Below are 288,358 nucleotides of genomic sequence, written 5' to 3' on the forward strand. Positions count from 1 at the left end.
AGAGGAAAGGACACAACAGCTGCCTCGGCTCATTCTTGGGACATGCAGGGAAGAGTGCAGGGGAAGGAAAGCTTTCGGCTGATGCAAAGTCTCTGTCCCTCAGGTGGTGCAAGACCCCTCTATATCTGGCAGCTGGAGAGGGGAATTGCAGTGCAGGAAAGGCAAATCCAATACTACTTTTAATGTAGGATGTGAATGACAAGGAAAGCAGGGTGGGACAGACTTTAGCATCGGATAGTTACTCGGCATCCAGGGTCTTGTGCAAGCACTTTGAAGCCCATCCCAGGTAATTTCCCCACTATTATCTGCTGAGCTAGCAGGACTGAAACAGATACATCCACTGGCGCTGCAATTATCCCTTCCAGCACTGTGGGTGCCAAAGCAAGCTGGGGCCCAGCTGTGGTCCCGCCACCCCCTCCAGCCTGGGCTCGCCATGCAGGCCATCCTGCCGGAGCTGAGGGCTCTCCCAGAACACAGGCTGCTGGTGAGGAACTGAATGCCAAGGAGCAGATGAGGTTAAGCTCAAAAACGTAGCTGCAGGGATGGCTGGGTGTTTAGGCAGCTCTCCACAGACCACTCGTTTATCAGCATCGTTTTGCTATCTGCCAGCCCCGAGGAGCCGCCTCAGTGGTGCGGAGGGCCGGCTCCCTGTGAGGCCGGGCACACGGCACCCCGGCCGGCGATGGCCATGGCGGGGACACCCGGGGCTGCGAGGGCAGCGCCGGCAGCGGAACCACGTCCCGGCCGGCCCCGCCGGGGAGAGAGGCCGCGACCGCGGTCCGCAGCTCTGCCCGCAGCACACAGAACTCTCGTTAGCAGGCGCCTCGCTGCTGGGCTTTTGGGTGTCAGCCCCGGTTTCGGATCTGTTCCCTGGGGGCCGCTCCAGCACAGCGGCGCCGCACTCGGCAGGGGGCGGCAGCGGCGGCAGCACAGAGCCGGCTCGGGGCACGCTCGGCCGGGGGCTGAAGGCTGCACTAGCAGGGGGGCGAAAGAGACCCCGAGCCGGGGGTCACTGAATGCCACCCGCGGGGCAGCCCCGAGCGCCCGGCCGGGTCAGCGCCGCCCGGGAACCCTCAGCGCTGGCTCAGCAGCGGCGCCCCCCGCCCGCCGGGTTATGAATGGGCGCGGCGGAAGCCCCGCCCCCCCGGACGTGACGCCCGCCAATGGGGGCGCGGGGTGCGCGGCGGGGTGAGGTCAGCGCGCGGGGCCGGGGCGGGGGCGGCGCGGGCCGGGTGCGGCGGGCGGGGGTCGCGGCCCCGGGCGGGCGGGGTGGGCGAGCGCGGGGCTCGGCGGCCGCTGCTGCCGCGGCCCGGGGGAGGCGGGGAAGGAGGGAGGGGCGAGCAAGAGAGGGAGGAGGAGAAAGAGAGGGAGGAGGAGAAGAGGAGGGTCCTCGCCGCCGCTGCTCTGTCCTGGGGGCTATTCAGCGGGAGCGAGGCGAGGAGCGAGCGACGCCCGGGCCAGGCGTGGGGCGCCGGGCGATGCGGGGCTTCGTCAGGCTGCGGCGCGGCGGCCGCGGGCTGTGAGCCGGCGGGGCTGGGCTGGGCTGGGCTGGGCCGGGCCGGGCTGGGCTGGGCTGGCGGCGCGGGGCGGAGAGGGGTGGGCGGGAGCGTGGCGGAGCCGAGCGCCGGCAGCGGCGGGAAGGCGGGAGCGGCGCTGCCCGGTGCCCGCCCCGCGCGGGGGGCCGGCCCTGAGTGCATGCGGGGCGCCCCGCCGGGCCGCCGCCGGGCCGCCGCCCGCCGCCCCTGAGACACCGGCGGCGAGAAAGTTGCGGCGGTCGCCCACATGCGCGGCCGCGGCCGGCGGCTTGGGGAACGGCGCCGAGCGGAGGTGGGCGAAGAGAGTTTGAAGCGCTCGCCGGCGGGAAGATGGCGGAGCGGAGCTGAGAGCGGCGCCCGGCGAGCTCGGGCTGCCCCCGCCTTCCTCCGCAGCCCCCCGGACCCCCGCCGGACACATGCAGGCCAAAAAACGCTACCTGACGCTGCTCTCTGCCGGCACCTGTCTTGCCCTGCTGCTCTACCTGGGAGGTGTGCGGCTGCGGGCGGCCCGGCACTCGCCGCCCGGTAGCCGGCATGGCCCGCGCCCCGGCGGCGCCGAGCGGCCCTGGCCCCGCTTCCCCGACGCCCTGCGGCCCTTCGCGCCCGCCGAGCGCCCGGGCCCCGAGGGCGGCGGGCGCGTCTCCCCCCGTCAGCGGCGGGACGCCAGCGCCGGCCTCTACCGCGGGCGCCGCTGCCGCATGGAGTCCTGCTTCGACTTCGCCCAGTGCCGGAAAAACGGCTTCAAGGTCTACGTGTACCCGCAGCAGAAGGGGGAGAAGATCGCCGAGAGCTACCAAAACGTCCTGGCCGCTATCGAGGGCTCCCGGTTCTACACCTCGGACCCCGGGCAGGCCTGCCTTTTCGTCCTCAGCCTGGACACGCTGGACCGAGACCAGCTCTCGCCCCAGTATGTGCACAACCTCCGCTCCAAGGTGCAGAGCCTTCACCTGTGGAACAACGGCAGAAACCACCTAATTTTTAATTTATACTCCGGCACCTGGCCCGACTACACTGAGGATGTGGGGTTCGACATTGGCCAGGCTATGCTGGCCAAAGCCAGCATCAGTACTGAAAACTTCAGACCCAACTTTGACGTTTCTATCCCGCTCTTTTCTAAGGATCATCCTAGGACAGGAGGGGAGAAGGGATTTTTGAGGTTTAACACCATCCCTCCTCTCAGGAAGTACATGTTGGTATTCAAGGGGAAAAGGTACCTGACGGGGATAGGGTCAGACACCAGGAATGCCTTATATCACGTCCATAACGGAGAGGATGTTGTCCTCCTGACCACCTGCAAGCATGGCAAAGACTGGCAAAAGCACAAGGATTCGCGCTGCGATCGAGACAACGCCGAATACGAAAAGTAAGTGAGCGGTGCCCCTTCCCCGTGCTTGTGTCCGCAGGGCATGCCGGCGTGCCGCGGCCGCCGGGCAGATGGGAGCAGATGTGTGCCGGTGCGCTGGCGGCGGCCGGAGGAAGGCGTTCCTCGCTGCTTTGGGCGAGCCGGTGCCTTCTCCCGGCACCCGTGAGGCGGCTCCGTGCTGCCTCGGCCGGGGAGCTGGCGCGGCGGCACTGAAGGGCGATGCGGTGTCCTGCCCGGGGACGGTGACCTGCATGCGCAGCCTGATGGCTTTCCAAACCTTGCCAGCGGCCGAGCTGCTCTTGGAGGATGCGCTGGCATTTGGCACTGCTTTTTGTCCCCCAGTGCCTCTTAGGCCAGATGCCCTGTACCTTCCCTGCCCTGAGACAAAGTTTGTACGAGTCCTCAGGTCTCTCCAGGTCGCATGTGAGCCAGGCTCCCAGAGTGGGTTGGTTGCTGAGGGTGATGTCTGGGATGCGCTCTCCAAAAAGCACTGCCTGGCGTGTGACCTGTGTCTGTGTATCTCCACAGACAAGTCTGTAACTTGTTTTGCCGTGTTTTTCCTCTCAGTTCAAACCAGCACAGTATCAGTGAAAGAAGGAGTGTTGGCTGTGTTTGTGTCCTGTGTCTGAGTTTCTGGTTTTCACATGTGAGAGGATACACCAGTGATGCGAGCTCAGTGTCTGCTTTCTGTGAATGCCTGGTTGCTTACCTTTCCTCGACTTTTATTTGTTGGTAATGTCACTGTGAAGCCAAATTTTGTCTCGCTGTGCTGCTGCCCTTGTCTTCCAGTCTGCTTTTTAGGTTTGTATGTATAGCTGCTGGGAAAATCGCTTCTGGGAATTACCTCCAGGATTGCGATGCTGACTAAGCCCTTTGCAGCTGATTAGTTTATTTAAATGCCGACCACCGCTATGTTTGCTGCAGAATAGGTTCCTGTATATGAAGTTTTTCACATGAGAATATTTCCTGGGTAGCACGGATTACACGCTGAATTAAAACAGACCAGCCGTACAGCTGTGTGTGATGTGCAGTGGAGCTGCACCCAGAGCTGCCAGCGGCTGGAGGGTTTTGTGGTGCACAGGGGAACGTGGGTGGAAAAATACTTCTGGAGAGCATTTGGGAAGAAACTACGCTGGCATTAATACTGGTGAAAATTTCCGACTGGCTGTCTGTTTCTCCACCGAAACTATCCCCGGGGGTTGGGAAGAGACCGGGAAGGTCAGCATTGCAAAGTCGAGAAGCCTGCGTGAACTCTGCTCACCTTTTGGTTACTGTAATTCTGCTGCAGAGGGGGAGGAAAGAGCAGTGCAAATACTCAGTAGACTTTTAATCCCGTTCATTTTCAGGAAACTGATGGGCAAATGGTGAAATAATGCACATGTGCAAGTGATACAGCATCAGTGCCAAATGATCAGTAGAGATACTAAGCTAAGCTCATGTTATTTATCACCTGGGAGTCCCTTTGGCTTGTGATCTCCTTCAGGGAATATATGCTTTGTGGGAAAGAAGGGAGACCTGACAGTTGCAGGCTTTCAGGGTGTATTGGTTTTTTGGTTTTGGATCTGGGCAATTGGAGCTAATTTACAGATGGGGGAAAATCCTGGTTATTTGCTGTATACTACAGTGTGTGTGCTGTCAAGTTGTCATAAAACCAAACATACCTGCCTGTGGTTTGACATGTATGAGTCTGATTTTTTTACAACTATACCATTTGGTCTAATAAAAGATAGACCTCTCCCTGAGAGTTCTGCTCCCTCTAAGTGTCTTTGCCACTTATTGTGGTGAGATTTGTCTATAGCAGCCCTCGGGGGTAGGATAGCATGCACCCAGCTGTACACACTATGCCACGCTGTTCATACAGGAAGCACACTCGCTGCTAGGATGCAGCTGGATCTGGGGTGGGGGGCTTCAACATTTGTTGCAATGCTGCTGTTAAAAGACAGGAACTAAAAACTGATGCTGTCAAGAAAATAAGATTACGCCAAGAACTGAGGCAAGCTCAGTCTGTGGTCAGGCTGCTGAGGTGGAGGGGTTTGCTCTAGTGGACTGCAGCAGATGCTGCAGCTCTTTGACCCCGCATCTTATGGGGAGCGAGGGCACCTGGTGGGGTGTGCTGCTGCCCCTTCCCCTGGTGCCTCGGTGCCGATGCACAGCCGAGTGTGCCATCTGCTGCTCTGCCAGCACCGCGTCCTGCCAGCTCTGTATCTTCTGCTGCCTCCTCTGTGCCCGCAGGAACCGTGCCTGGGGCTCCACTCCCTTCATAAAGTCTGCTAGGGTCACATCCCCAAGGTAGCATGACACAGCTGTCCAGTTGAAATGCTTCTGTGCTGATGTGTAACTCAGATGTGAAAGCTGTGGAAGGAACTCCAGTTTTCATCCCACATAAAGCAGCATCCGATCATCAGTGAGGCTGTAGTGCTTGGAAAGAAGTGTCTCTAAATATATCTGGGCCTTGAAAACTGCACATGGAGTGGCTCTTGTGAGGCATTTGGGGCTTGGATTTAACAATGCATCTTCAAGATTTTAATCAAAAAAAGGAAAAACATGCTCTCCAGGATACGTCTGTTGGCATATCTGTATACAATTGGCGGTTGCATATTGTGCTTTTCTGATTTTTCTATCCTCTGCTGTGATACTTACACCACTTCATGTGAAAGACAGTAGTGTAGGTGCCCTGGCCATGGAGAGCTGGTGTTGAGATACCAGTACTTGACAGGGTGATGTATGAATGATTTGGTCTAGGTTAGAGGCCTTGCCAAGCCAGGTAAATTAGGTGACCAGATTTTAAAACGTGCTGACCTTGTGTTAGCAGGGTAGTGGTGTTATGATCTGTTGGGTGTGGGTCTGCACAAATCAAATTAATTTGTGATGGGGTTTCATCTAGAGTGTAACATTTGATATTGACTTCGCATGAGGTCCACTTGTCTGCTGGATGTGGTGTTTCCTCTCTAGGAGATTGAAAAGGCCAAGCAAGGTGACTTCCTGACCTCTGGAAAAATGTGTAGAGTATGTGTCTTTGTTTGGGGAAAGCATGGATGGGCATGTGTGTATTTGACTGTCTCTGTGAATTGTATTGAAAGATCCATCTGTATGTCACAGCTAATTAATTTGCATCCTAGTTATGCATCTCAGCAGATAAAGCTGAGGCAGACTAAAATGAATTACATTATCATGATTAGACCGCTGGCAAACAGGATACAAAAGAAAACAAAGAAAACCTCTGGTTTTCTTTACAGTGTACTTGGTTGTCAGAGGTGGCCTTTGTCACCCAGCACTAAGGCAGCTGGGCTTTCTGAATTCCTCCATAATAAGATTTCAGCCTCGAGCTTTCCATTTCACAAAGGGTTAAGGGAATAAAAGCTGCTGCTGCTGAAGTTTGAAGACAGCCTCTTAAATATTTAATGACGGTCTAAATATATACATATGTACAATGTGTTTTAAACAAAGGCAGAATTCATATACAGGCTTAACTGGTTCCAAATAATTACTTTTTGGAAGGTAATATAAATGACTGTGGATACCAAAAGAAATGGAGGAATGTGATGTTCTAGTGAAGCCAGATGCAGAGAAGAAGTTTGCACCAAAATGAGAATCTTTCTAGGAAAGTAAAATAATGTCTGTGGTATATTCCCTGACCTGCAGCAACCTTGCCCTCAGAGGATGGAGAGGGTAGCAGAGATAGTATCAAAAAGCATAAGGTCTCACCAGAAGCTCATGCAAGGAGACTTTTTCCTCATCCATGCTTGATACCTAAAGTTAATGATGAGAATGAAGCAAAAGGGGAAAAAAGAAGAAAGGAGTAAAATGGAAGAGGAAAAAAGAGAAAAAAATGTATTTTTGGAGAAAAGTGAGCTATGGTGGAGGACAAATAGGATAATGAGGTGTTCTTTATAGACTACGTTTTTGACTGGTCAGTGCTCAGAAAGCCTGTGTGATCATGACTGACCTGAGAAAAGGAGGTAAAACATGCAGGACCTCATGAGTGGGACTGGTTCTGCCGGAGGAGGTTGAAGGCATGTGGTAGTGGAGGAGAAGCCTATGGCAGGAGATGCTCACGGATCTGCCTGGGGCTGTGGGTGCTGGCAGAAGGGGAGAGCAGCAGCACCTTGCATGCTTGCACCGGGGAGACATCTCTGCAGGGCACACAGTAGCACTAGGCAGGGCTGGATGTGTGCTTCTACAGGAGAATGTACCCAGCTGAACATTTCCATTGATGCCTGGTACCCGGTAGGTTTACCTGGTGTGCACTCTACTGGTGGAACATGTGCCAATCACAGCTGAACCTGCCACCCTTGAACAGCGTGAGTAATGGTCACAGTCACGCAATAGGCACAGAATGGGAGAAAAGCAGGTTTCAGTTTTGCTTCCTTCCCCCTAGGAATAAAATACACATACTGAAAAAAAGAAGTGGTAGAAGTACACATGAGGGATGACTGCCACTCAGCAGACTGGCAGGAGAACGTGAAACAAGGCTTAGGCTTGCCTGTCCAACATGTGATGATAATGTGAATGCTCCATATGCATGTATGTGCATGTTTCAAACAAAGGTGAAATTCTTGTACTTGTAATATACTGAGCTTCCGTGTATTGTACTAAAATACAAATGTAAATGCCACACTTAATCACTCACTGGATTATTTTTTTAATTATCTAAAAGCCTTCACAAGGCAGCTCATTTGCAGCTATTTAGGACGGGTCTGAGAAATCCCCCAGGGTCAGGGTGGCTGTTGTTCAGGACATCTGAAGTGAGATGGGGACCAGTCAGGGCATCTTGTATATCACCAGGCTGTTTTGGGAGCTTGGATAAAACTCAAAAACTACTGAGACTGCTGGGCATTTTCCCAGAGTAACTTGGCTCCTACAGAGACCTGTCCCCACCAGACTGCTTTTAAATATTGATTTTTTGAGGAACTGGAAACTTGCCTGGTTTACAATACATTTATCCAAAATGCAGTAAACAGGTAAATAACAAAGCTTTAATGGATGTCTGAGAATATAGGACTTGCTCTATTGTGTTCTTCCTCTTGCTCTCTGTATGTATTGCAGAGTGTCCTTATGTGCCAGTTGATGCTGATTTAACGCAAGTAGGGCCCTGAGGGGTAGGAGCTTCCAGAGGCTCCAGGCTGATGCCCTGACAGGAGCTGGGAGCAGGGGCAACAGGGTCATCCCTGAGCTCACAGGCAGCCGTGCACTCCTGAGCCTGGCCGCTTGCAGCAGGCTCTTCCCTCGGTGGATCCTTGTGTGGGGGAGCAGGTGGATCCGTGTGTGGGAGCGGGCGGATCCATGTGCGTGTTCCCGGTGCTGGGCACTGCCGCGTGTGTGGCCGGGTTGAAGGGTCAGGCACTGGCAGAGGAGCCCACCCTGCCCGCGGGCCTTAAACCAGGCGCCCTCCTAACCTCAAGTAATTAAGTTTTCTTGTGGGGTGAGTTATTATTATAATTGGTTGCCCCAGGCCTTTCTGTGTCTTTCTATGAAGCATCTCATATGAGGCTGTGTGGTGACAAAGCATTACAGTAGATGGGTGATCTGGTCTGCAGCAGATGTTTTCTGCATGCACAATGTATGTCAGCACAGCTTTCACAGCTCAAGGGGCTCTGCTTTTATTTTTCTTGCCTAGGAAAATTGATCTAAGATAGTTTATCGATAAATACTCATCATCGAAGAGACACTTGATGACAGAACAAAATTCAAAGAACAAGATTATCTGAGTCATCATTTTAAGTAGAATTAATCTGGAAACAAGTAGTTTCAAGGGCTTGTTGAACCCAGATCAGAATGGAGCTGAGAGTAACAGTTCCAGCTACCTATTTTGGCAAGAGAAAGTCCTCTTGTGCCTCCAGTGAGGTGGCCTCAGCAAGTAGGTGGGGCAGAGCATCCCTTGGTGTTCCTGCCTTCTTACCCTCCCTGTCTGGGTATTTCACAGGGCAAAGTCTGATTTCTGCAGGATGTTCTGTAGTGGCCTAAAGTAACCACTGAAACTGCTCCTAAGGGAGAGAGGTGGCTGAATTTGGGATTCTCTTGCTAGTTGTGTGCAGCTGCCTGCTGCTCCCTGCTGCATTGAGGGTGTTCCTGTTTGCATCCATGCTTCTGTGAAGTGTTGCATCTCACTTGGAGAATGGGATGGAACAAGAGGAGTCCCAGCTCGAGACAAACCCGAACGGAAACGACTGCTGCTCTGACTGCTGCAGATAATCCTTTTGCCCCACATATAGTCCTGGAACAGCCTGCTGGAAAGTAAACCAGCAGCTGCTTGCAGGAGAGGGAAGTAAATGAAACTGGTCCGCACGAAGCACTTATTTACTCAACAGATGTGAGTCAAGAGAATGTGCTGTAATCTGATGATTTCTGGAGTATTATCTGTGATTGTTTTCCTTTTTTCTCTGAAGGCTTTCTTTCAGAAAATCCACAGAGTTTTGTGGTCTTGGGTAAACAAACTGTTTTGCTAACCAGAGAAGAATAATTGGTAGGTACATGGACAACTGTCTGGCCTGTGAATGGAGTTAAATGGTGTTCTGAGCTGCTAAGGTGACTGACTTCTCATGGACTTGGTGATATCCATATGATAATGCAAGATTTATACTCTTGTCTCATGTCATATGGATATTAGTTTAGCCTGTGGGAATGTGTGAGTATAACTTTAGGTTATATTTTTAAGGTTCTACACCTTTCCACATTTCCATGTATTTGGGACATACAAGTTTCATTGAGCTATAGATTTGTTCCTCTTCCTGTGTTGACCTAGCTGTGCTGTGCTTTTAAGTGAGCTCTTTTTCAATACAAATTTCAGGAGCAAACAGGACATGTATCATCACTGTTTTGCCCTTAATTTGGGAGCCTCCTCAGTCAATTGTAAGGAGCATTGCTACTATGTAATGCTGATACAACTCACCCCCAGTCTCTAGAGAAGCCAGGGAGGGAGGGAGCGGTGGCAGGGCGTGCCTGAGATCCCAAGTGTGCACAGGAGCTATTAAAGATTCTAGCCAGAGAATGGTGGGAGTCCTTTCTTCCACTTTAACGACAAATTATAATTTGTAACAATTTGACAGCTGCACTAGAAGAAACTATCTGGTAGTGTGGCTGGGGAGCCACATAGCCTGGGAGGGTGCTTGAAAGCCAAAAGGTGGGAGATCAGCCTACTGCTGTGGTGCAGGAGAAATTAGTTTAAGAAATTAATTCCAAATGAGAATGAAAGAGAAGAGATTAATTTCACATGGGAAGGGGGAAATAGTGTTGTAAGTAACACAGGCCCTATCTCAGCAAAATGTTGTGTCTTAACTGCTGTTCTGGGAAAAAGCTAGTATGAGTGCTGCCAGGCTGATGGCTTTCCAAGTGCAATCTGATTTCCTAAAATGTTATCATTTCTTAGAACAAGAAAACATAACTGTAAGCCAGTCAGGAGGGTTAGGCCTGCTCAATAATAGGAGAAAGAAGAGGCTGTTTTCTTTAAACATCTTGTGTTTCTGCACTTGTCTCTCCCACCAGTTCTTGCTGAGATTTACCTTCAGTTTTTCGGGTGGTTCAGTGCTGTCTCCTTGGCCAGGATGCTAAATGGGGTTCCCTGAAAGGTGGTAGGGGTGGGATGTTTGTGTCAGGTAAATTAGGCCCCCATTTCATACTCCAGTGAGACAGACTTCTCAACCCTCCTGCAGTCCCTGGGAGAAGTGAGGTGCTGGCAGAGCTGTTGCAGGAACTCCTGCCTTCTCTTGCCTGGATGTCTCAAGCCTGCAGTCTGACAGTCAGGATTGCCACTGGCAACCATGCTTATGTTTCCATATGCTTTTAAAATGGAAAGGAGTCATTGCTTTTCCTAGGTATTTTAGAGGCTTACTTTAGTGCTTTATAATGTTTAAAGCCTGTGTAAAACTGAAATACTACTTCTGTATCCCCTTTTCAGGAAGCATCAGTGAGCATCGGTCTAAAATTATTTTCCAATAAAAGGTAACAGTTGTCAGAAGCAGTATAAAGCAGCCCTCCTCTGTGTGTCGGGTGAGGACAAATAGCCTCTAAAGATTTTTTCTGGGTTTTACTTGTCCTGAGTGAGGACATGTTTGGTATATGAACCTTTTAACTCTCCTTGCTTCACTCAGCTGCTACCAAAGACCATTGCTTTCCCAGGCACTGAAGCGCTGTTGTTCCTGATCACTCCTCCAAGGACTCCTGCAGTGCAGTTAGCAAATTCAGTAAAGCTTCTGTAAGTTGACTTATTTCTCCATGATGGTTTCTAGTCCAGAAATACATGAGAACAAAATAATTCCTGGGTTCCTAAGTGAATTTTCCATTTATTCACTTTTTCCCCCTCTAATATCCTCTTTGTGTTTATGAATGAAACAGAATTAGGGCTAATTTAGTTGATTGGCTGCAAAACAAAAGTATTCAATGCTAAGAATGGGAAATGAGAAGGCCTTTCTGAAATGTTACTTCTTTGCATAATTATAATAGATTATAATTATACATTTGGGTGTTTAGCAGTGGATTTGCTGTAAACACGGTCGTGGGAAATCTCTCGTCGCTCGCTTGTGTCGGTTCGAGTCCCAGTGCGGTCCCGCCGATGGCTGTACCAGAATCCCTCTCATCATCTTCTCTTTGGGCACGGTGATGTGCCACAGAGAATGCAGTCTCCACTTCCCTTCCCAGCTCCTCCTACAAAATTACAGCAGGTCAATATGGCCATGTCAGACTGTTGACATAAATCAATAAGATCAATCATTCTTCAGCTCCTAAACAAAATTGAGAGCGTGATGCTGACGGCCTGCGTGTAGCAGTAAATTCCTAAAGGAAAATTGCATACCATAGTGTTTGCTGAGGGTATCTGTGGGGGATCCTATCCTGTTAATAATTAGTTCTCTGAGGCTGTAAAAAGAGGCATGGTATAAATAGTTTGCTAGAGCTGCAATGTGTGTTATGACCCCTGCAGCCTTCAGGTTGATGGAGAACATCACCTGACCAACAGCAGTGTGGGAGACAGGGGAGCGTGGCAGTGTTTGGGTAGGAATCCTGTTTTTCTTCATTCTCCTAGAAGATCTTGACTTCTGATACTGGTTTTTGCCTGGCAAATAATTGCAGACATTTTATCACAGTACTGGAATTCGTGGTGCAGTCAGGTAGTTCAGTGTGTTACTACCAGAAAGCCCATCAGAATCGTAGTTTTTGTAGTAGTGAAGAATAAATTCAGAGACTGCTTCTAAAAATCAGAATCTTTGTCTGAAGGGAGGGAGAAATTTTTGTTACAATGTCTGAGTTTATATCTCTGAAGGCTTGTTTTGGTGTGTCTGCTCATAGGCTCAGTCAGCTGCTTCAGGAAGATAAACACGTGAATGTTTAACTCATAGGAGTTTGCCACCATCCATTGTGCTGGGTGCTAGCAGATTTTTCTTTTAATTAAATGTAATTTATCTAATCCTAATGGGAAACATAATTATAGGATTTATTTTTTAATACTGTGATTTCAGAATTATTTTATAAAGAACAGTAACACTTCCCCCTTAAGGGCGGTTTGAAAATCAGCAAACAAAATAGAAAAAACTGAAGTACACTTTGCTAGAAGTAATAAATCTCAGACAAGATGCAAAAAAAAAAAAAGCAGCTGAAATGTTGGAGCTGCAATAAAGCTGAAAATTAATGATCAGTAGGTTGCTGCTGCAAGAGAGAGTGAATGCATTATGGATTTGAGGAGACGCCTGTAGCTTATTAAATGCCAGCAAATTTTTGCATAAGCAGTAGAAAACCCTGAAATTGTAAAAGGGTGTGAACTGCAGCTGGAAGATCCAGTGCCACAGAGGATGTGTGCACCATGTGTATGGTTGAAACATAAGAAAGTGCTTCACAGGATCATGCTCTAAAGTTGCATGCTAAGCTCCTTTAGTTTCTGATCGGGGGGATTTAAATGTTTCAGTAAGGCATGACTGTAGTCGCAGGAAGGGATTTATCATACTTTACATAAGAAGGTGTGTATAACTGTTCAAAATAATTTAAAACAAATAATATCCATTCACCCTTCCACACTCCCTTACACTTTTTTTTCTCTAAACTCAAAAGCTAAGACTACTACTTGAATTGTAATGGAATAATATATCAAGTGAGTGATCACATCAGGCATGGACACTTACCAAATCACAGCGAGATAACTGTGAATAACTCTCTAGTTTCAACAATTTGCATGGCCATTAACAATTGATGGGTTTCCCTTAGAACCGCATTATCTATGGCAGCAGGATCTATTCCTGTGCACTGCTCCTGCATACTAAGTGCCAGACAAATTCTCAAAACTGAGGATAATAAAAAATCTGATAGCAGCAAGGTGAATGAAGTAGGTAGAAATTTCAAGGCAACAGTTTTTGAAGATAGAGAAATATTTCAGGCAGTCCTGCATTTTAGTAACTGTTCTTCATCTCCTGTCCCTGCCTGCTTTTTTACTACAGTTCTTCGAGTTTTACTTCAGGCTGGTGTTAGGTTTCTCTTCTCTGCCTGGCATCACTTCAGGTTTGATAGTCAGTGTGGCCTGTGGATCAGTTAAAGTAAGATTTTAAAATACTTTTTGTTACAGTTTTGTGTTGGATAGTTGTCTTCAGAAGCTTTTATGCGTATTTGACAAAAGATAAAAATGGCACTGAATTTAGGTGTCCCAGATTGTTGGGTGGCTCTTTCATCGGAGGGATTTCAAGGAGGTGCCAAAGATGTGCTTTCCTTATTAGAATCATACCACGATTTTAATAAGTGAGCAACCCATCCCTTATTTCTAGTGCTTTCATCTCTGCCTGACAGCATGTCAGTTCTTTCCAGATTCCTCTACTTTTCCAGCCCCAAATCTTTTTCTTTTTATTTCTCTTTCTCACCTCTTTCCTCTCCCCCTTTCTTCTCACGGGCTGTTGTTGTGGCAAGATGAAAGCAGCTGAGTGAAGCGGTGGCGGGGAAGGCTCCCTAATCAAAGCACACAAGCGGCTGGAGCTGTGGGAAGGCAGGTGGGTGACACATCAAAGTCAGGGCTACGTGTGCTTGCTGCTCTCACCTCTCCTTGTAAATGACTCCCCCGCCATAAACAGAGTTCCTGGGGTTAATTTGTGAGTTCACACGCACACAAATGCAATTACGTCTCTATGGCCTTCCCAAAATTTACTTGCAGAGACCAGTAATAAAATCTCAGCTTTGTTCCTCGGAATATGGCTTTTGCAGATGTGGCGTGTAAGGGAACAAGCACCTAAGCTGTTGATAGCAGGAGGTGGTTGTTCACCTTCAGCTGAGGGTAGCCCATCACTGTGTCCCATCCCTGTCAGTGTTGTTTCAGGGTTGCTGGAGGCAGGATGAGAGCTGGAAGGGCTGAGCAGCATCTGGCTGTCCCCAGCTGGGCCTTGCATGCTCAGAGACCCTGAGAAGGTGTTGCCAAGGGACCCCTTGGCTGGGGCAGGGAGCACCCGTCACTCAGCCACAAATGGATGGTGCTTCCTGAGCTCTGTGCCCGGTGTGAAGGCTCCAGGTCCCCTCAGCTCAGTAGAAGCCCCAGACTCATCTCTAAACTCTGTGCATGTCTCTTGATGTGGAGCTAACTATGGGGGTGGCTGTTTTCTCAGCTGTTGCCTCTCCTCAGATCCTCCTTTGTCTTTGCTGTGGAGCTCAGCAGTTGAGTACCTTGAGGTCTGGGTTGACTCTTGCTCTGTGTTTGTGCAGGGGGACCTGGTCCTTGTCTTGAGTGTTTGTGCTAAAGGTGTCAAAAAAATAATTGCCATTCATTGACAGGGCTCTTCCTCACTGCCTGCTGATGGCTGTTTCGGTTACTGTTGCTGAGAACCAAAATAACCAGGGCACTTGTCTCTTTACTTTCTGTATCACAGCATTAGTGAATTGCAGTGAAAACAGGCTTCCATCTTTTGTTTTATTAGCTATTTCTGATGACCTGTAATAATAACCCTTTTTAGCAAAAAGTTTTTTTACTCTTTCATTTTTAATGAAAATACTCTATGACACAGATCATAGTAAAATAATTCACAGTGTGTGAATTATTGTGTTGTTATTACAGTGTTGTGTGTTGTTTAGGTCTAAAACTGGTGATTTAAGAATTTAGAGATAGTGGTGCGATCCCTGGGTGCTCTGTTGATGTAGTTACTGGTTATAGCAATAGTTGTTACTTTAACTTTGGTCTCAGGGTAACCATGTTTCACAATAATCAATGCGCTGATTGCTGTAACTGCAGCTTGTGGTACCCTGGTCTAGGCCAAGAAGGTATGGAATTTAATGAATATTTGTAAACAAACTTGATTAGGAAGTAGGTTGAGGATATGCAGTGGTGGAGGATAATAGAAGAGACCCATCCTCAGCTTTGATAAATGGAACAGATGGAAACCTGAAAATGAGCAGCAAAGCATGGAAACCATCCCACTGCTGTTTACCTTGCGTTTATTGCTACACCACGTCTTAAAAAATCTCTCCTTAAAAAAAAAAAATAGAAGCTGACTCCCCACTGCAATGAGATTTTGTGTACACAATTTCAGTCTCCTCTGCAGAACTTTAAAGTGTTATCAGACCTAATGTTGAAAACTGGATTTACAATGTAGGGCTGGTATCAGCCTTAAGTAAAGAAGTGTCTATTGTCATCCCATGATTAAATCATAATGCACTTAAAATGAAAAAGGAAACCACCATTGAAAATGGGAAATAGATTTCATAGTGGTGCCTCTGGGGAGGTGGATGGCTGACATCTGGCAGTTGCTGGAAAGTTGGCTGTGTTTTATTCTCCTTTAGGAACTGCTTCCCATTTTTGCTGGTTATTGGCTCTGTTTGTGTCCACATGTTTCAGATGCATGTCCTTCATCTCAGGTATAGAGGCTTGTTCTACACCCTCTGTCAGGCTATTTGGGAGTGTTTTGTATGAGTCTGGCAACTTAACAGTAGAAGGGTATGTCAGGTTTTGGATGGTTTCTTTAAGGTTGCCTTTACACCTCCTTGCCTTCTCTCTTCTCTTTCTCCGTCTTGCTTCCATCTTTAAGAACTTGACTTTTATTTGCAGGTTTTCCTGGCTGAGTGCATGGGTGTCTCTAACAAAAGTAGCATTAAATCCTGCTTACTTCACCTCTCCTTATTTTTTCTTTTTTTTTTTTTTTTCTTATTTGTTTAAAGCTTTTGGTTATCTGCAAAGTTTGGCATTAATGGAACTGCATTAAAGGGAAATGCATAAGGAGCCTAGGCCGGTGAGTGGCTGCTCCTGCTGCAGGAGCTTGGAGGGGAGGGGGTCTCTCAGCATCTACAGTGCATCTGTTTGCTTCCTACCTGCTGGTTTCTAACAGTATTAATTTTTATGCATTTATTGTATTTAATTAAAAGCAGAGCTGCTTACAGCAATGCTTGCGGAGATTCCGCCTCTCCCCCAAATGCAGCAAATAGGCATCTGGTATTTGTTTTGTATAATACAGTCCTCATAAAATGAAAAGTAATAAAACATAATTATCTGTAAAGGCTTGTTTTATAAGCCTAGGAATGAGCTTGTTCCTGCCTTGTTTTTGTCTAGTTGTAAGATGGTTTTAGCCCTTTTCCAGATTAACAGAGAATCAGTTATTACAGTATTTTAAACCCTGGTGTGTAAAGGTAGAAGGTGGGGTGAATGCATGCACAGGGTAGCCCTACTGGATCTCTAGGGGTGACAGTAGTCTTTCTGTTCCCTTTAGAAGTTTTTCCCTTACAACCAATGAGTTTTATTTGAAAGCTTTGGTAAAGTAAGAGGGAGGAAAATCTGTGGACTGCATGAACAGTATTTCTGAGCTATAGGCCTTAAAGTTGGGTTTGAGCCTTTTCTGCACCCTGCTCATCCTTGGCAGTGTGAAGGACAGGTGTCATAGGTCTGTGCTCATGCTTGGATGTGTGTAGGATTCCTTGATTTGGCCCTCCCTGCATTACTGAACAGACTTTAACTGCTATGTGAATTCATTTCTCAGAGTATTGCTGGCTTGATCCACCTCCAGTGGTTGTCAGGATTCCCAGCTCAGGATTCAGCAATTTTGAGGAGCTAATTATACTAATTTCACCTTAGATTTGCTGCTTGCTATTTGTTTTTAGGCACCTATGCCATTTTGCTTGCCTTTTGCTTGCTATAACCCTGCAAAGTCCTGCCTGGTACTACATGCTACCTAGTATATTTTTCTGGGAAAAAGTGAAATCAGATCATCTAAACCGATTAGGTTGTGAGACATGCGAGTGGCTTATGGCTGTCTAAAGATGAAGTGTGAAAACCAAATCCTTTTAGAAAACTCACAGTCTGAATTTATTACTTTTTTATTTTTCTTTAACTTAGTAGTAAGCAAGAATCCACTTTTTTTTTGTAGTGAAAGCTGAAAGCCATGGGGCTGTAATGCACCTTTAACTTCAGCAAGCTTTGGATATGTTTGCTTCACTCCTGTTCTGTGCATAATTAATTAAAGTGATAGAGGAGAGCTTTGCTAACCTTTATGTGAATTGTAGCCTTCTCAAAACCAGATATAACTTAGGTATTGCTTTTTCTCTGCAAGACAAGTCTTGTAATTTTGAATCTTGATGAGTGGCTGCTTTTGTTCTGCAAGTCTTAGAAACAATGGGGTTGGGAGCATATAACAAATTGCCAAATGATAACACTTTGGAGAAAAAATCATCTTCAAGTGCCTCATTCCCTACATCTTTCATTCTGCAGAGGCTGCCTTGAGGCAGCCCCACTGCTAGGGCAAGGAGATGCTCCCCTAGCCAGTCCTGCTTTCTGGGTGGCAGCAGTGCCTGGGCACGGCCATGTGCTGAGCTGCTGCTGCCCTGTATTGGAGTAATTTTCTTGAAAAACATTTTTCTTGAAATACACTTTTTATTCATCATATCTGGGGATACTGGTGTAATCTGCTTATTGCTGACTTCAGTTGTTTAACAGCACTGTTGTGGCTGCTCTGAGTCCTCAGCCAGAGCACGGCCAGCAGCAGCAGGGGAGGTGTTAGGAGGCTCCCAGCTGCCTTGTGTGATGTTGCTTTCCATGGCCAGAAGTCTTTGATCTATTCAAACAGAAGCTTGAGAAGTGGGGGATGGATGCCACATTGCAGGCTGATGTGTAAATGCATTCTTTTGCACCAAAGTCTCATTTAACCTCTAAGCTAAATGTGCCATGTATGTCAGAGGCTGCAGAGTCTGGCTACAAGTCAAATGGTCTGAGATGTTTGTCATCCCCACACAGTATATAATGTTCCCTTTATGTTTTCATGCAAGATCTGGAATTCAAATGTTGTATTTTTTGTCTATTCCTTATTGCTCTACTTAGGTATAGAATAGGGATATATCTCCCTGGGAAGTTAACTGATCCTTATTTCATTCATGTCTCCAGAATGTTCTGAGACCAGTGTTGCTTTGCATTCACAGCAATAGAATTGAATTAAAAAGTTAAGATGCTTTCTGATTCAGACTTCTTATTTCTCAGGAATAATTGGGTTTTACTTTACTTTAGGCAAATGAAATGAAGCTTTTAGCTTCAGTCCTGCTATCAGTGTGGCATGGACTCATCATTTGTTCTCTTACCCATTGTGTGCGAAGTGATCGCTTTTGGCACGTTTTCTTTTAAATGCATCGCAAAGTGAAATCCTGTTATTTGCACACATCCTGTGACATGCATCTTCAAAGTATCTAGGCAACCTTTATGTAGATGACACTTTTAACTTAAACTTTTCCATCATTATGAGTGTGGTCCTGTGAAAAGAAGCAGGATAAAAAATGGGGGGAAGAAAGGGCTGGCTTGAACTCACTTTGGGCAGCTTGAGTCACTTGTAAGACTCTTTGTAGGAAGTATGACACACACTGAAGATCTCTGCTCCCTTACACTTAAAACATCAACTTCAAACTATTCTATGTTTTTCCTTTGAACTTGGGCAGGTAGGGGATCTCCTGGCTCTGCTGGAGATGATAGTAGAACTATCAGTAAAGGGGTTTTTCAGAGCTTCTGCAATCTCACACCAAGCAGTGGACTTCCTTGTGTGGTTCTTGGCTCCAGGCTCAGGAGGATGAGTGGTGCAAAATATCTGCAGCTACAGCCCTGGGAAGTATGTGTGTTCTGACAACTTTTGAGTTCAGCTGTGCTTCTCAGAAAATGAGAGCTGAATGGAAGACTTGAAAGACTTAAGGGGAAGCCACCATTGCAATCCCTGCAAGGAAGAAATAAAGCTTACACAAAGGAAATTATTTGTATAAAAGCGTGTTTGTGGGGGTCAGGTGTGACCATGACCCATCAGTGGTGCAGATGGAGCAGGCATCACTACTGCAGCAGTTTGATCTCCAGTTGGGAATTGGTCTCCAATGCCAAGGTCGCTGGGATATGTTGCACAAGGAAAGTTGTGGCCCCAACTTTGTATCAGGATGAATGTAATCTCTTAGAGCAGTTCTGCTTTAGCTAGATGGAGCAAGCATCCTCCAGGCAGGAAGCAGGGCCAGTGCAAACATCACACTGTGTGCTGTGGTTGCTTTGGCAGAAATGAGATTGTTGTCTTCATGCTTGATACTTACTGAATTGGGGTGAGGGTGATCAGCATGGTGCATGTTGGTGTTAAGGAACATGGTGGTGCTGTAGGTCAGTGTGCACAACAAAACAATCACAATTCCCCCCGCCCCCCCATCAACAGGCAGCATGCACAGATCTCACGTTGCTGCCCTGGTCTGGTGCTGGGGAACATGATATATTCCCTCTGTCCAACACTTAAGAGGATGAGGGTGTTTGGAGGACTGGTGCCAGAAGCCTGGGACTGTGGTTTGGGGAGATGAAAGGTTGTGTGTCTGTGATTTACATTTACTGGGAGGTGATTCCTTCGGGCTCTCATTGCATTCAGGGTGTCAGCCCAAATACGAGTGATGGCATCTTCCCACATGTGGTTGAGTTGGCCCAGAAGAGCAGGCTGAAGGGAAAGGTGAAAGGGATGGGAGGTACTGGATGCCATTGTTGCCTCAGGTGCTGGGTTTTAGGAGGTAGCAGCCCCAAGCAGCTCTCTGAGGTCTCCCTGGAAGCTGATTCAGAACAGAAAATGAAGCTCAGGTTTCTCAAGAAAACTGATCTGGTTGCCAGATCCCCTTCTGCATTCTCATGCCACCCCTCTGGTCTTTATCCATAGCTGAGCTGAGTGTTTAGCAATAGTAGGACAGTGAGTGTAGTTTCTTAGGGAATGCTAAAAGGAAAAACCTGGGAATAGCCTGGAAAAATATTTAAAGTGTGGGGAGAAAAGATCCAGATTTTTGTGTTTCAATGCTTAGGACACTAAGTGAAAGCTTCCTATTGCAAGTTAAAGCAACTATGCTCATAGCCAGAGGTTGGGTTTGGGGTTTAAAAAAAAGTATCATTATTATTAAAGGCCAGCTGTTTATATAATCTTGACTTAATTTCTGTGCTACAAAAGGCTAAAGCTGTTATCTAGGACTTCGTGATTAATGCCCAGTTTGCCTGTAATGAGGGTACCACTGCTAAGTATCCCCCTGCAGTGATTTCTTTATTTGACCTTATGTCCGTGGGTTGGTCATGAAAGCTTAGATGGATATTGACTACTCTGATCTTGACTGTGTTTTTAATTGCAGGGCAGCAAGAGTCAAGTGGGATAGCATTTTGGGTGGTTGGTGTGGGAATAAAGTGATGTGGAAAACTGAACCCTGGTAGCTCCCATGGGACAGTGTGAGTTGTTGCTGCATGGTGGTGGGAGAAGCTGCCAAAGGAATGCCACAGTCCTGTTAAGTGGGACTGTTAGTGACATGGCTGAGTGAATTCATCAGTGGGAATGGTGTATTCTTGTATCTGCTTGTCCTCAAAACTGCTGGGGGAAGATACTCAGGTGAAGCAGCACTGGTGGAAAGAAGGGAGGAGGAAGAGACTCTGAGGGTCTGTTCTGAAATGCAGCTGTTTCTTGGGTGGGTTGTACTGAGTACTGGCAGTTTGCTGTCACTGGTGCACTCCTGATGAAACATCTTCACGTGGGTGCTGTCTGTGTGCATCTGATTGTTGGGTAGGTTGGAAACAAGTGGAGGAAAGAACAGATACACTTCTGTCAGGTGTAGGCTTCTGTGCAAAAGGATTGAATCAAGGCAACAGCTGCTTTTGGCAGAGGATATATTCTCAGTTACTGGTGTTTTCATAGGCAAATAGCAATAAACTTGTGTGGGTGTTTGAGATAGAAGAATGCATAGACAAAGATGCCATCTTTAAGCTTCCAAAGAAAAGCTAAAGTGAAGAGCTGGAGGCTGTAGACAGTGCAATATTTTCATAAGTATAGACAGAGCTGTTGTCTGACCTCTTCCTGTTTATCAGCATATTTGTTAGGAATTATTCTGCTGAGGAACCTTGTGATTTTTGTAGTTAAGGGGAGATAATAAAGATGACCCTAAAGTAGGAGTGGCTTAGAAGAAAACCAATACACTTAAACAGTAAAACACACTCCTGTAGCAGAAAGCATACTTATGATCAAGGGTGTGAAGGTTTATGCTTGCTTCTATTGAAAAAAGGGGTCTCTGTTTGAGCTGTGCCAGGGTGTGTGGGATGACCTCTATCCTGCTGGGGTGGCCCAGTGCCAGTGTTGATGTGTAATGGGTGAGACATCTGGGCAGTAAGAGAAGCAGGGTGAGCATTAAGGAGCTCTCAAGGAGATAAATATTGTGTGTGAAAACCCAAGGATGGAAGGAGGGGGAGAATTAAGAATTAGAAAAGCAGCACTATATCTTTTATTATAGTATCTTTTTCTTCCCTCTCAGCTCTGTTTCCTGTCATGTTTGTTAGGAGTAGGGTTGCAGTGTTTGGGTACTGAGCAGGTGAGAAGGTTACTGTCTCAATTTTTAATGTGATACAGTTGAAACAAATATGCCCGCAACAGAAATGCTCATCGTGGCTTGGAACACCTCAGTGTTGACCTGGAGAACTTCTGGTGTGAGGGCATTTGTGTCTGGCATCTTGATTCACAACCAAACCAAATCTGAGAGCTGGCGGTGCTGAGTGGTGCACCACAAGCCTGTGATTTCAAAGCTCACACCTTGTATGAACTTGCTCCACTGCTCCAAATTTCATTAGAAACCAAACCAAAACACCAAAGTGTGATCATCTGAGGTAGGTCTGGCAGGATTTCTACTGAGACAGCTATACACTGAGGCATCCAGCTCTGTTCAGGTGCCATGTCACCTGAAACTGGTGTGAAACCAGTGTGGAGGCAGAAGGGGGTTAGCCTGCAGGGAGATGCATCTGCCCCACAGGCTTCCTGGGTGTTGCAGCCAGGCCTCTGGTTTAAAGAGTGTGATTTTCTTTTAAGCATGGTAAAATGATGTGCAAGATGTATTTTTAAACAGAGCATGTTTGTTTTGTATCCCTTTGGCAGAGAGTTTATGTCGGTGTAATCACTGTAGCTAAATTGTCTTTTCTGTCTCACACCCATTATGCAAATGTTATATTACATCCTTATGTGTTTTAGTTTTGATTTTTGTTTTGTACAGAATCAGGCATGGCTGCATTGGGAAGCAGGTGTTGCAGTGGTATTTGAGACACTCTGCTGCTACATGGGAAGGGGGATGGAGGAGCAGGCAGGGAGGGGAAGATGTGCATTAGGCACTGCCTGCTTTCTGTCCCTGTGCAGGGGGTGGTTCAGCAGCCACCTGAGCCTCAGCTTCTGGCAATGGAAACATCCAAAGGATATAATTGTCTGTGGTATTAAAATGCAATGCTTGAAAGTGTCTCACAACACAAAGGTTTACTAAACATTGCATTTGGAGAACATTGGAAAGTGCTAAAATGGCCCTGGGTATGTATTTGGATAATGGGAGCACAAACTGGATTCTTTGTACAGGATTTTTCTCCCCCTGCTTTCCTGTTTAACGCCTGTCTCTAAATAGTGGTTAATGAAATAAACTCTGAAGCCTGTTTGGATGCTGTATATTGACAAAAGCTGACTATTTTTCTTCTTAATTAAAAATCCTGCCTGTGTTTTTGCTCTAGTTTTTTGTAATATCAGAAAAGCTGATCCAACATGCCTTGCACGTTTTTCCTGTTACATTATGCCCTGAAAGTTTTGACCTCTAGCTTTCCATAGTGGATTGCAAATTATGTATGAAAATGTTCTGTATTGTTGCCATATGAACTTCATGGAGATGCGGTGTCTTGAGTTGCTTGGTTTGGAAATGTTTCCATGTACATCCCCAAACTCACAGCAGTATGCTATTTTGCACTCACTTCTACTGAAGATAACTTTTGTCTGTGCAGGCAGAAAACCTGGAGTTGCTCTTAGCCAGTTTAAGATAATGGATCACTTGTAAGAATGTTGCCTAGTATTTATTGCTGCTCACCAGAGGATAATTTCAATAAGAGTTTATCATATTTATTCAGCAGCAGACTAATAAATTCAGATTTGTTTAAACAAAGACTCGAGGAAGAACCTGCTAAACGCTTACGGTTATATTCATGGCAGGCATAAGCTACTCCATTCCACTCAATGTGCTTGTACCTGCTTATGTCAGCAATTAGATTGGCTTATTATCTTATATATCTTATTTTCAGCACTTTTTTTTCTTCTGGATACAGCAGTTATATTCATCTCTGATGTAAGTGTGTTGTGGATAATGACATCTCTGATGCTGTTTGTCTGTTTAGGGGTTTGATTTGTTGTTGTGGCAAAGTCTAGATAAGGAAAAATGCTGTTGCAGGAAGGAATGATCTAATATGCTGAACTACAATCTGGGAAGGCCTTGAATATGAATTCTCCTGTGCTGTGCTTGTGGCTTTGAAAAGTTCACTCAATCTGTTTCCCCCCCCCCCATATTTAAATACAATAAAGTATGGTATTTTTGTATGGAAAATGCATGCAATTACATTTATAGTTTGAGATTTTTGCTAGGAGTCAATCTGAAAATGAAGAAACCAGGAGTGAAATGAGTGGTCAAATGATGCCTGGGAGCACACATGAATGGGTGAGAGGTACATTTTGACATAATACGAGCTTAAAGCTGTATGTTAATCTCATATAACTTGCTCTACTTGTGTTTGGCATTGCTTCTGGATACTATTAAAACAAAAGCTTTCACCCAAACTGAAATTTCTGCTCCAAAGTTTAATTTGCAGAACCATATCCTTTGTGGGAAGGGAGATAGTTTAAGCAGGTGGAGTATATTATGTCTGGTGGTGTCCAGATTTTTCTCTGCTGTGGGCTGTGTGTGATTTAAGTGTCTCTGCAGGTTCAGAATGGATGTATGTGTAGATCCCAGGTTTCATTTACATGCCTGCACATACACACACATCTTAAACAGAATTGAATACACCATGACTTTCTCGGTTTTGCTGGTTGTCATCCCACCAACTTGCCCCTTCTTTGCTTTTAATCATCTTCACTATTAGGTCACTGCAAACTCTTTGAAATAATTCACGCATGACATATGTTAGCTGTGACAACCAAACAAACCCTCAGAGGTTAAAGAGTTGGTCTTACACAGCACAGGCACCACAACTCAGACACCTGAAACAACTCAGCACATGAAATAAGGTTGATTTTGCAGGCTTTGGTCTTGACTCTTTGGTAAATCCATTTCACACGTAGCCAGAGCAGTGGCAAGAGCAGCACAACCTGACCCAGGAGTCCTGTGCCCCTTTTTCTGCTTGATGGTTTAAGCAGTGCTTGTGCTCCACCAGATATTTTGGCATTTACAGAAGATGGCAATGTCTTAAAAAGCTCAGTGAAAGTCTGGTGTTTGGACCTGCAGAGTATGGAGGGTTAATATTGGGAGGAAAATGTAATGGATGGTGACCTTTTCTGTGTAAAATTAAGCAAAGGAATGTCATGGTTATTAAACTGAAAAGGCCTACTAACAGTTGTTGACTTTCTAGGAAACATTTGCATGTGTTGGTTTCTGTTCCATCACAAATGGATTTTTCTGTGTCCTGGGAGTGAATCATAATTTTTTTCCACTTCGTTTTTAGTTAAAAAATAAAAGAAAGAAAACCCTTTTATACTAGTGGTTGGAAAAGCAAAGAAGCCGTAGAAGATAAATAAACTGATAAAGATTATTGAACCAAGCAATGGAAGTGACAGATTCTTGTGCCTTCAAATCCTTGCAAAAAAAAAAAAAATATTACTATGACCAATATGTTGGTTTCTTAATGTTATCTCCTCTTGCACTGTAAATGATTTTATGTGGGCACTGTGCGTTCTGAAATAGAGAGTAAAACAAAGAAAGTGGTGTATACATTTTTTGCCATTAGCAGTAGTGTTTGAAGTCCAGTACTGGTGCAAGCTTAAAACTATTGGCCAACAGAGAGTAAGAGAAATCCGCTCAGTTTTTTATTTCTTAAAGTCTTAAAGATTTAAAACACCTGGGCATGTGTGTCTGTGCAGTGTCTGGGCCAGTAGTGGTTATGTGCCTGATGACCTTCCTCAGGCAGCACTTACCTGGCAGCCTCAAAGATAAACTTGCAGTTAGTATTTGATGCACAGATGTTACAGGGTTTTAATTGCTATTGTGTCTGGACTGGTGGCAGGGCTCTGTGATTGCTGTGTGCATGGAATTAATGCTAGAAGGTGGATATCAGAACTGAAATGGTGTTGTGTTGGGGCTCACGGATTTGTGGATGGTACAAGATGGGGCTCTTAACGCAAAGCTGCTGTTGTTGGCTGCATCTGCCCTTCTGGAGAGGCCGGAGTCTCCATGTGGTGTTCAAAGCTGATACTTTTTATTCCACCTGATGTGATCTTGCAAGACCTCTCTGTTAAAATAGCCAGAGGTGGTTTTAAATGGTGCTCTCTTGTGTTGTCAACAGGGAGTGTACCACACCACCAAGTTGTCTGGAGATCCTCCTTCCCTCTGTCTACACTGCTGGGGGAGAGCTGGGTGTTTGATGGGAGAAGCTGCAGTTTGGCTGGCACTGCTTCAGTGCCCAGGAAACACCAGTGTTCCCCTGCATGGCCTGGAATGGGGTGTGAAGTTGAACTTTTTTGCTATTCAGAGCAAAACAGTGATAGAAACTGAAAAATTCAGTTTGTAGCTATCAGTTTGGGGTAACTGATTTATTTTGAGGATAAAGGTGAGGAAGAGAACTGGGTGTCTTGGCAAATTGTATTTGTGCTGGCCCTGGAGTATCAGATGTTTGCCACTCCTAAATGCACAGGGACATTGAGGTCTGTATGTGGCTTTGTTACTAAATGGAGGTAGGAAAGATGAATGGCCTGCATGATGTTTCTGCAGAGATACTTTGTCACTAACCATGTCAGTCTCACTTTAGGGTGGAGGTTACCGACCTTATGTGGATTTTGGCCCTCACCTGTTAGCATGGGACTGGGGAAGGCGACATTGAAATTGCAGAGCACTGTCCTTGGGCCTGGGAGCCTCCTCTCAGCTAGTGACTGAAATTTGGTGTCAGGATTGTAAGGGGAGATTACAATGGCTGTGCAGCTGGGCAGCAGCTACCAGGAATACTGTTAATGAGTGTTTATGACCCTTCCTGCTGCCTTCAGTGGTTTGGTGCAATAAATGGACACCTTTTTAGTGCTAGTTTGAAAAGGGACAAACTATTTTTGTTAGATTGGTCCTGATTTGCACCAAGCATGCTGTGACCTCTGCCAGTCTCTGTGCATTAACCAATTTCTTAAAGGTTTTACAGATATTTTCCATTAGCCACAGCATAGCTGTTGCCATGAATATTTAATGTCAAGAGCTGTACTTTTCATTACTTTTGTTCCTTTTTTCACTGCTCTGCTTTGACAAAAGTGGTTATCTGCCCTCACAGACCAGATGGTGGCTGCATGTGCTGCACACCCCACTTGTACCTTCCCCTTCACTTTTTATTTGCAGTTTAGCGAGGCCCTAAACTTCTCCTCCTCCTCCTCCTGGCCCTCCTCTGTAGCCCTCAGGGAGCAGTGCCCTTTCCAACAGGATTTGCAATTGAACTTCACTGAGCACAATGGCTGTCCCGTGCCTCTCTGGGCGCCGGGAGATGAATTCCCCACGCTTCATGGGTCGCTGGGCCTTCTTTATCTGCAACAGGAACAGAGGAATGCCTACAAGACAGAGCCACTTCTGAGGGCACACATAGATCTGCCGAGTCTGGGACACCCTCTGACTTTTATTTCTTTGCTGAAGGAGCCACATTCTTCTGATTTTTAGCCCAAGTGCTCTTTGGTGGTAATTTGTTTGGTTAATACTTCTTCCCTTGTCATCTTTCTGTGTCTGTGTTGGCTCCTGTTCCCCACTTCCTGTGCATATCCACAGGCTGTGTTTTGTTCTCAAGGAAAGCTGTCTTCCATTTTCCAAGAGGAAAAATAATGCATGTCCAGGATACCCAGCTGCATGGGGCAAAGGTGGAGGTGTTATAGCATTAGGTTAAGTTTTGCTAAGTGAGTGAGGTACTGCTTAGCTACATTTGAATGTTTCCTAAACTAATGCAGAACAGCCCTGCCATTGCTGCAGCATAGAGGGGTTTGTGTCCCCAGCTGGCCAGTGGAATTGTGGGATGGGTGATGGAATTTGTCTGCACTTTGCAGCAGCTCTGTGTCAGCACTGGGGACAGGACATGGGGCCCTTCTATGGCTGTCTACAAATCCCCTTCAATACAGGTTTGGGGCTGAAGCTCTTGAGTTTGTCTCATGTGAACTGTAGTCACTCTTGAATTGATGCCCATATGTGCATGTGCTGGTTAATGTGTAAATTGCCAAATCTGTTGGAAAGCCCCAGCAAGCCCTTTGTGCAGAAGCAGGTTTCCACCCCTGCTGTGTTATGGTGGTGTGCTTTAGCAGCCTGTGCCTCACATTTGGGTTTCTGAAGTTTCAGAGACACTGAAGGGCACACTGCTGTAACCACTGAGTGCTTCTGCGGTTATCTCAACCATGGTCCATGCTGGCCCAGCTGGGGTAGGATGCTGCATGTGTTGTCTGTTCAGAGAAGCTTTGTGCTGGTTGAAGACATCTTCCTACTGGGGATTGTATCAGGAGATCTCTTTTTAATTGTTAATTTAGATGTAACTTGTTACAGCCAAGTTACAGCCACACATCCTGGATTAGTTTGTATGCCATCTCTTAGTGTTAGGCAGGACCACTGGGGGTTAGAAAAATATTTGATGGTACAAAGAAGGCTTGAGGGCAAGAGACTTTTCCTTCACCATTATCTTTATGACTGGAGCACCCACAATGCTTCATTCTCCAAAACTTCCTGCAAACTCTGGTCTCTGTAGTTCTGACACCAAGCTACACCTGATCAATGGAGAGTTTGAAACCTCCTGCTTTGCAAATTAGTTCCTGAAGCCTATGGTCACAGTTGTTGTGGGTACTGTAACTGCAGGGGCTGCATGTGCCCAGCATCTCTTATGGGTTTGGTTTTGCAGGATGTGAAAATTGAAACGTTCAGGTCTGGAGGCAGGTGCTGAGGAGTACATGGGAATGGAGGGCTAGGGCTTGAGAGGCCAAAGCACTTCTCATTGCAGCCTACCTGGAGTGATGCTGGATTGTGACAACAGTGTGATTGGGCTTTGCAAAATCTACTTAAAATTTTGCAATTGCTCCACAGGCAGGTAATAGCTTTGAGGCAGCAAATGCATTTGTTCTGTCTCACAGACCTGCCACTCTACCAGGCACAGCTGCTCATTGCAGCAGTCACAGACATGTAGGGAGTGAGGGGATGGGGCTGCTTGGTGCCACTCTGCCTGGCCCCCTGCACCTTTAGCAGAGGAGGGAAAGAGAGATGATGTGCACAAGACCTTTTCAGGAATAAAGGGAAATGCTCCTGGTGCCCTGCAGGCATGGAAAAGTGCACCGAAGGCAGAAGGAGTACAATTGGTGAATATTTAATCCTGGCTTCAGGTTTTACTTTCTAAGAATAAATAAGAAAATGTTTCTTGGGTGGAGAATTTTGAAGAAGTGTAAAGCATTACTGGAAAGCAAGTGGTGGCTGTATTGAGCTTGCTTTTTTCCCCAAGCAAAAAGCTTTTGTCTCCTTGCAGGTATTCCCCTTCATGTATGATATGCTTCCATGCCAGATTAAACTGTTGTAAGTAATCTTACCTCTTTTGGATTGAGGGAGTGACAACCGTGCTTGATCTCTTTGCCTTCCTCTCTGCACTGAGAAATGAACTGGGGCTGGGATGTAGTTTTGTAGTGGAGAGCCTGGCTGCTTTCTTGTCAGCACAGGATTGCTAAACTGCAGTCTCTGAATTGGACATGCATAATAAAAACATTACTAGCAAGCTTCTCTCTTTTTAAGCACCTTGGTAAGACACGCATTGGAAACATCCAGACTTCCCCACTCTACTCTGTCCTGTCCCTGGGGGAAAGTCTCTGATTGCTCAAACTTGGATTTCCCTAAATGAGAGCTTACAAGCAATTGGGACACTTCCATCATTGCTCTAGCCTTCTATTCAAGATAATATTAAGAGACATCATAACATCGCAGTGTCAGAACAAACAAAGCACTATGTAATTTTATCCCATATTAATGCAGAGCGTCGCAGATGGTGCTATCATTAGACAGCAATCTATAAAAATGGCCCATGAGACAAAGCCCTGGCACAATTATTTATTCTTCAATTATTTATTCAGCCCTTTAGGATGTGTAATACTGACAGACAGCACAGAATGTACTGCCTACCAATTTGCAGATCTTGACTGAGTCCTCCATCCTCAATGGAATAAAACATGTATGGGGGAGGGTGATGTCGCATGGCTTTGAATTTTAGTTTTTGTTTGTTTTCCTGTTTATTACACGACTTTAAGGCTACCACTTTGAAGCAACCTCATCCACCCTGTTGTTCATCTGTTTATTTCAGTTAATTGCAAGGAAGATTTAATGTTCTGAACCTGAGGTTTTTAATCTCATGTGTGTTGGAGCCAGGGGTTGATTTCCCCACAGAACTAACATCAGCTGGCCAGCCTTGCAGGGCAGACTAATTGGGTGGGCGCCTGCTTTCCTGCCAGCCCTGTCAATCCAGGGAGCTCTGCTCTCAGCAGCTGACAGTGCTGTGTGTTCTGCACAGACCTACTGCTTTCCAGTTGGATTAATGGGTGAAGATGCAGGCTTGTTTGGTTGAGACTCTCTTGCCCAAGACATGACCCGGTCCTGACAGCTATTACTATTGTAGCAGCATTTTCAGTGAAGAATTTAACCCCTTGATGAATTTTTACTATTGTTTTACCATCAAAGTGATGTAAAAAAGTAAACACTTCCATCAAAAGGAACACATCGGCCTCTAAATGTACCTTTGCCTTCTCTGTGATACGACAAATATTTTTGTGGTTGCCCAGTAAACCAGAACTGGGAACTGATCTGGTTCAAAGCTAGGGACGGATTCAGGTTTAGGCTCTAAGTGACAATGAAATTGCTAAAGTGTCATTTTCTGAAATGGCTCCTATTAATCAGAAAAATCCTCCTAAGCACCTATAGTATATAAACAGTAACATTAATTCTGTAGGATTTTAGAGTCCAAATAAATTGCAGATTTATCTGTCACTAGCGTCTGCTTTCTCTTTCTGGTGTATATTGATTAGGTTCATCTCTTGACATCTATATTGTCAAAGACCCTGCCTTTTTTACTGAAACATACCTTAAACTACTGCCTAAAGGTATTTTTCTGTACTGTTGTGTTTTTTTTATAAAATGAATCTATAATGCTCCATTGGAAAGTCTCCCCTCCTTCACTACAGCACTTGTCTTCACATCTGTGATAAAAATTAACAATGGCCCCTTTCACTCAGAAACCCTGTTTCAGTTATTTATAGATTATATTAACTACATGTACTTAAAACTGTAAAATCCAACCCCACTCTTTTATTTGATGTTGAGTCATTCTGGCAAGCCCTTTGTATTAAGCTGGTAAATTTTGGGCTGGTGTAAGTAACCTCCTAATTTTTTAATTTGGTGGTAAATCTAAAACAGGTGTCTTATAACCAACAAGATAAAGTCTCTAATTAGATTAGTTTGCAATTTCTTGGTGCCTGTTTAGAGTGCTAAGTTAGCTACTTTTTTTTTCTTGATGAGATAGGATCTCTTGGTCATTTACTTCATTTAAATACTTTCTTAAATTTGGCTTAAATCTTACTCTGGATTTTAAAAGTAGATGGAGAAAATGTGTATGTATTGTGTATCTCAGCCCTGCAGGCAGCTGGAGCTGCCACTGCTTGGCAGAGCATTTAAATTGTGTGGGAAGGAGGTGGGGGCTGCTGTGTTGTCACTTGTTTAACCCAGGCAGCCTCCTCTGGCTCCTCACTTTTACCTGGGTCCCCTTCCCTTTTCCAGCCTCCATGAGTGAGGCTTTGCCTGCTTCAGCATTCCTAAGGCAGCAGTCCCGATCTGGGCTGTGCATGTGTGGGGCTGGTCCTGTGTCCCCTGTGTGGGACATTTTGTGTGTGCTGGGCCCGGGGGCTCGGCGGGGCTGTGCTGTGCTCATGCTGGCTCTGGTGGGAGGGCAGCAGCCTGACACTCCTCCATGGCTGCCAGCAGCTTGTGTCCAGGAAAGCTCTCCTGCAGGAGTGGGCTCGCCTGCTGGGGTAATTTCACAATTTAATCCATTTTCAACCATCCCCCCTTGTGTAGCTCATAGTTACACAAGCAGAAAAGGGAAAAACTTCACCTGCTTATTGCTTTGAGCTGTTTTTTCTTCCTGTGATAGTTTTAGATTTGAGAAGCCTCTGGAGTGGCTGGGACAGTAGGGAAAAGGGGCAGGCAGTGGCCATGGCTGTGCCCACCTGCAGCAGCCCAGGCCCACTTCTGCCATTGGAATGGAGAATATTCCCTTTCTGGGAAGTCACTTCCCAGTAAAGGCCACCAAAGCTTCCTATCCTCACCCTCCTGTTAAAAGAGCGACTAAATGAATTCAGTGAGGGTGACTAAAAGAGCCAAGAGCAGTTCCACAAGCACCATTTTTGGCATCTGTGCCCCTTAGGAGAGTGATGCCATGGCTAATCCCCAGGGTCCTGCTCCCGCCCACCTTCCCGGGCTTGGGAGGGCAGCCAAAGCCGGATCCTTGGGATGTGACGCTGCTCTGAATTACCAATTGCTACGCTTGCCCAGGTCTGTTTGTCAGCACTATTCAGTGCTGCTTAATCCCCTTTTGTGTCCACTCTGGAAGGCCAGCTGGGATTCTGTGAGTTGGTTCATGCTGTATTCACAGCCCTGGGGAGAAGGAAGGTGAAACCACAAATGGAAAGGTGCTGGGTGTGGAGATGCATGTGCATATGTGCTTGGCCTTCATGAGGTATTCCTGTAAAGTTAAGAATATATCTGACCGATGCTAGCAACATAAGTAAAGCAAACAAATTAGTGGCAAAGTCTGCGAAATCTCTGCTGACATGCAGGCTTTAACCCAGGCAGTTGTGCCAAAAGATCCAGAAAAGGCTTAATGGCAGGAGATAATGCTGCTGTGTCAGCACACATTTTCAGCCCTGGCTGTGAATTTCTTGGCTTTTGTGTACTTGAGTTAAACCCTGATGTTAGTAGCCCATCAGCCCCTCCAAATAAGTACCCTCAAACAAAGAGAGAATCAAATCCCAGCAGTTGGCTACTTAGTGGGGGAGACTGGTGGGTAATAACCAGGCATGAACCTGATAAACACTGAGAGCAATGTTACAGTCTATGAGTGACCTATTATACCTGCGATAGTTTGGGTCAGTATGGACATTCCTGGCCAAAAATTCCCAGAAAAATATATTTAGTTAATGGATCAATAGCTAGAGCTAGCAAGTCAGAGGTGCAGCCACCAGTAATCTTCGTGCTGTTGCTGATAGTGAAACGTGTATGCTAAAAAAAATATCTTTCTTAGGCAATTGTTTGATTATACTTTTAATGAATGCAGGCTGCAACCAAACACTTTCATGACAACTGTGTAATCTAATTACTGTAGCAATTTATCTATGGCGTTTTTATATTTTACTGTCTATTCCTTGCAACCTGCAAGTTCACAGGTGGGGGCATGTGCTGCAATAATCCCTGTTATGTCCTGGGTGCTGGAAATGCCACATGACCTCCTGGGAGCATGGTAACGGTGGCAGCCAGGGCATTTGCTGTCTAAGGAAACATGATCCTTCTGACAGCACCAAAACAAGAAGACAGATACTGGAAAGAATAACAAAGATACCTAGCAACATTTCAGTGACAGCAGAATTTGATTTTGAGACTCAGAGTCTGTGCTGGAATCCATTAGGTTCTGATCCCCAGGTGTCCGACTCCTTCAATCTCTTCTAACAAGAAACATTCACGAGAAAGGAAAGGGAAATCTCTCTCTTGAACTTGAAGCTGTAACTGGTGTGTGAGTGAATCTCTCTAATCCAGCAAAGCAGGGACAGGGTTTATCTTCTGCCTCAGCCAAGCCCTTCTCAGTGTCTGCAGTGTAGAAACGTACAAAAGTGTAATGTTCTTGCTAATCCATGCTACGTGTGTGCCTTGGAGTGCTGTTGGGACAGCCATGCATTGAGTGTGGCCTGTTCATGCTGTTGGCAGCCTGTCTGAGCTCAGCCATCCTGCTGGCCCCCCCTGAGCACTGGGACTGGTGTATCCACCCCCGGTGACTGTCAAGGTTTAGTATGGTTGGAAGCATGGCCTTGAGTATCATCAGATCTGCTGACCAGATAAACTGGAGACATGAAATGTTAGAGATGTTTTGGGCAAGGTGGGTTGTCTGGATTTGTGTGGTAGTTGCTAGAGAGAAATGCACACTCCAGGGTGCAATTCTTCCCCTCCTGATGTGGCATTAAAAATAGGTCAGATGACTCAGGCCCTAAAGCTCCACCATGAGCTCTGCAGAGAAGAGATGCCTAGTTCAGATTGTAGTTATTTGAAGAGGATATGACTTGTACTTGACTTAGATGAAAATGGGTTTGGACTTGTGCATAAAACAAGTCTTAGCAGAGGTGGTGCTCTCATGGAAGAACAAATGTTACTTCCACTACCTGTGGAAATGCTGCATACTCAGGTTGCCTGGAAAATGAACATATATTTTTTTTTCCCCACTAGTTTTGGATGTTGTACTGTGACAAGGTTCAGAGGTACCATTCTGCATTCTTTTGGCATTGGAAATTTCCCTGGGTGTGTTTGCCCTTGCAGCAAGCACGCCCATGGGCATGTATGACTACCCATTTGCCCTCTCCCTTGGAACTGTCATAGTGGCCTTGCTGCTCAATGGTTTTGTTTCAGACGGTCTGTAGAGTTAAGAGTGGGGTCATCTATGTGTTTTAAGTCATGGGTTCTGTGAGCATGTTTGATTTGCAGAGCTGATTTCTAAAAAGACCTGATGACTCTGGTTGCATACTGCTTACCATTATGAGTGATGTGTGCAGTCCACTGTGAGGACACAGTGCAGGGCCCAAGAAATTACAGCTTACCTAGCTTCTGCCTTTGTTTAGTAGGGTTTGAATGGTGTGGTTGATATCTATACTATGGTGATTGGAGGTAGGAGGAGGACATCTGTCCACAAGCCAATTCTTCTTTTAAATCACCATAGCCCCCTGTATCCAGATTGCTGAACAGAGCCTTTGGTCCTACTTCCCTCCTCCACCTTTAGTGAAGAACTTTGCCTTACACCGTTGAACCCAATGAGGGTTCAGGTAAAAGCAACTGTGCACCAGACCTAGAGAAGATAAAGTGACTGCCACACTTCAATACTGAAAGTGCTTCTAAAAAGCTCCTTTTCTATGAAAGGCAACTTTTTGTGTCCACAGCTGACTTTGGAAGCTGGTGTTTTACAAGTGTCCTGTGCTCCTCATTCAGATGGGTAGTTGAAGAGGGACTGATGAGGCTGACCCAGAGGTTCAGAGGCTGGTGCAGCTGCTGCAAGGTTTTGGTCTGGAAACCTTCAGCTACATTTCATCCAAGGAGTTAAAAAGTCCTTAAACAACCAGCACTTCCAAGTGGTAAGAAGGAAATGGAGCATCTTCATCACTTCTTTTTGTGTAACTGGTACAACCCCTTACCTCTGTGAGTCAGATAATCACCTTCTACTTATTTTTCTCCAGTGGGCCTCCAACTTCTGCAGTTGTATAAATTCTGATGTATCTGCCATGTAAACATACAGATCGTGCTTTCAGTAAAATCTGAATACACTAAATTTGAAAGTGAAGTTTATTCCACATTAGTCTGATATGCTGGTTTATGCTGAAAACACAATTTGGCCCATTCTTTCTTTGGGTTTTTAAAGAAGGGGAATGTCTATTACTTTTACCTCTGTAGTACTTCAAATATGAAAATAAATATAACAGCTAAAACAAGGACTATGTTTGTCAGTGATTTGTTGGCATACAAGAGTTATTTTTTACACAAAAGAAAGCAGAAAGGTTGGATGAAGCTCTGTCTTTGAAGATTTCTCACAGAGTTGTGGTTTTCACTGTTGGCTTCTGTGTGGTTTATTGTCCTTCTCAGGGTGGTGGTGGTGGTGGACATGTTTTTCTGATTGCTCCAAGCTATGGCTGGTAGCCTGCCTGCAAGCCAGCTCTGAGTCCTGCAGGGCAGGATTACAGCATCTAAATATGCAAGTAAATAATTATTTTTTTTAAGTGACAGCAAAATAAAATTAAATTTTATAAAGGACGTGGGAGGAGGCAGGAATGAAGATTCTCTTTTCTTAGTTTCCCCTTCTCCACAAGGTTCTTTTGGATTGTGAAACCTGATGAAAAGGATGATACGGGAATGTTGTAGTGGTTCCACAGTGCTACACTTCTGCATTGGGCCACAGGTATGGGAAGGCATCTCACTGACAGACATGGAGAAAATTGTAGCTTCTCATAACTACATTGGCTGCTTCAAAAAATGTACCATTTAATGGATATAATATTACAGAGCCTTAAGGGTGAGCCATGGTATATTGTTCAATAGCTGAATTCTGTCGTATACAAGTCTTCATTTTGGAGAGAAATGCTTTCAGGCCATGCAGAGAAAAATCCAATAAAGGTTTTAATCTGTAGGAAGCTGAATTTCCTCTGTGTTGTGTGAGACCTAGGTGCCACTATCTCGTGTATCTGTCAAAATACTTCATAGGTGAATTGAAGTAGCATCTTGGATTCATGGTGACCCCCTGTTTTGGTGATAGTTTCCTCCCTGGGAGCATCGCAAGGAGCAGAGGTGTCTTTGTTTCACTTGATCAGCCACTTGCCTTTCAGTAACATCTTTTTTCTCAGGCCTCTATGCTAAATTAAGAAACACCAATCCATCTTCAGCTGGCATCCCACAGGCTGGCCTCATGCACTCCATGCAGAGCCTGTGTGCTCTAGGAATCATAGACTAGAAGTGGAAAGGAACCTCAGTGATCACCTGCTCCGGCCGTTCTTGGCAAATACATGAGCTAGACAATTTTCCCAGCACCCTGTCCAGCCAAACCCTAAACATATCCAATGCTGGAGAGTCCACACTTCCCTGGGGAGAATATTCCAGTGGCTGGTTGTTCTCATTGTGAAATTTTTTTGTTTTGTCATCAGCTGAAATCTCCTCAGAAGTAACTTGTACCCATTGCTCTTCATTTTCTCCTGTGACAGGAGCAGTGCCCCTGGGGCAGGAAGGTCTCCTGGGCTGGGACAGTGAGGTGATGTGGTGTTTCTGCAGTTGCTCTTGAGCCGGGCTTTGCTCAGCAGAGGTGGCTGGGGCTGGCAGCTGGCTGTGTGCACAGACTGTGCAGGCCAGGGCGGCTCTGTGGCACCAGGGCTGTGCATGTCACAGCCACCCCAGGCACACTTCTGCTCTTGCCTCTGTGTGGGGACAAAGGCTCTACTTGCTCATCTGCTTTAAAAGGGGCTGCAGAATGCTTTGAAACCAGTCATGAGAGTTTGATTTTGGGGAAAATCAGGATGTGAGTGAACAGAGGCAGTGGGGTGGGAGGGGGAAGCAGGCCAGCCTGTCTGCATGGCCTGGGTTGGGGTTTGAATGGGCCAAGAGTGGTGTGATGCTTGTGGGAGGATTAGAGCAATAAGGGCTTCAGTATTTCTGAAACAAGAAAAGAGTCTGGTGCATTGTGCTCATGTTCCTGAATAAAACTATTTTACAGTCATTCTGGTAATAGGTTTTAGGGCCAAAGAGAAAATGGGAATGTTTAGATTCTCTTTTTAAGGATAGTCTATTTGCATTAATTCCTTTGTGTTACATTGAAGGGAATGTCCTGGCAAAATGTCATTTGAAAGGATTATTTTGGAGTTTAAATGCATCCTGCCAATCCCTTCTTTCTTTGCTTCACCTCCAAGAAGAGCAGAGAAGTGTATGCTAAAAGAAAGTTTGGCTTCCTAGCTATTTAGGGGCATAAGAGTAAAATTAATTTTGAAAGAACTTAAAGCTACCAAAATGGAAAACATTTGTTTCTGCAGTTTATTGCAACTGAAGAAATTTGTTATATTTACCTCCTGCTTTTCAGTTTTGGTGTGAAGTGCACGGGTTTACAGCCTAAAAAAGGGTAGAAGCTTGGCTTGCATGGCCATTCTTATTACACAGTCTTGTCCAGCCCAGCTCTCACTTCTGTCTTTGTTTACAACCCTTGTGAAGTTGTTTTTACTGAGATTTGATGTATGTAAATTCTGCTAAACAGTGATGAATTGAAAGTGAGGAATAATTTAGCACTTGATTTTGAGTAGTACTCTTGACACAGTGAAACTAGACTTTTATTGCATTCTAATTTTAATATATTTTAAAAAGAAAGGAAGATAATTGACTGTTTCTCACAGAATTTTATAAATGGATTTGTAACTCTTAGTGATTCCAAAAAGAAGTAAACTTGAATGATGCATGAGGGGATGTGATCTATGACTTTTGGCACAAAATAAGCAATGCTCTGAGATGTACTTTACACAGATACTTCAGTATGAACAAAACTTTGCCATAGGCCCTTCCTCATCCACTTGTGAACGTACTGTGTTCTTGTGACTGCTTATGAAGAAGTAGAAAAGTCAAGAATGTTGGTATTTTCTGCTGTGACTTAGCAGATAAGCTTGATAGGGATTGAATATCACCTGTCCTGCTCTGTAAACCTAAAGCTATAGTCTGGGAGCTGTATATTCACAGGCACCTGGCCTTTCATTTTCTCTGGGTACTGATCGTGCAAAGCTGATTGTTGGTTTTGCTACAGCCCTCTTTTGCCATATGTGGTAATTACAGACTGAGGCCTTGCTTGTGTAGCACATTTTGTTCTTAAAAATACTTTAAACTTGTTTCTTTCTAGATGTTCACCTCTGATACCTTTTGACCTTACAGTGGAGATGCAGCAGGGGCCAATGGCAGTTCTGATGAGAGGAGGGATAGCAGAGAACCCTTGCAGCAGTGATAGCACAGAACTCTCACAGAGGTGATAGCAGAGAGCTTTTGCAGCGGTGATAGCACTGCTAGAACAAAAGAGAATATTGCAGTATTTAAATCACAATGTCTTTCAAACAGAGGTGAAGCTTCTGTGCTACCAAAACCAGGGTCTCCTGGTAGGTAAGCTTAAGTATGCTGTTCTGAGTCAAACAAAATGTATACTCTCCTCTGTGTGGTCATGCTCATAAAAGGTTTTACTCGAGGGGAAACTGCCTGAGATTTTACATCTGGTTCTGTCATTCAGTTAAGGTGTCTCATGCAGCACAACCAGGTCTTAAAACTTTTCAGAAAAGAAGTTACCAAAAGCAGCTGTTGTATCAACTGGCTTACAGTTACAAAATTGTAACTGTACAATTGCAATTGTAATTGAAAATGTATTCTTCTGATGCAATACATTACAATTTTCTCCCCAAAATACAGACATCAGCACATACATAAATGCACTCCTTACCAAAAGAGACATGAGAATACTGACTGATGTCCAAGAGATAGCATGCAGTTCATTCACTCGAGAAGTTGAGGAAATACCTCCTCAGCAGGAGGAAGAAGTAGGAATGCAGCTTGGAAAGCCTGAAAACCACACTGACATAGGCTTCTTGTTCAGCAGCCACCTTGCCTAACCACAAGGTCGAGATTTCTCAGCTCCTCAGATCTGTGCAGAGTGGTGCTGGGATCCATAAGTCAAGGTTATTCAGTATCATGGTTGTTGAACTCCATTTGTCTTTCATTCTGTATTTATCAGAGAGATCCATGTAGAACTGAGTAAACAAACAAAAAAGATTTAATTTTAGTGGAGATTATTGTCAAAAACCCAGAGTTCAGAGAAAACTGTGCAAAGTACATGTTTGTTTCCAAGGAAAACAGTAATGAGAAAGAGTTAGGTCGTTGTGGAAAAAAAACCCACATAAAAGATCTCTTTTAACAAGGACATGGTAACAAAGCTTATCTTCTTGGGCAGCTTTGCCTAACAGATAAGGCCCTGGACTTGAAGTGGGTTCAAATCCCAGTTGTGCTGGAGAATTTTTGTCGATTTAGACCTCTCAGTTTGTGCCCTTGTAATTTCTTTTTGCAAAGAGGAAACAGTACAGTTTGTACTCTGAAAACTGTTCAGAGTAGAGATGAAGGCCTTGGGTGTGATGCAGGTGCAGGTTCCTGCCTGTGCAGGGATTTAGGGCTCGAGGGTTGAGCATGACAAGTGGTCCTGCTCACTTGTTTGTCCTGACTGAAGTACTTTCACCCTCCCTTGGCAGAAAAGTTGCTACCAATCAACAGCAGTGTTCTCAGAGACCTTACACAGGGTAAAATACCTCCCTTTTCCACCCCCAGCTTCAGAGAAAGTGAGTGTATTGGTCACTTCAGTGTGTTTGAGCCAAGGCCCAAATGCTGGTTAATTAAGGCTTGTAGCAGGCTTTTGGAGTGTCTAAGCATTATCCCAGCTTTGCAGGTGGTGAATGAAGCATGGGAAGGTTAACTGGTGTGCTCAGGATTATACAGCTCTGTGATCCATCCCAAACCTACTCTCTTTGTATTCCTTCCTCTGTCTGAGGGTGAGGATTAATGTATTTCATGCTACTAAACCCAGCCTATAAGTGCTAGGCCAGTGTTAGAATAAGGTTGTCAAAGAGCTGGAGAATTGGAAGAGGTACAGAGATCTTACTTTCTGAATTGTGAGTTTTCACAGAAAATGAAGTCCTGTGTTGCTTGGTGTTACAAACCCTGGACCTGCCAGCTCAGTGCTGAAACAAACCTTGAGTGATGGGTAGCAGTGCTTGTTTTTTTCTCAGTTCTCAGTATAATGTTGCAATCTTTGTTTTCTCTTTGTGGTATGCAGAGTTTTCTGTAAGCTGCAGAATTGCTCTAATATTGCTGACAGTGTCCTGAGATGTAGTGGAGAATGTGCTAGAAATGGGCAGGCAATGCTGGTGGGCTCAACTTATTACCACAACTGTAAACCGTGAGAGGATGAAAACAATTGAATGAGAGTGTCTTAAATTTTTACAAAGCAGATTTAAATTCAGCATCTAATGAATTTTCACAAGGAGCCAGCCCAAATGGAGCATCTCAGTTAAATCAAAATTTAAGACTCACATTTCAGCATCCCATTGGGGAAAAACAGATTCTGTGTATTTTCTGTCATGTAAAAATTAACTGCAAAACCAAGTTCTTCTTCTCTACCCCCCAGCCTTCCAGGCCTACTTTAAATCTCCAAAAGAACCAGCAAACTATAGTCAGTCTATTGGGAAAAACCCTACAAACCCAAATGACCAAACAATTGCTAGAAAAATAATTTTCCGTTCTAGATATCTTTAAGGTAGTCATTGGGTCCAGCAGTATTTGTAGCATCAGAAGCACCTGCCACAGGGTTAGCCTTGGCCCTACTGCCTCACATTCCCTTCATGCATCTCTGCTTAACAAGCTGGAAACCTTTAAAAGGTGCCCAGGTACCTCCTGGAATTCTAGCTGCTCATAAATCAAAGTCAAGCAGAGGCATTGTGAACCTTCTATTTAAGTATGTTTTAATTTTCAAGTGGTGGTGCTAGATTGTTGATAGTTATTTTTTCTTCAAACATTTTTTTTAAAGTGTAAACATTATTTAATTAATTTCTAAGTGAGATAAGTAGTGGAAATCTGCCTGTTCTGAAGAAAGAGAATATTGTGGGTTAGTGAAAACTGACAAAAATAATGTTGTTCTGTTTAAGAGCCTGTTAATTCCTTGGTTAACCAGCACAGTCCCAAACAAAATGTGACCACAATCTGTGTGTTCATATTGGCCACAGCTCTTGGTATTACCATAGTATGGGAAAAAAATATTTCATGTTGAGCCTTGTTCAGAAGCCCGTGGTTAAGTTGTAGGTGATTTCAAAATGCAGTTACTCCCTACATAAAAAATGTACAGTAGAGAATAGCAGTTTAACCATGTGGAGAAATAAAGCCAGAAGAGAGAATATGTTTTCAGTAGCAATTTAGTGCATGATTGATCTTACTGATAGCAGTAGTGCAGTGTTCATAGCTGAGTAAGCCCACCAGCAACAACTTGCTTGTAATGTGTGTGTGTTGGAAAAATGCAAAGGAAATAAAACAAATTTCAAGTAAAATTTACATTTGTATTATAAAATTCAACATGTTAGAGTTAATTCCCTTTCCAAAACTCCTCTGTTTATGTGTTTATTTTGCCATTTCCTCTGACTCTTTTCTGTGTCTGTCTTGATATGTCTACTACATCTGGGTTTTTTTAATTAACACCTGAAAGACAAAAACAGTGTTATCAGAGGCAGTTGACTTTACCACTTTGTGTTTATTTTCTTGTTAAATTGCCTGCAATGCTTTCTTCCCTCTCACCCCTCCATTCCTCTGATAAGATAGTGGATAAAGTCATGCAGTTTTTTTGCCTGTGAGTGTCCCAGAGGAATTGTCCATTGCCTGGGTTATAGAGACAAGAAACCATTCAGAGGGCAGAGCATGGAGTGGCGTGAAAGGCAGGTCCCCCCTCTGAGGACGTGGTGGCTCTCAGAGCAGCAGGGCCAGCTCTGAAGGGTGACACTGATTTGAGATTGTGCAGTTGTGCGACGTGGGCTGTGCACTCAGGGCATGGTTTGCTCTAGTCATGCTTTGTGGTTGAGGTGTGACTTGGGTGTTAGTGAACAAAAACTTGTTTTCCTTGATGATGTGAAGGGAAGCTTGTAAGCTGAAGACTTCTACCGTGTAGAAATTTGAATATGAAAGTTGTCAGAACCACGTGGCAGTGGGTGAGATGTCCCTTTTCACCCTGACCCATTCTTCAGCAGTTTCACATGTGTGTCTGGGCAGCCAGGGTGAGTGTAAAGGATGTGTTCAGAACAGCTCTGGCACAGCTGGGGAGTCTTTATGTTTGTCCTTTCCTCTGCAGCCTTCCCTCCACTGCTTCCCTTTGTAACGAGGGTGCTCAGAGTAATAGGCATACTTCAGCATTGTAAAATCAGCATCTTTATATTGATTTATCCCTTTTCACTGCACAGCTTCTTTTTCCATCCAAAACAAGGCAATGGCTCTTACCTTCCTTTCCATCCCTTGCAAAGAATCAATTTGAAAACTGTTCTGGTAATAGCACCAAGTCCTGCATTGAGGCAGCAGTGACTCTTTCTCTCAAGCTCCTTGTGCTGCTCTGGCACACAAGAGAGTGTGTGCTCCTCCTTCTGTGCTCCTTGTCTACTGACCTTCAGAAATAAGACTGCTGAGCTAAATTTCAGGTCCTGCCTGTTGGTACCTGTGTTCACAAACCTTAACATGGTCTGAAAGGTTGATGTCTGCAAAAACCGTCTCCACAAGAACAGAAAGTGTTCACGTTATTGGATGGGAGATATTCTTGAGCCTGGTCCTTATTTGTTGGTCCAAAAAATTAAAATGCTGGAATAATAATGACAACATCTTGGAACACAGAACAGACTCAGTGTTATCTAGACCTGCATAGCCTTAACTTTGAAACAGCCTTCTGAATTTTCCCCATTTGGTTATATTTATATATTGTTTTTCCTCTAAACTTCAGTTTTGATCTGTTTTGTGCGAGGACTGTGTTGTTGTTGTTTGGTTGGTTGGTTTTCTTGAATGACTGCAGTAGTTATGCCAGGATTTCTGGATTAATAGTACAGATTCCATGTCTGTGTAAGGGCCTGATATATTTCAGTTCCACTTGGGAGGATGCTGGTATCCAGCTTTTGAGTGTATATTAAACCATCATTGTGGGTCATAAATTGTTGTTGTAGTTTGTTCACAAAGTGCCTTGAGATTTGCATTCTCTGAACTGATAAATAAAATGAGTGATTGTGTTCTCAGTAAATTCAGGCTGTCATGGTGCTGTTCCTTTGAGGACTGGATGTTGCATGTTGGATTTTGTGTGCATGGTGTGTGAAGCTAACCTTGTTTCATAAGAACTCACTCCGCAGCCATTTATTGTGAGGTGTTACCTTGTGGCCTGGGAACAGCAGGTTGTTTCAGCTTAGTTAGCTCAGTGGCAGCAGTTCTCCAAAGACCGTGCTCTCAGGTCGAAAGTCCGTGGTTTGCACAATGGGCTTTAGACTGCTTTCAGTTCCTTTTGTGTGGTTTCCACTCCTTTTTACTCATTCATGACTGCCACATCATTTTTGTGCTGGGAAGAAGAAAGTGAGTTGTTTCCTTTGGGAGGTATCTTTCTGCCTCTAAAGAAGCAGCTTTCAGTATTTGTTTCCTACTGCTGTACTTCTATCACCAGATCAGCTTCTGTTTTGCTTCTACAGTCTCTGCTTTCAGATGGGTTAAACAGGGCAGTGAGCTGTACAGACTATTGTAGGACATGCTCATCTATGCCTGTTGTGGTATGTAAAGTAAGCTTAAAGCTGCAGTGTCTGACTGATGGCCTGGGTGAGGGGTAATTGTGTGCCACTGGCATGTCACAGCAGTAAGGTGCTGTGGTGAGTGCTACTTCCATCAGTAATTTCTTCTAGAAGTATTTTCTTTGTCAAGATGCACTGAGTGAGATTTGTATATAAAAGTGTGTAACATCTCTGAGATGTATAAAGTACCTGCTGGTAAAGAGGAGTTTGTAGTGCTCTGAATTAGTCTTCTGAAACTGTAATACACCCAGGATGTGCAACCAACCTCCTGTTGTACACAGTGAAAAGAGAGAGCATCTCCAGAGGCTCGTGTTGCCCTCCTCAGGTTGGTATCTACATGGTTTACATCCATGCCACTGCAGACATGGACAGATGGGATACACTGGGTTTTGAGGAAACCAATCTCTTTTTCTTGACTCAGAGAGTGTGTGGAGCTGACTTACAGTGCCTGGCTTTCAGGTGTCTGAGGTTAGGTGTCAGGAGACCCATCCTAAATCTCTCACTCCAGCTGTGGATCCTGAACAGAGGTCAAGAACTTTAATTAACACCTTTGTCTCTCATCAAATTATTTTACTATATAAGCTCTGGATATTGTGGCTGTAATTGTGTCCTATTTTGAGGCAATTTTAAGTACCTTCCTCTTGCTTAGGCTAGTTATGTCTGGGTGTGTTTACCCTGTTCAGTAGAGCTTTTCTTAGAGACACATCTAGAACGTGTGGAGCTTCTCAGAAAATGAACAGAAGGAGATTTCTGGAACGTCTGTTGTGAAGGAAAAGGAGCATTTTCTGTGAAGAATATAGCAAGAATTAACAGACATAAAGCAAATTACCGTCTGAAATGTTGAGCCTTTGGGAGGTTTCAAAAGACCAAAGGAGACCATGGAAAACACATTCTGCTAATGTAGGACACAGCTTAGTCCATGAAAATTACTAATTTCTGGAAACTTCTTGTAATCATGTCAAACTCCTTACTAAACCATCTGGACTTTTTTCCATTCTTGGCTCAGTTAGTATGTGTAGCCTCTTTTATTTGGCATGAATAGTACGGGGGCTGAAACAAAAGACTCCAGAGTAGGCTAAGGAAACTTTCTCAAAGATCAATTTTATTAAGAGACCACGTGAGACAGAGTTTTGCCCCACTTTGGGATTTTGTAGAATCTCAAGGAGCTGATGTGGCAGGTAGTGAAGGAGCAAGGAACAGTCATGCTAAATTGGGTGCAGGTGCAAGGAGATGGCTGAACCTTGCCCAGAGTCATTGAGTGAGTCAATGTGTATGTGCCTGCCTCCTAGCAGCACGAAATAACTTTAGAAGCTCAATTATCTAATCAAGATAACAAGGCATTTGAGGAAGGATCTTTCCCGTCTGGATCATTTTATTGGATCAGCTAAATTGTATGACTTTGTTAGCTGTAATGTGCCTCAATTGAAAGCTACAGCTTGTGGAAGAAGATGGAGAGGGTGGCCTGGAGTGAGCCATGCCAAATTGCAAAATTCAGATCTGGATCTTGTGCTCTCCTGAAATTACAGTAGTCTGGGCACACATCTGATCAAGTTGTTTGGCATATTTGGAAGTGTGTCTTTCTTTTTCCTCCAGTGTTGTTTGGTTATTCAAGAGTAATCTCGCTTTGAAATGGCTGGTCTCTCTTCTGCAGTTGTCAAATGTCAGGGTAAGAATTTTGGAGGGAAATTGCTTTGTCTTGAGCTTAGGTGGATCAAAGATGTGTATGTATGTGAGTGTATGTGGAGATTTCACATCACAGGGTATGGGAAGAGATTCCACTTGGGAATGAGACAGGCAGCAGGTATCAACATGCCCAAATATATATTGACAAATGCATTTGATGTGCCTGTCAGAATAGAGCTTGCTCCCTGAGAGAGGGCAGCTGTCTGCTGCTGACTAGAGAGGTGTTTCTGAGCAAATGGATCTTTGTCATCTTTCCATCTGGTAATGTGGATGTGCTAAATTGGTGGAAGGAAGTAGGAGGGAGGTGCAGGAGCCTACCTGCCAGTTGACAGTGTTTTGCCCAGTTCCTTTTCTCTCCAAAAAGCTGCCATCAGAACTGGTTTTCTTACTGATTCTAAAAAGTTATTAAAATACCCAGAAAGAGAAGAGTTGTATTCCTAGACACTAAGTAAAAGTAGGATCTATGTAGAACATTTTTTGTAGTAATAAACTTAGTGTGGTCCTAAGCACCAATGGAAAGGCAGACACACTTCCCAAGGAAGTTTTCCCTTGTTTCCTGTAGTTTGTGGTCTTCCAATTAGGTCAGTTGGTTTACTTGAGCTATACAGAGATTTGTTGAAGTGCCTGCTTACAGAAGAAGGCATGGCCATCTCCCTGCAAAAAGATGGCAGTTCTGAACAAAAATATTGTTCTGTCTTGGTCCCTGGTTTTATTTTTACCAGGCGACGTGATGTCTGCCAGTTCCCTTTGTAAAAACCTGTGTTACTTTTAATAAATGCCAGAAGTCTGGTGTAGAAACTGAAAATTAAGATATTTGCAAGTTTGCAACTGTTTGTGATTGGAATGTGGGTTGTTGCTTTCAGTCAAAGAGAGACTGAATATTTAATTATAAGGATGATTCCAATTAAAATGCTTATTGTTTTGCTTTCCCTCTTATATGGGAAAATGCAGACCCTGTTCTGTAAAAGTTCCCCATGGCTACTTTAGAACAAATATATAGTTATTCCTTCTTCATTACTCTTCACCACTAATTATAAATCACTGGATCACCAGTGTCTGACTCTACTTGCAGTTAAGAATTTATCTGCATTATTCTGGAACTTCCTCTTTTTCCCTGAGGTTTTAACGGGCGATGGCTGTATCAGATTAGAAGGAAAAAGAAAACTTAGAGTCATTACACAGGTCTGAGTTGAGGACCAGGGGCTATGATCTGGCTACATTCTCTCATTCATTTTTTACTCCACAAATAGTGATGCATTCTTGCCAGCAGGCGAATTTAATTCCTTGGCAGTCCACAAAGTTCCTTCCTCCCACTGCCGGCTGTTCAAAAAGTAACCTGCTATTAATGTTCATGCTATTAAAGATGTTCATGGTATATGGTCCTTCACTGTGTTCCTTATTTTCCAGGATCTATAAGGACCAGTATTGTCTAATTTGGGACCATTGCTTAAAATTGCCATTCCTTTCAGAGCTACAAAAGAGGAAAAGTGCTGTGCCCAGTGGTTGGGGTTTATAGGGTTGGTACTTTGCTGTCAGTGCAAATATTTGAAAGTTCATTTTTTGCATATTTTACTATTTAAATCTATCTGTTATTCTTAAAAACACATAAAGAATTTTTCTTATGCTAATTAAAAGCACATTATGTGTTTTTAGACCAAAACAACTGATGCAAGATTTTTTAAATGGATTGTTTCAGAAATTATTTTGATCTGTTTTGGGAAAGAAATTGGACAAAGAGAAGCTATTCTTTTCTTGTTTATTTTTCCCCCCCATCTCATGATTTTGACTGAAGATACTTTTGAGGCTTTTAAAAAAAATCTAGTTCTGTCTTGCTGGAAAAGATTAGTCTGTTGTAATCACTAGGCAGATATTTTTTTACACTAAAGGTGTTAAACCATGAGATAATCGGTGTGGAGATGCTGGGAAGCAATTTGTCTTGTTCTTTGTCTTCTAGAAAGCAAACACAGTAGTAAAGGTTGTTTCATGCTTCTTAGTTTATTTTTGTGGTCATTACTTTAACTGTAATCCTTTATTTTCTCTTGTTGCCTTGAGGATGGATTTTGATGAACCACCAAATTTTGTAGTATTGGCAGTAGATTGCAGGTAGACTGTTATGTAGAAAGGCATTATGATTTCTTTGCTTTTTGGCTCATTTGGTTGTCTGATTCCAGTGGTGCCAAATGCCAAGAATTTAGAGTTCTTGTCACCCCTGTGCCTTTGGTGAATTTGAATTTATACTTAAACAGTGCCATATATATTGTTTCAAATTAATTTCTGGTTCACACATTTTTCTAGGCCATTCATTTGAGTTTCTTCATGCTGTCTGAGGGTTCAGCCCTGAGTGAAGTGACCGTGACAAAATCCATCCTCTGGGATTGGGGGTGGGAAGGAGTTGGACTCCTTCTGTAATGAAAGGGAATTCAGTGAGAGGTTCTGATTTCTCTCCAAAGAGTTCGTTACATTTCCTAGCAAAGGCCAGATACTTGTTACTAAAAACTGTTAATTGGATTGAATATGCTTGCAAACAATCATGGGGGTAGTAACAAAGAGCTGTCGGAGAGGATGGACAATGCCTTCTTCTGAGCTTCAGGATAAATGACAGTCCCGTGCTCATTATGAACTGATGGGGTGTTTCTTCACAGTTAAGGTTGCAACTACTTTCCCATTGTATTTTGTTTCATCGGGATATTTGTTTTGTTGTATGAGAAAACTTGGATTCAAAAATATCTTTTGTCAGTTAACTTTATTTTTAACAAAGCTTTTTTTGTGTGTTTCCAGTGCTAATTGAAGTCCATCAGTGGCTATATGATTTAATGGCCTTAATAGGAATCTCTGAGCACAAACAAAACAGAGTGCTATAAATCACAGCATGTGCAGAGAAATGTAATTCCTTTCTGTGGAGAGGTAAAGAGCAAAATTACTGAGCTGTATTATATTGCATGCCCTGCAGGTCATCTGAAGAACTGGGATTTCAGAGTTACTCGCTTTTGTAGAATAATGTCACGTAAACAGAGTAAAGTACAAATATCAGTGACTTCTTTGTTTCCTTTGTGTGGCTATAAGCAGTGCTGCGGTTGCTGAAGAGTTTTAGCAGTTTACTGTGCTGCCCATACTCGTAGGCGCATGGACAGTAATTTAGCTTAGCACATTTGGTGGCAAATATTCTTGTAAAATAACTGAAGGTAGTTGTTTCTCAAATATCCACCTCTCTGTGGTTCTTGTAACCAAGGTAATTTGCCTGTGATATTATATGGAGATACCTTACTTCTATTGGGATAATATAATTGTATTTCATTTTTAAGTAGTTGGCAACTGTGCAGAAATTTTTGTGTGAAGATGAGGAGAACTGCTGTGCAATTGCTGGGGTGCATGGAATATTGTGCTAGCATCTGTTTCTCAACATACTGTATTTTAGTGTACGGACTATAGCATTAATCTTTTTCTCCTTTTGCTAGCAAGACAAGTTTTAAATTCAAAAAAGAAATACAGCAAACATTCACAGACATATGCCAGTAAAAACTGCAGTTGGATAGGTGTGATTTCCCATCTTTTCTCTCTTAACCTTATTAGCTAGAAAATCTAGGATGTCATCTCAGACTAATTGTGCTGCTGGAGTGTATGCATTTTACTGAGCTGAGGGATATCTTTTGATGTACATAGAGATTTAATTATCAATATACCTCTTGACAGCATTTCAAGAATGGTAGAGAAGAGAACAAGTGGGCTATATTTTAAGCTATCATTGACATGTTCAAACTCCATAGGATGTTGACAATGCATAATGTGATGTAAAATTCCATGGTGGGAAATTGAGAGCTACTGTCAAGACTCAGATTTAAAACAAAAAAGAAAATTGCAGAAGGAAGGAAATAAGCTGTGGATGGCAGGTTATTTCTTCTTGAAATAATGTGTCAAAAAAATGTATTTTATTGCTGCTCTTTGCATCCTTCTGCTACCTTACATGCAGAACTACCTACTGTACCTTCTGTGTTACCCCTTCCCAAAGGGAAAACGGTGGTGCAAAGATGAATTGCTGAAGCTGGTAAACTCCTAAGCTGTGTTAGTCCATGTGCTGTTTCCTGCTCTGCACTAGGATTGATGGAAAAGGAAGTCAGTTAGTTGCTCTAATGGGAAACATGCAGAGAGTCCCAGTGTGAGGTGGATGCATCCAAACCTCTAAAGAGCACAGCAGTTCTGGCTGTTGGCTGGGATCAGCTCTGAGGAACAGGAGGTTCACAGGAGGTGAGCTGGGTTTCCTTTAATGAAAAACCAAACAGCACTTCAAGTTAGATAGCAAGTTCTTAGCTTGGGTTTGTATTTGTAGAAAGAAGTGAAATTTTATATTTATGACACTTACCAGCTTGTATTTTGAATAGTTAGGACTGGAGGGGGGAGGGGACTGTAGAGAAAGAAACAAGCCTGAAAAACCACTATAAAATAAACCAAGACATTTCTAGTTATACATGCAAAACCTGAAGGTAAGATTTGAAAACAAATGAATTACATTTACGCTCACTTAAATGCTCTTACCTTTTGATATGGTATAATGGCACATGTAGGTCCTTGAAACAAAGTGCAATAAACCTTCTGCCTTGTTTCTTTTGTTCCAGCAATGTTGTAAACCATTTAGGATTAACATTTGTAATCTGGTGCTACTTCCTGGACTGAAGTATCACTGTGTAAAGTGCTCTTGTGTGTTTGCTGTCATTCCTCATTACTCACATGCAAGCAGCAGTCGGCGTTGATGGCATGTGACTTTGCCTTGCTCATGCTGCCTTGGTGTGGATAGGAAGGTCGTCTGCCTCAGTTGCAAATATTGGAGTTTTACACCACAAAAGCATAACCCTTTCCTTTTTTTTTTTCTCACTGAAATGCTTTGATATGGTAATGATCAAAATATGGTGTGATTCCAAAAGAGGTATACAAACTTTCTTGTTCTTGGCATAAAAATATTACTCTCTGGAAACACCTTCTGTGTCAAATGATGGATATGTTCCTGTGATTTATGTAAGTGATTGTCAGGAGGTTTTGTGGCTCATCCAATTTTAGCAGTCAAGTACTCTTTCCTTGTCACTTATGACATACTTGATGAATTTTCATGATTAGCTAACGTGCTTCGTAATTGTCAAAACTTTGCAATGGTACTCCTTGGAAATATTGAGAAGGAGGAAGTCAGCTCTACCTCCCACTTCTTTTGCACAGCCACACTTTTTTTTTCAGTTCTCTTTTATTTACCCTGTCCAGTTGCCTTTTGGAAACCTCTCAGTTAGCTTTGGTTAACTCTTTCTCAGATTCACACTTTGTTTGTCTGTTCTTTAGCAAACAGCTGTGTTGTTCTTGGCTTGGGCACAGGAATACCTCAGTACAGCAACATGTAAATTGTATTTAACAGGATGGCTTTGGTAGTAAAAGACAGAGTGCTTCTGAGAATGTGACACTGATATTTTTCATCTCATATTTTATCACTTGTGTTTTCTGGAGAAATACTGACAAAACTGTGGGGTTTGTTTTCCTACACATAACCTTTTCAGATGCCCTTGGTCTCTCTTTTGAGGTGGTGTGCACCTCATTGCCTTGCTGTCCCCGTCATTAGTTCAGACACTCCAGCAACCTGTCAAGTACATCCTTCCTGTCACCAGAGAGATTAAGTTCTTTATGGTGTCTTTTATAAAGGTTTAAGTCTGTGATTCTGTGATTTCTGGCTTGGTTGGTGACAGGTGAGGCCCCTAATGGGCAGCCTCTGTGCCACTGGGGAAGGACCCCACCATTAGAGGCAGCAAGGCCAGCACCTCCCTGCTGCGATCGCTGCCCCTGTCACTTAGCTGTCTCACATGGCTGGCAGTAATTACAGTGCAGGGACCTGGGCAGCAAGGGAAAATGCAGAGGAGCCTTGTGGTCCTGCTTTGGGTCTCCTGCACTCTGGGAAAAGGCAGAGAGGGCACCACAGGGTTTGGCTGGCGGTTCCAGGGTCAGCTCTGGCTGATGGCAAATGGCCATGCCCGTGCTTGGTGTCACCCCTCTGGGCAGAGCTGGGTCCCTGCTCATGCAGGCAGTGCAGAGTGCTCCTGGCTCTGCTCTGAGCACTGTGTGCCTGTTCTTTAAGCTAAGCCCACTTACTCTTGGAGAGTGCAGGATTACTTCCTGAAAAGCAGAGGGATCAGCTGTTCCTGCTGTGTCTGTGGGGCTGGCCAGAGTCCCCCTGACATCCCTTCCCAACTCTGGGTGTGCAGAGTCTGTCATGTCCTGCCAGGCTCAGGTGGCTGCTGTGCATGCACCTTGTATTGGGCTGTCACCCAGAGCTCCTGAGGGCAGGTGTTGGAGATCCCTGTCTGATGTGCAACATCTTTGAGGGGAGAACATGTACACTGCACCCTGCAGGGCTCTGAGGGTGTATTTTATCAATTGTTTTCCCTCCTATCTTCCATTTCAAACCTTTCTGTGAACTTTAATCGTGCCATTAATTTGCCTGAAGGAAATATGAGTCGACTGTTCCTGAATCTCATTATTGAACCTTGTTGCATCAAGAGTTTATCTCTGGAGGCAGGGGCTGTGGGTGCCCAGAAGAGGATGCCATGCTCCCGTGTTGCCAGCAACACAGCATCCATCAGGAATGCTGTGGAAGTGAGGCCAAGCTGTCACTGCTGTTGTCATCACATGTTTGACCTGCTTTGTGCCAGGGACACCAAGAAGTTACCAATGGTTGCAATTGGTGCAGCATTGCCTGTTGCTAAAATAGTGTGATGGGGTTTTGTATTTTTTTTTCTTTTCCTTGATAAAGTTTGGAAATTTAATCCTTTGTCCTTGAAAAGTCTCCACAAAAATAAAATCTCTCTGAGAAGAGAAACTGGTGGATGTGCTTTCTGAATTGCTTACATAAATAACTAGAAAACTCATTTTCTTGTCTCTTCAAAGCATCACAGCCCAGTGTACCTGATGGGGTGCTGTGTTCCAGGCTTGCCCCCTGGGTCAAGCAGAGGCCGGTGTGTGATTATGCCAGTCTGTTTGCAGGAAAGCTGCAATGGTGAGACCTACTAAAATCTATAGTGAGTGTAAGAATATATTCTACTGGGCTCTCTATTGCTTCTCTCTCCACAGTGTTTAGCCTGCTTCTCTGTCTTCTTCATCAAAACCCACTTGATTTTGTCTTTGAAATCTAGACTCATCACTTCTCATGAATCTTGTGGTGAGGTTGCTTGTTTTGTGGAAAAGGGGCATTAAAATTATTTTAAAACTTTAAAAATGGATAGTCAGAATGAAATTTGAAAATAAGTGTTTGTATTGGAGGTTCCACAGCTCTTGCTAGGCGATGGCTCTTCAAAGGGTTTGACATTTTTACGGTTGGTTTAAGTGGGGGTGAATCTATGCTAGAGTCTGGTCCTGCTGACAATCCAACACATATGACATTATAGGAAGACATAATGTAGAAGCAGAGGGGAGTGGGGAGTATTTTAAAGCAAGTAGAAGTGGACAGTAACTGAAAGCTTTCTAAAATCCCATGAACTGAACTTCAGTTTTGATGGATCTTACTGCAGATGCCATTTTAAAAGCTGTCATTTCAGCAAAGGAAGGAGCAAGGCCTCCTCTCAAGGTCAGTTCAGCATCAGAGGCTTGAGAAGAACTTGGAATGAAAATGTAAAAATTAATTTTGAAGAGATTTTCTGATTTTTGTGTTTAGAAGGTTGACTGCATTAACAAAGTGCAATGATGGCTCTGTAGCAGTGAGTAGATACCCAAGGATATGGACACTCATCCCTGCCCCTGAGTCCCCCCAAGGCTGGGGAAGGGGGCGAGGACAGGCTGCCTGCCACAGGAATCCATCACCTTGGCATTTGGGCAGATCACTTGCTACAATGAGACTTCAGAGGAAGCTTTCTGGTTGCCTCTGCATTCCTGGATAATTCCTGAAAAGGCTACCCCAGCAACTGCTCACAGAGCTGCTATAAAGCGAATTCCTGGATGACACCACGGTGTCGGGTTCCAGCCTGAGTTTGCTCTCTCTGCCCGGCAGGAAGGTGTGCAGGGCTGTGCCTGTGCGGGCACGCTGAGCTCCAGCCGCAGCCGTCCCTCCTGGCCAGGGGGAATGGGTGACCGTGGCTCTCATGTGCTTTGTTGCTAACACAGAGCTGACAGCAATATTGATGAGTGCTGGTTGAGTTGTGCTGGAATAGCTGAGACTGGTAATATTTATGGCTGCATTAAACCCCACAGCCTAAATACTCTCCCTCCTGCATTTCCACCTGCTTTAGATGTGTTTCCAACAGTGGATTTCCAGTGCATTAGTGTGTGTGTGTGTGTGTGTGTACATGTGTGCATGTGCACAGATTAATCTCCAAAGTGGTCATTTCCAGCAGAGTCTTAATCTGCAGTTTCCTTTGTGAGGAGCTGTCTGTCTGGAGAGTAGATTTGAGCCTTTATAGCAGCAGGTCACATGCAGGGCAGTCAGCCAGCATGGATTTTCCTAGTTCTGCTATGCAGGAGACCTAAATCTTTTTACCTGACTGGGTTTTCCTTCTCAGCAGTGACACGTCTGTGATCCTTCCCTGCTCAAGCCCAGATTTCTCTCTTGAGCAGACATTACCCAATTTCTCTGTGTAGCTTATGCTTTTTTCTGCCAGTACCTTCCTGTGGCTTGGACCTTACAGCTCCTCAAGGACTGAGCTGACATCAGCAGTTCTGCCTTTATTTATTGTCCTCCCTCCAGCAAAGCAGCATGGATAGTGTTTAATCTACAGTGGTTCCTCCACTTGGCTGCCCCTGTTCTTCTCACATTTGTTACTGAGTCTGATCTTGTATTACATGAATAGCAGCATATATGAAAATATCTAAGTGCTTTGTGCTGGCAAACACTGTGTTATGGACTGTGGCCACACAGGGAGCTGGAAGTTTCCCTGGGTGTTTGTAATGGTGAAGTTGCCCTGGAGCATGGTTTTTCCTATTGTGACCATCACAGTAGCTGACAGAGCTCTCATGCAAAATTTCATGAAGATGATAATATTCTTCTCAGTTACGTGATACAAAGTGAGATGAAAGCTAAGTGAAGTTTCTGACCAGTACAAGAGGAATGTTGCTCACAAAAGAGTCAGTGACCACCTTTTAAAGGACCAGGCTTCATTGCTAGAAAATCTGGATAAGCAAAGCCAGTTAGTGCTTATGAAAAAAGCAATTAGATTTTTATAATATAGATGAAATCAATTTGATTTTTCTAATGCTTACAAATTCAGCTTCCTAAATGAAATTAATCAACATACAATAGGAGAATCAGTTGATTTTTACAGTAACTAGAGCAGCTGTGCCCTGGGCTATGGCCCCAGCCTCTCCATTTAAAGGATATTGTATGAGATATGATGTGAATAAAGCTAAGAGCAAGCATTGCTGTGCTCTTCTGAGTGAGAGCATTTTGTTCTTTGTTGGAAGCTGAGATTGAAAGGGTGAGGTAACTTTTTCTGAAGAATACTTGTAAAGAGTATCAGAGTTTTATTGATAATTATAGCTCCTCTTCCTTCACCTTCTGTTATCTCTTTAGTTATTTACCTGTGTGAAGGTGCAGAGGGCTGATGTGAAAACCGTGATGCACACAACTCAGTGTCCATATTTTCAACAATTGTTGAGTTCAGAAAGGAATACTGTCTCTTCGTTTTATTGTTCAGCTATCTTGAAGGAATATTTTGTATTTCTTTTCCACTAAAGCTTTCTTTATCTTTCCTGGGTGTATTGATCCTGTCTCTTACCTTCAGAAGTTTTGAATTCTGCCCTACCATGTGGTTTTTCAGCATCTCTGTCTTCTGACTGTCACTTGCAAACTCCTGGCCAGCCGGATGGTGTCACCTGGATTGGGCCTGGGGGCCCTTGCATATGAAAGGATCCTTGCTGGGTCCCTTGCTGATGGTGTCAATGTGCATTAGGACTTCTCCAGGGGAGCAAGGAGGAAAGGAGAGCCAAATCAGCATCCCCTTGTGAAGTCAAAGCACTTATGTTAAAATGTGAATGGTTTCATCCTGATGTGAAATGGCCTTCAGAAGTGCTGGCATGGAAGGAAGTGGTGGGATTTAGTTTCACATGGCACTGTCAGCTTGTGCCTTCTTGAAATCTCTCTTAGATCTTGTTTTGCATGAAGGCAGTTGAAATGCTGACAGCTGTTAACATCCATAAGTTTAATAAATGTTTATTTACATCACCAAGGTAGACATAAGATCTGAAGAACATGTACTAGAGAAAAATCTTCATATTGGTAAAAGAGATATGGGGTCTCTCTGCTTATGGTTATTCAGTGGTTCAGTTCATAGTCCCCAAATGCTGAAATCCTGAATTTCAGGCTGGGAGCTGCTGGGATGGGCAGGTCCCCTGGGTGATGAAGGTGCTCCGTGCTGCTGAATTGACTGCAGGGGGCTGGAGCTGGCTGGGGGGTCTCAGACCATCAGCAGGGTCTGAGGGTGGTACAGCAGAGCTGGATGACTCGGGCACTGTGTGTCTGTCCTGCCACAGCCAATGTCTGTCTGCTACAAGAAACGTGCAAGAGCTGCTATCCACAGTGACAGTTCACATTCAGAAAGTTCTCAGCAATTAAGCGCTTTCTTTTTAATGTAAGTTTTCTTTTGCACAGTGAATGATTTATGACAGGGTTTTAAAATTTATTGCTTTGACTATGCCTGCATACTTTGAACACTCTAAATAAAAATCAGAAACCTTTGAAACAAACTCGTAAATATTCCAAATATAATGCTTTCTAGAGGATGTGCAATGTAATTATCACCAGTCAGTTACAGAAAGATATTTACACAATGTAGGCATTGTTACTTAAACTCCTAGTAATACAATTATTCCATTAGTTACCAAATCCTGAAATAACCTGAAGCCCCTGAGATCTGAGGTAGTTAATGCCAAAGGGAATATGTTGTATTTTAAACAAAGCAAGCTATTTTAAACAAGGATTAGTTACTTGTCTTTTGTCTAATGCTTTGCAAAGAAGATTCACATTTTCTGTCTGCTCAGGTAACAGTGAATTTTCTTACTGGATTTTGGAACCATAGCATTTCGTAACCACACACAGATAAGGAAAAGCTGTCCCCTCCCCCCAAGTCATTTGAAGTTCTCAGCCCATTTGTCACAGAGAGATATGTCCCCCTAAAACAAATCTGGTATGCAGGAGAGCACTCAGCCACTGTTCTCTGGGGTAGAAAACCAGCGCTGGTCACCTCGCTGGTGAGAGCAAATCATCAGGACTGTCCATGCAAACCAGATTTATGTACATAAACCAGATTATTGGGTTGGAGGATGTGAGCCCTGCAAAGGTGGGTTCTCAGGATGTGGAGGTAATTTATTTTTGTTTTGAACAGATGGGGAAGGTGGATAGTTGTTGTTGTAGGGGGAGCAGGTGGACGCTCTGTTACTCTGACTGCCAGTGAGTTTTTATTCTCAGCCTTCAGAAGTATTTCCCAGGTGTTTTGTGCTGGGCAGGGGTCCATAGCTGGGGAGCCTGGCAGGTTTTTCTGTTCATAGCATCAATACCCTTCACTAGTGTGTGACAGCAGGTCACCCAAGTGTGACATCCCCAGACATCTATGTGGGTTCCCTCTGTGGTTTTAGTAATCAGGCATTTAGGTGCTTAAATCCTTGTTCAAGGCCCTGGGAGAGTCACTGCATAGTCACTGGCCTGCTCTGGCCCCAGGATGGTTGTGTGACCCCCAAATGATTTTTGAAGCTGTCTGTACATGCTGCAGAATTGGGCCTTCCAGACCTGCCTCCTTCACTTTGGCTATGCAGGGCATGTCATTGGGTCAGAAAACAGGCTGGAAATAATAGTGAGGTAATTTCCTTAGCTCCCTTTTGACTTGATTCCTCTGATTCTGTGATGGTAGTTTTTGAAATTGTTTAAGCCATGCAACAGCAGTGAGAGTATTAAGTATGTTATTGGGGTGATCAAAAGCTTGTGGCTGAGCTAATTTCAGGCTTGTATTTAGTTAAACACTCTGTATTGGGTAATGACAAAATGGTGTCCTTCATGAGAGTCCTTCCATTGTTTTTTCTCTAGCCCAAATAATTATTGATGAGAAAGTAGGAACAAGAGTAAGAAAGGGCTTGTTTCATACAAGAGTCATCATCTTAAATATGCTCATTGTAGACTGTAATTTTCTTTTGCCTTGAGCATTGTTTAAGTAAGTTTATATTAAGCATTGATCCTATTTTGTTGAAATATTTGCATGGTTCATGCTTTTGATTTGTTAAACAGTGCATTTGTAGTCACACCCATTCAGGAAATCTATGCCAGCCGGCCATAATTTTACTTGATATTAAATTGTACATGATGGCTTTGAAAACAAGCAGCTTGCAGGATTGTGTACTCTCTATTTCTTTTGAGTCTCTTCCAGAATTACAGTTTAAGTGTGTTTCTGGTTCTGCCTGAAATTTTGACTCTGTGGCATTTGCTTTCAAAAGACTTCTAGTGAGGAAAGAGTCCATGTGCTACCAGACAACCTAAAATGAAAGAACTAATAATAAAGCTCTGTTTCTCTGTACACTTAGGTACTTTGGGTATTTGGATACATTTTTCTAAATCATTTCTGACAAGAGATTCAAAACTTTCTAGTAGCCTAGAAAATAGCTTCAGTAATTAAAATTTCTGTGTAAATAACAAAACTGATTTTTTAAAAATTTCCTTTTAAGGGGAGACAATCTGATAAGCAGAATATAAGCAAGTACCCAGGTGGGAAACAGTTACTTTCTTGTGTTCTTGCATTCATGTTGGTAATTGAGAACAAAATCCAGATGCCTCCAATGTCAGGTATTTAGAACATGTATGTGCAAGGTGCTGTTCAAGGAGACAAACCAAATCAAAACTGGAAACTGCTGCATTGCCAATTAGTTCTTCCTTTGATTCTTTGCTGTAGACTGAAACGTTACCGAATTAAGATTGTGGAGATAAATATTTCTTCGGCAAGTTTAGCAAAATAAATTTTAAACTCACAGCAGACACATTCTTACTATACAAATTTCTCTTTATTCTTATTCCTTGCTGTGGTCTGTGCCTGTCTTTTGAGCAGAGTGATTTTGTTTTGGGGTTGTTTCTCTTTGCAGGTAGTGCAGCCTCTGCAGCTGTTTAATACTCAGTTTTGCACTGGGCCAGGATCTGTTGTCAGTTTGGAGGTGCTTCACTCTCTGGTGATGATTTCCTTTCCACCAGCACAAACTCTCTTAAGTGCACAATTGCTGCATTTTCTGTGCAATCAGAAACCTTTTCTGCACTAAAGTACTTGTGTGCAGAAGTTATGTTTTATCCTGGGCATGTCTGGAGCTGTGGACTTGTGAAACACTTCCTTTAGGTGTAGAGGACTAAACTGTGACAGAAGCACAGTCCTATAGGAATTAATAGGTCTTTCCTCAATGTGCTTCTTGTTTTAGTCTTGAAATTTAAAGCCATTTTTGGTGAGAGGAATCTTTCCTGCCTCCTCCACGTTGCTCTGATCACTGCCTTTTATTTTTTGTTTGCTTACCTTAGTAGCTGTAATTACAATATGATGTCCTGCCCTTATTGGAGTTTTTCCTTCTTTCTGTGAAATATTTCTGCCTCTTGTAATGAAATACATGGTTGCTTGATTTTTTTTTTTTTTTTTTTTTTTTTAAGATGAGATAGAAATTCTGATTTCAAGGCTCAGAGCATCTGCCTGTATGAGGGATTGGGTGCTGTATTGCCTGAATTTCCAGGACCCAGCATTTTATGTGTGAGCAGTTAAGTACTTCACCAGTCTCTGCTTTTGGGATTTCTGGCTACCTGTACTGCTTTGCCTGTTCTGTTGCAATACTCAGCACATAGTCATAATCCCTGGTTTGAGAGATAGTAATTATTGAGCAGATGCAGCATACAATGATAGTGAGGCTTTTAAGCAGCTTACTGATAGAGCAGTTTAAAGAATGTTTACCAGCTATAGTAACATTACTTCTGGTTGCCTGTCTTAATTCATTTCAGATTAATCTGTCTTATAGTCGGAAGGAAAATGAAGTGAGTCAATAACTTAAAGAGTTATGTAAAATCTGTACAGTGCTAAATAATTGTGCAGTTTTATGTATGCTGCTGAAATTGGAATGTCAATTTGACACAAATTTGCCAAAACAGAATGCTAGATGATCCTACCTCTTCCTCAAATAAAAGCCTTGAAACTTCCCTTTATGTACTGCTTGGGAGTTTACCAAAATTGTCTTCTTTCACAGGATGTCTTAGGCATGCTTGTTTTTCCGTATGGCAGTTCACTAAATGTGCCTGTGTTGTGTGTGGGAGTGTGGGGGTGTGTTTCAGAGAATGATGGTCAGAGGTGTATGTGAATATGCACACAAACAGTATGCCCCATTCCCAGCCACTCATGTTGAACAAATAACCAGCTGAATCAGATAAGGATATGACAAATGAGATACATCTAATTGTATCAAGAGCAAACAGACTAAAAGTGACTAAATATTTTGGCAGAGGGCCCTACTGAGGAAACTAGATAAAGTGTTTCTGTTACATTGTGTGGGAAGGAAGAGAGGGTCTGAATTCTCCCCTCCTCCAAAGCTCTTAAGCCCAAAATATGATTCTCTTTGACTGTTTAGAGCTGTTGAAAAATTGGCAAAAGGCAAGCTTGGGGCATGCCAGTGCCAGATATTAAAACTCATCATGTGGAACCCATGCCTAAATCTTTTTGCTTATTGAACTTTCTGTAGTTTGTGACTGTTAGTTACTTTTTCCTATTTATTTTAGAAAAGGGCCAGTGGGAAAAGTCTGGGCTCCCCACCCTAAAGAAAATAAATTGTGATTTCATCATGTTTTGGCCCAATCTCTGTTCTTTATTTCATTGCAGGCATTCAAATCTGCCCTGATTGTTAGTTCTGCTCTTTTACTGCGTCCAACTCAAGCTTTGCAAATGTAGCTTAGGGCTTATTCCAATGTATAATTTCAGCTGCTCTGTGTCAGCTGTTCTGTAACAAGGTTCATCCAATTTCCTTAGTTGCTTAGTTCCTATTAAACTTCAAGCTCTGAAGGTTTCTTAGACAAGAATCTCCCTTTTTTGCATTTGATTTTTTTTTTCTCCCCTCATGGTTAATGTAAGTTGCTAGGAACAGGGAGTACAAACTGAATTTAAGGGCATGGTAGTCTTTTGCATCCATTAGAAACATTTTGTGTCCATCACCTCACTGCTCAACATGGACAAATGTCTGTGCCTGATTGTTGAATGCAAGACAAGTTAGCTGATGAATTTGTTTAGGTTTCAGTGTGCACAGTACTGTGTTGCACAAAATTATGCCCTCTTTTTTATAACTTTGATTGGTTTCTTTGATTCTTTTCTGGGAAAGTGTGCATTTGAAGTCTATATATCTATTAGCTTTCTTCACTGCCATTTAGATTAAGCTAAAATGCAAGCTTCAGTGCAGTGTATATATAACCTGATGTGTTTTGTAGTATCATCAACAAAGACTGCATGGCCACTTTTTCATTTATCCATTATCAGTGACAGTTCATGAGAAAAATTCCTTTACTTTGAAGGCCAAATGTGTGACTTCATTCTGTGTGCCTTGGGACAACTTTTCTTATGTAGTAACTGGATATGCAGACACTGTTTCAGTCTTGAGAGCTGAATTATTTTGGTAAATGAAGCTTATAATTGTTGTACTCCATTTTCTCATGTGTAGCTCACTGCCTTGACCTGAGTTTGTAAATGAGACAAACAGCACCAAACGTGGTGTAGCTCAGTCTCTGGATGAGAGTCCTGCTTTCTCCAAACCAGAGCCCTGAGCTGCTTTGAGTGTGGCAGTGTAGCAAACAGATGTGGAAGCCCCAGCCATCAGGTTTAGGAGTACTGGGAGAGTTGGAGTGGGGAGAGGAAGGAGCTGTTTGATTTTAATATCTGTCTTGGGATAGAGGAGGTGAGAGAGCATGAAGAGGAAACCCGCTCCTCTGGGAACCCTGGCTCATTGCAAATGGCATTTTCAGTATGAACCTGACCCCATACCTGGCTCTGCCCCCTCCCTTGGTTTCTGACAAAACTTGTTAAGTGCACACAGCTCCTTCTTATGTGACCTTGACCTCTGCAAAGGTCTTTGCAGAATGAATGCTGATTTTTGCCAAAGGTGGATGTTTGCTCGCTTGCTTGCAAAAGTGTTGAATAACATGTGCCAGCTGGAAAAGAGGAGATAGTTTTTTTTCTCTCGTGTGCTTGTGAACACAAATAACATGTATTATGATAATAATACATCACCAAGAAAGCAACACTTCAGTGCTTCTCTGTATATGCTAGGATGTGAGTTAAAGTGAAGCAACAAAGATTGGGGAACATCCTGTGGGAGGAAAATACAGTGTTTTCTGCTTTTTCACAGGAGAATTGAGATTTACATTTGAAAACGTTTGGTTCATCAGCTTTTGTGTCTTGTTTCTTGCCATTGAAAAAGTAGGTGAAATAGGATAGGTTGGCTGTGGAAAAGCAGAGCTACAGAAATGGAGCACAGCCAGCATTTGTTTCTGCCTTGTTAAAACAGACCATGCAGATGTCTAGTAAGAATGCCAAGACTCACTCTCAGCAAAGTTGAAGATTTTCAAACTTTCTTACATACCCTAACACTGATTTCATACCTTATGAGGGAGAATCCACTTCAGTGAAGTGCTTGTACTGTTTCCTGTATGACTTTGTAACTTCTGCAAAAGCCTTCTCAGTCTGAAGCCTTGACTGTCCTGAGCTTGTGAGCCGTGTTGAGAATGGATGCACACTGCGTGTTTGAAGGTGGGAATGATCAGACAAGCATGGGTAGGGACTATGGGTGTGAGATTGGAGCTGCTCAAAAATACACGTTTTTGAGTTTCTTGGGTTTTAGGTCGTGAAACCACCATTAGTGCTAGTAGGAATTTGTGTGGCTTAATCTTCATAAACAGCATTAACATGCACCCCACAATACTTCATGTGTTAATGTACGTGAAAACTGGCTTTCAGCTAGCATACTTGAAGGAAGCAAGATGGGGTTTTGGAGGTCATTATTACCACACATTAAAGTAAAATTTATGTTGCACGACTCAAAACTCTCAAACAGATGGAGCTGGAATTGCTCCCAGCATCTGGCTAGAACGCCAAAGCTTCCTCAGGAAGGGGGAGAAGCGATGTAAGAATTCAAACCATCCCTCCACTCCTTTTAAGTAAACCCTAACCATGCAAAGTGAGGAAGCTGTGGCACAAAAAGCTTTCTTTGCCACCCAACACATCCTATTTTGTCTTTCCTTGGGGGTTTAAAATTAACAGGATGGTCTCCAGGCCATTGCTGTTGGGGTGTGGGTTTGCAGGACAGCCAGTGTGTGGTGTGTCCTTGTGGGAGAGGGAGACTGACCCTCCAGCCTTGCACTTGCTGTGTGTTGGCATCTCCTGCCTGCCACAGGAGCAGTCCTGAAGTGTACCAAATGCAAGGTTTGGGGTCTTTGCTGTGTAGCAGGAGAGCAGTATCTTGGGCTGAGTCAAAGAAGGAGAGGCATGAGAGGAGTGTAGTTGGAGGAAGATGGCTTTGAGGCAAGGTGCTTGCACAGGTGTTCTCCAGGCTTTTGTCCCTGACTTGACAGAGGTGCTGAGTACTATGGGATGTGTAAGCTGCCACTAACCTGGGAAGCTGGGAGTTTCTGCCATGAAACTGAAGGAGTCAGGCGGATTTTTCTTCTGGCAAAGGATGGCGAGTCACCTTTCTGTGCAAACTCTTGTTTCTGTAGTGGCTCCCTTTTGACACCCATATATAGCTTTTGTTTGATAACTGTGTGAAAATAAAAACACTGGGAAAATTAGATGTGTGTCAGTTTTTAACTTAGAAGTGAGATTACCTTAGCCTTTGCCACACATTATTTAAAATATCGCTCTTTATGTCTTGATATACATTTTAATGTATATCCCTGCTTGTAGACAGAATCTTCATGAGGAAGGGCCACAAACATTACCTACTAAGCCAGGAATTTTTGTAGTCTGTAAACTACACCATAAATTTTAACCTGACCATTTACATAGGAAAAGGCCCGCTACCCATAATTAGCACTGTGTTCGAAGCCTGTGCTGCTTGCATATTGTTTAAAGAATTTAGGAAAAATGAATTTCATATGTGAGGCTTTCTTTGTAAGCAAAGGGTAAACCAAAAGGAATTTCCTGGGATTGTTGCATATATTAGATCTGAAGAGCTTTTGGGGCGGTGGTGTGTTTAAAATATTGTGAAAAGCAAACCTTAAGCACAGAAATTGAGGTCATTAGGATTTCTTTGTACTGAGAAATGCTTGCATATGGACCAAAGCAAGGAGTTTATCTGGCTACCTGCCACTGCCTCCTACCTCACTCTTCATAGAAAGCATTTTCTTCCAAACATAGCAGAATGGGAACTCAGCTTAAAAGAGCCTTGTGGTTTAGATGCCTTTACAATCACTATGCAGGCAGGGGAAAAAATGTATGACTGAGATCCTGTTACGTAATTCGGGGCTCCTACATGCAGAAAATGCAAACTGAATTTTAAAAAAATGAAACTGAATTTAAAAAAAAATCTCCCAAAGGATGTGTTGTAGTTCAGTCAGGAATAATACTCTGTTCACAAGAGTGAAAGCTAGGGAAAAAACTTCTGGGTTAATGCAGATTTAATTTGTGATTTTTAGCTTTTGATAAAGTAATTCTCTCACACAAGTAGAAGAAGAGCCTAAACTAAGGCAACACTGCTCTTTATAACAAGATGCAGGACTTACTCTAACAACAGAAATGATGGCTCTTTATTTTGCTCTTCCCACTAGTACAATTTTAACGGCACGGGAGGAACTGTGTGTACTAGTAGCCTTGGGCTTTTTAAAATTCTCATCTTTGGTGTACTATAAAATATGTCCATGGGTTATAATTAGTGGAAGCCCCCCAATAATTAAATGACATCTGCTTTTCATCAGAATGGTGGCTCAGTTAACCCCAGAGCTGTTTTCCACTGGCTCTGCACAGCCCCCAGGATCCGGGCACAGCCGTTTGCACTGCAGCCCGTCCCTGCCCGGGAGGATTAACGCACACAGAGAGTCCTGCACTGTCCGCTTTGGCAGCCAGCACGGGGAAAGTGCCATCTGCATGGCAGCTGCTGTGCTCTGGCCTCCATTCATTTATCTCATATTGCATAATAGCCAACAGTTTTTTCCTTTGTGCAATATTTGACCTTCTGGGACAATCATTTTCTCCTGGCATGTGTGGGTGGGTTTTTTCCCTTATCTCCTCTGTGACAAGCCTCATTTCAGGCCATGCTTTCAGGTCCTTTTGTAACTTTCTGCCACCTTGATCTGATTTTGCTCTACTGGGTGAGTGTGGGCTCTTGGGGTGGGAAGGCTCATGCAGTTCCTGCCTGTGAGTGTGCATGCTGTCCCCAGTGTCCTGCTCCTCTCTCCTCACCTCCATCCCCAACATGCTCATGGACTGAGAGAGAAGGTCTGCCTGACACTACTTTTGAGATACATACTAGGGAGGGAAGTAAAAGCTTCTGTTGATGAATTTATATTGTAAGTGCAAGTAGTGGGTCTTGTTGCTTTCAGGCAATCTCACAAGTTACTTAATTGAAACTCGTACAAATTTCACGTAGCCCCAGTGGTTTTGCTCCTATCTGTTTTGTTCTCTAATCAAACAGAAAACCCCAAATCAGCTCATTTGGACACAATTACAGTGCAACATCTGTTTGAAAAGCAAACAATGTTTGTGAATACTTATGGTTATGAAATGGTTGCTCCGAAACAGAAACCAAACACTAAATGAAACAAAAGTCCCCACCTTCTACAGTTTTGCTCCATGAATTTACTGCATTTGCAGAAGAGGACAAGGGAGTAAACACAGAATAAAGGAATGCAGCTTGAAAGTAACCCATTTCTTCAGTTAGAGTTTTTCTCATTGTTGTCTAGTTGTAAATAGCTTTGAGGATTACATTCATATGATCTACACCGGGTTCATTCATTCAAACTATTTCTAACCAGGTATTTATTTTACCTGGAAATCAAGTTTATCTTACTGCTTTCTTGCAGAATGTGGCCATGTCACAAAGAGAATGTTTGATTGGAAATAAATTAAGATTGCTTTTGGTTTGGCTTTCATTCCTCCAGATGTGAATGAGAGTCTGTCTCATCCCCCACTCCTTTGGTTTTTTCTTTCTCTGGGAGGAAATTACTCAAATGACTCAAATTTTTATTGTACTATGACAGAGCATCATGCATGGACCACTAGAAGCAGAGGGCAGATAAAAGGTTAAATTTTTGTATTCTTCTATATCTGATAAAGAATTCTCACTATTTTTACCAGAGCTGTTCCAGCTCTAGAGCCCTCTGCCAGTCCTCATCTGTTGCATGAAAAGAAAAGAGTATATAGATGGATTTTACTTTGGTTGCTAGGTGGTTTTGCATTCATAGGTTATAGGTATTTGTAGCTGGCTTTGAGATGTAAAAACCCCACATTTTTACTTAGGATCAGAAGAAAGATACACATCCTGTCATTTTAAATACACGAGGGAAATCACATTAAAGTAACATTCCCACACGAAAAAAATAATCCATTAGGTTCTTCATGGGTTCTTCAAGTGTGCTGAATATTTTTAGATGCTGCTGCTGAATTCAGTAGCACACCAGTGCTGTTTAGATTTGGCAGTTAATCCCCTAACTTCACCTTTAGCGCTGGTTTTGAAGCTTTCTGGCTTGTTGTGTAATTTCAGCGAATTGCCCTGTTCTCCTGTGAGGCACACATGGAGGCCAAAGGAAGGTGGCCCCAGTTTGGGGGTAGGTGAAGCTTCTTTGAGCAGCTGCTTTGGGGGTGCTCCTGCTGTGTGAGGCAGTAGCAGGGTGTCCACCCAGGGAGCCTGTGGCAGGAGTGGGGCTTTGAGAGCCAGGGAATCCTCCTGGAGAGAGGGTGGGAGAAAGCAGTGAAAACCCTCTGTGATTTGTGTGAAATGCCCATGCAATGCATCTCGTTAGAGCAGGCTGGCTGGGAACCTCCTTTTGTTAAGCCCTGGAATGAAGCACAGCACTGGTTTGCCTGCCTTTTCTTTCCCCTGAGATTTTTGGATAGGGTTATGCTGTTCCTACCACCAAGTGCAAGAGCCTTAAAGCTCTCTCCCCCAAGAGAGGTGGAAGAGGAGGTTAGGATGTTTTCATCATTAGACAGGCTATTCTTTTTGGCATGAAAAAATACGATTTGGAAAGATTGTTTTGTGCTCTGTGTGCTGCTGGACAGGTGCAGGACAAAAATTGGGGCCAAATCTCTCTTAGTTTTCCCATGGTCCTGGCCATCCCTGTTGGGCTGCCTGGCCCCAGGAGGCACAAATGGAGGGGCCATGGGGAATTCCTGTGCCCCTCTGGCAGCCCTTGGCTGGGATGCCCTGGTGTCTTCACTCTCATTGTCTGCCTCTACTTTCAGCTGCTGTTGACACCAGGTAGAAATGAGTGGAAGAAGCAGACAAAGCTCCTGGGATGCCAGCTGCAGTGTAGCAGGAGAAAAAATGCTCCATCCAGAGTGTCTTTCTCATCCCCCAGCTGATAGCAAAGCAATGGGGAGTGGGTAGGATTAAATCCCCAGTGAAAATTGAAAGTGCTCCCATCTTGCAGCTTCCGTTTAATTTTGCTATTTTAAATCAAACTTTTGCTCAGTGGTTTTGAGTCTAGACTTTTTGATAGGAAAGCAAGGGAATAAAAATATCCTTATGTGCAGGTTGTGTTTGCAAAATGAAACACTTCCTCCCCCACTTCCTCTTAAAACAAACAGATCCCTCCCACAAGAAAACTGGCGAATCTCAGAGCTGATCACAACCCTGTGAAAAGTGTCAGAGCAAAATAAAGACTCCCAAAGCAAGTGATATTATAAAAAAGGGAGGGAACAGGAAAACCCTTGACTTTCATGTGAAGCTCAGCTTGTTTGGAGGGCAGTAGATGCCAGCTTTCACTGCAGACCCAGTTTATTGTCCCTGCCCTGGAGATTATCACCTTCTCTTTCCATTTGATCTTCAAGGAAAATGGAGACAGTTTCTCAAAGTGAATACAAAATATAATGCAATTGCTACTGCATTACTTTTTCACAAGGTTTTGTATTTTGTGGTCAGGGAAGGATCAGATAAAAGGAGAGAGGGATAAATGAATGATGCCAATAGGAACAAATCAGAAATTGTGATTGCTGGGAGTTTGAGCTTTCCACATTAGCAACCCATGTCTCTGTTCTGCTGGGAGAACAAGTAAGTTTTGGACCTATTTCAGATGCTGGTTAGTCATGTTTTCCAGCCACAGAGGAAAATTTTCCCAGTCTGCTCCCCATGACTTGTATCCAACTGTGTGGACAGTTTTCCATCCTGGAAAACTTGAAATCAGAGCGGAGTGGGGGAAGGTGGATGAGAGAGCTGGCTGCTCCATAATTTTGTAGGTATCATTGGCATGTTGGAAGATGATGCTTCCTTCTGACAACAGAGCTAGAAGGAAATAGCATGTTTACAAAATGCTACACAAATGCAAAACAGATATTGTGGGTTTGATGTAATGTAGATCAGAAGGCTTAAGTATGTTTTAGATGGGAAAACTGTTGAACTTCATTATTTTCTGTTGGGCAGCTGTCAAAAAACCCAGCCCAAACCCTTCTTGAATTTTCAAAGAATAATTCAGCTTTCAGAGTATTTCCATGGATGGGGGAAGACTTGATTTGCAAGATGATTTTCTTTGCCATGCTACTGGCACAGGCTTGCACTTAGTGTAGGTGCTTCTATTTTTTTTTTTTTTGCTTTATGTGTCTTCTGTCACATAGCATATTTCTAGACAACCTCTCTCTCTGGGCTCTGCACAAAAACATCTAATTGAAAATGAATGTAGAAACAGCTGATGTTCAGTGGTGTTCAAATTTTGGATTCAGCTCATCTACTGAGCTCGGTGTTACGCCAGTGGAAAAATGCTGGCTGTGTTTCATCACATCTGACTGTTGACTAAGTTAGATGCATTTTAGCTGTTGCCAGATGTACAAGATACAGTAAAATGAACATTTCCTGTAGCAAATTAAGACTTTTTGGCTTTGTGATGATATTGGCAGAAGCTGCTTGTTTGCACTGGGGATTTGGCCAGATTGTGCTGGTCAATACAGACAATAAATTAAGTTAGAAGAGGAGATCTCCTGATCTAGCTGAATTTATCTTATTCTTCTGATTAGCTAAGTTTGGGGGTTGCAGCCTTCTATTGTCATTCCTGACTGTGATACTGGTGCTAGATACACCCACCATTAAGCACAGCCAAATGCCTTGTGGCATTTCTTAGCCAGACTGAACCAGTGAAGACAAGCTTTTCTGGAAGGGGGGCATCTTGGACGAAATGACTGAGTGTGTGTTTCCAAATCCCAATCTGTCATGAACTGAGACACTGTGGAGTCAGGAACACAATGCATGACTCACCTCATCATGTGACTGAACACATCAGGGCCAGGCTGGATGGGGCACTGAGCAACGTGGAAAATGTCCCTGCCCATGGCAGGGTTTGGAACCAGATGGTCTTTAAGGTCTCTTCCAACCCAAACCATTCAATGATCCAGTGTTTTTGGGATTTTGGCAAAGAGATAGCTCGTCACATGAAGGCTTGCTAGTTTGTAGGTTGCTCAGAGACAGACAGGAGGTCCATGACTGTCTCTTAGGCCTGAACTGCTTGAGGCTGAAGTGCTTACTGGATTGTGTTTTAGGGTCATTTATAATTCTTCATCATGCTCACTGATTCCCAGGAGTGGGAACTGTGCACGTATCTGGACTGTGGGGTGTTGTCCTGCAGCTGCTGCTGTTGTGCATTAGCAGTTGTGGAGTCTAAACGGTTTAGAGAGTTGGGGTTTGCTTTTCTGTGTCCCTGCAATTGCTTACTGAAGGGATGCTGCCTGTCCTGCGCAGTAGATGAGTGGCTCTGGTGGATACAAGAAATAAACCAGGACATTTGCCATGTTAACATGAGCTCACTGATGGATAGAGTAAGCAAGGATCACAGGGAGAGCAGAAGAGCTGGGTTAAGGCATTTCTGTCTCTTGTCCTCTAGCTGACTTGGAATTTACTGCTTGAAAAGCTTTTAAGTGCTGTTAGGGCAGGCAAACTGGGGGGGGAAAAAAGGCAGCTGTTTGTTTAAGAGCCCTGGTTATGGTTGAGTATCTGTGTCAGAGGCCTTAGAAAAGCAATGACATTGTAAATACCTGACATTTGTTGAGCTTTAAAGGGGAAGGTTATCAGCCTCTGAAAAAAATCAAAACTACTCACAGAGCCACCCAGCTATGGGAGCTGAGCAAAGGAATTTTTTTTAACCGGTGCAACATTTAGTATATTTAAAATTATTGTCACCTAGAAGTGGTCTAAAAATTCCCACCCATTCTGTTGGCTGCAGTAAGTTGACCTGAGTGGTGTCTGCGAGTGAATAAAGTGAGAAAGTGCAGAACTCCTGGCTTGGCTTGAGTGAGAGAAGGGGTCACAGCCAGGATGGGCTTGTCTTGCCTGAATTTAGATATTCAAGAGAAGAACATCTGTGTTAATACCTATGAATGTAGCGCAGTCAGTGTAGAAACACTGTAGTCTTTGAGGGAATGGTTTCATCCATGGCACCTGTTTTGACATGGAAAGCCATGGAGCTGTGCTAGACCTGAGACTTTTGAGCTTCACAGAATGACAGGAGGTGGCTCCTCTCTGCCAGCACCAGCACTGCCACGTAATGGGAAAATTCCCACAAGCTGAAATTCAGGTATCCATCTGTCTCTTGTCATGTCTGGCCTGGTTGCCACTGAAAGAAGGCTGCCCTGTGCTGGAGCCATCCTAGCAACTGCATGGGAAGAAGTTACCTGCCTTGCACCTATTGTCTTGTTGTAAGACACAGGGTCCACAAAGCAGTAGCTGCAGCTCTTTAGGGAGCTGAAAGCTTGGAAAGCCTGGGGAGAAAATGCTGTGCTAATAATGTATGAGATGTATAAGCTATGCCTCGTTTAAAACAGATGTATGAGTCCCCAAGGATTGTAGTAAATGGGGCAAGGAAAGGTTTGGCCCAAGTTGTAGTGTTGCTTTATCTGTCTCCTTCAAAAATGAAAACAGGTTTAAAGAAGGTGGTCCCTTTGGGAATACCTTTAAATAAATAAATGCATTTACAGTTATCTACTATTACCAGATACCTTGGCTATTGAAAGCAAAGCTCACGATTTGCATTAGCAAACTAACCCTGCTATTTTCAAAAAAAAAAAGAAAAAAAAAAAGTTGTATTGTGGAAGGCTGGTGGAGGGAGGATATCTCTCCATCACATTTGGTGACCTGTATTAATGCAGTGGGGAAGACACTTAGAAATTCATCCAACTGGGGAATTCATCAATATCTCCCCCAAAAGCCCCAAATCCTTAGGGCCAGTCTAGATCCCGTTTACTCCTGTAAATAATCCCATGCAAATCAATTTACTTTCATGGGTAGACTAAACAGGATTTGTCTGTAATTAGCATGAAGTGGAACAGATTGCAGGCGTGCTTATCTTCACATATAGAGGTGCAGCCAGCAGAGGTTGAACACTGGGTGTTGCATCATCAACAGAGCAAGGACAGCAGGGACTGGTGGATACTGGGAAGCTTTGCTTGAATGGAGGACCTTGGCCTTTGTCATGATTCTCCAGTAAATGCTATGAAAACAAGCTAACTTCAAAACAAGTTTTCCAGATCAAAACAGTGCAAGGTAAAACCTCATGTGAGATTGGATTCCTTCTGTTTTACTTTTCCCTGACACAGCACTGAATTCAGAGATGAACGCAGCCTCAGTTGTTCTTAGTTATGTTACATTTTTCAGATTAAACCCAGTGGTAGTTCTGACTCGAATTGTAAAGCATATTTCATCTTTAATTTATTAGTTCTAATACATTATTATTTAATATTTCATCTCCCAATTGGCTTTAAGTAGCTTTTTCTTAATACTTGAATCCCCCAAGTGACACCAGTTTACTTACTGGTTTAAGCTCAATTTGTGCTTCATATGCTGTCAAGATGAGGCAACTTTAAATCAGGCCTTTTTCAAAGATTTTAGGTGGGGCTGTTTTTTATCTGTTGGATGTTAAGCAGTGATGGCCCCACACACATCACACCAAGTAGGTTATATCTAAGATGATGTTGTACATTTTAACATGCTGGATGATGCCTCCAGATGTGTTTGGATGGATCTCTTCCCAGGGTGAAAGTTGTTTGTGTCCTCAGGATCTGAGAACGTGTGGGCCCCTTGCTGCCATAGCTCATCTGTGAATGCAGCCTTTGTCCTTAAAGTTGGCCTCCTAATGTTTTGTGTTGCATTTGAAGGATGTTTGGTTACACTCCCTCAAAATGAAGGTTTTTCTTTGTAGCTTAGATTGGTTTTTGGTCCATTAAGTATCACTTAGTTCCGTGCTTGCTGTGGCAGGGATGATAGTTCACATATACAGGAGGAAATTCCCTCTCCTCTGATACAAGTTGAAGGTGTATTTTTGCTCTTTATATGGATGGTAATAAAATGCCTTAGTAACCTTTTTAAAAAATATTTTAGTACTTCAATGATACTTCTTATGTGCTGGATACCAAGCCAATATTTGCAAAAATTAAATCTTGTGTTGTGCAAGACACCACGGTCTCATCCACGTGACTTGAACTTGCCTAAGCCAAGTTAATACAGAAAAATAGGAGTGAGGTCAGTAGAACAGCATTAAATTTGCTCATGCAAAACTAAAAGGAAAAGTTGGCCTTTACAAAGGTTAGTTTTTGCTGGCAAATGCATAGGGAGTAGATGCATAATGATAATGGTTTTATGGAGCTTTTTCCTTTCAGTTTGGTGAAAACTATAGGTTTAGTATTTAACTTAGGAATAAGAAAGCCTTAGCCTGAATGAAATTAGAAGGAAAATAACACTGAATTTAGCAGGAGTTAAATTAGCTCAGGGATGAGTAAACCTGCCTTTTCATTTCTGATTTGTGAGCTGCTAAAGCTGGGGGTTTGAACAAACAAAAGTGGAATGGCAGTATGAGGAGATGTATTTACACAGTATGTGCAGTGGCTGTTAATTGCGTTGGTTGAAGAAAATAAAATTGGATATGTTTGATATATTGATATAAATAAATAAAGCAGAATCTGTTTCCTAAGTGGAGCACTGGTATTTGCATTTACTGTGTGTTTCTATGTGTGTGTGTGTGTGTGTGTGAATTTGCATTTACTCTGTGTGTGTGTGTGTGAATTTGCATTTACTGTGTGTGTCAACAGGGGTCTGGCAGTTTGCAGCCTGTGCAGGACTCCCTGCAGGGTAGGAACCCACCTCATGATAACCAATGAGTAAGCTCTTGAAAAACTGATACAGATAAAAAATCTAATTGATTTGATGTGATAGCAAGCATTTTGGGGAAGATCTGTCACTGAGGCGGGAAATGACCCAGCGCTTAATATCTGGGTTTGACCTTGGTTGTCAGTTTTAGTGATAATGAACACTTAATATTTGCAGCTAAGCCTGCAAACAACAGAAGGGAAATTACAGGCAGGTTTCAAATCCATGTGCAGAAATGAGCAAACCAGAAATTTTTCATGCCTTGTACTGAATAACATAAATATTTTATTTAGATTTAAGGAATACCTTTTAAAGTGAAAAGTGACAGCTAGCTGAAAAATGGCCCTGAGTGTGGAACTGAAAGGCATGTACTTGAAGCAGATTTTTAGGGATTTTTAAACTTTTTTTCAAGTTGGGTCACTTCATACTTTCCAGATGCAAACCCTCCTGGTTATATTTGCAGGCTCCCCAGTACTGGTGCATGTGTATCCTGTTGTGCAGCATCCACCAACGGAGCAGCCTCTGGCCCTTTTTCATGTTTGGGAAGTTCCCAAGCAACAGGATGGGCACTGCAGAGCCCCAGAGCACCCAGGAGCAGCTTTTGGAGCTTGGGGCTGGCTGGTGGCTCCTGCACTGATTGCTCCTGGGCTGCCCAGCCCAGCCAAGGCCCCCTGAAGGGAAGGCTGGTGCTGCAATGGAGCATCTGAGGTTAACCTGGGACTGGGGCCCCCAGGTGTGGGGAGGGCAAGGACAGCCCAGGCAGCTCCTCACTGTGCTCAGGCACCCTCACCTGGGAGCTGGGGAGCCTGAACCCAGGGCGCCTCGCAGGTCCTTTGCCTGCTCTTGTGTTTTACAGCTTCTTGATAATTGATCACACCAATTGGTCACCGAGGCCACTGGAGTCCACCTCCCCCAGGTGGAGACCCTGGCAGTGTCAGGGGCGAGCAGCTGGCTGCCAGGCTGGCCATGCACCCTGGGACACAGCCTGGGGACCCCTGCCTCAGCCAGAAGAGGAGTGGGCATGGCTGTGGTAATCACATAGCCTCTGAACAGAGAGAGACATCATTCTCTCCCAGGATTTTCCTGGGAAGCTGTGAGAAAGCTCAGAGAAAACAATTCTTAACTCATTTGCTGCACCTGTCGTTGTGCACATGTGGAATGTGTTACGGAGATTGTTTCCCAAAAGGTAGTTTCCTAACTGGACTCTGGTGATGGTGTTTTGATTGATTGGCCAGTTAGGTCAAAGCTGTATCAGACTGTCTGGTAAGGGCCATTGGTTTTTCAAGCAGTATAGTATGGAATAGTGTAGTAAGAATAAAGCAATTGATCAGCCCTCTGCAATCATGGAGTCATTCCCCATTCAAGGGCTCGATGCTGCTATGCATGGTGGTGTGTGTCTGTGTGTGTCATGAGAGGGAGAGGAGGGAAGCCCATGTTTCTCTGCCAGCCATCAATGCAGTCAGTGGGCAAGGTTGGACTCTCTGAAGGATTGCTTTGAGGTGGTCACTGGCTCCTGTGCAGAGCAGCTGCAGGCAGATGGTTCCCTGCATGAGTGTGTCCATGTGAGAGGCTGTGGGTGCTGCCAGCAGCCACAGTGATAGCCTGCCCATGTCCTTGCCAGCTCCCTGCTTACATCCCAGCCACAGGAGTGCAGGGGCCACCAGCCAAATCAGCAGCCATGCTGGCACCTCCCTTGTCTTAGCTATGGGCAATGCACACTCCTATTCCAATTATTAATCTCTTTTCACTGTCACACACTTCAGGGCTGTCACACTCATTCAGCAGCTGACTGACAGGCCTGCTGTAGCATTTGATCTGCAGCTCAAGGAAGGGTGCTTGTCCTGGTGCATGTTTTGGCAGATCTGTCAGCTCTCTATTAATTTTATAATTGCTACTTCAGGGTTCAAAACTGCTGCTTTTTTTTGATTGTATTGAGATAGTTGTAACTTCATTAAGACAGCTGTAAAAGTGTAGCTAAGGCTAGCACCACATGGGCTATAGCAGAAGGAAGGTCTTTATTAACCAATAGATCTGTTTCTGTTCACAGTATCTGTGAAATTTGCCATGTTTTGCCCAAATCCAAAACCAAAGAGCAAGTGAGAAAATCTGCTCTTTCAATATTTTCTCATGCCATGTTTCTTGTAGCAGAGAGATAAGAACACTGTGGGTTGTTGTTGCAACTGGCAACCAAAGTCAGTTTGCATGAGAGCAGAGGTGAAATGCTGGAGGGATGGCTTTTGGGAGCCAGTGCCCTGGATCCATGTGTCCATTGACAGAGGGTCACATATTGCTGCACAAGCAGGGCTTGGTGTGTGTGATTCAATCTGTCACAAATTTTCCCATCCAGGTTTACAAACCATTGGGACAGGGCTTAAAACTAGAATTTCTAAGCAGCTCCAGCACTCTATGAACAGGGGCTCTGTTATAATAAGAAACTAGCAGACAACTGCTCCTTCTGCTGTTGTGCAGCTCTCTGCATGGGGCTGCCCTCACAGCAGGACCATGTGTCTGTGCAGGCTATAATGAGACAGAGTTCTGGCTGGTTTTGTTTATGAGTGAAGGGCAGAGCTTTAAAAAAAGTCCACTTGCTAGCTGTGAGTAAAGCTATGTGGTTTGACCAGAGAAGGAGATTAAGGTATAAATTCACCCTGCTTTTTTTTTGTTTTAAGTTTTAATTAAAAGAGGAAGGTCTGACCTTTCTGTGCCAAGACAGCCTTTCAAATTAATTTAAAATGCATTAGTGAGTTCTGCTGAGGTCTACAAGTAGATGACTCTTCTGTCACCACTGCTGCTCATTCCTTTCCCAAGAAGCAAGAAAACTAAACTCTGCCATCTGATACAGTTTTGAAACCTAGAGTTGAACAGGACATTTATTGGGCAAGGGAGAAAACAAATCTTGTTAAAACAAGATAAACAGCAATTTGTAGTCTATATGGGAGCTGTGTGAAGGGTTGGACAAATAGGAAGGCAGCGGCTCAAGCTGGGTTTCCACAGTGGGCACCCTGAAGTTACTCTAAAGAAGTGGAAGAGCAGTAGTGCAATTCTGGCCTTGATTTACATCTCATTTTTAAACAGCAAATCTAGCTGAAGGGAATAAAGCAATTTCCATGCCATGGGAGTAGCTCCCAGATCTCTCTGTCTTCTGTGCAGCTGAATAAAGAGTCATTTTACAAAGACCTTTTCCCTAATAAATAGCAAAGCAATCTCATAAAGAAAGTAATGTGCTTTTTAGGCTCAGTAACCATATTGAATTAAATGTTATGCACAGTGTAATTACATTTGCCTGTCAGTTGTATTAATGTGAATTTCCTTGATTAATTTTTCAAGTTAGTTGATATTAAGTAGGTAGGAAGTTTAACATCCCCTTAGACCTCCTCTGTCAGCCTGGCTCAGCTAGTGGAGGGAGGGCAAAGCTGAGCACAGTCAGTGTTCAGTGTTATTTAATTAACTCAGCCTCTTTAATAAGCACCTGGAATCTTCATCTTCCCAGTCATCTGTAGTCATCTTACACAGCTGGGTGCAGTGTGACTCCTGAGCTGTGAGGAGCACTCCTGTCAGGTGGGGGGCAGCACTTGGAGGCAGCGTGAATGCCCAAATCCACAAGTTTTTACAAGGTGATGATGGTGGAGGGGTTTGTGAAATGGTGAACTGCACTTTGACCATGTGCCTGTGCCATGTTCAGAGTGGCACTGTGAGTGTGCAAGTTCAGTCATTTCCTTGAAGTTGTGTGGAGTATGTGACTGCCAAGGAGGTGGAGGAGTAGTTTGAGAGCAGAGGTGAATAACAGAAGTCTTATCAAGACAAGATAGGGCACTGCTTTACATACACATCCCAGCTGATTTCTTCCAGTTATCATCCTGAATGTCAGCTCACTGCCTTTCCCAAAAGCTGTCACTTATTGTGCTGCAGAGGCTCTGCTTATTTCTTGAGGCTTTGTGTTTGGGTCTCAGCCACACGGAGGATACTCATCGCTCAGACATACCTGGCTGGCCAGTTACCGTACCCAGTGATCTCACAACATGCAGCACAAACTCTTGAAACCAGTGGATGTTGAGATGTAAGTCTGACCTTCTCTGAATTAATAAAATGCTTGAAGCTATTTTAGAGAGGAAGCTGCAGTCATCTGCACAGTGGGGGTCTGTGCATTACAGCTGTGCTGCTTTTTGCTTGGTCTCTGCAAACTTTATATTAGGTTTCAGTTACTGGTTCATCTCTCAAACATGTGTGTTTACTCAGGGAGCATGGGGAGTCCTCGTGTAAGTGTGAAGTAGGAATGAACTGAAACAAACCCACGTACATGGGGACCCTTCTTGTGTGAATTGGTCTGGATTGTAGTGATCCAAATAAACAATCATTTGGATGCATCCATTCTGCAGCACTCTAACACACAGCTCTTGGGAGATGAAAAAAGTCTGTTTAGTGTCTTCCTTAGAAGGAAGAAATGGGAGCCTGGCTGTAGAAAAATGTTTCAAGACTGGTAGTCTGTTTCATGTTATAGGGCTTGCCATATTTGATCCACCAAATTTCTTAAATATTGGTGCTCTCCACAACTGATTAGCAGTTAACATCTGTAAAGCCATGGGGTGCACTGTGTTTTGTTTCCAGTGCACATAGCTTATGCTCCTTAATCCCATTCTTTAAGCATTTCAAAGCAGTTTGGGAAAACATACAAAGCCAAGTACACCTGATCAAGTAAGCAGAGATTTGGGAACAACTGGAAGCACTGTATAGGAAGGTCCAACATAAACAAGGTTATTGCTTTAGCAGGATTTTATTTACTCTTGCCCTACTGTTCCCCTATGGAGCATATACTGTAGCAAACCATATGCTGCATGCAAAGTTCAAAGTACCCTGCCAAGCTGCAAGACAGTATGGTCAGGAACAGATTTTCCATGCCTTGCTTTTTTTGCTTTCTTTCCCCCCTGTTCAAAGTAGTTGGCATATTTGCCAGTTTTTAGCTTATTCTCATTTAAAAGAAAATTAAAAAAAGAACACACCCCCCCCCCCTCTAACTAACACTTGGAAGAATTGGAAGATAAAAGATTACCCACAGGCTTCTCTCTACTTTTAGAGCTAGCGAGAGAAATACACTGCCTGTCAGCTGCCTGTCATTTCCAGGTCCTGCCCTAGCTGGACTGAGTCCTTGCCAGGGCATACATGGTTTGTTGGGAGCAAGTATTTCTTTTTCTATGTGACCAGTGCCTTATCAAATAAGAGAAAGTGAGATCCTGACTTGATTAAATAATAGTGTGAAAGTTGTTTGCTTGTCAGTTCAGTGTAGCCATTTTTGTACCTGGAGTTAAAGATGGCAGAAAATGAAGTGGATAGGCTTAGCTGTTGCAAGCCTCAGGGTACAAGAAATAAAAATGACCAGACTCCAGATTTCTTACATGGTTGGTTGATAACCTACAGTAAATGAGGCTGTATACCTTGTCTTTCTACAGAAGTAATTTCTTCTGTAGAATGGGAGTGTTCATAAATGTTGCATGAGTACGATGAGAACAAATTAATTCATTATTGCCTGAACGTTGACCAAACTTGTATTTTCTTGATTCAGTCATGTTTGTACCTAACAGTGTGAGTGAAGGGTTTAGTAACCACAGTGTTGAATGTCATGCTAAGGAAGAGCATGGGCTTCACCATTGAGACATAGAAAGCCTGGATAATCAGGGGAGCAGTTACATTTTTAAAGCTATAGCAGATTTACCTTCACATTTCTAAATAGCCTGCATCTCTTCTGTTCTTTGGATCAGCTTCTGTCTTTTTGCTATAGGGCAGAAAAGAAATTGGCCCTGTTCCATACTGAAGGGGAAGAAACAGTTTTGTGGGGAAATCCACTTGCTCGAGGGCTCTAATGGGTTGGAAGTATTTTGAAATACTTGTGATTTGGATCATAATGAGTTATGCTACTGATTCAAGTTAAAACTCCTTTTAACCTCCCTTAAGGAGATGTGGGTATTCATGTGTATTGCTGGTAATGGTAAGTCATGTTTGGCATTCATTACAGATACTTTTGGTGTGCCCAGAGTGCCTAAATGCCTCTCAGTGGATACGGAATAGGCTGGGATTGCTGCAGGCAGCTGAGAGCTCTGGCACTGTCAGCAGTCAGACAGGAGCAGCAAAGCACTGTGCAAGACCTCTTGGTGTTCTGGAGAGGTTATCTGGATGGCACTTGATAACCTTCTACAGATGAGATTCAGACCATACTTCTTGTGTTCTCCTCATGTAAATAAAGGCTGCTTAAGCAGGCCTGCTGCTCAGGAAAACCTGAGTTATTCAGGCAGTAATGTGCCTTAGGAAAAGAGCTGCAGCAGTTTCTCAGGGAAAGTCTGATTCATCGCTTGTCTGCATGCCTGGACAAGAAAAGGGTCATATTTCTGCTAGACACCAAAGCAAGGGGGGGAGGGTGTTTTTGACTTGATTTATCAACTAGGAGAGATGAATTAGAACCCTCAGGGGAGGGAAAACTTCACAGAAACTGAAATATTTTTACATTGCGGATGATTGTGGCCTCCAGACTTTTTCTTGTATGGCATTTATGCAAGCACACATTCCAAAACAAAATTAAACAAACAGTCCCTTGAAGACTCCTAATTAGCCACTTTGCTCAATACTCAATTAGAATAACCATGTAGGTAAAAAATGACTGCAGTGCAGAGAATCTCATTTGAAGTAGCAGTCCATAAGTAATGTTTAGGAACAAGTAATAGAGTTCATCAATGAATACATTTTGCTTGGAGCAAATTGGGCGCTGCAGACGATTGGCAGGGCAGGGTGAGATGCTATAAACCTGATGGAGTCTTGTAATTTAAAACAGAGGCCTGGAGTTCAGAAGATTAGGAAAGATCGTGCCTCTGCCAGAAACCTTAATGTGACCTCAGGCAAGTCACTTTACCTTTCTGTGCCTTATCTGAATAAATATCTCTGTTTCCTATCTGTAAGATGAAGATAGCGTGTCCTGAAACGCAAGTGTTAATAAAATAAACAGAAACCATCAGATAGGAAGCTCTCCAGAAGAACAAAAGCTGAGTTGTATACATTTGTACAGCCCTCGTTTGCAAGTGGTTTTTTCTTAGGCCACTTGCAAGTACATACTCTATTGGGACTTCCTTGGCTTGCCCTCCGTGTGAGGAGGGTAGGTCTGAACAAGACATTTCTGAATACAGAGGGGCAGAGAGCAGCTGGATTTTCTAGCCGGACTTAAAGTTGGATACTATTGTTAGCTGCACAGTGATTAAACTTTGCTTTGGAGCCTGACACTAGAGCTCAGATAGGAAGTGAGCTTTTGTGGCTACACTCGGTTTCTACCAAAGCATGTTAACTAAAAAAGCATTAAACAAATTCCATTACTTAGAAATTACCATCTCTGCAAGTACCTATTAGTTTCAATTCCTCAAAAGGGCACAACTCTCACAACTAGTAAACTATACTTACTGTTAATGACATTTAAACTGTGCTAGTCGTTAGTTTTAGCTGACTCACATGCTTTTCATAGTCCAGAGAGAATTACCTAGAAGTTATGACACTGTAGGCTTGTCCTCTCCCCGCCCCACATCTCCAGCCCCTCTTACAGTCACATTAAAGTGTGTGCAATGTACTTGCTCGCACTTTGCTAACTGTTCATGCAAGTGAAGACCTTACTGAGGGATGCCTCCTCAGAAAGGCATTTTGTCAAATGAATCATGCTTTTGAAATGTTGTGTCCCAGGTGAGGTATAATGCAAAATTCAAGGAAAGATTAGAGGAATGTCTGAATATTTCTGGAAGAATAGCAGGCAACACTTAATGATAGGTGTTAAAGTCATGGCTTTATTAAAGTATTAATAAATACTTTATTATTATTAAAGTACTAAGTTATTAAAGTATTAATATCACAGTATTAAAAGAGCTGTCATTTAAAGAAGTGCTTTGCCTAAAGAATAAAAAAACAAAGGTTTGAAAACCTTTTTTACAACTCTGGGGAAATTTTATATGTGTCTCAGGTGGTAACTTCAGTTATCTGGGGACAGCATCTTTTAGCTATATTCCAGGCAATTGTGAATTACTGGATGCTGAGAAGACCAAGATCTTCTTGAAAATAAATTGCAGTCCAGCTTGTGACTTTGATAATGCATTTCTGCATGTGAGATCAAACAAAGGCTGCAGAAGTGGCTGCAGAGCTGAATCAGGTGCAGGGACTGGAATTGGGAGGGCTGTGAGGATGGCCACAGAAGCACAGGCTTGCATGAAGGAACACTTCCAGCTTTGTGTGTTGTTCACAGAGTAGGAACATTTGATAGGTCATAAAATCCTTTGCTTAAATTCAAAAGCAGTTTTATGGTTCATGGAACAACACTTTGGGAAGTTCTAAAGGATTTTGCTTTTCCAAGGTTGTATGCCCAGGATGTGGGAAACTGAGTCACTTTGTAGTTTCTTGGGATTCAGACAACCAAAAATTCAAAAAAGGCAGTAATGAAGTAGGTGAAAATGTAGCCCTTTATTCATTCTTTATGATAGACAGGAAAGGAGAGGTCACAATTAGTAACAGTTTGACGTAAAACTGTTTAAATATTTTGTACTTTTCCTACCTTTACTTGTAATATTCAAATCAGGTGTTCTACCTGCAGGAACCTTCAAACAGGTCATTAAAAACAACCCAGCAGTTATGAATCAATTTATTCTAAATTTTAATTTTAAATGACATTTGTATAATTTTCCAAAAGGGTTGAAGCTTTCATAAAACTTATTTCAATTATTTTTATTTTTCCCAAAAGAAGCTTCCCAAAAGAAGCCAGGTCATGTATCTTTACTTATCATCCTGATTAAATCTCTCCATACTGGAGACAGTTATCATTTCTTTCCCAACCTTTCCTTGTCTTTTGAAAATACCAATAGGTAATTTTAGCAACATAGATAAGGAATTCCATTACAACTGGAAGCCAATTATCTGTCAAGATGTTATTGCAATATTATTAGAAAACTGGATACTTAAGCAGCAGGTAATTTTTTTTGTTATTTCCTGCATAACTATCATGCACTCTGTTTTGATTACATCCTAATGATACTGAGAACATTTTAAACAAATACTCTTAGTCTGTGCAAATGAGAAACATTTTACTTCTTCATTGTGCAGCAATAGTAATTAATACATCTTGTAATATTCAAACTATTCCTGATTGAATCATGGTGACCAAAGAGGGCTTTATTTAGAATCTTCCCATGAACCCTGCTAAGAGCTCTGGGAGAAAAAAGGAAATGTCATAAATTGCATTATTGTGCCTAAATGTGTCTACCAGCAGTGATGTTATACCTATAGATTTCCTTGCCCCTAATCCAGCTCCTACCCTGGCCCACCCATGGTGAGTGGGACCAACTCAGTTTTCCATCATTTTTATGATGCCAGGAGGCTTTGCAGTGCTGGGCCCAGCAGACTGGCCGGTTCCTGTCCAACAACTCCCTCAGTGGCTTCACCCTGCACTTCCCAGTGCTTTGTCCTGGTAGTGCACACCCTCTCCAAAAGAGCAGCCCCAGCATCCAGGCACGTGCAGCCGAAGCCATTCCTGCCCAGGATGACCCTCACTGGCTGGTGGTAGGCTTGGATTCTGGTAGAAGTGTGTTTCATATTAGTCAGCATAAAGGCTGTGCCAAGGCGTATCTGCTTGGGACAAGCTACCTTGGTGAGTTGTCCCTTGAGGACCATTGCCAAGCTTACATGCAAGTGGCCTTTGGGATTAAAAAACCTTAAATGCTCCAGTTTATTAATAATTTTGCCAATCCCTTACCTCAGTGATGAAATATGTGCAAGCCAGAGAAAGAAGTTTGTTTTGGTTTTGAATTGAGCATATTCTAACTTTAGCAGTACCCTTTCTTAAGGCCCCCTCATTAAGGAGGGGATGCATTTTTAGGGGAGCCCTGCCAACCCAACAACAGCAGGGAAAAAAAATAAATAAAAGAACCCCCGTGTTATTTTATGTTAGCTCTCTTATTCTCCAGTTCCTTTACAGAAGTTTGTTGTAACTATGTGAATTTAGAGGAAAGAAATTGCTGTTTTCCAAATGCTTAATTTCAACTTTGTTAGGCAGCTTCACTCTTTCCCCTGTGTCATCAGCTTCCCCTTGTTGTTTGCATGGCTCTTTTCTATATCTACAGGAAGCAGGTTTGTAAAAATAGGAAAATGTGCAGTTAAAGCATAAGAAAAAAGAAGTCAGATAGCTCATGGGCATGGACACTAATCGGGTTTTAGGGTTTCCAGTGTCTGTATTTTGTGTAAGAGCCACCCTCTGTTGCTCTCCATATTGGTTCATGACTGGATGATAAGTAGGCAGTAGCCTTGAACACCATTATTTGCAAAACTTCATTTTCTGTGTGTTTGGGCATGTCAGCAGCCTTTGAAGATTTATTAATAACAGATTATACTCTTTTTAATGGGTGTTTTCAAGTTCCTGCCTTAGATGAGGGAGTGGCTCATTTACCTCTGCAACCACCCATATCTAACTGCCTAAACCAAATCACTTCAAACTCCTTTTATAACATAACTGCCAAAACCTGGCAGAAGATCCCTCCTGGGTGAAAGGTTGTTCAGAAGAGCATCCCTCCTGCTCCTGGGGATGGCTCTGTGGGTCTGTGCAGGTTGCACACGAGCTACTGCACATTGCTAGACTTCTTTCTTTACCTGCTTGTCTAAAGCACCAGAATGAACTCCTTGTGCTTCTGCATTTTTTTTCCCTTTGAAAACTGAAAGGCATTTGGTGAGGGTAAAGTGTTAACAGTAAGTCACCATGAGTTGCACCAGAAGACACAGGAAGGAAGAGATTTGATTCAATTTAGCAGATTCAGTTTAGATGTAATTTGGCAATTTTTTGTTTGAGTTAACCATGTAGGATCAGTACTTCTGAACACTTCTGTTTCATAAAAAACAGAGTAAAAGGAGAAGCAGAGTGAGAACAAGAGGTGCTTTAATACTTGTGAAGTACTATAGAAGTGCCAGTGAATCAGCCTCCATTTAGCTGTTCCCGAGTTGTAGTTGTACCTTCCCAGTGCCGGTGCTAACATTTGCCACAGAGCACACAAATCTTGGATCTTTCTGTGGGAAAATACTTGGGGCTTCAGACACTGACAATTTTTTAATTATAGCCTGTGGCAATCCCAGCTTTACGGAAGGAATTTCATGGGGAACTGGCATTTCTGTCCATCAGTGTACTTCATTTACATTTTTAAAATATTTTGATTGTGGTTAAATAACTGGTAATCGAGTGCAGGTGGTAGATTTTGAGTATGATCTTCATTACTTTTGGCAGGAAAAGAGAAAGCTATCTTTATGAATAAATACTTATTCTTTCCAGAACTTAAATGCTGAGATTCCTTCTTTGTGGGAAAGACAGTTTCATTTCTCAACCCATGGTTCAGATCTATGACTTGCCCTTTTTGGGACACACATACTAAATACACTTTTAATCTCACAATATGCCCAGGTGTTCATTTTCTTTTTTCTTTCAGCTCCAGAGCTGTAAGTAATTCTGGACTCATTCCATCCACCTGGTTGAGTGTTTTTTTCTATTCTTGATTTCTATTTTTCTCCTTCTCTTTCCCCATCTCCCTCGTGTTTCATTTCCTCAGCTTTTCTGCCAGAACAGCTTTTTGTTTCAATCACCTCAGGGAATGGAGTGGCCATAATGAATTGGGTATTTTATAGGGGCTCCATGGAGGAGTCAGGTGTGGCAGGAGCGGTCATGAGGCAGCGCTGAAGCAAAGCTCCGAGCCCAGGGCTGATACAGGGCACAGGGCAGGGCACAGGGCACAGGGCAGCTGCCTGGCAGTGCCCACCAGCCACAGGCTGTGGGATCTCTCACTTTTTGCAGTGGCTTCTGGTCCGTGAAGCACAACCTCCCTTCAGTGGGGTTGGGGAATATTTCTGGGAGCAGAGATATAACTGCAGCAGAGATCTGTGCTCTTCCATCCTTGCTAATCAAGAGTGCTGATGAAACATTTGTTTTCAGGGTTGGATGTTTAGCTAAATATAGGAATAAATTTTTTGCAGTATGAAGATGAACATCAAGGATCTTAGCATGAGCAAGGGTAATGTCAGTGAAATGCAGATGGAATGAATGTCTCTTGTCAAGCTATTATCCTTCCTATGATTTAAGGAGGTGCTGGATGGGAGTGATTCATTTCTGTTTGCTTCTTTATTTGTTTTTCTGTCCTAGGTTATTGTTACCTGTATTGCTGTTCCATCCTCGGCTTCAGGCATGGAACAGGATTCCCTAAGAATCCTAAACAATGATATACATTTGCAAGAAATGATCTCGTTTCTGGCACTGGGACAAGAAAAACTCTTGCCCTGATCTCATTTGTCTAAGCTGCTGTTGTAAAATTCCATGAAGTTAATCCTTGTTCCAGTCCTGGACACTGATGTTTTCACTTGATACCCAACTAAAATGCATTTTGTTGCAACTGGAGGTATTTTGTCCATTTACCATTGCTCATAGTAATCTTTAACTTTTTTTTTTTAATTTTAATTTTTTTTTCAGCTTAACTTTTAATGTTTTTATTTCTTAATCCTCTTTTATTTTTTTACTTCGTGCAAATAATTCTATTCTAATTCCTTCAGTCACGGGTTAAATTTCTTAAATATCTTCTGACTTTTGCTTCCCTATTCAGGGCCTGGGCTGTTTTAAATTTCTCTGCTGCTGTATCTGTGTTAATGCATTGTCTGAGCCTGGACACAGGAATGTGACTGAGGTCTCACAAAGGCTGAATAAACAGAGCAATTATCTCCCAATTATCTCCCATTTCTTATGTATGCCATTTCTCTTCCTAAAACTCAAGATTTTGGGGTTTTTTGTAGCAGCATAACTTTGTTGACTCATGTTTGTGTTGTGAATTGCTATGACCCTCAGATTCTCATTTCTGGTTCTGGTATTTGTGCCTCAGTGTTTGCTTCTAAAGTGTATTATTTAGCTTGTTAATTAGCTCTTCTGAGTGTACTAAGTTCTTTGGAATCAAGAGTAGCTCATATTTTCCCATGTGGAGAGGTTTTTTCCTCTTTATCCCTGCTCTTTCTTCTGTTGCTATGTGAAAGACAACACACGCAGACAACAAAGAAACTGCCAGATATTCAGAAGAAACAGAGACGCTTAGAATATACTAAATAAGCAGGATTAAAAAAAAAAAAAAGGAAAATATTTTTCTTTCTTAGCTGTGGTAATTTTAACTGCATTTTTATGAATGGTAGGGGAAACAGATATCTAACATACAGTTTTAATGGATTGAAGAGTAAATTGAGAGAGCAAATTCTAAAAAAAAGAAAAAGAAGGTAAAAAACATGCCACAACAAAATGGAAGGAACTATTAAATATATTGCTTAATATTTCTAGGGATGATGTTATGATTTAGCCAGCTAGAAATGGCCATAGGAGCTTTTGTAAATATGATGGATAGTGGAATAATTCATGGTTTACTTTAATTTTTCAATTCAAATATGTTTGCACATGAATTACTGTTTGTCCTGGGTATATTAAAACATCATCTTACTGGATAAATAGATAGATCAATGCATTCAATGTTCATCATGTCTTCAAATTTATTTTAGCTGAGAGTCATGAGGCTGAAGTCTTCTAAACATACGCATTTCTCAGTGATTTTGACTTTTAATTTAGCCAGGAAACGGGGATTTAAAGTAGATTGCTAATATGATTGTTCTGGGAAGGGAAAATATGGGGTGGAATGAGCTTATTCCAGTAAAAATGTTTTGAAATCCGCCAAATGGACAGTGAGCCTTCAGTTTGTATTGTCTGATACCACACCGTCAATGTTATTGGCTAATATAAATTCTTCAGATGTCCTGTACTGTAAATAAAAACCTTTTCCTGAGGAAATTTTAGGGTAAGAATAGCTCAGACCTTATGCCTAAGTAAATGCTTCACTTTTATCCCAAATTTGTAATAAGAATATTTGTGCTGCTTGTTGCTGTTGCTCTCAAACCACTGAACTCTCCTCTCCAAATACAAATCTCACATGGCCATCGGGCGAGGTGGAGCATTTGTGTTTTGGGAGTGTTCACTTGCTGAGTCCCTCCAGGAAGGATCCCTCTTTTCAGGGCAGGATGTACCTGCTGCCTCCTCCTGCCAGGTCAGGACACTTGGAGTTAGGCTGTTACTGCTTACCTGTCTTGATTCCTTTTTCTCTGTCTTTTGAGGCAGCAGGATTCCAAGGATCAGGAATACACCAGAGGATGCACAGTGACACACAGCTGTTGTGGATGGAGGAGTCCTTCATGGACTTTGCTGGAGGTGGTCTATGGCACAAAAGGTGCAACTGTGTGGCCTCAGAACAGAGGAGTCAGCTGTTGGGGTCCTTAGTTGCTGTTATCTCCAACCAATCCAATCTCCAATCCCTTTCCTTTTTCATGCTGGTGGTGAGGCTACCAATGAATCTTGCATTTTGACCCATGGCTACTATTGCCACTCACCCTTTCATTAGCCTTTGTCCTTTCCTTTTGCACTAAGGAAGCAATTTATGAGTACTCAGGGATGTAACAGCAAGCACTGGGAAGAGAGGTCATCCAAAGTTTGGAGGGTTGCTAATTAGATTTTTTCTTCATTAATTAGTCAAAGCTAATTAGTGTCTGTCTTTGCAGAGATTCTGCTGCAAACACAAGAAGAGAGTAGTTAAGTCAGGAACTTTAAAAGTACCCTTGTGTTACTAACAGTGCCAACAGACATTAACCCCCTGTCCTCCTATCCTTTTCGGTTTTTGGACTTTCCCGTGGTGTGTAAGATTTACCTGTTGCCAGACAATGCTATTGAAATGCCCTGAAGTCAGATAATGTGTCTCAATCACCAGTCAAGCCAGACAGGACAGCAATTCCTTCTGCTTACATCTTGGAGGCAGCTTTGCATCTGGAGGAAGGAATCCAGGGCTCGCTGGGGGCCAGCTTTGAACATGTTCCCTCTGTCTCTGCCCTTTCTCCCCCTGGGCTGACCCAGCTGTAAAAGTGTCAGCCTGGCTGGCCATCCCCAACCAACCAGACATGATGCATCGTTCCTCTGGCTCTTCCCTGTGTTCTGGTGACTGCCAGGCTCAGGGAAGCTTTTTGCTGGATTGCTGGTGTGGAAGAGAGGTGTGGCACTCCCACTGCCAGCCTCCATGCTTATTTTGGTGAAAATCAATTGTTTTCCAGGCACTCCTGTTCCATAGAGCAAAGCTCTGGTGTTGTTTATCAGTGTAAAAGGAAATGAGGATTTCTAGCATTACCTGTTAACTTTACCAGGGAAAAAGATTCCTGGAATTTAAAACTACCCCATTGGGTTTTTTTTTTTCTATTTTTAATTATAAATTAGTATGCAAATAGTCCAAAGTCACTTGGACTGCTGTTGTAAACTTCAGTGAATGGGAAAAGCTCTCTATGATAGCTGAAGGGATGAAAGCAGCATGTAGAGAATGCCTGATAGCTGCTAAGTGAGAAGGAGAAGGGGAATAGGGCAAGGGACTGAGCTTGTTCACAGCCTGGAGGTCTTGTGACACAGCAGATGTCCCCTGTGTTTGGTTGCCTGGGCCCTTGGGAGGGTGCAGCTCAGCATGGTCAGCATCAGTGTCATGCTGCTGCTGCCTGGTCTGGGGCAGGGTGTGCACTCAGAGTCCTGCTGTGGTTTGATCCTCACCAGGGAGGATCCCAGCATCCCTCATGGGGGGCAATTGCAAATGTTTCCATGCCCAGGTAGGTACCAATGAGGACATGCTACCCAAAGCATCAAATAACTCTGTGCTGCTCTGTGAACCAGCAGTACAGTGTGATCTGATGTACAAATATTTAGGCTGGAAACTCCCAGTTCAGGATCCTTGTGCAGACCTGTGTGTGTGTGTCACCACACACCTGCTGTGAGCACTGAGTGACTTGACCACAATCTCCAGAAATGATCTTTGCTTACCTTAGTGAAGCTGAAATCAGAGTCAGATGTCTGTCTGACCCCTTTGTTGAGCACACAGATATAACAACCTACCTTCTCTTCCAGCATTAATTATTGATCACAAAAAACTTTTTTTGAACACAGACAGCATTATATTATTACTATTACTTTTATATATATCTTTCCTTCTTTTTACTCTTGACTTATGGGCTGTTGCTGTCACAGAGGTTGTCAGGAGGGTGGCTGTCTACAGCTGTCAGCTAAGAGAGACCACTTTAATTACTTTTTTTTCATTTTCTATTCAAGTCACTGTTTTAGCCATGCTGAGGTTGAGTTCTCAGAACTTGGAGATAGCTTCTGCTGAGCCCAGTGGGGAGCCCCATCCCTTTTCTTTGGAAGTCCTTCTTTGTTCCCCTCCCCACTAACACTGTTAAGGAGCAGATATTATCCTTTTTGATATGCTTGATACAAAAATTAGCTTTGATTCAATACCTCATATTCCTAAAACTTTCTATTGTACTGTTTAATGTCTGGCGTTTATGGTATTGGAATTGTATCTATCTCTGTAAGGCTTTTTTGTTGGCAACATCCAATTTTTAATGAGTAGAAAATTCAGGAACGTTAACCTAAGTATCAGACAGTCAGGAATATCAGTCTTTCAAGCCCTGTGCTGCTCTGATTTAATATGCATGACAGTCTCTTAGAAACTTCCTTCAGGTTATTTCATTAATTCAATGGTGTAGTTTTATGTTGGGCATTTACTGGCTGGGAGAAGGATTGGACTGGATCTCAAATATTTGCCATGCTGTGCCATGGTGTGCCACACTTAAAATGTATCATGTATGTGAGCTGATAATTCAGATGTGACAGAGTCCAGGCATCAGCAGTAAAATTCAGGTGTGACAGAGTCCAGGCATCAGCAGGAAAGGTGGTGGTGGAAAGCAGAGCCATTTCCCCACAGTGCCTGCTCTGTGCTGGCAGTGCTGCTGTGCCCTGGCTGCCTGCAGCCACACCACTGGTGTGTGACTCGGTGCCCTTGGCACTGCAGTTTCCCCACTTCTTGGGAGCATCACTTCAGCTATCATAGGGAGCTTTTTTTTCCTTTCTTGCATGTTGGGCTGGGACTGGAAGGGCAGGTGCTCATCTCTGAGTCCAGTGTAAGTCTGGAGTGGTCTTCCCTTTGAAGTCAGCACTGTTTTCTCTACGTTTGCATCTGTGCTACTGAGATCCAGATCTGGTACAAGGTGACAGGAGCTTTTCTTGCCCTTTTTTGTTTTTTGTTGCTGAAGTGCTGCTACTTAGAGAAGATGTTAGGTTTCACTCGTACCTAAATCAACACAGATGTTTCTCTGAACAGAAATTTCCACTATGAGCTAAAACTAATGTAGTTTCTTAAAGTCAAATCTGAATCATTCTGAGTTTTTCTGTTTACAAGGGATTTTTCTAAAATCATATGAAATCCCCAGTTACTTCTCCAAGAGGTTTTATTATAGGAACATGGTAATATGCTGCCAAGTTTCTTCAACCCTCCTCCTATCCCACTGCTTCCTAGATCTTCAAAGAAGGTTGAGAGCTCCTCATATCCATTGAAATAGTTACTGGTATAATTTTAAAGTAAAGTCTTTTCTTTACATGTGTGCTTTGCCTCTCTCTCCCAATGAACTCTGAGTGTTTGATCTGCCATGCCGGGTGGTGAGGTCTGGTGGAGAGGCTGCTCTGCCCTGGCTGCCCTGGCTGCTTTTTGGCCCTGTGTTTAGTAAAGCTATTGCTGGTAGCTGGTTAAATGGATAAGATCACTTGAGCAGCCTAATCCCAATAGCCTTATCTTACTGAGAGCAGTTTGCAATTATAACAAAACACGTTCCAATGTAAGTGCTTAAGCACCTTACACGTTAACCCACTCAGATGCCTTGCCTTGAGTGGGAGTCCTCATGGAGCTGGGGTAGACATAGCAGCTGCATCCCTTGTCCCTCCCCCTGAACATCCCCTGTGGGTAGGGCAGCCACTTCACCCGGAGAAGGCAACAGCTTGGAAGAGTGTGCCCTGATCAGGTGAGGTGTATGGATCCTGCCAGGAGGGATGGCCAGCTTGCTTCTCTTATATCAGTTTGGATGTTTTCTGTACCAGAGCAGCACTGCTATCGTTTCACCCCAGGGAAGGAGTTACAGTGGTGGGGAGGGATGGCCTGATGGGTGTCCTGAGAGCAAACATGGAGCTGCAGAGCACCACTCACTGTTTTAAACAAAGCTCTTGCCCCTGCAGGGTCTGCTGCAGGCTCTGCATCCCCCTCCACCATCAGCATCACTTGATTGGTTCATAGCTTGGACAAAAAGGAAAATTACTCCCTTTGGCTGCATAAGTCTAGACAGGAGCAGAAGCATTTTAGGCATGTTCTATTTTGTTTTGGTTTGTTGGTGATTTTTTTTTTTAACTGAAGAGTGTAAGATGAGGCTGCATTCTTTGGTATAAAATTAGTGTTAGATTGCTCTGGCTCAGCAGAGCAGGACACGAATTCCTGCCTGCAGTTAACTGTGAAAGCCTGGGAATCACTTTGTAAGGCTTGTGGTTTCATGCTCCTGCAGCCCCATGTGCTTTTCCATTTTTCAGATTGTGGGATTTAGGGGTTTGGTTTTGTTTTTTAGGGGTTTGTTTTTTTCTTTGCTTTTTTCCCCACTTTTTGTATGTTCCAGAGTTGTGTTCTGTTTTGGGGTTTTTTACCCTTATTTTTGATTGCATGCCAAACTGTAATACAGAAGACTTTAAAGCACTTCACATTCAGCCTTCCTGATAAGTAGACAATTCTGGGCTGGAACACCATAAACTAATAGGGCAGAAAAAAGGCATCACAGTCCAAAACCAAGGATTCTCAAGTAAAAGGCAATGCAGACCACCCCAGTATGGATGGATGTTACACTCTTAAATGTTTATTTAGCTGGGACTTAGAGAGTATATTGTCAAGCTGCAAGACAGACTAGAAGATAAACTGTTGGGAAGGCCATTACCAAAATATCTAGAGAGTCCAACATTATCAGCTGCAAACTACTGGTTTCTATTCCTCAAGCTAAAGAGGAATCTCTGGGAGGTCCTTGGCAGTTGCTTGGGCTCTGCAGCCAGAGGACAATGGCACCTGTAGGCTTTAACCATCAGTTTGAGCCACAGGCTGCAATACTTGCATCACACAGCAGCTCCCAAGTGCTGTTTCAGCAGATGTAATGAAGGGGAACAGAAGCCAAGCTGGAGGGAAGCAGGACCAGCAGCATCAGTTATAAGGCACAGAGTTTAGTTTCTGAGATTTCCTGTTTTCCTCCTCTCCTGCTTCTGTCTCCTCACCATGGGTCATGGGTGCATAAGTGGCCTTTGTGCTTATTATCCCTCTTAATCTTTCCCAGTGCAGTTCTCCATCCGTGATAGAAGTGCCTTGCCTTCTTATTTGAAAAGCAAATAAGGGCAAAATAATGGAGAGCCTTTTTATAAATTATGGAAAGAAAGAAGCTGGGGCTTGTGTGTATGAAAGAACTCACAATGGAGCCTGCCTTGTGCTGTTTATACAACCTGGGTTTAGATCTAAACACTACCCAAGAAGTGTCAGTGACCATAAATGGGGAGGGCTAATGCACAGCTGGTTTTATGGGTAGGTTAAAGCAGAGATCACTGGAGTGAGACTCATAATCCTGGAAGAATTGAATGAGGAGCAGCTGCTTAAGGCCTTATTCCCATTCATAATGCCTGTGCAAGTGCACTCGAGGCTGGTTACTTGTTTTTGGAGACACGAGGCAGAAAATGCATTAACAACAGAGCCGGGGAGAAAACCACGGAGATTGTTCCTACTCTGTTGATCTCAGTTCAAATCTGATTGCTGTAAAACCAAGCAAGTTTAATTCATGTCAGGCACCTCCACTCACATAAAAGCCAGAGTTGGAGGCCAGCCCTTCTCAGTATCTGTCTTCTCAGAGGCTGGGTCGAATTCATAGGAGAAACGAACACCCTGTCTTCTGGAGACCGAGTGCACATTTTCTGAATACCTGACAGTCTTTAGGTATTTCAGCCATCACCAGGTAGGAGGAGCTGTGCTCTGGAGGCAGGGGGTCCCTGCAGGGCCAGCTCCAGGCCAGGTCAGGCTGTGCTGGGGCGGCAGAGCGTGCCACTGGTGGGGCCCTGGCTTGGGGCCCTTCCCATGGAAATCTGGGATGGGGAATAGCACTCAGGGAAGGTCCTGCCTGCCTGGGGAGGACATTAACACAGGCATTGTGTAGGGATGTCCTGGGTTAGACAGAACATCTCTGCCTGCCAGTGCTGTTGCAGCATTCCTGCTGTTCTCCCTGACGCCCAGAAAGGTCGATGATTTCTTCTAAAATGTCTTTTTTTTTAATTGTGGGGTTTTCTAAAGATCATTAAGTGTGAAAAGGAGAAAAGCATATTTATGTGAACCGTGGGTTAAAAATAAAGGGGAATGGGATATTTAAAGACTCATCAAAACCATTGAAGATTTTAAAATTGCAATGGTTCTGTCAGTGTGGATATGCAGGGGGTTGTGCATGTATGTAGATAATTTTCATATGGATTTGTCCATGTCTTTCTTGTGCAGTGTTGATAGTGTTCTATTGAAGAGAACATCCTATAAATGACTTTAATCAGTCTGTTCCTTTCCCTATAACAATAAAATCTTTGCATTAGCTTTCCATATGTCTACATTTCTAATAGAGACGCTGTGCTGAACGCAATTTGGCCAAGTTAAAAAATAAGTTTTGCTTAAGAATGAGGAACTGATGGAGGGCTCAACTCTTTTCTTGCTGGGGTTGATGTAAATCATGAGTAAGTTTATTGGAGTTGATTACATTATAGCGGTGCAAGGAAACTCTATAATGAGATGTGAGTCAGGCTCAGAAAGTCCCATGCAGAGATGCCAAATGGCAGCACGGGATCATCAGAAAATCCCACAGAGCAACTTGAAAGTTAATTATTAGGAACATTTTCTCTTCTGGAGCAAAGTCTGTTGTTTATTGAATCAGGTTATGAACCTGTACAAATTCTGCTATGATTATTAGGCCAAGATCACACCACACCATAGAAAAAGTGTGTTTTCTTTCTCCTATTTATTTGTTAGTCTTATGTGTTATCCTGTTTTATGCCTTGTGTTTCCCTTCTGTTTTCCATCTGGCAGCTTCTACTCTGTGTATCTTTTCAGATAAGGATGAGGGTGGAAAAGGAAGGGTTTTTTTCCCTGGAAATATGAAGGACTAGCAGAAAGAGTCCCTTCTGCTAGCAAGTAGATTAACAGTGTAGCCCATAAGCACCTTCACTGAACTTCTTCAGAGTTTGTAGCATATTTGTGCTGCTGCACATGGGAGAAGGCTCCCTTGGCTCACATCTTTGTGTCAGTTCCTACCAAGAAGACCAGAAGAAATTGATAACATCTTATCTGACTTCAGCAATAGCTTCGGCCATCAGCCAGGGAGGATTTCCCGTCACAGAACAGAGGGATGTTTCAGTTGAACCTCATTGATGCTATTTCTAATCCTAAACTAATTAATGAGCAAAACTGTACCCCAGAGAGACATTCTGGTATGTTCTTTATGAATTCACACTTCCTCATGAGTAAGAAATCATTGTGGTTAAAACTGATAAGAGGAAACTCTTGCAAGGACTGCAGGATGCTCATGTGGTGGAGGTTGTAGGTGTCCTTCAGCTTATTTATGAGTAATGCTAGAAGAGTGAGAAGGACAAAGGATCATTAAGGGCCAGTGCTATCCCAAAAAGGAAACAGAAAAATTTGGAAGAGAATCAGACATGAGTACTGTATGCAAGAGCCTGTTTCAGGCTTCCTGTGGGAGACTGGGCATTCAGAGGTTGGTGAGTGCAGGAAGAATCACTGTCACCAGGATAAATACACGCTGCTCTGAGGATGAAAGCTCTGGCTGCATTTCCATAGAAATCTTTTGGAACAGGGAAATAAGAAGTTTCTGCAGGGGAATAATGAACAAGTCCAAGATGTCTCACCAGCCAAGATACCTGGAGAGCCAACAAGTGGGGACATACACCCTGGGGAGAAGGGAGTACCATGGTGCTGAGACTCAGACTTTAAATCCCAAAAAAAAACCTGATGAGGAAGGTGATGCCTGGTAGACCAAACCTCCCAAAAAGGGGTGAAGCACAGTTGCACATGGGATACTTCTGGCCTGAGCTGTTCTCTCTGGTATGCACTGATATGTTACTCTGCCCCATTTCTGCCTTTTCAATGTCAAACAATGCATGGTTTTTCCTCCCCACAGCTTCTCTGGGGAATGGGAAGTTTGGGAGTTTTCTTCTTGGCATGATAACTAACATCCTTTGTGGTCCAGAAGGAACCTCCCTGGGCCGTGTGAGCAGCTCTGCACATCCAGCCAGATGGAATACTGCACATGAGCTGCTTACCCAAGGGAAAGCAGAGTGGGAAGCCAAGTTCTTGGGAATGAGGAGTGGAAAGCTGAGTCACCAAACCAGCCTACCCCTGAGCTTTGCTCTTTTTGCTAAAAAGTGGACACAAGGCTGTTGCAAACACAGTAATTGTACTCCCTGTGTCTCTACTTTTGAAATCAGGCTGGGGAAGAGCTGTGAATTAATCCTGTGTTAGGGAAGGATGGGTAAAATGGGCTGTTACAGGCAGGAGGTGAGAACTGCCCTGCCCCAGCACATGCAGCCTCCCTGGGCAAGCACTGCCTGAGCCCTGGGAAGGATCTGGGGGGACCAAGGGGCTGGGGCTGGGACAGGAGTTGGGCTACTGCATGCTTTTATGGTGCCAGGTTTATTGCTTGTGCTAGAAAGCAGTATAGTCTTTCAGAAAAATGAGACTGGAGGGAAAAGGAACAGTTATTAAAAGTATCATTAATACATAAAAAAGTTTTCATAAAACTTGGCTCCAAAGAAAATAAAAAGAAATCTCTGTATCGTGTGAGTGGAGTCACCAAGGAAAGCATTCACAGGGCTTGGAACAACCAACGCCTGCATCGTGCTGGGTGCAGTGTCCTTGGAGCTGCCTCTGGGACAGAGGAACATTTTTCAGAGGGGTAAGAAGGTTGCTCTCTGGCACGCTGAATGTTTGTCAAGTAAAAAAAGTCACGCAATTCCCATGAACTTGTAAACTAGCTGTTCATAGTTTTGGCATTACCTCTTTAAAAGCAATGTGAGCCATCTCTGGCTGTGGATACTGTAGTCATCACAGAGTGACTTCAGAAATGTGAGTCAGATCATGACACCGGCTTCCTGCTTGCTGAGTAATCAGTCTGACTTTTGGTATGCGCTGCTTTGCTAGCACACCCAGCCCATTCCTGCTGTGCCACGTGTTTTATCCGGGCTTTTTTATTTCGTTTCTTTCTTGAGTTTATTTATGGATTGATTTGTTGAGCAGTTGACTTGAGCCAAGCACACCAAAGCATTTTGTATTCCAGGGTGTATTTTATTAATTTTCCGTTTGGAATTATTACTGGTGTTGGTGGGAGCCCCGCAGGGGAGGGGCTGAGAAGCCTCTGCTTTGTGCTTTGGTGCCAGGATATCTGCTTGCTCAGGCTTTACATGAGCTGGCAGCACCAAGAACCAAGGAGGGAGATGGGGAGGTATGGCTCAGACTCCCTGAATCAGGGAGGTTTAGGGAGATGCTGTTTGAATTGACTCCCCACCAGCTGAACACAATACATCATGGATCTGGGCTGAGGCTGATGTTTTAATGGTTTGATTAGTTTAGGAAGAATACTTCTATTGTGTGTCTTCGATTATGTTAAGTACTGTGTGAAGTCGTTATATCAGGATGAGCTTAGATTGCTTTTCTGTATACAGTACAGTCTGCACTGTCTATCCAGGATCCTACCAGTAAGCTGCTGGAATCCTCTTAAGTAAGGAGCTGTTAAATTAATAAAGCTGTTAATCACATGGGGGTAAAAAAAGAGATAGAGAGGAGGAGAAAAGTCTTATGTAGAAATGCCAAATTGTAGCTTGAAGGTTTCCACATGGGATGGTCTCGCAGAGCTGGGTAGAACAGTTCTTGTGTTAGAGAGCTGTTTTTCATATGGTGATTTTTATACAGCTTTTTTCTTAGATATCTTCTGTGTCAGAGTTTGCTCCTAATCAAATGTAACACTTAGATTGCACTGTGCTTCTTAAATGTTAATCCCAACAGAACCTCATTATACTCAGTAAAACCCTGTTATTATTATCCTCTGCACAGAGGCAAGAATTGCAGGCAGGGAAGTGAATTGCTAAAGCTCTTCTGCAGAGTTGCCATCAGTTCCAGTTCAAGACTGACAACCTGTGTTCACACCATGGCACTTTGCTTTCACTGTAAATACAGTTTTAGGACTATGTAAAAGGTATTTTAGGTGTATTTAAGTATGACAGAATTGACTTAGGTGTTACTGAAGTCAATAGGATTTAGGTGGCTTGCCATACAGTCCAGTACTTTCAAAATTTTGCTTTGTCTCCATTACTCATCAGAGTTGCATGAAAGAAAAGGCTCTGAAATGGAATGTGATAAATAATTTACATAGAATATAGTTGAAAATTTACTTTTTCTGTATGATTAGCTATATGCAGTTGTTAATCAGTGTAAGCAGTGACCTGGGTTTGATTGCTCTTCTTTTACCAAACATGGCTCTAACACAGAGTGCAGCTGTGGCAGACATGGATGTATATGAGTCTGATTATTCACAAGTTGAAATAAACAGGGTCCTTGCCAGACACTTTGATGTCAGTGTGGTTTTAGTCTTTGCTCCTTTTTTCAGGGAGGAAGTGATTGCTATGGCTCAACCTTTTAGCACAGGATGCCCTGTCTCAAGTGCATATTTTGACTGAGATCACAGAATCAGAATAGTTTGGGTTGGAAGGGATCTTTAAAGGCCATCTAAATCCTACCACCCCACAAATGAGGAGAGACATCTTCAGCTAGATCAGATTGCTCAGAGCCCTATCCAGTCTGACCCTGAACACTTCCATGAACTTGTTCATGTCTTGGTCTGCAAAGTTCTTGTATGTCAGATGTCCAGCATGACATGCTGGCAAATGAAAGCAATTAAATGTAAGAAAAAAAAAGCAGAATTAAAAAAAAAAAGACACCTTTATGGAGTGTTGGGAGCTGCAAGCAGAGCAGCAGTGCTGATCTGTGTGCAGGGGCCAGGCTCATACAGAGATGTGAGTGGTATGTGTCACCAGGAAACCTACAGGCAATCTTAAGCCATAATCTGTCAGTGGTTTTGCATTTCCCTTTGAAGTCAGGGGAACTGTGTTCCTCTAGCATGACCTTTGTATCCTTCTTTGGATCTTATTGTATGGACTGGAGGCCAGCATGTCATTACAAAGGGGCAGAAAAGCAGAGCTGTCTGGGCTTCTTTGTTGTTTTAAGACCTTGTCTGTTACAAACTTTGCCTGGACAGTTTGGGAGGGAAAGGGAAGTGGCAGTGCTGGCACACCACTGCTGCCCCCCAGCCACACTGCCAACCGTGGGTGTGCCTGGCTCTGCAGAGTCACCCCTGCCTAGCCTTGTGCACCAAACTGCTCCTGACTGCTGCAGCTGAACATCCACATCCACTCATCTGGGCTGGTGGGCTTTTGTCCTGTGAACAGCTAGCAAAGGCACCTCATAGCAGTAGCTGATGTTTTTTGGCAGGAAGGGCAGGGTATCTGGCCTCATCTCCACTGAATCCCAGCTCTTGGCCTTGTTTCAGAGAGAGGCACTCAGAGCAGATCCAGTTGACTGAGAAAATCTCTTTTTCAGATGATGAGCTGTGTCAGAGGGATAAGGCTTTCGAGGAATGGCACTCCCAAGCCTAACTTTAGCACTTTGGCTGGAACTGCTGTGCTGCATATGAGATGCAGCAGGATTAGAAAGGTCAGTCAACAGAAGCACTTCCCTGGCAAACTCAGGGCTTGACAGTGACCCAGAGCTGCTGCCAGCTGTTGCCTGCTGCATGGCTCTGGGCCATTCAAGGCTGTCTTGCTCCATTGCCACCAGTGGGGCTGGCAGATCTGATGGCAGCCTCTCAGTGTTGCACAGCCAGCCACGGCCAGACATCACATGTGCTCTTTCAGACAAGAGCTCCATCAACATTGAGGCCATGAAGCCACACGACAGAGGTGCTGGTTCTGACCAATGTGTTCTGCCATCCCTTGAGCACCTCTGACCAGTGCAGTCCCCCTGCACAAGTGCTGGGATGAGCAGTCCTGCCCTGTGCTCCTCAGAATCCTCCTCCAGACCTTGCACATCCTAGCAGGAGGGCTCTAAGAGCATCTCATATCCAAACAACCCACCACCAGACCAAAAGATCTGTGTTATCTCTTGCAACTGAAGTAATCCAAAAAGCCTTGGATGTCCCTTAGAGTACTCTGAGTTGAGAGACACACTTTTGCACCTTGGGAAGAGTAAGTGATGCTGACCTCAGACACAGGCAGCAGCAATATCTTTAATCTCATGTTGTACTGGATTCTTAATCTCCCTTACATTGCTGTATCTCATTTGCACATATTTTCCTGTGAAAGTAGAGATAGGGGCTTTTTTCAAGTATTAATCAGCCTGACTGATAGTAGAGATTTGTGCATCTGACAGCATGACATCAGTTCTGTGCAAGCCTGGTTGTTTGCAAGCCATTACAGAGCACCTCCTTGAAACAAGTGTTTCACAGGCAAGATTGGGATTTTTAGGTTTAAGTTTTCCAACTTGTATTTACTTCAATAAAAAGAAGAAGGACATAATTCTTAGGCATATTAATATCCTTATGTTGCCATCTCAAATATTGTAAGAAGTTAGTTGAGATCTTAAAATCCAGTTTGTATCTGATAGCCCAATATATGTTAAGATTACCATGGAGATAAGTGGAAGTGTGTCTTGCTTTCTCTCCTTCCCTCAGTACCTCAGAACCTGCCTCTCTCACCTGGAGTGTTATCTGGAGAGAGAAACTAATGAGCAGCTGAAATAGTGCTAGATTGATCACAGCACAGGATCAGTGATAAATGGCACCCTGTGCTGCTATTGGAGAAATGCAGGGTGTGGAGCTGCAGCTCTATTTCTGCCAGCGTATAGAAAATTCACCTTTGGTTACAGAGCCAGGAAGGCAGAATTGGGATTTGTTTCTTGTTTGTGGAGATCTACCCTTTTTTAGCTCATTTTTTTGGGATTTTTGTTTTTGAAATCCAAAGCAGGCACTACAGCTGCTCACTCCTGCCAGCAGGGCTGGGCCAGGCTCCAGCAGGGCCAGCACAGGGCAGTGGTCGGGACGGGACAGAGTGCTGGTGGTGCAGAGCTGCTCTGGAGTCCTGCTGGTGTGGGACTGGTGACTGGTGACCAGTGGGACAAGAAGGTGAGCAGCTCTCATTTGCTTGTGAAGCATCCCCAGTTTTACCAAAAGCTCTGCAGCAGCTTGTCATCTGAGAGGCACAGAAATGTTCTTACAATGACCTTTTTTGTTTAATTTTTTTTCTCCCAGCCCTTTCTTTATGAAAGCTATTGCATCCTGGCTGCTGTCAATTTAGGAGTTTGTTAAACCATTCCAGACATGTTTGTAGAATATCTGTTCTGAGTGTAATCTACACTGTGCTCCCTGGACCCTTCCTCTCTGTCACAGAAAAAGAAGCTTAATAGAGTTAAATGCAAAATACAATTTCCACTGAACTGTGAGAATTGACTGCATAAGCCTCCTCTGTAAACAGAAAGCACCAATTTGTACAGCTCTGCAGTTAAATACTGGAGATTAATTTTTTACAAATGTCTCTATTTAAATTTAATATATATCCTAAGCCTTTTCCCTTTTTCTTCCGCCTTTCATTTGTAACAGGCATGGAGTTAGTTAGAATTACTTCTTTCCAAAAACAAAGGGGTCTAATTTCTGAACCTTGTGCTAGGCATGGAAAAGTTTGCTTCCCTAAACAGGATTTACCCACTCAGCCTCCCCAGCTGCTGCAGGCAGTGTGTCCCAGGCTGCACAGAGCTGTGCCCTGTGCTGCCCTTGCAGGGCTGCCTGAGCCTTGCCTGCAGGGCTTGTGGGCAGCTCCTCTTCCTCCCCACTCATCTTTGTAGTGCTTCATCTCTTCACGTTATTTTGGGAGTGATGGGTGGAAGAAGGAGAACGTCTCCTCCAACTCTCTTCACAGTGTCTCCTTGCATCCATGCATGTTTCAAAAGTGCAATAAATAAGTGTTCTGGCCCAGATTCAGTTGCTGTGGGGGAGTTTCAATGGTTTGAAGTGCTGGTGCATCTGTCAGGCAGTGTGGGTTGTCTGTGATGGGGTCTCTGGGTGTGTCTTGCTGGGGACCAGGCGCTGGGAGGAGAGCAGTGCCCCCATCCATCTCATCAGCCTCTGCAGCAGCTGTGCTCCCACCCTGCATTCACACACAGCCTCTCCACTGCCAGCTTCTGGGTTTGCTTGTGTAGCACATTGCCTCCAGAATGAAATTACTCTTTCTCTTGGGGAAAATAAGTCTCCTCAGCTTTATAGGCAAATTAGTCTCAAGGTGTTTAAGGAGGACTTAGAGTGCAGTAGCCTTGTGGATGACATTGGAGACAAATATGAACACCAGTACCTCAGGTTTTTTCAGTTTTCTTTTGTCTGTCACTCATTTATTTAATTAACTTAATCCCTTAATTAAAGCAATAGTAAGAAATGAAACATTAGAAAATCATGCCGCTTCACACTTCATTAATAATCTCAAGAATGTTTCTACCGCTGTATCTTTTAACCTGTATTTATTTTTAAAAGAATATTGAGGAGGATGCATCTTCTGTTATTTTCTGTTGCCATGTTTGCTGTTACCTTTCTGCTTTTTATATATTTGAATGATTGCCTTGAAAGTACATGATTGGCACACATAGATATTTATGTGCCTAACCATCTGCAGATCAAGTAATCTGTAGGAATTCATGCTGAAATTCATGTTGATGTAGTTCAGGAAAAAGAAGGCAGAATAGGAACAACCCTTTCAGAAAAGCCATGAAATGTAAAAAAGGCCTATGTTGCAACATGTGAGTAACAGAGCTCTACAAAAGAGAAATGACAGTGACATTGAAGCCATCACTAAGCACTTCACAGCTTTCCTTTGGCATTGTAAACCCTTTGAGCTCTGTTCTTCTGGTTGATGTGATGTCTGCTGGACCCCGTGCTGTGTTTTACAGCCTTCCAGTAATTCTCTTCCCCAGCATATATTCTCTGTATGCATTGGTGCTGTGTGACCCTGCTGCCTGGCCTGCTGAAGACAAATACCCAACCAAACTCAAATCCATTGCCCATATCCTGTCTGTGTAGCACTTAATCTTAGGAATTACTCCCCTCTTAATTTTTCTTGCCGAGCCTGTGTCTCAACAGCTCTCATTATTTATCTACCTTTATGTTTGTCTTATAGAACAAATAAAAGTGCATTGGGCAGTATGTGATGTGGAACAGCTGAGGATCTTGGCTTGGCTTTCTCCAGCTGGTATCCAGAGTGGCTTCAAAGCTTTGTGACCTCTTTATCATGTTCACAGATAAGCCTTGGAGTGGGGAGGGAGGCAGAGGCTGCATCAGTGAGTACTGAGACAGTCCCCAGCTTAGTTCTCTGGCTGAGTTGACTGCAGGTGTCTGCAGTTTTTGTGCCTCATGTAGTGGAAGATCACCCAGGGAGGTGCCAGTGCTCATTATGTCTGAGTGTGCAGCTTTGGTTAGCTCCCAGTTACTCCTTGGCTGATCATCTCCAGGCACAGGTGTTCAACTGAGCACAGCAGCTTTGTGCACCATCGACTTACAAGGCAGTAGGGTCACAAACAGGGGCATGCAATTTTTACTAGGTCATGAGAGGTGGTTATTATACTGTTGCTGAGTTATAACATCTTCATAGAAGATGCTTGTGGCAGGGGAGATTCAATTTAGGGGTGACTGATTTACGAGATTGCACCAGTGATATATGCATCAATCTGTGCACAGGCTGCTCAAAATGGATGCATGGGGAGTACTTCTCTGGGCATAAATGTACTATATATTATAAATTCATAATGCTTATGTAGACCAGTTTATGCCTTCCCAGTAGTATGTGGAAGGAGCAGGGAATAGAGAGATACCTGCCTCCACTAAAACATGGAACATCGTACTGGAGCTGCCAATATCTCAGTGATCAGAAGGGACTTCTTAAGTGCATTCATTACACATCAATCTCACATGTGTGTGCAGAGACACATATAAATGAGTACTGGAAGACTGAGTTATGTATTCCATGTATGTAAATGCCTGCTCATGCACTTGGAAGTATACTGTTGGCTATAGGTTGCAAGTATAGCAAAAAACCATATGGCTTAAAAAATAACTTCAGCTCTGTGCTGTGAAATGGAAGAGAAATGCAGTGTAATGTGTGGAGCTGCAGTCACTACTTTTACCTCTGGGATTTTGACACATCCATTAACAAGGAGACCTTGGTGGTGCAGTTGTTTTCAATCACTGTCAGTCTCATGGAAAATTCAGAGGAAAAAATGCACAAATGACTGGTGATGTTGTTTAAGCGATAGTGCTGAAACTCATTCATTTAATTTGAGTTATATATGACCATATAAATAAAATATAAGTGTGTATGTGTACATAATATTCTCATATGTATGATTAAATGTTTGTATGGTACCTTCCATTCCAAAATGTTAGGTTGTGTAACAACATAAAAGACCTTAAAGTTAGGGAAAAAATTTAACTTGTATGCAAACGCAGTTTATTTCTTCTTGCTCATTAGTAAAACAACACAATTGCCAAGAAACAGGTTATCCACCCAACAGCATGTAGAAAGGCATTGTTTAACTTAGAAAACCAGAGTGGAGTGTAATGCAGTATGCAGCTGAACTGATGACTTGAAGACCGGGTATTCGTTATACCCAAAGTGGGGCTGGAGGTGACTGGGGATAAGTAACTTGGTTTTAGATGGAAAAGGATTTTATTGGCTGCAAGATTATCTGGGAACCTGAGTATACATAATGGTATATGCATAAGGAAAAGTCAATAAACGATATGCAAAAATAATAAAAGAGATTGAAATAAGTAAGATAGAGATGAGTCTCAGCAGCAAAATCCAGATGTGGATTTCGTAGCAGATACTTTTTAAATGAAAAAATTTGGAAACTATTTTCCCTTTCTCCTTCCAGCCTCCTCTTGCTTGGGCCCCTCTCTAATATAAGCCACATAAGAGAAATGCCAGTCATAATCTAATATTGCACTTGGTGAATGTGAAATATTAAGAAACAATGGGGAAATGAGAAAAAGAGACTGTAGGAGAACCAGTCTCCAGACCTGGCCTCTCTTTCAGGGGTTTATCCGTTCTGGGAAAGAGGATATACAGTATTTTCAGTAATGTTTTCCACAGTTATTCATTTGCAGCTTTGTTTTTGGCCTGGTCCTCAGGTCTCTGATATTTTTCTTTTTTCTTATTTGTGATGTGAGTCTGATATCCACCATCATCGCCAATAACTGAAAACAAATTACTTTCATAAACTGGGTAAGTTAAACCTCTGACTGTCCATAGTCTCCACTGCCATTAATGGCGTTTTTGTTCATGCCCCCAGACGCCAGTCTTAAAAAATCCTTGTGCCTAGACATGACTCAGAGGATAGATGTTCAAGCATGAATGACAAATTGGTTTATCGCAAATATATGAAAAAGAAATGAGGTGCGACGATGTCAAAGTTAGAGAGGCTTCTGAAAAGCCAGTGTGACCTTGTGCAATGTGTGTGCCGAGTTGCTAAATTTAACTGGGTAAAGGCTTGTTAAGAAAGTGCTAATGCTCCTTTTCCAGGAGGAAAATGGGCCTTTTGGGTTCCCTAGGCACCTGACCTCTTTCGGTGCAAATATTGAATAGCTTGCACATCCCGACCTGCTTCTATTTACAACCCTTCCAGCTGAGCCCAAGGAAATACTGCTGGGAGTAGGGGAGGAGGAGACCAAAGCACAGACCAAGCAGGAGAAAGACCCACATCTTCTCTTCACTACTTTGTACAGCGGGTCTCATAGAAGTAAAGACTGCCCTGTTACCCTGTTGGAAATGGGATCTTTGCTAAGGCCAAACAGGAGATAGGAGAGAGCTCATGGCTCTGCTTTTCACAGCTCCTTTTTGGCCTGGCAGCTGTTGCAGTGCCCAGCAGGAGTGTGCCATCCCTGGCACACAGCTTCATTTCCTGAGCCATGGAGGCTGTCTTGGGTGGGATGACACCTGTAGCTTCAGGTGTTTTCCTTGCTGTTCACCCTCAGGGTGGCCAAATGTCCTCCCCACCAGCTGTGCAGCAGTCCTGGCCTGGCCACTCCCAGCTGCATCCTTTTGGCCACCTCAGGGGCAAAATGCACAGCTAGCCAGGCAGCTTGGAACTGCAGTGCTGTCTGGTTCAAGGACTTCTCCTACTCCCCTGGGCTACAATGTGGCCTCACTTGGGCTTTCTGTAGAAACTCAATTGCCCTACATATTTTTGGAGGCACGTCACCTTTGCTCTGTCAGCTGGGGCCATGCAAGCTGTTGACAGCAGTGGAAAGATGACTTCATGTGTCTTGCAGCCTGTGCTCCCGTCTCTGCTTTCCAGGCTGGGCAGCATTTAAGGTTTTTCTCTCTGTTGGTTTTGGTTTGGTTTGTTTTTTTGGTTTTTTTTTTTATTTTTTACAGAAGGAGCTATCCTGACTTACACTCCAGTTATGATTCACTGTAATCATCAGGTCCTTTTCTGAAAGGCTGTAATCTATTAGTCGCTCCCCACCCCACATGAAGTGTATTAATAACAACAGGAAAGGTTCATTTCAGAAAGTCCTTTGTAAACTGTGCATTTAGCACATGTGCATGGCAAAGCAGAAACCTTGCAGACTACAGAGTTATAAATCCCAAGGAGCTTTACCAGAAAAATTGGGTAGCCCTGTTTCCGTTTTATGGATGTGGAAACCAGCTCATGGAGAAGGCACCTTACAGGATTTTTACCATCCCAGAGGGAGCTGGATGGGCAGAGATGGAAGGAGCCTAGTGATCTGTAGCTCCTGCCCTGTCCTGTGCCTACCCTGCCAGCAGGAAATGAGTGCTGTGCTCTGCTTATCTCTTATCTGACCCACTTCTTCACAATATTTCCCTCTTAATTCTTGTCTTTCAAGCACAGTGGTGTGGTGGGATGGGGATTCTCATCGCTACATGCACCAGAGAGATAAATGTTATGTCCCAGTGTAAGCTTATTTGTGTAAGCTGGCCCACTGGCATTTTTGCTTTGAAGAGTCAGCTCATTTGAAACACCCCTGTTGCAATAGCTCACAGAGGGTACAAATCAGCAAAATAGGAAGATAGGTGGTTTGCAGATAGTTTACTGGCTGGAGGTGTTTGGACCTTGAGTCACTCACCATCACTTTGCTTTGCATACAAAATATCTTGTATCAAATTACCCCTGTGCATTTTTATCCTCTTTTTCTATGCCTCCAAGGTCTGACAGTAACAATTACTCTGCTTTCATAAACCTGCTGGACAGCAGTGCAGATGCTTGGTCACATCTCCTATTTATTTGACTTGTTTAGGCTTGCAGTGATAATTGTTTTTTCTCTGAAGCATACGATATAACCCATGAGGCCAGTGTGAGGCTGCCATGAGCCATGCAACGCAGCAATCACTGGCAAATGCTGATTACCTTTGTGCTCAGATGATTTGAGAGGATGTTGCATGAAGGTGTAAATAGATAATTTTCTTTAGCTTCTGTTAGCAATGCAACCAAAGGGATTCCCCCTCATTTAGCATTATTCCAATTCAATTTGCAGCAGCCTTGTCAGCCAAGAAATACCCTGGTGAGCTTCTGGTCAAGAGTGGCCTTCTAAGTACCACTAGAAAAGCAGCCAGCCCTCCCAGAAAAAATGAGTCCTTTTTCTTGTCCATGTTTGTTGCTAATAGCAAGTTCTATTATTTAGGCTGCCTGGTAATAGTTTGAAGGCATAAAAAAAGTATTAAATAATTTATCTCCTTTCTTTTACACTTATTTACAGAAAATAAAAATTAATAGTTGTCTTTGAACTGAGGGGGATTCTTTTCACTTTGCCATTTTCTTCTCCTTTTTCTTCATGTTGAATCAAGACTCCTGGGTCCTCAGTGAAGAAAACCAGCAGCCTTATTGGTAAAACTTAGAAGGTTTGAGAATGGGGTGGAAGTCTCTCAAGGAGAATTCTGTTTACTTTTCAAGAACAGTTACACTTGTTCCTAAATGGATTATCTTCTTCAGCAGGACAGCCCTGAGTGTGAGGGAATATTTTCCTTTTTTATGGAGATTTAACGGGCTTTTTAAATTGCCAGTGTAGCAGCAAAGTACTTTAATACGGGGAAAGACTGGAAACTGAAGAGTTTATGTGGATGATTATGGTGGCACTGTGGGCTTTATTTTGGCAGATTAGACAAAATTCTTCTTTTATTTTCTTTGTTTTGTTGCTGGATTTGTGGTCTTTGCCTGGGAGGGGGCTGCTGGTTGAGCATAGTGGTGGCCATGGATGTCACAGACTTCTCTCTGAAAGGTCTGCTGCCATTGGAGCTAGTGCCACACTGTGGGATGGATCTGGGCTCATCTCATTCCCTCTGTCTCTGTGCTAGGTGTGTGTTACCCCAAAGGGATGACCCAAGTGGACAAGTGTGAGGCTTTTAACTCCAAGTGCACAATTGGATTATGGTGATCCTTCTGCCCAGTTTTGCTCTGTGTCTAGATCCAGCTGGAGAAAACTCAGTGCTTTGACTAACTGCTGTTACTTGGTTCCAGTACTTCCCCGTCAGGTATTTTAATTAAACAAGTTCTAGTTCCCTCTTAGCATAAATGCAAACTTCACACCCATAACTCCCATAATTTTGGCTTAGTTTGTAGCCTCCACCAAGAGCCAGCACACTGCCACGTTGGAAATTTTAGACTCACACAGGATGACTGCTGCTTTGAAAATCAGATAAATATCTTTTTACTGCCTCATAAACAATAAAAATGCAGAAGGACCAAGGTCCTGCATTTGTGCAGATTCAAGTCTAAGAAGAAGCTGTGTTGGAGAAGGAAAGCCAGAGTGTTTTTGCAGAGATGAAGGGAAGGGTGTGGCTGAAGAGCCCCTCTTGGGCCAGGAATTGTGGCTGGACTTTCAGATCATAGCCAGACTGTGCCCTGCAGTGGAGACATCTCACCTTCCCCTTCCCCCTCCCCTTCCCCTTCCCTCAGTGGTGGCAGAGCAAATCTGGTAGGAGAGAGTCTGTGGGTCACAATTCATGTAGAGGGAAAATTACAAAACACCTCTTTGTAAAAACAGATGTCCACACAAGGCTAATTCTTCTTGTGTTTGTTATGAAATAATTCTGGTATGTTTTAGTTTTCCTGCTCAGCTTTCAGCTTTAAACCAGGTCTTCCTCATTTAGTCCCTCATGTGTGGATGCCATTTCCTCCAAGCTGGCTGCTAGATGAGGACAGGCATCCTCCAGCTGTGACTGCCCCAGCAGCCAGAGGGTCAGGGATGGATGCAGGTGTGTTGGGTGGCCTCCCTGAGCTGGGGGTGCCCACCAGGACTGCCATGACCTGCAAATGCACTCAGCATTCACCACCCCCTTTGGCCAGGGAAGCATTAATGGTGCAGGAATTACCAGTCCCATTACCTCTCAAGTGCCAGGGAAATGAAACTTTTGCATTACAAGTCCATGGTAAATCACAGAGAGGGATGACAGCATTGTTAGCATGGGCAAAGATACTGTAATTTATGTATAAATAACTCAGAGGAGACAGAGGTGTCAAGATAATTCAGCTACCTTAAAATGCCTTCTCACATTCTGTAGAGATGCCTGTGATTTACACACCATAGTTCACAGCATTTTCCTAATTACACATAGACATTTTCAGGGATTTTGTGGGTGTTCATCCTTGCAGGTTACAGCCCCCAGCAGTAACCCACTTTTCCAGGAGGTCCTGGAGGACATGGGACAGGTTTGCTTCTTCCTCCTCTGTGTTCCTGGCTGGGCTGGGACCGTGGAGCCAAGTGTGTCCTTTGCCAGTGTGCCTTTCCTCGGCAAGTTCACACAGTATCCCAGAGCCACCAGCCACAAACTGCCCCAGGAGAAGGGGCACCAGGCAAAGCACACAATGCCTCCTGCAGTAACAGACCATGCCATTGGTTTCCATCAGTTCTCAAGGCTTTTTTTGAGATAGATTTTTGCTTACAATTAAGCTTGACTTTACAAATGGGGGACGTTTCACCAGTTCCCTTTGGTCATACTGTTTACTTGCTGAGGAGCAGTGTGGCTGTCAGGTTTAATTCTGCACCTACATGAACTTGTTTAGATTTGTCTGCCTCCTGGTGGCTAATGCCAAGTGTCTGAAGGCACTGTTTCCTGTTTAACTGTGTGAGAGAAGATGTATTTTTAATAAAAGGTTTAAAAGAGCTTGGCATTACTGGGCCTACAAATCATCGGAACATTTCAGGAGCCCTAATGTGTTCCAGCACAACTGAGTTTTCAACTCATTATTGGCACATTCAGTAGCATCTGTATTTTTGTATTAGCAGTCTAGTGACTTTTTACTGACTGTAGTCTTCAGCCAGGTGAACTGCCCCATCTAGTTTTTGGGGTACAGCTTGAGCTCCTCCTGTGGGATCTCCTGGACAGGAAACCCACAACCCTGCTACCTCAGGTGGGTGGACCTGCAGTGCTGATGTTTCTTCCAGGTAATTTTCAGAGAAATAGGTCTCAGACTTTTTGGGTAGACCTGGCATGAAGTGGGCTGGATCACAGGCATTTTCTACACTTCTAGTTCTCTTTCCTTGCCATGCAGATTTTGTCCTGGCATCCTACCTAAGGACCACTGGCATTTGACTTGAAAGGCAGTAGCATGAGCATACATTACAGTAGCTCTTGGTGTGGTTGATGATTCTACTTGTGTTACAGAAATTTCCATTCCAAGAAGAGCCAAGTAGAAAAACAGCTTTTGAGTCCTGGAGCTTTCAATTGCAGAACAGTTCAATGGAAGTGCTGCATTTCTCCAGAAATTCATCACATGTTGCAAACAGCAGTCAAGTTGCATCATAGCCCAGTAAGGTCTGGGCAGGCTCCTCCACTCATTATACTGACAGGAAAAAGAGACGTGGTTCAGGTACTGTATGTGGACACTGAAGGTGTAGAGAGAGAGGAGTCCAGACTTACTGTACACACACACAAATAAAAATAACTCTAAAAGAGCTGAGGCAGCAGCCTCAGCTTGTCTGATGCCTTTGTTTGGGGGACAGAAGCATGTTTTTCATTTCCATTAAGCTTAATATGATTGAACTAACAAGAATTGAAATGCGCCCCTCATCGCTGCTGAGAGGTGCTTCCATCTGTGTCTGCTGTCATCACGTTGGAGTGTTGAGGACCACTTGCAGTGTGTCCTTCATTGCACCATCTGAGTGTGAGCTTGAGGGTGCTCTGCCACACCTGACAGAGGAGGTGTGAGAATTTGATAATAGTTGTACCATGTATGCAATATTTGAGCTATTTTTTTAGTTTGCCTCCGTCCAACTCAGAGCACAGCAGGAGCAAGTGGAAAAAAAACCAACTGGTTATGAGCTGCAGGCAGGCTGGGCTGGGGAAGAAGCCCCCTACCAGTCTCCTTGGGGAAAAAACAAATGAGGTTGTAGACATTGAACAGTTTTGGAAACTTCAGCCTTGGGTTTTTTTAAGGGGGGGGTGTGGTGTGGGGAAACTCAGGCCTTGAAGCTGCAGTGGTGGAGCAGGACCTTCTGGTGGGCACACCTTGGGCACCATCTTCAGATGAGGAGCTGCTAGAGACAGGGACTTCAGGGTATGGGTTGAAGTATTTTGTGGTATCATTTCCTGGCAGAGTAGTAGTATTACCTTCTGCTGCTGTATCTAGAAAACCAGTCTTTCTGCAGTCTTCTTTTCCAATAGGGGACTTTTGTCTTAAATACAGAACTTGATAAAAATAATGATTCATCTGCTATTCTCATGCTGGAAAGCAGTTGTTCAGTGAATAGTTTAATGTCTGAACCTTTAAAATAGAAGGAATGACTTAGACATTTTATAGGTTTTTTTCTAACTTTAGCCTGAGAGACAGAGAGCAGGGGATTCAGCTTGAAGAGAAAAACACATGTGCACCAAGGGAATTGTGGGTTTGGGGTTTCTTTCCAAGCTTTGCTTGGCTTTTGTGGGCTCCAGCCCCATGCTCCCCTGGCCATGCTTCCTGCTGCAGGAGGACTGCAGGGCTCAGGGAGAGTGAAGGTTGTGGTGTCCTTCAGAAAATGCAGCTTTCCAAAGGTTTGGAATAAAGATTTTGCATTTGAGCTGCAGTTTTTGAGGGGAATTCTTTGGGGATGGAAACAAACAGCTCATCATAGCATTTCACAGGATTTAGCAAAAGGCAGTGCTTCAGCAAGGGACTGTGTGTGTATTTGGAGCTTTTTTAGTAATGGCATGCGGGAATTTTTTCCTTTTGTCTCATGGTGAGTAGAGTGTATACAACTGACTTCTGAATGGAACAGATTCCTTTTAGAAACTGGAACTGATGTTAAACTGTGATTTGACCCACTGATGAATTAATAAAACACTGAAGCACTACAAATTTTAAACAACTCCCAGTCCCACAGGAAATTCAGAGCAGAGCCCGGACCAGAGCCTATATCTGTCGCTGTGGGATCAGACTTCCCCAGAGACTGATTAGGGTGTGAAATCCCTGGCAGTTCCTCCTCACCATCTATCTGGGAGAAGCTGCAGCTGAAGTGAGCCTTCCTGCAGGGAGTCTGAATATTTTGGCTAATCACCTTTTTTCCCACGGTCTATTTTTTCCCCCCATTTCATTTTTTTTTTTAATTGCTTGAATTTCCAATTAGCTAAAAATATGCAGGGTGCACGTACCTAGATGCCTCCATAGGTCTCAGCATACCTTCTCTGGAAATAATGGAGAAAAATCCAAAATGTGGTGCCAAGAGGATCATTTGCAAGGGAATGAATTTGCAGTCAGCTGTAGCATTGCCATGGTAAACAGGCAGGCTTGTAGGGGTTTAAAATCCTCAAAGGGTCTTGCAGAGCTCTGGAGATACAGAGTAAAAATGAGTTTAAAATTGCAAGCTCACTGCCACGTTGGGGGAAGGCTGCTGCAGCAAGACATTGTTTAAGGGCTCTGTTTTCAGCATGCTTCTGAAAATGTGCTCTTGGAAACAGGGATTTGTGCCTAAATGGGAATCCAGACATACAAAACACTTCATTTATTCATGTAAATGTCTGTATAAAAATGCAAATGTAGTACCTATGGCAATTGCCTCCATATTGGGCTACAGTATAGCATATAAAAGGCATACTGATGAGTTTTCAGTGAATTTTCTGAAAATACTTGAACAGTTATGGGCTCTGATGTATGGAGTTACCTTCTAAAGTAATTTAAAGAATTAGATATTTGGTTTTGCATCCCAATGGCTCAGCTTCCCCACAACTTTGAAAATACTTCTGATTTAAAAGACGTCTGAATCTAGAAATCAGCTTTATTTCTAATTTTGCTGATGGTTAACTTCACTCTGGGGCATATTTCTTAGATAGTTCCAACCTCAGCTTATGTATTTATTTACTTCATTTAGGGTTTTGTAATTTTTTTTAAAAGCATGCTTTGATCTTCAGGCAGATGCAGTACAGCTGAATCCAAACCACAGTAATTGAAAAGGATGGCTGAGGACTGAAACTGCCTGTACCTGGCAAAAAAAAAGTAATAGATAGTAATGCTGGGCTTGCTGAAGAGTCCACTTAAAATTGGTGATTAACTTCAATTTTTAAACTGTCCCTCATTTGATATGATGTCTTGCCATGTTGCAAGCATCATTTGATAGTCTCCTGTTATGAATTGCAAATAAGGATGTTTTGGCTGACACTTCAATAAAATAGCAGCTGATTTGGAAAGATGTGAATAATGTTGGTGAGGTGTGCATAGCCTGTGCCAGCACTAATGCTCTGCTGCCAGTCGCATGAGGAAGAGTTAAAATACCATGCTGCCTGTGCTGCCATTCTCCCAGCACTGCTTTTGACAAGAACAAGGAGCTTTATCTGTGGGTAAGGCCAGACACTGTCTGAGCTGTCTTCCCAGGAGAGCAAGAAACCAAAAATGAGAAGAAATGAAAAAAGAGCAAACTCTGGCATGTGAACATGCACATGGGGACAGACACACACCTCCCCTCCCCTTAACTCATCCTGGGGAAAGCATCATTCCTTATCTGCAGCTTATTGTGGGGAAAGGATACACAGTAATGTGCATGCCGGCACTGGATGTTCCTTTATCAGTCACATCTGGACACGTTCAGCTCACTTCCCAGGATGTGGGGATGGTCTAGAGGGGTTTATGTTTTCCATGTTGGGAGTCTGTTTTGCAATAAAGAAAAAAATAATCAAGTTTGGTCACTCCTGACACTACATATTTCAGAGTACACCTGCCCCACAAGGTCCATTTCCACAGTGTTGGCTCTTTCTAATCTTCAAATTGAGACCCTGAGCTCTGGTGGATCAAACATAATAGGGTTATATTTAAATGTATGAATATGCAATGCCCACTCTCACTCTCTTTTCTCTTTGCTTGTTTTCCTGGTGGTTTTCCCTGCCTGTCTTTCCTCGTGCTTTCTCCCTCCCCACCTATTAAAAATAAAACCAGCCTGGCTGAAATGGATGGGGTTTGTTGCTGCAAGCTCAGATTTCCGGAGCCTTGTCAGACAACAAAGGGAGCAATGCACTGGGGTTGCCTTTATGCAGCCTGAGAAGCTCCTGTTGATCAAATTTGCCACGTCCTGGTTGAAGAAGCTTTCCTGGAGCAGGAGTGATCAGCTGTCTCCAGACAGCCTTGTCACAGGGTGCCTGCTGCCTCCCTTGGCTCTCTGCTCAGCCAAGCCAAACTGCCTGGAGATGCCTAATGAGGGACAAGCCAGGATGCTTTGTGCTCTAATTAATAAAAAATTAACCTCTGGTCGCTGGCTGTTTCCAGCACTCCCAGCAGCACTTGTTTGCAGGGAGGCAGCTATTATTTTCTGTCTCATTTTTTTAGACAGGCACAAATAGAGACAAGGGAATCACCCTTTGCCAGGAGCTTTTCCAGAGTTTTTTTTAGACAGCATCATACATCCATGTATGAAGGTTTTTAAGTCATTCTGGGATTGAGTGTTCAAGTAATGAACTGTATTTAACTTTTGAGCTGCCTGGATCCCATTGCAGCCCTTCAGCAGCAGCATTTAGGAGTTTCTGCCCTGTTTCACTAAACAACATCGACTGCTCCCAGTCTTTAAATAGTTAAAGATTACTTTAATCTATAATATTGTTTTGGGAATGGATTTTCTTCTCCCTACTTTTGCTCTTTCTCAGTCATCATAGTGAACTTGCAAGGAGGAAATTGTCCAAAAGATGAATTTTTTGTTTTTCTCAGGCCAGAGGGAAAGGAAAAAAAATATGTTATGACTTGCTGGCTTTGAGGGAACAGACTTTCTAGCCCTGTGTGTTCTCACAAGAGTAAGTGAATTCCTTGTTGCGCAGGAGCAGGGAGAGTTTTGGGTTCCACCAGTTGTTTCCTGTCCAGCCGCTGACTTTCTGTGACCTTGGAGGAGGTACTAAACCTGCCAACTTTATTTTCTCTGACCATAAATCAGCCATTATTTCTGTAACAGAAAAGGAATTTTTGTTTAAAATTAATGGCAGAGGTTTGGGGTCTGACTTCTCAGCTCCATGCAACATTGGAGACTGTAGAGTAGTTAAATTGGTTGGGCTCAATCTTTGAATGTCTTCTGCTCCATAGTTATGAGTACTATAGTTACGAAGGCTGATGGAGTGTTAATTCTTCCTACAATGACTTTCTGGCATTTTCAGGCATGTGCAGGATGCAGAGAACTTTCATTTTTTATATGTTATGCAGAGGAAGATGATATTAATGCAGGGTAGACTATACTCTTGAGGGTGTCATGTGTGCTAGCAGTTTTTGAGAGGTGAGCAGGTCTGTGGTAGTCAGTGTTTGGCACCAAACATCATCTTGGTACGATTTTGAATCATTTTCACAGTGCATAATTGCAAGCCTGGAGGAAGATTATAACACTGCCCCACAGGTGCTGTGCTTTTACTGATTTGTTTCAAATGTGCTCAACAGATGAGCAACTCTGAGATAATACCACTTCCTGAATTTCCTTTCATTTTGGCCACTGATAAAGGTTTTATTTGATGAACAGTAGAATGAATAAACCTGAGGTGTCAGCCTTGATTTTTGTGGCATGCTGGCTCTTCAAGGCAAGAAAAGGAAGGGTAGAAGAGAGTTCAAATTTATCATCTTGAGAAGTCAGATTACCATGTAAAGAAACAGATGTTATCATCCTTTGCACAGAATAGCCCTGCCAGATTTCTGCAAGACAATGCATTAAATACCTGATAGTGGCACAACAATGTAGTAGATCTTAAATACCTTCTACCTGTGTCAGTGGCTGAGGTGCAGAAGTCCTCAGGAGCTGTTGCAGGTTCAGAGGCAGCCTGTCTGAAAGGTGATGTGTGGTGACATGGTGCCAGGCTGGAAAAGCTGTCCCAGTGCTTGTATTCCAACACATCATGCTTCCAGCCCTGGGCCACCATCACTGGGCACAATAGGTTTCATCTTCTCCCTTAGGAATACCCTGCTTTATATTTCCATTGTGTTGCTGTCCACCAACTAATAGTGGAGGTCAGTGTTGGTTCCTTACTGAAGATGAAGGGAGACAATCATGCAGGGTGGAAAGAGCAGGATGCTGTTTGCAAGTAGGAAAGTCTGTGGGAATCATCAGCTTTTATTGTGGGTCAGGAGGGGGCTCTTCTTGTTCTTTGTTTCTATGAAAAAAAAAAACCACCTTTTGTAGAATATTCCTGAAAGTAAATAAATTTTGGCCAAGGAAGAACATTTGGGAAATAATTTTTATAGAGCTAAGGGGTGCTATCTGATGAGAATGCTTTGCTGTATTCTTCAGCTAAATCAATAAATAAATATACATAAACATATGCATAGAAAGAAATACGCCAGCTTGGTCTTCTTGTTTGTTACTGTTGGCTTTGGCACTGAAACAATGTATTTCTTAAAATAATACAGGAGACTATCTTTATTGCGTTAAGAAATCTGAGTTAAAGAATAAAGCCATCTCAGTGAGCCAAATTGTTGGTGATCTAGCACACCACTTTTTTACACTTTTTGAAAAAATTTCTAGTCACAAAGTGTGACAGTTGAAAATGAAGCAGCACCTTGTTTGCAAGGCCTCTGCAAATGTAATAGTAATCTCCAAAAATTTGCCTATTTCTAGTCTAAATGTTTAATGGGTAACTGCCTACAAGTGGCAGAAATTAATCAAAATGAGAATGCTTTTAAGCCAGATCTCTTAGCTTCTTTTCAATAATAGATAATTATTGACATTTCTAGGAAGCAGATGGAGTCCCGGAATAGCAGCAGTACAATAAGTCCTTCAGTCTTTCTTTCAACTTGAGCTTGGGGCTCTTCCTCTCGGAAGAAGCAAAATCTTGAGTGTCGATGGCAACAGTGATGCTCCCTGCAATTGAAAATTGGCTGTTTCCACCATTTAGTCATTTCTGGTTTGAAGCACATTCAGTGTTTGAGGTCTGTGCTGAGAATTGCTAGCAAGGGAAACAATAACTGATGTTATAATTTTTGTGGTGCAGAAATATTAGCTCTCTGGCAAGTGGACTAAACATACCAGACTCATTTCTCATAGGACACCAGAAAAGGTTCAGTGCAGAATGTAACTCAGACAAATTGTTGGTATTTCAGAGCACAGACCAGGAAGGATTAATTTTTCCAATAACTCTCTTCATGCGGTCAGAAATTTTGAGTGGCAGCAACCCATTTGCCAAATGACATCGCTAATGTCGTCTGCAAATCTAACTTCTCTCCTAAACTAGAGAGTGTATTTTTTTTGATGATGAATGCTGCTGTAGGTATAAAATTCTCTTGTATCCAAAATGAGAATGTAACCCTCATTTCAGATGTGTGTGCTGAAGGAGAAAGGAAGAGAGTTGTTATTGCCTTAAGTCCTTCAGGGCTGTTGGTTTATCAGGCTTGGCAGGATTTGGTTGTAGTTCAAAGTGCAAATTCTTGAAAGAGTGGAGATGGCTGCTGAGCCTTACTGAAATTGTTTTATTTTTCAGTCTTTTGTGTTAAGAGAAAGCTGTGGTTCATGTAACTTCAGAACCCTCTTTTCTTCAATCTCAGGAATTTCTTGCATGTGTGTCCCCAGTGTATAACATGCGCACATTTCTAATGTAGAAGTGCAAACTCAGATATATGAAATGTATTTTTGCTGTGTTGAGACCTACACAAGTATGCTTGGTTCTTGCTAATATACAAGCATATATACATGCATGAAAAGGTCTTGAGTCTGAGGTGTACTTAAGTGTGTAGTTCAGTCTGTGAACCTCTCATTTAAGTTCTATTCCAAATTAATTTTGATATTGCTTTTAATCTCAAAGACATCAACACATTTCTTTAAAAACTGTAAATCAGTCCCTTTGTAGATTTCCCAGCTCTGTCAGATTCAGGAGTAGTAAAGCCTATTTCAGAAAGTGCTTTTTGCAGTATTTCTAAATGTGAGTGCGGCTTCTGCAGTTGTTCTTCATAAAAAGCACTTTTTGACAATTTCAGAAAATGTAAATTTAATCTTGATAAGTGCTTTCCCTGAATGCAACCTTTCCTCTGTAGTGAGAGAGTGTATATTACATCAGCATAAATGCATTCAAATAGCTCTATATACAGGCAAGTGACCTCTCATTCAAAAGATGTTCTAGGATCATTTCGAAGACCCTATTATCCAGCAGAAAGTTTAGTGTAGATTAGGGAAAATGTAATACAGTTTTTGGTTTTCTGTGTTTTTCCCCCTGTGTAACAAAGTGATTCAGGACTTAGCCTAGAAATAATTTTCCACACTATCTTCTGAGCTGATCACTGTCATTATTTTAGGTTTAGAAAGTGCTATTCATTAATTTTTTCTGCCCTGTAATACAGACAGAGTTAGTAGGTAATGCAGAGCTTTCTATTGTAAAAAAATTGCATAGGTAAAATGGAAAGACTGGAGTCTTTTATTTCTTACACGTTGATGTTTTTTTCCCATTTGCAAATGAAATTTTAAGTTTTTCAATAGTATTTTTGAAAACTTTCACATCCTACCTTTTGGAAGAGTCATGGGGAGTAATATAGCAAAATTGTTTGAAAACAAACAGTAATTTTTCAGGGATCTTGTTGTGTACAAGTAGTCTAAGTATGAATGAATTACCTGGCTTGTAAATCCTGAAACATTAGTGGGATGTTGGGGGTTGAAAACCATTCCAGATTTATATTTTCTCCAGGTATTCAGCATCCCATCAATATTCTGGTTTGCACAGATGCAGTTGAAAGGGAAGCTTTCTCAGAGCCCCATGCTGCTTTAATGAGGGTACGGTGTGTCAGTCACAGCAGAGCCGTTCCCCTCTGGACAAAGCTCTGCTGGGTTTGCAGGTGCCTGCACAGCCTTGCTTCCTTGTCAACACCAAGCAGAGCCCAGGAGCAGGATCCAGGCACCACAAGCAGACAAAATCTATCTAAGGCATCTGCCCAGGCCTGGAATGTGTAGTTCAGGATGCAGTGGATGTCTGCACCCTTTTGGAGCAAGTGGCAGCTGGAGGCTGGGTAGAAGACCCTAGGAAGCCTCAAAAGGTAGGAGATGTCTGCATTTGGGCATAGCTTAAGCTGCTCAAGAGAGCAGGAGAGGGATTAGTACCAGTTAAACCTTATTAGACATTTTTTTTTTTGGCAAATTTCAATGAGTACTTGATGACATCTTTGTGGTGTGTGGATGTTGTGTGTGGGTTACAGTAGTAGGAAACCTGATGCTGGATTTTATCATCAACATGCATTTTTCTGCCTTGATTTTCCCATCATTGCGGTTTAACCCCAGGCAGCAGCCAAGCCCCAGGCAGCCACTTGCTCACACCCCCACCAGTGGGACTGGGGACTGAATTGAAAGAGTAAAAGCTAGAAAATTTGTGGGTTGAGATAAAGACAGTTTAATAGGGAAGGAAAAAACCACACATGCAAACAAAGGAAAACAAGGAGTTAAATCACTGCTGCTCATGGCCTGGCAGGTGTTCAGCCATTTCCGAGAGAGCAGGACCCCATAATTCATGATGGTGACTTGGCAAGACAAATGTCATCACTCCAAATGTCTCCCTTCTTCCCCCCACTTTATATCCTGAGCATGATGTTATGTGGTCTGGAATATGCCTTCAATCAGTTTGTGTCACCTGTCCTGGCTGTGTCTCCTCCCAGTCTCCCAAGCCCCCCCCCCCCCCAGCTTCCCTGCCAGGATGACAGTACAAAAAGCAGAAAAGGCCTTTGTTCTGTGTAAGCCCTAGACAGCAATAACAGAAGCATCTCTATATTATCAACTTTTGTGTTCAGCACGAATCCAAAACACAGCCCCACACCAGCTACTGTGAAGAAAATTACCTCTACCCCAGCCAAAACCAGCACACCTGTATGTTAGTTGAAAGAGCTTTCTCAGATGGATTGTGCTAATCCAGAGCACTGTTCTTGGACTGGTTTAGGGCGCCTAAATCTCTTGCTTGCATATTATTAGTCCAGTTGCTTACATTCCTGTCCAGGCTGTTCAGGCAGTGCCTGTGCCTCAGTGGAAGGCGCCATTGGCTTCTAATGTTGTGACTCTCAAATAAGCTCAATTTCAAAGTTTGTGGAAATCAAGCTTTTTAATCTGATGATTGAATGGGAATTTGAAGCTAAGAACTTGGCAGCAGAGAGAAAAACGAGAGGATTCATCTTCTTTAGCTTAACACTTGGGAGGTTTCAGCATTTGCCCATTGCCTTGAATTCTGCAATGATTCATGCATGTGGATGTGCAGAGGAGTTCCTGGGTAAAGCATGTGTGGGCATATAGATGTGCTCTGGTGAATACTGTGGTGGATGGTGATTTGGTTGAATTGCAGGTTTCTATAGACAAGAACAAGCGGGTGATCTATAGCAAACGTGAGCGTGATTAGAATTTCCATTAAGAAGCCCTTTGGTCAGCAGGAAAGAGGAAAAGCAAAGCAGTTTGACATGTGAGAACAAGAACATTTCCTATTGCCTAGACTGGTCCTTGAGACTTTGAAATGTCCTCTTTGTCGAGGAAGCATGCAAATGTTCTCATTATTTTCTATAATTTGCATTATTAAACAAAAGTTATTACCCAGGCTCAAGCTCTCTCAGAGCACTGAGTCAAAGATACTGTTTTGCTTGCTGACACTGCATGCTCAAATGAACCTAATGGTGTTCTGTGCAGAAGTATTTTATCTTTAAGGACCCTTAATTGCTTTAACATGCCGTGCTGTAAACAGCCTGAATCACGGATAAACAACAGTCCTTTCCAGCTCTGTTGTTAGGTAGGGTTAAAGGCTCTGGCTCAAATTAAGAGTTAATCCTTATTCTTAAATAAGGGGAACTAAATCCTTGAAAGAAAAAGTTAAAAAACCACCTTCAGTAGTTTCTAATCCCGATTTTTAGCCCTGGGTACTTCCAGAACAATCTCATCTCTGATTCTGGAATCCTATTTCTGGCTCGTTTTTTCTATCATCTGTGTTTGTCTCTCTCCCTGTTGATCATGGACTGACATCACTCTTTGAGGCTTGCCAGTTTTTTTGCCTTTTTCTGAAGGTCCACCTTTGCAGACACTCTGTCTTTCTTTGATAGTCTAGAGGTGCCCTGATGGAGCGAGGCTCTCCTCTCCTCCAGCAGTGCTGCAGAACATGCTTTTCCTGAAGGATCTGGGGCAAGATGGGTGCTCGCCATGGAGAAATAATGCCTTTGGTCATAGCAGGACCCTTATGACTGCTGAGGGCAAGGAGTGAGGGGTAATGGGGATCTGTGAGACTGATCCCCAAAACTGGCACCAGTGCCTCAGATTTTAAAACCAAACCCTGTGAAATGAGTGGAGAGCTTTCCATTGTGTTTTTCCTACCGAGGCTGATGGTGGTCAGAGTGACGTGGGCTCAGGGTGAAATGCAGCATTGGCAGCAGCTGCCTGGCTGTGGGGAGCCTGCTGCAGAGAGCACAGCAGTGCTGCCCTGCTGCTCCTCTTTATTCCCCATAAGGAAGAGACTAAATAAGTTGTTGATGTCTGAGAGAGGCAAAGGGCAGGGGAAAAAGCAATAAAGTGCTTGTCTGGCACGCAGGCTGGAGCAGCAGGGAGGGAAGCCGTGGGAGATGGAGGGCTGGCACCAATTCCAGCCTTCTGTCCTGCACCAAGCTGTGTTGAAGAGCGTGTTTGGCTGCAAAAGTACAGATACTTCTCTATCCTGGAGGTCAGTTTGCTTATTCATTTCTCATCACTGGCTTTCCATTTACACTAGGAAGCAGTTTAACTCTTTGAACTACTTGGCTGGTTTGAGGGGTTGCTCTGGTGCCCATGTGGCCATATCACATCTGCTTATCTTACCCCATGCTTTTGTCTCTAAGGATTTTGAGTGCTGGTGAGGATGTTTCCCATGATCCAGCTCTCCTGCATGTATACACAGATAGTGGGAGGTCTCTATCTGAGTTTTGATTCCAGCTGTGGGATGACTACAGGATGGTTGGAGTGCTGTAATAACTAAAAGGCGATTTCTTTAATCCAGACTGGCCTTGGCTCTGCTTGAAAAACTACTTGTTTGCTCTTAGCCCCTCAAATACTCTTCTGTAAACAGCACTGAAGAGTGGATGCTCCTAATCTGTCCCAGCATCAATCCAGCATGTCCTAGCTTACCAGAACCATTTTCATGTGGCAGATCTACTTGATTAAATGGATGTGAGGTTGGCTCCCCAGTAGTAACCCTTGTGCCAAATGGGATAGCTGCTGATGCTGTGGTCACAGAATCAGGTGACTCCACATGTGGCCTCTGTGGAGTAAAATGGCATTTCCCGTGGTTGAGACAAAGCCTGGCTGCACAAACTTGATGTCCTTCACTTAGCTCCTTAGCCTCAGAGGGAGTGCTTCCTGCTGCAGCTTCCCAGGCTTGCTTGGCTAAGGGCAGCAGGGGATGCTGGTGGCTCTCTGGAACAAGGGCATTGCCTGGGCGCTGGTCACCCTGGAAGACTGGGATGGCATCATATTTTATGCAGATTAATCCTTGAGTCCACATGAGTATTTAAATAAGTTGAATTGGGAGACATGATTGTGATTAGGCTACTTCATCTTCTTAACTTGGAATACTTTCTCCTTAAGGGTGTTCAAACAATGGAGTTGAGCCTTTAGATTCATAGCTGCCACTTTATTATCCTATTAGTCAATTATGGCTGCTGAGGAGCAGGACTAAGTGACAGTATGGCAGATTACAGCAATTTATTTGCAGTTCTGTTAGTCTGGTACCACATATCATCAGGCTGTTTAAATTTAATGATAGGGTTTTTGCATGTGTTTTAGTGCTGTTAAAGTTGTAATCAAAATGTGTAGGAAAACCCCCACTGACCTGCATAAATACTCCCATCTTCAGCACTGCTTTCATGCCCTGTTGTAATCCTTGTTAGCAGAGCTGACTCACTAATTAGGAGAAGCAACCTGCCTTAGAAATTATAGATTTTTTTTTCTTGTTTTTACCACTTTACAAAGCTTTGAGGAATAGAAGTTGGTGGTGACCTTCGTTTGGCTCTGCTTTTGAGATGTTCTCTCACCACCCACCTGATTGAAATTAAAATGTAGAAACAGGTACGTGTTATTTTCTTTACCATAAGCCCAGCATGGTATATTCCTTGTGGGGGAAAACAGTCACCCACTGGACCTCAGCCATCAGGCTGAGGCACTGGTGATGTTCTTGAAGAGGTGTCTGCAGTCAAACAGTGCAGCCTGCAGCATGGTCCCAGCTCCCATCACCTTTGCTCTTCAGAGATCACTGTGTTATAAAATCGAACGAGGCTAGACTTCGAGAAGAAAAAGGCTCTCGTTTATTAAAACAAACTGCAGAGGACGGAGAGTTTGAGGTAAGCCCAAACTCCCACACAACAGCCCAAAAATATCAATGTGTCCCAAAACATGCTGGGTGCTCCCCAAATAGTAAGTCACTAAGAAAGAGAAGAACACCAAACACAACCAAAACCCCCATTTTATAACCCCTCTCAGGTCCAGGATTGGTGGGGTTTTGGATCCGTGCATTGATGGGTCAGTGTCCGGCATTCTCATTGGTCTTTATCGATATTCATTCTGGACCAGTCATTTTCTTGGGGTTTGAACGATTGGCCACGTCCCCTGTCCAATCACCTTCCACCCCCCTTTGACCATCACCCCCACCAAACCCTGGATCTCCCCTCCCCAAGACCCACAACAAATATTCATCAACCCACCTCAAAACAACAGTTCTCAACTCAGCCCTAATTTAACACAAATTGAACACCATTTATAACAACTGTTGCAGAGGAATGGAGAAACCAGCAAAATTTTGTCCCTTCATGGGACATGTAGCTGCAGAGGTCTGAAAGCAGGCTTGAGCATCCTCCAAAGCAGTATCCATGACCTTTCAGTGGAGGTTGGTCAGTCTTACAAGTTGACTGCTGGTGACCATCTGCTCTCTTGAGAGACTCAGCCTGAGGACTGGGATGCATTGCTGCTGCTGCCCTGAGGTATAGTCATTCAGTGGAGCATTCAAAAGCTTCCCGGCCAGAATTCATAAACACCTGCCTTCTGAAAAATTTGAGAGATTTTTTTCAAGGATTTGGTGTCTTAACTGGGATATTCAGTCATTTCGTCCTGCACTGAAATAAAGGTGTGATCATCAAACCTGTGAGCATACTCAGCCAACACACTCAGAGCCCATGTGGGGGAGATGGATGAGGTTGCAACTGCTGTTTGCTTTGATGCAAAGCAACAACCTAAATGGAATAGAGATATGTGGAATGAAATTTAGGGATAGTGTTTTGTGACATGTGGGGAGCTCCTATAAAGGGCTGCTAAGCACTGAGTGCATAAAGCATGTTGCTTATATGGAGGACAACGGGTGGCCAGGAGACAAACAGCTCTGGGAAAAATACATGAAGAATGAGTTTCTGTTTAATGCCCAGAAACAGAGTAGAGGATCATGAGAAGGCCTGGATGGAGCTTGTAGCTACAAGTGGACAGACCTTTCTCCTCATTTGCCCTCAAGAGGAGCTGGCAGGCTTCAATTTTGTTTTTTTCCTCTGCAGCTCAGCTTTTTGGTTGAGTTGGGCAGGGATTTTTACTTGCCTTTCCATTCACCTGCATTGGTTCGGTGACTGTGCATGAGCTGCATGGATCCTGCTGCAGCCCTTCAGCAGCAGCACTTTAGGTTTTCTGCTGTTTTACTAAACCACCATCAAAGCCCCCCAAAGGGTGATCCTCACCAACGCTCTCCCACCTCCGTCTGCCCTGCACTGGAGCTTTCCCAGGGGGAAACCAGCCAAGAGCCTGTGACTCCCGTTCACAGGAGCCCCATGGACCTCGGTCTGCGGTCCTGCAGCCATTGGCACAGGAACTGCAGGGGCACTGCCTTCCCTGGGATTTCTGTGAGGCTGGGATAGTCCTGCCTTTCCTTTGGAGGGACCAATATTCTCTGATTGGTTTTCAGCAGCTGCTAATTAGTGAGTAATGTTATGTAAAGCTGAGCTGGGCTTCCAGAAATATACCAGTCGTGTATGAGTTAGGGAATGGTTTACAGACAATGAGTGTTATTTTGTGCAAGGGCAGGGACAATTAAATGGATTTTCTTTGAGCTGTTAACCAGGAGGCATAATACCATTTATTACATCCATATTGGGAATATGTCACATAAAAACATAATTGATGGAAGTATTATCTTGCTTAATTGGGAAATCGAAAAAGCCACTTCCCGTTTATTTACAGTTTATTAGTAACAGTATCTCCTGTTTGGTCTGGGATGGTTTGTACATAAGTCATAGGCTTTGTGCATTAGATTCAGTATATAATTCTCTTAAAAGACTCCTCAGTCCTTTAAGAGAGAAAACTGAGAAAACTGGCTCCTCATTTTAGAAATGACAGCTTCTGTTGAATGTGCTGTTGAAGCCTCACAGTATTTTACAAAGGCGTGGTACTACCAACAGCTAGGATAACTGACAGTTTCAGAGGAAAAATAACAAAAATATTGTTTTCTATTTTATTTAATAGGCAAATTCCCTAAATCTTTTGTTGCCTTTTGTTGCCTTTCTTCATGAGGAGTTTCACCTTGACTCTGCTTGACAGTTCCTTACATAGTCAGGATAATTATTTTCCCAGTAGTGTTTGGCGGTGTCTCTCTGGTGATTTTGAGAATGTTCTTCCAGTAACAAGAAACTTACTTTTAAAGGAAAAATATGATTATGAAATAATGAAAATATGTGAAGAGTCTGAGGCAGAGATAAAACTTCAAATGGAGAAGAACAGGAAATGAAAGAAGAATTGGCCCCATTTGGATTTTAAGCTCTTGCTTTGCTTTTCAACTTCATTTTTAAATCAAAATGCTACCAGAAATCCAGACTTTTTCAGCCACCTAAAATATTACAACCAAAAATAACAAGTATTTGATTTTGCATCAAAAAATTTTACTGTTTTACTAAAAATACTGATTTCAGTGAATGGGCAGTGTCTGCTGAGAAGAAATTAATTAGGGAAGGATTTGAGTTTTTGTCATAATCAGCTTTAATGAAGATGTTATTTTCAGTCTAAAGCACTTTTTTTTCAACTGTGGAACTCATTTTAGTGAATGTAAGGCACATATCCTTATCATCCCAGGGATGTTTATCTTGCAACCGCATCCAGAGCACAGCAGGAGAAGGTGGGTAGACTTGCCATGGGTGGGCAGCAAGGATGGGACAATAATGTTATTGTGCTTGGAGTGCTCTGGTGTTCTCCTGCTGGGCACAGAGATGCATCCACTGCCCCAAGGTGAACCTGGGCCCATGGTTGGTTTTGGGTCCTTGTTCAGTGCCTGAGAGGTGTTGCCATGAGGGCAGGGCAGCGAGGCTGAAAAACAGTTGGTTTTATTCTGTCACTGTGAAAACAGATTTTAAAGAAACTTCCAAGCAGAAGCTCACTGTCTGAAACATATGGACGTTTTTCAAGCAGAGTAATTTATTAACCTCTATGCAAGTACGCAGAAGGCTACTGAGATACTGTTTTCAAGTTTGATACAAAATGAGAGAAAATAGTATTTCTGAAAGAAAAATTACTCCTTTGGAGTCTCTGCTCCCCACTGCACTTTTTTGCCCTCCCGAGCTGAGTGGTTCAGGTATCACCAAAACTGAAATGATGAGAAGGAAAGTGATTTAAGCAGCGAGCCAAAACTTGTCCACATGAAACCAGGAGAACATTCCTGAGCTGCAGCCCATCACATCAAACTGGTCAAAACCTTTTGACTGACTTATGGCCCAGGACATGTCATTACACCTCTCTTGTGTTTGGTCTCCACTCCCTGCATGGCAAGAACCAAATCCTGCCCTGTCTCTGTGATATTTTGGATGAGCATTGGTGGTTCAGCTGTTTCACTGGGGGACGTTGCTGTACAGTGCAGGTTGTTGGCGAAGGGGGTGCCAAACCAAGTAGATATTCATCCAGCTCCTAACAGGGCTTAGCATATGAGCACAGCTCCCATTTACACAACTCTTCCTCTCTCTTGCTTTCTGTTTTCTAATCACCACCTTGAAATACAGGTTTATTTTCTGGCAGTGTTTTAAAATCCATAGTGTTATGAATGGGTATGAATGGGCAGTGGGTTAAAGCACAGAAAGTTCAAAAGCAGAGTTCATCAGCGCGGTAGAGTGAAGTCCAGGTCCCTGAACACACAGCCAACCCTGCCAAATAACCTTTCAAAAATTGGCTGATTTAAAAACTAGCTTGGGCCAGGATTTGCTCTGGTCCATCAGACATTCATTACTTCTGCTCTTGAGTTGCATGATGTCCTTATCTTTATCGGGAAAATGGCTCAAATCATTGGGAGCTGCTTGAAATGATTGGTGACATGACAGAGCCTCTTATTTACTCCTAGAATAACCATAAACATTGCATGAATGCTGTGACATGCCCTGTGCCTGCTGCTGGCTATTGCCTGGAGCCTGGAGCCAGACACTTGGCTGTGCACTCGTGAGGCAGCTCCCTGAGATCACACTGGGACTGGTCTTGCAGAGAGAGCTGCTGGCGTGCAGTGACTGCATCTTCCGTGTGAATCTGCGAGCTCTGGAGCCTAAATGATTAGCAGCATTCAGTCTGAAATTGGACAAGATGAGAAGTTCCAACCAGATGATGTCAGAAATGTATTATTTAGAAGTCTTTACTATAAGAGATAACATGAAATTGTTATTTAAAATGTTTCTTTATGAGAGATGAGGGCAGTGGGGAAGCTCCATACAGGTCTCTGTGTGCCATGTCCTTGTACAGTGGTGCCCAGGCCAAAGGGGTACAGGAGATACATGGACTGCCTCTCACCCAGGTGGACATTTGTCCAAAAGTTCTCCCTAGACCAGATAAAGGAGACAATTTTCACTGCTGTCTGGCCCACATAATTCCCTAGTGAGGCAAAATAGCCACGGTGGGGACACAAGACTCCTGCTCATGCAGAGCTGTCCCATACCACTGCTCATGGCTGTCAGGTACCATCAGACTAGTTCAGGGGTGCCTGCCTGAAATGGGGGCATGTGATCTGCCTTCCCTGGTGCCCTTGGTGTCCCATTTACTTGTCTGCCAAAGACCAAATAAATAAAAAGTTTCCTTGTTACTTGCAGTGGACCATGTCAGCATGAATTAAATTGCTACTTCGGTTCATTTCTCAGCACTGTGATTGTTCACACCCTTTCTCCCTCACCTCTTTTTGTGGTAAATTACCAAAATTATGGGTTTGAGGCAGATATGGTGCTGAGGTGAGTGACAGCAGCAGGTCAAGAGGCAGCTTGGAGCTGTGCTCCAAATCCTCATGATGACTTCCTTTCCCTGGGGATCTAGAGCGATCCAAGCCCTTTCTAGTGCTCTCAGTGGCCATATACCAGAACTGAACATTCCAGGCCAGATTTGCAGGACTGCATAGGGCACTGTTCACATATTTATTTCAAAAGGAAGTTAAATGCATGTATAGCTTTAAACCTTGCTCATGTTCTCCCACTAGGGAGATATAGTTGGAAACATTGGCTTTGCTAAGTGTTGCAAGTGGTTTTCAGGATTAGGCCTTTAAATCTCATTGTGCCAATCAAGCAGACAAATACAAAATTATGTTCTCTCATCCAGTTGTGTAGAAATGAGTCTCTCATACCTGGATTTGCACAGTGTTGGGAGGCACCACATCTCAGTAGCTATCATGGGAGCTTGTCATCCCCCAGCCTGGATGAAGAGATGCTGTGTGATTCAGCTCAGCTGCCTGCTGCTCAGCACCATGCCAAGGAGGGAGGGAGAAGCCCTAGATGGCATCTCCATCTCTAGAATTTTTCTTCCTCTTGTCATTTCTTCTTAGCTGGTGCCAAGCAAAAAAGCAGTGAGTTGTTCAAGCAGCTGTCTTTTGGCTCTCCAGCAGCATGAAATGCCACATCTCCTAAGAACCATCCAGTTGCAAGCAAAATGCAGTTGGCCAGGCACTGAAGAGCATTGTCTCTGAGGTCAAGGGGGCTATTTTTTGCTCTTTGGTGTGTCGGAATGTGCAGGAGGTGAATCTGAAGAGTTAAAGACATGTTCTTGGGTGGATTAGAAGGGTTTAGGATGAGACTTCCCCACCAAGTGAAAGGGTAAACTTACATTGGATGATGTAGAAGCTGTTTCTGGTGCAAACATAATTTCCTCCCAAAGATGCATTCAGGTGATACAAATGGCTGGACACAGGGGAGTCACAAAACATGCTTGTGAAAAAACAAAACCTCAGAGTTTTGGGCATTATCCTGAAAACTTAATCCAGAGTGTCAAGGTTCTGCTGAAATATAACCTTGCAGTCTGTTCAAAGGCAATTTAAAAACAAAATTAAGTATTTGCTACCAAGGGTCTGATGCAAGAAAACCTTCTACTAGCTGCACAAGAGGCAGAGTGGCTCCTGTCATTATCCCTTTTTCCACTGAAGTCTCTCCACTCTCTGTGGCTTTGTTGTTCCCTTCTCCTCATTCCCTGCTCTTCCCTCTATGCAGTGCCATAGGGATGTGAGCATCCTTCCTGAGTGCTGGGGTATCCCTTATCCTGCTCTAGACTTGGGTTTGAAAGTATGATGCCTGACTCAGTAAAACCAGGTCAAGGGGATCAGTGCTGAGACATTCACTTTGGATAGTTTATTATCCCAACATATGTGAAATTATTATGAAAGTAATCATAAGGAATGAAGGAGCTGTGGCTAACAAAGGGCACCCTGGCTGCTGAACCAACTGAGCTGAGCATGTCTCTCATCACCTCTGCACTGGTTTTAGCCAAACTTTTGTATTTTCAGGGACAGCTGTATTCCCTCTTATGTCAACATTATCCTGGATCCAGTCCCCTTTACTGTAAAAACTTGTCTCTGAGAAATTGCACAAAGAATTTTTCTGATCTCTTGAATATAAAATTCCTAAAAATAGACCATGGGAACAGTTTTACACTTGAAGAGCAATCGTGCACAAATGTTGTAATGCAGATTTGTATCCTAATTATTTTTTCTTACTAACAGGCATAGTTTTGCTACAGTGTGAACAACAAGTCCATAACACTGAAGGTTTATCCACTTGGAAGAACTTGGTGTTTTCCTTCCTCTCCTTAGGGCTTTACGGAGAGAGCACAGAATCAAACTATTAAATGCCATCCCAAAAGTCCCAAAGTCAAACGCCCCATTAATTCTGCTCCCTTCCCTACACCAGGAAATACCAGCTGGTTCAGCTGGATGGCCCCAGGTTAGTACAATGAGTAAAAAGATTTAAACTGGGCAAAAGGCAAGAGTCCTTAACTGAAAAAATACAACAGAAGTGCTATAGTTAAAATACTGTATTTGAGAGCACTCCTCAGATCAGGATCATGTGATCAGATGATTTTAGAGTTGGCTGAAGCACACAGAAACACAGACAGTGTTGTCAAAGGATCTTGTGTTAGTGGCAGGGATACTGTTCCAGGCTGTTCTGCCTAAGCCACTGTCACTCTCATCTTCTTTCCTAATGAATGGTGCAGTGCATCCACTGTGCCAGCAAGGGCCCCTCAGCTGTGAACAGACCTCAGACCAGTTTGAGTGGAAGGGGGTGAGCTGCATCTGAGTGTGTTTGGGTGTGAGCCCATGTATGTCAATTCTCCCTACCTACAAGTTGGTGCAAGAACTAATCCCTCCTAACACCTGTGTGCTGTTAGCTCAGTGCTAGGGCAAACAGGGTAGACAACAGGGTATTCTTAAAATCCCACCAGGCAAAGCATGCAAAAGCCATTCCAGGACATATACAGAGAGATTTCTGTATGTCTGCATTCTGCCTGTAAGTGTTGTAGAAACATCCAAAGTATTGGGCTGCATGTTCCCTGGGGAAAACATGTGGTAAGCCATTGTGTCCTCTCCTCCAGTGGGATGTCCCATGTGATGAGCACATCTACCCTTCTGTTTGACATGATGATGTTTAGCTGCTGCTCCATGAAGCTGATGTAGGAGTCAAGAGTTCCTCAATACCAGAGGTACCTAGAGTGCCAAGGCCCCCCTCCTGTTTTCCCTATGAATAAGTAAAAACCTGTTCTTTTTTGACCCCCAAAGAGATGTCTGAATTCAGTAAATAAACCATAGGCAGCCCCAGACAATTCAATTATAGACTGTCACCTGGATTTAAATCACAGATATGTGCTTATAGTCAATGCTCTTTGTGTTGTGACAATTTCAGACTTCTTCCCACCTTATTTTCCTCTCTGAATAGCTAAAATGAAAATATTGAACGAGCTTTAAATAAGCTAAAGCTTGTCAGGAAGATCTGAGAGTGTATACTGCTGTTTCAGAGGCGAGCCAAAAGCTGTGTGCATATAATACACATTGTCAGTTATTAGGCCCTGCTTGAGCAAGAAAAAAAAAGTGTCATCTGCTTTGTAACAAAAATGTAGAAGAAATTGTGCTCTACTCCTGAAATTGTCTGTATTGGGAGAGTAATATTTTACAGTGGTTGGCATTAAGGCAGATGATACTGACTGCACTTGATTAGCTTGTTGCAAGCAAGTATTTTAGGTTTCTCAAAGAATCACCAACAAAGGTATTGGCAAAAGCAGGGTTAGTATAAAAGTGAAAAAGATCAGTGAAAAAAGTTTGAGTGACAAAGTTCACTGATAAGGTTCTCTGTACTATTCACTCTATAGTTAAGGCACACAGAGAAAAATTGTACTAAAATCTAGAATCAACATCAAAAACTAAATCAACCTAAAATTATCTTCATGGAGACAGGGGATGGGAAGAAGGTAACGATGGGAAAGGGTTAGGATAATCCTGTGTTGATTCACAAGGTTTGGAGTGGACCCCCTTGCCAAACTTAGCCCCAGACTGGACCCGTGGTTTATGCCTAAAGGTTAGCCTAAGCAGCACTTGATTTCACAACACCTAATCAAAAGTCTAATTTAAACATTTAAAAATAGATTCTGTAGAATTTGCTATAAGCACTACAGTAACTCATTGTTAGGCCTAACTTACTTATTAATTTAACATACCTAAGAATCTAAGATAACAACATTAGTGGTATATTTGCTGTAGCATATTTCCATTCACACACACAGTGCTGAAGGGGAATGTACAAAGCACATACCTGGGAAAAATTCCCCCCAGGTTCAGTGAAGTACTCACATCAAATGCCTTTGTATCTTCTTAACAGGCAAAGGGTTGAGCCATGAGGAGTGGGGGTATCAGCCCAGGCTTCATTTTTGGCTTTTGGCAGTGGTCCTCCAAGTTACAGTGATCTTGAGAGTTCACTAACTCTGAGAGGATTCCCCTTCACAGCCTTTGTGGTCCAGGAGAGCTCAAAGGGTCTCACTTAAGGCTGCTGTTTATAGGGTTACATGAGAAATTTGCTTTAGTCATAATAATTTTCAAAGTGACCACAATTTAGGTCAATAACTTTCTTTGAAAGTTTGATAACAAAAATGTTGTTCAACTTGAGGACTGCTACTCAGGGAGCAAAAATAAGTTTCCATGGCTGTTTATTAAAAACTAGGAGCTTGTTGGAGAGCATTTCCTCCTGGGAGCAGACATTGTTTCTGATAAGGTCAAGAGGAGCTTAGCTCAGGTGCTGTTCATCAAGGCCAAACCCTAGAAAGCATTTATTACATCACAGGAGTGGGGTGTAATCACATAGCTTAAGATGGCACTAAAATAGGATCTGGTGCTGACCAACCTTTTTAAAGTTTCACAACCTTTGCATGTTTGGTGGATGAGTCTGTAGATAAGCAGAGAAATGGCTGATTGCAGTTTCAAAATGGTACATTATAACCAAGTATTTAAATATGTAGAGCTTATACGACAAGAAAGCTTCAAAGTGGGGCAAAGGAGGCAGTCTCTGTTATTCAAGGGTTCAAAGGTCTTCAGCCACAGGCTGAGGATAGAAGAAGGCTCAGGAGCATCATAAGTGGCAAAGGTTCTCAGGTATTTAATGAAATCAATTGATCCATGTAACGACTTCGATGAATTTTCCATGAGGGAATTGCGATTGCACCCGTGCACATTATCAACCACATCGACTCCCAGGGCGGCCAGCAGGAGCAGAGTGCTCCCACCGCTCAGGGGCTGTGCTGTGTGAGAGTCCCCATGGCATCCTTTGGTCAGCAGCAGCTCCAGCAGGCAGGGCCTGGGGCAAAGGCTGGCAGTAATTGAGAGCATTTATGAGGAGATTTTTGTCTTTTGTTTGCACAATCACAAAAGCTTTGTTTTCAGACCTCAGTAGTTGTAGGTAGCTCTGACAATGCAGTCAGGAAATAAATAACTGCACTGCATAGTTCTTTGATTTGGATATGAGGAAAAATAAATTAATTTGAAAGCTTTTTGAAGGAATAATCGGCTATGTCAAGCCATGCAGACAGTCCTCCTGACATAATGGGCTACAATAGGAAACTCAAATAATTCACCTCACTGCCAAAGCCTCCCCTTGTGCTCCTGACCTTCTTCACACTCTGTGCTTTTGCTTTCTGCAGGCTTCACCTGCACCTGTGAAGGAAATTTCTACAAGTAGGAATTAAAACTAGTTTCAAGCTGTCACTGCTTCTCAGTCCCCTGCAACTTGTTTTCCATCTGTTGCTCCCCATAGCCTTCCTTCTCCTGCAGATGTGCGAGAGGGTTCCTTTGCTTCTCCTGAATGAACTGTCTCCTTGCCAAGTGACATCTGTAGGCAGCCTCCTCCAGCCTCTGGCTGTGGTCAGTACTATATGTGAGGAAGGCCTTACAGTCCCCAAAGGTGACTATAAAATAGTTCCCCCAAAGTTTAGCTTCCCCCACACCTCCAGTCTAAAGTATGCCACAGACTTAATTTAAACATCTCTCACTCATTTTATGTGAAATATAATGTAGCCATGCTGGTCATGTTATTTATTGCTCATCCTTTCTCTGATTCCCCAGAAGTTCCTGGCCTGAATTTTATTTAGAGACAATTAGTGCCATGTCTTAATTATAAACTATGGACTGGGGAGAAAAAAAATCTTCTAGTGTTTTAAATCCATCTTTTTTTGTTGTTGTTGTTGGCTATTCTTATTGTACAGCTAAAAACAAATGGGAATGACAAGTGTCTTCTGCTTTATACTTCTTGTTGTTCTGCATTCCATATGGGACTGGCTCTGCTCTCATCCTCAAACTTGCTTTCTTTTTGGGAAGCTGTTTCTGCTCCTTCACATTAGTGATACTTGGACCCAGACCAGATTCTATTGTGGAAGCATTCATGGCTGCCTGAGCAGCGCCATTCATAACCTACCACTAAGCTTGAATGGTCCTTTTCTCTTCCTTCATCCCATTGCTTTCATATTTTTCTTGCCCTTCTGACAGTTGCTATACATCTTGCTGTACGTCTAGTCTCCTGCAGAGTCAGTCACTTTGCAGGTTCTCCTCTCTTCCAGGTCACTGCATGCTCAAAGTAAACACTTTAAAAATTAAGTATAAGGAGGTGGGAGCCGACAGGGCATTTCTGCCTCCTTATGTACATGCCTTAAATATTGCTGCTAAAAATAAGTGGAGAAAAATGTGAAAAGTGTAGTGTTAAAACTGATAGTGTTCCCCGAGAGAGGGGTGTTGTTCTTCTCCAGCTTTATTGGTCTTCTGACCTAATTCACCCACCCCCAGAAAAGCTGTCTGCACTTACTCCTTTTCTTTAATTAAGAAGAATGCAGCCAGCAGTGTCAGTTCGTGCTGAGACCATCCCACTCAGCTGTCAAGCCCCGTGGGAGTTGCCCTGTCCCCTGCAGCCCCCAGCCCTTTCCCAGGGTCTAAGTGCTGCCACTGATGGATTCCTGATGCTCTGGTGCCTGCAGCCATGAGCAGTGCTTGATTTATGGAGCCTGCTGAGAGCACAGAGCCCTGGTGGCATGAAAAAGGCTCGGGTGCATCCTGACAGCCCAGGGTTGGCAGTGCCAAGGGATCCGCCTGCTGTTCTAGCTCAGCCACTGATCTCTTGTATGATGGGGAAGTCCCAGATTTTTTGATGATTTACAGATATAGTTTGAGTGTCTTTCAGTAGAGCAGCAGTCCCTTAAGTACAGCTAGAGGAACCATAGCTTGGTCTTACTTGACTGTGGTGCAGCTGTAATGTAATGAACTATAACAAAAATACCAAGTTACTCATCAAGCAAAAAACCCAGCTGTTTGGTATTAATGTTTTCAAGAAGTAATTTTGTGCCCAGTGTATACTGACAAAGTATTTTTGTTTGTGCTAACACTGTATAATAAAATTCTTGGAGAGTTAATAAATAGGGAAGGGTTTTTTTTGTGGTGGTTGTTGCTGTTGGGTGGTTGTTACTGAGCACAGCAGGGCACCTCCTGTGCTTTGAGGCCGATTGGAGCTACAACTGATGCCATGCAATGGTGAACGATACAATTTCTCCAGTAGCTGGTGGAATTCAAACCAGCTGTTGGAACTTGTACCCACACAGCCCCTGAGTCTGCAAGGGGAGAAAAAAAAGAAACAACAGTTCAATGCAACAATCAAGAACAAGGCATCTGCCTTTTCCTCTAGACTCACTTTGCACAAGTGCTGTCAATTAGAATTTGAGATTTCTCAGCCAAGGTGCTTCCTGCGGAGGGAGGCGGGAGGAGCGCAGCTGATCAGGGGCATGGATGTGACTCACAGTAACAAATGAGCCGTGGCATTGCTTGGGTTGAGAGAGGAGTTGAGAGAGGAGTGCTGATGGTGGATTATTTGTGTATTTAAATTCTGCTGCAAGTTAAACAGACATGGAAACCTCTCAGTATATTCATGTTTCCACACTAGGTGTAGTAGTTATGTAGCAAATGTATTAACCGCAGGTTTGCACCAAACATGCAAAAACAAATTAGAAACAGGGAAATACAAACACATTTTCTCATTAGGGGATATAAGTATGTGCTGACTGTAGTACAAATACAATTTTTATTCCATTTGTGTAACCTTTGGTATTTTAATGAAGTCCTGTTCCTGTGTACAGCGTATGGTTCACTGTCAGATAATTTAACACTAAGAAAATCTGTCTTGAATAAATTAGAATATATTTGCAAATTAATTGGTTAATTAGATTTTAGACATCTCTTGAGGACAGGAGAGAAACAGATGTGTGCAAAAGCCACACAGATAGTTTGGGGATGAGTGTTTCTTCTAGGGTTTTATCACTCAGTTTTGTGAAAAACAGCCTTTCACAAGTGCCAAAGATTAAAAAACTCTCAGCTTTAAATGCAGAACATTAAACTCCAATTTCCGTGGTGCTGCTGATTTTTTCTGGGGCACAGGCAGAGCCATTTGGACCTGTTTGCTGAATGACTGCACTCAGAATATGCAAGGTATCCCTTGAGCTGCATTTTTTTCTAGGAGTATTCGTGAAGCCGTCTGGAAATCCTCTGAACTAAACACTGGCAGATCAGTAGAGAGATGCCAGCTGGCATCGTGGTGAAGTCAGGCAACTCATAAGAAGAAGCAGGTCTAAGATGGAGCCCAGGATTTAGAAGAACACTCACCGAAGAAGGAAAACTGACAGGGCAGGTTTTTTTCTCAGCTACGTCGGTGTAAATCCAGACCAACTCCACTGAGATTCACACCAGAGTAACTGAGAGCAGAATCTGGCCAACATCATCCACTGACCTCAGGAGAGGGCTCGGATGGAGAATAATTCCCTTTCCTTCCTCTTACAAGTCTTTTGCACCTGATTTTTAGAGAGGCACGAGTTCAATTTTACTCACTTTGGGGACAGACATAATACAATCATATGGTAGCCACTGATTTATTTTTACTGATTGGTAAAAGTAATAAGACTCTGCTTAAAAAAATATACACTTCTGTATTCTTTATTGACTTAGACCTCTTCTAAAACAAATTCTGAGTAAATCTTCTTTGGAAACCGAGGAAATTCAAATTTTATGGCCTCAAGTTGGTCCAGAAGCGGAGTAGGAGAGGATTTTCAGCTTAAAAGCAGTTCAGCAGCTCTCTGCAATCTGGGCTGATCCTAAGAGCAGCAGAGGTGGGTAGCTGGTGCTACCTCATCCACTTTTCAGCTCTGCTGAAACAGTGCTGCAGTCTAAGCCCAAAGCAGAGGACATTGATCAGTTCCTCTTGGAAGACAGCCGGTGATCACATTACTTTGTTTGCGTGGTTTTATCTCCAGGATCCCATTTTGGGTGTGTTCACAACCATTTGGCAATGGTAGTTAAATGGCCTCATCGTTAAAAGCAATATTTGCAGTGTACAGTAAGACAAACAAGAGGCCATTTGTGTGCGTCATCGATCGTTTCCCAAGCAGTCCCCGGGCTGTGCGCGGAGCGGGCGCGGTGCTGCCTGCCCGGGGTCACAGCGCACACGTCACAGGCAGGAGCGCTTCTCCTGCTGGCCCGACCTCTCGCTGCTGGGAAGAACCTTCAAGTCATGGTCTTTCTTTGACCTTGGTGTGTTTTTCTAAGCAGCAGACAGAGCAAAGTGAAAGCCTTGTTGCTGTCGATGTGTGAAAACTGCAGCCAGGTTTTTCAAGCTGCAGAGGCTGAAGCTGCAGGGCTGAGCTTGCAGGGGATGCCCACAGCTGCACCGTGGCTCTGCACAGGAGGCACCAAAGGAGGCCATGGGGCTGCTGGGCACAGTCACCATGTGTCCTTGGCCTGGGACTGCTGTCAGCAGCCACATGCCTTCAGGAAGAGAGCACAGCTTTTAACAGGGTTGTTGTAGACTGGGATGTGCAAAAACTTGGCCATGGTGACCTCGATGCACTAATTTATGAGAGCATCTGGACTGGCCCCTGAGGGCAGCATGACTGCAGTGTGTGGGTAGGAAGCTCATGTGGCTGGATCGCGCCAGCAGGCTGCTGTCCTGTCCTTTGGTGACCCAGGCACTGCCAGGGCCAGGCAGCCCCAGGGGATGTCTCTGCTGGCTGCTTGGCCTTTCAGTCCTGGTTAACCCAAGAGCCCAGCTCTTCTTTGGCAGGCAGGGAGCTCCTGTTCCTCTGCAGCATCTGGCTGTCTCCTGAGCCTGCTCCCTTCTGGCCTTGGCCCTTCTTTCCTCTCCTATGCAGCAGGGTACCTGCTTTTAGTGGGATCTGGTTTGTATCACTGGAAAAGCAGCACTACGTCACTATCCATGCCTGGGGGTTGTGGAACAGTGTATCCTCCAGCCCAGCCAGAGCTGCCCTTCCCTCCTAGTTATGCAGACTGGTTATGTTCCTGCAAATAAGTAAGAGTGTAGCTGCATTAGGACCTGAGGCTAGGAGACTGCTGGTCTGCAGCTGTGATGAGTATAAGCAGCTACAGAAGATGCCCATGGACATTTCCCTGCAGCATTTATCTGAATGCACAGAGTGCTGGTTCCTTGGGCAAAATGAATTTGTACATTTGTCAGGAGTCTGGGGGTTGAGGAGACACCCAGAAATTACCAGCTACAATAGAATGCACAGAGTAATGGGTTAATATTATCTCCCATAACTTCTCTATGGGGCTTTTGTCAAATCTGTGATTCAAGTAGTGTTTTCTGAGGCTTTTGACATTTGTGGCAGCACTGGGACAGACAGTAAGGTCGTGTGTCACTTTAAAGGCTTAATTTTTTCCAGATTTCTCACAAAACTGGAGCTGAAAGCTCTCTCATGAATTTCTTGGGGAATCTGCTGAGGCAGCAGTCATGTTATCCTTCAAAACTCCATGGAAAAGGTCACCACAGAACCATGCCAAACCTGCCAGGCTGAAGGAGAAGGGGCTGAGAGGCTGCTTTCACACCTGTGAAACCACAGCCAGCTTGAGATGCCATGGCATGGGGAAAACACAAACCACACATCTCCTTGCATGGTCAGGTTTCTGCCAGAGATTTATTTATTCAGCAGAGTAAGAAAGTAGGGAAAGGTATAAACCAAAGTAGGGGAAGGTATAAACCAAAAAAAACCTGTATTTGAGAGGTGCAACTGCGGTGCTCAGACCTTCCTCCCCTCTGAACACAAACTAACCTGGGGCATGATAAAACAAGCAAGGAGCTGCCTTCCAATTTATTTCTCATTCTTTCTCCATTTCTGCAAACCTCCCACAGCAGATTATTAATTTGTGATGAAAAGCTAATTCTAAACAGGACATCTCAGTGCAAAAGACAATAAACACTGATGTTCCCAACTAAATTACAAAGGTCTTGGTAGGTTTTGTGTAAGAACTGGCTGCATTACTAGACAGAGATCATAAACCTTTGAAAGGCAGAGGGAGGAGAAAAGAAAATATTCCATGTAGGGAAAATGTGATTGTGTTAATGACTTTGCTAATCCCTACGCATGCAGTTTTATCCATTCATGTTTCCAGCATCTGCGGATGAACTCGGGAGGGCTTCAGTAATCCATTAAAACAAGATCATTTTAAAATTTCCATCTAGGCATAATAATTTATTGGTTTGGGGTTTTTCCCCCTTCTACTCTGCTAATTTATGAATGCCTCTCTTAAGTTTGCCAAAATGATAATCAACTTTGATACTTTATTTGGGATGATCATCCTTGTGGAAAAGTCTTGTAGTGAATTTTATAGGAATGAAACCAGTTGAGATTGATAGAAATACAATATTGATCTCAGTTCAAAAAAAAAAAAGGAAAAGATACATTTGTAACTATCCATCCATCAGATGAATAATTATTGAGTAAGTTGAGTGTGTTGGTCTGAAGTAGAAAACTCCTGAAGGTTATTTGTTATGGGGTGTAGGCTGTTGTTATTTAGTCCTACAGAATTTGTTGTACCTCCAGTAAGGCTGTCTAAGTAGTGTGCTGTGGTGTGTTCTTAAGTTCGTTAGTTTGCTCCCCCTATTTTCTGTATTACTTCCTGCTACTACCCTGCCAGTTATGTTGCTATAGAAATGAAACTGCTCCTCCCTTAATTTCTCTTATAAAGTAAAAGTTGTTTCCTCCTTGGGGTCAGTCAATCACTCTTTTTCTCCTCCCAGGTTTCGAGAATTTTCTTTTCTCTGGGAGTTATGGTTGGCTGTAGCCCCAGAGCCCCTCCTATGATTTATAACAGTTAGTTACTTTAGTGTATCAGTTATGTTTCGTACCTCCAAATATGTATTTCTATTAGATAGCCGAATTTCCCTGCCTTCTTCCCCCCTTTTCCCTTAAAACCCTCTCCTGCCCCTTATTCAGGGCCATTTGCTGAGTGTTTTCCCCTTTTTGTTAGTTCTTCTGTAATAAACCGACAGTTTTACCCCCAGCAAGTGGTCGCCTCCTGATTCGTCTCTCACCGCGCTGCTCCGAGCTATCCCCCAGCTCAGCCCGAGGCCAAAGCCGCCGAGAGAGGCTGTTTTCTGATGCGCAGGAGCCCTGGCCTTCGCCCCTCACCAGATAGCCAGATTCCAGAGCCGTTCACGCCCCCGCACAGTAGTGCCTGGAATGCTTATCAGAAGATACCCCCAGGCATTTCAGTACTAATGTAATTGGATGAAGTTTACGTGATGGAATATTGGAGGTAGGGCTTTTGTGTGCAGGACTGTGGAAAAGCCCCAGATATGAGTAGCTTTTACAGGAAATGGAGGGCCAGATGGAGCAGGAGATTACAGTGTCTGACCTCCTGCGAGCCCATGGTGTCACCCCGTGCTGCAGGCAGTGACAGAGGATGGGTTACTGCGTGTCCTGGCTGAGCGCTGCCTTCCCCTTCCCAAAGATCCCTTCATGAGCAGCCGCCATCTCTGCTGGCACTTTGGTTCAGTGCTTAAAGTACCGTCAGCGCCCGGCATTACTGCAGATCTCTATTGATGTTTGTTTCACTTTTAACTTCCACCTCTTGATCCTTGTTATGCCCTTTTTCAGCAGGTTGAAGAACTCTTGCTTCCTTTTATTTTTCTCCCTGTAGAGCCACTTATATGCTGTAATCAAGCCGCTTCTCCCTCTTCTCACTGATAAGCTGAACAAGCTGAGGTCTTTCAGTCTCTCTCAGAGGGGTATTTACTACAGTCCTTTAAATAACTTCTCTGTCCCTTTTCTCTGTCTTCAATTATTCACCATCTTGATAAAATGTGGAGATGTTAGCAAAGTGTATTTTCTGGTGCCTGCCTCACTGACTCCAGGTACAAAGGGACAATTTCTTCTCTGTGTGTACATGGTTGATGTGTCTAAGGATTCATTTGCTTTTCTGTAACAGCCTTGAGCTGCTTGTCCACAATGACACTCTAATTCTATACAGAATTGTTCCATTCTAAGGTAAAAAGTCTTGTTTCAGATGTCAAGCATTATATTTTGGCTTACTGAATTTTATAGTCTCTTAAACAGATGTAAAAGATGTCTGTGCTACATGAGGATGCTCCAGAACCCCACTCCAGGGCTGCACCTTTTTAGCCTCCAATGTTGGCAAAAATTGCTGACACATCTAACACATGATTTGAGGCACTGCTGTAGGAAAATGCCTCTATCACAGCCCATCTGGAGTCTGAGAAGGGCAGCTGGGGGACAGCAGCTGCTCAGAAGTTTGTAGGGAGAGCTCTAGGTCTTATTTATACCCCTTGGGGACACAACACACAAAACCCAGACTCAGCTGGGAACTGTGCAGCCTGTTCTCCCACTAGCACAGGGGGCTGCACTTACAGTTTTTGAGAGGTAGGAAGTTGAAGTTACCCTGATAGAGAATTCGCTTTTACAGATGTCTTTTCACATGCTCTGTGCTTATGACTGGAATTTCAAAAATATGTCAAATATTTTAAAACTAATACCAGTATTAACCCACCGGTATGAAAAGCAGTTGCATGTTGCACTGCATCATTGCATGGCCTCTCTTACAGTCGAGACTTTTCCCATCCATCTGTTGGCTGTTAGCATTTGGCTGAAGAGCTGTTGTTCATCTGACTAATCTCATCACTGCTGGCATCCTCTCCCAAACCCTTTTGTCTGGACAGTCATGTTTTCCTTGGCAATCTGCAAAGCACACCAGATCATAGGTCTCTCTGAGCACTTGCATGCTGATGCCTCTCCCTTTCCATTTGTCCTTGCACCTTCATGGCTGGGGAGATACTGACGGCGGGGCAGGGAGCAGGGAGAGAGCAAAGGGCTTTTTTTGGCAGGCAGAGTCATTGTGGCCCTGCACGCTTCCTGTGGGAATGGAGGAGGTGTCTGGCAGTGTCCCAGGGATGGGGCTGGTAGAGCTGCTCCCTGCTGTGAGTGTGCTTCAGCCACTGGCCCCAGAACAGAGTTGCAAATACACTTAGGAGTTCCCGGCTCTCCTACAGTTCATGTGAAGTGTTTCAGTGTGTGGCAGATCACAGGAGAATGTGCCAACATATGCCTAACCTGATCTGTGCTTCTCATTGGGGTTCTGGCTACAAAACCTACCAGCTTTAGATTTCCTTGCTGAGGTATAAAATTTCTTGTGGTTGAGGCTTTATTTGGAGTAGAGATGCCTCTCTGCAAAAGAGGGAGTCTTTTCAAGTCTGCACAAACTAGTAAGTAATTCTGAGACAACTGAATTTGTTGGTTTCTTTAAAGAAACATAATTATTTTAAAATGACAAACTGTTCCTTTTGTTGATAAATGTTTTATATCTTTGCTGATATGCCTGAATAGTTTGTGTAAATAATTTATTAGCTTGCAAACAGACGTAGCACGTTCAGGCAAACACTGCCCAGCGGGGCAGGAATGCTAAAAAGGGAAAACAGGGTTGAGAGCAGTGCTGAGCACCGAGAGCAGGAGTGGGTATCAGTAGGGACAGAGAAACACCATCTGCAGCTCATAGGCTCTGCCTAACATAGCTCAGATGCCTGACACTGTGGTGAGGCACCGGAGGTGCAGATGTGAGCAGTCAGGCAATCACCATCAGCAGGTGTGTCCGTGGGATACTTAGGAGCAAAGTGACTGTGGTGCTCAGAGCTATGAAATTATCTGGTTTACATAATGTTTGGCATTTAATATTTTCAAACTGGTTTTCTTGCTTTGCATGCTTAAAAAGAGCTCTCCTTCAGTGTGCTGTGGTTGGTTATTCCTCTAACTTTGTTCTCAAAATGGGCCTTGTTTTTTGAAAAAGTATTTTTTCAAAAATCATGTGTGAGGTTCTTTTATGTGTCAGGGCAGGGTCAGGCAGGAGAAGAGGGCTAAGCACATGCATCAGTGGTTTCCAGATGAAAGTCCTTTCTAAATAGTGTGGAAGTGTGTGCATATAAGTATGCATGGATGCAAATGTGCTTCTGGGGTTTTTTAGCCTGAAAGTCCTATATGTCACAATGGGGACTTAGAGAACCATAGGAAGGTCTGGGTCTGGTCCAATCCCCTGCTTGGACAGGCCATCTTTCAATAGATCAGATTGCTCAAAACCCCAACCAGTCTGACCTTGAACACTTCCAGTGACATCCTGAATTTTCCTGGGCAATCTATTCCAGTGTCTCAGTACCCCTGAAGTGAAAAATTTCTTCCTTGCATCCAATCTAAACTTAACTTCTTACAGTTTGAAGTTATTATTGTTTGTACCTTTGAAAGAGGATAAAACTCTTTCCAGCCTCACTGAATGTAGTATAAACACCCTGCTCTGGTTCAAAATCAACTGAAGATCACTGGAGTTTCCTTAAGAATACTGTGGAAGGTAGGAAACATCTAATAAAAACCATCTGCAGGTCTAAACTGATGCTTGATGGCATGCAGCTCACTCTGGCTGAGGAGGAGAGGACGAGGGCTCCAAAGGGCCCTTGGTGATGCACAAATGAAGGGGAGCAGTGCACTAGTTATAGATGCCTTTTTTGCTGAGAAAAATAAATAAGAGAAAACTTGGATTTTACTGTAGTCAGCAGAAGTGAGCGAGCCCAGAGGAGCAGATCTGCAGAGTGACAAATTCCATTTTACCTGGCCACTCAGTGAAGCACAGTCCTGGTTCTCAAACCACACATGGCATGGCCTTGATTTAGCTTTATCTAGGCAAAACTGTGAATGGTTATAGGAGGCATCACCAAAAAACATTTATCAGTGGATTCTTCCTGCTATATTCTCTTTTCTCTCTCTTAGAAAATAAAAATTATTTTAGTATTGACTGTTGACTGCAATAAGGGAAAAAAAAAATTGCCTTTCATACCCTTCCAGAGTTCACGCTCCTGCTCTGCGTTATTGTAGAAGTTTGTCCTCATTAAATCCAGAAGATTGTCTGCTCTCAGCCAGTGGAAACTATCCTGGATTGTTAACAGTGCTGGGATTTTACCCTAAAATTCAGAGTTACAAAACCAAAATACAGAGTTAGGGTTGTTCCCCCCTCCCCACTTTGTGTCCTAATCCTATTTTTGAGGTAGCTTTTTCTCATTTGTAGAAAGGAGGAAGAAAATACTTGGAGATCCTCAGATGAAGGCAAGTAGAAGAATTAATAATCAGCCAGAATAACAAAGTATCTGGATGTGTTGTGGTGTACTGCTCCTGGGCACTAAGCTACAGTTGACTCTGTATGAGTAAAAAATCAAAATCACTTCTCTATTTCATTCAAAGTTGTTCCTTGGATTTGCTGAACTAATTTCTCCTCCAAGCATGGTCGCATTTTAGGTCAGCATGCCTAGACAACATGAGGCTGTGCCAGCAGTTCCTGTGTGAAGTCTCTCTTTGTTTTTTTGGAAACAAATCCAGTCATTCATAGAAATGAACTCCTGCATAATTAGAGCCAGCATTGCACATCATCTTTGCTTTCCATTTTTAGATGGTACGTCTGGAGGACTATAACTTTTAAAGATGCCAACAAGCCACTTAGGAGCTCGATAGCTGTTATGGGAAAATCTGTGGAGCTGAATAGGAAATGATAAGCTTCATAAGGACTATTCTAAATTGTTTGCTAAAGAGCTCAGCCAGACATTCCAAGCAAGAATAGAAACTATAGCCCCTTCTAATTTGATCTTCAGGGGATTGTACTTTCTCTACTGTCCTGCTGAAGCCCCAGTCCTACAGGCAGCTTAATGGAGAGTCCTCTGGTCTCTTCTGGGTCCAGTTATTGGACTGTTGCATAAATGGGTGCAGAACACTGCTTTTATCCATATTTTATCATCTTGGCCTTTTTTCTTTCTAGATTATTTAAAACATTCAGTAACCACAGGCACTGAAGTGTGAAAGTCTAGAAAACTAATCCTCTTCAGCATTTTTTAACCTCAAGTTTTTAATAAGGAGCTATTTAAAAATAATTAAGAAAGATTTGGAGGCCTTTTATTTTTTTGACAGGTAGGTAGCAGTCATCACCTTCAGTGCCAACAGGTGTGTTGACAGGTGAACTCTCTCACAATAAGTCTTTTATATCTCTGGATGCTGAGGCTCTCAGGTATGTCTTGTAATCTCAAAATTAGAGTGGGTAGCAGATGAACTAAAATTTGTTTCTTTGTTTGGTGTTTTAGCTTGTTGGGTGTTTTGCTTGGTGGTTTTTTTTTTAAGTTAGACAATAAATCAATAAGAACATTGTCCTTGCAGTGGGAATTTACCCCAAGGATGTTCACTGCTAGACTGTCACAGCATGTGAGTTCAGTTAATGGGAGTAGATGGAGCTATTTAGAACAAGTGTTTGACACTGCTTCGTGGCTATGAGAAGGCTAAGGTCCAAACAGAGTCACTCTGTGAAGGACAGAATAGACTATCCCAAATTTTAAAAATAAATATCCTAGAATTACAGAATTATTTGTGTTGGGAGGCATATTTTAAGATCATCTAGTCCAACCTCTCTGCCATGGGCAGGCAGAACACTTCCAGGCATGGGACATCCTAGGCATTTCTAGACAATCTAAACTAGTGCGTCATCACCCTCACACTGGAAAAATCCTTCCTTATGTTTGATGTAAATCCAATCACTTTCAATTTAAAAGCATTACTTTTGTCACTACAGGATGTGGTAAAAATTCTTCTTTTCATCTTTTGTATAAGCCCCCTTTATTGTATATTGAAAAGCCACAGTAAGGACTCACTGGAGACTTCTCCAGGCTGAACAGCCCAAACTCAGCCTTTCTTTGTAGGACAGGTGCTCCAGCCCTCTGATTGTCTCTGTGGCCTTCTCTGGAACTGCTCCAACAAGTCAGTGTCCTTCTTGTGTTGGGGACCCCAGAGCTGGACACGGTGTTGCAGGTGGGGTCTCACCAGAGTGGAATAGAGGGGGAGAACCATCTCCATAACCTGCTGGTCACACTTCTTTTGATGCAGCCCAGTATAGAAGTTTCCTGTTGCAACACCAAAGCATACTATCAAGAGTTAGATACTAGTTAGTTTCAACTTACTCCTGCATTTTTCCTTGCAGAATACTGAGGAGCAAGGCTGAGTAGATGAAGCCCAAGTTCAACTACATGGTGGTTTCATTGGTGGAGGTGCTGGTTTGTTCTCCTGCCAGCAGACTGGGGCTCTTTATATTAAAATATTCTAAAAGGAGTTTGTGATCTCCAGGAAATGGCAAGGTAGAGGTACCATAATGATGCAAAGTGCTGGTGTATTTTATTGTTAGAAGAATCCTGTTAGTAGTGGCTGTCTGAGCCACTGGATCATCTTAATTGCTTGGCCTGATCTTTACCTTGGAAGGGTCCAGCACCTTGGTGGTCAGTAAGTGCCAGCTGGGCACTTTCAGACAGAGTATTCAAACATGCTTTTGTCACTTCAGAGTGCATGTCAGGGGAGATGGGGCCAGGTAAAATCTTAGCGTGTGGCTTTGTGTGTGCATGTTCCTGGGTGTGCATCCACGCGTGCGTGCATCAGTATCCCTGCTTTCCCACTGACCTGGAGGGTGTTTGCCATGTGTGGGGCTGCCTTTACATTCTTCACAAGGTACAGGCAAGCACTGCATTTGCTTCTCCGTGGATTGTTCTTGTTCAGGCATGAGGTGAGTTTTCTTGCTGCCAGCACAGTGAGGTGCGGCTGTGAAACAGGAGCTCTTAGAGGACTTCAAAGCCTGGGAGCTGGTGTTTGGTTTTAGAAGAAGCACTACACAGTGCCATGAGCAGGTTGCTGGTAACGTGGGTGTAACACTGCCTAGAGAGGCACCTCTGCAAGGTTTGCCTCTGACATGCTACTTACAAACCCACTCTGGTACACTTGCTAAATAAGCAGTTACCTTTAAATATCAAATGATGTTGGTGAGACCACATTTACTGTGTAAGATTCTGGGTGGCCTAGCTGCTACACTGGGAGCCAGTTGGATAGCATTTTGCAATCCAAGTGTTGTGCATGCCTTGCATGCATCATATAGATTTACAGGATGTTATGTGTAAATATTTAGACAGAAATCTTTAGAGCATTTTTATTTGTTGGAATGCACATTGACGTTAACGGCTTGTGTATCCAAATGTTTTTCTGCATAATATTGAAGTGAACTGAATCCAGCAGTGATGTCACTGAAGACTTTAAAGATATTTTCAGTTTTAAGGGCTACTGTCCATCTTAGCTGTAAAATAAAGTTTCTTTAGCAGTGCAGTAAAGTGAAAAGTCTATTTCCCTGTTTTTCTTTGCTAATCCAACTTCTGAACTAAAGGAAGATGCTGACATGAAATGGAGAAAACAGTTGTGCTTCACAGTTAGTTGCTGCATGCTTACAGAGTTTCATTTTCATTGCAAGGCCTAGTAGAATTATTGAGAGTTTTCAGACTGGGCTCATGCTCATACCCATACTCTGTTCATACCCATACTCAGCCATTACCACTGTTCTGAAGTCTCTGTTCACTCCCACTGCTGCAGTTAGTAGCATCCCTTGGAGTCCAGCAGCCTGGGCAGTGAGATGGCAGTGGCTGCACTGATGAGCTGGACTGAAAGAAATATTCCAATGGCTGCCTTTCAGCACTTGGCAAAAAAATCCTTTTTATGTTAGTTTCAAGGTCGTCAGATATCATTATAGCCAAGTATTAAAAATTTCAAAGAAAGGAGGCAGTGTGTTTGATTTATAGAATAATTATCTAGCTTTCACTCTAACTTGGCTTTGGCAATGGTTTTGCAAGCACTCGAAAATTAAATCCATTTTTTATGGCACTACAAGGTATTATCTCACAGCAAATGATAATTAAACACCTGTGAAATCAATTAGCCTTTGAAACAGGGAAAAAAAGTTTTCCAATTATGTTTTTGCACCTCCAAACTTTCTAATTCCAGAACCAGCACTTGCAGAGCAGGAGATGCACTGCCAGTGTCCAGAGCATTCAGATCACCCCAAAGCTTTGTGCAGCCATAAATCCAGAAGCAAGCACTCGCAGTGACGGCTCCTTCCAGGCAGGATGTGTGAGCCTTCCCAGCTCAGGCCTGGGCAGCTCTCTGTCTCACACACAGCCGAGCTGTCAGCCCTTCTACAAAGGCACTTACTCACTTGGTGCTTTCAATGCCAACTTTTACTTGACAGTTTATTTAAAAGCCAACATACCTTAGTGGAAACCAAGCAACGAGACGCTCCTTGTGACTGAGTGGGGTTTCTTCTCAGGCTCTCCAGCCAGTAGTTCAGAGCCATCTGAATAAAGCATTTGCATATGGAAAAATGGCCAATTGGTTAATAGCTGAAAATTAATATACTGAAAAACTGAGAAACACTTTTCCGTTTACCCTTGAGTTACAGGTTTTAGTGTCTGTCTTTGTTGTAGTACTTTATACGATACAGAAACTTCTGGAGGATGCAGTGTGCTTGCAGATTCAGAGAGGGAGCCTTGGACATAGTTGGTTAAGTGCCATCACAATTTTTTGGCTCAGGAAGTAAAAACGCAGCTCTAGTCGCATCTGACTACAGCGGAATGTGCTGATAGTCCCTGCCAAAGATGAGCTCCAGCATCTTCCAAAAGATGGATTATGTGTGGCACTGTTAAAATATGTACTGCTGGGTTAAACCCATTGCATTTGATTTGAGTTAAACCTGTTGTATTTGGCTTGGGTTCTGCTCCTGTATTTCCATCTGAATTTTAATAGCCATAACATGCAGCTGGATTTCAGTGAATGCTGCATCACCAGAGAGGAAGAAGTAAGGTCAGTGCTGTGGTTAGCATTCTCAAGGTCCCTCTAGCTGCTGGAGAAGCCACCAGTCATTTGTGTCTCAGGTTTCATCTATGAAACAGGAATGGTGATTGTATCCTGTCAAAAAGCATGTTGTCTACATGACAGGTGACATACAGCTAGATAAAGTGTTATGATAATCACTGCATCTATACATATCTGCTGGTCTAAACAGTCTTTTTAGATTTTAGACCTCTCTTCAGTCAGTGGTGATAAAGAAGTGACTTTCAAAAAAATTAGTTTATACTAAAATTGATAGTGAAAATATTTTCCTGGCTAGTTTATAAGCTCTACAGTGTAGTGACATAGGGAAATGCTTAAGCTGTAGGAAAGAATGTATGGCATGGCTGATTAGTCAATGCAGAGCTTCTGCAGCCTGCCAGGGCTCTTTGGGATAATGGAGAACCAGGAATGCCAAACAGCCTTCTAATCCATGTGCTGATTGACATGGTCGGCACATCAGAAGAAAAAAAAGAAGAAAGGGGGATGGGGGAAGACAGAAGCTGTGTGTTGGATCAAGGAGTTAAAATGGTAGGAGCCTTTGGCCAGGCAGTGTTTCTCCTTTGGATAATTGCCCACACAGCACTGCAGTGTTTACACCTGGGTGATCGATGGGGCCAGACATATTTCCTCAACTATGGGTGGTGGCAGGGAGGGAATAATTCAATTAAGTTGTGAATAAATTAGAATTGATTGCAAAGAGAGCTATTCTTTTATGCTGCCTAAAATGGTACTAGCTGTGAACAAGGTACACTTAATCATTATGAAAAGAAGCCTGAAAGTTAATAAAACATGCCTCTAATACTTACAGAGGGATGCCAGCTTTGGATTAAATCTTTAGCTATTTTAGTTTTGAAGACCCAACTGTCATTTTTAAGGCATATGCATTTTGGATTTTAACATTTGAATGCTGCAGCTGAGACCCAGGCCAAGCCGACCCTAAAATTGGCAGTAAAATGTTACCTCTGTGCAAGCATGCAGAATGAAGAGATCAGGAATGTATGAGCAATGAGCATGTCCCCCAACTCCCCGCCAGTCTTCTAATGTGGAAACCTGGAGCTTTCTGGAAATAAATACCTTCTGAGCAAAGCAGAGGACTCCTCTAAAAGCTTTTCTACAGTAAATGCTAGGGAAGATAAACGGCCAGGAGGAAAGGAAAGTGCCAGAAGTAGTGCAACACCAAAGCAGCACGAGTAAGGAGGAAGTGCCCAGCCAGCCCCTGCTCAGTGCTCTGCAGTGCTGGTCTTTGCTCTCATTTTCTGGAGCCTGAAAAACCTCCACAGCTGGGTAAAAAAAGAGGGTAGGCAGGTCTCCTTTACCCCTGTAGGCAGGTAAAGGAGAGCTGTCCACACACGCTGGCAGTTCCAAGTTTGCAGAAACCACAGCAATGCAAGCTGGAAGACCATAACAAATGTCCCTGCCATCTTCAGATGTTACCAGCTAATGGTAATAAGTAGTTCTGGAAACAGATCTAACCCCCATTGCTGGGGAGAAGAATAAGAGGAAACCCTGAGGGAACCTCTTCTAAACACTTGACTGTTTTCTCTATAGCTTAGGATGCTTCTCCAGTTGCAAGTGGAAGTTCTCATTCTTGATTGCCTCCCTGAGGTTTTGCTGAGATTAGTCAGTGGAGATAGTGGGGAAATAAAGGCTGTTGTTGATGTGGTACTGATGTTTGCGTTAAATTCCAGATTGGTAGTTACTGTACAACATCAGTAGTCTAACTGAGAGGGTGTTCCTGGAAGTCTGTACCAGCTCTGATTTCTCTCCTGGACAAGTGAAGGAGAAATTTCAAGTCCAGCAATCACTTAATTCAGATACTTACCCTTAATCATAGAGATAATTTCACTCACTTCCCTGAAAGTATTTTAAGTCTGAGTTAAGGAGAGCACAGAGATGCTTTCAGGTGTAATGCTGTATGTGTTCTACTATCTGGTGAAAAATGTACATAAACATTTTGCAGTTCCTGTCAGAATGCTGGCAAAATTCACATCTGCTGCTGTGTGCATGGTTCTCTCTGGGCTGAATGGGAAGGAGTCTGAAAGTGAAAATTGCCCTGAGCCTTCTGTCCTCACCATGGCCTGTGGGCTGGAGTTTCATTTACCAAGTGATGTCTTTTTGTGGCAAAGGTCTCTTCCAAATGCTGCCTGGCAGTCCAAAAAAAAAAAAAAAATGAAATGGTCTCTGCTGCAAGTTTTACTCTGAAATACTGTTTGGTACCTGTACATTATTTCCTCTGTAAGCAATGCCTCCAGTTAGAGAGCTATGCTTGCAGCCTGACAGAAATGTTTGGGGCTGGTTACATGTATTGCACAAAAAGTGTTTCCAAATTTGTATTTAAACATCCTGGGCCACCTTCTGTCTTCCAGCTAAGGCACAGTGCTCCCTTTGCTTGGCATGCTACCCATGGACTCTTAGGAGTAGAAATAGTACCTCATGTTTGCAGATTTCAAATAGATACTTGATCCCAGAGTGGTCTCTGAGGGGTTTAAAGTGGGCATTGGTCCCTTATCACTGAGCTTAAAGATCCCATTGAGTGACCTTAAAGCATTTTGGTTGAAATTGCAGGGAAATTTGTTCAATAGAATCTCTGCTGCGATTTGTTCACTTCAGCAGCTCTTGATGGATATTACTTTACTCTGGATCTGTTCCTTCTGTTTTTGTGGATCCTCCCTGAAGCAAGTAGTTATTTTTGTGCCCATACAAAGTTAGGATGGGGCTTTCTGTGTACTTATGATGTAGATAAATTGCTTGATGACCAGGAACTGTGCTATTACAGACCTCTGCAATAAATCACACGTTAAGTTTTAAAAGGCTCAAAAATAGGAGCAAGATGCTAACTGGTGGAAAATTAAGGTTTTTTGAGGTGGAAAATGGTTAACAAAATCCTCTTATTTTTTTTTTTTCCCTTTCTAAATCTATCCTAATACCAGCAAGTTAGATATGAAAGAAAAAGTGTCCCGTATAGGATGCCACTGGGATATGAAAGACTCACTTGCAGTGACCTTACTCTCTGCTTTCCTTTCTGTTCTGGTTTTGCCATCAATGTTTTGTGGATAATGTTGCATTCCAGGGTATTAACAGGATTTTACTTTTTTATCTAGCCAATGATGGGGAACTTCTGCCTGGTGTATTCTAGCCCTATAGGGTATTCTATTTTTGGTATTTATTAATTTTGTTGTCCTACAATACACAGTAAAAGCAATGAGCCTCAGACCTCTCAATATGTAAAAAAGAAGTGCTTAAAAATGGCAACTTTTTTAAAAATTTGGGGGTTTTCTATTCCAGCTCTAGTATTTTTTTCCTGTATGCTGTATCAGTGCTGACTGGTGAGCTGGGACATGGCTGCCAATCTCAATCCCACACAGAGAAAAAAAAAATAGCTGCCATTCAGATAGAATATGTATGTATGTATTTTAACCAAAGTTGAGATAGGATTCAAAAGAAAAAAGGGACTTTGAAGTCTGTTTTGTAGTTTTAATTAATGCAATGAGGGGTTTTATTTTACTCTCAGTGGAGATAATCTTAATCCATTCACAGTGACCTTTTCTTGTGCAAATTAGCTATACACGCTTGTTTAAGCAAATGGGCCTTTGCAAGATGTCTCTTCCTAAAGACAGAGCTTATAATTGAAAATTGGCTTACTCCCATCTGTCTGGCCTGTGTGAGAATACAAACATAGATCCTAACTTCTTTATATGTAAAATACAATCATATATGTATATGTGTGCACATAGACACACATAAAAAAATTGCTCGGCCTGCAGGACATGGTGAAATTAAACTACTGGTGTCAAACAAATTCATTGCGACAAGTTGCTGTCAAAATAGCACCCATGTGCAGAGTCCAGGACATTCTGGAGAGTGGAGGGTGTTCAATCTGGATCCTTTTGACCCAGACAAGGTCAATGCCATTGACAGTGCCATGGGCTTGTCAGAAGTACAATTTGCTAATAACAGGCTGGAAGCTGTTGGGATTTGATGTGTGGTTTTGGCGAATGATTTTGTGGTGGTTGATGTAATTGGGAAGAAAACCCCAGAAGTGTCTATCAGCACTTTAGTTCAGAGAAGCATGGATCATTCCAGCTATGTGATTAATTGCCAAAATCTGGTCATATATTCCTCTCTCCACACTTAACAATAACCACCAAGTGAGTCATTGTATCCCCCCATCCCTTTTTTAGTGCCTGCTTGATAAGGAAATATTTCTTTGGCATAGCTTGAATATTTTTTTGCTTTGTAAAACCTCTTGTGAACACAGTTATGCATGGTTTTGACTAAATCTGAATAGAAATCAGGGTCACAGAAGTACTGCAACAATGCTTTGGGTATCAAAATATTTAATGTGAGTTTGTTCTTGGAAGTTGTGCACTGTTTATACAGAACTGGCTCATTATTGCAAAGGCAAAATTACTTCCTTCCTTATCAATCTCATTACCACTCTCCCCAGCATTCTCCCAAGTTGCTTGCTCCTGAGGATGAGCAAAAAGGAGCCAGGGAGGAGGCTGACATGCATGGAGGGAGTCAGTTAACCTGGTGCTGAACAGTCTGGGTTGGGGATGATTTTATCCAGATGTGTCTCAACAGCTGTTTGCATTTTCACACCCAGTTACTCTAGGACTCACTGCTAATTGAATTTTCTCTTTTCTGCCCTGTTCTTGTTAGGTATGATTACCGTGAAATGCTGCACAATGCCACTTTCTGTCTGGTTCCCCGTGGCCGCCGGCTTGGCTCTTTCAGGTTTTTGGAAGCCTTGCAGGTAAGAGCTGCAGTTTAAAGCAGTGACTTCGCTAGCTGTGATTCAGTGTGCAATAGCAGGGAGGGGGGGAGGAGGGAAATGTGTTTCATTTCCCTAGTGGACAGTAATCCACTTTGCAAAAGCCTCTATTCATACTTCTGGAGCAATTGGCAGCTTCTTCCCAGGAGGGGCTGAGGCACTGAACTCATCTGAAGGTTGGATTGCTCTATCTCCAGGAAAAGGGTTTCCCTGGATGTGGTGAGGCTGAGAGATTGGTTAAGAACAGTATTTTGTCAAGCTATGAGGCTTCTCCTGGGAGACACTGGCCTTTATATGTAAGCCCTGGGGCAGTGAAAATAGCTTTTTGTTTTCACTTAGCCAAAACAGACCTGCTTATGCATTGCCAGTTTTGAGATGGTGCTTGCTGAACATACAGAACATGGCCTGGAGGTGTTAAAGCTCCAGATGGAAGCTTTACATGAAAGTAGACATAAGCTGATCTCAGGGAGTTCGTGTGCTGTCTGGGACAGCACCTGAATATCCTTCACCTTTTAAAAAATTGGTTAGTGTGCTCCTTTTTACTGTGGGCCAGCCACAGAAGGCAATACAAAAGGGCTCTGGAGTTCCTGTGGCCAGGCAGCACAGTGGTCAAGCCTGACCCCTGCCTAGTCCACCTTCTGCCTGTCTGGTAGGGTTTATTTTGGCAAACATCAGCCTAACCCTGGATCTTCAGTCAGGCATAGAGAGCATTTTGTGAGGAGCTGCAGCTTCCCTGTGGACCTGGCATCTGGATTTCCATGGGGGCTGGAGTGGAGAGAAGGAGGTGCTTGGTTTCAGTGAAATGGCAAATGAACACACCTTGCAGGGTCCTGCCTCCAGGAGTTGTTTTGCCATTTGGAAAGTGTCACAGCATTGACAGTAAAGCTGTCAGTGAATGACATCCCATCCCTTTTCATCATCAACCATACAATGTCCCAGCCACTGCTAGAGAGTGTTGTTCACTGCAGTGCTGAGCAGGACTCAGGTACTTAAGTGTAGGTGTATTATGTCATTTTAGAAGCCCAGGGTACCCAGAAACCCTTCTGGCTTTCTGCTGCGTCTCCAGAAGGACTCCAGTAGATCCTGTGTCATGTCTGCCCACCTTTGATGGGTTTTTTGGATACCCTACATGCCTTGGACACATAGGTGTAATCACTGAACCCCACACCTGCAATCAAATTTGAGATCCAAGTTCTGGACTGTCACTTGCCTCTTTCTCCTACTAAAGAGAAGATTAATAGCCTGAAAAGTGCTGTTTTCTCTCCAATCTCTTCAGAGGAAGAAGTGGGACTGTCTTGTATGAGATGACAAGTCACTTCAGATCCTCCTGAAGAGCACTCCTCAGCTCTTCTCTCGTCTTGGCTCAAAGTCATGCAGCTTCTGTTAAATACATCATCTCAGGAGGGGAAAGCAAGGGTTGTACCTGACTGCACAGCACTTGTGGGCTCCTGGTCAGTGATAAAATGTAGGCAACTGTGGATTTTGATATCAGGCCAGCAGCAGTATTCACCAATAGTGATGTATTCCCAGTTTCTGTCTGGATCCAGGAGATGTTGAAAGTCTTAGTGCAATGTTTTAAACGTGAAAACACATTACTAAGTGTTTTTAGTTGGCTTTTTTATGCATTGATGTAATTCCTTACAGAAGATCACAGTTGTTTACACATAATAATCACTGCTGTAATGTAGACTTGACCAGTCTGAGATGCTCTGCATGATGCATCTTACCAAGGAAGGTACAGCAGTCTGAAAGATTCCCCTTTATACCATCTTTTGGAAGGCCTGAACCCTAGTCTGGAGCAAACTCAGAACACTTAAGTTTGGTTTGATCCAAAAGAAACTGAACCAGAGCACCGGTTTGATAAAAATCCTCTGGTACTAGGTTATTTCATCTCATCAGAAGGTGTTTGGTTTGGATCCTTGTTGAGATTGAGCTGACCAGAACATAGAGGTGATTATTTGTTTATGGAAATACTGACCAATTTGCTAAGTATTCACAAACTGCCCGTGCAGAAGAACTGGTAAAACTCACAAAAGTTTAATTAGTTTACACAGATCATACTGGTAAGAAATGGATACTAAATGTGTATGGGGTTTTTTTGTTTGTTTTGGGACATACAACAATTCTTTTTTTTGTAGACAGGTGATGACAGACGAGTTGTATTTGTGCAGTTGCCTCTATTTGGAAAGTTGATACCAAACAGGATAGAGAATTTACTCCTTCATGGGAAAGGTGGTGAGGAGTTAAATACGATCTGTATTTTCTGTAGGGTTGTCACTAACGTACCATAAAACTGGGGAAGTTGCTCCTTGCTAAGTGGTTCACAAAGCAGCAAGGAAGGCCATCATTTTGTATTAAATTCTCCAGTGTCCCATCTGCTGCACTGAACAGTTCTGCCCTTGTCTGGCAGCGTAAGCACCAGATTGCAAATGCCACTGTCCATGCAAAGCCCACCTTTCAGTGCATATGAATGAGCCCAAAATGGAAAACTGTAAACACTTGGGCTGCCCTGCTGTGGTTTCTGGTGCTCTTTGCCATGTTGCCTCACCTGAGCTGGTGCAGAGAGGGGGTCAGGGTGCTGGTGGAGAGCTGGGACTGCTGCTGACGGCAGCTCTGTGCCCACAGGCCGCCTGCGTCCCGGTCATGCTCAGCAATGGATGGGAGCTGCCGTTCTCGGAAGTGATTGATTGGAACCAAGCTGCCATCATCGGCGATGAGAGATTGTTATTACAGGTAAGGAACAGACCACGGCCTTCACTTGATCATTGCTGCCACCATCTCAATGGACAGGGAAGATGAATCCAAAAGGTCAGGGTTGTAAAAGATTCTTTTATCATGAAGGGACTGTCTGTGTCAGGCTGGCTGTGAGCTCATTTAATATGACATTATTTGACCTGAAGGTCATTGCAGCCACCAGGCCAAATTCTTAAGTGCAGGAGACTTTTATTTTTGCGAAGAGCATGAAACCTGTTCTGGTGTGGAGCACTTGGATGCCAATCTGAGGTAGACCTGTCCAGGCACTGGGATGAAATGGGAAAACATTTGAGGGTGGATTCTGCCCCAGTCCTTAAAAAATAGTTTATCCTCAGGGGTATCCTCAAGAAAGCAGGTATTTTCTCAGGCAGGAGTTATCATCTAACAATTTGATGAGAAGCACAATCTCTCCCCTTTCTGATATGTGGACCATGTAGCATTGCTTTTTGAAGCAGTGTTCCTGTCACTTATAGTTAATCTTGAGGTCATAGAACAAAAATGGGCTGAGAAGTTACAAATTCCCTGCTACTTCCAGCATCTGCTTTGGTTTTAAATGCAGTATGGTTGTTTTGTTTTTTTCAGCTATGTTAGTGGGTATTACAGTCCAAATATATTCTGTAAATCTGCAGAAACGTTCATGTTAGGAGAAGTTCTTGGGAAATTGTTTTTTCTAAAGTGCCATTGTCCAGCATAAGGCTGAGATCCACAAGATCTGGAATAAGCACAAAGTAGCCACTAAGAGCAATATTTTTTTTTTTTGATCCTTGAGTTTAGTGTCCTCCACAGGGAGAAGCCCTCAAAGGTACAGGTGTGGTGGCACCCCAAAACAAAGTATCTTTGCCATGTCATCACTTGGCTGTTTACTTGTCTAAGGAAGTAAATATTTGTGAAGAGCTGGCCTAGCAAGACTTGCATGGAGTGCCTATTCTACTTAATGTCATGCAAGCTGCAAATATAAAAGGGCCATTTGATTTTTGCTTCTGTGGACAGCACATTTTTTCTGAGCAAAATTATGTCTCTCTTTAAATAACAATAATTTGCTGATCTTCATGTTTTCCGGTAACGTGCCATTCGTTCACTTCACACAGCTGCTTCCATATTGAACAGCTACTGCTCTGTTATTAACAGTGTTTTTAAAGAGCTGGCAGAGGGCCTGAATGTCTGCTCTGGGAAATGTTTTTGTTATGTTACAGTTTTTCATTTCCTGTTTGAGAGCAACTCGGATGTTTTTATTTGCATATTCTCCTCATCATAGTGCTGGGAGCTTTTCTGCATTTATTTGTGCAGGGTGGTTTTTCCCTCCCCCCTATTCATTGCTGAAATGACCTTTTATTAAAGTTCTAATAATTCCAATGTAATCATGCTGGATTTGTATTAATACATCATTTTCCCCACCTGTCTTTCTGGACAAGTAGATTAATAGGCAAATGCATTTAAAATGGGAGCTCTGATTTTTCTTTCCAGCTGTTGTAAGAGAGCCTCCATCAAGGCTCTTTTTAACCTTGACACTGTGTTTGCTGGTGCTCAGGAGTCTGGTATGGTGTGTAAAATGATAACTTTGTGCAGTAACCTTCATAGTCAGAGCAGCATTCCCTTTCATAAGATGTAGTGGGGATTGAGTATTGATTTTATGGGTGAATTACACATGTGTGCATACACACTACACAAGGTTGCACATACTGCATTAAATGTTTATTGAGAAAATGCTGTATGGCCACTAAGAAGTGACTTTAATCTTGTCTTTGCTACTGATAATGTTTCTGGGTGTGACTAATACACATCTGTGCAGCCAGTACAGGTAATGTTTATTATCCTTCTGCTTATTGTAGCACATCATGAATAGTGATGTGAGCTCTTAGACATGTGCCAATACATGTTTTCAGGTTCTGTCTTTACTTTTGCAGGGAGTATTTTACCTTAAGACTTATCTTTTACTTAAAGGGCCTATAGGGGAGGGAAATATAGCAGCATCTTGGGCAATCTGACCATTTTCTTCTGCTCCACCTTGCTGCAGTGCTAACTCTCTCATAAGCCCAAATTCTGTATTATGTTAGTGTCTCTAAGATGATGGTCTAAGAGTTGAAGGGCTGAGAGAGCAAACACTGGCCCATCCGACACTGCACCCAGTGGAGCCATGGGCAAAGTGTCCAGACCTGGTTGCAAACTCTGCAAGTAAAGAATTTGGTGGTTCTTGTAAAAATTTTTTACATGTAAATTTTTAAAGTTGCAAATTTTCTTCAGGAAAGAGGTTTCATGGGAAATAATTTGATTTGGGAACACATGAAAGCAAATAATGATCGCCAGCTCTTCTCAGGATATTTTAGGAATAAGCAGAGTGTATTTTGATCAGGAAAGTGTTGAATGGGGTGGCATGCAGGCAAACTTCAGAATAAGCTGGAATGCATAATGACACAATCACTCACTTTTGTGATTTCTAACTGAAATCACAGAATTGTTTAAGCTGGAAAAGACCTTTAAGCTCATCGAGACCAACCACTAAATTATGCCAACTTGTCAGATACTGACTTCTCCTAAATCTTTTACCTGAGTCATTAGTTTTAAAAGCAAATACCTGGGCTCTGTGTGTGTGAACACAACTGTTCATTTCTAGAGAAAGATGATCACAAAGCAGCAGCATATTCTAAATGCCTTTCTAGTGCTGTGGGTAGCTCTCATCACTGAAGTAAATCCCCTTGATAATGTCACTTTGCATTGTCCAAGTTGTACTGGAGGCCTTGGTCGATGTCCTAAGTTAAAAAATGGCATATACAGATCTTAGTTTTGAGAAGAACATGGGGATGGTGAGAGATGTAGACATGAAGCCCTTCCCTTCTGATCTAGTGAGCAGTTATAGTTTCTTAATAGAAAAATGCTGTAGCAGGACTATTTAGGGTTTATTTGTAAGACTTATACAACAATTCATGTGTAGATTGTGGAAAAAGGGCAAAGATGAGCACTGTTTTCCCTTGTGAATAACCGATGTTGTGGAAGATGTTATTCTTTCCATCTAAGGTAATTACTAAAGTGCAATTTGATCCATGGGCTCCCAAAAAGTGGAGTCTTACTTAAGTGGAGACTTACTTAAGGTGTTTTCCTTAGGACACTTAGTGTTGCCATGCTGTGGTAAATGCAGTTCCAGATCCCATTAATATACTTGGAATGTGGGGATTATTGTTGAACTCTCAGCCCCTGCAGGTACTAGGTTGTTAAAATACTAGTCCATGAAGAGTTTTGTGGGATGAAAATCACGAGGGCTGCATGGAGGGGCTCCTTACTATGCCACACACCACTCATTACCATAAACAATCAAAAACTAAAAGCAGATTAAAAAATTAATATATTCAATATCAGAGGTTATAAAGGGTTGTGTCTCATTTGTTTTACATCCAGGCTTTTACTGTTGACACACATCTCCACTGGACTGGAGTGCTGAAGCTGTACAACCTGCTAATGGAGGAGAGGGCTTGTCAGCAGCATATTAATTTGATGAGATTGTGTTGTTTCTAAAGCTTCTGACTATATTATATCCTGTATTACAGATTCCTTCTACAATCAGGTCTATCCATCAGGATAAAATCCTAGCACTTAGACAGCAGACACAGTTCTTGTGGGAGGCTTATTTTTCTTCAGTTGAGAAGATTGTATTGACTACACTAGAGGTGAGTAAAAATTGTCTGAGACCTTGCCAAGCAGTGAGATTTCCGTACCTGTCCAACTGCTCCTGTCCTCAGCTGGCTTCAGACCTTGGTTTTCATGACATGCAATTGGTCACTGGGAAAAAAGCTCAGCATCTTGATGAATTTTCTCCCCCCTAAGGAAATACTTTCTTCATTATCGGAATCCACATTAGAAAACTGACACGGTGAAAAATGGGAGCTACCCAACACATGGAAAAGTTGTCATGTGTGATCTTGACTTTGCAAGGCTTTATGGCTTATGAATCACTATCCTTGTCATTGGTAGTAAATGTATTTCTTAAGAAACCTTTCTGGAATTCTTTTTGGAAAAAAAGAGCTACTGTAGAGCTCTTCCTTGACCATTCCTTAACATTTTGAGGTTTCGTGATGGGGGCATTGATCTGGCTTGAAAAAGGGGGGATTGTAAATGCTGTGTGTTATCTTCACACACAGGAGAAGGGAAAGGCCTGATCATTCTTATAAATTATTAATAGACAATCATAATTAGACTGCTATTAAAAGAGGAGACAGAAGATCTCAAATGTGGAGAGAATCCTTTCTGAATTGAAAGACAGGGGAAAGATGAAAGGCTCTTCAGAAGTAGGGCCCAAGCTGCAATTTCAAAAGCAGGTTTCTTTTCTAACTGTTTTGCAATTTTTCACATAAATTTTTGACACATTTGTACCACTGAAAGGGTCTCACTTTGTAGGTGCAAATGCATTCGTCTTATGCTAATGCTTCTGCAATTGCACCTGTCTTTGTGCACAGTTGAAATGCACAGTTGTTAAGGCTCCACATTTCCTGCTGTACCTGCTTCTCCCTGAAAACTGCAAATGAGTGCCCATGGCTGATCAATCTCCAGCTGCTGCAAGGCAGTCCCTTGGATTTTTCCATGCAGGTGAAGAAAATCAGGCAGGGAACATTTGCAGAGCCCCTGGCATAGCCATCCTCACAGTGTTCCCATTGCCCTCAGAAGAGCATGTCTTCATCTGTGCTACCTGTTGGGAACTGCTCTTCATCCTCAAACTCCTCATGAGCACTGATGAGGTAGTGATAATTACCACAGCCCACACCAGGATCAGACAAAGGTGGAAGACCATGTGCCATTGCTCACAGTTTAATTAAGCCTCCCAGAAGTGCTCCCAGGGTCCATCAGGTGCCTCAGGCATCCTCTGCCTTCCCTGCATGTGCCCTCTTGTTGGTAGGGGTTGCTAAAAGGACAGGGGCACACGGCTGTTCCCACTGCCCCTCTCCTGCCTGTGCTGGCCCTGGACTCCAGGGCACATAAAACCTGCAGCTCCCACAGCCTTGGTGTCCATCACATCAAGTTCCAGTGCGCACACATGCGTCTGTGGTGCTGCTTTGGGACACATTGGCCCATGTGGCTTCAGGAGCCCAAGGGACAGCAAAACCTCTAAAGCTAAAGCAGATGGGTAACCAGCAAGCTGAAGTTTCTGCTCAGAGCAGAAAAATCAAAGTCAAGACAAAAGTCTTCCCAGAAGATTTAGTTTAATGAACCAATTAATGTATGCCTGGTGTTGATGTTCTGGGTTTTTTCATCTGTTTGGGAGACTGATTTTGGTTTGAGATTTTGTTGTTGTTCTTGTTGTTTTTTAATTCAGGACTCAAGCTTTTGAGACAGCTAAGAGGAATTATTTTCTTTTCACTCATTTCACATTTCAACTTGCCTAAGTAAAGTCCCATGTTAACTTTCCTTAGGAAAGGATTAATACAGCTGAGAGTGACTTTTGTTGTCTGAAACCTGCAAGCAAGCAGTATATCCTCTTCGTAAAATCTAATGCCTGGAAGTAAATTCCTAGCAGGATTTTTTTTGTATGTGGATGTGATCCATCTTCTGTTGTAATGCTGTTGTGTCACAGTGCTCTGATGTTTCCAGATATCATCAGAATAATCACTTGCCCACTAACTGCAGTGCCAGTGTATGTCCCTGTCTGAGGATATCAGCACAGAAAAAGTCTTCACCAAATCAGATGTCTGCAAGGACATCACAGCCCTTTATTCTGCACACCTCTGGAAACCTTAAACATTTTAAGTTCCTTGATCATCTCACAGCATTTGGTGGCTGTTGTGGTTCAACTCCAGCCAGCAGCCAAGCCCCAGGCAGTTGCTCACTCACTCTCCCACCAGTGGGGTCAGGGAGGAAGCTGGAAGGGTGAAAGCCAGAACACTCATGGGTTGAGATAAATACAGTTTAGTAGGGAAAGCAAAAGCTACATAAAAAATGAAGCAAAACAAGGAATTAAGGCACTGCTTCCCACTGGCAGGCAGGTGTTCAGTCATCTCCAGGAGAGCAGGGCACCATCACGTGTAATGGTGACTTGAGGAAACAAACACAATCACTCCAAATGTCTTCCTCTTCCTCCTTCTTCCCCTCACTTTATATCCTGAGCATGATGTCATTTGGTCTGGAATTTCCCTTAGGCCAGTTTGGGTCACCCATGCTGGCTGTGTCTCCTCCCAGCCTCCCAGGCACCCCCAATTTCCTCGACACTGTGGCTGTATGAAAAGCAGAAAAGGCCTTGGCTCTGTGCAAGCCCTGCTCAGCAATAACAAAAACGTCTCTACAGTGTCAACCCTGTGTTTAGCACAATTCCAAACCACAGCTCCATAGCAGCCACTGTGAAGAAAATGAACTATACCCCAACACAGTGGCCTAAGCCAACCAGCTGATAGCCCAAAATAAGATGTTTGGATAATTTGGCCAGCACCCATTTGGCAGGCACAGAGGAGGTGCCCGGTATCTTGGACAAGGTGTGGGTTAGGCAGTGATGCTCACCAGTGTCTGCTGCAGGCTGGTGAGGGGGAGCTCTGGCAGTGCAGCAGTGGCTGCTGCAGGCACCATTGGACGTTTGCTCCAGCATATCGGCACTTCTTCAGCTTCATCTTCTCTTGAAGCAAACCCAAAACATCCCTGCGCTGCATCCCCAGTCCTCCACTCAGGAAAAGGAGGAGAGAGGGGCAGCACAAAATACAGAAAATAAATGCTGGGTGCTTGGCTAGGGCCTTTTGAAAAGCAGCAATGATTAGGGCAATATGTGAACTTTTTGAAGTGCGAGGATGAGGGAGACAAAAATATTGGACTATTAATGCATTCCAAAAAGAAGAAGGAGATCTTGCCAGAGATCCTAACTCCTTTCTTTTATTAAACTTCTTGTCATGCCTCATCATTGGAGAGACCAGGTAAATGCTGTCTCTGCAATATGTGCAACACTGTACACTCTACATTTTAATTCCTTGTGTCCTCCATGTTATTTTTTTTAGACTTTTTAGTTCTCTTTCTGCCAGGTTTTCCCCCTCTGTCCTGACAGCTAGGTTGCATATGTAGGCCCAGGAGAGTGCACTTTTTCCTGTGGTGCACCACGTCAGCATCTCCCCGGGAGGATGCAGGAGCCCTCAGGTGAGGTTGGGGAGGCTGAGGGGCTCCCAGGCAGCCGCAGCTGCCGTGGCACCGGGGCTGGAGCTGCGCCGGCTCCGGGCGCGGAACACGAGCCTCGTGTTTGCCCTGCAGCCTTGCTGGCTGCCAGTGCCCAGAAAACTCCTCTGCCTGGGTAAACCTCCTGGCCAGGTAAATTTACAGACTTCTACTTGTCCAATTCTGCCCCAGTTCTGAGACAGCAAGAGGGAGGAGCTGCAGTATTTATGCTTTGTGGTAAACACTCAAAAATAAATACTTTCCAGGTTCGCTCTTGTTTAGTGGCATAACTTGCAGTTGGGTAAACAACAGTCATTGTGTTTTTTCCTATCCCCACTGCCATGTGGGAGATCTGACAACTGATACCCTCACTTCTCAACTAGAAATATTCACATACATTCTTGTCAGTGATGGCATTACAGTCCTAAGTCTGTTATTCCAAAACAAAAAGTTAAATTAACTTACTCATGTGAGTGAATTACTGCATATTAGCTATGGTAATTGGCTGTAGGCAAAATTCAGAAAAGCATGCATTTAACATCTGCCCCAGTTTAGCAGTACATGTATTGCCACCAGCAGTGGATTGTCTAACACAATGTAACTGGTGTTTTAATCTTTTCTTGTCATGGCAATCAAAAATTCCAGGAAAACGGCTGCTTGTGGCAATACTTATTCATGTATTGACCAAATGTCCCTGAACTTAGGAGTTTACCGAGATTTTAGCTTGCTAAGAGTGCAGCAGCTGCTTTTGTTCTTCTTGTGGTGGGTCTCTTTGCTTGTTTTTTGGTTTTCCTACACTTCAGTCCAGCTTCAGAGACATGAACTTTCACCCAGATATGTCTGTGTTAAGGCCAGAGACATTGGGTGAGAACAACCAACATGTTCTTGGCACTCAAGCCCTGTGCACTTCAAAAACTGCCAGATACATGGAAACCTCCTTGGAAGATAACAAAAGATGAGCTGCAGAAGAGGGCAAAGCATTCCTGCTTAGCCAGCTTGGGAGAAAATTCATCCTTCACCACCCACTGGCCCTTTGCAGCATTCCATCTCCAGACCTGCTAACTTCTAATGCTCCAAGGGAAAGCAAATCTGTAAGAATATGTGGCTCAAGAGTGTACTGCACTTAGAAAGTTGCACCTTCTTTGGAGGCTGAATTTGTCCTATTAGAGATTCCCACCACTGAATCTTGTTATGCCTTTGCAGGAAGTTTAAAGGATTTCCCATCAGTGTAAGAACCACTCTTGTTCCTGCAATCAGGCATCCCATGCGAAGCAACTGTAATTTCATAAATACACACTAATTGTATGACCTGGTATTGTTTTTTCTTTTTTTGCTTGTGGTATTCTAGGTGATAAAGTAGATGACATAGCAATCTGATCTGACCTCAAAAATCTAAGAATCTCTGGTTTTGGCACCCTATAGAGTCAGGCAGTAGTTGGGAAAAGATCATGTTTCATCCAATGAGGAACTGTTGCAGAACTGAGATGTGGAATCAGTGATGCATCTGAATGCTAATATCCCTTTATAATTAAGAAAAAATTAATAATTAGTGCAGCCTGATTTGCTGAAAGTCTTTTTGGTTTTGAATACTCTCCTTATCTCCTAATATTATCTGGCTTTTAATGCCATCTTCAAATAATTGTCTTCTGTGAGTTCTGGATAGTAAAGCTGACAATGAACTAATCAGGCTTACAACTGCTAAGATACTCAAATAGACAAAATATTTGACTTGAATTATAAAAAGCAATAAATTGTATGGTCCCTGTGTCCAGAGAGACTAATCAGGTGCTCTAAAACCTATGGCACAAAGTCTGAGCTGCTGAAGTGGTGTCAGAGTGTGCAGGAGGAGGGTCTAGTAATTTGTGTGCCTCAGCTTTTTGCAGAATGGGTGATGATTCCAGTCAGCTGGAGTCCCTGAAGCTTCTACCAGTGACTATGACAGTCTATTTAAAAATCATTATTTCTCTTGTTTTCCAGATTATTCAGGACAGAATATTTAAGCACATATCACGTAACAGCTTAATATGGAACAAACATCCTGGAGGGTTATTTGTACTGCCACAATATTCCTCATATCTGGGAGATTTTCCTTACTACTATGCTAATCTTGGTGAGTGAATCCTTGCTATAATGTAGTAACATCTGGAATTTCTAGTGGAATTTTGAAGTTTTGTCTTTGAGTAGCATGTGCCAAGTGACTTACCATTCATTTCTAGTTAATGATGTCTTTCATTTATCCTGTCTCAGTCTTCACTGCCCACTGTAGACTGTAACATCTGACTCATCAACATGCATCATGTGCCTCTTGCTTGCAGAGGTTGTTTAAAAAAAAAAAGTATGTTCCCTCATACTTTTCAGTTGCTGGTAATTAATGCCTGAGTTGCTGACCCATTCATGGCCTGAGGGGACATAAGAGGAATAGCTTTTTGCTTTCTGTGTTTATTTCTGCTTGGCAAATTGGGAAAGTGGTAATTTACCCATGACACTTTTTATTGGAGTGCACACTTGGTATGGATTTACTCTGCATACCATGTGTCTTCATATGAATCCCACTAGAAGGAATGAATAGAGCTTAGGTTCATGGCTTTTTCCTGAAGCAGAGCTTGAACAATGAGTTCTGCAGGCGAATGTGCCTCCAGGCTGAAGGGATTCTGCTTACCAGACTGCTGCTACTTTTGGCTCAGCCTCTGCCATCCCACTTGTGTGGATCTGTACTGCTCACCTGCTAAAAATTGACAGTTACTGTGTTAAAAAAGGGAGAAGAAGGTTTCTGTGCTAATTCTGATGAAAAACAACTATGACCCCCACACTGATGAATTTAGATAAGGTTGAGAGCAGTAAGGAAGGGTAGGCGCCAGTAGGATGTGTTATTCCTGGCAGAAAAGGAAATCATAGCGAGACAAAAATTTAAAAATGGAAGGCAAGGATGCAAGCAGAATTATCAGCTCAGGATGTAATTGAAGATTCATGTGGATAGGAATCAACCCAGAAAGAGCAAAAATCTGACACAGGCTGTAATGGAACTGAGGAAAATGAATAAGCTCCTGGAATTTGTGGAGATAATCTGTAAAAAAACATCAAGCATCCAGAGCCAGGCAGCAAAACAGAGCCTGTGTTGAGAAAGACATTTGGCTGAACAAACTAGATGTCAATATTGTGGGACAAACTGGATGAAAAAGAGAGATAACAGAACATCTGTGGAAAGAGTGAGTAAGAAAAGGAAATAATTGTTTTGGAGTCCGGTATTTCAGAGTGGAAGTTAAAGGTGCAGAGTGGGAGTTAAAGGGAAGTGTGATCTCCTCTGAAGCATCTGGTATCTGAGAGGAAGGGAGATGACCTAAAAAAACCTGGCAAGGTTTGCATTAAGTGCAGATTGTTTTTCCATCCCCAAAGTCCTTTAATCTGTAATAACTGGGGCGATTTTGTCTTTACTGAACACGTCTCTCTTCACTTCAGGTCTGAAGCCTCTTTCCACATTCACTGCCGTTATCCACGCAGTTACTCCCCTGGTTTCCCAATCTCAGCCTGTGCTGAAACTCCTGGTTGCTGTAGCCAAGTCCCAGTACTGTGCACAGGTAAGCAGCACTGTTTGGCTGTCAGTCACAGCAGAGACAAACCACTCTGCCAGGAATGTGGAGCCTTGTGAGTCAGCCCTGTTTCAGCCCTCTGTTTCAATTCTGATGTTTCTTTCCTCTGAGATTTCTAGGTCTATGACCTACATGCATGGGAAATAAAAATTCTGAGTATAATGGGAGTGGAATAGAGATAGTAATTAAACTCATTGTTACATGAGACAGGTAAAGTAATGAGCGCACTTTTAAGACCAGCATTGTGTGTGCTGCAAACTGCACAAGGATGCCTATGCCTCAAGAGCTGTTACGTGATCTTCCTTCCTTCTGCTGTGACTTTTAATCTCATTAGTGCCAGGATTTTGGCTTCTCTAAATAAAACCCTGGGGAGTTCAGTAGGAGCACCCTCTTGCAGTGGAGTGTCACAAGCAGTTTTGCCTTTAATGAGAGCCACAGTAAATCAGTCACATCTGTATCATATGGCTGAGACAGCGACTTCCAAGTTCCTGCCCAACCTATATTTACCTGAGAGGATATATATTGTAAGTAGTTGGATTGGGCTAAATCAATGTAGGAAGTGTTATTTTTATGCAGATTTGTTACATTGCTTTGGATTTTGAAAATCCTAACTTGAATCTAACACATCTGTCTGGAAATCTGAAACCTTAGAATATGGGCTGCGTTGCCGCAAAGGTCTTTGATCATGGTCCAATATTCTCTTTCAGATTATTGTTTTATGGAATTGTGATAAACCCCTCCCAGCCAAACACCGCTGGCCTGCCACTTCTGTGCCTGTCATAGTCATTGAAGGAGAAAGCAAGGTAGGTGGAGAGGAGCATGGTGAAAGGTTGCCTGCATTCTCTGATGGGATGGGAATTTATTTTTGCAGCGCCTTTGGTGAAAGCTTTGTAGTTCCCAACAAAATGACAGCTCCCTTCTATTCCTTGGCCTTTTGTACCAGCTTAGTTGGAGATTCGTGTTTCATGCATGGGCCCTGTGCACTCAGAAATCATCAGCATGACAATTAATGCCCTGAATCGGAGATTCACAGGTGGGACTCAGTTTTGAAATGTGACCCCAGCAGCAGAAAGGGCTGACCCCATCGTTGGAGATTCCATCTCTCTGCAGGTGCATGAAAGTAGTGATGCAGCTGCACTCCTTGAGTCTGAGAAGTCACATGCAAGGCTTGGGGGTCAGCTATGGACTCAAAAGCAGAGTTAAAAATGAGAAATTGCCTTTGAAAAGTATCTTCTTTTATGGTACTTGAGAGGTACTGCTGTCATCAAAAAAAAAAGAAGGGTCTTGGAACACTTGTGTGGGAATAAAATCACCATGTCATCTCTTGCTGTGCAACACACGTCTTGTTTGTACTTTCACAAAGTGAAAATAGATGCCATCAGATGAGAAAAGACTCACTTAAGTGGATGAATCCTTTCCAAATGCAGGCCTGAGAGGAGCAGGACTTCTTACTTCTAGAATCTGAAACAGATTTGAGCTGGACCTCTCTGCAGTCTCTGTCAGCTGGCTCCACAGCTCTGTGTTGGCAAAGGAAACTTTTAGTTGCTTTGCCCGTACAATCCTATTTTGAATGTGTAATTTTGTCTTTTCTCCTCATCACGTTAACAAGACCCTGCAAGGTTGGCAGCTAAAGGCTCTGACCTTAGCTAGCCACATAAACAGTATCAGGAGAATTGCTGCAGGGCCAAGAAAGGTTGTAGAGATTTCTGAGCCTTTTGAATGTTCTGAGTGTTTTTATTTTCTTTTTCTAAAACTAGCAGAGGTGAGATAGAGGAGAAATCTCTGACCAGTACTATAATGTTTGTAGAAATTGGCCCCAGGCACTGTTTAGATTACAAATGAGTCTCCTGAGTACATAAAGGTGTGTTTATAGTGGACAGTCTCTTCCCTCTAATATCCCAGCATATGCCAAATGGCTTCTTATGTGCAAAGCTGATTTTTTGGACCGAGTTTGCAGAGCCAGAGCAACACAGTTCAAAAGTTGCACAAAGAAACTGCTTTTCATCTCCAAACTTGGCCAAGGCCTGCTGACAGGCACCAGTACTCCATGCAGCTGATCATGGTGGTCTGCCTTTACCAAACCTTCACTCTTCCCTTGAAATCAAATATTATAACACCCATTTTACAAAATTGTACTTTAGCTATTAAAAAATACGTGGCAAGTCCTGACTGCTGTACTAAAAATTTTTGCACAGTCTGTAAAATATTAGGGATGAGAACATGGGTCTCCTGCTGCTGCTTGCTCTGCTTCATCTTATGTAAGCAGAGCAAAACCCTCAGCCCCAGGCACATCACCTCTTCATCAGAGCCCTGCCTCCCTGCACCAAGGCCATCACAGTGATGAAGGGGTGCTCTCCAGACAGACATTGTGGACATCTTGATTATAGAGACAGATCTTTCTCTGAATAAGGGCATAGATTCCAAAGACCTGTTCCCAAACAGGTTGCAGGGGATGTAGAACTAACCATGTCAATTAGGAGGGTTGTGTAAAACTTCTCCATGTCCCTGTTTCTGTACAGTGGATTCCTCTTACTGGGCTTGACCTTTGAAGTTTTTTCTTGGCATAGTAAATTGGTAGAGAAGTCTAGTAATTAACCAGGCTGTTTGTCTTAGTAAATGAGGGAAACAAACTGTTGTGTCCTTGTTATTCTTCATGAGTTCTCAAAAGGTGCTATTTAGTGTGATAAAGAAACCATATGGATTTTCATTTCTTGCTGTTATCTTTTTGATCCAGCTTTCCCATCTATTTCCTATTACTTTGAGGACTGTCTGCTGTATCTTTAAAAAGCTTATTCTGTATATAGGTTTTTTATATATAGAATGGTGTGAGTTGAAAGGACCTTAAAGACTATCCAGTGCCAACCCCTCTGCCATGGACCAAGAAACCTCTCTCTAGACCAGATTGCTCAGAGCCCTGTGCAGCCTTGAGCACTCCCAGGGATAGGGCATCCACAATTTCTCTGGGCAACCTGTTACAGTGCCTCACCACCCTCACAGTAAAGATTTTTTTCCTAATACCTAATCTAAACCTCCTCTCTGTCAGTTTGAATTCATTCCCCCTTGTGCTGTCTCTACATGCTCGTATAAAACGTCCCTCTCCATCTTTCTTTCAGGCTCCCTGCAGGTACTGGAAGGCCATTTAAGAATGTGACTTCTTAAAATGCTACAATACCTATATAATTCTTCATGCAGATAAAGCTTGATTTGAGCTTTAAAAGCTTGAGTTCTTTAGTATGTTCTCCTTTTCTGATGGAGAATGTTGCACCATCCTGGTAGTATTACATCCTTCACACACAGCCTGGGCTGTTTGGTTTCCCAGCTGTGCAAGCTTATGAAGGCTGCAAAGTCCTTCTCAGCGTTCATTACCTCTGATCCTCACACCCTGTAGGAGAGCAGAGGGACAGTCCTAGCCACCAGGGAAAATATCCTCCACAAAGAAGCTGTAGGCACATCTAATTATCAGTACAGACCAGTGCTGTTTGTCACTAAAGAAAAGCAGCCTGCTGCAAAGAGGGAAGTCTGTTCAGAAATTACTCCTCAGATAGAAGGTAGAGGCTGACTGCTGGAGTGACAAAAATGACACTCCTTCACTTTTGAGCTGAAGGGTCCTTTCCATCAGACAGAAATATGCCACCTACCTCGGACAAGAGGAAATAAGAGTGAGGAATAAATTATTTGCCTTGGAAATGAGTCCTTCAAGTGATTTTTATTTCCTCCCCTTCCTGCCTTGAATACGCACAGGTTATGAGCAGTCGCTTCCTACCCTACGACAACATCGTGACAGACGCAGTGCTGAGCCTGGATGAGGACACCGTGCTTTCAACCACTGAGGTAAGTACGGGTCTCTGGGACTCTGCTTGGCTCCTGGGCTCAGCTGAGCACAGCAGGTTTGCTCTTGCCATTGCCAGTGAGCAAATGTTACAAGATTTCCGTCTGCACTGCTCAGATTTAGGGTGTTGCACTTGTTTCAGCAGCCCTGCCACTGCCTGCCATCAGAGGAGCTTTTGCCCTGGTTAATTGGCTCATCATTAGCATATGGTGCTTCCGTTCTTTATTATTTTAGTAACATAGCTGCAGGCGGGTGTAGGCAGCCGAGAGCAGTCAGCTTTAATATTCTGCTCTCACTTTTGTGACTGGGGTGGCTTATCCCCCCACAGTATCAGTAGAGGGGGAAGGCTTGTCAGCAGAGAGGGACTGCTATCACTCCAAAATACAGCATTGCCACCCTGGTGCAGATTTCACTGAGGAATGCTCCTCTCCATTGTGTCAGCCCATAAAATTGGAGTTCTTTGCTAGTTTAGGTGCTTGAGTGTCTGTGCCAAGAGCAAGATAGCACTAAGAAAAATACTGTAGAAAACCAATTTTTACAACTGGGATGAGTATTGATTTCTAGAACCTCTTCCTGAGAACCACAAGGGAAACCGATGACAGTTTATATAGAGTGCAATATTTGGGAAATACATTATTAATGATGGCCAGGGAATAGCTTGAAAAACTCGATTTTCTTTTGTTTTCCCTTTTTTCCTCCATGTCCATGGTCATTCTGCTCTCCCCACTTCACCTACATAAAAATGCATTTCTGTCAGTGATGAGGATCTTTCAGTGATGCTGCCAGTACTTATATGTCAGTGAAGAAGTGTGTAACATTAGTCTTCAGTCACTGCTATATACCCTAAGATGTCACTGAATTTGTTCTAAATGGATGAGATTGCAACTGCTCTTGTCCCCTGTACAGATGTTGTGCTGTGGTTAGGCTGCCGAAGAAATAGCCTTGGTAGCCCTCTTTTACTTCAAAAATGAAAGAAATAGTTGACATTGAACCTGTTTGATGCCAGTGTTACACCTTGGCAGTTTCTGCTAGATGAGGAAGAATATGGCCGCTGCCAAAGCACTTGTATGCAAAGCCCTGCACAGCCCAAAGAAACCCCAAAGCAATAAAAGACATTTCTCCTTGGGCTGGACTTCCTAAGCAGGTTGTTGCTCAGGATGAAGGGTCCCATCTCAGCTGCCCTGGGGATCATGGGCAGTACCTTCTAAGGTACTTCATTGCACTGACAGGGTATTTACAGCAATCCAGCCTGTGGATTCCCTGAGGATTTGAGGCTTTGTTTTGTTTTGACTGGTATTTAGTCATCCTGCAAACTTCAGAGTCATACAGGCTTCTGGAACACATGAAATATGAAATAAATAGTGTTTCTCATTTGACTTGGCCATGTTTTACCCTAAACATTTTGAAGCACAAATACTTGCTGTTGTGTGAGGCAGCCTACACTTTTCTTTGTGGCTTTGTTACTTTGCTTTGTTTTCTTTGTTGCTCCTGTGAGCAACTTACAGCTGATCCTGTGTTTGTGCAGTGGGTGTTTGCTCTACGAGCCCCCTGGTCCCTGTGCTGCAGACAGAACCAGCTGGCCAGCTCTTGCTAGAGCCCACCTTGCAGCTTCAGCCTGTCTCTGCCAGGGTGCCACCACCAGCAGCTCTGCTTGGTGGCTCTCCATGAAGAGAGAACTCTCTGTTGCTTCACTTCCCCCACGGTACAGCTTACACCAGTGAGATGTGACATCTCCTTTGAAACTAACTACACATGGAGGGTTGTAGTGGCACAGCTACAAGGCCCAGAAAAGGCAGTTTAGAAACATGGTCAAAGACAATCACATTCCCACTGAAAACAGCAGTCACCAGGCACATCCTCTGGACTGTCTGACCCCGGTGTGTAAAGGTTTTCCACTCTCAATAGAGCGGGGGGTGATTGTTCTGTGAGAGGAGCTGTTCCACAGGCACAGAGGGTGTGTGCATGGGAAGTCATTAGCAATCAGTGTGGGTCATGATCCAGAGGTTTAAGAGATTGCTAGCTTGGTTGGGTTTTCCTGGTGATCAGCCAAGAGTGGCAGTGCTGCTGGAAATTACTTAGGATGAGACCTGAGAGGCTTTTCTAATAAAGGGAGTTTTCTCTTAGGATGATTGCTTTACTGCATCTCCCTAGTGCAAGGGCAGATACTTGAAAGCACAAGAGAGGACATTGGGTGCAGCAATTTTATTATTTATTTAAGTTTGAGATTCTCAGACTTCTGTAAAGAAAACAGATGTCACGTTTTATGGGAAAGGCCTTTATAGGGAAAAAAACCCTTCAGTTCTTTCATGTGGTATTGATTTGGATGAGATCAGAACTATCACAACGGTAACTGGTTTGTGCACATTGTCTTTCTGGTTGGCCTCAGATTCCTTGAAACAACTTTAAAGAAAATAACCAGGCCCTAACTTTGTATTTCAGCCCATGTGCGACTCTTCTGTTTCATAAAAACACTGTAAATGTGAGAAGTCTGACAGTAATCAACACAAAATGGGACTGTTCTCAGAGCAGCTATTCTTTACCTAACCTCTACACCCTTAACTTTGACTGCATTCTTGGAAGGTTTTTCAAACACTTTTGAGTGAAGTTTTAGGTCCCTCTGGTACTGAGGGGAGCCTAATTTGCAGTGCAGAAACAAAGCCCTCTTTTTTTGGGTTTGAATAGAACAATAAGAATTGTGTATAACTCCTAAAAAATTTCAGTCTAGCTTGAGCTCCAAACTCTAAGTTGAAGGGTGGGGACGGCCAACCATTGATAAAATCTTTCCATATATATTTTTACCAAACTCTTGTCAAATATCAGGCTGACAATCCTTTTGCAAACTACCCAGATCATCCCTTTCCTAATATCACTAGATTTTGTTTGGTAGGATCATGGGGTAGCAATGTCCTGTCACTTCTCAGTTCTCAGAGATTTGAGTTATTAGACTAGCTACAGCAAGACAATAAAATAAAAAAATGCCATTGGCAGCATTTGAGCATTTGACATAGTCTTTTGTCTCATACAATATAAAGCATTTTTCATAAAGTTTGGGCTCCCTATGCAATTTAACTAAATGGGAATTTTATCTTCCTCTTTATTAAGCTATATATTGAACCTTTTTGGTCATATTGACAGTCTTGAAAGTATGACTGACATGGTCTTCGGAAGGCTCAAAACAGAAAATATAAAAGGACTCCACACTGACTGTTTTATTTTCACTGAGCCACCTTTACCATTTAAAGTGCTTGACTCCGGATTTTCAAACTCTGTGTTAACAGTGATTATAATGGTAGGTGCAATGCATGAAGATGTGCAGAAATTTCAGTTTACCACATGGCCATTACCCCTTGGTGTTGCATCGAGGTATAAATACATGCACCTACGCCCATTCTTTCTGTAACTTGAAAAGGTTTGATATGTAAAGGGCAAGCTTGAAAATGTTAATGTAATGCTGTGATGCTCTAGACTCCCTTTAACAGGAACCATTAAAATGTACATAATTATCGGGCAAAATGTCAAGCAGTCAGTTTAATTTACTGATGAATACACAGAATTACTGTTTTGCAACAGTTCCAAGATTTTGAACTGCGAATTAGTGGCAAGGTTGTATTTTGTTTTGTTGACATTTGTTGAAACGGTTTCAGTATTCATTTGGCCTGTACCTTTGTCCACAGGTGGATTTTGCCTTTACAGTTTGGCAGAGCTTTCCAGAGAGGATTGTAGGCTATCCTGCACGCAGTCACTTCTGGGACAACACTAAGGAAAGGTGGGGGTATACCTCCAAATGGACTAATGACTATTCCATGGTATTGACAGGAGCTGCTATTTACCACAAGTAAGAATCAAGAGCATCTGCTATCCTTCTTCTTTCTATATGAAACATAATAGTAAAGAGGGGGTGGGGTGTGAAGAACATTCTTCTGGGGAGGGGGAAAAAAGATAGTAAGTGGGTCTACTTTTTATGGGGTAATAATTTAAGTTCTTGGTTGAGCTCTGGGGATCTGGTAATCATTACTGCACTTGTTGGGTCTCTTTGAAGTCACTTGTGTTTTGAGGCAGTCGGACTGCTCTTTTTAACATCAGGAATTACATACTTCAAAGAGTTCTCGAATTCATTAAGCTGCTTGGCTGAATGGCCTGTAGCATAGCAGAAAGGAGGTTACTTCCAGACCAGCTCTGGGTATGTGTTGGCTGACAGCTACAGACTGCAAAGTCTTCTGGCTACTCTAGAAATGTAGTACAATGGGCATGTGACAGTTCAGCATATTGCAGCATGTTGGAGAAAACCTATGCTGTTAGAACTTCAGCAGACCAAGGTCCTCTCTACATTTAAAGAAAAATAAAATTCTGGAATCTCTAATCCACACCCCCACTAAGGAGATGACAGGCCACAGGGGATGATACAGACCCAAAGAAGAATAATTTCAACAATGAGAACAGTAGTAGGGCAGTTTTAATGCAAGTTCTTTCCAACTGAACAGTTTGGGAAGAAAATAGGGAGGATGGATTCATCAGTGTTGTCTATCACATTGTGGCACAGTGGGGCTCTCCTTCCTCCTTGTCCATTATCTTGGTACTTAGGCCCACATTGTTTCCTTCAACGTGGTTGCAGAAAAGGTTACATGTTCTCTTTCTCCTTTAGCACTGTTTACTGTCCTGATGAGAAACTGATTTGTTTTCCCTTCTTGTTGGAGGGTGAGACCAAAGAAAGGAAGTGCTATATGGGGAGATGAGTACAAAACTTGGGTTTCAACTGAGATAGAAATGTCCTGGATCCCTGAAAGCCCAGTGACTTGTATTAATAACACTGCTGTTGGTTTTCAGATATTATCACTACCTGTACACTCATTACCTGCCTGCCAGCCTAAAGAATATGGTGGACCAACTGGCCAATTGTGAGGACATTCTAATGAATTTTTTGGTGTCAGCCGTGACAAAATTGCCTCCAATCAAAGTAACACAGAAAAAACAGTATAAGGAGACCATGATGGGACAGGTATGTAATCACAGCATGTTTCAGCAGTTGGGATGTATTGATAATGTAACAGGTTCACTTCTAGGTTAAGCTTACAGAGTGGTACAATTCTGTCAAATATTTTTGCAGTTTCTAGTTTAGCAGAACTGTGAATAGACTTAAGATATGCTTATTATAATGAAGAAAAAAGAAAACCAGCAAAGCAGCAAACATCTACTGAGAATGCTGTTTCCCTTCATAGTTTTCTGACATGATGTTACTCCTGGTGATCCCAAACTCTTGAAACTGATGATTATGGTGACTGAATTCCAGTTAAACCCTAATTTTCTAAGTATTCTAGACCCAAGACCTAGTCATGGAATGCTAGAAGCATAAGTAAATTCTAGAAAGATTTTCTATTTTTTATTATTATTGATTAATATAATGTACCAGGCTGTCCCTGTGCTATTTTAAATTATATAGTGTGATTCAAGCACTGACACTGAACTGTCACAACAGAGATAATTTGTGATATGCAAGTGTTTTTTCCCCACAGGGAACATTTTATCCCACAGTCATGCCATCACTCATTAGCAGCCATGAAGTGCTTGTTTTAGGTCCTCTTCCACATACTGGATAAGCCTTCTGTCCTTGCAGAAGTACCTCTAGTAACAGGGGTACATGGTGGTGTGTGGACACTTGTCCTCCTACCCTGTGTGAGAGGGCAATGAGGGGAATAGGGAGTCCTGAGCAGCCTCCCCTCTGTGCTGCCATGGTGTCAGTGATCTCAGTGCAAACAGCACCACCATTGCTGGGGGGCAGGTGAAACAAGGACCCTCGATTTTCCCCTCCCATTTTCCCCTGGTACCACTACTCAGACCTTTGACTGGGGAGTTGCCATGCCCGTGTGTAAACTGCATTATCTCTGTGTCACTGTGCTGGCACCTGAGGTAGCATTGGTAGCATTCAGCAGTTCTGACTCGTCTGGGTGCCCAGGAGACCTTCTGTGAACAAGAAGGTCCCATCCAGAAAGTCCCTATTGCTTCCAGCTTCAGCCTCACCTCTCCACAGGGCTGTGCTTTGGCTGTTTGGCAAAGATGGAGCATTCATTTTTCATCTTACAGCACGGGTGACTCGAGTCAGCCATGAACTATAACTCTCTCCTACAGACAAGTTGTTCCTGCAGCTTTGGGAAATGTAATGGACCATGTTCATAATTCCTTGAAAGACAAATAAAAAATTAACATAACCTCACTGTTGTGACAGAGATGAATAGTCATATGGAAATTCAGTGTTAATGGCCAAAATACCTGCTATAATCCTCTAGCAACAAGCTTTTACTGGCTCTTTAGTGGCTCTGTATAATCAGGAGGCTGCAATCAATGCACATTATAATCTACCACTTGAGCTGAACTGGACAGGCCTTATCACAGTCATTTGGCAAGTCCCTGACTTTACCTACTTCTTCATGTTTTAATTTACATCCTTTGATTTTATCAATTTATATTTGTTATTAAAGTATAGTGGAAACATAAGTGCTATAGAGAGATGCATGGGAAGTGGCACAAAAAAACCCTAGGTTCTCAACATTCATACTTTATCTTAAATAATAGCTTTATTATGTTTATAAATGTTCTTTAGGTACAGACAATGAATAATAGCAGCTTTAAAGCTGCTAGGGCCTTTTTTTTCCAGAGCTGCTGAGTTTCAATGGACTTCCACAGGGATTACAGCTGCCCTGAACTTTGGAAAATCATGCCAGAATATTTTGCATGTATGCAGTCAAAGACCATGGTGTTTTCCTTGGGTCAGAGTTAAATATGATGTAGTGTGGGACTCCATTTTTTGAGTCTGTGAGACAGTGCTGATGCACTGGACTTGGCCAGAGGGATTCCTGGAATCACCTTGCTTTTCACTGCAGGGCACTACACACAAGAGTAATGCCAAGCACATAAGACCATCTAAGTTGCAAGCTGGTTGAAATTACTTGTCTATAAATTCCTGCAGATCTGAACTGCAAAAGTTCAGGTTTGACCCTGAATAGTTGTTCTTTCTATGGATGAAGACCATGGGCAGCAACTGGCCTGGCCTTGGGTGTGCACCTCTGCTGGAAAGCAATGGCCTTCTGTTTTTTCCTGGTGGTTTTTAAGAACTTGTTGTATCGCTGAAATAGCTGGAGGGTTTGAAGGAAAGAAGAGTGGGGGATAAGGTGAAATAGAGTGCTGGCAAGATCTGGGAGTGCTGCTTGTGGCTCTTGTGTTCCACAGGCTGGCTCGTGGTTGAGCTCATGTTTCCACGCTGCCCTGTCCTCTGCTGTCTTTGGGAAGTCAGGGGTGTCCAGCTCAGCACTGCTGGATCTGCTGTGGGCAGGGTGTTCTTGCCCTCTTTGAGCCCCCCAGCCAGGTTCCAGCCGCCACAGAACCGCGTGTCCCGGAGCCCTGGCACGGCGGGGCGCCATGGTGAATGCCTGGCCCAGCTCCCGCCATTCATTCTCGCCATTCCCTCCATTCCCACCATTCCCACCATTCCCTCCATTCCCACCATCCTGTGTGCCAAGGGTGACCCTGATCTCTGCTCTCCTCTCCTCACAGACATCCCGGGCCTCGCGCTGGGCCGACCCCGACCACTTTGCCCAGCGGCAGAGCTGCATGAACACTTTTGCCAGCTGGTTTGGCTATATGCCGCTGATCCACTCGCAGATGAGGCTCGACCCTGTCCTCTTTAAAGACCAGGTCTCCATCCTGAGGAAGAAGTACCGAGACATTGAACGACTCTGAGGCCGCTGCCGAGGGAGCCGGACTGTGCGCCGGCAGCGAGCGCCCGACCCCGCCGGCCGCGGCTCCGCGCCGAACCGCCGGCACGCTGCTGTCGCTGGGACTAGGTCGTGTACAGTTTCATTATGGAACATTAAATAATTATTTTTGAAATGATTGCTATGCAGGTTTAAACTTTTTTAATGATCAAAAAAAAAACCCTATTAAAAACAGAGTTCTTTCTTTAATCAAAATTGTGTTGGTTGTGAATATTTCAGAGCTGCCATTTCTTTCTTTTATGCATTTGATTGTCAATGCAATTTTCATTCCTTTTTCCCTGCGCAGTTAAACGCTGGAATCTCACTGGGGGAAAATGCAGCAGGTTCAGAAACAAACTGAGCACAAACAGGACAGAACTGAAGTATTAATCTTTCTTGTTTACTACCAACTTTTTTTTCCAGTTTTCCCCAAGCCAGTAGCAGCCCCTGTAGCTGAAATCCTTTGGACAGCTGGAAAACTAGAGAATCTCCAAGGAGCCAAATGAGAGGGCAGATCCTTCTGGTTGGGGACCTCTGTTTTAAAGGCAATCAGCCTTGCCTTGAAGGGAGAGAGAAGCATTATTGTGGAGGAGCTTGACATGGAACACAGGGACACACGTGCACAGCAGGGCTGCAGGGCCGTGTGTTGTGCTCAGGGAGGCACACCTGAGTGTCCCTGCCCATGGATGGCACAGCACCCCGGGCATGGTGGTCCTGTGGAACACCCAGAGCCTGTGCAAGTCCCTGCTGCGGGCAGCGGTGCCTCTTGGCAGCTAAACATCCAGAAGTAGATTTGTTCTGAGGGTAAAAGGAGTGGTGATGGAAAGCAAGAAAGCACTTTGGTGCTTGCAGTGCAGGAATTTGGCCTGAAACTGGCTTATTTGACATCAAAGCATGGGCTTCTCTTTTTTCCCTTTTTTTTTTTTTTTGGAAGTGCAAATATATAGAAACATTCCCTCATGGAGGTCTGACACCTGAAGTAAAGCATATGGTCAGACACTGGGTCCTGGCACCAGTGGTGTTCCCAGGCATGCTTGGGGCAGGGTAACTCATACAAAAAACCTGCTTCTGAAAGATGAGTGCTGCTCATGCTCCAAAATGGTTTTAGCATTTCAAATATAAGTGTTTTTAAATTTAAATATTCCAGTTGTTTATTTTTTGTAGTCCTTTGCTTATTTATGTGTTTCTTTACATTGAAGAGTGAAAACAGAAGCAGTGATTTGGGTCAGGAAGATGCCATTCCAGTTTGCTAAGAAAATAAGCACTTTAAAAATGTTTCAAACCCTCACATTTTGGGGTGCTCTGTAATTATCTCCACCCCAAGAGGAGCTCTGTTAAGTCACAGCAAGAGGGTTTAGTGCTGATGCCCAGAAGACCAGCAAGCCTTTCTATACCTCACTTCTTTGTAAGCAGGCAGTCTGGTAGCAGGGATGAAGAGCAGAGACTCTTCAGTCACTACCAGTCCCATCTAGTAGGGATGAAGAGTAATTGGACCAGAATGACCACCTGTTTCCTTCAGGCTCAGGCACCTATTTAATATGCAGCTTTAAGCAACTCACATAACCAGGGCATGCCTCAATTTCCTCTTTGTAAAAGTAATAGTTACTGATTGTAGAGAGAATGCTGTGAAGCTCAAATAATTTCTCTTGCTGGTACGATTATTATCCCTAAACAGAAAGTTGCTGTCAAAGTGAAAAGTACATGTTGCTAAATGTTGAATGCAACCTGACATGTGAAGACTTGCAGAGGGTGCTTTGCTTTGCATATGTATTGCAGTATTTAAACAGAGCACATCAAGGTAGGACAGGACCATCAGGTTCCTGGCATTTTGTTTTAGAATCATAGAATGATTTGTGTTGGAAAGGATATTGAAAATCATTTGGTTCCAATCCCCCTGCCATGGGCAGGGACATCTTCCACTAGACCAGGTTGCTCAGAGCCTCATCCAGCCTGGCTTTGGACACCTCCAGGGTGTTCTGTGCAACCTGTTCCAGTGCCTCACCACCCTCACAGTAAAGAATTTCTTCCTAATACCTGATCTGAATCTACCTTCTTTCAGTTGAAAACCATTACCCCTTGACCTGTCGCTACATACCCTTGTAAATCTGAACCAAATCTTTAAAGGAATCTGCCAAAACATGTGAGACTGCAGTGACTTAAGTTGCTGAAAGGAAGAGGTGCCACTTTTCCCTCAATTCCCATTGCTCTCCCACTCCCTGGCCATGCAGTCTCACCTGATACCTTCTGCCATGGTGGTGGCCACCAGATGCTTCTGTGAGCCCATTCAGCTTTCACGGAAAACTGTCCAGTGATTTATTGGCTTTTTCTAATGCCAATTTAGAGAGTTAAATCAGCATGTGGAGAGAAATGTAAAGAGGCAGCAGTAGGTAGGCAAGGCCAGGGAGGGAAGGGGAGCAGGATATATTTCAGTCTGTGTTTGGGTGAGCTGCTAATTCAGCTGCCCACATCTTGTGAGAATCTGAACCTCACTTCCCTGTGCTCTCAGGTTTGTGTGTGGTGTTCTGGATGGGAAGGTGAAATCCACTGATTCTATTTTCCAGAGTGAAAGGCTCAGTGGCTCCCATGACTTGGAGATCAGGTAGCTCCTTCAAGGACTGGAACAGACCTCCTTAAACTCCCTTTTTGGAGAATGTGCCAAACACTGGATGAGGCTTTCAGGGCTCATGTTTTTGCTCATGTGCCATGTGCAGGTGAGTGAGCACCCATGTCCACCAGAGCATCTGCACCTCTGGGAAGCAGTCACTGGTCTGTAGCCAACAAGAGAGACCCGTACTAAAACAAAACTACAGTTCTGCTTGGGTTTTAGTAAATGCCATTTGGGTTGGAGTTTCAGTTAGAAAGAGAGTAAGTAACTATTTTTGGAGTGCAGCAAGTCAGGCCAAGCTGTTTGACATTCTGTTATCGTCTCTTTTTGGGGTGGCTGAAAGAGACTGTGCTAAAGTTCACTCTCAGTGTGATTCGAGGCCCCTTGTGTTTACTGATTGCTAATTAAGCAAGTGACAATGGAAGGCTTAGCTCCAGAGGGATGAGGATAGGTAGGAGCATTTCCCTTTGCGTGTGTTGCCCGGGCGCAGCCGTCGTGCTGGGAAGGAATGTCCCTCACAGCCGTCGCTCTCCGTGCCCGCAGCCCCGGGATGCAGGGGAAGGGCTGGACACAGCCCAGAGACTCTGTGTGTTACCCTCACTGTGGCCATCGCTGGCCAGTGCTCCTGAGAACAGCAGGCAAAGCCTCCCACGTCCACCTGTGTTGGACAGAGCTGTGTTGTTTCCTTTGTGAATGAAATCACTCTTCTGTCATGTCCTAGGTGCAAGTTAATGGTTCTTTATTCTTTTTTTTCTCCTCTCCCAATTCAGATGGTGCTGAAACAAGGTTCATTCCTTGTTGCTCCTTTTGTAGGTTTTTTTTTATTATTATTTTTCATTAACAGCAGGCTATGTTAGCCTTTACTTTACAGGTACTTGAATGCCTGATGACTTGACTGAGTGTTACGCATGTGGCCTTTTGTAAAGGTTACTGACCTTAATTTAATCAGGGGTGAGATGGGTGGATGAATGTGAATAGATCCATGCCATTAAAACAGAATAGAAGTAGGGATTAGAGTTTGGGAGAACTGATGAATTTTTAATTGAATTTATTAAAGGTAAAAAAAAAAAAATTAGAAACCGTTCCCAGTTATAATTGAATGAGATCTATTGCTGGAGAAAGGTTTCATGAGAAAAATGTGACACAAAAATAGGGGCAAACTTCCAAGATAGAAAGTGCCTGGCACTCCTTGCAGTCCCTTGGGCCTGCACAAGATTTTATTTGCCCTCTTTCTATTTTGTGAAAATCTCTAATGATTACCATACCTTTTTCTAGATGTGAATGTTTAAGCTTTGTAATAATTTCATAGTGAACACACTGGTGTGCTAATGCATGGCTGTTGAGCACTTTGATCTTTTCCATTGGAAAACATCATGGATTTGATCAATTTCAGGTTGCAATTTTTCTTTTAGAGCCAATTTTGGCAAAGAAATTAATTTTTCGCCAATGAGCGCCTTTTAAAATAGCTCATTTACCAAAAGATGTCATTTGGAGAATGGAAGTCATCATTTGAAACAATGAAAGAAAGAGCTAGATGTAGACTCAGATTTTTTAAAAATCTTTACATGCCCAGTGTACAACGTTGTGTCCTCCTCTTTTGCACTCCCCTACTGAAACTAAAGGAATACCATAACATCTGTTATCCATCGACAACAATTTGTTAATTCCTCCACTTAAACATCCTCTTACAGCAGAGGGTGGTTTGGTTGTCTGCTCTTTTATTTTTGGTTTTTTTTTCCATTCCCAGGCGGGCTCTGATGTCTGTTCTGGAAATGTGGCCTTCAAGGGCATCAGCCCGACAGAGCCATTTCCCTGGGCTGTAGTGGGATTTCACAGGATGCACCTGTGGTCTTCCAAGGAGGGACCTGCCCCACGCAGAGTCTTGGCTGGTGTCTGCTGGAAATAAAATTGCATCTTCCAAAATTTTGTACATCTCACCCTTGTTTAAAACTAAGTCAAGCTGGCCTTTATACCACAATTTTAACTGTCTTGACACACATTTTTTGAGTTGGAATTAAATTAGAGGGAGTTAAATTAGGCAAGGGTTAAACTGGGGGGCTGGGTGGGTATGGGACTCATCAGATGCTTTGAGATGCTCCCTCCCATTCTTTCACAATGTTTTTAGTGATTATTTCACAGTGGTTAGTGATGATCCAATGGGCCTTGCGACCTTGTACATAATTCTGTATATTTATTTTGAGAGAAAATATGTATAGTGTTTGGATTATGAGAATGGAAACCTGAACTGGGAATTCTTAGGTCAGCAAATGTAAAGCAAAAAGGCAAACAAAAATACAATCTTATTTTGTATAAAATGTACATTTTTGAGAAAAATTTTCTAATGCATTACCAATGTTTTCATAGTGCTGCCACATCTTTTTTAAAGTGTTTCTCCCTCTTTGTTTGACTATTGACAACATGGTGCAATTAAACCTAAAGCAAATGTGTGAATGAGAGAAAAAGAGAGAATGAGAAATTTAAAAGCCATATAATTTGGTTTACTTCATTAACCTGTATACCATCATAGGTTTACCATCTAAGATAGGTTGGTTTTATAGATAGTGTCACCAAAGACTTTTTTTCTTCAGATTTATTTTGAAAAGTTGTTAATAAAGGACGTACATTTCTGTTGCAGTGTGTTCTTATTTTCAAGGTAGAATAACAAATCTTTGGTTTGGTTCTTGAGAATGCAAATTTGGAAGCACAGTTGCCACATATGTCAATCTGAGGCAGTTAAATGAAAGGCTCTTTATCTGCTCTCTCCTCAGCCTGAACTGAGCGTTGGCTCTGTGCATATCCTGTGTCTCTTGTGCACTGACAAACGTGTGGTGTAGCATGTGGACACAGTGTCCTAATCCAGCAGCACTGACAGGAGTTTGCTGTCCTACCTGAGGGCAGAGCTTTGGTCTGTGTCACTTGTGTAAAGCAGGACAGTGTCCCTGCATTGTGACACAGCCATTGGTAGGAGCAGTGACTTTTAGAAGGAGTCACTGTAATGTGTACGTGCAAAAACAATCGCTCCAACAGCTCGGAGGCCTTTGAAGACTGATGCCTGCAGGCTGAGGATATATTGATTTATGACCCATATTTATTGTTGGGGGGTATCAGAATCCTGTCACAGTCACAGGGGTTTGCATTCAGCCCACCTGACTCTATATGTGCACAAAGCATCCCCTCTCTCTCTGTCAGAGCTTGGCCTTGCTGTCTCCCTGCACAGCTGATGAACAGAACAAAGAACTGTTGGGGATTTCTCTCCTCACCTGTTTCAGACATGGGCTTTAGCATGAGGTGAGTTGTGCCTCACCTGTGCTGGTTTCTCTCTGCTGATGGTGCAAGCACCCTGATTGCAGGATCTGCAGCACAGATGCCAACATCTGGTCAGATGAATCCCACCCTGGGAAAGCTCCTGATAACACCAGTGGGCCCAGGATCATGGCTTGTATGTTTGAGGACTCAGTCACTGGTTTGTTCCCATCAGAGATGTTCAGGCTGGCCTCATCCCTTCTGGGGGTCAGACTGCCAGGGCATGCACAGGTCCTTATACTGTCAGCCCATCTGAGCTGCCAGTCATGGAAGACTGATGTATCCTGGGAAGAGGTTGAAAGATGTGAGTTTGCTCTTCTGGTTTTCAGTGCCACTACAGATTCCTTCAAAACTGTGTCCCAGCAGTCAGTAGTGTTTGATACTGGCTGTGGGCTTCTCCCTGCCAGAAAGTGAACGCGAAATGTTTCCCTGAAAATTATCTCACAACACTCCTTCAGCACTTGAATTTTGTGGTTTTGCTATGTTATTTATACAAAACAGCTTGTGGTGGGATTAATTTGACTAAATGCAAATACATCTGTAGAAGGCACCAGAAGGCTGGTGTCTCCATGTAGCATGGACTGACTGGTGAAGAGCTGTAGTCTGAAACATGACTTTCATGCTATATTTACCTTGGAGGTGGGGATTTAAATGTGGGGTGGAGTGTGTCAGGTTCACATCTGCCCCCTCCAGCTTTATTTCATCAGAAAAGGGTCCAGTCCGTGTGCTCCAGTGTGGCCCTGGTGCCTTGTGAAGGCAGATCTAGAACAGAGACTGAGCTAAAGAAAAACATAGGGATTTATTAAAAGACCCCAATGGATATACCTTGGGCAGCACAAGAGCCCAGCCAGGACTACAGCCAAGATAAACCCAAAATGGTCACAAAATGGACAACTGGTCACGGGGTCTCTCACTTTTATAAGTTCTGGTCCATTAGAATATGGGAGTTAATAGTCCAGTTACAGCTTTAGCCCATGAAGTCCCATGCTTCTTGTTTTTCTCTCTTCAGTCCACATTGTTTATGCTCTTGGCCTCTCAGGATCCAAATCCTGAAATTTGGATCATTTGTCCTTGTATCCCCAGCTAGAGAAGGAATTGTTTTGTCTACCTACTCTGTGAAGAAATCTTACTATCCACTAATATGAAGCTCAGAAGCACACACTAAAGCAATACAGAATCTGAAAAATACAAAAGCTGAAACCTGAGGCATCAGCCCTGTGATGTGAACCAAAATGAGGCAAAGGAGAAAACTGGGATTGTCCCCTCAGAAGTGCCACCTCAACCAAACCCCTGCTGTCACAGTGTGCCCCTCTGTAGCCTGCAGAGGAAGGGGAGATCAAATCCAAAACCAATCAGGTGAGGAGGATCCCTGGGGACCTGTGTCCACTTCACCTCTGCTCTACAGAAAAGTGGTCCATAAAGGTAGAAAAGCCTGCCCTGGAGATCTCTGTGTTGATGTGTTGAGTGAGGGAATCCCATGCTGGTGTCAGTTTTGTCTGCTAGCCTGCCACACTGGGAATGAAAACTGTTCTTAGCTGGAACACACCAAAGCCAGGTCTGTGCAGTCCCTGGGATCTTGCTTCCTTTCATGAAGTGAGGATCAGCCCCAAAATATTTAGCACATAATCAGTTCAACTTTGAATGCACTCTTGAGAGCTTTTTTGAACAGCCTCACTGAAGCCTGTTGTGCTGTCACTTGAATGGAGGTAGATAAGAGAGTTGGCACTGACCAATGCCTCATTTTATTTTTGTTTTTAAATGATTAGCAGAGAGAAAAGAAACAAGTGTCTGCTTTCCCTTTCTAAAGCTGTTAGCTAATCGTATCCACAATGTTATCGGAGAGAAACAGATTTTACTCAAGATTTTGAGCAGTGTGAGGTGACATTGAAATCACTGCATGACATGGTTTATTCCACACTTCATTTCCCTGCATGACTTCAGGGCTGTGTGCAGGTTTTATGAGCTGCCAGCTCCAGGTACTGCCAGTCCTGGGAAGCTGAATTTGCACATCCCCTGCATTTCTATTGCGCATTAAGGTAGGATGGGTTCTCCATGCTGCAGTGGCTGCTCTGTGCAGCTTGAGCTCTTACCTCTCTTTCTGTAATTAACTATTGTCTTGCTGGTGGTGGGGAGGCAAATTAGGGAACAGCTATGTTTCTTTGGAGAAAATGTAGGTTAAAGCCATTTCTGAGATTCCAGAAGAAGAATGTAGTGTTATCACAAACTGCTGAGGTAATGGCTGCAAAAGATACAACACTTTCTCAAAGTTTTGGCCGAAATAAGAATTTTAAGCCTGTAAAATATTTTCCCTCAAGTTCATCTCTTCCCCTCTACAGAGAACTAGCTCCCATTCACAATCACAAAACAACCACAAATCAGTTGCTGGCAATTGAGAGATACATTGAGAGTTTTCTTTGTTTCTAAAAAGGATCCACAGTCAGTTCCTCCTTGTATGAAGCACCCCAAGGTCTGTGGCACTCCCAGGGAGGATTTGATTTGGTAGCCATGAAGATGACAGAAATTCTTCCTACATTTTTAGGAATAATTTAGGATCTCTTAGGACATCTTCATAGAATCATAGAATGGTTTGGTTTGGAAGAGACATTAAAGATCATCTAGTTCATTTAGACCATCTTGACTTGGAGAGATACCTGCAGTAACTCTGGTCTGATGTTTCAAAATGTACAGCTTTTAGTTCCACCATGGTCTGCTCTGTGGACACTAGGCTGGGTCTTTTTCTGAAAATCTGCCCCATTTTACAGTCTCATCACTTAAACTTCTGTCAATCTGTACAATGGAGTAGATAAAGTGTACATGACTCATATCCACACTATTGCTACCACTGGAGCATCAGGGAGCTGGGAAGACAGCATGAAAATGGACAAGTTAAGAGTACCTGAAACTGTATTCAAAAATCAAGAATTTAAAACAGAGTAATGGAGGTCAATATATCAAGAAAAAAGATGGATTTTCCTCTTGCTTTGATTGGTGTAAATCCCTCTTGTTGGTGGTGAAGACAATGGATTGTTTTCAGCCCAAGAAAGGACAGAATTAGACTTTCAAAGCATGATGTTAAAATACCTTTTTATGCAGTGATGTCTTGGTACTTCTAGATAACAAAGCACATTTACAACAGCCCCTTGTGAAAGACTGCTGGGAAAATAGAGTCCTCTGCTTTCCCTGAAACAGGCAGTTAAAGTGCTATGTTAATGCCAGCCAGTGACTACATTAAGATTATTTTTAATATCCAGGAAATCCTCAAGAGAAGCTAAAATGAAACATTTGTCACATTATAACTTTTAAAGAAAATGTATACCAGCTCATTGCAATTCCATTCCCCTCAGAACCTTAATAGAATTGTTGCTACTAGGGCTAAAACTGAGTCTAGCCCAGGAAGATCTAAAAATTGGGAATTGTTTATGATACCAAGCAATAATGTTGTTTTCAAAATCCATGGATGATTTAAATGCAATCCCTTTAACTGTTGAAATCTGTCTAGATCGCTCCAAAGGCAAATAAGTCAAATGTAATTTTTTTGTCTCCCTCTCTTAGAGCAGGGCCAAATTCTGCTTTCAGCAGAAAAACACTGGAGTGAATCCAAAATTATTGTGCTCCTCATGCCTTTCCTGAGTCCCAGGCTGGGGTCCCATGGGAGATTTGTGCCCTTCCTTGGCTGTGAGGCCTTGGGGAGAGCGTGGCTTGGCCTGACACGTCCCCTCGCAGGGGCTTTGCTGTGCTCACTGTGCTGTTGGGCAGTACAAGTCCAAAAGTGGGACATGATCCCAGGTGGAGATGGGGCTTTGCCTCCCTGAATTCCATTCTATGGCCCTGATAACAGAATTCAAGTCTGATACATTCATTCAGAGGGGTAGCGTCAGTAATAACTGAGGTCTTGAGGAAGATGTTTTTCATGAAACAAGATCAAGGACTCATTGATGTGATTTTTGGTCTGTCTTTGGGTAGGACTCTTGCTCTACTTCCCAACTCTTCTAATGATTTAGTCTGAGGTAAAATACCATTTAACCTCTCTGCACCTCACTGTTCCTAAACAGCAAGTGGGTATTCATAAATACCCTCACATTGCCATGAGGAATGTGAACTGCAGGGGTTCAGAGTTCATGCTTTCTGGTCCTCAGGTAAAACGTTCAGTCTAAGAGGAAATTTTTATTACATGGCGCAGAAGCCCTGGAACTGGTATGGAGAATAGAGGAGAATAGGGTACGGGAATAGGGAAGAGACTGGGTGTGGCTGCTTCTAACCCCTTTTGCCACAAGTGTGGTTGTGGTTTCCACTCATTTGTTCTATTTAACCTCTAACTGAAGAGAAGGTTTGGAAAAATGCAATGATTTGTGGTGACATGCAGCAGTAACAATATCACAGTCACAGCCACTTACAAAAATGGTTGAGAGTCATTAATCCTGTATAACAAAGGGGCAGACTTTTGAGGCCCAGTCTTGTAAGGCATGGCTAGCCCAGCCTGTTGAGCCCCAGCTCATTACAGTTATGGATACAGCCTGTCTGCAGGTCCAGCTGTTCTGGAGGTTATCCATGCCCTCGTGTTACACACGTCCATGTGGTAGCAGGGGAAAAAGGCAAATCAGTGCCAGGACCAGAAGAAGAGCCCAGCTTTGCCAGCAACTATCATCTTTCTAGAACTGTGTTGTCTTTTTTTATACCTCCACAGCTCTGACATTGTATATTCCCCAGGTGTCAGGTAAATGAAGAAATCTGAGCCTTCACACAGCCTTTGGATTTGAGCTTTCTGAGGACAGCCTGCCTAGTTTGTGTGTTTGGACGGATGCCGTGTGAATGAGTGAAGTCCTGCTGCATTATGCAGCTGGCACATGTCGCCACTTATTTAATTTTCCAAGATTGCATGCACCAATCTAAGTTTTCTTGGATTTTTACAAAAAAAAAAAAGACAAAAAACAAATAAAAAAACCAGCTGTGCTGTTTAAACTAAGGAAATTATCAGAATTTATTTATGACCCCTGACTGCTCATCCTGACAGGGCAAACTCAGTGGGAATGTGGAGTCAGTGCCAAGCTGACCTCTGGAAAGTGCTGTGGAATCCAGTGTGCTGGCAGGAAAGGGTGTGTGTGTGCGTGCAGCAATGATGGAAAAAATACAGAGGTGCCCAGACAATTTGTTTTGCATCCTGAGATTTTTCCAGCAATGGCCTCTAGTGCTTTTCATGTTATGCATCAAATGTGATCAGCCACATGGCACAGTCTGGTGAAGTAAATGCATTGGGTCACTAAAGTGCATTAAGTGCCATTTACTGCATCGATTTAATTCTGTCCCTGGTCAAACTTATAATAACTGTCTCTCTCCCTTACTGCTGCTTTCCCTTTTCCCTTTACTGCTGAGCAGGCAATAGTATCTCCTTTCTTGCCCAGCAGAGTCACTTAGCCTAGCTGATTGCCTGAGCCTGCTGCCTTCATCCTGCCCTGAGCAATGCAGGGGATCAGAGCCTGTAGGTCCAGGCTGGCAAACTGCATGGGCTCAGTGTGTCTTTGGGGAGCCCTGAAAAGCCTTTGGCTTTTTTCACTCTCAGTGCCGTAGCATGGCAGCTCTGCTACTAGAGAAATTCAAACCTGCCCACAATGATTTTTTTCTCTTGTAAGCTATGCTTTTCCTGTGGAAGATTTCCTTTAGCAGAGCAGGAGTTGTGCAGGATGAAAGATGCAAGTGTGTTAGCAGGATTGGGATTGAGTCTGGAGAATGGATGTCCCTACCAAAAGAGTTTCTTCTGCAGGAATTTGTTTATGTCATTTGCACTGTGTCCCCATCTCTCCCTGTGTAAGTGCCAGAGCAGATTGGAGGTCAGTGCTCAGATTAATTCTCCATGTAGAAAAAAGCTTTCTCTTTCTTTCTTTTTTCCCCTCTCAAGTGCTTACACAACCTCCTTTTTCACTAAAGAGTGCTGACTCTTTGCTTTTCCACTTTAAATTTCCAAAACACTGGTTTAAGTGTGCTCTGTCTTGCACTCCTTTGCAATTATCCCTTTTAATCTGGTTACAAGGTTATGCTACTTCAAATTTAAATCACATCATATTAGGAGGTTTTGCAAACCTTGTGTGAACAATGAACTTTTCACATGTAACTCCAGAATCTCCTTGAATCTAAAAGAATCCCTTTGTGATAGAAAGCTAGTGAACAAATACTCAGAAGTAAGACAGCACATTTCAACCCACAGCATAATTAATTTCAATGCTCCAGCGTGGGTTGGGCAGTGAGGAAGGTGCTGCTGGATAAGATCTTTGCAGCACTGCTGCTCCTGGAGCCTCAGTTCTCTCCTCTGTGCTCCAAAGCAGCCAACTTCAAAGGGGTCCCCATAAAATATGCTATGGTGCAATTTTACACACAGAGTACATAATTGTTTTTAACTGATCTGATTGTATTTCTGTTCAGGATCCTCAGCTCCTGTCTTTGCCATCTGAAGTGTCTTCCTGAAGTGAGGCTGATGTGGGCCCAGGAACAGGGCCAGTTCCACTGGTGAGCTCCAGCTGCTTTGTGCCAATGTACTGACAAAGCAGCTGTAAAGCCAATTGTGCTGGGTTTATATTTCCTCTGCTGCATCGGAGTGGCTCTGGGCAGCTGGGGCACAGCAGGGACCTTGATGTTTAATATTTACTGTGTGTCCTCTATCAGGGCGTGGATCTTGCCTCGGCAAGGAGCTGTGTAGCACATCCCTCCTCCGTGGCTGTTGTACACTCAGGGAAGGCCTCTGCACAGGCGTCCCTCTGGGGCACCAGGGCACTGTCACTTTGCTATTGACAGCACTGCAGGCCTGAGATTTTCCTCACTAGGTGTCTAGTGTATTTAAAAATACTTAAGGGAAAGAAGGGGACAACCTAATGATGCTGAAGGTACCAATGAAAAGATAAAGCTGCCACTGGAGCAGCTGCAGAGAAAGCAGCCCCCTGGAGCTGGTGAGGCTTTAGCAAGCTGGGGCTGTGAGATGAGCCCGGCCTGGAGCTGGCCTTGGCACTGGGGCTGCCGGGGCAGTGGCATCTCCCAGGGCTGGTATAGGCCCTGGGGAGCCACATCTGCTCCCCAGCTGCTGCAGAGGGGCTTTCTGTGCACACAGAGGAGGAGGAAAGGGTAGGGACAAAGGCACCTCACCTTCCAGGGAAGCTGTGAGATGAGAGCCAAGGGAAAGGAAACTTCCAAGCTTTACCACACTCATTGCTCCATTGTAGAGCTTATTTCTTTGTCTGCTTCTTCCTCTTCACTCTTTTCTTATTTTTTCCTTTTTCTTTCTTTAAAGAGATTCACATTTTATGACCAATTAACAAATTATTTGCCTAGAGAGCAAGTGAACAGAAAGATGTGGTAGAACATATGGAGGAACACACTGTACTTGGTCCCTGCAGATTTGAACTGAGAAGGAAGGTCCAGGAATAATCAGTTTATGAGCAGAATAGGCTGGAAATAGACTTTGGAAGAGGAAGAGAAGGTAAATGGGAACCAAGTTCCATGTCATTTCTGCCTGAAAATTGCAGACAAGGTGAAGAAAAGCCCTAAGGAATCATTAAAAAATATTAGAGCAATCAGGGAATGTGGCAAAGGTTTCCAAACTGGAAAGGAAATACAAATTGGGACAGATTTTTTGTAAAGAGCAAAAGCATCAAAATTACATTTCACAGAATCACAGAATCAAGGAGGTTGGGAGTGACCTTTGAGATCATCAAGTCCACCCTATGACCAAGCGTGACCTTGTCAGCCAGACCGTGGGGCTAAGTGCCACATCTGTCTTTACTTAAACACCTCCAGCGACTCCACCACCTCCCTGGGAACATATTCCAATGCCCAACCACCTTTTCTGTGGAGAAATTCTTCCTGATATCCAACCTAAACCTCCCCTGGCACAGCCTAAGACTCCATATAGCCATGAGAGAACAGTGGGTGCTCTTCCCTGGGGCATTTCAGGGACTAGAGGGAGAACAAATCCCAACCTGCTGGTGGAGGTAGGAGGGGTGTGTGAAGGAAGTGAGTTGGAGCAGAAGGTCATTTGTATTTGTTTGGTTTCTTTTGCAAGAAATCCCTGGAGAAAAACATTGTATGGGACAAGCTGAGGATTTGAAGAGTGGGAGAAAAAAGTCAGGCTGAGTCTGGGCTGGGCCATGTCAGAAACTGATTGTTTAGCAAAGACAGCATGTAAGGGCTGTCTCTGAGGCTTAGAAATTTGACTGGCTCATGTGATTTCCACTATTAATATTCTGTAACATGCTAATAAAGGCATCAAGTCCTGCTGCTGGACTAAGGCATGCTGGTCCCAGAGCCATGACTGCAGTGTTTGGAATGGAGGGTACAGAGGAGAGCAGGGAGGGCTTGCATATACTCTGGACTGAAAATGGGGAAAGGCCAGGGAACGACTCCAGCTATGGAGCTGGAACAGCACAGGGTCTGCTCTCCAGGCCTGAGGTTGGATGTCACAGCTTCCACTCACCTCTACCTCTTCCCTTCCCTCTCTTTCCACCCTCAAAGCCAATATGCATGTGGTTAGATGCTGGTAGGGACAGTTCCCAACCTGTGCCATCCCTAAAATGGTGTGTGGGTGATGTCTGGGGCAGGGAGCTGGTACAGCCAGATCCACACCAGGCAGGAGCACAGGCAGCTGGGTGCTCTGACCCTGCAGAAACACTGCCAGGATGTTCATGGCTCAGACAGGGGAGCTAGAATACACAGCCTGGTGATGCCTGGGGAGCTTGAACAGCCAGAAAAACCACCAGAAAAACCAACAGATGGCTTATTGCAGTTCTTTGATTTGGTAGATCCTGATTTTGCTTTTAATGTGTGTTGGTGGCGTTGGCCGAGGTCAGGAGGTGTCTCCATGCCAGCAGGAGAGGGGCTCTCCCTGAGGGGGCCTGGCTGCTGGGTCCCTGCCCCTCCTTCCCTTCCACTCATGGCTGCCATTCCCACCTCCTGGGCTGGGAATGTTCCGGGTCAGGCTGCTCTCGCTGCCCGACTTGGGCTAGGCTGGATCACAGCCATGATCTCCTGACCAGGGAATCGCTCCCTGGCTCTCACTGACACTTACTGGGCTATTCACAGACAGGATTTTTGTTCCCAAGGGCTCAGCTCCCATTTAGGCACCTGCAGATAAGGGTCAAATTTCCTGAAGTGCTCATCAGGCAGCTGCCTCCCCTGGGACATCTAATCATAGATTTAAAAAAAAAAAAAAAAAAGTATGCTGAACTGTTCAGAAAGATCCAGCCATTTGTAAGCCCATAGGAGCAATGATTGTTCTTTATTTTACATCCTTAGTGTTGGGCTCATGAGCTGATAATTTATATAAAATTAACTCCTTAGTTTCCCCCTTGGAAGAACAGATAACATTTTCTTTGTGGTTTTTTTGGAAGCTGAAGATGCTGATGGAAGATGAAGGCTTCAGATTGTGTCCCTGTCTTGCTGCATGAAGAAGCTGTTTGCTTAATTGGCATTACAGGCAAAAATTGAATTCCTGTTTTGCTCTGTGTTAACAGATGGATACTGGATGAAGAACACTGGATGAAGTATTAATTTTTAAACATATATGAAGAAGACAGAAGCCCACCTAGAACAAGCCCATTTATGTTTTAAAGGCAGGTTAACATTTTCTTTTGGGCTGTTTGCTATCAGGGTGAGAAGAGCATTAGTTCTAATAACAAGGTTGCTGCTCAGCCACAAAATGATGAGTCTTTCTGCCTTAGAAAGCAATATTCAGCAATAGAAAGCAATAGAAAGCAATAGAAAGCAATGACAAAAATAAGGACTAAATTGCCTAAAGTAGTTGTGTCCCATCTTTCAACCAAGAGATCACACAACTTAAAGACACTAGAGCTCTGCACACCCTCCTAAAGCAGGATTGGATGAGTCTATGGTGCATGAGAAAAATATTGTTGCCCTTGATCACACAATGGAAGAGGTTGTTGCAGTTCAGAGATGTAGGCAGGGAGTTGGCTGTGGTGAAAATGGACCCTTCAGTCTGGCTGTACCTGGTGGAAGTGGTGGATTTGCACTGGGCTGTCAGGGCTTTTCTCCTTCTGGGCACAGCTTGAGAGGACATGGGGGAGGGCTATGATGCAGCAGGGACACGTTCCCTTCTTTGGTCTATTACGGAGATGTCGCAAGAATTTGGCCAGATCACGTCTCAATTTCTGGCATCAGTTTGTCTGCCAATAAAACAGGAATGATGCCATCAGCTCCAAGATGGAGGTTAGAAAGCACTAATGAAGGGCTGTCTGCAATTACATCCAAATTTAGAAGGAAAATGGGCTCTTGTTCCCCTGGACCTAATGTAATAAATAAATAAATGGAGCAGTCCTGGCTTTATTGCCAATTCTATCTGATTAGATGGAATTTAATTTCTGATATTTTTTTCTGCTGGTGGCTGTATTACAAAGGCACCCCACAGAACCAGATTGACCTCTGGGTTCCTCATAATTTTCCTGGGTATGAAGTTACTCTCTTACAGAATTAGTTTCCTCAGCATGCTTTTGTGGGGCTGGTGCTTTAAATCAGGCAGAGCAAGCAGCTGCAGCCCTGACATGGTCATTTTACAGCTGGCTGCTGTTTGTCGCCTCTCCCTCTCTCCCAGCTGCCAAGTACTGTTCTACCTTTCTTATTGCTGTGGAGATGACATTATCTTACACTTGAGAATTTCCCTGCCATAGAGTTGTTCTGGATAATGTTTGTGTACAGATGATGTTTATGAAAGCCAGGGGGCAATTTACGTACTGCAGTGGGCACCATTGCAACGTGTAAAATCATCCTGCACAAATACCATTGACTAAATGGCTCCCTTCCTTCTCATAATTCATTAGCAGAACAGGTTACCTGGGGATGGGAGGGAATCTCCATCACTTGGAGACTAAATCAGCCTGACTGCTTCCCAAGGAGAGTGCTCTTGCTGAATTGCATGGCATTGGGCTGGATGGGGGCATTGCCAGGGAAAACTGATGGGCTCCCTTATGCAGGTGGGCAGATGAGACACCCACGGTGAGCTGGCTGGCCTTAAAGCCTGAAAATCCACTGCTGCAATGCTGGCTGTTCCAACACAGAAATCAAAAGACTGATGGATAAAATATGTCCCTCTTTCTTTCTGAAATCTTTCCAAAGGCCAGGCCTGTGATATGGATTGGGCACACCAGTTTACTCCAGAAATGGTAGATCCAGCTTGCATGGAAAACTTAATCACTTTCCCTGCCTGGGCCCCTTGACTTATTGCTGTCTGTGGAAATCTGAGTAAATACTGTCTGGATTGATGACAGTCAATGGAAAAGAGCTTTCTCCAGCCAAGAAGAAGGAAAGAGAGTGTTGAGCCAAAGTCCTTCCTCTGGATGCATTGCTCTCCCAAATTCAGCTGCTTCTCGTGGCCTGAGGAGAGGTTGAAATGCCTTATCATGGAAACTCTGCTTTGAAGCAGTTTCCCAAGATCCTTTTCCATATTCATCATGGGGCTTCGTTATGCCAGCAGCCAATTCTGACCACCTGTAACCACCCTTTATTTACTTGTTGGGTGAGGATCACACCTGAAAAGCTGATGTTAGCACCAGGATGGATGTTGGCATGAGCTGGTGCTGCATGCAGGGTGGCAGGAAGATTCTTAGGCTGGTGCTTGTGGTGTGGCCCTGAAGATCAGGACTAGAAATCAACACCACTACTCAGCTTTTAAACACACAAACATACTAAAATTATTATGAGGTGTCCCCTTTTAGTTATTTTGCATTTTAGCTGGGACTATAAAAGTACCTGCTTGTGAGAAGAAATTGTTTTTGTTATTGATCATCTATAGATCCATGCAAAGAGCAGGTTTATACTGTTTTCTTAATGTTGTGCAAAGAAAATGAAAATATTTATGGTTTGGAATACTTGTTTTATGCTCTCCATGATGTCAGTAGCCACCCACTCTCCTTTGGTGCTGCCTTGTCAGTAAATTCATCAGGGCAGGGGAATTCCTGGTTAGCACTTACCATAGTGAAACTCTGACCTTCTGACTCCCTGCGATGGATAACCTCCTCCTCTCAGGTATAAAATATCTTTACCTCTAGACAGTGATAAAGGGGGTGTGTAAGAAAGTAAACAGATTCCTCATCCCTGGAAATATTCAGGTCAGGCTCTGGGAAACTTGGAGGAAGGTGTCCCTGCCTGTGGCAGGAGGGCTGGAAGTGAATGATCTTTAAGGGTCCCTTTCAGCCCAAACTGTTCCATGTCTCTGTGATGATTCTGTGACAGGGATTTCAGGTGGGTACTGCATGTGGTGCAGGTGATCAGCAGCTGTGGCCCCACTCCTGCCTGCCTCAGCCCTGGTGCCTGGGGCTGGCAGAAGCTGGGCTCTTGTCCTGGCAGCTGGTGGGTGTAAGGGGCACTTGTGCTCACCCTGGTGCTGACTCCCATGAGTGAACTTCTGCAGCCCAGGCCTTCAGAGAGGTGACCAGAGAACCATTCCCTGTGCCCCAGCTCACTCCAGGCTCTCTGAAATGTCCCTGTATTTACTAGTTTCAAAAATACAGGCCAGTAGCAGAGACTGTCCCCCCATGATAAAGACCCTGCAAAATCAGCCCCCTTGGTCTCCACGAGCCTCCTGGGATGTGAGGAGCAATACAACTCTGACTTCCATGAGTTAGGAATTTGTCTGTGCCCAGGCACAACTGGGAACTGGGAACATATCCATAAGACCAGCTCCACTGTACTTTTGTGTCTGTTGGAACTTCCCTGTGCTGGGTTGTGTAGATCATTAATGACTGTGTCATTGCCTTCCTGTTCAGCCAATATAAATTAGCATAATCCATTTTCACTTAACATAGCCCTCAGAAGACAAAGATTTCAGCAGTCATGTCTGTTCTCCTCCCTTAGGCAAAATGCTAAAATCAAGCTTGGAAGTGAAAAATTGAAAAATCACCTCCTGGAGCTTAACATGGTGGTTACAACACAAGAATTGGTTGTAATTGACCCATGTAATTGACCCATGGATTATGGGTCAATTCCTTGTATAGTGCAGGACGATCTTCTGGTTTCTGATAGCTGTCCCAATTCATTCAAGCCATGTGGTTAGATCAGGCAAATGTTAGTTTTAATCTAGGAGGATAGGAAAAAATAACCTCAGGAACCAACCTCAGGTTGGGCCAGGGGAAGTTTAGAGTGGATATCAGGAAAAATTTCTTCCCCAAAAGCGTTGTCAAGCATTGGAACTGACTGCTCAAGGAGGTGGAGCCACCACCTATGGAGGTATTTAAAAGGTGTGTAGATGTGTCAGGTAGGGACATGGTTTCGTGTTGGCCTGGGCAGTGCTGGGTTAATGGCTGGACTTGATACCCTCAAAGATATTTTCAAAACTAAATAATTCTGTGCATAGCAATTTCTGTCTAGCTCACACACCCTATATTTTATCTGCTTTCTTTTGCTGCTCAAAGTCATCCATTGAAATGTGCACTTATAAAAGACCTGTGGAGTCAGATGGGATACCAGCTCCTTCTTGACTGTGGATGAAGGCAGGTCCTCAGTGGCATTGGACCAAATCTGTGTAGCTCTTACAGGGACTGATTCTGTCTTACAAATTAGACCATCTGCTTCCATGATACCAAGTTTTTTAGGTCTTTGACTGCCTACCTCTGCACTCCTGACTCGCAGGCCCCTTTGTCTGTCCAGCAGTAATTTTCCCTCTCTGCTACTCTGTGTCAGCAAGTTATGAAGAAAATAAAAAGCTTTCAGCAGTAGCCCTGAGGTTAGAGGAAAATGTCCTGATGACAAATATTCCTGTTAGCTCCAGAAATTTTGGAATTAATAATATTAGTCTCCCCCATTTGTAATACAGACTGTGGTTCCACAGTACAGAACAACAAAATCTTGTGGTGTAATCCTCCCTTCTGTACCTGTCCTGCAGCATGTGTAGTTATCCCTTTTGTATGACTGGGAGAAAGAATATGCAAGAAAGTGATCAGAGAGGCCACAGGTCTTGCTCAAGAACTCAGTGGTCTGCAGCAGGTCTGTGTGTTCCCATCTCCCTTTGTCTTTCCCTTTTATTCTGTCCCTAGGTGACACAAGGGGAGCTGCTTTCCATAAGAAAATGTGGTTTTGTATGGCTGTGTCTGGTCTCCCCCATGACCTACCTCAAGCTTGTTTCTTTTGGATCTTGGCATTCACAAGCACTTCCCAAACTCTCTCCCACTGAGCATTTAATGCCTTTCATTCTCTAAGGATTATCCTTTTATCAGCAAAACTAACCTACAAACCCCACTGCAATCAGTCAGAGGAATCCAGCTGATTTAGAGAGCATTTTGTCAGGTGACAAAATGAGAAGGACAGATGATCAAGATCACATGCAGCAGGATTGGGAAGCTCAGACTGGGGACTTTCCAATAAATGTCTTCTGTTATGAAATGTGTCACAGGATTCTTTCTATCTAGGACTCTGATTTTCTTGGGATAGTTTGAAGAACAAGGCTGCAGAATGCTACAGAAAGAGCCTTTGTTTGTTTCTTTGTTCTTAAGCTATGGAAGGGAGCTCAGGAAGCTGAACTGTTCTAACCCTTGACCAGGAGCACACACATGTTGCTGAGATTATTTTGCAATATTGATTGTGTGCTTGGTAGTACTAAATCTTGTGCTTGCACATAGACCTTCTCACCCTTGTTTTGGTGTCTTCATCCAAACCCCTCAGTCTGCTCTGAGTGCCAGCTGTTTCCATCTAACTCAGTGGGATCAAAGCAGTAATGGACTCTGATAATGCTTCACAAGCCAAAGCTTATTGAGGCAGTAAGAAAGATGAGCAGCAAGGTGTCCATACAGTGACTTATCCTATCACTGACAGCAAACACAAGATCATGGTGATGCTGTGCCTTCTGAGCCCTGCCAGGAGCTCCTGGAGTCCCATTGCCTGGCAGCAGCAGCCCACTCTGCACACACCTTTGGATTGAGCTGTCCCTTGGCTCCGCCTGAGCAGTGGGAGCAGCAAAGGCCACCTTACACTAACAGCTCTGCCCACACTGCTGCTGCCAGGCTGGGCACAGGGTGCTGGCAGTCTGTCTGTCCCAGCACTGGCACTGGCCAGAGGCAGGGCATCAGCAGCCTGCCTTTGTGCCAATATTGGCCGTGGGCAGGGTAGGCAGAGTGTCATGGCCACTGCCTGGTGACATGGTGAGGTGGCCGCAGCCTGTTACTGTATTTGGCACAGATATCTCTGTTTGAATCCATCCTTCTCAGCTCATCTGGAATAACCATCAGCACTGATAATATCAACAGAAACACCTCATCTCGACTCCAGCCCATCCCCTTCCCTTCCATCCCCTGTGCAAACAGAGGAAGGAGGGTCAAATGCTCTCTGCTCTTGTGACCTGGCTGTCATTTACATTTACCCAGGACTTTACACAGCAGCATCTCAAAGCCCTTTGTGCCACTGTGGTAAGCAGGTTTTTTCCTCCACTATGGAAATGAGGACAACAGGAATGGCAGGGACAGCCCTGGGCAGTAGTGGGGCCAGAGAGCTGAATGTGGCACCTCTCTGATCCTACAGGGAGACAAAAGCACCATCAGGTTCCCGTGGTCCAGCTGGCACCTGTGGCATCCACCGTGCAACAAAGGAGGTGGGACTCCATTTCCATGTCTCCTCTGAGACCTCATCCAGCCCTCCCCCCTGTGGTGCTCCACACTCCCATGCACTCCCATATTTTCTTCACTCAGTTTGGGGTATGTGTGGAATATGCCTTAAGACAGCGAGTTCAAGCAGGGTTTGTTAAGCAGGATGTGTTCTTTGACATCTGCTGTGCTGTGCCATGTGGCAGGAAACCCTTTCTCACAGCTGTAAGTATCTACCCCATAAAAAAATATATGTGCTTAGTCAGAGCCTCATTTTACTTCAGCTGCTCTTTTGTCATGAGCAATATTCTTTTAATATTTACAGTGTTTTTCTGGTGCTAGCATTCATATCCCCTCAGAAGAAAAGCTGTCTTTATCAATGTACTGTATTAACATTCCTATCCTGAATCCTTCAAAAATATTGACTTTTCAGAATAAAGTGGAAGAAGTCCAGAATTGCTTGAATCAATGATGTAGGCATATTTACTGAAATTCTCTTGGGCAAAGGCTGACACATCTAAAGATTCACTTAAAAAAATTCTGGCACATTATGATCTTATTGAATAAAAATGAGTCTATCCAGGAAAACAGTGAAATCCTGTTAAGTATTTTCAGATCCTGTGGGACAAAGGTGTTCTAGAAAAGTGAGATGGTGTTTATTAGGACTGAGCTGGATTAAGATCATGGAGTGTGAATAGCTCACTAAAGAGTTCATATGTTAAAAGGAGACAGAGAAATAGCAACAACAGTTTATGCTCTCCATGCTCTCCAATATCAACCAGTTACAGGAAATATTTGTGCTGGCTTGGTATTACAGTGACAGTAACCAGTCCTTCAGCAGGGACCAGCTCACCAAAGACATGTGCAGTGCACATGGCAGACATTAGGAACGATGCTCTGAAGGTGCGGGGCTGCAGCTTTCAGGTGCTTCCGTCCTTCCATCATTTCAGAGAATCCTTTGCTTGCAGGCCAGCAGTGCTCAGCACAAGCAAGGTGCCCTGCACTGGTTTAGTATTCTGAAAGTTCCTGAAGTGTCCTCATGGTAGAGCTATGGACCCATCTGACGTGGGGGCTTGAAGCGATATGGAAATCCTGGAGACACCCCAAGGAGGGGTTGTAACACGAGGATGAGGGAAAGGGAGGAAAGCTCTGACAAGGGTGGGGAGGATCAGGACTCTTCAGAGCCTTGCCCCTGGCCAAAGGAAGATCCTCCAAGGAAGAGGCTGCTGCTGACAGAGGCTCTGCTCTGTCCATGCTAAAGCGAAGTCCTTGCAGCTGTGTTGTGGGAATTGTAGAAGTCCCAAGGACATGTTAGTGCCTGTGAAGTTTTTACTGAAGCGGTCAGAGAACATTTTTGTTCCCCTTTACATCCTGCTTCCATGCAGGCTGGTTCTGGAACAAGCTGCTGGTTCCCAGGGGTGTGGAGGGAGATGCCTTCACACTATCCCCAGCACAGAAATGTGCCCACATCGATGGGACGGCATTTGCCTGACAGGGCAGCAGGGGTAGTTTGAACAGCCATTTTCTGTCTTCTCCACCCTATGTGCAATTTACTTCATGAACTTGCAGCCAGATCATGTGGATTAATTAACATATATTAATAAAAACAAAGGCATTTACTCCTTAAAAACAATGCAGTTCTCTCCTCACTTGAGGAAGACCTCAATGTCTCTGATGTTCTTCCTCACTTGTGTGGGTCTCTCTGTGCTAATACTCAGTCTCTACTTTCTTTTCATCCTTTAAACCTTCATACTGCAATGTACTGTCTCAAAAGCAATATCCACTATGCAAATTATTGGCAGAAAGAGATCATTTTGTATCCAAGGTCAGCACACATTTACACTGAATTCATTATACAGCAATTGGCTTGGAAAGGCTTTTGAATGCTAAGATTGTTTATACAGTTTTTATTTCTTTATCTTATGTAGAGTTGGGCTTGCACCTAGAAAGATATTTTGATGTTTTAATGGAAATCTCTAGTCATTTTGCACAGAGAATTGGAAAGAAATAGGAGTGCTGAAAAGGACTCTCTGTCCCTTGCTATTGCTCTCTGAATCTGCAAACAGAGCAGGAGCAGCTGGCTGCACGTAGAGCCCCAGCTTTGCAGATGTACAGCAGGCAGGTGTAAAGGAAAGCCTGACTCCAAATCAGACCCTCTCCACTAATGGTTGGCAGTCACATGCCCTGGCCACTGTGCTTCACTGTGTCAGGCAGGATCTGTCATGGCAAATTATATGAGTGATGCTGGTTGACATCTTGTGACATCTGAGGAATCTGGAAAATTGTAACATGATAAAATTTCTTCTTTTTCATTAGTTTATCTTTTAAGGAGATGTTCCTGATAGTCATGCCTCCTGAGAAGTTTCTTTCCTTTTTTTTTTTTCCCTTTTTAGGGAAAGAATTTCCATCTAATCAAAATGAGAAACTTGAAAATCATCCCACTGAAAATTAAAAAAAATAAAAAATCATTCCTGAAAGCCATTCACTTTGAAAGTATTCAGCAATTTGTACCAGAAAACTCTTCCACTGGAAATATTGTTTAGTGGCTGTACATAAAACTTAGCTGAGTAAAAAGTTCCTTCAATCTGAGGGATTAGAAATCAGACTATGTGAGAAAAATGCCTTCCCGGTCACATTTTTACGCAATCGTTTCATGGAGTTTGACTGCCCCACAGCAGTCTATCTTTAGCAGGATCATTATGAGCTATTGGATACTGAATTAACAAAATGCCAGCTGTATTCTAGGGGTAGAAGGGTGTAAATCAATAGTAGCTGGAAATAAAGAGTGTTGTCCAATAGCTAGATGACGAAAATCAGAGCTCACATGTTTGTACACTTCACTGAACCTGAGCTACTGATTCCCACTGTGACCTTGGGCAATCTTTTGACCTCCTTGCACTTTGTACAGTTTTACTACATAATTGACAAGCAGAAAGGCTTTGCCAAGCCCTGATTTATGCATCAAAATCTTGTATATTTGGGAAGATTGATTTTCAGAAATATTTCCTACTTCCACAGTGGTCCTAAGCAAACAATTCTTTAGAGTGCTATCCAGTTTCTAAAATGGGAGTGGAGTGTAAAAGAAGGAAGATACCAAGAACCAATATTAGGGAAGATGAGCATGTAAGTATCATAAACTGCCATACTAAAAGAGCAGTCCTCTCCTGGAAGGATGTCTCCTTGAATGGGTGCAGCCATGCAGAGTTGCATTAACTCCATCTGGTCCGGAATCTGCTTAGTAAGTCAGTCATTTATTGCCCATGTATTTTACATGAATCCCTGAGGGATAGAAAATAATAATCCAGGCCCAGATGTGAGCAAAAGGGGCCTGACTTGCTTGTCCTGCCTGCACAGGAATACTCAGAGCATCAGCTTAGCTTCTGGATGCTTCAGAGAAGTAAAAACCCCTTTTGATGCCCTCTTGCCAGGATGTTTTGTGAAGCATGTTATAACTGAAAAACTGCTGGGGAAGGGGGAGAGTGCATGCAAACCAGAACTTTTTCCATGGAAAAAAAACCACAGGGCAGAGAGGGGAAAAGAAACTGAAATGAGATATTCTTTGTCCTGGCTACATTCCACTGTCATAAAAAAAGAGCACCTGGAAAACGTGGGATATTTGAGTCTAAGAGTTGTGTTTATGCTTAAATTTTGTATTACTAGTTTCTAAAAAAATAATTGAACCATACTATATTACATGATTAATGGTTTATTCATTAATTTCTCAGCTTCTTGTTAACCAAGAAGTGTGTTACAGCTAATCTGAAGCAGCTGTTTAGGGAAGGCCTGGGACAACACACAACATTTTCAATATTCAGATAAGATAGATATTGTCAGTCCATAGCATCTAAAGGAGCTCAGTTATCCAAAATTTCTTTTGAAAAACAAGCAGGAGACTTGAGTGCTGTTTCTGTGATTTACTCTTTTCCCTGAATGTGGAAGATGTCAGCCATGACAATAGTTAGTGATTTATGTTAAAGTTGAATAATTTGCCCCAAAATTGCAGGTGCTCTTGTGCTGTGGTGCAGAGCAGGTGACCCAAGCCTTCTTCTCCACACTGCTAAGTGGGCTTTGGCTTTGGTGTTTGTGGTATGGGTGCTTCTGGGTGTCTCTGACCAAAAAAAAAAAAAAAAAAACTCCAAAAAAAGCTAAAATACTAATGCCGTTTGAGGGTCTCAGGTGTATTGCATGGGGCCCAAAGGAAATGTGGGTCCTGCTGGTGTGCAATCAGAATGGCAGGGGGAGCTGGCTGCTGGGCTCCAGAGACTGATCTTGGGCCTGCAGTGGTTTTGCACTGCTGGCTCAGGGTCTCAGCAGCTCTGGTGGAGGCTGCTCAAACAGGGCAGTGAGTCCCAAATGTCCTTTGTGCCTTCAGTGCTGCTGACTGCCCCACATCCCACCTGGCCAGCCTGCAAGGAGGGCTCAGAGCACACTGCTCGGCCCAGGTGGCTGCAGCCTCTTGCAGGATCACTTTGTTTGGAGAGGGAAATCTGAATTTGAGAAGAGCTCCTCTCATTGTCTTTGCAGTATGTGGCATTCACATTCTCTGATAAAATCCCTTCGCCCAGGATTTTACTCCTGGGAAGCTGAGGAGCCTTAGAGAAAGGAAAACAACTCTTATCTCATTTGCTTCTCCTCTGTTTTGCTCATGTGGAATGTGTTTGGAGATTGTTTACCCACAGGTGATTGTTTCATTGGATTCTAGTGAGAGTTGTTTTGACTCTTTGGCCAATCAGTGCCAAGCTGTGTCAGGACGCTGGAAAGAGTCACGAGTTTTCATTATTATCTTTTTAACATTTAGTAAGTATCCTTTCTGTATTCTTTAGTATAGTATAGTATTCTTTAATGTAATGTAGTATCATAAAGCAATAAATGAGCCTTCTGAGAACACGGAATCAGATGCATCATTCCTGCCTTCATTGACACACTCCCAGCAAACACAATATCTCCCAGCAAATAGTAGGTTTTTCACTTATTTGACTGAGGCAGAAAGATATTCCTTCAGTCTCCCAATATTTTAGAGTAACAACATCTATGAAAGGTCTGTCAAATGAAAAAGAATTTCAAGGAGTCAAAGAGCAAGTTTGCCCAAACTATTTATTGTTATGGGAGATCACAGACAGTGATTTGCAAGAAAAGTGGAAAAAAAAGACCAAACCCTTGTATTTGAGTGGTCCCAGTAGAAGTGAGGAGAGTGCCTTCACACAGCAGAGGAGGATGCTGGAGCTCTGCAGAAGGAAACTTCTCTGACTTTAATTTCTTATGACAAACAAGAGCCATTCAACATCAACAACACAAGCAAAGAACCTCTAGTTTCTCCACAGCTCCAACTGACTTGCAGGTGGTTACAGACCATGACTATTCAAATACTTCTTGATTCAAATAACACTTGGCAGCGGTGTCTGTTCAGTATAGCTGTATATAGGAAAAAGGGCTTAGAAATTTTATGTTTGTTACAGTACAGATTCACTCTTGCCCCCAAAGTGCCATGACAAGAGTGAATAAAATGAACTTACTACCTTGGGAATAATGTAGATTCTATAGTTGGATGATGCTTCCAGGTTAAATTAATCTAGTCACCTGTATTACTTTGAGAAGTGCTAAGAGGAGGGAACTCTGAGATGGAAACTATGACAGCACTGGAAGCAGGGAATAGGATTTAAACATGGAAGCAGAGGGCTGTGTAAGAAGAATATAGTTTCTTTTTATGGTTCAATTTTATGAAATGTCTGTGTTTCTACCATCTAGCTCCTTGCCACCATTTTGTACAAATGGGAATTTGACTGTAGGAAAAGGATCATGTGTGTCTTTCCTCAGCTCTTGTCCCAGACAGTGACCTGCATGGCTGTGACTAATTTCACACTTCCTCTTTGTTAAAATAGGATCTCCTTAAATTATTTTATGTCGTTTTTAATTTTTGAAATTAGATTTCAAAACTGCCTCTTTTTTTTGTTTTAAAATGATAGAGAAAAGAAAAATCCTATTTCAGTTTTTACCCACTTAATTATTTTTCCCTTTGACAGGAAGGAAGATGTAAATAAGAAGTGCTGAGTGTTTGCCTAAGAGGAACACTTCTGATTTTTTTTTTTCCTTATTCACCTCATTGAAAGACAGAAGGTCATCTCTGTCTTACACAAAATCAAATTTAGACTGGAACTTCTTTCTTTAGGAAAAAATTCTCACTCTTCTTCCCAACTTCTTTGTGCCTACCCACTCTTTATTTCACTCTTTCAAAGAAGAGAATTTACTAAATAAAACTTAGGGTTATATTTGGATATAGTTCTAGTTTTTCATTAGTAAAAGGATTTCCTTTTCATCTTTTGTTCCAACTAATTAAAGCTACAATATGAGTGCACCTTCAATATCTGATTTATTTTTCCTCTTAAAAGTCTGCCCATGATTAATTTTTCTCTAATTCTATGCAATCTTTTCAGACTGAAATTCCTTACTTTTAAAAAAATATGTTGCTGCACATTAACATTTACTTTGGGAGAATAAAATATATATCTGTGATACTAATACTCAGATTTTATAGTGGACCCCAGTGTGTGCTTCGGGAGATTGGCAGTGAATACTTCTGAGGTAGGATGACCTCTGAGGTAGGATGTGTAGGCAAAAGGGGAGGGACAACTGCCTTGGGCAGAAGTTAAGCTCTCAGTATATTACAGTGACAGTTCCCCTTCAGCTTCCCCTCTTGCATTGACTTTTGTACCTTCTTGGGGTTACAAACCAAAAGCTGAGCAGTGCCAATTCCACCCATTATTTCTCGAACAGTTCTGTTTCTGCTACATCTTTTTAGAAAGGAGGTGACCCAACGTAATTTTTGTGACAATTTAAGGAGGTTTTTTTTCAGCTTTTTACTCTCTGTAGTTCATCTCTAACTGGAAATTTTCAAAGCACATTAATGATGTTTCCCATAGCTGAACTTTTCAATGACTTTTCTGCAACGTAATCTCTTGGTAGATCACTGCAAAGCTGAGTTTCATTCTCCATATACTAATGTTCCACTCTATGACTTTGTGGGTGATCTTTAACTCCTCTATTTTTATTTTCTCAATTTATGCAATGAGGATAGTGATTGCTTTTCACTTTTAATAGTGGGAATGTGAACTGCTCCAGCAGGATTCAGCATCAGTACTGTGCCTATGACTTCATTTATCTGAGGTTTAGTTACTTTCACATACATTTTTTAAAGCTTCCTTAACTCAAGCTTTGCATTAATTTTACTGATTGTTATCTCAGTGGTGTGGTTGCATTCTTTTCCTCCATACTGTTTCTATTGCTATGAAACTGCAAACAGGACGTGGCCATGACACATGAGGTGCTCAGCTCTCCTGCTCTGAGCCTGCCAGCATTGCTCTCCATACATTTCACCCAGGAGTTTTCCCATTCAGCACAAACAGAACAGAAAATGCAAAGAAATAGTTTGCAACCTGCACAATAAATGACTCAAGGAATAAAACCAGACAAAAAACAGAGATGTGAAAAATGGGTGAAGAAAGTTGAACCCTGGCTGCAGCACTGGAGGTCCAGTCCTGCTCTTACTGAAACAGTGACTATGATTCCCCTGGAGATAGCCATTGATAAACCAATATATATAGATTTTTTGCTATGTATATGGATCTCTACCCACAGAAGAACTGAGGCATCTACTCACACTGCTTCCCTTTCAGCAGCCTGAGCAGGCCTATATTTTTCCTTTGCTTTGTTGCTTTTCTCTCTTTTCTCTCTGGTCTTCTCTAGGCAGAAATTCTTCATCAGTTGTGAAGGACTGCAGCCCTCATCCAGACTTCATTTCAGCCCTTTGCTGTTTACTCGATTTGTGAACAGAGAACTAAATTTATCTCCCCTTGTTATTATTTAATTCTGCAATTAGATTGCATTGGTTTGCAAGGCACTTGAGGTTGTAGATTTCAGGAGAGGTGGCATACAAAATAAATGTCTATTGACTTGGCAAGGCTGAGGATGTCTCATTGATTCCAGTGTTCTCTGTATTATTCTCTGTCTGTTCCATGCTCAATATCCTGTACCTTTTAATTCTTTTTTTTTTTTTAAAGTGCTGCTGCATGTTTAATGCTTGTCTTCATTGAGCTGTTCACAGTAATGCCTGTATCTTTTTCTGTGGCTGTAACAACAAATTCAGAGCACATAAATGTTTACAAGTAGTTTTAAACTGTTTCCCACAAACCACATGCCTAGGCTGAGTTTCCTCTAGAATGCTGCTGTCCAATTACCTAGTTTGGTTTAGTTCATTTGAAGGTCCTTACAATCTCGTGTCTTAGCTAGGCTGAACTATTTTTGTTTCATCAGCATATTTTATTCCTTCCCTATTCCTTTCTGCAGGTTAATGAACGTGTATTTTTATTACACTTTGTGATGAGCTGCAGTGAGATTTATGGCTGTTTCTTTGAAAGGGAAATGAGACAGCTGTCTATTGAGAATGACCCCAGTGTTGGGTTACAACCTCTGGACAATGCTATTTGTTGACCTCCTGGGAATGGGATTACTTCTTTTTATGGCACTTTAAATTGCAATTATTTACAAGCGTAAGAAAACATGGTTTTTCTTTATCTTCATTTATCTGAAGATCAAACAGCCTCTTATTCTTGTGAATATAGTCTGATAAAGTCCTGAATAACTGGATTAAAAGTTTTCCCCCAATATTATGGATAGAAATCAAAATCACTCAGGAAAAAAGATTACAAAAGATAACAGGAAAGAGGGCTACCCATCCCAGTCTCTTAGACATGGGACTGAAATGCAATAATGCTTTTAAGATACTTTTCTAGTCTTCAGCAGCTTGGGTTTCTCAGGGATTTTCACAGGTAGAGTCAGTATTTGTTGTCTCCTCATAGCAAGCATTTAACCCAGGATAAAGAAAACTGGTAAAAAATGGTGGATGTTTTCTGAGTGGTTCCTGCTCTGGTGGCTGCTTCTGGTGGTGAGATTCTCTGGGTAGTTTCTGCAGCAAAAGGAAAATTGTTTTCAGGTCCAGGCTTGGACCACTGGTCTCTCTGCTGGAGAGAACATGCTGTGAATGTATCTGTGCATCTTCAACACAGCCATCATCATCATGCCCTTGGCTCCAGGACAGCTGTCTCTGCATGGTAAACACTCTCAAATGGCTGCATTGCTGTTGTCCATAATTTCACATCAGAAAGGGAGGTAAAAACATGGCTTTAACCCCTGTGGAGAAATATCCCTGAGGCTTCTCCAAATCTGCGCAGCAAGCCAAGGACAGTATTGGTAGAAGCAGCTTTTCTGCCTTTAGTTGTAGGCTCTGCCCTTGCTCCTTTTTTCCTCACTTGCTGGTTAATCTCTGTTCCTAATCTTGCCTTTAACTGGCATTGGCCAGAGACTCTCAATGGGTTAATTCTTTATAATGGCTAAGTTTTTCCATGATCTTGCAGGGCCTTCCATTTCTCCCTTCTCAGCTGTCTGGCTGTTGTCTCCTACAGATCACAGGATAGCAGAATAATTGGTCCTGAAAGGAACCTCAGGAGATTTTCGGTCCAACCTCAGCTCAAAGAAGATCTGAGATCAGACTAAGTTGTTCAGGGCTTTATCTAGTTTAGTCTTGAAAATTTCCCAGGGAGGAGACAGCACAAGCTGTCTGGGTAACCTGCTCCAATATCTGATTGTCCTCTTGTGGGTAAAGTTTTGCCTGATGCCCCAGTAAACCTTTAGTGTTCAAACTTATGCCCAGTGTCTCTCATCTCCCTAGCATCACTCTGAAGACCTTGATCATCTTCTTGGCAGCCTCTTTGTTGGTGCTGGCAGGCTGCTACAATGTCCACTTGAAGCCATCTCTTCTCCAGGCTGAACAAATCTGGTGCTGCAGATCCTAACACTTTTTCTTCTCCATTTTTTCAACGTATTTCTTGTACTGAGGAGCTCAAGAGAATACAGTGTCTAGATGTGCCCAGCAGGAGCTGAATGGGAGGAGAGTCCCTCCCCACAAGCTCCTGACTGTGCTCCCACCAGCCCAGGCCGGCTTTTCAGCCAGGGCACGCTCCTGATGCTCAGCCAATGCTCTGTCTGCCAGGAGTCCTCAGTCAGCCCAGCCTGCCTTGGGTAGAACTCAACCCATTAACCACTCTCCTCTGAGCAAAACCCTCCAGCCAGGTTTTACCCATGCAGTTGGTTGCCCACCCATCCAGACCACAGTGTCTTCAGGTACAAAAGTTGCTGGAGACACTGTCAAAATCCTTGCTAAAGCTGACATAAGTGTTATCCACTGATTATCCCCTGTACAGAAACCCAGCTGTTTGATCATAGAAAAGAATAGGTTCAATCAGAAATTATTTACATTCAGTAAATCCAAAATGACTCAGGTTTCCTTGCTGTGCTTTTCCAAATTGTTGGGATGGGACCTGTTGAACCCCAGAGTCCCGGAAATGTTTTCAGAATCTAATTGCTTTATAATTTTTTATATGTTGACCTTGAGTTCACTTTTGAGTTTACTTTTTCTCATTCAGGAATGTGCATTTCTCTCTTTGACAACACTTGATCCTCCTCCTTCATAAACAGCAAAGGAAGTTAATTTAATTTTTCTCTAATGTCTACCCCTTTTGGCATCTGGTCTTGTGTCTCTGGAGACACAAATGATTCTTTTCTTGACCTCATCTTCTTTACATATTTGAAAAAAGTTTTATTATTTACCTCAAGTCCTTATGCAGTCTTAATTTCACCCTTTCATTAGCTTTTCCAGTTTGTTTGGTGTAGATTTTTTGTTACAGCCATCGCCCCATGCTACATGATTTCTCTGTCTTCCTTAGTACAGTACCTTCTGGGTTTAATGATTTATGTCATTATCTTCAATTACATTTTGTTAAATCTGAATTTTTTGCAGTTCATCTAGCAGGAACAAAAGAACATTCAACTTTATTTTTTGTATCACTTTTTTATTTTCTGAATTATTTTCTAATATTGCTGTTCTCTATAATGCTGATTACTTGCAGTCCCATACCCATGTGAGGAAACCTGCAAATACATAAAATTCCATTTTATTTTTAATCCTGCTCCTCTCTCCTGTTTGGGGAATAGAGGAGCAATGAAGCAACCCAGGGCACGTGGGCCCCAGTGAGAACTTTGTCACAGTGCAGCACTGCAAACTATTTTACATACCTATGACATCTCAGTTAGCAAAACTCCTGGCTGTGGTGCTGTCTGTCCAGTGCCTTCCTGCCAGCAAAGCCCTCTGAGGAGGAAAGCATCATTTCATCCACTCTGCAAGCATCTGAGAAAGACCAGACTAAATAACATTTCCCAGGTGTTGGGAGACCAGAACAGCAGATTTAATGTTCTGCCTTCTTTGGGGCTTGCACAGTGTCCCTGAATCCATGGGATTCATCCCCTAACAAAACCTTTGGTAATATGCAATGAAGTACCCAAAGGTCCTTGCCAGAATGGAGCAACTGGCCAAGCAAAGGCCTGGTGTCATTGCCTGGTTGTATCTGTCCAGAAGGGCTGGTGGGCATTTTTGAAAGGGTGGGAGCAGTCTTGTTTCTTTGAGTTGTATATGGGATTTACAAGCATATGGTACAATGTTCTTCCTAAGAAAGGATCAGAGACAGATTTGCCCTTGGGATTGTTTGTTGCTTGTGTTTTTTTAAAAGAAATCTCTGGTATGCTTTTTACTTCCTTAGTTCTTGCACTTGGGTTACTTAGGATCCCAGTTCTGTGTGATGTTTATTTCAGTAAAGACTTTGTTCTCAGAAGTTCTGGTTACGGTATAGAAAGTTGCTCCTTTGCTTCAGCACCGAACATTTCCTTATCTGTGTATTTTAAAACATACAATAAATCTCATGTAATTAATAATGGAATATTTTACTGAATACCTGTGAATTAGTAGGTCTTGAAAAAAAAAGATCAGTGTAATTAGGTAAAGAATCTTAAAAATAAGTAACTAATCATAAGAGACACAACTGTAGGCAGTTCTCTCTACTGCTTTAATCAGAAGCTGACCCTGCTCTTGGATCTCTAATTTCATTCTTGTTCTCTTTCAAAGATGGGCCTTTTTTCCCTCCTCAGTTTAGTTTTTGGCAGGGAAGAAGGATGATTAAAAACAGTTAAACAATTAAAAATATTCCCAACTGTTAGTCTGTTCTGCTTCTTTAAACATTTTGCAAATAGGTGCATGCTTCAATATATACAATATGTACCTATAATATTTACAGAGATAGAGTTTTCTAAAAGCAGGCTGATGCCATTAATCTCAGCTTCACACCCCTGTAGACAATTACTTGACATGATTTCTAGATGTGTTGTGTCAGTAGCTCCTTATTCACTGCTTGGAAGAGTTTATTGCTTTAAGAATTGCAATTGGTGCCTTTACCCACATGGTCCATCCTTCCTAGGGAAGAAAGTGAGGGTTCAAGAACTGCTCAAGGCCCTCCTTGAAATCTCATAACAAAACAGGAGATGGCACCTCACCAGACCAGCATCCTCTGATCCAGCCATCTAATTTGTGTTTAGGGATTGCTCATACATGCCTTTCTCATTTCATAAAGGAAGGCATTAATAATTCCTGGCAGGGGACAAGTATTTCCCTCTCCAGCTCTTTTACCACCCGTGAAGATCACAGAATAAAGCCACAACTGAAGGACATTGTCTGACATTCAAAGAGTGGAGATTTTTGTCTGGGGCTCTACAGCAGTCAAGGGGCAACTGTGAGAAGATGCCCAAGCCTGGCACTTCTCATGCCTGTCCCCGATGGGACTCTGGCTGCCTCACTGTGCATTGCTGGTGGTGCAGCCTGGGTGGCCAGAGGAGGTGGCAAAACAACCTTGGAGGTGCCGTGTCCCCCAAGGGCTGGGGACAGCACGTGCTGCTGGTCCTGCTGGACCCAGCAGAGTGCCTGGTGCATGGCCCACACTCAGTGTCCCAGGCAGGGGCCCTCTCCAGCAGCACAAGGCAGGGCAGGACAGATGGCCCCTTCCTCACCCCTGCTGAGGGCAGTTTTGCTTCCAACCTCATGCTCATGTCAGATATGAGATATGAGAGTAGCCCAAGTCCTGCCTCTAACCAGGGGTACTGGCTTAGCCTGGGATGGAGTCTCTGCTTTTGCACTGAACAATGCAAATGGATGTTGGTGATTTCAGGGCAGGAGTTACTCTGTCTCCCCCAACCTACACTGGGCACAGACATTCCTGTCTGCACAAACACACCATGTGTGGCATTCACGTTCTCTGATAAAATCTCTTCACACAGGAGTTTTCTCCTGGGAAGCTGAGGAGCCTTAGAGAAAGGAAAACAACTCTTATCTCATTTGCTTCTCCTCTGTTTTGCTCATGTGGAATGTGTTTGGAGATTGTTTATCCACAGGTGATTGCTTGATTGGATTCTGGTGAGAGTTGTTTTGACTCTTTGGCCAAGCAGGGCCAAGCTGTGTCAGGATGCTGGAAAGAGTCACGAGTTTTCATTATTATCTTTTTAGCATTTAGTAGGTATTCTTTCTGTAGTCTTTAGTATAATATAGTATAGTATAGTATAGTATAGTATAGTATAGTATAGTATAGTATAGTATAGTATAGTATAGTACAGTATAGTATAGTATAGTACAGTATAGTACAGTATAGTATTCTTTAACATATTATAGTATTATAAAATAGTAGATTAGCCTTCTGAGAACATGGAGTCAGATTCATTATTTCTCCCTGCTACAGGAAATACAATAAGCATGCACACACACATCAAAACTCCAAACTCATCCTTATCTTACCACTGTAAATGCTGTGCCAGAGCCTTTTGTCCAAAGCCTTGGGGTGAGCAGCCATGCCCTGTTGCTGCATTGTGTCTACCAAAAATGTAATTTCATACTGTATTCCTTTGTCTTATAACCCTGAATTAATTTATGGAGAGTCACTGTGATTGCCAACTCAGTAAATACTGCTTTAATTTCTGAAGCAGAAAAGAAGGAGTGAATAGTGAGCTTGAAATGATTCACTTAAATTTCCAATGTGAAGCAGAAATCCCAATTTGCCCATGTGGAAAGAAAAATACAATGTTTTGTTGTTCATGGATTTGAAATAGAGATACTGCTCACCAGAATAATAGGAAAATCACCAGACAAGTCTTCTGAGTTTGTGTGGTGACCTTTCTAGCCTGCCAAAAGTCAGTCAAGACATTTTAAAACAAAAAATGTACCGAATATTATAAGCTAAGAATTGGTATGAAAACTGAAAGACAGAATGACAGAATGAATTTCTTGGCATGAGAAAAGAATTAGATGGAATTCAGCCCATCCAATGTGATGTATGCACTTCGACTGACACGACAGGGCAATACAGACTCCCACCAGTCACACTTTTTTGTGTCTCGCAGGAGATGCTGTAGATATATGCACATCGTGGCTATATCGCTTCTTTTCCCTTGGTCTATGCTCTATTCATGAAATTATGAGTGTCATTTTGGCTTACAGAAATATTTTGTTGAAACAGAGACACAAACCTGCTGTGTTGCCTGTGGTTTGCTCTGTGAAATTTTAGATCATTACTTTCAGTGTTTTAGAGCTTCAGGCACTGCTTTGCAGGGATGGTCCAGTGAGCTGTGTTGCCCATTGCAATTAAAACGTGTGAGATTGCTTTAAAAATGTGGTATTTGTGAGAAATTAAACAGTCATTCAAGCCTGTTGGGAAAATTTTGTACCACAGCTCCAGTATGTTCTCATCTGCTCTCTGCTTCCATTATTGATTGTAATGGAGAAGATGTATTCCATGGAAATTACTTACACTGGATGACTAGAATTTCATAAGGGAAGGTCGCAGAATAAATGAAAATTAGCTTTATATGATTTTGCTTTGTAATTGGAGACAGATCTTCAAATGGTGTAAAATGGCAAGTTTTGATGAGATCAAGAGTGGTAAAGAAATTTACTTTGGCTTGGCAGCTCTGCACTACAGAACTCAATCAGAAATGTAATACTTCTTAGTAAATTTCTGAGTGAAATCTGAATTTTCTGTTGATTTTATTCACCTATCTTTAAAAATAATTTTTTTCAAGATCAGCTAGGCTTCATAGAAGAAATCCCTTCCTTACTGAAGCTGATGAAGAAAAAGGCATCTTGCTGTTTTCACTGGAGCATATGCAAAATTAGTGCCTTCAGATGCTGCTAGCAAAAATGAAGGGAATGGAGGGAGAAAACCAGGCAGTGGCTACATTATAGTTCTCAAGATAGAAAATTACTGTCCTGCACTCAGTATTTGCTCTTGCATAACATGGAGGTGTCCTGATCTCATCTGCACTCAACACTTCGTGCCCACAGAATGGAAAGGGGAGTTTAATAGTCCCAAAAGTCATGGCCTTACACTGTGGCAGTACATCATGAAAGTACAGGAAAGAGCAAATCACTGCAGCTGCTCAGGGTATGTGTTTGTAAGAGAAGAACAGATAAGTAGTCAAAAAGATATGAAGGAATTCTGCATCCAAGTGTGACTGCTGCATGCTTGGAGATGAGAATGAAAGGCAAAAAAGGAATGGAGAGGAATTCATCAGTTAAATCTGTCTTCATTCAGCACCAGTGCATGAAGCCATTGCAAGGTCATGTGAGTTCTCATACAAAATACTGTTACACAAGCTCCTCAAGACGGGATGAATTTTAATATTTCAGACGAGTTTATGCACTTTGGAATTTTTTTTTTTTTTTTTTTTTTTTTTTTTTTTTTTGCTAATATGTACTACATTGCTTTTTGGTGTACTGATTTCTAGAATTGTACAGTAATTTTTCTAATGTGGCCTCGCAGATGGACTTGACCATAAATCTATGCATGGGATGTGCAAGGATGTCATATAAACCTTTCAGCCTGGGAAGTTATGGTTATTCTACTAAGGGGAACAGCAGCTGCTGGTATCTGTGAGTCAAATAAACTTCTGCCTCATTATCATATTGCTATTTAAAAATATGGAACAAACATCTGTCTTCAAATAATAACAGAAAAGCTGATTGTTCTGTGTCTTGAGGGCATGAGTTTCTGAGGTCAGTAGGGACAGGAAAAAAGTACTGAAATAATGTGAAAATGTTGGAGGTTTGTGGGTATCTCTGAAAAATAATTGAGCTTCTGTTTAATTTCAGTGAGGCCCTAGGATCTGGAAAATATTCTTGATCTACCAGACATTTGAGGAGTTAGCGCTCCTTAAAGAAATGTTTTTATATGATTTCTAATTATATTCTTTTCTAATGAATGGAGACAATTTCAAATGATTTGTGGCAGGAGATAGACAGAAGTGTTGAAAAATCAGATGGGAACAATGTGCACTGATGACTTTCCTGGAGTCTCTGTAGGATGATTATTATTGCCTTTTACCAGATATAGAGAGGAAAGTGTATCAGTGAATTGGTAAAAGGTCATTCTACATTTCTTTCTTATTTCCCTAAGAATACAAAGGTTAATCTTTATTTAAGTCCTGTCTCTCTGAAGCAGATCCATTAGAAAGTCAAGGATCAAGCTCTCATGATAGACATCCTTAGAATAGTCACAGAGTGATGCTTTCCTTCCCCTCCACCCATGGTCTCTAGAGAGCTGGTGGCATCCAGCACTGGCTCTTTTCCCACACATAAAGCCTTGGAGAGCCAGGGCTAGTCCACATGGTCCTTCCTATTCCTTCTTTCAATTTCCCATCTTTCCTTCCATCACCTTGTATGACAAGTCTTACTGATATTGAGGTATTAATGTTTAACCTGGCTCTCTGCTGAGGTACAGGAGGCCATCAGACACATATGACAGCTGCTCTAGCCTCCTGCTCTGAGCAGGGCTATCTTACTCCAGGTATCTCAGAGCCTTGTCCAGGCTGGTTTTGAATACTTCCAAAGATGGAGGTGCACTGTCTCTCCTGGGCCCCTGATCCTAAGTGAATTTTCCTTTCTTGTGCTAGTTTGAAGATTCCCTTGCTGGAACCTGTGAGCTTTGCCTTATCCTTTTGCTCACCCTGAGCAGAGGGGTACTGGGACCATCCTGGGGATGCTGTCCAACAGGGGATGAGCACAGGAGGCAGTACTCTTACCATACATCTGCAAGTGTTCCATCCTTCTCCTTTTAAAGGAAGGTGTCAAGGACCTCCACCTCCACCTCTACTGCTTTAGGCATCCTCTCCCTTCTACTCATTACAGATTGACTCAAACAATGAGGCAAGACTTCAAAGTAAGCATAAGAAAGACTACTACTCTAAGAGTCAAAACTATAGCAATTTTCACTTATACCACCTTTAGCAAAGCAATATTCACATCCAGTTCTTTCACCTTCTCCCCATTACCAGTGCCCTGCAGCATCAAGGTTCACAGGATAGGCCCACTTGTCAGGAAAGAATTTTCTCTTGTATTTCAATTGGTCAGTGTTTAATTTCATTGCTATTCCCTTCTCACCACCTCCATTCTTGGCTCCAGGTTGTGCCTTGTGACAGGAAAGGACAAAAGACCCTTCTGCCTTCTCTAAGGTCTTCCCAGCCCAGAAGGGAGCTATCCCCAGCTCTCCTGAATCAGGGGCTCAGAATTAGCTCTGCAACCATCTCTGATAGCACTGCTGCACACATGGGATCTTCCAAGGGGGCAGAGCCAACATCTGGAGGCTAGAAACCATGTCAGCCATCCCAAGCTATCTGGTTCCTATTCCTGAACTGGGACTTTCAGGTAAATAACTCCAATCATTGCAATTTCTTCTCCTAGGAGAATGTTACCAAGACTTTTATTGCTTTTATTGACCTGCCTTGCTTTCCTGTAGCCCTGCAGCTCTGCAATATTCTCTCTGAAATAAGGGGACTCGTAATTCACAGGGTTTATTTGACAGCCTTTGTGTGGTCAGGGAAAGGGAAAACAATGCTGGGGAGGCACATTTCCCTGCTCCACTTGCTGTGATCCCAGTATGTTTTGTGTCTCTGCCTGAGCCAATGGGGTCATGTAGTAGGCACAGACTGAAAATATCCTGTGTTTGTAATGTTCCGATCTTCAGAATGTTTGCTGAGGCTGACTCACAAACAGGTTTATCAATCAAACCAGGGTGAATATTTTGTCAATGAGATATTTTTAGAATAATAAATGGACCAGCGATGTATTTAAAAGAGGGTCTTATTTCATAAATATTTCCATGAAAGCTTGAGGAAGTTTAATTATATGACAATCTTTCACCCTACTGTGGAGGAGCAGAATTAAAACTAGCTTCACTTTCCCTCCTCAGCAGCTCTGTGGTTTCTGATCATACCTCTAATTGTTCAGAAGATCTGCTTTAAATGACTGTTAAATGATTCAGGAATCACATTTATGTGGAGCACTTATTCCACTGATCTTCACAAAAAGCCATGATGGGAAAACCATAGTTCTTTTTATAAAGGACAGCTCTTAAAGCTGCTGTATTTCTTAGTTTTGCCAATGTGCATCTTCTCTAATGTGGCTTTGGGTAATTTTTCTCTATAGAAAACCATACTAATTAGCTTGATTAGGTAAGTATTTAGTGAACCAGCAAGTTGCCTGCATGGCCTAGCAAAGCTGTTAGAAAAGGTTTCAACAACTGAAGCTCACGGGAATATACAGCTTAAACGTCTCAGAATGAGAGCAGGCATCCAATCAATATTTAAGCCTATTTCACAACCTTTCTCTCTGTGATTTTTAACTTGCTGCTCAGATAACCAAAAGCCTGTGATATGACACTTTCTATTTTAGTATGTCTTTTTTTTGCCAAGATTGAGAGGGGAATTCTTAATACTGAAAATCATTAGAAGTAGTTCACCTCACGATTTCTTTGTTAGACTACAAACAGAATTATAGATGGATTCAGGATTATGGGGTCTGAATACTTCATATTGACAAGAGGTCAGACTCCACTCTAAGGTATACCAATGCAAATCAGAAGATTTTTTTTCCCCCCCCAAAATTCAGTGTAGTTACTTTAGTTTTAGATGGTATAACTTTTAAGATTATTTTCAGGAAGGAAGTTCTTACAAAGCAGGAAGTGGTACATATTTATAAATTGATATTCTTATAAATTTGCACTTTTGGTTTTCACCGAATAATCCTTTGTTGGTGAAGTTTAGGGACTCGGACAGACATTTGTTAGCTCCACAAAGGAAAGTGTAAAGTACAGTGAAGGCTCCCTATAATTTTTTTTAACCTCAAGCCAAGTTACTACCAGCATGACCATGAAAGTAGTATTACTTCCTGAATACACAGCCTTGATGAGCAATAAATTTGTCTTTCATGACAGGTTTATTGTTTTGTTGAGGAATTGCTTGAAAGGTATTTCATTGTATATAGTGAAGGTGTAATTGGGCTACAGCAGCCTATTCCTTTAATATGTTAGGCAATAATTTCATGTCACCTTTTTGTATACAGGGATTTCATTCTGTTAAACTGATTGATTACTTTATCAGGATTCATTTGCTGGCATTTGTATAAAGCAGTGTCTTGCTGAAGGGAGAAGTATAAAACTTTAGTCCTGTGCCAAGAGGGCAGGATCTGTGTGAGAGATGATGACAGCAAAGCAGTGGGTGCTGGACAGGGAGGTCTGCAGGGCATTCAGACCAATAAGTTGTCCAGTCTCTCTTTCCATCCTAGACAGACACAATTAAACCCATCATTTGTCTTCCCTGTCAGACATTTATGTAAATTGCTCTTAACAGTCCTGGTCATCTCTTGTGGCCTGAATCTGCAGGTATACAAACCTCTCTCTGATGCCTCTCTCCACTGCCATTGGAGAAGCCCAAAGAGGCAAAGATGTACTTTGGAAAATTGCACCCTATCATGATTGAGCAGGGCCTCACCATCCATGAAAAACAAATTGTCCCTAAGCTCTGAAAAATATTTATCATTGGTTTTTCGAAAGAATCTGCTGCTGTTCTGACAATCATCTAAATTGGATTGTGCTGAGGAAAAGCTGACCTTCTCCTTTCTCCAGTGAGGTCTTCTATTGGAATTTGATAAATAAAATCAGTCAAAACCCCTTTAAATTTTCTCCTAGAATATTTCCCTAGATGGAAGCCAAAGTGAGGAATATAAGGCTAAATTCTCTCTTGACATAAATCCATTGAACCTAAATTAATCTACCTCTTAGAACAGCCTGATTGTGGTATCAGGTGAAGTATCCTTTTAGCACAGCACCCAGGACCTAAACTAAGTTACATCAGCAGAAAATTTGTTTTGCTGTAGCTGCAGTCAGAGAGCTCTGATTTCAGTATCACACTAATAAATGTTCCATGCAATGCTTCATGATGAGATTTAAGCAATAAAATTTACTTGTGTTTCCTTACAATTTTAATTTACAAAATTGATCCAGACAGAAAACAAGAAGATTTTCTTTCAGAACCAACAAGGATGTTCCCGTGAAGTTTTAGAGAAAATCTATTAAGCTATGTTTGAATCTCACTTCATTAAACATTTAGGCTGACTTGCTGTTTTGATATTTGTTATAATGGCTTTTGTGTCTTGCTGAAAAACTTGTTGCACTGTTGTTCTCAGTCAGAATTTCCAGAGTGCTAGTTATGTGTGAAGAAGCAGGCATAAATGAAAACACTGAAGAAATTATATCTGCCTGAATATTTTTGCCTAATGTTATTTTGAGAAACACAAAGCACAGCCTGCAATGTGCGGGTTCCCAGCCATTATCAAACCTAAATTCCCCTGGATGAAGCAAGACAGACTCTTGCCTCTGTATTGTCTGTCCCATTTCTATATTTGTCTGTGTAAGTCTTCCTGTTGAGGTGCAGTTTTGATGCACATTAATCACCCTGAGCAGTCTGCACAAGGCTGGTCCTGCCCTGCACCGTGCCATCTCCTGCCAGCAGGCTTCACTGCTAATCTGCCATGGAGGATGCTTCATTTGCCACCAGGTGGGTTGCACACAGGGGCTGTGTTGTCCCACTTTTCTTGCTGCTGTCCAGAAAATTGCAATCACTCTTTAAAATGGACAAGTGGAAAAAGGCAGCCTTGCATGCCGTGCACACATTCTGCCTCATTTAGCACCTACATACAAAAAAAAAAAAAAAGTTAATAGAGCTGCCAAACCAATTACATTAGATTAAATTAGATTAGTGAGCCAAAAAATAAAGACATCATGGCAGACAGGTCTAGGAATGCTATGGTAAAAGGGAGTATGGGACACCCAGATCTAGAAAAATATTAATTTACTCAGTAGTCTACCACTATAATAAAAATATTTTAAAAATGTCAAATAGAACTAAAACATTTTAGACATATGGAGCATTAGCCAAAATTTTAAACATTTGCCTTGAGCTCCATAAATGTAAAATGATGGAATGTGCTTAGCAGGCAATACAGATTATCTTTATCTGAATTAATCTGCACATGTTCATTGTAATGCAGGCCAGTTATAAATGCAATACAGACCACATCTCCCTAATCTCATCTAATGATGACATCTATGCTTGTCTCTTACTTTGAAAAGTGATTGTCATTTCTGTCTTGGGGTATTATTTCTGTTGACTGAAAAGATAAATATTAAACATTAGTGATCAACACTCCCTCAACACCCAAACCAATCAATGCTTTGATTACTCTAATTAGGGTACTGGACTGGGTGTCAGAAGGAACATTCACTACACTTGCTATCAATAATCCTGGAAATCACTGCTATTCTCTGGGTTTAGGTCCTGCACCAGATGGCAGAGATAAAGCAGAAGAAGCCTCCTCTGTCAATCCCTACCTGGTTTATACAGATGAACTGTGAGTTGTAGGGCTCTTGGACACTTTTGACAAAGACTGTAGAAAACATGCACACAGCGGGTGTTCTCAGATAAAAGAGCCAGCCCTCCCAGAATGTGCAACACCTCCAGGGGTTTCAGAAATATCCTCCAATTGTCTGAATAGGAGACAATGAGAGAGAAAACCAAGCTCCCTGTTGTTATGAGTAAATCTGTGAAGAAAAGAGTCAACCTTTTCTGTAGTTACAGGAGTTACAATCCTTCTAAAAAGTGTATTATTTAAAAAGCACCAACCCAGTAAATTTTCTGGACTTTGAAAGCAGATGTCTTGATAATCCTTGCTTTAATTGACCATGAAAGTTTCTCAGCAAAGCAACTGGGGACTTTACAATTTGTATGCTTGAGATGATATTTTGGGCAGGTTAGGACTCCTGCATCCTCTTATTGAAACCTGCAGCCAGGCAAACAGTTGTATTAGGTAGGAAACAACAAGGGTTGGTAAGTCAAAGGGGAAAAATGGTGACTGTTGTGATAGCAGTTAGAAAGGGAGGGAACTGGCTGCAGAGAGGGAAGAGGATCTGAGTTCACCTGTGGTTAAAGAGTGGTTGCAGTATATCAAAATCATCTGTGGGTGCTGCAGTAATATTTGAGGAAGGCTATTGAGGAAAGCAAATTGATAGTCTGGGTCAGAAATACTGTTAAATCTTGTTTAAAAATCAGGCAGCATCAGAAAGCTGGTGACACTGTGTGGCAGTGATGGATTAACCCTTTGCTTGACAGGTGACTGGATATGCTTCCTCTCAACCTGTTTGCCCAGGGACAAGAAGTAGAAATCTTGTCACAGCTGTTCTGGGGATACAAGCTCTGAGCAGGGACAGCACAGCCCCAGATGGAGCTGCTGGGGGGGTCTGGGACACTTTGGGCCTGTTCCAGCATGGCTATCCTCCTCCTCTTCCTTCACCTCCTCCTCCTCCTTCTCTCTGCTCTCCTCTAGAGTTCAAATATAGGTGCTTTTCTTTATTGTCAGGACTTCCTGAGGGAAATTTAGGATTTTGTTGCCAGTTTCCCTTTATCTTTCGGGCTTGCTAGGAAAGATCAGAGGAGGAGCTTTTCCTTCCCATTTATCTCACACCATAACTCTAACACCATATGAGGGATCTGCTGGCTCCAAACAGCATATGCAGGTACACTGCTCTGGCACACACACGAGCTTCATGCGAGATGCCTTGATTCAACATGACTTCCAAACCAGAGGAGAAGCAGCATGCTCCAGACAAGTCAGACATGGCTGGCAGCCATTCAGGAGGCCATGCTGTCCAGCTGCACTCCCAGGCATGCCGTGGCTGGGACCCGGGGGCTCTCAGGCCAGCAGGGATGGCTGCTGTGTGACTGTGGCTGGGATATGGGGGCTCTCAGGCCAGGAGGGGTGGCTGTTGTGTGGCTGGGGACCCACAGGCCCTCATGCCAGCAGGGATGGCTGCTGTGTGGCTGGGACCCACAGGCCCTCATGCCAGCAGGGATGGCTGCTGTGTGGCTGGGACCCAGGGGCTCTCAGGCCAGCAGGGATGGCTGCTCGCCTGCCCGGGGCAGCGGCCCGGCCTGGCAGCCAGCCGGCCTCTCCCACTGCCAGTGGCCGCAGCCACAGCTGGGCCTCTCCAGGGGCTCTTGGAGAGATGCCTCCCACCAGATGCCCACAGAGGGGATGGGAGGCTGGGCCGGGAGGCGAAGACCGAGCCCAGTGAGCTCCTGGCTGCTGAAGACGTGGCTGGTTCCAGCTGACAGAACCATGCCCAAAGCAATCACTCACCTGCCTGAAGCCCAGGAGCTCCATATGGAACGGGACGCTTTGGCCTCTGGTTGCTTCAGCAGGTTTCCGTCTCACACTAAGAGGTGTTCAACAGGATCAAAACTGACATTTTTCTACATTTGTATGTAGTTCAGACAAGGACAACCCAAAAAGTAAGTGCAAAAGCAAGCTGAGAGTTACTGGCTCAGGTTATCTTCAAGAGAGCTGGAGGGAAAAGATATGGATATGGGTGGTGGAGGGAAATGGGAATCTCCAGAGCCAGTTTGTCAGATTAAGCTGTTGTTTTGCTCTCTAAGTCAAGCATCAACAAGACCTGGGCTTGCTTCTTCAGGTGAGCTCTGCGAGTCATGACAATTCTGGACATATAGGACACATCTGGTGGCACATTGAGAGGGGGTGGCCAGCTGAGGAAAGTGACTGGCAATGGTCACATGCAATACTAAAGGACAGCTCATACCTTATGAGCTTTCTCTTCAGTTTTTTCTTCTCTATTTTTCCTTCTCATGTAATTTTTCAGGCATTTGGATCAAAGCACATATGGACAGTGCCCAAACAACAAGAGCTTTGACTGTGCAGGAAGAGGCTACTACCCAGAGGAACTTAGTAGCCCTTCCTGCCATGATTTTAAATTTAAATTTTTCCCATGACATTAAATTGACAGTTTGGATTTCTTCTGTCTCTAATCACCAGTTTATATCCTGAGATTGCAAAGCAGGTGCAGAGGGGGATAAATGTTGCTTGCTGAAAAGGGCATGGCACAAGACTTGTTGCCACAAGGGCAATAAACTCCTGAGTTTATGTGGAAGTTGAATCTCCTGATATATAAAGATATTTATTTAGCTCTTGAGCATAAATCTCTCTAGTGAATTTCAGAATCTCCCTGACACAGGAATACTGAGCCTAAGGCATATTAATATGGAGCTTCTGCAAGAGGTATTTCTGTGTAAATTGGACTTGTTACTCCAGATGATTATAGTTTCTTTTCCAAAGAGCACAGCTGCACTAGAGAAACCAATATAATTTAGAAGGAGACCACTAAAAGCCAGTTCTGTGAAAGGAATGAGTTTTATGTGGCCATACTAAATTTAGGTGTGACAGATATACTGAAGGAAAACTGCTTTAAAATAACACATGTGCCTCAGAAGTTGTGGCTATCTGCCCATCCTTTCCTGCTTGCACTAAGTTACCCAGATGTATGTGTGCCTCCTTGCTTGGAAAATACTTTCTAACTCCCCTGCCTTTACGACCAACTGGCCCAAGTCCAAAGCCTTGGTAGTGTCATATTTCTGTCTGCATGCCTCAGTGTTCACAGCAAAAGTAATCATGGCAACTAGTGTTAGGTAAGTACCCTGGTCTCTGGATGGATGGATGGATGGATGGATGGATGGATGGATGGATGGATGGATGGATGGATGGAAGGAAGAACACTGCTGGAGATTAGTTTCTCTGTGTTAACACTAAAATCCATAAGAAGGTGGGGTCAAATCGTCCTTACTTCTTACTATGAAACTATGCCAATGGATGGTATGTCTTATACAGGGAGGAGGCAGGGGCTGATTTTAACCCTTTTCTGGTCAAGTTGTGTGTACAGCAGCTGGTGTGTTATATTGGGCAGTGGTGCAGATGGCGCTTACTATACCCAATGGCTGCTGTCAAACAAACACATTTTTCCATAAAATACGGAAGAGCAGCATCTTTTTTGTGAACATGAACCTTGTTTTAATGGTGTTTTTATTCCCTCACAGCTGTGGAACCACATCTCAGGTGGTTCCTTGGCCTTACCCTTGAGATGTTTCAGAAATTGAAGCAAGACTTGCTGTGGCAGTTGTTGCACTTGCAACCCAGACTAAACACACACAGCTTGCCCAGGAGCTTGTAGACTGAACTCAAAAGCTGAGATGACAGTAGCAGAGAGGCAGCTTTTCTTCTTGAAACATAGTTGCCATTTTTTTATAATACTTAACCAGAAATAAAGGAGTTTAGGGTTTTTCACTTGTTGACTGCCATAAGCAGCTCACAGGACAAGAGTAAATTTAAAAATGGATTTCTCAGTCAAACATTAGGAAATCACTAGGCTCTGGGTCTGTTGTAGATGCATACAATTTTTATTTATTTCTGTTCAGATTTTAAAGTGTGCAGTGGTACAGTGGCAGTTCTGGCTCATAATAGAATAGTGCATCTTCAAAGAGGTTCACCTTCCACCTTATCAGAATTCCTTGATCCTATTTCTTCTTTAAAGATAGAGAACATTTTTTGGGAGGTAACAAATCAGGAAATATATGTTTTGCTGCTATCTTTAATGTGAAGCTAGTGTGTGATGGTAAAACAGATAGATTAGGCCAAAAAGTGAAAACTGAAATAAACAAGATAAATGAACCCAGATCAGACAGCGATGAGGTCTAGCAATGATCACTTTGAAAATATTGGTCTTATGTCCAAGGTGTCTCTGTTTCCACAACAGAAAAGCCAAGATGAAAGAGCCTGTCTGTTTTTACAGGGATGGTGCTGGATTTCTGCACCAAAACCTAAAAAATGTTATGTTGTTATGATAAAAATGACACTATAGCAAGAAAAACTAGGATAGGAATGCTACTGTTATAGTAAAAAAGTCCAGTTAATAAAGAACACAGTATACCTGTAAAACACATACTTCTCTTCATAAGAGAAATGCTTATTAGAGAAGCCCCTTCTTCAGAAAGTGTGGGGATTTCGAGACACCCTGACTATGTATTAAAATTAATTTATTGAGGTGCATTCCAGTATCTTATTTATATCATAGTACATCACTGTATTTCTTGCTTGAGTCTTCAGAGCTTTTGACACATCAGCCTTGATATGCATAAGTTTATTGCTTCTTTTGTTATGTCGGTGGTCATGAATTCCTAACTCTTTGAAGTACGTTTTTTAAAAGAGAGAGTGGAAAAAAATATTCTCAGTAAACATCTGTTAAGATCGGGAGACACAAGAAAGGAAACTTTGCTGTCACAGTAGCCTTCTTTGTTCAGTGTAATCTAACTAGTCATCTCCTGTACTTGGAGCTATCTTGTCAGCTAGGTATTGTTTCTCTTCTGCTGAGCAAAATCAGACTGACTTTTGTGTTACTAATTCCCTGGAGAAACCAGAACTGTTACACTTCTGAACCATTTCTCAAAGTATTACCATCTTACATCACATTCTGTGCCAGACTGGGGATTTCCATTTCTTATCTGGCTCCTCAGTGTTCAGCCCCTGCACCCCCTTTGCAACTCCCTCCACATGATGTGGACACCATAAAGATTTTCTCTCCATGCACAACATATAAAACAAGGGCTTTTTTTTCCTTAGTGGCCTGTCCCCAGCTCCCAGCCAGCATTTGCCTGGAGGAAAGCCAGCTGTGTCTGAAATCACTGAGAGAAGAACAGTGCTATCAAAAGACTGCCAAATAATGCAGGAGGGAGTTGAAAGAGATGCTCTGAGATAATATTTCAAGTCAGCCCAAGCTTTCTGCTACATTTTCTTTTGAATCAGCCTGGAAACCAGGGAAGGTTCAATCAGATTTCAGGACACAGAACCTTATTTCTGAGCCTTTTTCCCTCCCTACCTTATTATACTGTAGTCTTCAGGTGGCCCTTCTTGACTGGTCAAGATAGGACTTCAAGGTCAGCATTGAGTGCTCTGCAGGTTGCTTCAGAAGTGAGGCAAATTGCTCACAGTCTCCTTCACCACTCCTTTCTGGTAAAATTGTTAATGATCTTCATAAGTAAACCATGGCAGTGCATGAACTATTAACCTTAATCCATTTGACATTCTCCCTTCCATGTTTTAATTATATTTACAGCTTTCAAGGAGGTTCTTGGCCTTTATCTTTTTATCCTGGGCTTTTCTCAGTGGACCCCAGCTTTGCTTCACTTCTCCTGCATGCACTTAGTAACGTGTGCAATGTACCTTTCTTGTTGCCACAAGGTTTGGTTTGTATGAAGTGAAAAATAGGAACATAAGCCTATTTCTATATTCTTATTTCCAGGGCATTTATTTACTGGAGATTTTCTGAACCCTTTGCATGAAATCACAATAAGTCAGTAAAAAAAGGCAAAAAAAGTCTAATTGATGCTGAAGGCTGTCCAACAGCAAAGGCTCATTCACAGTTGGCAGCTTGACATTGATTCTCCCTTGATTTCTGGAACCTTCTCCTCCCAGTGTGGTTGCTGAAGTCTCAAGTAGAGGCATATATGTTGTATATTGGTGTATATTGTATATTTTTTCACATAAGTGCTGGGCTCAATATAAAAGAAGTCTGTTTAGACTGTAGAAAAGTAGCTCACAGCACAGTTCTGAAAAGAAAAGATCAGCAGCTCCATGGAGCTGATGGTCTTTGTCAGCAGGCAGTGATTCACAGCTACCAGAGCAGCTCTCTTCTGTCACTTCAGAGGAAAGAGTCCCATCCATACCAGTGTGGCAGGCCTCAGCTGTCATTGTAGGTCTCAGAGGCCAGAATCCAAAGCAACTCAATCCAGCTTGAGCTATTCTGTGGCTGTGACAGTGCAGTTGGTTGTGCCACTGCAGGTGCTTTTGGTGTCTCTTTCTCTGTGAGTGAGCCTGTGGAAGTGATGGGTCCCTGGAAACTCAGAGCCCATATGGCAACTTCATGTGGTTGTCCTGGGTACTCAAAAGCATCACAAAAGATAGAATATGTTTTTTTTGCCATGATTATCTCTTTCATAGAACCCAAACCAGACCATGCCTGTATTCCCACAACACATTATTTCCTGCCCTTTCTGTAGCTATAGGGTGTCTACTGTCAGTCATTACTGAAAAGTCCAGGCACCTCTCAGTCCATTACATAATGTCACTGATGTAGGGAAGCAGAGTGAATGCCATTCACTCTGGCAGAGAGGGATTAAAGTCCAGCATGAAGAAAATTGAAAAAAGAGAGACTCAAACTCATTTCCAGCCAAATATCCAACTTTGTTTCTTACTCTGATGATGATCTTTTGTTGGTGATTAATGAAAGATGCTGAAATGATCAATAGCTGGATAAGATGACAAATGGTCAGACCAAAGGCTTATACAGTTTTGTACTCTTGTGTGTATGGAAGACTGAAAATGATTGTATAATGAAGGCCAAGAACAAGATAAACATATGTGATCCTGGGAGCAGCTTTTAGTCGCTTTCAGCTCAGAGGCAGCTCAGGGGCCTTCTGTACCAGAAACGGTTGTTGCTTCCTCTCCCATTAACATTTGGGTTTTCTGTAAAATCGTGCAACAAAATTTCATGCACAAACCCCTTTGGTAAAGAGCAATCCCCTATTGGCTGATCTCCTTTATTCACCTCTTTGGCAGCTCCTTCAAAGGCCTATCATAGATTTCTAAGGCAGGACTTATAATAGCTGCACTGATTTCCAAAAATACATCACATGCATTTAGGCATCCCCTGTTCCTATTTTTACTACAATTCCTAATTTGTCTGTTAGTTGTGTCAGTTTTAGACATCAATATCTCCCTTGATCTCTGTACAAAAAGGGACATTGCAGTTTCTCAGTTCCAAAGTGGTTTTAAGGGAGAAGTTAAGGTTTCACAGCAGACTATTCAAGAAATTCAGATTTTTAATTTGCATAGGTTCATCTTGATAATATTTGAATGCTCTGCACTGATGCCTTAAGTGATTAGTATCTATTATGTGATGGTTACTCTTCATCCCTGAATTGGAGTGAAATCTGTTCCCTGGAATGTTTTATTTTGGTACAGCTTTATCAGTTTTGGTTTTGTTTAGCTTTGTTTTCTTGGAAAAATGCACATGTTATTCTGTATTTACTTTCGAGAAGGCAAGGTTAGAGAGACTAAATAAATATTCTGTATTTATTTTAGAGAGACAAGGTTAGGTTGAGGGAGCTCATTCCACAGTCACAGGCTGACCAGTTCTGCTTCCACAGATAAGCTTTGCCCTAGTTTTAGAGAGGTTCAGTTGCATCAGAAGAGCAAAGTTACCGAGTACAGGTTTTTTTGAGGGCTTTAAGCAGTATTTAAGGTACTTTGGGCTCAAGATGGGAATTATTTGAATGACTGATCACATTGTGAATTCCATTTTTGTTGTGTTTGAAAAGACAATACAAGATCTGAAGGAAAAATCTGGTTTTTCAGGGTCAGCTCTACCATATGAAGTGCTGTGTGAATCTCTGGTGTACAACGTGAGTGTCTTACACACAGAATCATTATCACTAGGTTGGAAGAGACCTTCAAACTCCTCATTGAGTCCAACTCAGCCCTAACACCTCAACTAAACCCTGGCACCAAGACCCAAATCCAGTCTTTTTTTAAACACATCCAGGAATGGGGACTACACCACTTCCCTGGGCAGACCATTCCAGTACTTTATCACTCTTTCCATAAAAACCTTTTTCTGATATCCAACCTAAACTTCCCTTGGCACAGCTTGAGACTGTGTCCTCTCATTCCGTCAGTTGTTGCCTGGAGAAAGAGACCAACCCCCAGCTGACCACCACCACCTTTCAGGGAGTTGTAGAGAGTGATAAGGTCACCTCTGAGTCTCCTTTTCTCCTGGCTAAACAACCCCAGCTCCCTCAGTCGTTCCTCACAGGGTGTGTGTTCCAAGCCCCTCAGCAGCCTCGTTGCCTCCTCTGGACAGGCTCAAGTGTCTCAACGTCCTTCCCAAACTGAGGGGCCAGAGCTGGACACAGCACTCAAGGTGCAGCCCCACCAGTGCCAGTACAGGGGAAGGATGACCTTCCTGCTCCTGCTGACTACACTGTTCCTGACACAGGCCAGGATGCCATTGGCCTTCTTGGCCACCAGGGCACACTGCTGGCTCATGTCCAGTCGGCTGCTGACCAGCACCCCCAGGTCCCTTTCCACCTGGGCAGTGTCCAGCCACAGTGTCCGCAGCCTGTAACACTGCAGGGGGTTATTGTGGCCTAAATGCAGGACTTGGCACTTGGACTTATTAAACTTCATCTTACTGGACTCTGCCCATCCATCCAACCATTCCAGGTCTCTCTGCAGAGCCCTCCTACCTTCTAACAGAATGACACACACTCCCAGCTTAGTGTCATCTGCAAATTTACTGATGAAAGACTCAGTCCCCTCATCCATGTGGTCAACAAAAATATTGAACAGAGCTGGGCCCAGCGCAGACACCTGAGGGACACCCCTGCTGACTGGCCCCAGCTGGATGCAGCACTGCTCACCACCACCCTCTGGGCCCAGCCAGTTCCTAACCCAGCACAGAGTGCTCCTGTCCAATCCATGGGCTGCAGCTTTCCCAGGAGTGTGCTGTGGGAGACAGTGGCAAAGGCCTTGCTAAAGTCCAAATAAACAACATCCACAGCCTTTCCTGCATCCACCAGGCAGGTCACCTGGTCATTAAAGGAGATCAGGTTGGTCAAACATGACCTGCCTCTCCTAAACTCTGCTGGCTGGGTCTGATGCCCTGGCCATCCTGTAAGTGCTGCGTGATGACACTCAGTACAAACTGTTCCATTGCCTTACCAGGTACTGAGGTCAGGCTAACTGGCCTGTAATTACCAGGATCCTCCTTCCCACCCTTTTTGTGAATGGGCATCCTACTGGCCATCTTCCAGTCCTCTGGAACCTCACCAGAGAGCCAGGACTGTTGGTAAGTGATGGAGAGTGGCTTCACAAGCTCATCTGCCAGCTCTCTCATCACCCTGGGATGGATCCCATCTGGTCCCACAGATCACAGTGGTGATAAAGGAGTGAACAGCTGAAGTCAGTCACAGACAGGAATGAAACACATTCCAGCTAACTGCAGAATCCATGTGGAAGTCCTCATGCAACAAGTTAATATTGACAGGGAATGACTACTCCACCAGCAAAGACCAAGAGGATTGTCCCAGGGGAGGTAGGTTTGGGCTCCAAACTTCTGAGTCCTGTGACGCACCAGATTCTCTCCTCACATGGACTCTGCCTGTGGTTTCAAGTTCACAGACCATGGATTGGCTGAGAAATTAATGCTGAGAAGAAGTTCGGCAGAGGGAGTTTTCTCATTAATATTAATGTGTTCAGGTGTGTCATGGGATAACTGAACAAGTGCATTCCTGGTGCTAAGGAACTGAGTTTATGTTCATGCTAGCACTCTGTGAGATGCTCTGAGCAGCCACTAAAAGGCTGTTTAAAGACAGCATGATGTCTTTTTGTATTGAAGAGGTTGAGACTGATGCTTTCTAGCCCTGCTAGTTCAGGTGCCTCTGCTGTGGTCATTTTAAATGCTCTCAGGCCAAAGATGAGCAACAGAAAGCAATAAAAACCAAGAAAGTACTCACTAGAAATTTGGTATGAAGGAGGGCATCTCAGCTTGCTGGTGCACTCCAAGATTTTTTCAGGCATGCATCCAATATTCAACTCAGACTCCTAATTTCCTTTAGGCTATGATTTCATGTGTCTCAGCTTATTCATAGGTACCCAAAAAGTTCAAAAGTCTCATACAGTCCAGAAACTTTCTAATGTCCCAGAGAACTCCATAAAGCAAGTAAGCCCTGGTAAAGTAAGAGCAACCATAATAGCTGCAGATTACTTCCTAGGGATTTATGCCCTCCCTTAAGAGCATGGAGACAGGCAGAGGTGGCTGGGTCACCCCTGCTGGGGGATGCATCCGGGGCAGCCTTCATCTGGTCCTTCTGCAACCTACAGAGCCCTTCCAAGGCATTGCTCTTTACTCCCAACTGGGCCAGTTGTAAGGGGGCTGTGCAGTTTAATAGGAGGTGTAAGAGATAAACCAGGTTTTAGTTCCTTCTAGTCACTGGAACAGTGCAGCCACTGTTGTGCTACTGACAGCATTCCCCCAGGCTCCTTGGCCTGGTTACAGCTTGGGTAGCTGCAATCTGCCTACTTTCTGTCTCCCCAGAGATCCTGTTGGCAGCATTATTCTTTTTCCACTTCTTGTCCTATTTTAGTTGTGTTATCTTGCTGTGCACTGTTAAATGCTGCCACAATCCATATCAGAGGTGGCTACATGTCAGGTTTGGGTAAAACAATCTCTCATTAGGGGAGCCTTGTCTTCCAGGCTTTGCTCCTCTGAATAATCCAGAGGTGTGTAATTAGGCTTCCAGAGGTCCAGTGGTACTACTGGGCAATGCTCTCAGAAGAATAACATCACTCAAGTGGCCTAGAGCTTTATGCCCATCTACACAAAAACCTTGCAGGAAATGTGAAGTCTTTGTTTAAATTTTCTGTTTCGAATCAATTAGAAAATAAACATAACACTGGGGGAGTGGGGAAAGTGAAAAAAACTGAAGGGATTTATCTTGCCTGCTCTGAAACCATTAAAAGCTTGAGGCTTTGAATATTCCTGTATACTGAACCATGATATCCACAGTCTTTCAGCTCAATTTGGGTTCAGTGGAAGTCAGAATTAAAAATGCAGCCCACTGGGCCTGTGTGTAAATGAATTAAAACCAGTAGAGCGAAGATTCCACTGTTTTAGGAGTTTTGCACAGATCCACAATTTATAAAAATGCTGATAAATAACTTGGAGAAAATATTTTTGAAATAAAGGCAAAATACTTGTATGTCTCTTTCACTAGTAGCCATCCACTTTTCTTCCCTCCTCAAGTCTCTGGGCTAAGCAGCTCATTAGTGTTCCCTGGTGAGAGGTGTCCATCTGAAGGCAAGGCAGAGAAGGTGCATTATCCCTGGGCTACCTTTTGCTCTGCTCTGGCTGGGGAGCAGGCTTTTATTCATCAATTGACAGCATGGAGTGCAGGCACCCTGTCTAAGTAAATAATGGGAAAGACATCTAAATTTCCTGCATGTGATGTAAAATATAACCTTGATCTTTCATTCTTGAGCAACAAGGCACAGCAGCTGTGAGTTTCATCCAACAGGAACTTTATACAATACATATGCACATATTTAAAAATTGCACAACTTTTAGATAAGTTATGCATGCATTTGTTTTCAGATGCAGTCAATATCTACACTGGCAAGAGATTTTTAGGTTTTGATATATGGCTCGGATGGCTGCCTTTGTAGGGAGAAATGCATCCTTAAACACTGCACTGTCAAAGTAATATCCACAAATCGTTCAGCACCCATCACTGGCAGATAGTAAATATTTTATACCTTACTGAAAAATAATATTTCTTCTTCTCAAGTATTGCTCATGCGTTCCCTTTGGGCAACTCTCAGAATAGCCTTTTGGGATTAATAAAAACTAATAGTTCCCTTTATGCTTTTAAAGCTTTTGTCACATGGGCTTCCCAAAGCACTTCCACGGCAGCAATCCTAGTCATTTACTTTGAAAAACAAATATGCATTAAGGGGATTATAGGGAAAGCAAAACTTCTTTCCTCTATTCCAGCATGAAGATGCCACCCATACAGTGTGCAGGACTGCCACTAGCATGGATGGTGTCTCTGCAGGGCTGGCATGAAAGAGCAGCCCTGCTCCAGGAAGGTGAATCAAAACACTGTACAAAGAAAATGAATGGTGTGCCTGGGGTGGGCTGCTGGGCTCAGAGGAAAGGCTATGAATAAAATCCTTCTGGTTTTTAATCCACATTTTTGTTATTTCCCATATACTGATCCATCTTTTTATTGCTGTATTTGCAGCTGGATTGAAATTATTTGGTTTAATGATAATTTTTGCTTTAGGAACAGATGTGCCTTACATTATTTCAGATAAAACCGACACTGAGCAGGATTGTTGGAGGGGCATTCTGGCTAGCCCACAGGCACCTCTGTTTTCTCTACTTTCAGGTTGCAGGTTGTTGTTGATGCTGGCCCAAGCTTCATTTGCCATGATTATCATTTTGAGAAGCAGCAGTATGTCACTGTGTCCCTGGAAGCTGGACATTATAAAGGGAATAATAATAATAATAATAATAATAATAATAATAATAATAATGCTTCCAGAACACTCTGACAATGATCTAACATTCTGCCCTTCAGCTATTCCTCCAAACAAAATTTCCAGTATGTATTCTTCCCTTTCAAATGTCTAATGGAGTGTTGAGCCAGCAAGACAGCTGGGAAGTTCGAGTTTCTGCCTGCACAATGGTAGCAGTGTCTGTGCTGTCAAAATTAACTCTTCATTTTTTCCTTCTTGTGCTGAAAAAGATCTTTCTAACATTTGAAAAATATACTGTGTGCTGAGAGATCTTATGTTCCTTTGCTGGTTTAGTTCAAGCAAAGCTAATTAAAAAATTCAGTTCTAGTGTTATTCAAATACCCAGTGATACCTCAAACACTGGTATCATGACGGTTTATTTTAAATACATGATTTCATGGTGTGTGGAAGGATCAGCACAGCACATCACTGCTTGGCTAATGAGCTGATGGGCACTGAATAAAACCTGACAAGAAGCATCAGCCCAGCTCTATAGATATTTCCAGACTAGATTGACACAATACCTGCTGATACTGGCACTTATCCAGTAAATCCACCTCTGGATTGCACTTACCCAAGAAATTTCATCATGGTCTGTGGGGTTTTGCAGCTGAAGGGGAGAACAGGATCTTGCCCATTTTTATTGCACACCCAATTTCTGTTGAACAGTGGATTTTGTGATTTATTTTTCAGCCAATGCACAAAACTGCTTCAAAACATCAGACATGTGAATTGGCACTTTTTGACCTGAGCTGCAAGATAAAGAAGGTTTATACAGATCTGCAATATCCATTTTGACCTCTCTGCCTTTGATTGTAACAGCACATGTTCAGCATGAGCTCAGTTTTTAATATATAAGTGACCCCCTTGGGGATCTATTCTAAAGAAACTTGGGCTTCTCAATGACGGAAATAAATGTTTTTCTCTTTAAGGGAGAGGGGGAAGCAGGTAAGGAGTACTCTGCTCCTTGGATATGGAAGGTACATGTAAATACAAGGTGCCATTTATCATTATTTGATATATAGCAAAATACAGTAATTTCACTTAGCAGCAGGTTTTAAGAAGATTAAACATGCTAGGAAAATTGTTGTAGAATAACAGTGTAACAGGATATTGTAAATTATTTTGCAGTAGGCTGTCATGCTATGTCACCATAATTCTTCAATATTTAATTAAAACCCACAGCAAATTAATATTCAGGTCCTGTCAAGAAAACTAATTGGATACAGGAACCAGCTGCTGCAGAAGTTGGGATGTCAGCTTCAGATGGTAATGTGAATGGTTCTCACTGGCTTGTGGGTGCCTGATAAAGCACTCATCACAGAATCATAGAGTTACAGAAACATGGATAGAATGGTTTGGGTTGGGAGGGGACATTAAAACATCTAGTTGCAATCCCCTTGCCATGAGCAGAAACCTTCCACTAGACCAGGTTACTCAAAGCTCCATCCAGCTTTGGCTTGTACACCTCAGAGGATGGGGCATCCAAAGATTCTCTGGGGAACCTATGCCACTACCTCATAGTGCAGGTCACCATGGACTTATGGACAAGAATGTTTTTGTTTATAACAAAGTCTTTGCAATATAGTGAGAAAGATTTATCTTTAATGATAAAATATGATCGAAATACGAAAAAATATGAACTAAATCCTATTTAATTTAGAGACTGGAGTTTTATTTAAAGGAATTCTCAGATGATGCTCTGTGATAGAAAATTCTCTTCAGGGAAAGGTGACAGCCACTAGTGTCTGTGGTTTTAGGCACCTCTGCTTCTGCATACCAAATAGACCTTCACTTTCTTCCCCTATCTCCGAGATTAAACTCTTTCAAGGTAAGGGTGGATACTTCAAATCATTAGTCCCCTTTGTAGCATTGTAATCCTTACACTGGTCTCAGCTACCACTCAGGCTACATAATTATGGTGGAGTGACTATGGGAACTGTAGCACCCATTGGAATGAGGCCAGCCACACTGACCAGGTTTCATGCTAAATGATGAAAGCCCTGGCATTAAATACATCACAATGAATCACACTCCAATTCAAGGTGATATTTTATAGCTCTGCAGTATCAGAGATGTATATGGTTTTTTTTTTAAATAAGTTTTAAATTACTAGGGTTTTCTACAGCTCATTTGTTACCTCACAAGTACAGGACATTGCAAGGTATCCGTATTTCAGTGTTTATCAGAACCTAGAGCACTGTTTGCAAATTGCTCAGGAGTAGGAAAAAAACCTATGAAAACTGGCATAAATGGGACTTATAAATATTGTGTTAGTATGGGCTATGTAATTCTCCTACTCCTGCAGTACTATACAATATCCACAAAGATACTCTTTTTTCTATTAAATTGTTGTGATTTTTTTCCACTGATTTATATTGAAGTGCTGAACTCCAACACTTTTGTTCCTAGCTAGCAATTAACATGAAAGCACTGTCCTTTCTGAGAATGGCATTCATTAAGGCAATACAGAGACTTGACACAGTTTTGGTCTTTTACTCAGCAGTTGTTTTCAAAACAATAGAAATGAACTCTATTTCATTGCCTTAAAATAAAGAAAGAGGGAAAAAAACCAAGAAAGAAAAAAGGCATTAAAAATTTAGCTTACAAAGAAAGGAGAAATGGGGTTTGCAGGCAGCCAATGTCATGCTGTGTGGAAGCTAATATAGCAAATTCAGAGTAAATGCAAATGTATTATGCTAGGCAAATTAGAGATGGTTGAATTAATCTTGAGTAAGTGACCAACATTGTGCTGCTTCTCTCTGGGTTCTCCACTTGATGCTGATTTCTGGTTATGTTCTTGTTGCTATTTAAGCAGATTCTTCTATGGGTTACTCCTGTGAGTACCTGAGCTGCTTGCAGACATCAAGGACATCGAGAATTCTCTTGAACCAGTGATGAAATTCCAGTCCCAGGTGGATCTGGGGTTCAGCAGGAGTGCTTGCCCTGGGACTTTCTCCCAGCTCCTCTGAGACTATCAAGGACCTCAGCCTAGGCCTTGATGGCCTGGATCTGGCCCTGGGGAGCTCTGCATTCCCTGCTGAGCCTCATGCTCAGGTTTCCACTTGCTGGTCGCATGGCCCTCACCCAGTGTCTGGGAGACACAAATACCCACGCAGTAGAAGAGCTCCAGGTGGGCAGAAACCATTGCCTGGCTGAGATCTCTTTATCCCCCTCATCTAGAGAGTGATGCTGGGAGAGCTGCAACACCAAGTGGGTGACACACTCAGTCCTGCTTATATCCTTTTTTCTGTCTTGGCAGTGCTTGGGCAGGGTCTCTTTGCAGGCCAGTGGCATAGCTGCCGTGGAGGAAGACCAGCACCTTTCAGACTTCACCAGAGGAAGACCAACACCTTTCAGACTTCACCAGAGGCAGACCAACATCTTTCTAGGCTTTGGTACAACATCAGGTAGTAAACACCTCCTCTTGTAATACTTGTTCTGCCACAGAGAACAGTATTGCTCTGCACTGTATTAGAGTATGTCTTCCACATGCAATTCCTGATAATTTAATGAATTATTTAGCTGCGCCATGCTCACAGGCTCATGCCAACATGGTAATAGAATTCTGTACTGGCTACGGGTGTAGCCAGATGTTCACAATTTTTCTCCCTCTTTCTGCACAGATTTTATGTAAATTGCAGGAAGAATGGCCTTGCCATTACCACCTTCTCCATTAATAAATTCTGTTAACAGGGTCCATACCTCTACAACTCAGCCCACAAGGGACAAGCTGCTGGGTGTGATCCCTACTCTTTGTGAGTTAAGGATGCTCAGTGGTGGGAAGGTAAGGGCCACTGGTGCCACTTCTTCAGTCACCTGCTCCTGCTGGTGTAAATCACACGTAACCACCATTGGCACATCTACACTGAAGTGTTGTCAGGAGAGAACCAGGCTCAGCAAACTCAGGAAGAATTAGATAAGCAAAAAGTTACAGGGTGATCAGAAGGTGATGACAGAAATGCAGCAGGAAATCCAGACTTGCAGGGTGTGACAGTTTGCAGAAACTTTTCCTAGGGATTGTTTTTCCACTGTTGGCGTGATTTTACTGAGTACCTACAGAGAGAAGAGTTGGCCTCACTCTCTCTGTTTTCCACTATTTAGTCCCCTCTTCAGAGGATTTACTTGTGATTTACACTTGCAGAAGTGAGAAGAGATTCAAGCTGTGCTCATGCAATTACACCAAACAGGGGAGAGAGGCCAGCAGAGCTGAATTTGGTGGATTTTGGGGCTGGGGCTATTTTTGCACAGCTGTGCTCCCTGCTCAGCCATTCAAACCAGTCCACAGTGAGACAAAGCAGATGCAGCCATTCTGAAGTCCAAGCAGTTTCAGTTCAGGGCTGCTTTTCAACTCATAACAACATCTGTGCTACAAAAGTATTTAAATATGAGCTCACTTTTATCAACTTCATTGCAGTATTTAAGCTTAAGCATGTGCTTAAATGTTTTCCTGAAGTGGGCCCTTGGTTTGATAGCATTTTATACATGATGTCAAAGTTAATGAGCATCAGGCCACTACTCAAGAGTGTGAGAGTACCCATTTACAGAGGTCTAGAAATGTAATTTATAATTCAAGTCTTTCAAGGGAAGGATAATTGTCTGATTTTGCACTGCTGCATGGGAGAAAATAAAAGTGGGTTTTGTGTTTGTGTGCATTGTGCTTTTTGCATTTATGTAATTTTGTTTTATAGATTGCTTCATGTTTTGGGGCATTGAAGTCTACCTGATACTGTAAAATGCTTCCAATAAAGCAGTCTTGCACCTTGCCACAGCTGTGGGATTTTTTGGAAGTGTTATACTTGTTCCAGACTCCATCTGTGGTCTTGCTCACCCCAAGTGCTCAATAATTACATGCTAACTTCACACCCTGACACGGGGATGATGATGGATGGTCTCTGGCCAGAGTGATCCCTGCTCTCTGGTCACTTGAGCTGCCTTGCCAATGAGGCTGCCTTTCTGTTTACTCAGTTAATGAGGATCAGCATTACAAAATGCATGGCAGGGATTCAGTATACATTACCAGTTAATAGACATAATTGAGTGGAAGGAAAACTAGTTTCTGATGTCACAAAATGTCTCTTGTGATAAAGCATTTTGAATATAATGGTTAACATTTCATTTAGCACTGACGAAGATTTGTGTACTGGTTGATACCTATTGTTTGTGAAATCATAATGACATAATAATTGCTAGCAGATACATTCCAGTCATATTGGGTGAAGGCTTCCTCTCCATTTTTCTTGTCTTTCCAGTCTTACTAATTCTCCAAACATGCCATCATACATCTAGTGCCAGGATTTGAGTATCTGTTTTTCTGTCTCCACATCTAGACTCCTGAAAAGATAGCCAAATCTTTCTTGTTTTGTTTTGTGGTTTGTTTTCTTTTTCACAGAAACCTAAACACTGAGATCAGTGGGAGTTGAAGACTGACTAATATTTCAAATTGGGCAACTTAACTATGCTATAGCGCATATGTTTTTAGCAGATCAATAGACAAGCATCAGGAAAGAGCATGTAGGATAATTTTTAGGCTTGGTAGGACCACTAAGACTTTGGGTTGTGCATGGTACAGACTTTTTTGGCACTTGGTACAGACTTTTGGCACACTCCCCTTTGGCATCATTAAGAATCTTGGCTCTGAGCTGGGAAAACAGCTAGCGAACTAGCATTATTTACCTGCTTGTTGACCATCCATATTCTGATTTGGCAAGTATTCATCAATATGTTATTTTATTTTGAAAAAAAAAAAGACTCAACTGAGACAGTATTTTACCTTATTTTTTTTTCCTAGTACGTTGTCATATCAGTTTCAACAAAAAAGATATGTTTAACTCACAGATATATTTGCTTTTCTAACAGGAAAAACCTTGAGAATAAAAAGAAAACAGGAATACATCGGGGGACATAAACAGTAGTTTTCTGTCTACATAGAAATAAATAACATCTAAAAATCTTTTTGCTTCCTACTTTAGTAGACTAAAATCCTAAAAGCTTCTTATGTGTGCTGGCTGACTAAAAATAAAGAGCATTTATCACATTATCATTCACACAAAAACTGCCTGCACAGCCTGTGTAGTCCCCAAGCTGCTGGAGGCAGGAAGGATATTTCATGTCAGTACCAGTTTATGTGGCTGAGTTCTTCTCTTGCTTTCTCTCAGGAACAGGATATTGGACAACACACGCTTTCAGGCTGATGTGTTATGACCAACATTAACTTCTTAAGCTTGAAAATGCAAGTTGTTAGTCAAAATACTGGCAATTATTTTAGTACTGGTAGTGCTTTTATAAATATTAATCAGACTAAACAAGAAAGAATATACCAGAAAATAGAGCAGTTAAACTTGAGGCTTTGCAGACTGCATGGGCTGTACTTTGCCTCATCCTGTGCATTGGCAGGTTGGTGCTCTCCATGGACTTGTCTTAGAAGCCAAGCACGTGTTTCTGGAAGCATCCCTGTGAGTCTCCTGGTGCACCTTAATTTGGCTAAGGAGGGACTATGGGGGCCTGTGGGTGCAAAGAAGAAGGTGATTTGTACTGCCATGTGGAAAAGTAATCAGGAAGTCATTTTCTGGTGAGGAGGGATCCAGGGTATGGGCTTAGAAACTCTTTGGGAGCCACCCCTTGTACAGCCCAAGCCAAGAGACCATGTGAGCTGGACTTTCTGATGTTACATCTGATTTCTTGGGGTATGGCTGGAAGATGAGGGGAGTTCTTGAGGTGATGCTGGCAGGCTTTGCCTCAGACGGACCCACAATTGTTCCCACTGGCATACTGAGAAAGCTGACTTCTCCAAAATCACTTGGATGGAAAGGGGAGAGGGGAGATCCACCATGGTCTGCTCTTTGTGCTGGTACTGTGTCCTCCTTCAGGGCAAGGTGGCACCATCACAAACCAGAGCAGCATACCGGTGTGTCCAGCACATTAGCAATAGGTCTCAGGCCACAGATGTCAGTCAGGTAGAAATAACCTGCAAAGCATCTGGAGGGAGATGTCAGGGGTGGTCAGGACTGCAGCACTACCCTGGAGTGGCACGTACCCATCATGGCTATCTGTAAGTTGTCCAGCCTTTGCTGACACTACCTGCTTATGAGGAACTTCCAGAGATGTAATAGATGAAAAGAAGGCCACCATGAAAAGCTAACTCTGCAAAATTTCTGTTCTTCTAATATTCACTTGCATTTTAAAGCATTGGATCTCCATTCATTTGAGAAGACTTCCCTGACTCTGGTAACTGTGCATCATCACTTCTCTCAATCTTTTTTAATCTGAGTGCAGATGGTTAACACCACAAAAAATGGATGGATGGACGTTCAATCAGTTTTCTCTGTCTAGAATCCACAAAGGCTTCCTCCTCACCTGACACAGGAAAATTATCCTGTAACACCAGCCCATGCTGGCAAGGTCAGGTCTGCCATACCCTGGGGAACATTAACCTAAATATACTTCTTGAAATATGTGTGAGTGGCTCAGGGGAAATCTCTCTCAGACACATTTCCAGACAGGGTTAATGCCTTTACTTTCCTTTGTTCTGACTTGGACATTTTGTCAAACCTGGAGACTGTTAACAGTCCAGGAATGAGGAAGGTGATCCGGGTGCAAAGATGAAAAATGAAAAGAAAAAAACTAGGGTAAAAAACCCAAGAAGTAGGAAGGAAGCTACTGGTTATGAGATCCAACCCATGCTGTGGCTCATTATTATTACTTGCAACTGCAAAATGTTGATGAAGTGCTGCGGAGTGCCAGTAATTAGTAGGCATGGCTCTCCAACTGCTGCAGCATGTGGTCAATGAGTTCCTGCCTCCAAGAGATGTTCTGCACTGTAAGAAGAGAGATTTATGTTACTGACAAACATAAAGAGAGACTGAAATACAGCCTATGTGCCACATTAGGAATGAGATTTCTCCTACACCTACGTATCTGCAGAAATTATCTCAGGCTGGAGAGCTGGTGAGAGGTGAGGCTCAGCATCTAGGGTACAAGTCAGAATATAAATCTTTCTGTTTTCTTCTCCTCAGACTCCCACCAATCTGTTCAGCAGTATCTGAGAAAAAGAAATCAAACCCACGCAACCTGGAAGGCTGTTGGGTGGCTTAGTGACAATCATTTATGCATATCCAACAGCATTGGCACTATGGCTGATGCCTTCCACAGTTTCCATGTCTGTGTTGTATAAAATTCTCTTAATTATATTTCTAGTCAAACTCTTTCTGCCCCTTGTAGGCTGTATGTCTTTTACAAGCCTGGTAAATAGGATATGGGCAAAGAAACACATAAAGTTCAAGAAAGGACAGAACACTGTGCTCACTAGTGGCAATTAACAGGCTCTGATATGGTGCCAGGTTAAATGGGAGCAGTGATGGGGCTACAGTCATTCCTTGGAAGCTTGCACTGTGTTCCACTTGGTTGGTGCATAGGGACAGGGGGCCTGAATTCCCCTTCGTTCCTGGGTAGATCCCACTCCTCCTTCAGTGCTGAATGTAGCTTTGCACTGCAGACCTACCCTTTGGCACGTTGTTTTTCTAGTACAGTGTATAGCTCAGCTTCAGGTTTCCAGCCTCTGAACTGCTGAATGAAGTCCTTTAGAACCTCATGAGGATGAAGAACATCTTGAGTGGCAAAGATTAAGTTCTTCTAGTTATATACTGCTATGTCAAATACTTTCCTGGCAATCTTTCATTAAGCTAGATCTTAACATGAGTTTGTCATTTACTCCCACTTGTGCTAAAATGCAGATCTAGGAATTAGCTCCTCTGTTAGCTAGGTAACTTCTTTCAACTTCTGTGCTAATTTTAGAAGATTGACTTACAACTGTGAGCTCCTCAAGCTGTCAGTATTCTTTACATTTAAACAGTTATTCTGCCTTGCTCACACTTGGCCCTGATATTTTTACAGATAATGACCATATTCTCTCCCAGCCTTCACTTCGATAATCTAGAAAAGTCAGCCTTTTCTAGTGTTGCCTCAAAAAATGAATGTTAAAATTCCAGAACATCCTACAAGGCCTGGTCTCCCCCACTGAATTCTTCTTTGTTACCACATGGCAGGATAACTGGGTATGAGACTCCAGTTACAATCTTAACAAAATTTTGCTCAGCTCAAGGCACTAAGTCTGCCTTGTGCATGCAGGAACTACCTTGCCTGTAAGTTCTTTGGTGAGGATGTGGGACTACATTAATGTAATTGTCCTCCAGCTTTCAAATCTTCAAATGGTTTCACATTTGCCTCTAGTTCTGCTTGTAGAAGGGGCACCTCTTTTTTCTCCGATAGAAAGAACCAGAATCTAAATTAGGAGCAGACTGACAAATATTTTAATAAAATACATTCTGCCATTTTGTTTGACACTGGGAATGGGCAGCTTATAGATCAGAGAACATTTTACATGTTAGTCTAGGCTTGGCTTCCTATGAGCCCATGCTTCTCCAAGCACACACTGCACGTATGTGCATGTATGGATGTGAATGTGTTATTAATAAGTTTTCAACTCCTTGACTAATTTCAAACATATTTGACAATCTTAGTGGTACTGTATCCCTACAGATATAATGAAAATCAGCAGCCAGGAGGAGGAAAGAGCTGTGCTGTCATCTCCACTGAAGGAAAGGTTGCAGACAAGCTTCCCTTAACCCTTTCTTAGATACTAGGAAACCCTGTCAGGTTCCCAGACATGTGAAACAGTAATTTGGAGCTCACAGGTTGTTATATATTATATAGTCAAGCCAGAACACAAATCCATAGGAAACCAGCTTGCATTAGTTCTGCTGCTCTGAGCTATTTGCTATATTTGCATATTTTCCCTTGCTTAAAGAATTGGATATCTCTGAAAATGCATATCCACCCTTGTCTTCTTACGATCTTGTAATATGTATGGAAATTGTGGATCTGCAGACATATATTTGAATACATCTCATGAATGAATTTGTGTTTCATTCACACCCACTCCCCCACTGTATCTCTACTTCTTTATATATTCCAGCTGTTTAGATAATCCATATTTATTTCTCAATCTATAGATTTTATTGACTACCTTACAGACAAGCACATTGCCACCATCCAAATCTTCTCTCTGCTTACCCCCAGGTGTTAGACCTATAGATAAATTTGCTGTGGCTGTTTACAGGATGAACAAAAAAAACATGAATTGAAGGTAATAAGATCTCTGTGGAAGGAGGTACGGCCATGGCATTGCACAGTTTATAGATACCCCAGAGGTTCTGACTAGAACCAAGATTTGGCCCCAACTCAAGCCAGAGATCAATAGCTATGCTGTTAGCAATATATATCTGTTAACAAAACATTGGTCCAAGTTACTTAGTCCAATAGTTCACTAACTTCAATACTGCATGTGGTGCTGGGAAACTGTTCCAAGGGCTTTTAAAGAGAAAATAACAGTCCTTCTTGGGTGCTCTGTGTTTTCACAATAAACAACCATAAATAAGATGCTGCTAGTAGACTCCATTTTCTCTGATTACACAGCTCCCTGCCTTTCTGTCCATCAGCCACACACTAAATCTCTTGAAGTATCTTACACTGTGCAAAATCAATATGCTGTCAGAGTACTTTGCTACCTGACTGGTGACACCAGCGTGGCATCTCCCCTGGGAGCCTGACTGCATGTGGGAGAAAAAATTCACCCTGTCCTAGGCTGGATTAAGAGGGGGTCTGAGAAGTCAGGTGCTGTAGGGGACTTTGGCATTTTTTTGGCTCCAGCTCACTTCTGGATCTCTGCATCTGGCTCCTTCAGTTCACAGCCCCCAGGGGCCTCCAACATCCCATGCCTCAGCAAACTTGGCCAGACCACAGCCACAGCAGCAGCAGAGTGAGCTTCTGCCAGCTCCCAGCTCAGCATTATCAGAGTTAAAATATTTACTGCATGTGCAATTCTCAACAGCTCTTAACTCTGGCAAATGAAAACCAATTTTAACCGGAACACTCCAAAACACTTCTCTGCAATGAGGGCTATCTATCTGTCTGACAAATTCAGGATTGCTTCCCCCAGCTGTTTTGGCATTAGAGCTGTTAAAAAAAAAAAAAAAAAAAAAAGAGTTGCAACAATTTTCTGCTTTATAGATGTCGGAAAAAAAAAAATCATTCTCTTTGTATTAAAAGCTGGTGGTATCTTCATGCCAACAAATCAAATGAGATTTCAATTGCAGGAGCAAATAGAAAAATTTCTGCCTGATCAATAGACATTCAAAGTGTTATCAGGAATTAGCCAGAGGGAGCTGGGATGGAAATGCCTGCTGATGTCAGCCACTATATGTAATGTCCTGTCTCAGGGCAGTTTGAACCCCACAGGGCTGTGGATTGATCCAGATTTTAGGGCACAGAACCATAAGTCCCTGTGGTCTGCCAAACCACTCACATGTGTGATGCCAGGCATGTGACTGAACCCTATTCCTTCCTACTGAGCACCCAGACACTCACTCAACTCACAGCTGGAACATCTGATGGGCTCTTTGAGGGTCCCAGTCAGCATAAAATCTACAAAATTCAGCTCTGCTTTTGCTTCCCACTTAGTTTAGCCTCATTGCTGCATTTGCAGGTTCAGTGTGCGTATGACCAAGCTGTGAAAACAGCAACCAAACAAAATGATACCCTAAGGTCTGATCAGCAGCTCTCTGGGATTTACTTCTTTCAGGCTATCATCGTCAATTTTAAATTGGAGCAGGGAGCACAGCATGGTCATTTTATTGATTGGATTAGAGAAAAATTGAGCTGGCTGATCTGTATGATGACATTGAGCTGTGTTTGCAGCTATGACAGAAACAAAGAGTTTTTTATTGGATTACTGGAGCACGGGGAGAAAAGCGGAGGGAAAAGGCAATGCAGAGGTGAGCAGGTATTAGGCTTGGTGCCTCTGTGCTCAGTCTCTCCAGCAAGGGCTCTCTCTTTGCTAGCCTGGCTGCCCAGCTCATTGCTGGGCTGCTGCTGCCTTCCCAAACAACTGTGTATCCAGAGAGACAGGAATTAGCTGCAGTCCCTCATTAGTGGGTGCTCACATCACACTTCTTCATCACCCAGATAAGAATATTTGTGACTTAAAAAAAACCAACAAAAGCCATTTGGAGTTGAATATCCTCTTTAAGGGATATTTTTGTGCAAGCCAGGTGTTTAAAAACAGTGGTGTTGCATGACACCTACTGACAAGCAAGGCATATCACAGTTCAGTGTGTAGGCAGCTGAGTTGTTTAGCTTATTTTTACTGGTGATTTATTTTTACATTGTTAAAAGTATGTGATTGAAAAGGAAGGAATTGATATTTTGCACCATGTGAATATGTGACAGTGAGTGACTGGCACATATACATATGTGTATGTGTGTGTGTGTATAAATGTACCCTACCCTATATTTTATGTACCTCTTTTGCATGTTTAGTTTATAGACTGGTGTTAAAACTACCATGTCCAGCAGCTTTGTTGATTCATTTTATTGGTGGCTGAGGAAGAATGTTAGTTGCAAATGTTGTACTCAGTACAAGAGAGCAACCTACAGGTTATGCTTTTGAAATGATAATATATTTTATTTATATGGTGCCTGTCAGTCTTAGAAGTCTCCTGTGAAATATTACTGAAATGAAATGCAGCTAAGACTCCATATTAAAATGACACAGTCTGATTCTCCACTGCCTTGCATGCTGTGCCCTTAAACTGCTGAAATCAAACCATGTTGAGAAGAAAACTACACAAGTATGAAGTGGCTTACAAAATAAGAACATTTTTCAGTTGCTTTGCTCTGGTATGTTTTGTCCTAGTAAATGATCAGGAAGAATTCAGAGCCATGACTGTGCTGAGTTCCTCTTGGGGTTTTATTCCTAGACCAAAACATCCATTATCTTGTCAGTTCTCCTGCGGCACAGGTAGGAGGTCAGAGGGACACATGACCAGGTGTCAGATAGACCCCACCAAAGGCCATCAGCCTGAGTCAGGATTTCACCCAAGAGCTGTTTAAGCAGGAAGAGTTCCTGCATCACAGCTCAGCCCAGCTCAGCCCTGATCTGCCAACTGAAAACACTGAGGGAAATGGATCTTGTGAGGCTCATCAGCACAATTCAAACCTTAAATGAAAGCAACAAGCAAACAAACGAGCTGTAATTTTATCAGGTGGAAATAGAAATCAGAGGAGCTGTAAGTTTGCAGCAGCTGAGACTCCCCTCTATAAATAAGTTGCACAAAGCCACTGCTGCAACTGGAGTGTTTTTCACCTCAGAAGGCACCAAATGGGCCCCATGCCCAAGGAGGAGATATCAACACTGTACATTTTTGGAGATATCATCTCCATGCTGTGAAATTGCCTGTGTGCTAGACTTGTATGGATTTCAATGGGAAAGCTCACCATGAAACCACACGGCACCAAGCCCATGCAGAGTTTTGAAGATACCAGAGATAATGTCAAAATTGCCGTGAAAATGGGACCAATGGCTAACAATACCACCAAAATTGGTCCCATACTTCATTTAAAATGCCATCAAAATAATTTTGGAGCTGAAAGAATCTCAACAAGCATCATTATCAGCTGCACTTTTCTTCTAAGAATGAAATACAATGGGAAAAATTGTCTTTGTGGATAACCCACTGCTTCAAGGTAAAAGGACTGCAAAAAATTGCTCCATTAGGGTTTAGAAGTTGACACATCAGGCTACAAAATTCCATACAAACAACACAGCTCTCATTTAAAAAGCACAAAATCATACATAGAGATGGCATATTCATCCGAGCTCCCAAACAGCTGTCTTCCCTAGTGCTGGACACATCTATATATATCCCTACACGTGTCTGACTTTCACAGAAAATAGGTGCACTGAACACATTTGCTTCCTCATCCTTGCTGAAAAACAGGTCCTTGCTGCTGCCCAGCATGACCTTATAAATGAGAAACTCCTGGAAATAAGCACACCAGCTTCCTGCTAGAGGAAGGGACCTCATAGCTGCCTAGGGCTAGAGAACAGGCCCAGGATGCCCAGAGCAGTGACCAGGCTGGAGGGACTGGCAGTGCACCCTCTGCTCCAGTGGGCACAGAACTCACCCTTAAATACGCTGTTGATGTGATCAGTTCCTTACTTAAAGGATGCTAATGATGAATCCTGTGAGGAGCAGAAGCATAAAATTTAACAAGAAAAATGTAAAGACTGGTAAAACTTTGGCATTGGTGAGATCTAATTGAAAATGGCATGATCCTGTCAGAGGTTTCTTGTTTGGTCACTGGAAGAGGTCTGAAAAAAAGCCACCAAAAACACTACTCAAAGAAGAGCTCTGCATTGGCAAGGCATCCTGCCCTGCTGTGCTTCATCCTTGCACTGGTAGGACCAGTTTACTCAGGAGATGTTCACCTACCTAATTTTAAGTTAAAAAAAAAAATAGAAGGTTTTAAAGCCTCAGGGAAGAGTTATGAGCTTAAATATATTTTTTAAATTTAATGGTAACGTTTTTATACTGATTCTTTAAAGTTATTTGAATGCCCATGGGAGAATATGGTAGTGTTATATTTACACCAGAGATACTGAGAACACAGCTCCCCTCTAATTTACTCAGTACAACTCCACAGACTTCAAGCAGGTCATAGAGGAAGCAAAGGAGGGCAGAAGTTCACCCTGCAGATGTTTGTCTTGCTGAACTCCATTAGTTTATCTGCTGGTGCTCAGCTGGCACACAGCTTGGACTAGGATGAGCATTCCCCTGGCCAGGGACAGTTGCAGCTGTGACATTCTTTGCACAGGGGTGTGTTAGCTGGAGATGCTTGTCTTAGGACACAGCCTAAACAGTATTTTGGTATGCAGTGGTGGCTATAAACATAAACATGGAGGTTGTGTGTGATAGTTAATTTAACTAACGTGTTTATTTACTGGCTTGCTGTCTTTTTGTGTTTGGAAAAGATGACTCATCTGCTACTTGATCCTGCCAATGTTTATTCTGCTGGTGGGCTCCCTCTTTACTGAGCAATGACAGCAATCCCACTCATATCAAGCCTATTAGTGAACATTCTCTCACAGGATCAGGTCACAGGCTGCCAGGAAATAAAAACATCCACCTCCTTACCCCCAGCTCGAGGGGAATTTCAAGGATGCTCATGTCATCATGGACTGTTACTAGGTCTCAAAGCACCACATTGGCTATGTCCAGTCTTTCTAGGGATAACAATTTAAAGGGCACAACATGCAAGGAGGGATTTTGATGTCACTCAGCTGAGCACACGACACTGAAGCTCTCACAGGACTTTCTGCCTCATGCTCTGTGGTGCTCAGGTTACTCCAGTGCCAGAGGCACACAGATGTCTAAGACAGTGGCTGGCCAGCAGAGCAGGGAGTTGTCTGAGGCTGAGAGAATAGAGAGAAAGCAGCTGCATGCACAAAAACCATCAAGGTTCCTGGGGCCAGGATGAGGGGCACAGCAAACCCACGGTGCCCCAGGGTGGGTCAGGGCACCTGATGAAGGCACATTAAAGGCCTCTTCTTCCACCACCGCTGCTCCCTGCAAGGGCTGTACAGACAGCCCAGGACACTGTGCTGAGCAGCCATGGAGTGCCAGGGGACATCAAGGAAACTGTAATTCAGTCACAGGTGCTTTTCTTTCTTGGAAACCTTTTGGGCTTGTGCCACCTCTGCATCACAGAATGGTTTGGCTTGGAAGGGACCTCAAAGATCATGTAGCTCCATCCCCTCTGCCATGGGCAGGGACATCAACCACTAGATCAAGTTGCTCAGGGCCCATCCAACCTGGCCTTGAACACTTCTTAGGCTCCCCAAGAACATCTAGCCACAGCCTGGGAGTAGGAATGGTCAGGGCCTGCCCAAGTAGGCAGTTTATATGTGGCTCTCTGCCTCTGCCAGCTTTGATGCTATCTGGCCTTTGTGACACCATGCCTCTGTTTATGTTTAATGTGTTGGACACCTGCAATTTCTATATGACCACTCTTACTTTGGGTTCCACACCAGAACTATAAAGTAGCTGTTTCAGTTGTTTCTCATTTGTAATCACAGGAGTCTGGCTCTTAATTGCCAACTACATCAATATCTCTGAAAACTTGCTGCCTTTGAGGATCCATCTGGGCCCTGGCTTTTTGATTACACAGATGTTAAGCACCTAAGGACTAAAATAGATATTTAATACTTGCAGATAATATCATAGGGTTTGTTGAAAATAGCTGACAAAGATTTAGTAAACACCAATGTTGTGCACTTTGGGGCTTTCTAAACTTGAACTTGGCATCATTCATCTACCTAGGTATCCTTGCAAATCTTTGCTTCCCAGTGGAGTCAGATTTGGAATGAGTTTTGGTGTCTAAAGAGATATCTAAGTCCACCCCAAGACCCAAGTTCACCCAGGATCCCCCAGCTCAGGCACCAGACAACCTCCATTCTCCCAAGTGAGACTACTTGTGAGCCATGGGGGGGCCCAGCCAGTGTCCCTGGAAGGACTGGCAAAGCCCAGGACCAGCCACCTCCTTGTACCTGGAGCACCGATCACCTGAGCACCATGGAGGAGAGGACAGAAAAGGACACAGAGCACCAAAGCAAGCAAGAACTGAGAATAAGTTTCCAAGTTGTGCTGAGTGCAGCAGAGCAATGCCCCTCCTATTTCACAGATTCATAGACTCATAGACTCATAGATTTGTAGATCCACAGAATGGTTTAGGATGGAAAGCACATTAAATATCATCTAGATCCAAGCCCCCTTCCATGGGCATGGAAACCTTACACTAGATTAGGTCACATGGACTGTCTTTTTTGCTCCTCTCCAGAAGCAGGTTTGGAAAGAGGTTCCTCAGCTGTAGATGGTGCTGGTCTCCAACCCTCAGTCTGCTCAGGCAGTCCCAGCTCTCACCTCAGTTTACCCACTGTATCTTCCACCGTCCATTTTTTAATCACAGGTACTCTACTTGCCCCAGAGATGCCAGCTTTAATTGTGTGGCCCTTGTGCACAAGCTATATGCTTTCCTTTCTTTCCTTACACCAGAATAGGGCAGCACACAATATAATGGGATAATGTGCTAAAATGAGATGCCAGGGCTGTCTCTTCAGAGGGCTAGGCTGCCAAACATTACACCCACTGGATGTTAAATGAAGGTGATGACTAAGTGTTCACACAGTGGCTTGCTTTTGCTGAAGAGTTTGGCAGACTGACGTAAATTGAAAGCCTGCTGCGGGCAGATTTCCTCCTACTATTTTTGATTTCATGCAAATAAGAATTGCAGGATGCCAGGCAATTTCTACCTGTGACTGACATATTTAGTGTTGACAGTCCCACACTGTTTTTATATCTAGAAGTGTGGATTTAATGATACATGCAGGGCAGTTGCAGTTTGCAATATCTCATCACAGACCCATCTCCCGTTCCTCTCCCTCCCCTGTTCCCAGCAGGCTGCATCCAGCCCCATGGCAAGGCTTCCTTGGACACATGCATGGCTATAAATTGTTGCAGTCTGCTGCCAAACTCCCAAAGAAAATGCAACAGTGCAATATTTTCTGCTAACAAGCTTTTGTTCTGTGTGTTTCACTCACCGATTCTGCTGGATAAAAGCTTCCTGATAGGATTAAGGGGTAGCTTAGTCAAACAAAAATTCTCCATCTTCCAGCTGATCCAGGCAAGGAAGTATCTACTGCTCAAAAGCATTTAAGGTAAACTGAAAAAGTCTAGGAGGGAGGCTCAGCAGGTGCAGGGCTTCTGGGAGAGGAACAGAGACATCTGCTTTTGGGGTGATGGGGAGACAGTGGGAAGCAGCTGCACAGGGGAGCAGAATCCCCACGAGAGTGGAAACTGGAATGTGTTGCAAGAGTCTGGAGCACCAGGGGAAGTGCAGCTTTGCTCCCTCAGCTCTGGGTCACACCTGTGTGTCTCAAGAAGTGCAGGGTAGGGATGGCAGTCACACCCTGCAGCCACCTGCCAGCAGCACTGCTGCCCCCCAGGCCAGGGGCCATGCCTGCAGACAGGGCTGGCTGCTGATACCTTTGGGAAAGCTCACTAAGCTCACTCCTGGATAAATAACCTCTGAGCTCTTTTATGCTTGTCCCTGCCAGCCCAGAAATTTTCCTCTTTATATTTGAGTGTACTATCCAGCCACCATGAAATGTGGTGGTTTCACATCATGTTTTCCCCACAGCAACCAGTTATGAAATAAAATCTCAAGGAGGAAAGGAGACTAGGAAGTCAGGATGGCAACCAGAACAGGTGACAGAGGTCAATGTTCTAATTTCCATCACTCTCTCATTCAGACTAGAACTTTCCACTGCAGCAATTGCCCATTTGGAGGCATGTGCCCTCTCCTTGCAGGTATTCTGCAGCAGATGCCTGTCTTTCCCTACCATGTTTTAAACAAGGCTGAGGCTGTGCCTTCCTGCCCACAGGCATTTGCAACAAGCTTTACACAGACCGCTTGGCCAGGGGCACGCTGTGCACTGCAGCCCAAAATTCAGGGGTTGTCCTGGAGGCCACTGGAAATCCATACATCTAACATACAGCCTCAGTCTCCACCAGGGTCCCCATGGATGGCTTAATACATAGTAATTTTTGGTGGTTCTCCTCTTAGATGTTTGAACTGATGTGAGACTGTTTCCCACAGTGATATTTTGACTTGAGGAGGGGAAGGGAAACGTCAAGATTTTCTGGGGTAGTGGTAACTAATGGATGGTGGACAGATCCAAACTTGGGGAATCTTGTCCACAATGCCTGTGCAAAAGTGTCTCTGAATGAACTATCCTCAGACAGTTATTTAGTAGTGCACATATATCTGTGGGAAGCTAACTTGAAAGGGATCTGAGGGCTACAGCTCCTGGCAGTATGAGGCATCCTGGGCACCTCACCTCTTACTCCATAATTCACACAGGCTCCTGAGACATCTCTTCTCTACAGGAGCAGAAAAGCAGGTGCCAAGTCAGGCTGAAGGTGTCTTTATTGATGTGCCTCAGAAATTGCTTCAGCTCTAACCTTGTGGCTGGCACAATGTCCCATGATGCTGTATTCCCACTGATATGTTCACAAGAGCGCCTGTTTCCTTGAGCATTCAGCAGAGAACAAGTGGAACAAAAATGAGAAAACTCATGAGTTGAGATAAAGATAGTTTAACAGGTGAGGGAAAGAGAAAAAAAGCAAGTGGGATTACTCACTCTATCCCACAGGCAATCCAGCAGAGCAATGATCACCTTGGAAGACAAAACTCCATAGTTCACTTCCTCTACCCATTTTTATTTCTGAGCATGTCAATAGCTATACAGTATGGAATATCCCTTTGGCCAGTTTGGGTCAGCTGAGTCTGACTTCACCAATTCCAGCTGGTTCTAAGCACTGCAGTTCAGATAATGGACACAGGATTTCAGTGCTAACACTCCATGTGCAAAAGAGAGACACAAAACAGCTAATGATCAAACTACCTACACTTGGACATGGCTAAAATGTCTTTTTTATGGCTACATATTTCATAGGAGAACTCTTTCCTGTATGTTTGAGCTGTTAAACCTAAACCAATGAGTCAGGGCTACAACACTGGGACCAAAGACCTCAGTAAGTGTTTGTGTTTACAGTACAGCTTTTGTTTACATTCTTCCCTTCAGCAGCTGACATCAAAGGGGGAAAAAGAAGTGGGTGGCCTATCCCAGGGCTGGTACTAATAATTGCAATTAGGAAGCTTCATAAGAATACACCCAACATTTAAATAGAGCATCCAGTGTTTTGTAGCTTTGCTACACTACTTAACTTTGGTTGCTAATTTAACTAAAAAAGGTCAAACTATTTTTTTAATCACAAACATCCAATTTGTTTAGGCTTTTATGGATTTCCAAGAGCTAATGAACAAAAACCTGAATCCATCATGTTCATTATTTCTTCTGATCAACCAAGTTAAAGTCTCTTTGAAGACACAACACCATTTGAGCCCATTGCATGCACCCCACCAGTGAGAAAACAGCTGCATCCTACCACCATGTCTCTGCCTATCTGTGCAGACTGTCTCTCTCTTTATTGACATTCAAAGCATTGACAGGAACCAGCCCACTGTGCCTCAGCTATACCCACTAGCTCATCAACTTCATTGTTTTGTACCTCTCCTAGAGCCTGCTGCCTATTTTCCATGCTCCCTGCATCCACGTACAGACAGGGCATTGATATTCTTCATCTTCTTGTTGAGCTACTCCAGCTTCAGTCTTACCTGTAGGCTGGAAGTAACATGTCAGATTATTCGAGTTAGGTGAAAATTTCTCCTCTTTCCTTCACACTGAATTTTACAGCTATCCAATAATGGTTTTGGAACTGGGGGTTTGGTACCCTGTTCTGACAGAGTAACATCAAACAAAATTTCTTGTATCTAAAAATAATACATGATAATTTTGCTCTCTGTCAGAACCTGGCACACTGCATTCTGTAAAGGGAGATGAATGAATATGGGAAAACATTTTCAGAACAGTTGCTTGTCTATAACAAGTCAATATGAAATCAAGATAGAATTTATACTTTATCTCTTCATAAACACTTACTGAGCTATGTTTCAAACATCATTCAGCATGAACCTTCTGGAGGCCCAAGAATGAAGTACTTGATCTGTCTAGAGTTTTTAATTCAGAAGGAGACAACACACTTCAGTATTCATCTCCTGGACAGCAGGCACAGATTACAACCCTTTCAGAATTTCTTTGTGGAGTGAGGAAATCATGATCGTCTTTCATTTTGCTCTCAATTTCCTGAGAAAATTCTGGGCATAGCAACACACAGCAATTTCCTACAAGGAGTTCTACATGTTAATTAAATCTCCTGAGAGTCATCTCTCCCAGTCTGAAACAAGAGCCAGACATTTCCCAAATTACATCATTTCACCATGAGCAACTTCTCTAAGTCTCACCCGTGTCAGCCATGACAAAAATTGTGGTCATGCCCTGATCATTTCTCCTTAAGACTACTAGAGCCTTCTCTTCATTTTCACTTTTTTCCTTTGCAACCTATTTCAAATGTTTCAGTAAATCATCTACCTCAACAGCAGCACCTCTGAATTCTTCCATCATCTTCCTTTGCCCTCCTGCATTAAATTTCAGCTACCTGAAGTTCCCTTCAAGGATCCCCAGAACACTGCCCTGACTTATGGCACCAACTGCAGCATTTCCTGCCCTCATTTCCACTCAGCCAGTTCATCACACCCTGGTGACACCTTTATCGTCTCCTCCACGCCCCAGACCATCCTCAAAAATGGAATTCTTCTTGTATGCAGTTTAGAAAGGAATGCACTTCTGTTTTCATACATTCTTTCTCAAAGTACACCCTCCTCTGTGGATGTGTGCTCCTCCAGCCCTTCCTACTCCATTATGATATTCAGACAAGGTCAAATATTGCCAAAACTATCACACTGTGGCCACTAATGAGCACCAGGCTTGTGTTTACAATTCACTGGTTAAAAGCCCCTGATGGCAGCAGCATTTTCCAAGGCCTGTACAGTATCTACCTACTTCTAGACATCAATAACTGATAAAACTAAAAGGCTTGGAATAAAGTTCTAGTTTCCTTCTTGTTCTACAGATGGAGTCCTGTTACATTTTTAAAAACAGTCCCTTCAGAGGTACAAAAAGAGTCAAAGTAAGGATCAGGTTTTCCTGAGACCTCCTCTATCCTTGACTGGCTGGCTGAGGCTGCCCAGGACACTTTTGTTCTCCTGCCATAAGGTGTCTTCAGATTTGGTCCTAGTTGCTCTCCTTATTTAGAGAACTCCTAGAAGACAAGAGGCTCTGCAGGCTCATGGCTCCAACAAGTGGTGGAGGATCTCACCTGAGTATTGGAGTCCCATCAAACCTAGTGGCTTAGCTATTGGAAAAGGATGTGTTTTTTCCAGCCATACAAAATGTGAACAACGTGAGGCTGGGTCTGTTATCATATGCGTCCACCTGGGCTTAAAACCACGACATTGTGTTTGTAGTGAGAACAGTTACAGGACTCTGCTTCTAATGCACCATTTAGAAGTGTGTGAAGAGACCATAAGAAATAGGATGTGTTGTATATTTTCTACAATGCAGTATTATCTGGCAATTTTGCAAGGATCTAGTGAGAAAGTATTGCAACCATATCTCACACTTAAGCCAATAACTGCAAATTCACTGGCATCACAGAAGCAGTATTGGAATTATGCAAATACTATCTCTCTCTTTTTCCTTGGGCCTTAGCTACCGTAGCTAAAGGGAGCACTTGCTCATTCTAATTCTCTTTCTGAAATTTTGGGTTGACCCTGCCTGGATGCCAGGTACCCACCAAAGCCACTCTATCACTCCTCTCCTAAGCTGGACAGGGAGAGAAAATATAACAGAAGGCCCATGGGTTGAGATAAGGGTGGAGAGAGATCATACACCAGTTCTTGTCATGGGCAGAACAGGCTCAACTTAGGAAAATGAGTTTAATTTGTTATCAATAAAAATCAGAGTAAAATTGTGATTGAAAAAATCTTAAATCACTTTCCCTTCCCTCCTCTCTTCCTCCCAGGCTCTACTTTACATCTAAGTTCTCTGAATCCTCCCCCCAGCAGTACAGGGGAACAAGGAATGGGGGCTGTGGTCATTTCATTACACCTTGTTTCAGCTACTCCTTCCTCCTCACTGGGAGGATTCCTCACATTCCTCCCCTGCTCCAGCATGGGCCCCTTCCACAGGGTGCAGTCCTCAGGAACAGACTGCTGCAATGGGAGTCCCTTGCAGGGTCACAAGTCCTGCCAGGAAACCTGCTCCATCCTGAGCTTCTGTCCTCAAGGGTCCCTGCCAAGAGCCTGATCCAGCACAGGCTTCCCAAGGAGTCACAGTCTCTTTTGGGCAGCCACCTGGTCCAGACATGGGGCTCTCCAGGGGCTGCAGGTGGACCTCTGCTCCACCATGGACCTCCATGGGCTGCAGGGGCACAGCTGCCTCACCGTGTTCTGCTCCATGGGTTGCAGTGAAATCTCTGCTCTGGCACCTGCAGCACCTCCTGCCCCTCCTTCCTCACTGACCTTGGGGCTGCAGGGCTGTTTCTCTCACATATTCTGACTCCTCCAAGCAGTTTTTTCTCTTTCTTGAATACATCATCCCAGAGGTGCTACCACAGGCTGATGGTCTCAGCCTTGGCCAGCAGCAAGTCCATCCTGGAGCCTGCAGGCGTTGGCTCTGTCAGACATGAGAGAAGCTTTCAGCAGCTTCTCACAGAAGCCACCCATGTAGCCACCCACTACCTAAACTGCCACAAAACCCCAACACAGCAGCATTTTCTACTTTTCCCTTTTCTGGATCAGCTATTTGATTTGCACTCAGAAGCTGTATCTTCCAACAAATATAAATTATGCACATAGTCTGTGTCATCTGTTTTCATGCAATACATGTTTGCCTTCTCTCTCTGCAGTGAGGCTTCTGTGTATGCAAAAAAAGAGACTTGCATACGAGAGCACACCTTCCAGACACCAAGCTGGCTCCTTTGGGGCAGGACTCACTCTGCTGCACCATCCCCACCTCAGTCTGAGCCTGATGTGCTCCCAGAGATCAGAGAGCTGAATTTGGGTCCTTTGAGGCAGTGCTTTAAATGCCAATGGGGCAGGTGCTGCATCCCATGGTGCAGTCTTTTGTACCTCACTGACGAAATGCCCCCTAGTGCCAGTTCCCAAGAGTGAGAGTGATGAAAGGGTCAGCATGGACTTTTGCCAACATTCAGATCTTATCTAGGGATCACAGCAGCTCAGTTACATCAACGCTTTGGCAAGATTGTGAGTTCCTGTTAGCAAAACCTGGGCTTCAGTGTTACAGTAACACAGACATCTACAGGCTAAATGGGATTTGAACACAGGTATTGGTGTCGTTGTTGGACACTGCACTCGAAGCATCCATGCAACAGTACTCAGCATCCAATGCCTAAACAACAAAGCAATTGCACACATAAATAGCCAGAATTAACCAGGTTTCATTACTTGCTGTGTTATGTAATGATGCAACATCACAGTTATTGTATTTTACAAATTGGTCCCTTCACACTTGTTCCAGAGAGATGTAGGCTAATGAAGCAAAGTTCTGTCATGGACTCAAGAGGCAGAAATGTCTCCGTAGATATTTTAAAAAGACCCTTGCTTGAAGAATTAATGTTGATAGAATAAAATGAAGATTGGAACAGGCTCTCTAGTCAAGCAATTCTTCCTATTACAGCTATCTTTCAGAAATAACATGTGCATTCCTAAAGCTGTGCCTTCTGGAAATTTTGAGGAAATTTATGGGCCTTAAAAGTCAATGTTCTTAGACATGGATAGACACAGAAGAGAGGCACAATACAGAACAGAACTCTCTCAATTAAATGCTTAAAATGTTCCAGTAACAAACTCCCCCACATTAAATGAGATGACAGCTAACTGAGGCATTTCTGATGTGTTCAGCTGCTTTGGTGCCACACAAGCACATATCATCTCTAGAAGGTACAAGATCCAGCCTACAAAGGCTACTTTGTGCACTGTTTCTCTGAAACAATTTTTAAAGCAATTACTTGGAAATTATGTTCCACTGCATTTGCCATTAGCTTCAGTGGAACCAGGCTTTCATCCATTTCATATCAGCTTTAGGGCTGTTTTTTTTCTGTTTTCCTATTTCTGGCATGATCCAGTTCAAAGAGTAGCTGCAATCTGTCATCTCTTGGTGGATACTGAATGTATGTTGGGGGAAGGCAGGGGAATTAAAAAACCCCAACCTGCCAAGTCTTTCAGCCTTCAACCTTTGGTGCAGTACAAGGTTTACAAGATGATTTAAAATCTGCATGTGCAGGAAATAAGGAAGATGGGCTGACTCTATACAGAAAATGGGTTTGGGACAGACACAGATTGATGGCTTTGTGACAATGACACTAAAGTTAATAGCTGATACAGGCAGACAACAGAGTCTATTTTAAATTTCAAATTGAACTCTGTGTCGCTCACAGCATCGTACTGACCATTCAATGCTAGACCTAATTTTTTTCTGCTAATGACTACAAGAAGCAGAATAGATAATGATGTGCTCTGCTGAACACTTGGGAAATGGCATTAACTGATTCTCTCCCCCCCCTTTCCTGTTTTAAAAACAACCATTTAATGATTACTAGGGGTGGCTATCCTTGAACACTCCTGAAGGGTAAAAATTAGTCACTCCTCTGGGGACATCTCTGTGGCCTTTCCTTTCCTCTTTGGAGACAGAAGGGGTGTAAATTGTGCTTGCAACAGACTGGGAAGGCTGAAACTGCTAAAATATAAGACCTTGACAAAAACCCTGGAGATGATGTATCACCAGTCTCCTGGGCAGTTGCACTCCACATTCACATTTGCACACTGCAGATAATTCCTGCCTCTCAAAAGCCTGAACCCAAACTTCAAATGCAAATTGTCTTGGAGCTGGAAATGGAAACCTGCATGCACTGAGACAGTTATTCACACATTTAAATAAAAAGCTGACAAACAAAAACCAAATCCTTCAGTCCAGGGGGAAGCATTTCTTTGCTGTCTGTTTCTGCCATTAATCCCTCCTGTTTATCTAACCTGCACTTCAGGGGCACAGATACTCATTGGTTTTGTACATCTCCACTGATAGAAACGGAGATCTTGCTTGGCATACCAATGCATGGCTGATCACCAGAGACTTGGCTTTATTACATGTCAGTGAAAGGCCTTTAAAAAGCACACCAACCATAATACAAGGGGCTTCTGAAATTTTATATGCATGGCACATAAAAGCAACTGAATTTGGGAATAAATATTTGTGCCTCAGACCTAAACACAGCCAGCACCACATGCCTGAGGTGAGTGTTGCTGGCCTTATGCTGCAAGTCTGGGCTCTGTCACTGAAACCACTTTTCTTGGTAGGTGCTGTGTTAATGTGTGGCAAAATGATAGTAGTGCATTTCATAATTTGCTTGCAAACTGTACTTCAAAGTATCAGCAGGCTGAAATTTCCACCTGCTTTCCTTACTCCAGTCTGTGACACGTATGCACATCTGAAGGATTTACTGTTTCTCTGCCTAATTTTCTGTTCATAAGGAAAACTAGCTGAATTGTTCACATCAAGTTCAAAAGCTCTAATATGAAAGCCACATAGTTTTTGCTTGAATTAATTCCAACCCCAGTCTGGCTTTGTAAAACTATTTTAAATTATAGCAGTGTCTGCAACTTCCTGTTATAATAAAGTAAAAGAAAAAAATCTAATTGTATGTGGCCTTACTACTACCACGAATCTGCTTATTACTTTCTAAATGGTATGGTGGGGCTCATAGTTTCAATAAAATCTAAGCTACCAAATTATTTTTATGAGAAATTGGGACTGTGACAATCATAAATATACATGTAAAATCCCATTTTCTTTTCTGTGAGGAAGAGCAATGCCTATATTCTATTTCCATCCCTTACTTCTGTCTTCTGTGAGTGCTGGAGGGTATTTAAGATGTGGTTACTTAGACTATTCACAATCTTTAAAAAAAAAGTTCTTGTCTCTAGAAAGCGATTGAAAACTTCCACATCAAAAAAAAAAAAAAAGTAATGTGTGTAAATGCTATAAAAGTAACATGTGGTTTACATAACAATTTTGTAATGCTGCTTCATATCTGAGGCAATATGCGATCAGATATTTTACATGCTTAGATCATGTGTGTCTGTGTCTGTGCTGTGTCTGCTCTGTGTGTCTGTGCTCTCCTGGTGCAGACTGTGACAGCAGCTCACGCTGCAAGGCATGCAAGCATTGCAGCTGGTTTTGTTATAAGATGGGGAAGGGTGGATAAACAGCAACATGTGTCCCGTTAGTAAAAGGCTTTATAAGTTCTACTGAGTCAACAGGCAGTAATCAGATATCAGTTACTTCACTAGGAAATGCATCAAAACTAGGAGTGGGAGGCTTGGGATGTGAGGTGGGGAAGCAAGGAGTGAGAAACAAGGTTCATTTTTCTGTCCGCTCCAATTTCATTCCTCTAATAGAAATTCCATGAGGGCATGTTAACCTGAAGAGGAATTTCAGCAGCAAATCATCACAAAGAAGACAGGAAAGCCTCTTTAATGCTTGCAGGTGCCATCCAGTCCAGGTGCTCTCAGGAGCTCATTATCTGACAGTCATCTGATAAACATGATTTACAACTGTACAGTCTAAAGGTGGAAAAACCAGTCAGGTCAGCTCAGTCCACCTCTTGCTCTGCCAATCCAAGACAGGATTCTTTTTTTTTTTCATTTTCCCAACATTTTGTTTAGCCTTGTTGTGCTGTTTTGCTTTAAAATTTCCATGTAGCCCAAGAGGTATCTTCTAAACTGCAAGAGAAATTAGTACTTCATATCTTGATGCTAAGAGGTTTCTCTCTTCACTGCTGTTTGGTGAAATAAGTTATTGTTTACCTTCTTTCACTGTTCTATAGTAGAGCCACTCTAAATCATTCTAATTACCTCCCCTTTGCATCTACCCAAGAATTTCTGTATTTGAGCCTTGTCTTTGCTTTCACAAGTTATTCTAATCATTATTCATATGGGACCACATCAGTATTCTTCTCTTCTACTGTGTTAGTATCATGATGACCCCAAAACTAATTCAGTATTTCATGCAGAATTACAGTATCAGAACTATTAGTTTCAGAGTAAGAGCTCTCACACTCCCTACTATGCAATATTTGGACATGCATCCCAAAACTTCAGTGGCTTTTCCCCTCTCACTGTATCCACATTTATCTCTTTAATGAAGGTTTAAAATGTGCTTTCCCAAGTCCTCTTTCATTGCCTATATGTTATGGCCAGGGAGTACCCACTCAAGTTTTGATTGTTGCTGTTGTATTTCTTTATATTTTCCCATTAATTTTTGAAAGTTTTCCCACTCCAACAATGTATTTCAGTAACAGACTGTCTTCATGAACTTCCTCCCCCTTCTCCAGGACTGTAAATACCACTAAACCCACTATATGGTTATAGAACAACTGCGTTTCTATCCATTGCTACTCAGACAACTTTAAAATCACAAATGTTTCTTTCTTTCTTTCTTACAAGGCAAATCTGAATTTATTTTTCAAGCAAGATTTCATGATAAGCACACAAAGTCACAGGAGAAAATTTTAGCACAGACATGTATGTAATTCATTCCATTCATCCACTCCATTTCCCATTCCCATTCTGGAACGTTGCTCTGTAGCTTTGGAGCAGGGGCAGTCAGCTGAAAGTGAGAGCCCAAGGGGCCTAAGCACATCAGGTCTTTTATAGGATTTAGGCAAAAAAATCAGAGTTTCTACAACTTCAGCAGTGATTACCAGATACCATCAGCTGCTGGGAACACGTGCAGAAGCAGAACTCCAAACAAGCTCACCATGGAGGCACTCAATGAGCTGTGATGCTCCCGGAGTTAAGGAGACACATGGAAACTTGCCTCTGTTTGTTTACCTCAAACACACTGATGGTCTTTACTGGGCCTAGTCTGGTCAGAAGTGCTGGAAACACAGACTCTGCTTCTGACTAAATTCAATCAATACAAACACTGTTGCAAATGATTCTTCACAGTGTTATTTGTTCTGCAGTGTTGTAACAGATGCCAGAATGCCCTTATGCAACATGAGCAAAAAAAATCCTTAACATTTACAGAGACGTTAGACTTAGCAAAAGTTTTACTATATTGTATTTATTCAGCTCTTACATTCCACTTATCCATTACATTGTGTTAAATAAAAACTGGCATTGATACATATTTTCTGTCACTTTAATGAATATCCTGCAATATGTATCAGTCAGCTTGTTCTTTTTACCTATGGAATAACCTTCCAAGTCAGGAAAAGGCCCTTCTCTTTTAAAGCCTTGATGCTCTAACACATCAGACTTCATTACTATTACATAAGGGGAATGAGAAAACTACTCACTTCCTTCCCCAAATATTACTTCTGCACTGATGTATTTGTAAATTCCTTTATAATCCCCCATTTCCTCTGCTAGCATGAAGCAATTAAACTAATCCATCCTCTGTCAACCCCAGCCAACTCATAGTGCCTTTGGGTGCCACTGTACATTTTTTAAAGCTTTTTTCAACTTCAGGTCTTCAAACCTGTATCTGGAACTTACTGTTTTCCACAGCAATAGTCAGGTACCTTCAGCTGTAGTGCTTTTAGTTTATGCAGCCATCCTGCACACCAATGAAATCTTGATTCCTGTGAGACCAGAATCCTTGTCCTCCTCCCTCTAAATCCATTCTTTAGTGATTAATTTGAGTAGCATTTGTGCCAAAGTTCCAGCTTCTCCATCAGTAAGAAATGCTATAGTCAGAGCAGGGTTTTTCTCTGGGACAACAAGCACAGTCATGGATTTGGCCTTGCTGCCTCTATGGAAGACAAGAGGCAAGGTTAGCTCCTTGCATCTTTCCTGAGCAAGGCATAAATCTGCTCTGAACTTCTGTCTTTTTGCGTAAGAAAAGCCTTGGACTTTGCATAGTGCCTAGCAGGCATCTTCTGTGCTGTGACACTGCACCACACGCTCAATAGCCGTTACTTTGTCTACAAAGGTGTTGGATTAATAGTGGCATTTTAGAGTGTGTGTTAACTTGGACTATTTTCCACAAATATGCTTTAAATTATTCTCCATTGTAGCTCTACTCTCCCAGGTTCTATCTGGGCAAAACAAAGCCCCAGGAAATCCAAACCCCTCAAATATTTTTGTATTCCAAAAATGTAACGATCATACGTTCTGGTATCTGCTTTTGGAAGTGTCAGTATGTTTATCCTGCTTCTGCCTTATCAAAAATATAAAAAATAGCCACAGAATCATAGAATAATTTAAGATGGAAAAGACCTTTATGATCATTGAGTCCAACCATTAGTAAGCAGCTAAATTACCAGTCACATGAAAATGATGCTCCAAGTGAAGAGGGGGCACTTCCAGAGCCAGTCAGAGCTCTGTGTGTTCAGGAGGGACAGCAAGCCCAGCACTGTTGCAGCCAGCAATTCTGAGAGCCACCAGCCTCATGAGGAAAGCAGGGCAGTGCCAGAAGCATGAAGATAATTTCAATGATATATAATGATATAACAGTCAATGATACATAAACCAAACACTGAAACATCTGTGTTTGTATGGCTTTACTGGTATTTGTAAATACCTCATCTGGTGTCATTTCATTAAGCAGCAGTTAAAGTTCAGTTAGCATTAATAAAATATTAAATTTCAGAACATGCTGACACCCAGTAATTCACTCAAGTGTTTCACAGCTGAGGAATCACCACTTTTCTTCAAACTGTCATCTTCTTGGCCAAATCCTATACTTATTCATGGATCCGATAGCATTTGAATTATATTCACTACCCTTACTTTCATCTGTGTAAGTCAAAGTGTATGGTTTTGGTCCAGCACCTTGCACAGCCCTGCTTTGACAGTATTTACTGTGATAATTTACAATTCTGTCTATTTCTGCACTTTGCAATTTAGCTACTGCCCATCTATTCTGGTAGTGGTTTGAAGTGTTTCTCCTCTCTCCCAGATGAAAAACTGTAGCACAGACCTTGGCTACTGCTAGCAGCTGCACAGAGAAAGCTGAATATTTTATCACCCAGACATCTACTTGCAATAGCTGCACTCTTACTCACATTTTAGGTTACTTCTGTACTGTTTGTGTGTAATAAAAAAGTCACCAAACTTTAAACACATTTAGTAAGAGGACCTAGATGCCATATGAGCTGTACAGTGAAGTCTAATCTCCATTTTTCATAACTGTTCCAAAAATAGAACAAAAATATGAAGAACTGAGAATTTTACATAATTAAGATGATGGTGCCATTTCAGAATCCACTTCAAATACTTCTTCTAGGCTACTTGCATGCTTATGCATGCACTGAACAGAAAGCTGCCACTACAGCTTGCAAATAGATAAATGCATTTGCATTTTAAACCAACAACAAAGTAAAATCTCTACTTGCAGTCATCTCTTTTTCAAAAGTTTTGCATATGGAATAGTTACAACTCACAGCTGCAGAAAAAACTATTATTTCTGACCAGAAAATCTGCCATAGTGGTGAATCCAAACAGGAAACAAACAATTCTGCTGCAGCCTTTGCCACAGAGTAAGAGATCTACTCTTGCATTTGCCACATGGGAGAAAAGAGAGAGATCTTATTTGTAAGGTGTTTTGACATCTACTCACACCTGAGTATTGTCATACATACAGACCACTTTCAACTCTTGGTACACTAATCAAAATCAACATTTTTTACCACTTTATTTTCAACTGTAGGACTGGATGCCCATTCATCTTTGAAAAGAGAAACAAGACAACTCTGTTGTACCTATTTTCAGGGAAGTCACAGAATGTTAACCAGGTATGACTGGATCTGTTACGAGTGATTTTTACCTCAAGGAGTAGACAAATGGTTTGAAATTATTAAAAAAACAGAATTAAAGAGAGTGATAGAACAACAAAACACCTGTGAGGGTGGTGAGACACTGGAACAGGTTGCCCAGAGAAGCTGCAGATGTCCCATCCATGGCAGTGCTCAAGGTGAGGCTGGAGGGGGCTCTGTGCAACCCTGTCTGTGGCAGAGGTGTTGGAACAAGATGATCCTCAGGGTCCCTTCCAACACAAACCATCCTATAACTCTATGAAAATCAGTGTAACCTTTTAAAATCCATGAATCTCAAATCAGTAAGCATTCAGTATCAAACCATCAGACTGCAAAAAAGGTAGCTTTCAAAAGGATACCATTTAACTGGACACTTCAGGAGGTTCTGAACAAGTTTTTCACACAAAACAACTACGGAATCTGGCTGGGCATGGACTAAGAGTTAAAAGTGATTCACAAGAAGCAAGTACTGAGGATGGCTAGTTTTCAACCTGACAAATACTAAAAGTGCCCTATGGATTTATACTGAAACTATTGTTTTATGTATCTTTTAATGTGAAGAGACACGTAGTAGACTGGCAGCATCTCTGGATAATAAAAAATTTCAAGATTATTTTCAGGGCAAAGGAAAATTGTGAGGAGTAACAAAGTTAGAACAAAGAAAGATGAAGGTTTACGATTAACTCAAAATAATGAACTGTTCATATACTCCAAATTTACTAGGACTGATAGTCACAGGGAAAAGATTAATGAGGTCTTTATTCAGTGCATTCTGATAAACAAAACCAAAGTATTCCAACCATAAATACAGAAATACACCACCAGTCACAGTTGTTCAGAGCCAGCATGGCTTCATGAGGGGATGTCCTACTTGATGAACCTGCTTTCCTTCTACAACAGGTAAACCCACCTAGGTGATCTAGGAAAGCCAGCAGATGTGATCTTCTGGGACTTCAGCAAAGCTTTTGGATACTGTCTCTCACAGAAGCCTTCTGGACAGAATGCCCAGCACACAGCTGGATATCTGAGTCACATGACACGTAAGCAACTGGCTGATGGGTTGGGCACAAAGGGTTACAGTGAATAGGCACATCAGAGTGGTGGCTGTCCCTTACAGTGAATGGGCACATCAGAGTGGTGACTGTCACCAGTGGGGTCCTGCAGGGCTCCATCCTTGGCCCTGTGCTCTTCAATGCAGGATGGGAAGGAATACTGAGTAAGTTTGTGGATGACACTGAATTGGGAGGAGCTGTCAACTCCCTTGGGGTCAGACAGGCCCTGCAGAGACCTCCACAAATTAAAGGGTTGGCCAATCTCCAACTGTGTGAAGTTTAAGAAAGGCAAGTGCTGGATTGTGCACCTGGGATGGGGCTGTGTGTACAGACTGGGGAATGAGAGGCTGGAGAGCAGTGCCATGGAAAGGGACCTGGGGGTCCTGGTCAATGGCAAATTGGACATGAGCCAGCAGCGCCCTGGCAGCCATGAGGGCCAACCCTGTCCTGGGGACATCAGGGGCAGCCGGGCACCAGCCGGGCAAGGGAGGGGATTGTCCTGCTCTGCTCTGGACTGCAGATAATACAAAAAATACTGCAGACTGAATTGCAGTATCTGATTGCTGATTTCAGCCCTCTAGTTTTCTGGAGTAACTTTCCTGTCTTGCAACTTTTCCTCTCTGTAGAGGCTATGTGCACTACAGAATAAACTGCATATACACATACGTTTTTATAATTTTTAATTGTATTATAAAGAAAATTCAGAAACACTTAATTTATAAACCCCCTTTCTGCATAGGAATCCAAACTACTACAGTAAATTACTGAGGCTGTAAGTAGAATCACAGAGGTAAAACTTACACAATGAATCTTCTATAAAAACAAACCCAAAACCATTTACATTACTAGAAAAAAACCCAACATTTTAATCTTTGAGACTTTTCAAACATTACTGCAATATAATTGTGGAAAAAGATGTTACTTCTTAGAAGGAAGTTAAGTATATCCAAACAGATTTGTATCTTCTTCAGGTACAAAGATTGATTTTCCTTGTTCAGTTCCTCATTGCCAACATGGCATTTATGTCCCAAATAAGATTTCGTAACTGATCCATGATCTGCTTCAGCTGCTGATTCTTCTGTTTCAGTTTCTGTGGGAAGAGTTTATTAGAAGTTTTTTTTATGAACAGTTCAAATAGTGCACTCAAAAATTCAACAAAAGTTACAGTGCTATGAAATGCTATATAAATCTTTTTCTCAGCTGTCAGTGAGCACTATTAGCGGGATAATACATCCTCTTTAAAGCACATTCTAAAAATACAAGAAAGCCTCAAAAGTTAAGGACCATTGCTAGAGGGGGAATGCTGGTTTGTTTCACAGCAGCCTTTTATCAAAACACCTGACACCTTCAAAAGCTGGAGGCTTGTGGGGATAGGTCCTCACTTTGAAAAGTCTAAAAGAGAGCATCCTAAGCTGGAAGAAAAAATATGGGAAGAAGGTAGATTTATGTGAATATATGTTTTATAAATTTGGTTTCAAGAAAAATGAGGCATTAACAATACAAGTTTGAACAAAGCACAGGGTATAGGTGAAACAAATCAAGCTTTTGCAGCCCTTCTGCTATGTAGGTCAACTGTAATGCTTTAAGAGTCCTATCTTGAAAAAGGTTTTCCCAAGCATGCTGCATTTTTAAAAATTATATATTTGTTTTTGCAAACTGCAGAAGCATTTGGAGGAATAGGAGAACAGCAAACTAGCTTTCATTTGGTTGCATAGCCAAAACTCAGAAATTATGTCTCTACAGAAGAAAGATCATGGCATCATGACATCATACAATTTTGCTAAACTTTCATGTTTCACAATAATACCCATATTTATTGTTTCATTTATTCATTTTCCTGCTCAAATCAAAGCTGTTAAAAAGTAAGTTAGATTGTTGTTAACAGCACCCAGTTTGTCTTTCATTTCATTCTGATTTGATGTCAGCCTTCCAACATTAGAGATCAAACTATTTATTCATTAGGGAAGTCCGGAGTTCCAAGTAAAGCAAAAGCCCAGGAAAGACTTGCTTCCTTCAAAACAGAACAAAATCTTTCAGGTTTGATGTAACTTTGTTATTTGCACTACACAAAAGGCATTAAAAGCATGACTCAAATCAGTAACACAACTGAAGTTACTGGAACAGAGAGAAAATGAAGCAATACTCTGAAAATTAGTCTCCTGAATTCTGATGCAGTCAACACAACAATATTTTTAAATTGCCAGCTGGTCAGCTGGGAGAGAAGTCCAGAGAAAAAAAAGAAGCCTATTCACTTCAGACCTGTAAAAACCAGTCTGCAGTAATATGGTAATTAGGCTTAGATTACATGGGCACCATAGTAATGGAAACATTCCTAAATACAGACTTTGCAGGACACTGGAAGAGATAACACTCAGATCTAGACTCCCAAGAAGGATACAAAAACATATGCAGGACAGTTCATGTGCACTAACATGGAATTCCTAACCAAGCATTTGACAGGCTGAAAAGTGTTTTAAAGAAAAATATGCGCATTTATCTAATGCCTCTTTCTTTTCCATTTGCTGATGCAAGACTTCACAATATAGAGCAAAGATTCACCTCCTAACTGAAGACAAGAGAGAAGGCTAAGCAGCATGTAATTACCACAGCACTGAAATGACAGAATTGCAAGGGTCTTCCTACCAAAGGTCATAAATGCAAAATCCTGATGCTTGAGAGAGCACAAGAGGGATGAGATAAACAAGCATGCTCATACCTGCGGCATTTTTAAACATGATTCTGTCTGCCATCCTCAACATCCAATCCTACAGAAATCAGTGACTGTTACATCAAAACTACCAGTTTAATGCAAGCTGTAACTCCCTCATACCATGCCATTTCAAGGTATTTCAAAACCTGCATCAATGGAAATGAAGGCTGAACAGTTGGTGATGGTAACTGAAGTCACAGACAGAAGTAAGAACCATTGACTTCTGAGAAGTAGGCTGTTTTCTCTCTCCATCCATGTCTAATTGTACTGTTAAATACTGTTACTCACATGAACTTTGTGTAAGCTATGCCTGAAAGACTCATTCTGTAATACTGTTTTCCTTTCTTGTGAAAGCATTATGACACTGTAATTTGTTTGTTCTTTCTTTGATGCTGCTAGACAGGGGAACATTTAGACAGGATTTGTTTTCAAAGCATCTGTAAGGACAAGAAGTATAAATTTGTTTATTTATCTGAAGATAATTTTAGATCCTCATTTTTAGTGAGGAGCTAATTTCTTAGCTCTTCTACTTATTCTGGAATCAGAAAAAACATCTAAGATGAAGCACCATCCCTGGGTTGCTAGGCTGTTGAAAGAATAAAGAGAGGAGAAAAAAAATCTACTTCAGAGAGCACAGTCTTCTAATTGAAATGCATACAGTGATCTTTGTTACTGATCTTTGACAGGCAGTGGTCCACACCACAAAGTACTACATAATTAATATGTTCTGCACCACTGGAAGCGCTGGCCTCTGCTTAAGACTTTGCTGAGCCAGTAAGAACATCTCAACTCAAGCCTAACCTTGAAAAGATAGGTGAAATGGCCTTCTTGGGAAATGGGCAAAATCTTTAAGCAGCTTTTGCAGCAGTGACAAATTTTCATTTGAACAGATTGCTTGCAAGTTGTCTCCCACTCTTTCCTCCTTCTGTTGAAATGACTTAGTTGAACTCTAGACTGCTTCTCAGGATTAACAGTTGTATGAAACAAGAAAAAGTACTTCATCCTACATACATGCTACAGCTTCTGACTGTTTTTAGATAGCACAGGGAAAATCTATGAGGCAGTTTATAATGAGTTTAAGAGCCCTAAATTCAAGTTACATTTCTCAGGCCTGTTTCTGTTAGTTCCTTCCTGTCTGAAAAGTGACCTGACTGCAGACCTACCCTAGGGAGTCTTCTTTGGTGATATTAATTTTCAGTGGGGACCATTTTGACTGACCTTGCAAGTATTATGGCCATCATGATGGGGCTGGCAAGGACTGCACCTTCCAGTAACCAACGAGACCTCAGCTGGCTTAGCTCAGGTAAGTCATTTACAAAAACATTGACTGAAGCACAAAACCCACATATATGAAATAAGGTGGGAGAACCATAATAAAGATCCAGAAAACAGCTGTTTTTCAAGGAAGAAAAGCTGCCATAAAGAACCTGCCATGTTTCATACAGATTTGGGTTCAGTAGGACACGGTAATTTCAACTTTGACTGAAATACATTTTTTACCTAAAGTCCTTTTTGCTTCACTTGCATTTCATTAGAAATCAGTGCAGTCTAGACCAATTCACAACTTACAGCCAGAGATGTATCAGAACCTTCCACCTTCCTTTGCACAGTGTTCTTGTCTCTCTCCTCATTTTAAGCTCATGTATCCTTCAAATTTTAAAACATCCCTGTGAGTCATTATGCTGCACTCAATCCATTTGTCAGAAATCCCTTATTCAGGCAAAGGAAATAATGTAAACACCATGGAAGAGTAAGATCATATTCCAAGTGGTGCTTGTAAAAACATCAACAGTACCTGTCTAAGTTGTACAGGCTCTTCTTCTGCTTAAGGAAAAAAACAAGAAAAGATCTGTTTCTATCTTGAAAATCTTGTATTGAAGACCATTCTCCTGAATGTTGTGCCAGCTGTGGTTTTTACCTGCTCTATTCAAGATCTACCACAGTACAGGCCAGAAGGATCTCAGTATCTCAGTGTAACATTAAATATTAATAACCACAGTACTTTTACTTGCATAAATCTTAGCAAAATTTTAAAAAATTACTTTGTTGATTAAGAGTCTACTATAGAGAACTTGGATCACATTCTTTCCCAGGAGTATGGAATCATGGACCAGTCTGGGTTGGAAGGGACCTTTAAAGGTCATCCAGTGCAACCCTGCAATCAGCACGGACATCTTCAACTAAATCAGGTTGCTCAGAGCCCGGTACAACCTGACTGTGAATGTTCCCAGGGATGGGGCATCATCTACCACCTCTCAGGACAAGTGTTTAAAAAATGTCTCACTTATATTTCATCAAAATTGGCCTTCTTTTAGTTCAAAGCGATTACCCTTTGTCCTATCACAACAGGCCCTGCTAAAAAGTTTGTTCCCATCTTTCTTATAAGGCTCTTTTAGGTACTGAAAGGCTTCTGTAAGATCCCCTGGTGTCTTCTCTCCTTCAGACTAAACAGCCTCAACTCTCAGCCTTTCCCCATAGGAGAAGTGTTCCATCCCTCTGATAATTTTTGTAGCCTTCCTCTGAGGCCACTCCAACAGTTCCCTGGCCTTCCTGTGCTGAGGAGCCCAGAGCTGGACACAATACTCATGTTACTCCTTTGGACCATTGAACTGCTGTAGGAAGTGATTCTTGAAGGCCTTATGAAGGTGACAGTGGCCTCTGTGTTTCCAGGTAAGCCAAGCCCAAGAAATTCCTACAGAAACACAACGTTTTTAATAGGAAGGTGACACTTACTCTGTTCTTTTTTTAAATGAATCCTTCATAATGAAATCTCTGAAGTATGAAAGTGGAAAAACCTGCTTTTTTCCTTTGCTAGTTAAGAGACTATCACAATGCTATATGCATATAGCATATGTTATATGCACACAGCTGGAAAAAAATATTATGGAAAAAGTGCCCTCAACACTTTGCTCGAACTCTCTTAAAGCTGTCAAGCAGAGTCTTAACTTATGGCTGCTCAACTGATACCAAGGCTCATTTTCCATCATAATAAATGCATATATCAATCTATTTTTATTTTTTCCAAAGGGATGAAATATATTCATCACTATTACAGTAACTGCTGTGCAATTAAACATTAATACACTCACTGTCCAGTATCTACAGCTTTTCCTGATGTCACCCACAGGCATGACTGTTCTACACTTAGCAGAAATGAGAGACTGAATTTTCTGCCTTGCACCTCACCTGACAGTTGAAAGGACAACTGCTCCTTCTGCATGTGTAACCCTGTGCTCCTGAAACAGAAACACCAGTGACAACCTGTGCTCTGCTGCAAGCTCAATACTTTTCACCTATTGACCCAGACAGGATTGTATTTATGCACTGATCTGTTGTTCTGAGAGGAATAAGCACCTTCATTCAAACAGATGGATGTTTGCTTCACACCAATTATTTATCGTTTGACAATGAGGTCTGAGGTCTTGTTTACTGAGTACCATCTAAGCTCTGTAGCTTGTAATGGAATTATTCATTCCCCAAGGTGCTTCTCCACCACACTCCTCAGTGTTACATCCCCATTCTTTATATGAAAATCCCCCAGATCTATGATCCTCAGCTACAGATGGCAAACTCAGTCACATGAACACTACAGATAAAACTGCACTGCTGCCAACTTTGTCCAAAGATATTTAAGATTCATGTTCATCTCTAAATTTTGTATTTTAACAGCTTCCCACATATTCAAAGCTACCATGAGCCATAAGGGGAAGAATGAACAACTACCAAAGATAATTCATGGCAGAGCAAAAAAATATCAGCTCCCAAGAGCTCCCTTAGTTAGCTACTCACTACACACAATAAATCCTTCCTTCTCATTCCCAAATTCCCTGCTTACTCCATAGCCTAATGCCAGTTAGGCAATCCACAAACCAGGATTTTTATAATCTTATTTACTACAATACTGATTCAATCAAAATATTGCCTAGTCTGCCACAAAAGCAGAATAGCTCAAAGAACTCTTGCAGAATAGAAAGTGGGAAGGGGGGAAGAGGAACCAAATGTGGTAATGCAATAAAGGCTGTATAATATACATCTATATGAGGACAAAAGGGGACAGTTGGGATTTTATAGGCAGCTTTATGCCCACCTTTTCCTCACTTTTTTCAAGTTTTTAAGCGCGATATGGTTTTGATATGGATACAATGTGAAAAAAATTTGTGTGCAACATTTTATACAAAACTCAAAAGGAAATTATTTATGATCTGGAATAAAAATACATCTGAGTCCTGAGAAAGCTGGTTTATGACATAACAAGACCACTCCACTTAATTTTCTACTGGAGAGGGGGGATATGCTCCTGATGAAAAAGGAAACATTTCAGTTCATTTCCAAGAAAGACAAGGAGGGGGATCCAGAAAACTACAGGCTACTCAGCCTAACTCTTGACTCCAGAAAGACTGTGCAGCAAATCCTTCAGAAAGTCATATCCAGACACACGTGATAAGGTGACTGGGAACAGCCACACTGGATTTGCTACAGATGCCTTGTGCCTGACCAACATGACAGCCTTCTATCGAGAAATGACTGGCTGTGTGGCAAGGGGAGAGCAGGAGATTTTCTTCACTTCCATAAAGTAAAATCATTAATAAGTCAGGCTTTTGACACAGGCTGTCATTGCCTTTGAGCAAACTGGAGAGATGTGGTTTGGATAGGTGATTTACTGGGTTGATGGAAAACTGGCTGGACTATGGGATTCTAAATGCTGGGATCGTCAGTATTAAGATCAAGTGCTAGTTGGTCACCCTTGAAGCTTCTCATATTGATACTAAGGTGAATATTCTTAATATCCTCATTAATGACTAACCACACTTAATGACCTAATCACCATATCAAAGTTATCAAATTGATGGGCAATGCCAAAATATACTCAGTGGTGGCATACTGGATTCAGAGGAACCTCATCGGGAGGGAAAGGCAGGCCAACACCTATCTCAGGAATTTCAATTAAAGCAACATCCTACATCTGCACACAGAATAAACTCATACAACAGCACAGACAGAGGACTGACTGAATAGAAATGAAATTTGCAGAAAAGGATCTGAGGTCCTTTTAATACTTTCTAACAAGTTTAACAGGAGTCATCAGCAGATCTTTTTTGCAACAAGGAAGACAAACTGCTCTCTGCCCTATATCAGCAAGAGTGTACTCTCAGGCAGGTGAGTACCTCTCATATTCTCCTCTATTTGGCTCTGGAAAATGACTGACCAATTTAGGGATCAATACAAAGCTCTATCATACTGGATAATGCCCAGTGGAGGGCCACCACAATGATTAAAGCTGTGTTTGTTCAATCTCAAGCAGAGAAGGCCAGAGGGAAGGATCACAGTGCTATCTTCAGCCACCTAATGAAGCTCACAGAAAAGAGAAAGCTGGACTGTTCTTTAGTGTAGAGAGCAAAAGGATGAGGGGCAGTAAACGAGAAGTTATGACAAAGAAAATTCCAATGTAACATTAAGAAAATTTTCACACTAAGAGTCAACCATTAAGAAGGGCCCAGAAAAGACAGAATTTCAATCCTTACAGGTATTTGAAATGCTGGAACATGGACATGACTTGGAGAAGCTGGATCTAATTTCGCTGGTTGACCCTGTCTTGGGATGGGGGCTGAACCAGATAACCTCCAGACCTCCCACTGAGCCTAAATTCCTCTGATTCTACCATTGCAGAAAGTCAGTTTGGTACTCAAAAATTCATGGAGCCATCTCCAGTGCAGATAAATCTGCCCAGAAGGTGTCCAAGTAACCAATTCTCCCTCTCTCCCCAAAGCGTTCCTTCATGCACACTCATATTTTGGGTGAAAAAGGACTCTGCACATAAAAAACCAATTAAAATAAATGCAAATACTGTGAAAGGTGGCTTAAAAGGAATTTAGGTTTTTTCTTCATAGTCCTAAACAGCATCAGCTGCAAGGCACAATGTTTGTGCTACCAAAAAAAAGCCCAGAGCTACACTTGTTACTTAAGCTTAACTCAGAAGTCTGTCACTTAGATTGTCTTTTTCTCCTTAGCAAGATCACTGTTAAACACTTAACAAACATTAGATAAGAATGGCAAATACAAGGGCTACCTGGAATGCCCAAATGCTATTTTAATTTGTTTTCACCCAAATGTACCTACACTACTCATTATGTGATGGTTTTCCTAAGTGCTTCATTGAAACCAGACCTAGAGCATGAATGAAACCTAAGCTGTACTTGCTGCATTTCTGAAAGTGAGCAGTAAAGAAAACCATTGATAGGGCAGCAAAACAGAATAAATAATTCTCAAATTTTGATTTGGTATTTCTGTTTCAAGTCCTGTCAAATGTACTACAAGACCACAGACTGAAGGTGAGCCTGACATCTTGAAAATAATACTGATCATTTTATACTTTAAAGATAAAAAACTTAAGAGACAGAACATTAAACACTTGAAAAATATGAGCAGGAGAGGAAATCTTGGGAACATCTTCCACTTGCTGCAAACAGATTAATTTCAATGAAAACTGGATCAAGACATGTACTAAAAGACCAATTCAAGTGCTAAACTGATTCTGGAATAGTAATTTATTCCAAAAAATTCAACCATCTCAACGATTTATAAGCCCTGAAAACATATACAGATAAAAAAAGAATAAGATACATTTTTGGGAACTGCAGGAGAGAATTGTTTAAGACAGATAGAGGTAGCCAGTGCTCAAGAAATGGTTTGTTTTGTAATAATGGTAGAAGCTTCTTACTGTGGGCAAAACTCCCTTGTGCTATAAAGCTTAATAGGTTTTATTTAAACCTACAGTTACTAATTATTACTGGATTGCTAGGACAGAAATTCATTGCCTTGTAAACTAATCTATATTTTAAATTAACAGACAAGTACTTACATAGCCAAGGTCAGCACATTAGACTTTCTGACCTAAAAGGTCCCAAAATAGCAGAATAACTAAGCAAAAAGGTGTCACAGTAAACCAAGATGAAAATCTCCTGCAGTTTTTAGGAATTCTGTTACATCATCAGGTTCTCCTGCCCCATGAATGGGATGGTGAGCACAGGAAGCACCTGATGCTCCCCTCCTCTTCCTCCTCCTCCTGAGGGTGCTCCCTTCCCAGACACCTGCAGTAGCAAAGGAAAGCTGCTGTTTTTCCAGTCAGTGGTTCAGGGAATGAGGACATTTTGACGTGAGAGCATATGATCCACAAGGTTTATAAGAGCTATTACTAGATTTGGCAGCACTCCACACAGTGGGGCAGTTTGTGTCTTTGACTAAAGAAATCACACTGGCTGGGGCATCACAGCAAGAAGGGCAAAATTCAGAGATCCGTGGCAGTGTAAGAATGAATTCAAATATCACAATTCAAATATCACAATAGTGGCAAAGTCCTGGGTTATTGCAACAGTGATTTTTTGGTACCAATAACATGTAAGACTGAAAAAAATTAAGCCTAGCGAAGCAAAAAGGATTAGGTGAGAGCAGGACAAGGAGCTGAAGGAAGATTTTGTCAAGAATATAAAAAGCTTATTTAACTCCCATGGTGGTTTCCCTGTCACAGTATTCTCATCAACATTTTGTATCACTGAAATTTTCCTAAAATTAATTCATCAAATTGAGTTGGAGGTGGACATTACACACTAGAGAGGCCTGAGGAGCTGTCAGATGTGCCAGCTAGGAACCAGAGCACGCCCTCCTTGAACCCAGCAGCCAGTGTTAGAAATTAGGCCAATTATCTGTTCTAGTGATTTTTCTTTGAAAAAAAAATTCTAGTCATAAAAGCATTACCTAGTCTGTAATGCATTAAAATTAGAACTTTGAAAATGGTAGTAGATGTGCTTATAGAACTGGAGGGATACAAAAGAAAACATCAGTGAACTTTCAAAAACCAAGAAGTTTAACTTTCTTTTGCTGCAGTTACTAAGTATTTGTCCACAAGAATACTAGAGAAAGTTCAACTATCTTGTGAAGATTTCCTGTGGAAAATCTGGAAATTAGGTCTACATACATATATTTACATGAAGATTTCAATGCATTCTCAATTACCAGTTTGCTACCAATGGTCCTGCAACACCATCAACCTTCTTAAGGCTCAGAACTCTTCATAAAAATTTATGAAATTATTTTCACAAGATCACACCAAGGAGGCTTAAAACCATATTAGCATACAAGTACAACAACAAGGGCAAAACCATGTCACAGAACTATTAAAACCACAGCAAATATGGACAGTTAAGCTTATTAATACCTAAAGATTGCAAATAAATGTGCATTAATTCACAGTACAACATTACATACAATATAATACATTCAACCCTGCTACATCAGCAGTGAAGAGAAAGATTACAACAGGAGAGCTGACAACTGCATTTCTCTAAATTCACATAGTCCTCAGTTTTTCCTGCACAATACACATGCATTTTTCTAGATAAATGGGTTATGAAAAATTCAATACATGTATGATTGTGGAAGACAAATTAAAACATTGGAAATATTTTAAAAGCTGAAAATCCATCAATTATTCATTCCATAAATAAACATTTTATCCATTTATTTCTTTTGTTCAGTTATTTTTGTAGATTATGACTCCTTTTTACTGAGCATTTGCAGATATTACAGCTATAGAAATATGTATTTAATCCTATCTTTGTATTTTACAGTTTGAAGAAACAATGTTCAAAATTGTGGTCTGCTAAGACTGTATTTTTAATCTCTGTATTACATTAGCTTTTACTACAGCATAATTATTTTTAGATTTGAATCGCTCTTCACTAATTGTACCCAGCTGCACAATGCCACTCAAACTGAAAATTTAACATTTTAACTCATTTAACTTTTATAATTCATAGTACATTTTTCTTAATGTGCCAAGATTCAGTAAATGTTCCTCTTTACAAAAGGAACAGTCTTCCTCAAACTGTCAAAATCCAGAAGGTAGCCCTGAAAATTCTTTACCAATTCACGTAATTGTAAAAATATTTACATCCGGTGTTCAATTATTTTTACACCTAAGGTAAATTTTTAAGATAAATTAGTTCAATGGGCACCTTAGTTCAGTTTGTACTGTCAATATCTAGTGGGTAACACATAAACACAACACACTGCTTTCATAAAAATAAATGTCAGTTTTAAAAGTGACACAAGTTAGAATTGTTAGGAAACTCTACTGCCAGAGGTACAGCTAAAAAATAGTTAACTAAAAGGTCAATACTGAAATATTCATAAATAAAAAGCATTTATTTCCAGTTTTCATGGCAGTCATCACACATTCTGTATTTAGGACAGCAATCTAGAAATTTAGGCTTTATGATGTGAAAATGACATTTCTCAGTTTATGCAAATTAATTTCAACTTTGTTACCTTATTAACTTCCATGATTTCCCTTCTCTCTTCAGTAGCAAAACGAAGCTGACTTGCAGCACCACGATCATCATGCTTGGAGCCATCTTCTTCAACATATGGAATAAGTTGCTGTGAAGACAAGAAACATCAGCTTTAGTTTAAAAAAAAACAAGAAAAAAAAAGAAATTAAAAGAAATTAAAAAAAAAAAAACCTCAAATACTCAAATCCAGGAAATACATATGGTACTACCATTTTCTCCACAGGTTCTAACTACCCAAGAGAAAGTGAAGACAAGCCTGCTTGCCACCTCAAACCTAAAGGCCTTGCAATGACCTCAGCTGGTTCTCCAGGTAACAATGTGCTTCAGTTGTGTACAATCTCACACATTACCAAGCCTTGACCAAAGAAATTTAGTAACTGCAGGCAGAAGCCAGTCTTTCCATTTTAAGATGTTTGTCATAGATAATCCTTGTAGCTGAATTCTGCAGATTGAGGTTTTAAAATTTTCTATTCCACACTAAGAAATAAAACCACAAACACAAAGTTCTCATTATCATAAGTCATTTTAGTGATATACTGAACATAAATATGACTGGCTTTACAAAGCTACTTGGCTAATACTCTAGTTATGATTTGCTGTTTTAATGAGCCTCTCTTTGGCTACTCTTAAGACCAGGCCCACAGTTACCTAAAATGAGTTTTCCTGTAAGTATTTCTCACCATGGTGTCCTCAGATACACAGAAGCACAGTTTGGTTTAGGCTGGAGAAGACCAAAGTGCACTGTCTTTTTTGTAAAGCTTGGACAAAGCCAAAATTCCTTGATGTAAAATTTCTAAATGAATACTACTCTATGCTTCCTTACTAAAAAACAGATCAAAAAGAAATATCCTACATACAAAACAAATACTTGTTTCTGTGTCAGAACACTCCCAAGCTACTGACAATTTCTTAAAGGACAATACCTCCACAAAGTCCATAGTCTGACATTGTTTTTTCTGTCCTGTACTATGCAAAAGTACATCCATGTTCACAAACATATTACAGACAAATGGAAGACTGATATTGATAAAAGTGAGCAAGAAGACATTATTTTAAAAGCCTGGGAGCAAGTTGCTTATCAAGTGCATATGAACTTCTTACTTAGGTTGGGGTGCAATATTACAAAGTGTTCACTGCCTCCAGCCTCTGATGGAAAACTTTCTTTGATTTATACCAATAAAAATGTAATTTCCTTCTACACAAAAATGTTTGCAGCCATTCTTATTAAGCTTAGCAAAATGGACAAAAGCTACCACACTAAACAATGCCATGAAAAAATGGCAAATGTTCACCACTTACTACATTTGCAGACCACAAAGAAGAAGTAGCAGGGCTGCTATATGCTCTTGGAAAGAACTCTCTGATGGAAAAATAAAGTAGCACTCAAAGAAGAACATTTCTTTAAAGCCTCCCTATCTTTCAGAAAAGATGATAGATAAAAAAAAACTAAACAAAAAACCTACCAAGAAAAGCTGAACTATACCTAATACACAAAAAAAGCAGGAAATTTAATCTTTGTAGGCAGATCTCCTTCACAATTATCTCATACCTTGCTATGTTGGTTAATCAGTACACATTACCAAAAATTATGAAAACATTTATATCAATAAAAATGGAATAAGCAATACTAGTACGCATAGACTTCTCTTGACTCTGCAAAAAAAAAATATAGTTTTGTTGATATTCTGTAAAGACATGGTTAGAATATCAGCCCCCAAATAATACAATTGAGACTATTTTTGAACTACTAGAAGAAGAATTTAAGAAAACTGATCCAGGAGGAATGGTGTGTCACTGTCATTCACTCTAACCAATAAAAACATGAGGAGGCAGGCATCTACTAAGTTCAGAGAAGAAGAGACTAACAAGATTGAAAAAAAACCCCCAACTATCAATAAAACATTCTGCTGTGACTAAGTTATCAGTGAAACCCTGCATTTAAAATGCCTGAAGTTACTACTTATTTTCTCTATGGAGATTCTTTTCCATCCTGATAATGGGAAAAAAATGTGAAAAGTTATTGAAAAAAACAAACCAAATGCCACATCATTCCATTGTTATAAGGGAAAATAAGACACATGAAAAGCTTTTAAAGAGGACACAAGTTCAACACACTGTGAAAACAGGATTTATTTTCTTAAATGGGAAAATTAACTTATTCCCCTGCTTGCTGTCAGGTTTACAGATTGATTTTTCTGAAACCCTTGTCAAAAGTCAGCAACTGTAAACTGAAACAGCAGTCTAGAATGGAATGCACAGAATGGACTTAATTTCTTTACTCCTATTCAGTTAAGAGACTCATACTTCAAATATAATGCCTGTATGATTAAAATTCAATGGACAATCAAAAATCCACTAATAAAGTTGCCTCGGAATCCAGAGGTCAGCAATTAAAGAATTTCAAGTTCTGGTTAATATAGAGCAGAAACAACTCAAATTGTAACAAAACCCAGGGTTTACAAGTACTACTAGAAATTAGAAACAACTTATGACGAAGATGGGATTTAAGATTTTATGAATGACAGCAGTGTTATTAAGAAAAACTCTGATAAATCCTCCTTCCTGGAAGTTTTATGTTGTAACTTTTCTACCACCACTGCACATTTAAATTTGGTTCACACTGCCCAGCAGGTTAGGAATGGCTGAGTGAGGGAACTATGGAGGCAGAGATTATTGGCTAGAGAAAGTAAATAATACTTATTTCTCAGGAGCCAGGCTGACAGGTGAGAGCTTGAAGCAGGCTTTTTACCACTTTTTTCCACTTGTAAAAAATTTGCCCTGATCCTCTTTTTTTCCCTAGGGGAAACAAACTGGTGGAAGTACCAAGAAGCCAGAGGGGAAAAAAAGTTAAAATTTTAAATTAAGTCTGCTTTCTTAGAATCACAGAATCAATTAGGCTGGAAAAGACCTCTGAGACCAAGTCCAACTTATGACAGAACACCACATCAACTAGACACTAAGTTTCACACTCTTTCAACAAGCTCTAATTAATAAACAAAATTCAGTCCACTGAATAATTCCAGTATCATTGAAACCTGTTACGAGTCTCCTGCAACTGAGGAAGATGGATGATTTGCTATCCAGAGTGGTTATTCTGATTTACAATTCACATATAAATAAAGATACTTACTTCTATGGGAACAGGATCGAGCCCAGCACAGTTTTCATTACATTTGTCATAGACTAATCTCAGTTTTCTGAAGAGTATTGATAGCTGGCGGAGATGTTCCTGCAGCTTTGCCAGTCTGTCTTGATATGTTGCAGTATGATAAGTAACACCATTTGGTAACTTAGAGAACCAAAACATTAAAAAATTAAAGTTTATGTCACATGAAATTAATAAAGACATCAGATAGATTTTTGTATATTTTAGAATAAGATAATCACACTTTTCTTATAGCAATCACTGAAATTTTTATTTTCTTTAGTAGCAAAATTACATATTTAATGTGCTCAATCACTGCTGTCAAACACCCTCATGTATTCTACACTTTTGGTCATCATCAATCCCCTGACTTTTCAGTGAGTGTCTTCACAATGCTTAAATATGACACCATTGTGACTGGGGTTGAGATTTTGTGTCTCAACCCCAGGTCATTCAATTCAGTGACACAAGAGTTATGAAAATACAGAAGGAATGGGAATGATTATTTATCTTGTACTCTTCACAGAGAAAACACAACAGAAATTTGTACGTTTTCTCAGTAAGTAGACACAAATAAGGATTATGTTGTTTTTCCTAACAAAAAAAAAAGTTTTAGGTGAAAAATATTACAGAAAAAGATCAATGAAAATTCCTCTAAATGTTAACACAAGCAGAGAAACATAACTGACATATGAACAGACTTCATTGTACATTAAAAAAAAAGTTACAAGCATATTGAGAGGTTTTTTTATTGGGAGGGCAATGACAATTCAGCATTTCTGAATTTCACTTAATGTACAAGACTAAACAAATATATTAAGAGTAGCACTCACTTCTTGAACCAATTCTCTTTTTCAGAGCAGTTTGACTGAGTTTTCTAAACGTCCTAAGGTGTCTCCTGAGTCTATACATACTCTGTGTCAGTGATAACATGGAAGTAGAGTGTATGAATAATTGTTTCTCACCTGCATGTTCCTCAGTAGCTGGAAGATTTCCATGGTTCGGAAGACGATGTCCTGCACGGTCTCCTGGCCGATGCGGCAGAGCGAAGCCGTGTTCACCTCGCGGGCAGCCTGAGCCTGGGTCCCGGAGAAGGCGCCCGGCGGCATCCCTGCCCCGGCCAGGGGCGGAGTGGACATCTCCCGCCTCGACCCGTCACACCAGGGCAAGCTGCACAAGAGGTGATGATGGAACGATCATCTTGACTCTATCCCAGCAAACTTTTGTAGGGTGGCAATCCCACTTCTTCTCCCCGTACACGGTTTTGTCCAACAGCTGAGGCCGGCTCAGGGCAGCACCCCTTGGACACGGCTCCCTGAGGCACCGCAGCTTTGCCAGGCGCTGGAACTGGGGGTGCCCCTCACGCACCTCCCTCCCCTCAGAGCGGTCAGTGCGCTGCCCCTGCCCCGACCCGTCCCGTCCCAAGGGGAACACGACAGAGGTTTTTGCTCAGCTCCAACAGACAGAACCGCAGCCCTGGGCTCCGGTACCCTACCGACCAGCCTTCCCTCCGCTGACCCACCGGCTCCCGGGGCGAAGCGGTGCCCCGGCCTCGCAGCGTTCCCCGGCCCCGCTCCGCCCTGCAGCCGCCGCGGACGCGCCGGTGCCACCGCACTCCCGGTCCCGCCGCACTCGGGCCGTGCCCCGGATCTGCCGGCGGAAGCGCTTCCCGGCGCCCGGCACCGTCACAGCCGGCGGGCGGCAGCGGCAGGCGGGGCCGGGGCCGGCTTGGGGCCGCCCCTGTACCGCTGCTCTCCGTCGAATATCTCGCTCGGGAGCCTGGGCGTTTTCCTGGTTTGCCCAGTCCAGTGCGGGTTTGCGGGCAGGTCAGCCGGCATGCGGGCTCTTGAGGTTGAAAAGTTTGGGCAGAATCCCCAGGCAGATTCACACATTCCCACCACCCCTCAGATCATAGAACAGTTTGGGTTGGAAGTGACTTAAAGATCATTTAATACCAAACCCCTGCCAGGGGCAGGGGCGCCTTCCCCCATCCCGGGTTGCTCAGAGCTCCGTCCGCCCTGGCCTTGAACGCTGACAGGAGCGGGGCAGCCCCGGCTTCTCGGGCACCCTGCTCAGTGTACCGCCACCCTCGCAGCTAAGGATTCCTTCCTAACACCTAAACCTACTGTTTTTCGGTCTGAAGCCATTCACCCTTTCTTGTCACTGCAGTTCAGGATGAAGAGTCCCTCTCCACCTTCCCTGCAGGCCCTTTCACATACTGGAAGGCTGCTATGAGGTCTCCTCCAGGCTGAACAACCCCTACTCTCAGCCTGTCTTTGTAGGAGAGATGCTCCAGTCCCAGTCACACTGATAAATGGCTGAATATGGGATGGGTATGTACTGCCAGTATACACTTTAAAACCTGTGCTAATTTTATAGCTTTATGGGTGCACTGCTGTTCCTTCCTGCATAGATACATTATTGCTAATACAGAAAAGCCTCAACGCTTGGCCTTTCTGAGTCACAGTATTTGCATGGATATAAACCAGCTCTGAGTGCTTGTACCACACTAGTACAACTGAGGCATTTTTGAAGCTCAGAGAAGGCCTCCTATGTGAGGGAGAGGGAGCACCCTCAAAAAGAAGCCAGACAGGTTCTGTGAGGCTTGACAGGAATGAGCTGTTTCTAGAATAGCTAATGCTAACTGTCTGCCTAACAAAAACAATTCTTCATATGCAAAAATCAGTAATTACCAGAGTTTCACTGTCTTTTCTAATTGACATCATATCTAGGATTCTGTATTTGAGTGATTGTGGCAGTAAGTATCTAAATATGCAGAAGATAACATTTATGTACCTGCAACTTCTAATGAATTCTTAGCACAGTAAAGGTAGTTGTGCTGTATTAAAACTGTTCTTACAAATGATTTTTTGTGTGAAATGTTTTACATTTGTAATGCTGTAATTATAAATCAAAATTTTGATGCACGGTACACAGACTTTGTTAAAGAAAGAAGGAAGCAGTCAATGAACATTCAGGAACAGAACCATATAAACTTGCTGTCAGAGGCATTTTGCTTCATAAAACAATTTTTACTTCAGAAACAGACTACTGAGGAGAAAGGGCACCCCCTTTCCTAAACTGGAGCTTTTTGCTGCCTGGCTAAGTTCTCCCTAGTACTCTGCCTTACTCAAGCTGCAATATAAATAACTATATTTTAGCGAAGATCTTAGCATAAAGGATACAAATAGTTACTTAAGCAGAGCGGGAAAATGGTTTATAGAAATAAGAGGAGGATATTTTCAGAAAGCAAAAGAACATCCTATGGTGTCTAGCTAGACAATGCTTGGGAAGAGCAGCCTCTGAAGAACTTCAAAGGGCTTGTTTGAAGGTTTGTTTCTCATTTCACTGTTCACTAAGAAAATGAGGCAAGAACTGTTCAAGTGTTGAGCACAAAGGATATGGTTTTCATCTTCTGAATGCATGCCCAAGAGCTCTGCTCACAATGCTGAACCTGCTGCCTCAAATCTGATGGCAGAAGAGTAATGAGGGATTCAGACCACCTACTGTTCAGAGCTGCTGACAGACTCCATACAGAGTGGGACATTGCAGTATAGGACTGCCATGTACAGTACAACTGAAATACAGAGCCAAGTCTGCAGGTGGATAGTGCTGGAGAATGTTGCTGGGAGGCCTAATATTCTTTATTGCCACTCTCTGGAACCATCTGAGTCTAGGATTTCATTCCCAGACAAAGGAAACTTCTTTTAGATAAGAATGTTTTTCTGGTCGAAAGAGATAAGGATGAATTTGCTTTTAAAAGCAATCTATTAAGCAACCACTCTCTGTGTTCAGTTTGGGCCAAGTGCTTTCATCTGGAAGGTGTCCAAATCAGAGATCATCTTTTATATCCATTTCAGTTTCTGTGGCATCAGTTCAAACCAGTGTCTTAGGATTCTGCTGCCTTTGTTGTTGGCTTGTGGGGAAGCTACCAGAAACCTAACAAAGAGCCTATGTCTGTGTATAATACTCTAGTCAAATCAACTTTAACCCAAATTTGAAATTTGAAGGACTCTTTAACTACTTCAGTGATTATAATTTTCACCATAATAATGGCTTTTGAAATTTTTTTTGTATTTTACAATATACCCTGAGCAACTCCAAAGATGGTTTTGCTGTGCTCTATAAGAAGAGTAAAAATCCTCAGAAGTGAAGGAAAAGGATAATTGTTGCTTTTGTTCAAATAATTTTCTCTAAATTGGTTGATAACACTTGCAAGGCAATGTGAATCATTCTGTTTAAAAATAAACAGAACTGGTGAAATTCCTGGATTATCATCTGTTTTCCTCTAAGAAAGAAGAGTTTACTCCCTCACAAGTCTCCTCACACTATTCCTGAAGCAGCAGTGCTTTGTTACTGCTCTCAGGGTGACAGATGGGCTTAGGGAAAATGTGTTAACCACGGAAGGACTTTCATTCTCCACCCTGTCCCATTCAGTGTTTATGTGTTCATTCAAGGAGAAATAATGGGACTTTGTGGAACCTTTGCCAACAATAAACAGGCATGGCACACTTTTACTGTTACCAAGCTGTGGTAGATAACAGTATGGCACATAACTTTTTTTAGTATGTGGCCAAGACTTAAGGTAGGTGGAGTTTAATTCAGCAGAGATTGTTTATAGACCAGAGGAAACAGTTAATGGCTGTGATTAGGTGAGGAGGACTGGGTGCTTGAGGAGTTTTTTTGTGTGTAACAGGGGGGTTTCTGCAATGTTTTTTTCCACATCCAGGCATGTATTTTCATGAACTATGAAAACATCCATTTAGAGGGAAGCAGGGCCATCTGGTAGTGCTATATAAGATGGGATAAATTAGACAGGCTCAGAGCCCAAAGCATCAGAGAAAAGAACGATACTCCATGCCCTTACTCAGTAGGGGTGAACACAGCTGTTTTGTGGACTAAGGGGAGGCTGGAGTTGAGCAATGAAGAGCTCTCTGCCTTTACAGGATTCTCTTGCACAGCCCTTGGTGCTGTAGGTGATGGAAGGACAGCGAGGAGAGCAAGATGGAAGGGGCTCAGCCTTGCTGCTTGCCTCTTGCTTCTGTCATCTGTGTACCCATAAGCAAACGTGTCTATAGTTTGTGTGTGTTAATGGCATGGTCTGCTTTGCCACTGAGAAGCAGGGTCATGCTGACTGGGTTTCATACATGTAGCAACCAACTTCAGTGGTTTGAATTGGGCTGCCACAGCCCAACCTCTGAATGTTCACAGAGTGGCCAGAAAAAATGATCAGGAAACCGCTGATTTCAAAATGGCTTTATGTGGTGGGGTGGCTGCCAGGTGCCCACCACACCTCTTCACCATCACACTCCTCATTCTCCCCCTCTCCCTCCTCAGCAGTACAAGAGGAGAAAACAGGATGGAAACCTCATGGGTTGAGGTCTGCATGTGGATGCACATCCTCCCACAGACTGGTCCGAATGGCGCTGCACTGGCTTAGACACTGTCAGGCTTGCATTGACTCCATAAGCCAGGGTCAGTGTGTGGGTTACTATATTAACTATATCGGTTTACTATTTCCCTTAGGATAAACATAAGCATTAACAATATGGGGGAGTCAGATGCAGAGTGACAGTCCAGCCTTCATGTGGGCTGTTTAAAACATAATGTGGCTTTTGGTTCTCACTCTGCAGTGGGTCCTACACACCATTTCTTGATCTTGACAGGCATGTTGTATCATCAGGTCTCGCTTTCTCTGTAGTTTCCTTCTTGACATTCAGCTCAGGAAAGTTGCCCTTGGCCCATTTCATATTCCTTTAAACACCAAAGAACTAGTTTTGTAGTCAGTTGTTTCTGGCATGAAGATTGTTATCCTTCCCCATGTTTTATGTGATGGGCTGTTATGCCCAGCAGCTGGTACTCTCCCTGTAACTGTGACAGAAGAAAAAGGAGCAGCAGGACTTATTCCAGGGTATCACAGTGCAGAAACATCATCCTGGTAATTTTTCTGCTTTTGCAGTTGTTAATTTGCTTGTCTCTGAAGAGACATGTGGGAGTCTCAGCATAATCTTGACATTGTGGCTTCAGACCCAAACCCAGAAGCAGATGTATCGTGTCTCCTTTGGTCTCTCACTACCCAGCACCTCTCCTGCAGCCTTCAATTGTATTGGTACTCCAAGTGCTGAGACTGAAAATTATTTAAACAGAACAGTACCAAGTTTCTCTCCTTGCCTCAAAATAGCTGTTGGCAACCTGTGTCTTTTTGTACTGGGCTTTTAGACATTCCCCCCCCAGTCCTATTTTTCCTGAGCAAATGGTCTCATATGGGACTAGCTGTTTGGAAGAAGAGGCATTCCAAATCAAAGTTTATATGAACTCTATGTCTTCATCAGCTAAATGTGCATTTGTGACGCCTGTGGATAAATTTTCAGCATGCTTGTTTGATGACTTCTCTTGGGGCTTGCAGAAAAATGGCTTGGAAATGGAACATTTGCAAAGAAGCGGATGCTGGCAAGAGAAAGCATTACAATGAAATGTAAAATATGTGCACTGTAATTTATACAGGCAACTAGCTTCTGGAAAACTTGACCTCTGGCCAGCAGAGGACAGAAACATATCCAAAGAGACCACTGAAGCAGTGACTGGTACCCGGTGGGATAGAGATGGAGGGACTAATTATATTTTCACAGCTGTTACACCGGTGCTTTAAGTCTGTTGATGACAAATGACTTTGTGGTGGACTTCACAGTAGTTAATACAGGAGAAAAGCTAGTCTGCCCTATCGTTTGACTGCTTATGTGCTATTAGCATTATAATCAGGAGTGCAAGGGTGGTTTTTCCCTTCAGGGGTCATTGCCAGTATGCAGTTTCCCATTGTTGCTCCACAGTTGGAGGCATGGTTCTCATTAAGGTGTTGACAGATGATATTCCTGTGACTCACCACATAATAGGACAGACAGAGAGGTCCTGTGCTTATTTTGTTCCTAAAACATATCCTAGTGTGTGAGGGGATCCTTGCTGTGCTCTGTGGTACATGGATTTTGTCTTAGACCCTAAAAGGTTCAGCAGCCCAGGGTTTCTCTCTTCATCTGTCACAACTGATGTTTTATTTCTCTCTCTGACTGTAAACCCCTAGCAGTAGGTGAAAACTTTCTCTGTGACTTTTCAGAAACAAACCCACCTCACCCACTGTCATTTGGGTGAGCATTGAGCACCCATTCGTGAATTGCAAAGAACATTTGTATTCTTGAAGTATAATAAGGCTCATTTTTGTTTCTTGTATCTGTGGTACAAGATGTTTTCTTTCACCTTAACTTCCTTCTTTTGAGCAGAATTGTGATTTATTCAGTGTCAATCAAGCTAGATTCTTCAGCCTTGTTTCTTATTCACAGGTTCCACAACCCTTTCTGCATATGAATCAGATATTGCATGTAAACATGGATGGCATGTAAAATAGGTTCTAACAAGTTCAGCCATTCTGGTGCTACAAATCTGGTCCTGGGAATTTTCACATCCTGGTCAGTAGCTCCCCTGCATGTGTGACCATCCATAGACTCATTCTGTGTCCTTCACTCCCTCATTGGACATTCATGCACACAATATATTCATCCCAAGATACATTTTGCTCTTGTTGTTTTCTTCTT

At 42.8% G+C, this 288,358-nt stretch overlaps 2 protein-coding genes across 3 annotated transcripts; one reads left to right on the forward strand and one right to left on the reverse strand.

Annotated features, from left to right (window-relative positions):
- Nucleotides 1-1,645: 1,645 nt before the first annotated feature.
- EXT1 (exostosin glycosyltransferase 1) lies at nucleotides 1,646-182,725 on the forward strand. Its single transcript, XM_064706579.1, has 11 exons — nucleotides 1,646-2,898; nucleotides 152,376-152,469; nucleotides 155,113-155,220; nucleotides 158,781-158,900; nucleotides 164,329-164,461; nucleotides 165,808-165,926; nucleotides 166,646-166,741; nucleotides 169,680-169,769; nucleotides 173,442-173,602; nucleotides 174,592-174,763; nucleotides 177,313-182,725. Exons 1-11 carry the CDS (start codon nucleotides 1,952-1,954, stop codon nucleotides 177,496-177,498), a joined length of 2,226 nt encoding a protein of 741 aa, XP_064562649.1. The 5' UTR covers nucleotides 1,646-1,951; the 3' UTR covers nucleotides 177,499-182,725.
- An 83,511-nt stretch (nucleotides 182,726-266,236) lies between these two features.
- Nucleotides 266,237-282,450, reverse strand: MED30 (mediator complex subunit 30). Of its 2 annotated transcripts, none has more exons than XM_064706580.1 (5): nucleotides 282,298-282,433; nucleotides 281,741-281,945; nucleotides 280,761-280,919; nucleotides 277,608-277,718; nucleotides 266,237-266,663 (listed from the first exon to the last, which is right to left on the reverse strand). In XM_064706580.1, the coding sequence occupies exons 2-5, from the start codon at nucleotides 281,912-281,914 to the stop codon at nucleotides 266,568-266,570; spliced, it is 540 nt and encodes a 179-aa protein (XP_064562650.1). In that variant the 5' UTR covers nucleotides 281,915-281,945; nucleotides 282,298-282,433; the 3' UTR covers nucleotides 266,237-266,567. The 2 variants fall into 2 exon arrangements, with proteins under 2 accessions (XP_064562650.1, XP_064562651.1); XM_064706581.1 differs by having other exon boundaries at nucleotides 266,429-266,663; nucleotides 282,271-282,450.
- Between the last annotated feature and the right edge of the window lie 5,908 nt (nucleotides 282,451-288,358).

The sequence above is a fragment of the Zonotrichia leucophrys genome, chromosome 2, assembly GCF_028769735.1.
Source record: "Zonotrichia leucophrys gambelii isolate GWCS_2022_RI chromosome 2, RI_Zleu_2.0, whole genome shotgun sequence".
Classification (NCBI taxonomy): domain Eukaryota; kingdom Metazoa; phylum Chordata; class Aves; order Passeriformes; family Passerellidae; genus Zonotrichia; species Zonotrichia leucophrys.

Bases quoted from the DNA above. Each gene is read 5' to 3' on its own strand.
- EXT1 (XM_064706579.1), top strand. From the start codon at position 1,952: ATGCAGGCCAAAAAACGCTACCTGACGCTGCTCTCTGCCGGCACCTGT. The intron at 152,470-155,112 runs GTAAGAGCTGCA...CTGTGCCCACAG, and splicing joins GGTTTTTGGAAGCCTTGCAG to GCCGCCTGCGTCCCGGTCAT. The intron at 169,770-173,441 runs GTAAGTACGGGT...CTTTGTCCACAG, and splicing joins CCGTGCTTTCAACCACTGAG to GTGGATTTTGCCTTTACAGT.
- MED30 (XM_064706580.1), bottom strand. From the start codon at position 281,914: ATGTCCACTCCGCCCCTGGCCGGGGCAGGGATGCCGCCGGGCGCCTTC. The intron at 280,920-281,740 runs GTGAGAAACAAT...TGGTTCTCTAAG, and splicing joins AGCTACTGAGGAACATGCAG to TTACCAAATGGTGTTACTTA. The intron at 266,664-277,607 runs GTAACAAAGTTG...CTCTTCCCACAG, and splicing joins AAATCATGGAAGTTAATAAG to AAACTGAAACAGAAGAATCA.